The sequence below is a fragment of the Podarcis cretensis genome (assembly GCF_951804945.1).
Source record: "Podarcis cretensis genome assembly, chromosome: 8".
Taxonomy (NCBI): domain Eukaryota; kingdom Metazoa; phylum Chordata; class Lepidosauria; order Squamata; family Lacertidae; genus Podarcis; species Podarcis cretensis.
The window spans coordinates 25917056-26161266 of NC_137177.1; the positions used below are offsets into that span (position 1 = coordinate 25917056).

The window sequence follows — 244211 nt, forward strand, 5'->3', positions numbered from 1 at the left end:
CATTCTTACTGGGGCCCATGGAAGTTGTAGTTTGGCAACATCCAGAGGGACACCTTTGCCTCCACGTTTGTTTTAATGCTACCCATAGTTTTTTTCCATGGTAACCAATGCTGGGACTATGAATTGATGAAGGGCAGGGCAGGAATGGACATAATAAATAGATAAACCACTGTCGACCTGCTTGAAGCCTGCAAAGTAAGAACAATTGCATATATGTATAAATAAGAAACTGTCAGTTTTGGCCCATGGAGGTGAACTAGGAACCAGACGCCTTGAGCCAGAACCTGCAGTCAAGACTTAAGGACAAAGTAGGAGTCAGGGGCAAGGGGTAAGGCAAGGGGCAAGGGGCAAGGGGCAAAGGGCAAAGGGCAAAGGCAGCAGAGATGAACAAGGAGCAAGTAAAGTCAGAAGTCAGAACCCAAGGGTCCTCTGGGGAAGGGCTGTAGCTAAACAGCAGATATCTCCTGTGCAAAGGCCCAGGAGAGGCTCCTTGTCTGGAAACCCTGGAGAGCTGCTGCCAGTCAGTGCAGGCAATACTGAACTAGGTGGACCAACACTATAAGACACTATGAGCTCATTCAAACTTCCTCTTTTCCTGTGGCTTTCTCCCAGGGAAAACCACTCTTTAACACTCAGTTGGAGCAAACAGCCATTTGGGCTTTCTCTGGATAGATGTTTGCTCCAACTTAGCACCAAAGAATGGGTTTTCCCTGGCAAAGGAGATGGGTGAGGTGGAAACTGCTCAGACCCAGGCTTTGTAGACATGAGACAAGTGAAAGTGTGAACGAGCACCATGTTCTTAAGAAGTCAGAACCAAAGGACAAGGCAGTGGACCAGAACAAGCATATTGTAGTGAATAGACTAGGATCTCCCGATTTTTGAGCCACAGTGCTCTGTTTCGTTTTGTATTCTGTTTTGACCTTCTGCCTGCTTTCCCCTCTACCTTTTATTCCTAATAAAGATTCTTAATTTGACTGCTGAGTGTGTGCCAACCTCAGGACTCCAGAATCCCCACGTGTCTAGACGCTTGAAGTTCATGCTACTAAAAGTTTCGGAGCAGAGTTGTAAGAGACCAGCACATTCTTCTGAGTTTCGGTAAAGACGTGGGGATTGTGGGCTACGATTCTCAACATGGCTTAACAATCAATCTCCCCTCCAAAGGAACTTTGGAAACTGTAGTTCTGGGGTGGGGACAGGGGTCTTCTAAGAACTCCCACCACCCTTAACAAAACTACTGCTCTCAGAATTCTTTGGGGAAGCCATGACTGTTTAACATGGTATCACAGTGCTTTAAAAGTATAGTGTGAATGTGATCTGAATACATGACTATCCGTTTAAACACAGTGAGAGGAAAATTGATTTTCTACATAGGATAAGAAACCGGAGGGTGAGAGATTTTGGAGCATTATAAAGATGCCTCAGTAAGTTACAATTTATTTTTATCATCCAGGGCTTTCTGTTGGACCCTGGATGGGTGTGACACAACCTCCCAGGTCCTAGGCTCCAGGAGCCCCCTGCCTCAAATCCTGTCTCTCACCAGGGTCATATCTCAATGGTAGAGCAAAGGACATGCCAGTGACCAGGAGGTCCCAGAATCCTTCCAGGTTGCTGCTATTTTCAGATGGGATTCAAGCAGAGTCTGGAAAAATCAAGTTGTGCAATTAATGATTTGATTTTCCTGCGCAACAAGTTGGCTTCCCCCTCAAAACCAAACTTTTTGCAGCTTGTGGGGCAATGCACTGGAAAGTGTGGCATTGATGCAGCAGTATCCGACCTCTCTGCAACCAAATCAGAACGGATCTTCATTAAACACCCAAGCATCGTCAGTTCTCCCTGAGTAATTGGTACTCAGACCAAGGGTCATAGCCATCACCCCCAAACTCAAGGTTGTCCGATTTGCTCCAAACCAGTGCAGTTTGACAACAGTTTTGCAGGGAAGTTATAGATGTTGGCTTTGCCTGCTGGGAGGTTAGGCAGCCTTATGTCAAAGCAAGCCTTGTCCCACACTTCCCAGTGTGTTTCCCCATCACTTTCCTTACTGCAAAAGGTTTAGGGTAGGGAACCGGTTTGCTGCACAACAGCACAAAACCAACTTCTATTGTGCGACCTGAATTTGCCGGCATGCGATGGAATCGCATGACAACAGCGACAGCCCAGAAGCACCCTTAGAGGGGAGAAATCCTCTGAAAGGTTTGCCCCAACCACTCCCTCTGACGTGATGTCACAAACTGGGCTGGGACGAAGGGCCATGTCCTGTCCCTGGAAGGAGCCATGGGCTCCTGGGCTGGACCGCCATGCCTGAGGAAGGGCTGGCCTCCTTCCATCGACATTCTATTTTCAGAGTTCCACGGCTAACGGATTTCCCTCCGGCATGCCTGGGCTCTGGGCGGCCTCCATCAGACACTGATGCATTCCTGGAATGGGATTTGGGGAGGAGGGGGTGGTGGGACTAGGCCCCCTCCCCAAGCACATCAAGGTAGGACAAACACACACAGCACACATCTGTTCATGTGAGGTTGGCTAAGCCCCAAAGCATCAATGGAGCAGTTTTACACCCCCCACCCTTAGCGCGCGCACACACACACACTTCCTAAGCTTCCACATCTCTGGCAATATGGCTATTAAAACGACATTCCTTCTATTCCGCCCCCACCCCAAATACATAGGGCAGTCTCAAAGGCTCCCCAGACACTCCTCTGAACCCCGCTCCTTCTACTCTTGGCCAGAGTGCCTCCCCCTCCCCAAAATCGCCAGCCCCTCCTTAATGCCTGAAAAGAGATGCTATTTTTTTCACTCTCCTCTTTAATCTGTTGTTACCAAATAATGCTTCTTTTGTTTGGGGGGGGGGTAGAGAAAGAGAGAGAGAGGGTTGGAGGGGAAGGATGGGGAGAGCAAAAAGCTTCTGTGAAAGCAGCCGAGGGGTCCTGATTGCTAATTATGCATGGTGAATGTTGATAGCTTGATTGTGTGTCCTGCAGCTGCATAGACGGCGAAAGGGCGGGGAGGGAGGGAGGCAGACTAGCTGACGCCAGCCTTAAAACTCTCCCACCCATTCGCCAGAGCTTCTGGTATTGTTTTCAATGGCCTTGCCCCAGCACCTGGGTTCAGCTTGCAAGCCCAGCAGGGACGGTGCTGGAATCTAAGTTGAGGGGGAACAAACAGAATTTCTGTGCAGGGCGGGGGGGGTGGAGAGAGAAGCAAACCTCTCTGGATTAAAGCTGTTAACCTTTTGCTTTGGAAAGAGAGCTGGGGAAGAGGGACAGGGGCTCCTCTGGGCAACAGAGGCTGTTGCTGCCGCCGCTGCACACTGGGCCCGGCATACCTTGAGAGGCGTTGGGACAATGGACAATAGCTGCGATTGTGCCAAGAAAGAGATCCACAAACGGCTTAAGCACCTAGGTCGCTGTTTAAAGATGTTGGACCTAATGGTCTCATGTCCCCCCTTGTTTAAAAAGAAAACCACATCATTTCACTTAGGGACCCTCTAGACTGGTGGGCTCCCCTTGGAGGTATATTCTGCAAAGTTTTCCCCCAGCATAATACTAGAACTCCTGGTCATCCAAGGAAGCTGGAAGATTCAGGGCAGATAAAAGAAACTTATTCACACAATGCATGATTAAGCTATGGGACTCGCTCAAACAAGAAGCAGTGATGGGTACCAACCTAGATAGGCTTTCAAAGAGGATTAGTCAAATTACTGGAGGAGATGGCTATTGTTGAGGCAGTGTGGCCTAGTGGTTGGAGTGTTGGACTAGGACTTGGGAGACCAGGGTTCGTAATCCCCACTCAGCCGTGATGCTCACTGGGTGACCTTGGGCCCAACCTCACAGGGTTGTTGTGGGGGTTAAATGAGGAGGAGAACCACGGAAGCCACCATGAGCGCTTGCTAAATTCTGCAACTTTCCGTACCAGGATTTGGTGTGGATTTTTTTTGTTCCACTATAGTGCAAGGGTATTCCTCCAGACAGCAACAGTGCAGTAAGGTTGGGGCAGCATTGCAGGACAAGTAATACAGTGGTACCTTGGTTCTCAAACGCCTTGGTACTCAAAAACCTGGAACCCAAATACTGCAAACCCAAAAATAAATGTTCCGGTTTGTGAACTTTTTTTGAAATCCAAACATGCTCTGTTTTGAGTGCCATGCTTCCAATTTGAGTGCCACGCTTCTGTTTTGAGTGTTACGCTAAGGTCTGTGTTTTTACAATTTATTTTGCGTTTTTGTTTTTGCGGGTTTTTGTTTTTGTGACAGTGTGGAACCCAGTTCAGCTATTGATTGATTTATTGATTGTGCGACTGCAGTGCATTGTTTATTGCTTTCATTTTATGGATCAATGGTCCTGTTAGATAGTAAAATTCATGTTAAATTGCTGTTTTAGGGGTTGTTTTTAAAAGTCTGGAACGGATTAATCCATTTTAAATTACTTTCTATGGGAAAGCATGCCTTGGTTTTGGAACACTTTGGTTTTGGAATGTACTTCTGGAATGGATTAAGTTTGAGAACCAAGGGACCACTGTATAGGGCAATGATGTGTGGACAGTCAAGTATAAATCACTAGTGCAGAGGTGTCCCTACCTGGAGATCCCGGGGATTGAACCTGTGGCCGTCTTCATGCAAGAGATGCCCTGCCACTGAGTTATGGCCCTTCACTGAAACATAGGAAGCTTCCTCATACCAAGTCTAGTTTAGTATTGTCTACCTGACTGGCAATGGCTCTCCAGAATTGCAGGCAGGAGTCTTTCCCATTCCTTCCTGGAGGTGCTTGGGATGGAACTCTACGTAGACTGATCTACAGTCCTTTGAAGCCCATGAGGACATTGATCTTGGGATGTCAGTCCCAGGTTCGATCTCTGGTATTTTCAGTTATTTAGCTAGTAGTTAAAATGTGTATCCCATTCTCTCCAGATGCAATGCAGCTAGCAGCTAAATGCATAACAGCTAATTCAAAACAAGCAACCATAAAGCAATGCAAGAACAAACCCGAGAATTGCAGTCTAAGAAAGATCAGGAAGTGGTCAATGTGAAAGACCTCTTCCTTAGACTCTGGAGAGCTGTTGCTAATTAGAGTAGGGCATGGACAAGGAACATCTTCCATCCCATTCCCTTCTGAGGGCTACATGTGAATGGTGGCCAGGGCCAGAGGCAAAAGGGGGCAGTGCAACAATATGAATTTTGCCACTATACAGTTGGCTACATTTGACACCCACAGCCCTCTGTCCTCTATCCAAGCAAGTGAGAAACATTATTCATAGGTTAAGCCAGCCAGGCAAGAACCACCAAGGAAGGTGGAAAGTAGAGCTGGGGTGGGATGTGGCCTGGGGAAAACCCCAAGGGCCAGATTGGGAGGCTTGCAGGGCCGCATGTGGTGCCCAGGCCTGAGGTTCCTCTTCCCTGGAGTAGACGGACAAAATTGGCAAGGTGGCTATAAAAAAAGGAGGTAAGGCATCACCAAAAATGAGGACATACACATGCATAAATAAAGTGCCTATCCTAATTTATGCATTCCAATGCAATACATCTCGCTGTAGTGGAGAAGACTCTGACCAGGTGATGTGCGTGTCTGCTCAGCCTGTTGTCCAGAGGCTATCTGCAGATGGGCAGTGTCAAGGCCCCTTGCTGCTCTCCCTTCATAGGGGTCTTGATCTTTAAACCTGACCTGGACCAGAGAGCCCTGGCAGTGGAGGGTGGCCATCCTAGCCAACAACCGTCCAGCTCTAAGGAAATCAGAAACTGAGTACTAGGCTCTGTCGGCCAAAACAGCAGTAACAATATCGAATTGGGTACAGCTTGTGGAAAGTACTACAGAGTGTGCACACTTGCCATCATGGACCCAGGTGATTCTGGAGTTGTTAGAAGCATGCCGGAGCAAACCAGTGAGAAGCAGACATTGCTGAACTTTAAATTTTGTGTAATAAAACTGGTTACAAATCTGAAAGAAAAAAAGAAACAGAGGGCAACCCTTCAAAGAGAGGACCGTCCTCTGTAAAGTAAGGCATGTGACCACAAATACTGGAATATATTAGGGCTGCTAGGTCAGGAGCATTCCAGAGCCTGAGACGATGGCAGTCAGGCTTGGCAAAAACTAAAAATTAACCCAGAAAGCTGCTCATATCTGGTTAGAGCGCTGGTCCAGGGGGTTGCCAGACCTCCAAGTCTGACCTGAAGTCTCCAGGTTTGCCTAGTCCCCTCCAGGTCACAGGCTGGGAGCTTGAATCTCCAAGTGGGAAGAATGCTAATGCTAATAATAATAATAATAATAATAATAATAATAATAATAATAGAGACTGTACATGCAGTTTGCAAGCAGGTCTGGCAACCCTAGACTAGATGGACTAATGCTCTAACTGGGTGTACACAGCTTTCTGTGTTCATATTTGGTCTTCGCCAGGCCTGACTACTGTCATCTCTGCCTTGGTGACCTTGAGATTAGACGACTGCGATGTGCTGTACAAGAGGCAGTCTCCAACACAAACCAGGTTCTCTGATACAGAGAGTGACACTTCGCCCACCAGAAACAAGGTCACGAGAACATTATCAGTAGCAGAAGACAGTGTGATTGTTTTAAATTGTTCAGTTCCAGCTCCGTGCTGCAGCCTGACGGATTCCTGACCAGCGTAAGGAGATAGGGCAGACAGTATCTTTGAGAAGATACGGGACAATCAAATTCAGCAAAGGGTTTTAACGCCAAAACACTTGAATGCTGGGGAAAGAGGGAGGTAGAGATAGAAATGATGCAAATGTAAACAGTGATCCTTCATTGTACTCAGGGAGAAACAAGGTCAAGCCCAGGCAACCCCAACTATTTCCCCCCTCTCTACCCACCTCAGTTTCAAGTCACTAGTAAGAAGTGTACCTTTGTCTGGCATGAGCTGGGTGTCAGGAGGAACCTGAGGATGTGGGCAGCTGTGACCCTCTCTAAGTCTAGGGGATATGGAGAAGCTGGAGGCAAAAGAAGTTCGAAGCTCCAAGTACTGTAATGTAGAATCTGAAGCACAAACGGCACTGCATTGCTGGAAGCAGTAGTTGGCCACTAGGCTCTAGGTATAGCCATCTGAAGGCTTCATACTGCGGTGGTTCCCAGTTGTATACTCCTCATCCATCCTGCTCCAATGTTTTGAGACAGGGGTTGGGAACTTCTGGCTCACAAGCCAAATTAGACTCAGCACAGGTCCCAGTTTTGGCCCACGAGGCAGAGGGAATTTGTAGAAGCGGTTTGGCTCCCAATGGTGCCTGCAAACAGACTTCAAGAGGATCGCTGTGGACACAAATAGGCTACTTTGAAGTTGTTCCTGATGTCATGATGATGTCAGCTGATTGACAAGTTGGTGGCCCACTCATCTGCCAGGGTTGGCTCACAGTGAGGTGTAGTTGGGAGTGGGTAATGAAAGAACCTGTCCCACTGACTGGATCCACTCCCCCCGACTTGCTTTCAGAGTAGGACCCATTCTGGGATTTGTGTGTGAGGGGTCTTCATTGGATCCCTGTAACATGGAATAAGTGAGGCATGCAGTCCTTTTAACACCAGCCTTCTATGCAGGGCCTCATTGACTGGTCTTACAATCCAGCTTAGTGACTAAGAGTCTGCTTCCAATGTTGCCACAGCTTTAGCACCTCCCACCCCCACCTGCAATATATTGACCAACCTTGCAGGGTTCTTGTAAGAATGGCAAATGCTACTCTGCATCTGGGCTGGAGAACATCTGGCCTGCCAGATGTTGGTAGATGACAACTCCTATCAACCCTGAACATTGCCCATGCCAACCAAAGCTCTTGGGTGTTGAGCCCCCCCCCCCCCAATATCTGGAGGGACACAAGGTCTATGAGAAATGCATCAAGCACTTGAAAATTCCATTTACTCAGGCTGTGTACACACTATACCTTCAAAGCACATTCCAAGTGCACACACCCAAAGAATTCTGGGAACTGTAGTTTGTTAAGGGTTACTGGGAATTGTAACTCTGGGAGGGGTAAACCCAGAATTCTTCAAAGGACAAAATGTGCTTTAAAGGCATAGCACGTACACCCCCAGTGTCTCCTTTGACCCACATTTTTTGAGCTGTTGTCTAAGTTGCTGATATGTATCATCACACAATGTATTAGATAAGCTTCTGGTGGGTTTTTTCTCCCAAGGTCTGTAGCACTTCTGAGTCATGCAGCCTAGCTGAGGACCTCAAATGCTGAAGGTTCAATTCCTGCCCTTTATCTGCCCAGCTCTGCTGGCAGGATGCAGGACAGCCTCTCGGGTTGCGCCAAAGCCTTGAACCTCTAAAGGGGTTTGGACCAGAACCCTTGAAAACTTGTCATACATACAGACAGTCAATAACAATGACATCTTATTTCTAACTGGGGCAGCCATGGGGAATCTCCAGCCCATGGGTCAAGGCTGTTTTCCCCTCCCCCAGCCAGCCCTGCCTTCCCCCACATCGGACATTGGTTTGGAGGTCTACTGCCCATCAGGCCAGAGAGTGTTAGATCATATTAACTAATATTCTGACCTAGTGTAAGGCAACTTTATACTGAGGCTGTGCTACTACATTGCTTTCTGTGTGGGGCTGCCCTTGGAAGCACCAGCTGGTGCAGAATGCGGCAGCAGCCAGACTGCTGATGGAAGCTTCTGGTCAAGATCATACAACACCATTGCTAAAACAGCTGCACTAGCTGCCCATCTGCTAGCTTCCAAGTCCTTGTATTAATTGGAGGCCCTGAACAACTTCGGTCCAGGGTTCCCCGGGGATCACCTTAACTCTTATACCCCAGCTCAGTCTCTGAGATCATCTGCAGGAGCATCGTCAGCCATCCCCGAGTTGGCGAGCTTCCTTCCACAACAACAAGAAACCAAGACTTGAGTGTCCTTGGCCAAGTCCTCTGGAACACTCTTCCAATAGAGATTCAGCAGGCGGCTTCTGTGCCAACTTTTAAACACCCGGTGAAAACTTTCCTATTCCGCCCGGCCTACACAGGCAATTAAGGACACATCCTACCGCAATTTGTTTATTTATTCGTTACATCTATAAAACACCTTTTCCTCCTAAGGTTGTGTACATTGTTCCCCTCCTCCCCATCCCCAGTTCATCATCACAACAACCCTGTGAGGTAGGTGATTGGCCCAAGGTCACCCCATGAGCTTCATGGATGAATGGAGGATACAAACCCTGGTTTCCATAGTCATAGTCAAACACAGTTTTTTTAAAAAAAATATTTTGTTGCTGTTGGGGTTTTTTGTTTGTTTGTTTTAAGGACATAGCAGTTTATAAAATATTTTTGTAAATGAATAAGGAAAGTTTACCCATTCACTGCGTCCACCTAATTCACCAGGTTGAAGATCCCACATGCAATCATCTCTAGGTAGGGCTGGGACAGTCTGAAACCATGAGAAGCCACTGCCCATCAGTGGAGACAAGGCTGAGCTAAATGGACCAATGGCTCTGCCTCAGTGTAAGGCAGCTTCCTATGTTCCTGGGTTTAGGGTCAAGGACAGTAGCTCAGTGGTAGGGAATCTAAACCACTAAGCCTCTTGGGCTTGCTGATCAGAAGGTCGGTGGTTTGAATCCCCGCAATGGGGTGAGCTCCCGTTGCTCTGTCCCAGCTCATGCCAACCTAGCAGTTTGAAAGCATGCCAGTGCAAGTAGATAAATAGGTACCACTGTGGCGGGAAAGTAAACGGTATTTCCATGCGCCCTGGCTTTTGTCATGGTGTTCCGCTGTGCCAGAAGTGGTTTTGTCATGCTGGCCACATGACCCACAAAGCTGTCTGTGGACAAACGCCGGTTCCCTCGGCCTGAAAGTGAGATGAACACCACAACCCCATAGTCGCCTTTGACTGGACTTTACCGTCCAGGGGTCCTTTACCTTTTACCTTTTTACCTGCATGCCAAAGTTCCTGGAAACATTTTTCATGCAAAGCAAAATGCTCCAGTACTGGGCTATAGCTCTTCCTGGTTCCACAGCTTCTACCACTTCTCAGTACAACAGGATGGGAGAGAGAGGAGGAGAAAAATTGCTCACTCAGGAGAACATGAAACTCAGGGTTATGGGTTTCAGCCCCACATTGGGCAAAAGCTTTCTGCATTACAGGGGGTTGGCATAGATGATCCCCGTGGTCCCTTCCACTTATATTTCTATAAGTCTAAACCACAGGCCAAAGAACAGACTGGGCACATGTGAGCCTTGCATTTAAAGGAACGTACAGACTCCGAGAGATGTCCTTCAGAACATGTCTCCCCAGATCTGAGGCCAGCACTGCCTTTCTTGTCCAGATCACACCGGCCAAAGGAACTGCCCTCGACTCTGCTTCAATCAAAGCGACCCACGGATCCCGGGGGGTGGTGGCAGTGGTGGCGGGGACAAGCAAGGCGAGCCAGAGTGCTGCCGCATTTGTGCCTCCCCACCCGCCCTCACGCTGCCTCAACATTTCCACAAGTGTTTTGTGAAGGGTTAATCCCCTCTTCAAACAAGCTGCCTCAAAACTCTCCCTGGGAAAAGATTTGACATTCCCCAAGGCTGGCTCCGGGTTTCCCAGAGACGGGCAGCCTTGGCCATCTTCTGGGCCCAGGGGAGATAATAACAAGAGTGGATGCAGCTGTGTGACATGGATGGGAATCGGTGGAGCCTGTCACAAAGAGTGCTGGACCACCCCTAATGAGAGAGAGAGAGAGAGAGAGAGAGAGAGAGAGAGAGAGAGAGAGCTCTGGATCACTGCCGGGGCGGTCTTTGGATTCAGCAACATTTGCCAGCTAGGAGCAGCTCTTGATGGGAATCCGACTCCCAGATCTCCCTTCTCATCATTTACAGGAAGAGAAGGGAAGTTGCTCAAACCGACCAAAGCAGGCCAGTGGAAGATAAGAGCTGCAGCCAGGGCTGGCGTCGACGGTAGGAATGGTTGGGCACCGGCCAAGGGTCCACCTCCCAGATGGGGTCCCACAGAGAAAGGCCCCCTGAACTGGCTGCTCCTCTCTGCCACTGCAGCCTCTGCGGTCACTTGCCTCTCCTTCTGGCCCAGAGGGGATGGAGGAGCCAACACAGTGGGGGTTAGAAGAAGCGGCTCTGGCTCAGGGCCAGGTAGAGATCTTTCGAGGCCCTCGGCACTGCAAAGGTTATGGCGCCCCGCTCCCCAATGTGTAATTAAAAAACCCCACAAAAACACAATGCTAAACCGTAAAATGCAAAAATTATCTTTCGAAATGACACAAAGCAGACATGTATGGTGGAATCAAAATAGCCTCTTTGCAGATTTTCAGATTGCAAAATTCTGGGTAAGTTTGAGCTGACTCAACAAAGCCTGTCAGCTGCCATACACAGTAGGGAAAGTGAGCCGAGTCTGTCCCCACAGAGGTATACACACACACACACACACACACACACACACACACACACACACACACACACACACATATATATATATATATATATATATATATTCAACATACAGTGATACCTCAGTTCTCAAACGTAATCTGTTCCAGAAGACCGTTTAAGTTCTGAAACATTTGAAAACCGAGGCGCAAAGGGCTGTCTGCAAATTCAATTGAAAAAATTGAAAAACATGCAGCGGAAGCCGTTCGACTTCTGAGGCGCGTTCAAAAACGGAAGGATTTACTTCCAGGTTTTCGGCGTTTGGGTTCTGAAACATTCGTCAACAGAGATGTTCAAGAACCAAGGAACCACTGTATCAATAATAAAACATGAATTTATTGCCATACATGACAGGGTCTGATTTCCTCACATTATTTCAATCTATGTTAGTAGCACTACTTCCTCTGGTTCCAGTGGGATAAGTAAGGATAAGAGAACAGAAAAAATGAGGGTGGAATGTGGAGTGCAAGGAAATCAAACAAAGTTCTGACTTTTCTTATGATTACTTCACTGTTTTCCCCCCTGAAATATAAAATTCTTTCCTTTGAAAATTCTTTTGGTGTGTTTGCACCACTGTAACATCCCCCCCCCCCATTTCCCATAGATAGCTTGAAGATCACTGAGAGTCTTGTAAAATGATTAGATCTGCTGTGCTAGATGCTGTAATGATTTTAAATTGCATTTTTATTGTTTCTTTCCATCCTTATATATTGTGTTTTATTGAATTATGGTCTGAATTCTATAGAACAATCTGAAAAACAAAAGAAGCTTTAAAACATGCAGTTCAAAATCAACGTGAATACTGACTGCAATGGACGTGCCATCTCCCATCTTCAACCACATTCCAGTCATACAGTAGAGTACCTCCCCGAAGCCCATGGACCAGAGTTTGATCCTTCCCCAATGGTTGGTTGGTTTGTTAGTTTATATCCTGCCTTTTTGCCCTGATCAGACTCAAGGCAGCTTACAGATGAGAAAGAACTGCTAAAAACATAAGGAAAAAACATTATTAAAAAGCAATTAAGCATTGATAAAGTTAAAACAATCTCTCTGTGTGTGTGTTTAACCTATTAAAAACACACAAATAATTACAATAAAACAGCCTGGCACCAGCCCTTTCATTAAAAGCAGTCAGTTCCCCAAAGTCTGCTGAAGCCTGAGAAGAAAGTCTTCACCTGCTGCTGGAAGGACAACAAGCACAGAACCACATGCATGGAGCATGAGACTCTTAATCTCAGGGTTGCGAGTTTGAGTCCCACATTGGGCAAAAGATTCCTGCAATGCAAGGGGGTTGGACTTGATGACCCCCATGTTCCCAACTCTTCGGTTCTATGATACAAAAGCAAGGACCAGTCTTGTATCTCTAGGGAGTTCCAAAGTCTGGGAGCAGCCACTGAGAAGGACCTCTCCTGCGTCCCTACCAAGTGTGCCTGTGAGGGTGGTGGAACCAAGAGAAGGGCTTCTGCTGAAGATCTCAGAGCCTGGGCAGAAGGAATACAGCTTTTCAGATAGCCTGGACCTAAGCCATGTAGGGCTTTGTAGGTCATAGCCAGCCCAGAAACAGAGTAGAAGCCAGTGGAGCTGTTATAACCAAGGAGTCCTATAACCAGCCTTGGTCAACAATCTGGCTGCAGCCCTTTGAGCCAGCCAAAGTTCCTGAGCCCTTTTCAAAGGCAGCTCCACACAGAGAGCATTACAGTAATCCAAACTGGATGCAACTTAAGGCATGTGTCAATGAGGTTAAGTGATGTCTGTTTTAACTTTTTATGGCTTTATTGAATGGTTTTATGGTTTCATTGCTGTAAAGTGCTTTGATATATATATTTTTATGGCACAGCGGCATACAACTATTTTTATAAATAAAATACAGTCTGACGGGGGAACCTGCAAGAAATGACCGAAGGCCAGCCTTTACGCTGCTGACGGTGGAACCCAGGTCCATGGAATGACACAACAGAAGTCAATAACGTGACTGTTGTTTCCTGGTTCTGTTTGAATGAAGCTGTCAAATATTATCCTGCTGGCACGCCCATTATTTTCTGTCTTTGAAATCATCGGGACTCTTTGGGTCTGCTTCTTCTCGGGCCTCCGCTGGCAGATATCCACCCATGTTTGCCTTGCCTTTCCTGCTTTGTACCAGCCTGACCAGAAAGGGGACTGGGGCCCTTTTGTTCCTCCTGGAGATTTATGATCCTTTACTAAGCCCTTCCCGTCTTCTCCTCTGTCACCACTCTTGATGACTGAACCACCTGCCTATCTCAGCTTCCTTGTCCTCAATGCCTTGACTTCAGGAGGAAGCCCATTAGCAAACAAGAGAGATACCTGAGACAATGGGACTGGGATAAATAATAAAAAAAAAGCTTGATAAAACCTGGTGGCAAACTGTTTCCCTGAGCCTCTACCTGTTCTAATGCAAACACTCCCTGGCACCAGGAATGTTTGCCTGTCTGAGTGACTGGTAACAGGATGAGCCTGAAGTGGAACAGCTTTTGAGCTAGTTTGCACTTGGCTTAAAGGTATTATTGGTCACCAAAGGAGACTGGTGGTGGTGTTACTGCGCCCCTGAGAGGCAGTAGGATTACCTAGAGGGGTGCTAAGGCGTAAGGGGGTGGCAGTGGGGGAGAGCGCTGGAGGTGTAAATGACCATCAGGCTTTGAAAGACTGGTATCACTGGAACAAGTTCATCAGCCAAAACAAAATAAAAAAATTCCTTCCAGTAGCACCTTAAAGACCAACTAAGTTAGTTCTTGGTATGAGCTTTCGTGTGCATGCACACTTCTTCAGATACCTGTGCATGCACACTTCTTCAGATACCATACTTCTTCAGGTATCTGAAGAAGTGTGCATGCACACGAAAGCTCATACCAAGAACTAACTTAGTTGGTCTTTAAGGTGCTACTGGAAGGAATTTTTTTATTTTGTTTTGACTATGGCAGACCAACACGGCTACCTATCTGTAACTGAAGTTCATCAGCGTTTTTGAATTAAACAAAATAGTTTGAACTGGATTTTGAATAAATTGCTACTGTTTTGAATTCTATTGTGTTATTATCTTCCTTAGTGGGCCGTGCAAACCAGTATTCTGAATAATGTTTTGGTTTTTTTTTTAATAGGGTAGAGTAGAGAGCACTAGGAATGATTTTATGGAACCAAGAAGGCAGTGGTCCAAAAAAGTTTGGAAATCACTGCTCTACAATTCTTAGAGAAGAAAGGCACACTTTAAATCCACTGGATAACCTGCTTATTTAGCATTCATCCCAATTTCCTTGCACAGTGCTCACACTGACGTTTGATTATAAATAGTGTTTACCAAGCATTTGTTCTGACTTGTTCATGAGGAGGTCATACGACAGCAAGCGTTCGTCGTGATTTCCTTGCAGAGTGTTTATAGGTCATCCCATGAATCATTTGTTCATTGTTCACTTTTCAATATATTCCCTGGTCCCTTTCCAGACTGCAAAAAGTTTTTTAGAGTGGGTATGTTGTCCTACTAGCCATGATGACTATGTTTTACCTACGTTGTCAGAGGCAGTGATGCTTCTGGAAACCAGTTTATGGAAACCAAAGGGTGGGGAGAGTGTTCTTACGCTCAGGTCCTGCTTCTGGGCCTCCCATGGGCAACTGGTTGGCCTGTGAGAACAGGATGTGGAACTCGCTGGGCCATGGGCCTGGCTCAGCAGCGTTCTTCTAGTCTTAAGGCAATGGCCCAGTCCTCAACAAGGTGCAAAACCTTGGTCTGTACTATGTAAAAGTGTAGCTGGGAACTCCCATGGTGGAATGCTGTATCTCTCTCTCTCTCTCTCTCTCTCTCTCTCTCTCTCTCTCTCACACACACACACACACACACACCATCATTATATGCATTATATGCAGTGGTACCTCAGGTTAAGAACTTAATTTGTTCTGGAGGTCTGTTCTTAACCTGAAACTGTTCTTAACCTGAGGTACCACTTTAGCTAATGGGGCCTCCCGCTGCTACCGTGCGATTTCTGTTCTCATCCTGAAGCAAAGTTCTTAAGCTGAGGTACTATTTCTGGGTTAGCAGAGTCTGTAAACTGAAGCGTCTGTAACCCGAGGTACCACTGTAACAAGGTTGCTCTCTGGGCAGCTCACAGAATAAAAAAAAATTGAAAAATACAACCATACAATGCAATAAAGACTTTTTTTTTCTTCCCAAAAAACTAGTAGCAGCCATTAGCTCTGGGATATATCAGATGGTAGAGCACGAGACTCTTAATCTCACTGTTGTTGTGGGTTCAAGCTCCATGTTGGGCAAAAGATTCCTGCATTGCAGAAGGTTCTCAACCTGTGGGTCCCCAGATGTTGTTGGACTACAACTCCCATCATCCCTGAGCTCTGGCCTTGCTAGCTAGGGGTGATGGGAGTTGTAGTTCAACAACATCTGGGGACCCACAGGTTGAGAAAGGCTGGGTCACTAGATGATCCTAGTGGTCCTTCCAACTCTATGTTTATGTGATCATTTTGTTTCCCATGGTGCCCCAGAGCGATGCTATGTTAGCAATGTCCCATTATCAAAGTTCAATGAGACATTATGGCCAGGCAAAAACATTGGGGGTGCAAAACAGGGCTGGGGAGGGGTACTGTGACCAGGGGAGAGTTCTGAGGGCTATATAGGGAGGCCTGAAGAGCCACATATGACCCTGCGGGCATGACACACACCCCCACTCTAGATCAGTGTTTCCCAAACTTGGGTTTCCAAATGTTTCTGGACTACAGTTCCCATCATCCCTGACCACTGGTACTGCTAGTTAGGGATGATGGGAGTTGTAGTCCAACAACAGCTGGAGGCCCTGATCTAGATTATAGGAACTGCCTTTCTCCTTGGAATTTTGGGAGAAGAAATAGAACACCACAGTCTCATCTCCCCATTTTCTTGGGGGGTGAGGAGATCAGTGTCCTAAATAATGTATAAAATAATATAAAGGCGTCCCTGCATTTTCCAGGGATGTCCCTGATTTGCGCCTTTCTGTTTTTATTTTTTTTATTTATTTTTTAAAAACTTCTCCCTCTGTCCCTTATTCTTCTTCCTAAGTCCATGGCTCAGCAGCTGCCCGTCAAATCAGTTTGAATTCTTTGGAATTTGCTCACAGCTGTGTCTAGATAGAGACCATTGTAATGACCATGGAAGTCACAATGAAGAGGGTCTTCTTCACTCAGCTGCCTTGCCTGCTCAGATGCAAGCTGAGGAGCAGGACTGGAAGAAATAGCATGACTAGTCAAAAAGCACAATGGTTGCATTAGCCCGGTCCGGGCAGTGCGAGACTCTGTATCACTCAGCCATCATTTTATTTAGTGTGAAGCAACCAGCCATCTCCTTCCCTAATACTGCACCATTGTGTCCCTTGATTCAAGGTCGGTCTTCTCTGATCCCAGCCCCTTTTGACAGCTTTTATTCCTCATTTGTAGAGTCAAAAGTTTGAGAGTCATGAAGCACAGGCAAGGGAGTGCACTGTGTTGCTTGCAGGGAGGTCACTCGTGATCTGACTACTCCAAAAATAAACTAGGCAATACAAAAACTGCAAGCAGATTCTCAGGGCTTTCTCAGAACGTTGTTGTTGTTGTTGTTATATTTGTACCGTGCCCATCTGACTGTGTTGCCCCAGCCATTCCGGGTGCCTTCCAACATGTTTGTTTGTTTGACTTATTAGTTACTTAAAGGTAAAGGGACCCCTGACCATTAGGTCCAGTTGTGGCCGACTCTGGGGTAGCGGCGCTCATCTCGCTTGCTTGGCCGAGGGAGCTTCCGGGTCATGTGGCCAGCATGACTAAGCTGCTTCTGGCGAACTAGAGCAGCGCACGGAAATGCCATTTACCTTCCCGCCGGAGCAGTACCTATCTATCTACTTGCACTTTGATGTGCTTTCGAACTGCTAGGTTGGCAGGAGCAGGGACCAAGCAACAGGAGCTCACCACGTTGCAGGGATTCGAACTGCTGACCTTCTGATCAGCAAGTCCTAGGCTCTGTGGTTTAACCCACAGCACCACCCGGGTCCCAGTTACTTACTACAGTACCGCCAAAAAATATGTCTAGGAGAGCAATCCAAACCATCCTGGGGTATGTGTGTGGTTTGTGCAGAGGTGTCCTTCCTGCCGGCCGCCTCTTAACAGGCCATCCATACCTCAGCTCCTCAAACTGCTGAATATAGCTCTACAATGTGAATTTTCAAAGCCCAGGAAATCTCTGAATTTAGGGAAGAGAAAGGGTAGGACAGCAGTAGTTCGAGGAGGAGGAGAAGCCTTCAGGAATGAGGGGGTTAACAATCTGCATTAAGCTGAGATATGGACAGGCCCAGAATGACACAAATGACTGCCCACCAAACATGCAGGCGTGGGCAGTGGTCCTGGTGCCCACTGGGGCAGGTAAATCAGAAAGCAGGGAGCCGGACAGGAGTCAATGGCAGGCAGAGCCCATCCCCCTCCCTGCTTAGTTCTGCCAGGGCAAAACTGAGGGGGAACTCGACTCTTGTTAAGCCACCCATTGTTAAGTAAGAAGGCAGGCATGCAGGGGTGGTTGAGGGCAGACTGAGGTTGATGGGGCAATGCACTGTTCACCCTAGCAGACCAGCGTCCGCTGGGCATGTGGAAATGCTGCTGGTGGGATTCCTATGCCCACAGACCAGCAAAAAGCCCCAGAATGGGGCATTCAAGAGGAGAAGGTGGGAAAAGAGTCCGAGCCAGCCCAGGATCCACTGAATCCCAAACCTCTTGCACTGCTCTCATGCGACAGCATCACTGCCCTTTCCTAGCTGGGTCCATGATTGCAGGGGACAGGGACACTCCAGATAACTAAGACTACCATGGGCACAGACAGCAGCAGAGTCAAAGGCCAGCCAAGGTTTGCACAAGAAAGTCTCTATTTTCATCCGAGAGAGGTTGGGATGGATGAAATTGGGAGCAAATAATGCACTCTCTTTATTTAGTAACTACAGGGCATCCAGGCAGCGCTCTTCTCCCAACACACTCTTTGTGGGGCACAGTTTCTTATAACACAAAGCAGTGATATTGTTGTAAAAATTGAAGTTTGGGAGGCAGGAGAAAGCTTAGTCATTTATTTGCAGAAGAATTTGCCTAACATCAGGGTGATGTACCAACAACAGAAAAACAATTAAAGCAATACCAAGCAATCATGATAATGACTGGCTACTCAAGAGAGATTTTAACCAATTTCATAGGCCTTAATTGGTACCCAGCACCTCCTGGAACAGGGAGTGGGATAGACACTTCCTGCCATCCCAGCTGATCTAGGTATCTGTGTGTGAAGCAAAAACTGCAGTTAGACACTGGAACTTTAAGAGCATCTTAGGAAACTGCCTGCAGAGCTCAGGCATAGGATCAATGGGTCTTGGCTATGTGTTGGGTTTAAACTCCACCTGTGCTCACCTTGCATATTTATAAATTTTACAAAGAATGTATTTATTGAGTTACTCTTTGCATTTGCTACCTCCCAACAGAAGTCGGCCAGGTGGTGAACCATAATTAAACCTAGAACAAAATGAAAACATAACATAGGTAACAATAAACATATTTGACACTGAAATCCCAGAACCAGCACAGAAACTTAAAATAGAATAACACCAATGCATGCCAATAAGGCTGCAGTCCTAGCCATGTCTACTCAGAGGTAAGTCAACAGGATTTACTCCCAAGTAAGTGGAGTCAGGATTGCAGTCTTAGCCCAGGCTTCCTCAGCCTTGGCCCTCCAGATGTTTTGAGACTACAATTCCCATCATCCCTGACCACTGGTCCTGCTCGCTAGGGATTATGGGAGTTGTAGCCAAAAACATCTGGAGGGCCGAGATTGAGGAAGCCTGTCTTAGCCTCTAGCAACCTCCTTCCAAAGGAAATCAAACCTGGACAAGAATTTCTCACTGCCCAGAGAAGTGGGATAAGGTAATATCTTGTTCTGGGGAAATTATCTATTCTTTCCTCTCCACACAGTGTTACAAAAATAAAAGCTACTGTACTGTCATATTTAGATTATCACCACTATTAGACCACAGTGGTCTACTGAAGTTTGTTTTTAATTATTTTGGTTTTAACTTGCTTTTAACTTGTTACGACTTTTACTGTTTGGTTTTATATTGCTGTAAACCACCGTGATATATATTTTATGGCACAGCGGTAGAGAAATATTTTCATAAATAAATAAAATAAATTGGTTAGCACCACTGGCTGCCAATTAGCTAGCGAGCTCAGTTCAAGGTTCTGATTCTGGTGTATGAAGCCCTATACAACTTGACACCAAGGTACATAAAGGATCGTCTGGCCACTTGCATACCTCGTCGGTCACTGTGGCCTGAGGGAGAGGGCCCTCAGATCTGGAGGTCCATTCAGCACCATATAGGAATTGGGCCTTTAGCGCTGTCCTTTGGAACTCCACCCCCCCCTTGAATCTCTGCATTGTGGGGGGTTGGGTTGTGGGGTCCCTGCCACAGAACTCTACAGTTCTGTGTTTCTATGCAGTGCTTTTTTCTAGGGGGCTGCAGGGGCCCACATACCCCTAAACATTTTGTGATGTTTGGCCTCCTTGAGGGGCAGTATTTCAATATGAATAGGAAAATGAGAGTACCCCTTAACATTTTTTAAAGGAAAAAAGCATTGATTCTAGGTATACTTGGGTTGCAATCACATTGCAAACACTTACGGGATGGTGCTAGTGCATTCACTGACGGTGAGCAAAACAGCTCCCTCTCTCCCCAATTTTGTGAGCACAATTGACAGTTTTCTGCAGGGCCGTGCCGGACATTTATCCAGTGTTTCACCACCACAACCATTCTCAATCAATTAGTGAGAAAATAATTTACATACAAAAAAATCAAAAGTGTTGTTATCCTGTTGTTGTTGTTGTTGTTCTCATGGTTGTTATCTGGGCTTTCATCATGGTCGCCTTGCTTTTGAGGTGGCCAAGGGCTGTCTGTGAATATTCCTTTCACTCCAGGTCCACTGCAAGAACACATTTTGGCACCTGAGGCAAACTGCAAAATGGCGTCCCCTGCCACTGCCAGGGAAGAAGGGGTGAGTGAACTTCCCTTTCGGTCAATTTCACCCCAATCAACTGCAATTTATACATCCCAAGCCCAATTCCTGAAATGCCAGGGGAATCTCTGCAGTACAAGTCTATTTGTAAACACTCAAAAGTTCAACAGCGCCTACTCTCTGGAGGAGAGGGTTGTGGGTATGAGAGTGAGAGGGTAAAGGTAGCCAGGTTTTTTAAAATAGTTTGTGCAGTTTCTCTTTTTATAAAAGCAAATGATACAATACATTGGGCAAAACCACCTTTCCTTTGCACCATACCCATTCATTACATGGGGAAATGGATAGCCCACGATAACGGATTTGCGGAAGGACCACACAAAGAAAAGTACTATTGGGGTATATTTTATGCTAGGATTGTTGCAAAGTCCTGTGCTGCCTTTCAGGATGTATTAAAAATAGCCAAATTCTTCTGACATTGCTAAAATGTTCATCCCTAAGCTCAGACAACCAAACATCAACTGTATTTAATTTATGCAAATCAAGGGAATCCGTGTTTTGGGCAATTTTTCAATGCAGCGCTGTCAACAACAATAAATATAATAAGGGACTTGATGGGAAAACACCATCGTGTGAGGTTCGTAGTGTTCCTTTTTAACTGGTATGGTTACAGCCGAACATGGTTTAGGTGCAGCCCAGCGTTGAATGGGAATTCTCTGAAAAGAAAATGACATGAGATGAATTGGCCAAAGAGGTTTTATGTGCCCCCCCCAACCATTCTTTCCCTCTGGGTTTGGAAAAATAAGTAAAAATTGGCCTGCCAGAAGTCGACAGATCCTCTGAAAGCCAGGCACTTTTTTTTTCCAAGAGAGAAAGTTAATCCAGATGACTATGGAGGAAGAAGTTCCCTATTTAGAGTTTGCCAGGGCTGGAACCATTTCTCACTTGTATTTAGCATCATTTCCTTGGTTGCAAAACTGCCAGGAATCTTCAGTTTTTTGGAGCTTTGCGAACAAGAACTCCCCCCCCCCCCCGCAACCGCCAGAGCAGGCATCCCTTTCCAAGAAGTTGAGGTTAGACTGGTATGATCAGCATCTGCGGAAGATATGTACTCCCACTTTGCTGCCCTCTCTTATTGTCTTCTGCTTTCCACTCCAAACCTGCCCGTCAAAACCTTCTGAAAGGGGGGGGGGGGAGGGATTGTTGGAAGGGGGTGAAAATCCATGATTGCATTTGGAATCCAACTGTCTCGAATGTGTTCATATCCTGCCCCCTCCATGCTTTTTGCTTTTAAACATTTTAGGAGGCTCTTAAAAGTCCGCTTGTAATACAAGGCCCAGCTGGTCACTTTCTAGTAACATTTGAAAAAAAGGGGAGGGGGGAGGATTCCTATTGAGAGGCAATTTTCAGAGACATAGGTGACTCGGTGAGGGTAAAGAATGGGCGGCAAATGGATTAGTTTTAAGGTTTGGAAAGGGGACGGGGTCAGCGTGAAAATATATATAGGGTGGAGAAATGGCTGGACAACAGGACAGTCAGCTGCAGGCTAGAAAGCTCTTCAGAGAATGGAGCTAGGTAAGGGGGGAAGGAGTAGATTGTGCTAAAGAAGGCTGCACTTATGTATACAGTATATGTATTTTAGCTAGTGGAGGGTCTTGATCAAAATTGCTTTCAGGACAAATCGCAGTTCTGCAAGCAATACAGACTCCTCTCCTGGCGAGCCAGCCTCGCTGTTCAGTCATTGCACCCTAGAGCCTTGGAGGCAATAGCGGGGCTATCAGCATCACTCCGAAAGCCAAGAAAGCGAAGTTTGCCAAACTGACCTAAATTTGCGTGTGGTAAATGATTAAAACTCATAATTCTGGAATATATAGAAATAGATGCCTATGCTATCTGCCGGGTAAAAGAGATGCTCTCAAGGAAAAGGGAAAATAAAGCCTCAAAAATGGTTTTTATGGCCCCAACAGACTGTCTAGCTTTTTTCCTTTATAAAAAAAGAGAAGAATTCAAAGCTTTTAAGAAGAAAGGCGCAAACCATCTGCGAGAAAACCTCCCTCGACTTATTCCCGGCCACGCCTCTCTCGTTCTGCTGCTCCGATTTCCTCCCCTACTCCTGGGAAGCCCCGCCCCCGCGAGCCCCGAGGCCCCGCCCCGCCCTCTCCTCATTGGCCCTCGCGGCGAGGTTCCAGTTCGGTGCCTATGGCGGCGGCGAGGTTGCCTTGGCCACGCATCCCTGTGTGAACGCATGACGTTCGCAAGGCTGGCGCCAGGCTGTCTGGAGCTGCGAGTTAGATCAACACAGCTGGAGGGACAGGGACACAGCTGGGCAAAGGGAGCGGATTCCTCAACAAAAAATAGGATTGTGAGAAAAGTACTTAAACAAAAACAGTTCAAACAAAAGCCTTAATGACATCCTTTCATAAAAAAAGAGAAAGAAAGAAAGAAAGGGAGGGAGGGAGGGAGGGAAGGGGGAAACGCTTGCAGGACTGGGGAAAAGGGAGCTGGCAGTGGGAACAGGGAGTTCAGATGCACTGAGAAGCAGCCTTGCTAAACAGCCAAACAAGCGCGATCACAAGCGCGCGCGTGCACACACACACACACACACACACACACACACTTCAAAGAGAAGGAAACTTGGGTTTGGTGCCATCAGCCCTGGGGAGATATTTCAATCTGATCACTCACAAAATTAGAAACGAGTTTTAGAAAAGATTTAAGGCCTCGATCCTATGCACACAGTGCAAGCCCCCTTGCACATAGTGGAATCTTGCCTCCCAGTAAACATGCACGGGGTGGGCTGTGCTAAAATAATAATAATAGGAGCATTGTGTGAAACGGCATGGGATTCCTGTTAAGCTGCATTTGTAGGGCTGTTCAAGGCTTATGGATCAATTGCATTTGTATGCCACCTTTGTCTCCCAAGGAGCTCAAGGTAAAGCACATGGTTCGCCTTCTCCTCATTTAATCCACATGACAACCCTGTAAAGTAGGTTAGGCTGAGTGAGAGCAGTCAACTGGGCCGAGGTTACCCGCCGAGCTTAATGGCCAAGCGGGGATTCGAACCCTGGTCTCCCAAGGTCCGAGTCCGACACTATTAACCGCTACACCAAAGCGGTTAATGTGTGGAATGGGGTGGGTAGTCTTAAGGGTTTCAAGGAACAATGGACAGTAATGTGGGTGGGATAAACCCACATATAAAAATATGTAAATATGTAGCAAGTATTGTATGCCTGGGTTTAGGAACTGACTTGATTTGAAAAGCTGCAGGGCTGTAATCTTACGTCTGAGGAGCGGCTTCCACTGAAATCAACAGGACTTCCAAGTAATCATGAACAGGGTTGTTATAAAATCCTTGTCCTCACAAGCGGAAGAAAGCGCTAGATTATAGTTTCGAAAGGTAGCAAACAATTCAAGAGCATACAGAACTGGAAGTTGTGATTTCCACTTGGAGAGAATGAAGGACCTCTAGAAATCAAAACCAAAATAAAATTGCCTCTTTGGTTAGGAGTTAAACAAAAAACAAAAACTGGCAGGATCTAAGGAAAAGAATGGAAGAAAGAGGGATCTGTTGGGTTACCCCAAACCCATTCATTGCTTTGGACAGCAAGTTTGCATGCTAAACATTCTTTTAAAAGTTTTTCAGTAACACAGGCTCAGTCATTTAGGAAGAAGAGTTTCTCCCCCCCCCTCCACCCACTGCACCAAAGCACCCACCAAGCAAAACATGATTTTTTAAATTGCAAAATGTAAACAGGGTAAAAAATATAGAAATTGACCACGATTAATTGTATACACAATGTGGTCTGTGTGTGAGTGAGAGAGAGAGTGAGAGAGAGAGAAAGAGTGCAAGCCTGGCTAAAAGGAATTGAATCCAAAAAAGAAAGAAAGGGGGAAACTTTGGTTTGTTTCTTTTTTTAAAAAAGCCAGCTGTGGGATGGGATAGGAGAGCAGTTGGGAAATTAAATTTGAGTTTAGGTATTCTGGTGAATGCTCTACTAGTGGGCAGGCATAATTTATTCCAGGTGCCTTTTCCTTCTTGACTCTAAAACAACATTTTCAAAAGTTGTCTTCAGCCAGGTGACTACCCTGTGTCTCTAATTCTGGACTACAACTCCCATCAGCCCCCAGCCAGCATGACCAGCGGTCAGGTCTAGTGCAACATCTGGAGGGTTGGGTTCCCTGTCTCTGGTTTAAGCTTCTTAAATTTCCAGATGCCTGATTTGTATTTATAGCCAGTCATGGTGGTACGGCACAGATGCATATTAATTATACCCAAGAGGCAAATGGCCTTTGGACACTATCCCTTGGTCTCCGATCTAGGATCGGTTCCTATATGCACTCTGGAGACCAGAGGCCTCCCTTAATTACATCCACATGTTCTGGGAGTCTCTACCTACCAGCAGCACTGGCTGTCACTGCCCTTGAGACATTGATGCCCCCTCCCACGGCTTATTATAATATCTACCCACCTCCTTCAGCTGTCATTTGGATGCCCAGAACCCGCAGGCTTCTTCTGCCAATGCACAGGAAAAACCAGCAGGAACTAAAGAACCCATGGACCTGTAGTTTGTGGGAAAGGACAGAGCTAGGGAACCTGTGATCTGGGGGCCAAATGTGATCCTTCGGGCCTCTCTGCCCGGTCCTTATTTTATTTATTTAGAGTTCTTTGACCAATATGGTGGTACCTCGGTTTTCGAACGTAATCCGTTCAGGAAGACCGTTCGAGTTCCGAAATGTTCAAAAACTGAAAACACAGTACAGAAGCCTGAAAACAGAAGGAAAACTCAATACAGAAGCTGCGTTTCTGGTTCGACTTCCGAGGCGCATTTGAAAACCGAAGCATTTACTTCCAGGTTGATGGCGTTGGAAAACCGAAATGTTCATCAACGGAGATGTTCGAAAACCAAGGTACCACTGTAAAGTTTTCCAAAGTGCCTTACATGAAATCAAAACAAGACGCTCCCTACCCACAAGTTTACATTCTAACTAACTAACTAACTAACTAACTATGGTAACTAACTAGCAAGCAAGGGCAAGGGACAAGGAGAGAAGAGGAAAAATAAAACTCAAAATGCAGGCACTGATTTCTATACAGTTGTTCCATATAAACCAGCTGGCATAGTTCAGAGCCAGGAGGTTCCTGATGGGCTGCAGCAAAGCGGATGCAATGAACCCTGCTTCCTATCTCTCACACTGAGGCAGCCTGATGAAAATGGCTGCCCCAGGTGACAGTTGAGGGGAGAGGAGGCCTGGTGGAGCCTAGCCTGGCTCTGCTGCTCAGCTTCTCAGTGCTTACACTTCAGTACCATGGATGCTGCTCCTCTGTTCAGTTAGGATTAAGCAGGGTCAGCCACAAAGAGGCAAACACAAAATCCAAACCCAGGACTCCAGGCTGCTACATCCACTTCACCCAGACCAAACCCCATCACCAGCCTTGCTTCACTTCCCCTGGAGTGTTTTTGTCTGGCTGGAATGTGTCCTTGACTCAAATGATGACTGTTTCTTGCCTGGATAAAGTTAAAATTTACTATCATGGCTCCCTGGACTTTTGCCTCCCCAGCCATGTGGCCTTCCCAAAAGTGGATGTGCCCCTCAGGCTGTAAAAATGTTCCCGATTCCTAATGTAGGGAGTTTAGCTTCTCACTATCTCCCAAGTGACAAATCCTGGCATTTACTGCATCTATTGTTTAGGCCACTTTTCTGGGCGAATGCCCATCCTTAATGTGGGATCTGCTCATTGTTCAAAATGTGTATCTGAGTCCACCTACCATTAGGTATGGTGAGGTGGTGGCCTCAGGTAGCTACTCTTGGGTGTCAAGACAGGTAAACTATTATTGTTGTTGTACAGGCAACTCCCCATTTGTGTGAGGGTTGCATTGTCCGGGTCATTGTGTGCGTCAGCGGTCACACATAAGCTCATTCCACCCCACCCGGTTCTGCCCCCTTCTGGGGCCAAAAGCAACGTGTGCATCAGCAGTTGCACATGTGCAAAATGGTCACCGCCTGTATTTTTATCCCATGGAAGGTGTTTTGAGGGGTTTAGGAACATGAGAAGAGCCTGACAGATCAGCACCTGGTTCTCGCCATGGCCAACGAGATGCCTATGGAAAGCCTGAAAGCAGGATCTGAGCATAGCAGCCCACACTCCGGGGCAGACCATCTCTGATAGTGAAGGAATAATGTAGTTGTCATGGCTAGTAGCATCCTCCTCCATGAATTTATCTAATTCTCTTGGATGGCTATCCAAGTTGGTGGCCATCACTGCTTCATGTGGAAGTGAGTTCCATAGTTTAGCAATGTGCTGTGAGAAGAATTGCTTTCCTCTTGTCTCTGCTGGATCCTCCCAATTTTCAGCTTTAAGTTTTCCTCCCTCAACCTGGCTAGCCTTGTACCCTTATGAGGGTGGCCAGATGCAAATGGGACAGGGATCTTGCATCTTTTAACCATTGCGATTTCAGCAGGTCACACTTGTAAATGAACAACACCTACTAAAATCCCTCATACCTTGGGTTACAGACGCTTCAGGTTGTGCGCTTTCAGGTTGTGCACCGTGCCAAACCCAGAAGTACCGGAACGGGTTACTTCCGGATTTGGGCACTTGCGCATGCGCAGAAGCACTAAATCGTGCTTTGTGCATGCGCAGAAGTGCCAAATTGTGACCCGTGCATGCGCAGACGCGGCGCTGCAGGTTGCAAACGCTGCGGGTTGCGAACGTGCCTCCTGCACGGATCACATTCGCAACCCGAGTGTCCACTGTAAATGTTAGAAGGTGCCTGGTCCGCCCTAGGTGCAGTGTATCTCAGCTTCAGGGGGTGGCATCATTTGCTGATCTGCCCTACATGGCCCGCACTGTCTGGCCCAATGCTGCTTCTGAACAAAGGGCAATACGTTTGTATCAACATCCTCAAGCAAGATCTTCAAGAGAGTTGGGGGGGGGACTTGTGGCCCTCCAGATTTTGTTGGACTCCAACTCTCATCAGACCCAGTCACCATGGCCAATGGTCAGGGACAATGGTCTGAGAGTCGGTAAGGGTTCCCCAACCTTAATTCTTTGCAATAGTGGGCTTTCAAGTGAGGCTGCATTGACCCCATGCATTTAAAGCAGTGTGAAACCACTTAGAATCATAGAATTGTAAAGCTGGATGGGGCCCCCAAGGGTCTTCTAGTCTAGCCCCCTGCAATGCGAGAATCTCAGCAAAAGCATCCAAAGCATGTTAAACAGTCCCAATAATTTTGGGAGCTGTACTTTGTTAAGGGCACCAAATGTTGTTAAGAGACCCTTATTCTCCTCCCAGAGCCACAGTTCCCCGAGTGGTTTAACAATGAATCCCTCTTCTCAGGGAACTGTGGGTCTGTGAGGGGAATAGGGTGCTGGGAGTTGTAGCTCCGTGGGGTATAAACTACATTTCCCAGTTAAAAAAAATGGGGGGGGGGGAGAGCTTTCAATGTATGGTGTGTACATCTTAATTTGACTCACTTGGGTGCCTGGTGAAAAGATTTGTATGAGCTTGTGCAAGGTGGAAGAGCTATTGCTGCAGATTCCCACATAATGGCCATTTGGACCTGCTTAGAATCATAGAATCATAGAGTTGGAAGAGACCACAAGGGCCATCGAGTCCAACCCCCTGCCAAGCAGGAAACACCATCAGAGCACTCCTGACATATGGTTGTCAAGCCTCTGCTTAAAGACCTCCAAAGAAGGAGACTCCACCACACTCCTTGGCAGCAAATTCCACTGTCAAACAGCTCTTACTATCAGGAAGTTCTTCCTAATGTTTAGGTGGAATCTTCTTTCTTGCAGTTTGGAACCATTGCTCCGTGTCCGCTTCTCTGGAGCAGCTTGTTCTGTTGAAAACTCATGATGGCCATCTGTTACGGATGCTTTAGCTGAGATTCCTGTATTGCAGGGGGGCTGGACTAGATCACCTCTGGGACCCCTTTCAGCTCTACAATTCTATGATTCTGTGAACCTCAAATTCATTGTGACCCAAGTCCCACTGACTGGATACAACCCAATATATTCACAAAGCACCATCCTTTTATTTATTTTATTTAACAGAAGCTATATACCACTTGATTGTACATAGAAGCTCTACGTGGTCAACAAGAGAGTTAAAATAGTCAATAAAGAAAAAGTGTAAGGCATGTATTTAAAAATATGATTAAAATCAACAGTTAAAGTGAAAAGCAGATTTAAAAGGACCTCTCTCTATATATACCTGTCTACTTGGAAATAAGCCCCTATGAGATTTACTTCCATGCAAATGTGCACAGGATTACAGCCCATTTAATGGGTTCCCAAACACATATATTGTTCAGGTATGTAGGACAGGGAATTCAGATGGGCCAAAGTTCCTCTTTCCTGCCCGCTTTTTCTTTTCAGTCGGAAAAATAATCCTGTTGTCCTAAAATATCTTAGCAATGTCTTGCCTGGATTTTTGTGTGCCTGTTTATTTGTTTATCAAGTAAATTATGACTTGTAAGTAATTTCCCCATAATCATCTCCTCCGCCGCCCCCCCCTTCCCTCACACACGTTTCACTACCATTATTGCTGGCTCAAATCTGCTTTCTCCATCGTAGCCTCAGCTTTCCCGCAATTAATTTTTTTTTTTAACTTGGTCACAAGATAATTCCTGACGCCAGAAAGTCTGGAGGTCTTATGAGTAGCAAATTGAGGAACAAGGCGGCACTAAGTCCTTACAAGATTCCCTCCCCCAAACCCTGAAGAGGAGGAGGAGGAGGAGGGGGAAAAATCTAAAACCTTGGGAAATTTCTCTGCCGTGATGGGATTTATGGCTCCTGAACGTTTTAAGGGCTGGGTGAAGGCAGAAAAGCAGTAATAGAAAAATGTGCCCTTTTTTTCTCGGCACAATAGCTCTCCCTCCCTCCCCCTTTATAAGACTAATAATCATACCCAAATATAAGAATTAAATCGGACAAGGTGAATTGCACACATTTCGAATTTAAACTGTTTAATTGAATGGAATAGAGAGAGCGAAAGGGGGAGGGAAGGAAGGAAGCGCTTTTGATAGCTGGCCCCTCCTTCTTTGTAATCAGAGCTTCCTCATTCCTTTGATGTCCTCTGCTATTCGGTGTCAGCCGAAGCCAATAGAAACCTGTTTTGCAGTTTAACCATCTTGTAAACGTTCCATTCCAACATTTTCGCTGTCATCAGAGCGAAGGGGAGTGGGAGGGGGAACGCAGTGGCTCATTTGCATCAGCGGGCGGGCTTGAGCGCTCACACTCGGCTATAAAAGCAGAGCTGGGTGACAGCCCTCGCTTTTTTTGCAAAGAAGCATCTTCTGTGTGTGCACAATAGAGAATTAACCCGGCCGGCAAGCAAGCAAGCGGCAGTATCGCTCGCTCGCTTCTCATCCCTCTCTCCTCCTTCGCTGCCATGAAAGCCATCAGCCCGGTCAGATCGGTCAGGAGCTGCTACGAAGCCGTGTGCTGCCTCTCAGATCAGAGCCTCGCCATCACCCGGGGAACGAACAACAAGAGCCCGGCTCTGGAGGAGCCCATGAACCTCCTTTACGACATGAACGACTGCTATTCCAAGCTGCGGGAGCTGGTGCCAGGGATCCCGCAAGGCACCAAAGTCAGCCAAGTGGAAATCTTGCAGCACGTCATCGACTACATCTTTGACCTGCAGATCGTGCTGGAGGAGCAGGCGAAGAAGGGGCAAGATCCGTCCGCAGCCGAGACTTCCCTACTCTCTTTAAAAGTAAGGAGATTTCCCTTAGAAGGAAGAGGGGGCGAAAACCCAGGGAGCCTTCGTGGGCGCACACAAGGTTGAGGGGTGGGGGGGGGGAGCCGGCGAAAATGCTGTTACTATAGACGCGCCATCTAGGCTAATTTGGGTTATGAGTTAAAGTAATGATCTAACGGGCACCAGCGGGAGCCGCGTCGTCCTGCCTGCGGTCCGCAGAGCGCTGTAAGGCAAATTGCAGTGGGTCGCGAGATAATCCGTCCTTTGCGCTATCCAGCCTTGAGCAAACTGCGTGCGCCTCTAAGGCTGTGGAGTCCTATCGTAAACGGGCTGCGGGAGTACTTTGCTTGCTCGGGAGTAGGCGCACAGTTTGCGCTCTTCTCTGCCATATGTGTGGGGAGGGAGGGATTTATGGACGCTTTTGGTTCCGCTGACAGCTGTGCCGTCAGCGGGGTCTAAACTGCGATCCTAAATGTTTTACCTCCAAAAGAAGATCCACTGTATTTATTTGTTGGGGGGGGGGTTTTAATCTTAATAAAGTGCTTGGGATCCCAGTTTCAGTGGGACTACTTGAGCAGGATCCAAGATAGCAATCTTGGGTTCTGATCCTAAGGACATTTGATGAAAATTGAATTGGCACTGCTGTCCAGGCTGCAATCTGAGGCATTTTCCTGGGAGTAAACCCTGTTGAATGTAGTGGGACTTCTGACGAGGCTAGGCTTGCATTGTCAGTCAATAGGTGTTGCTCAGCAGAAATCCCACTGAAAAGTCAAAAGGATCATGGTCTTGTGTGCAGCAAACCCATTCTCAAAGACTACTTACTCACTGTTCCAAATCTTTATTTTTTTGTATCATGTGGCGTATATTAAACTGTGAACTCAATATCTCCTTAACACTTCTCTTCCCTTCTCCCATAGGCTGCAGAGCTGGCATCAGAACTTTGCTCAAAAGAGGAGAGGAATCTCTGCCACTAACCTCTTAAAACAGGTAACAGCCAAGAAATACCCAAATTATTTTTCCTCCAGCCCCGATCTCAACCAGCAAGACACTTCCCTGGTCATCAAGCAGGTTTTTATTAAAAAACCACCAAAATATTTTTTAAAAACCCTACAGTCAGTCTAGAAATCTAGATTTGCACCCCAATGTTTACTCGAGAGTAGTCCTACTTGACTGCCCTCCCTGGAACAGATTGTGGTCTTTAGAGCCCCTTGTCACTGCTTGGCAATAAGGCAGCAGCCTCAGATGCCTCCATGCTTTTGCCTGTAAATGGAGTCATTATTTTTACAATGTCATTCTTTTTATAGCTTTAAGTCTCTGCAGCTGCTTAAACAGCCCTGTTGAAATCAGTGAATCAAGAGGCACTCTTCTTCTTTCTCTCTCCCTCTCTTCTCTTCTCCCCCCTCTTCTGTCTTCTCTCTCTTTTTTTTTTAAAGTCTGGAAGACACCACTAAAGAGTTTGTCCCCTCCCTCAGAATCTGTAATTTTAGATACATCTGCAGAAAGTTAGAAAACAGAAGGGTCCGTTTCATTCCACCCTCTGCTGCCCCGCCTGCTTTAGATTTTTGGTGCCAATTAGCAAACCTCCAGCTTAGAGTGTTGGCTCCTGATTCCTTATCAGCTGGAGGTAAATAGAAGCTTCCTCTCTGGCGCCAGGATGTCTGCAGACCTGCCTCTGATCTGTTGCTGAAACTGACATGTCTTTCTCTCCCGCCTCCTCCCCCTCCCTCCCCCTTTTTTCAGACTGCAGGTGTGGGATCCTGACACTTGGTTCTCTCCAGTGAGACAGAAGATAGAAGAAGAGGAGAGAGAAAAAAGATCTTGAGTGGGGAAAGGATCTGATGTTTTAACCCCGTGCATCCAGTAATGGAGAGACCTCCATCATTATCTTCCAGATAAACTGTGGAACATGGGTCTTGCCTGGCAGTTTCAGATGCCTTGACTGGACTTCCAGAAACAACTTTCTGCCCTCAATCTGTTGTTCTCCTCCAACTGCCTGAAAACAAAATTTGCAGGCCAGAGGAGGGGGGCAGGCGGGTTGAAAGCAAGCCCACCTTTTAATCCACTCTCAGATTTAACTATCGGATTGCTGTATTGCACAAGAAGAAACTTTGTGGGGTTTGTTTGTGTGTGTGTGTGTCGGGACGGTTTTTGTTTTTTTTAAAAGCTCTGAGCCATCAGATTTTTCGCGTTGATCCTGGTCGAGAGATTTCTTAGTGAAATCGCACACTTCCAACATTGCAACAACTTGTGACAAATGTGGACCGATCTGTCGTTTGCTCAGAAAAAAGGGCAACAACAACAAAAAAAAACTTTGCAGATATGCAGCTTGTATGTATATTTTGGATTATAGTTTTTTTAACATCATTTTGGGGGGGTGGAAGGGGACTTTCAAGAACATGAAAACTGAGGTGTCTTGGGGCTGTTTTGCCTCATGGTTTTTATTGTTGAACTCTATAATAGAGAGAACACATGTACCTTTTCTGGCAGGAAGGTTAATTTCTGCATCCATGAATTGTACTTCCTTTGGTTAAAAAAAACTTTTTATAAAAGTTTCTTACATAATAAATTTTAAGCTGGTTTTTTTTAAAAAAAAAAAATCTGAAATCTTTTTGGGAGGGGGGAAAAACTTCTTAGACCAGAACACCACCATCACCTTTCACATCTCTTTATAAACACTTGAGGTATTCTGAGCCGTCCTGGCCCAACCTGGTGTCCTCCAGATTTTTTGGACTACAACTCCCATCAGCCCTGGCCAGTATGGTTGTGTTGGCTGGGTTTGGTGGGATCTGTAGTCCCCAAAATGGGACTCCCACCAGGTTGGTGATGGCTGATCTGAAGATCCTACAGATTATAATCCCCTTAAAACTTGGAAACTCTTGTCTTGCAGCAACTGCAGTTTCCTAAAATAGGTGCAATGGCTGCTGCCTCGTTTTGACCACTCCAGTAGCCTTTAACATCCAACAACAACAAAAGAAGGCAAATGTTGATGAGTGTTGAAGCCTTGGAGGAAAACATCCAGTTATCTGCTAGGTGGAATTGGCTGCACCAGCTATAAACAATATTGCAAATGTTATTGATGGTGTTAAAACAACTTGTGTGCACTGTAGGCAGCAACTGAAGGTGTTCTCAACTGAAACTGTTTAGGGAGCCTCTGAGGCAGCTGGCGCTCAACAGAGATGCCATTCTAATGGAGTTGTGTGGAAATGAGACAAACACAGGGCTGTACCAGCTGCACGAACCACCCACATAGTTGCTTACGGCACCAATATTTTTGGGGTGCAGTTGGGAAGCACAATTAACACAGCTCTCCAAGGGATCCTGGGATGGGTGTTATAGAGTCATGGCTTGTGGAAGCAACATATAAACAACTGTACAGTTAATTCATATTTAATCCAGAACTCTTGATGGGTGAGTTAAACAGTGAGAAGTGTTAACAAGCAAGCATAAAAAGAAGGCACTCTTTGAGCTGGTGTTGGGTGATGAAAAAAGAAGCTGTTAAGTCCCTGGTTTGAATCTCTGAACTCACTAGGTAATCTTAAGACAACAATTGGGTCTCTGCCTCAGTCCTTGCATCTGCAGCATGGACATAATACTAAGTGGTTGCATTTGACCACTTGCACATGCACTCCAGACGTCAACATTGTATTTCTTCTGCCTATGCACGGGTAAAACTTGATAATACAGCCTCTGTAAAGGAAAGTAATTTCTCTTGGGGGTGTAAGGGTGAATTCCACTGTTCCCCCCCCCACAAAAAAACCTAGTTTGAACTAGTAAATCATTCTCCCATGCTTAAATGGCAAAGCTGAGCAAGATCCCAAGGTAGCTGCCAGTTGCAGGCTGGGAATTTACGCCTAGTTGAAAGTTGGCAAAGCAGCCGGCAGTTACTGATCTATTGCAGTTCTTCAACTGAGCATCTGCCAGTCTTAGCCTGATTGTCTTGCTGGCACAGGCCAGTGCAAAGCATACCTCTCTGCCTTTGCAACACTTTAGGTCATTGGAAGTCAAAGCGCTTTTTCACTGCTCTATGTGGTACACGATTGCTTAAGGTGGGGTGGTTGTTGTTTTTTTTTAAATTAAAAAAATACAGTGTCATCCAACCAATACTTGTACTTGATATGCTCGTGATTCTCTGGAATCACAGTATATTCTGAAGCCACGATGGTCAGTTGTGCAAATAGATCTTTGTTCCAACCTCTGCTTAGCTAACATTCAGTGATTAGTGCTGAGCAGGTCACTCCAGTTTCAGTAGGGATTGTATATATCAGGGACGTTCAACCTGTTGATTGCAATCTACCGGTTGATCTCTGGGCGATCCTGTTCGATCACGTGCTCCTGATTGATCCCCTCCCCCCAAAAAGCTCAACAACTTTGGTCAATCCAATGGGTAGATCACTGCCAGTTTTTTTATAGTGAGAGTAGATGGCAGTCTCTTGGGAGTTGGGCATGCCTGGTATATTATCAAGTGGGTAGACTGGGATCTACTGGTAGACTTCTCTGATTTACAGGGAATCTGCTTAAATTTATGACTCTTGACAGGTTGAACAATAGGGCCTTGTTTTGTTTTGTTTTAAATTAAATTTCTGGGATGGCTGACGTTCTGCTAATCACTTAGCCTTGGTATTGCTCACCTGTAAAATGGGAGATATTGCAGTGCATTAGGATTACTCAGAAGTCCCGTTGAATTTACTCCCAGGTAAGTGCAGCCGGGTAAGTGCATTAACTAAATAACATTAAGTGCAGCCAGGTAAGTGTTGCAGCCTTAACCAGTGGCCTTTGAGTTAGTCCTTGCACAGTTTTAAGAGTTTTGAGGTGGAATACCTGATCCGCAGTAACTTAAGATGTAGATACACACCTAATGTGTGCAGCTTATGGGATGTGGAAGGAAAGTAGCTCTGCCCCATTTGCATTTGGTTCCACCTTCATAGCCACTGTTTTCACACCTGGATGTAGTTGGTGGACCTTTGTGTCGCTAGTGAAAACAGCAAAGCAGATTCTGTAGGCTGGTAAAGGAGACTCTCTGGGCCAATCAAAGGTGGTCAACAGCTAGACAACAAGTTAGTGCTTAATGAAATGATATGGCCCCTGGGTTTAAAGCAGACTGCCCAGGTGGCCTTTTCAGTAGAGAGGGATACATGGTTAATGATGTGTTGGAATGCTGTTTCTCTGCGGCATAAAAGCTGCAGGACTTCAGAGAGTGAATAATAATAATAAATAGGACCCTGTTCACATTTGTCTAGAGCAGGAGTCAGCAAACGTTTTCAACAGGGGGCCAGTCTACTGTCCCTCAGACTTTGTGGGGGGCCAGACTATATTTTGGAAAAAAAATGAACAAATTCCTATGCCCCACAAATAAACCAGAGATGCATTTTACATAAAAGGGCACATTCTACTCATGTAAAAACACTAGGCAGGCCCCACAAATAACCCAGAGATGCATTTTAAAGAAAAGGACACATTCTACTCATGTAAAAACACGCTGATTCCCGGACCATGTGCGAGCCAGATTTAGAAGGCGATTGGGCCGGATCCGGCCCCCAGCCCTTAGTTTGCCTACCCCTGGTCTAGAGCCTCTCCCACCCACTTCTATTCTTTACCAACTGAAGAACATAAGAAGAGTCTGCTGAATCAGGCCAGTGGCCCATCTAGTTCCGCATCCTGTTCTCACAGTGATCAACTGGATCCCTATGGGAAGCCCATAAGCGGAACCCAAGCGCAACAGCTCTCTCCGCGCATGGGATTGCCAACAGCTGGTATTCCAAGGCAGACTGCTTTCCAACAGTAGAGGAAAAACGGAGCCATCAGCATTAGTAGCCATTGATAGTCTTAGTCTGAAGCCAGCGACATGCCTGCTATGTTATTTATACTCCAATGCAATTGGATTTAGTTGGCATTCATGATAATTTTGCAACAGCCCTCGTGCCACTCAGTTGGGGGCAAGAGCAATGGCTAGAAACAGACATAGCTCATCCCCCTTTATCTTACGTGTTCAGTGAGGGTTGATGAGATTTTGGCCGGTTCCTTCTTCTATCTTTTGGTATGAGGTTTGCAGTTCAATCCTATACATGCCCATAATCGGAAATAAGTCAAACTGCATTCTTGGATAATTAATCCCAGATAAAACAGGATTGCAGCACCCTTTCTCTCCCTTTTTTTGATGTGCCCTCATCTCTTCTGACACCCCTGAACATATGCAGAAGGTCCCCCCTCCCTCTTTCCATTGCTTTATCCATTTCCCCTTATTTCTCATCTCCCTTTCTGGGCTTCCCCATCCCACATAAAATTAGTTCGAGGTCTTCAGTTGCCCCACCCAAAGTGTTGATTTATTTTGTGTAAGCTATTTGTCTGCCATCCTTCATAAAATCTTATCCCAGGGTAGTACTTTTTTAAAAAAATCATAATAAAATATACAATAAACTTCAGAAAAAGGCAAAACTGCTTTTTCTGAAAAACTAGTTATGTGCAGAGACAGAACCTCACTGCTTCTTTTATTTTTTGGGAGGGGGATTAGACAGCAGATTTGGGAGGGGAAAAATTTGGAATAGAAATACAACACGGAGACTACAGTGGTACCTCGGGTTAAGTACTTAATTTGTTCTGGAGGTCCGTTCTTAACCTGAAACTGTTCTTAACCTGAAGCACTACTTTAGCTAATGGGGCCTGCTGCTGCCGCCGCACAATTTCTGTTCTCATCCTGAAGAAAAGTTCTTAACCCGAGATAATATATCTGGGTTAGCGGAGTCTGTAACCTGAAGCATACGTAACCCGAGGTACCACTGTAGTTGCTTAATCCTTTACCCTCCACTCCAAATCCTCCCGCTAGCTGCTTTTCCCTTACAGCAGTGGTGTCCAAACATTTTTCAAAGAGGGCCAGATTTGATGAAGTGAAGGGCCGTGAGGGCCAACCAAGCTGTTGACCTTTTTTTAGGATTGAAGTTGTTGAGCTTCTTTCTGGGCTTCTCCATCCCACATAAAATTAGTTCGATGTCTCCAGTTGCCCTTCTTTCTGGGAAGAAAAGTAACCCACAAGTGGGTAATTTTGAACAGAGAAGTTGTGAGTAGTTAAGCTCCTTCTTGCTGTTCCTTCTCTACTGTAAATTTCCTCCCCAAGCTGCTTTTCTTCAACGTTTTGTAGATAATGAGCACAACTGATACAGCTGCATCTCTGCTATGCACCCCGTTTTGCATGAACAGTTACCCAGAGCTCCACTCCTTGTTGGCAAAGACCTCTTAAGAAAACCACCTTCACTGCGTTTCAGGAGCGCGTTGTTTTTCAAACCTGGAGCTATTAAAAAGATGATCAGCCAATGGAGGGACAAACCGTAATCCTGATACCTCTTTTCTACCTGGCTTTCAGGATTCTTTTTTTCTCTCTTGCTGTCATAATTTCCCAATCCATGACAAGTGGGGAAGTTCTTCCCAGCTGTTTATTCTATAGTTAAGCACATAGTATGGAATTCGCCCGCGCAAGAAACAGGCACCAACTTGGACGGCTTCGAAAGAGGATTAGGCAAATTCATGGGAGAGAAGTCTATCATGGAATCAGTGTGTGCCTCTGAATACAATTCTCTTGGAAAAGCTGCTGTTGTGCTGACGTTCTGCTTCTGGGCTTCCCACGTGCACCTGGTTGGCCCCTGTGATAACAGGATGTTGGCTTGTGACAGGCATTTGGTGAAGGGTCCTTCTCCTGTTCTGACTATCCAGCACCAAACAGGATAGGAATATCACCTGCTTCCTTTCCCAACTCTTCATAATGACGAAGAAAGTTTAGGCAAAAAGTGGTACTGAAATCCAAGCAGCAACTTCTGCTTTGACACTTGTCACTTTGTTCTGTGGTCACATTCACACCAGGCATTTGAAGCACTTGGCTTCTTCCACCGAACTGTAATCTTACCCCTCACAGAACTGTAGATCCGGAAGGGACCGTGAGGGTCATCTAGTCCAACCCCCTGCAGTGCAGGAATTTTTCACCCAACATGAGACTCGAACCCACGACCCTGCGATTAAGAGTCTCATGCGCTACGAACTGAGCTATCCCTCCCTTAATACACTACAGAGCCAGTGTGGTGTAGTGGTTAAGAGCGGTAGACTCGTAATCTGGTGAACCGGGTTCACATCTCCGCTCCTCCACATGCAGCTGCTGGGTGACCTTGGGCTAGTCACACTTCTCTGAAGTCTCTCAGCCCCACTCACCTCACAGAGTGTTTGTTGTGGGGGAGGAAGGGAAAAGGAGAATGTTAGCCGCTTTGAGACTCCTTCGGGTAGTGATAAAGCGGGATATCAAATCCAAACTCTTCTACAGTTCCCAGGATTCTTGGGCAGAGGCCATTTTGTGCTTTAAATGGACATTCAAGATATGGTGTTCATGTGGTCTATAAATGGGCAGGACAGAGAGCATGCAGAGAACTAGCAAAGGAACCACAACAGAGCTCACCTCAGTATGAGCAAATGCACCTATTTTCCCCCATCCGTATTTATCTATTTTAAAGTATTGTTACCTTAAACATTATCCCGTCTTTGTCCAAGACAGCTAACCACAATAAAGCACACACAGTTACAATAAAAATGAAACCTATTAAAAACCAGCAGAAGGAAACAGTAGCCAACATACAAATCACACGTGACAAACAATAGATTCATGCAACGTATCACAAACTGATGAAATTTGCTATTGCAAGAAGTGGTGACGCCTGCTGGCTTAAATGGTTTAAAAAAGAGATTAGCGTAATTCGTGGGGGAGGAGATGTCTATCATTCATGCTGTTTCCAATGTTCAGGTGTGAGTGCTAGTGCCAATGGAGCCAAAATGGAACCACACACACAGAGAGAAGAGATTTTGGCATGTTTGGGGAAACCCTGAGGTTTGCAGAATACTGGAGGAGGGCAGGGAAGTTAGGAAAAAAGTCTTAAAATGAGGGTTACAAAAAAAATCCACAACAGATCAGCAAGGACTGAGAGTGCTCAGTGGCAACAACATCGTGACCTGAGTCTTGGAGGGGAAATGGAAAACTGGAAGCGGGTGGTGGAATGGAGTATCACAGGACGGCATGGCTGGCTGGAACTCTGAGCAAGAGCACTTCACACTTGAACATTCTGCTGCCAGTCCCCCTAGGAGGTAAGTTAGGTTGACAGATAGTGACTGTCCCAGGGTCACCCAGTGAACTTCCTGGTTAAGTCAGGACTCGAACCTGGGTTGCTCAGACCCAGGTTCGAGTCCTGACTCAACCATGAAGTTCACTGGGTGATCCTGGGCAAGTCACCGTCTCTCAGCCTAACCTACCTCATAGGGTCATTGGTGAGGATTACATGGAGAGGGAAGGGAGAACCTGGTATGACATCTTCAATTCCCTGGAGGGAAGGTGGGATAGAAATACAATAAAATAATAAACTCCCAAAATATTAAGGGAAGGCTACAGTGTGGGGAGAGGGCTACTTTTGTGCCACACTGGGTGGGCTTCCCAGAGGCACCAGATTGTCCATTGTAAGAGAGACAAGATGTTGGAGTGGATGGACCACTGCCCAGATCCAGCAAAGCCCTCCTGATGTTTGTATCTGTCGTGGGACCCACCTGGCAACAGAGCCTGCAGGGAAAGAAAACTGGTTCAAATTAAAGCAACTCTCTCACTTTGGAGTGGAGAGACTGTCTGTTCCACCCACACTTTCCCCCAAACGTAGGCATGAAAGCTGTTTCCCGGGCACAGATGTAGGTACCTTTGAACTCTTGTCTTCCTGTCATCAGTTGGATGCCTGGCGGGGTGGAAAAAGGAACATTAGCCTTAAATCTCTCCTCAAACAGGTGAATGGAGAAAACCTCTGTCTCTATAGACCTCTCCACAACAGGGGTCCTTCCTAGCAGATGAAGGACCTGCCCCTGCCAGGATTTTGCCTTCTTCCGTTCCATCTTGGCAGTGAGGGTGGGGGTGTGGGGCTGTAGGGGTGTAACTCCCCCTGTGAATTTTCTGCAACTTACATAGATCCTACATTTATATGTATTGTCACCAGATAAAAGGAGGGCAGGCGGTATATGGAATCAGAAGTAATGCGCCTATTTTGCCTCTTCCTCACCCTGACCTAAGAGGTATATTTCACAAGGGGTTTGCTTCAGAGCAGGCCAGTGTGTTACAGATGAGGAAGCAAAGGAGACACGTCATTGCCACATATTCACATGTAAGAATAAGTCAGGGTCATGATTATGCCATTTCACTAAACTTTTAATTGCCTGATGATATCAATTGTTCAATCACTAGTGGTTAAATGTTTGTTTATTTTGAGTATTTCTACCCTGCGGTTCATATTTAAAAAGCTCCTTCAGTGGCTGACATACAATCAGTTGAAACAAAACAGCCTGTGCTCACAGGTTTACAGTCTAAGGATACGTATACATTAGTGGCTGGCTTACGACACAGCAAGGTCGTTGTTCCCTCCTGCTGCATTTCAAGTCACATTTGCACTTGTTGCACACATCAGGAACGGGGGGTGGGGGGGTGGGGGTGTCTACACTCAATCCACATTACCCAGTTTGTTTCTGCAAGCCTGCAACCGCCCTGAGCTCCAATTCAAGGGAGTTGAAATCTGAGCATAAAGGAAAAGGGGACAGGGAGGAAGAAGGAGAAGCGGTTTTCATTATTTACCATTCTGTTACTGGTTTGGCAAATAGAAGGGGAAGAAATAGAGGCAGTGAGAGATTTTACTTTCTTGGGCTCCATGATCACTGCAGATGGTGACAGCAGTCACAAAATTAAAAGACGTCTACTGCTTGGGAAAAAGGCGATGGCAAATCTAGACAGTATCTTAAAAAGCAGAGACATCACCTTGCCAACAAAGGTCCGTATAGTTAAAGCCATGGTTTTCCCAGTAGTGATGTATGGAAGTGAGAGCTGGGCCATCAAGAAGGCTGATCGCCAAAGAATTGATGCTTTTGAATTATGGTGCTGGAGGAGACTCTTGAGAGTCCCATGAACTGTAAGAAGATCAAACGTATCCATTCTTCAGTAAATCAGCCCTGAGTGCTCACTGGAAGGACAGATCCTGAAGCTGAGGCTCCAATACTTTGGCCACCTCATGAGAAGAGAAGACTCCCTGGAAAAGACCCTGGGAAAGATGGAGGGCACAAGGAGAAGGGGACGACAGAGGACGAGATGGTTGGACAGTGTTCTCGAAGCTACAAACATGAGTCTGACCAAACTGCGGGAGCCAGTGGAAGACAGAAGTGCCTGGCGTGCTTTGGTCCATGGGGTCACGAAGAGTCGGACACAACTAAACGACTAAACAACAACAACTGGTTTGTCAAAACTGTGCTTTCTTTTTTATTGCTACTTTCTGTTTAAACTTTATATAAAATTAAATAATAATAATAACAATAATAATAATAGGCGAAGGCATTCTCCCAAAGCAAAATAGGAACAATGATTAATCAGGGACAGATAGAAGAAAATAGGGGCTTTCCCTGTTTAGTAAGGTAAATTGGGAGGGATGCAGATAACAACCCTTGTGGGTGAGATTCACAAGTCAAATGTTGCACTTTACAGGAAGGAGCATGACTCAACTTTGCTTCTGCTTTGTACACAGCAGTTCCCAGAAACCCAGGTCCAGAGATACACAGCTGAACAGAGCAAACGCCTCAGAAATCAGCAGGAGAGGACTGCCACAATCCTGAGGGCTGGAGTCTAGTGGCTTAATTGTCAGTGGCTGCTGCTTCAGGGATTGTGTGTCCAGAGGAAGATGGCATAAGGGCATTTCCAGACTGTTGTTATTTTCCAGTTGGATTAAATAACATCCTGGCAAATCCAGGTTGCACCATCAGAGTTGGAGTGTTTTGTGCACACACACAAAACCCCCCAAAAAACCCACACCTTTGCACATTATTAATAATGATCCCTCTCCATTCTGTCCTCACTGCAAACCTGTGAGGTAGATCAAACTGAGAGACTGTGTCCGGCCCAAAGTCACCTAATGAGTTTCATGGCGGACTAGTAGGGACTTGAACCCTGGTCTGCCAGCTCCTGGTCTACACTCCAGTTGCTGCACCACACTGGTTTATTATCTCTTCTATCTAGTATCATGCCTTTTAATGTTTGTCCAGGTCTTTTCTGAGCTGGAGCCCACCCTGCCACTTGACTGACTAATTGATGGGACATTGCAAGTTTAATAAGGAGAGAGTCACCCATGAAAAATTAACAATTGAGAACTGATTAACATGTTCATCTGGAAATCTGGTATAGACCTCCACTGGACTGTACCCCCTTTGCAATACAGAGGAACTGTGAGTGTGTGGGTGTGGGTGGGTGTTAAGTGCCACTGCCACCTTTCCCAAACTCAGTCAAACTCTTCCTGCAAACTTATAAGGAACACTAGTGCTATAACTCTTCCCTGGAGCAGGGAGGTCAACAGTACATAGAGCCAGAGCCAATGACAAGTCAAAATGACTACAGTGGTACCTCGGGTAACATATGCTTCAGGTTACATACACTTCAGGTTACAGACTCCACTAACCCAGAAATAGTACCTCGGGTTAAGAACTTTGCTTCAGGATGAGAACAGAAATTGTGCTCCGGCGGCGTGGCAGCAGCAGGAGGCCCCATTAGCTAAAGTGGTGCTTCAGGTTAAGAACAGTTTCAGGTTAACCTCCGGAACGAATTAAGTACTTAACCCGAGGTACCACTGTAATTCTAGGTTTGTCCCATTCCATTCCTTGCTGAGTTCTACAAGGGCAAACTGGGAAGGAAGCTAAAAGGCAGGGTCACCCGCTAGACAGGTGATATGATAAGAGTTTATAAAAACTATGCATGGCATGGAGAAAGCAGATGGAGAAGTTTTCTTTTCTTTTATTTTTCTCATAACACTAGAACTCACGGGCATCCAATGAAGCTGAATGTTGAAAGAATAATCAGGACATTAAGGATTTATACAAATTTGCAACATGCAGAGAATAGCATTCATAGAGAAACCGAAGATTAGAACTGAGGGAAGTCGGGGGGGGGGGTTATGGGAGGGTGGGGGGAGGGAGGAAAATGGGGAAAAATTAAGGATGTTATGTTTTCAGATATTATGTTATGTTTAAGTTTCTAATAAAAATTTAGAAAGAAAGAAAGAAAGAAAGGAAGGAAGGAAGGAAGAAAGGAAGGAAGGAAGGAAGGAAGGAAGGAAGGAAGGAAGAAAGAAAGAAAGAAAGAAAGAAAGAAAGAAAGAAAGAAAGAAAGAGTCAGTGACAGCCACCCATTTAGTTGATTAGATAAATTCATGGAGGGCACAAGGGTATCAATAGCTCCTGGCCATGAGAGCTATGCTCTGCCTCCACAACTGGAAACAGCAGTGCTTCTGAAATGCTTGAAGCCACGGGAGGGGAGAGTGCTCTGGTGCTGAAATCCTGCTTGTGGATTCCCCTGGTTGGTCCCTGCGAGAACAGGATGCTGGACTAAATGGGCCATTGGCTATGTTGTAAGAAGGGAGGCAAGTAGGAGCTGACTGAGGCAGGCTTGAGGCTTGTGGGGCAGTGCCCTGCAATGGACTAGTCCCACGTCCCCCAACTGCTCCTTTTGCCTGCTCTCTCCTCGCAGCCTTATGGTTTGGTCCTCGCAGAAGAGGGGAAGCGGTGAGAAGGACCTCTGTTGTAACTCGAAAGCTGACTCCTCCTGAAGAATGTGGTTCAGGAGGCAGGACGTCACGACAGTGCTTGCTTTGTGTAACTTTACCTTCTGGGCTTAAGTGACTTAGTCAAAGTGAGTCAGGTGCCCAGCTGGGACTAGAACCTCGAAGTCTTGGCTGGTCTCCTGCAAGAACCTGAATGGCTGGTCCCGAAACTGCCCCTCCTCCCACATAATAACCTGCCATGAGCCAAGCGACTGAATCCACCCACTGTGGCTTGGAGAAGCACCTGCCTCTCTCTGTTTCTGCCTGGCGGGGGGGAGGGGGGGATTGAAGGGGAGGCTAGGTGCACACAGCCATCTCTTCAGCCTCACTGGGATCTCTCCCCCCCCCCCACTTTCTTACAGCAGAGGGAAAGAGTGCCCAGAGAGGAAGCAAGGTGACGGGGTGCGTGGGATGGCACACGCATCAGGCACAAGCGCCGCTGACGCAAGAAAGGTATCCACGTTCCCCTCATTGCGCTTGTGGTGGGGGGCGTGGGATGAGACAGGAACAGGGGTCCCCTTGATCTCAGTGCTCTGAGGCAGCCTGGAAACCAGAGTTAAACTGTAAATTGTTTGCGCTGAAAGCTGGGCAGGATGCGGCAATGTGAGAAGGGGGTCTGTGTGAAGTACATTGTTCTGATTTCTTATGTGCTTATCCCACCCTGCCTCTAACGTCACTTCCATAGGATCGTAGAATTGTAGCGTCGGAAGGTACTGATATAAGTAAAGTCCAACCCCCTGCAATCTGGGAAATACAGATAAAGAATCCCTGCCATCCAATCTCTGCCTAAAAACCTCCATTGAAAGAGAGTCCACCACTTTCCAAATCCATTTGATAATAGAGAGAAGAATCTGTCCATTTCATTTCTCTCATTTTTTCCAGTTTCCAGTTACTCAGATTTCTGCAGTTAATTTGGAACCTTTAAAAAAAAAAAAACCCACACAACCCCACCATGAAAATTCTTCAGCATTCTAGTGTGGATTTCAACTAATTAAACACATTTTTGTATGCAGTTTTGACTAATGCACACATTTTGCCTAGCCGTTTCTCCTACTATAATTCCTTTTTGTGTGCTATTTGCAAAGGCAGGTCTCTCTGCACAGCCGGTGGACGAGCCCAGCTTCCTGGGCCATGGCTCAGTGTTGGGGCCTGCAGAAGGTCCCTAGGTCAGTCCCCCAACAACATTCACAGCTGGGAAAAACATCTGCCTGAGATCCTGAAGAGCCACTCAGCACAGGTGATCCTGAGCAAGATGGACCAATGATCTGACCTGGTATATGGCAGCTTCCTATGTTCCTGGTGATGCGACTGGAGAAGGTTGTGTCTGGCTGTTTGGATTGTGGGTTTATGGCAGTGGTGAGGAAGCTCAGAGCAGTGGACCATCAGGCATCTCTATTGGGCCCAAGAGGCCACCTTGGGCAAATTTCTAAGCCAAAAGGCATTCCATCCTACCCAATCTTTGTCCTTTTCCTTTGGTGCATTGATCAGCTGAGTCCCTGAATAAGTTAGCTGGCCTGCATTCCCATTGGAATGAATGGGACTTAAGCTGTGATTAAGTAGATTCAGTGATTTCTGTGGGACCTAAGCTGTTCAGCTAAGTCTGGAGCCAACTAAAGGACATTTATGGGTACATTCCTCAACACTGGCACACATCTCTCTGTGTTTTAAGGTATCTCCTCTCTGTGCTACCCCAGGAGAGGTTAAAAGGCATTTTGTCTGCATATCAGACAACAGGAGCACCTCCTAGTATCCCGAGTATTTAAATCAGGGGCTGCTAACCTGTTGTTGACCAACAACTCCCATCATCCCTGACCGTTGGCCATGCTGGTTGGGGATATTGGGGCTTGGAGTCCAACAAACATCCAGAGAGCTGCAAGTTAGAGCCACCCTTGTTTGAAATGAAGCACTCGTGTGACGATCTGCCCTTGTACTTTAGAAGGCCTGAGTTCAAAATTCAGTCCAACAGCAAACACTCCAGGCAGCCTTGTGTGCAAACTGCTGCCTCTTAATCTCTCCTGCCTGTCTGTTGCATGGAACTCTCTTTTTAAAAAGTTTTATTAAAAGGTTTTCTTGGGTAACAATAGAACATTCAGAGACTCTGTTTTCAAGTCACAGAATCATTCAAACAAATCAGTCATATTCAGAGTGAGACATTACTGTTACACGGGCTGAGGGAAAAGAAAAACTGGAAGGGAGAGGGAAGGAAAGGAAAGGAAAGGAAAGGAAAGGCAAGACAGTAAAAAATCATTCTTCTACATAGTATATGAGCAAAGCTTTTGTGTCAAGTGTCATATAAACAGTTACCTTATTCTTGCTGGTGGTGCAAGAGACTAGAGGGCCCAGGGCATGGTTGGTTGCGAGTTGGTTGCACCATGTTTTGTCTGTGTGTGAGGGGGTGTGTGTTGTTGGGTGGGTCAAGTTAACCATATTGATTTGTATGCTGTCTAGGGGTGGGGTTGGTTATTGTCTTGCTGGCTTGCATATGTAATAAAAGGGTGCCACATCGGGGTAAAAGTGTCCTCCTGTGTTTGTCCCCATGTAAATAAAAAGATCAGTAAATAAAAAGATTAAACGAACAGAACGTCTTACCAGTTAGATTCTTTAATAATCACAGTGAAAGATAAAAGAACACGTCTACCTAGAAATGGTGGTGCTCCCAATTAAGGCACACACCCCCTGTCCCTATTAATCTACATCACTCCTATGTCTTGTAATCTGAGCTTGTTCCCTCTGCACTTTCTGTTCTAACACTTTCTGAGCTCTCCTTGTCTTTGGAGAAGGGGAATGAATGCTGTCCAGAGACTTTGAGTCTGTTTACTCTCTCTCTCTTCTAGTGTTTCTTCTGCCAGCTGTTCCCCATCCAGTATTTCCCAGCTTCTGCCTTCTGAACTATGCCCCTCTGCAAACCACTGTTCCAAATCTATACTGTCCTCCTGCTCCTGGGAAGATTCAGGATCAGGATCAGGGCGAGGGGGTGGCTCCCACCATTCTTCCTCAGTGCAGCCCTCCTCAGCACGGTCTCTGACAGTTTGGTATTAGTGGTCCATGTTCACTCCCAACAGATCCCTCCTGTGTCTAGTTATGACACTCCTAGCAGCTGAGAGTAAGTGGTTTGTGACTTCTTTGTCATGTAAGTGCACATAATTGTCTTGGAAGATATTGAGTAGGACCAGTTCTGGAATTGCTTCTATTACCTGTTTTGTTATTTTGCAAATTTATTGTAAGACTAATATCCGAAAGGATCAGATCTGGGGGCATTCCCACCACACAGGGAGGAATGTGCCCATGGAGGAACAACCTCTCCAGCACCTAGGTGAAATTCCTGGATGTATCAATACTAGCTTTCATTGTGTTAGGTACCATCTATAAATAAGTTTCAAAGCGAGTTCCCTTCTTTTGGCTGAGATATATTTAAAGTGTGACTTAGGCCAAAGTTCTAACCATCGGGTTGAGTTTTTTCGTGTCCTGTGTCACGTTCCCATTGGTCTTTGATTGTGGTGAAGGGGCCTGTAGTGGCGTAGAGCAGTATTTTTGTGTGTTGTAGATACCATCCCTTTGCTGCATCCCTCTGGTGTCAGAAGGGGTTTTCCAAAGTTAGCCAGCGGCCTGGTAGCTGCCGCCTTTGCTTACCAGGTTGTTGAAAAGGCCATGTAGTTGGTGATGGGTCAGCCAGGGTATTTGGGTGTCTCCTAGTTTCACATGGAACTCTTGACCTACCTCGGAGGACAGAAAGAAAAAGATAAGGGAGCCTATGTAATTAACGTAAGCCTTATTCCCAGAAGGGAGCAGGAGGGAAATGAGCCACCTACGCACACACGCACCCAGCTGCACAGCTGTCTTGCTCTTGTTGTGAAACAACTCTTGATCGATGTCACAAGTCAGCCTGGAGCATCTTGAGACCGGGCAGTCATTTGCAATGCTTAAAAAAAAAAAAAAAAAAAGAGGGATAGGAACATCAGAGCAATTTCTCCATAGAAAGGATTGCCGGTCTAATCAGCAGCAAATGGAATTCATGTTAGCATATATATGAAAGTGCTGTTCCTTCTGCCTATGCAGTAATAGCATATCTATCTATATATGTATATTATGCACGCATGCACATGCACACAATCTAGGCAGGTGACAGATTGCTTTTCTTAAAATCACAGATCTTCTGAATCTATAGTTATACTAGAGCTGCAACAGTTTAATCCCAAGGTTCCCAAATTACCCACCCCACCCCGCCACAGACCACTTGAAGATCGCTGAGGATCTTGGTGGACCACTTAATGGCTTTTCTGCTTGCTGTAGCCATTGCGGTGTGCTGTGTGCTAAATGCCATATGATCTTTAATTGCATTTTTTATTCTTTCTTATATATTATATTCTATTGTATTTGGAGTTAAACCACATGGAATTTAAATGACAACACAACAGAACACAGTATAAGAAATAGAAGAAGCAATAAAAAATACAACTGAAAACCAGTTTTGGATATTTAACATCGGGGCATTTTTTTCTGGGGGGACGCAGGTGTATGCATACCCCTAAATATTTTGTGAATCTAAGTTTGGCCTCATTGAGGGGCAGTATTTCAATATGAGTAGGAAAATGAGAGTACCCCTAAACATTTTTTTAGGGGGAAAAAGCACTGTTTAACATGATGGGCGTCATGTATTGTGTCTTCAACCATAAATCCACAGACCCGCTGCTGCGGACCACTTCAGTGAAGCCCACAGACTACAGTTTGGTTTAACTGATTAACAAATTTTAGCTTTTTTCTCTCCATTCTCCTCTCTGTTGAGTCTTACAAGGGGAGAATTGAGAGGAAGAAGATGGCAGGCATTGCCACCCCCTTGGTCTGGACGGACATAGAAGGAAGGAAGATGGGGATTGGCTGAAGGCTGGCTGAGATTCTTGAGGCAGTGCCTCACTTGCCCTAGAGAACCAACTTCAGCTGGGGAAGGCACCTTCTGAGTCTAAAGATGACATGGCCACATCGTCATTAAAAAACCCATGTTCAGAAGGTGTTCTATGATTCATCCTCATCCCCTTTCAGTTCTACAAGGCCAACCCCGAGACTAAGGAGGAAGCAGGGAACCTCTGCCCCCCTTGGACTGGTCACAAGGAGGAGGCAAGCAGGCAGGCAGGGGCTGGCTAAGGACAAGCTGAGCTTGGTGGGGCAGGGCACCATTTGCCCTCCTGGACCAACCCTCCTCAGCTCTCTTGGAGAGAGCGACGGTTTGCTATCACCTTCCGCCGAACCTGCGCAGAGGTTAGGGTGGTTTGATGGAAAGGATGCCAGAGTTCCCGAGCCGTGTTATGAATAATAATTTTATTACTTATATGCGCCCATCCGACTCCTTTCCCCCTCTCCCTTCAGGCCTTCTCCAGCTTCAAAGCAGCTCCCTGTGTAAATACAACAGGAAGCGCCCACGGGGATTCTCGTAGATCATCACCCTCTCTTAGCTCCTGGCAGTGATGTATGTGTACAGGTGTCTCTTTCTAAACCCCTATATACCCAGTGGAAGAAGAGTCTGGCTCAGCATAACATGTGGGAAATATTAAGTGGGGATGAGGGGGGAAGAGGGCTCGATGGGGGGTGCCTGCCATACTGGCTGGGAAAACTCAAGGAAAGCAAGAGCCCCCACCCCACCCTGATTTCTCCCAGGCAGGCAGGAGCTGCTCCTGCTCCTTGTACATAATCACTGGCTACGAAAGGCTCGTGATTGATAGCAAACAGCGTGGAAACACTCCCTCAAGAGCACCTGGCTTGAGGCAGGCAGCTTCCAAGCATGTTTGGTAAAAGCTGTGAGACAGTCGGATGCAGGCCGGCATGACTTCCGGGAGACGAAGAAGAAGCAGGGGTGTCCCAGGATGAATGTTGGGTCCCTGGGCTTTCTGAAATTGAGTCGCCATCAGGGATAAAAGGATCCTGCTGAAGATGAACAGGCGACGTTCCTAAAAATGGGCCTCATCGCTGCTCCTTGCTACAGTGGTACCTTGGGTTACAAACACTTCAGGTTACAGACTCCGCTAACCCAGAAGTAGTACCTCAGGTTAATAACTTTACCTCAGGATGAGAACAGAAATCGTGTGGCAGCAGCAGGAGGCCCCATTAGCCAAAGTGTTAAGGTTAAGAAGGGACCTCCAGAACGAATTAAGTTCATAACCAGAGGTACCACTGTAATTGAATTTAGCACACTTATGCATGGTGGAAAACGAAGACACAGACTTTCCTGATCCGTGTGGGACATTTGGGGTGGAGCAGGCATGTACCCCACACAATCTCTTCAGAACATCTACTGTGTGAGGTGGAAATGGTGGGCCCTTAACAACATACCCTCCAACATTTCTCCGATGAAAATAGGGTTGTTGTTGTTGTTGTTACCCTACCCATTTGACTGGGTTGCCCCAGCCACTCTGGGCAACTTTCAGTATATATATAAAAACATAATAAAACATTTAGAAAACTTCCCTATACAGGGCTGCCTTCAGATGTCTTCTAAAGATTGTATAGTTACTTATCTCCATGGCTTGTGGGTCGCATAACTCCATACCATGCAACATTTCTCCAATGGAAATAGGGGCACCCTAAGTAAAAACCAGACATTTTGGGATCAAATCAGAAACTGGGACGCCTTTTGTAAATCCGGGACTCTCCTTGGAAAACAGGGACACTTGGAGCGTCTGTAGCAAGCCATGGCTGGTGCCCATTGAGACTTGTGGGGCATATGGGAAGTAGCCCAACAGTAGGTAGAGCCAGATCCAGATAGAGGCAACTAATTCTAGTTGTCCCCATCCTTCTCTCTGCTGAGTTGAGCATTATTTAATATTTAGATGTTGCTTTTCAGCCCTCAGTGGGACTCCCAAAACTGTACATGAGCATGATCAAACAAGAACAACCCTTGTACATTCATGATCGGGGCAGTTATACGCAATCCCACTTTCAATACCGTTTCATCTGCAAAAGTTTTGGGATGGACATGCTGCTCTGTTTCCATTGGGACTTGTCCCATAGCATCCTAGTGAGATTCTATACCTTTTCAGGCCACAAATCTTCCAGTGTGTGTGTGTGTGTGTGTGTGTGTGTGTGTTGTCCTGCTTTTGCTGCATTACAGTGCCCAAGTGCCCTTGTGGACAGCACTAATGCAGTAGCACTGAGAAAGCAATGCAAAACAACTAATAAAGTGGGACGATGTGTGGGTAGTCCAATATTAATCCACTGCAAAAGCATTATTATTGCATCAACAACATGTTGCAGAAGATGCCTGCAAACAACAACAACAACGACAACCTATCAATCTGGATTGCTCCGAAAGCTCAACTACACTCTGTTTGCCATCTTTCCTGGGTTGTATTCAACTAACTTTTACTCAGAGTAGGTCTACTGAAATCAATGGCCATGATGACTAACTTTGGCCCATCATTAATGTCAGTATATCTGCTCTGAGGAAAGTTGGTTGAAAGCATCCCCAGTGTGTCAATATTGCTGTTGCTATCTCCCTGGATTGGGGCCACTGCAAAGATATATTGAGTCACAGGGAACTCGTTTTCATTTTGGGTTTCTGTCTTTTAAGCTGTCTCTTGAGGATGGCAAGAGAGGATTTGGTTTTGGGTGACTCACATATTGTGACCAGCATATCCTGTTGGCGTTCTAAAGGATGGAATGAGGCTACAAGACGCATGCAAACCAAGCACAATAATCTTCCCACCCCCCACCCCACCCCAGCTGTAGTAAATGGGATGCCACAACTTGTGACTCTTCTCTAACACGCTTGCACAATGGGGCAGGGTTCCAAATGGCAGCGCTGTTTATCATCCATTGAAGGCATCCAGCTCACCAAAAAAACCACCCAAAACAAAAAACCCCAACAAACCTCTGAATGCAGATCGTTATTTCCTGCATTACTGAGCTGGGAAACTGGATCCAGGCCCCGGCCAAGAATGGTTCACTAACCCGTAACATTATGCAGGGAGACAATGATCCTCTGGGAATGACGCATGAGGCTTTAGTAGTTCCCTGTCCTCTACTGTTACAGTGGAGACATCCATAAGGGCACTCACTGGCTCCTCTTCATGAGAACCAATTTTAGTCGATGGGCAGAAATTCAATTTTGTTTGCTTTTCCATGAGAAACTTGAATCAGAACGTGAACCCAAACACTTCCAAGTTCACACGTCTCTGAATTTGGCAACACGGTTCTCCAACCTGGCTATGTGTACAAAAAATGAGTGCATTAGGGCAAAGTGTGTTTTAAATGCACGTTAGTGAAAATATCATACAAAGGTTCATAATATGAGGGGAAATAGTAAGTACATTGGTCAAAACTGCATATAAAAATCTGTTCATTAGAAGAAATTTGTACTAAAATACTAACAGCTGTTTTGAAGGGGGGAGGAATCTGTAGTAAGGTGCAAAATTGAGATTAAGATTGGAAAATTGAGAAACTGGGTCAACAAAAGCTGACAGATTTGCCGATCCCTAACCATGGTATAGGGATGCAGGTGGTGCTGTGTGTTAAACCACAGAGCCTAGGACTTGCCAATCAGAAGGTTGGTGGTTCGAATCCCTGCGACAGGGTGAGCTCCCGTTGCTCGGTCCCTGCTCCTGCCAACCTAACAGTTCGAAAGCACGTCAAAATGCAAGTAGATAAATAGGTACCGCTCCGGTGGGAAGGTAAACGGTGTTTCTGTGTGCTGCTCTGGTTTGCCAGAAGCGGCTTAGTCATGCTGGCCACATGACCCGGAAGCTGTACACTGGCTCCCTCGGCCAATAAAGCGAGATGAGCGCTGCAACCCCAGAGTCAGCCACGACTGGACCTAATGGTCAGGGGTCCCTTTACCTTTACCTTTAACCATGGTATAACCTTATATTTCGAGGGCTGAAACAAGTGTAGGGGCAGCAGAGGTTGCCACGGTTCATCAACCATGCATGGCATTTTGAAATCATAAGACGTACAGTCAACATGTGGATATACATCAATATGCAGTGCAATGGTAAGATTTGGGTTGAGAAGGCTGGATTCTAATTTCTGGTCAACCTTGAAACTCACTGGGTGGCCTTAGGTCAAGTACTTTCTCTGTGCCTAACCTACCACACAGGGTTGTGGTGACCACAATCCCCATGTAAACTTCCCTTGGGGGAAAGGCAGGATACGACCGCGAGAAACAAATCAAGAACCATACATTTAATGTTCAGGAATGATTCTGCTAAGTGGCTAGAGGGACATTGGTTTGAAGATGTGGTCAGCCCTGCAGCCACATCCTATGGGTGCCTTCTAAGATTTGCCACATCAGCAATGGCAGGAGTCCGCATTGCATTCCTGGTCAGCATCCTGTGCTTAATTTAGGGCTGTGAGCTTTTATGTTTGGTTCTATGAGACTCAGTATGCACTTTTTTCACTCACAACATTGAATGGGCTTAAAGGCACAGCTCAGCTTGATGTGTTGCCATACTGCAAAGGATTCTGGGGCATGTGCTAGAATGCACCATGGATGGCACTGCTGTGCCCAGTTGCTCTCACCCTGGCTCCCATGTCAACCAAGACTGCACCCTGTACTTTGCCTGATATTTTTGTACAGCTTCCTAAAATCCTAGAATTGTAGAGTTGGAAGGGAGCATAAGGGTACAACTCTCTGCAATGGAGGAATTTTTTGCCCAACGTGGGGTTCGAACCCCCAACCCTGAGATTAAAGAGTCTTGTGCTCTACTGACTGAATTTCAAATGCAGTGGAAGATTCCAATGCTCCCACACCACTTCAGATTGCAGAGCAGGATCAGAATGGCAGTGCAACCATTCTCAAAGGGGAAGCATTATCTGCGACTCTGCAAGGCATGGACGCTAGCCCTGGTTGCCATCCCATCAGTTGCAAGCAACATTCCCATGCAAATCTGAATTGTGGGGCAAGAGTAGTCACAGGGAGTGCTGTGGAACACTCCCAACGACTCTTGAGAACTATATGAGAAGGCAGCCCTAAAACTCTTTTGCAGGGCAAGAGTGATAGGGATGCACAAGAGAAGGCCAGGAATGTTGGGCAGCACTCCCTTAACCCCTTCAGATTCCCAAGGAAAGATCAACATTGGCAGGCAAGAACTTTTAGGGAGATTTGCACACCCATGTCTGAACCTCAGAACACGAAAGAACGCCCGATAAACACTCAGTAACGGACCCCTGCTCCCCTCCCAAAAACACAGCTTGGAAACCACCACACAACATCTAAGGAAGAAAGATAGTCAAAAGTCCGATTTTATTATTGCACAATTGGTAGCAGCAGTCTCTGCTTTCATATTCAGAGGCGGGAGTGGCTTCAGGTTCAAGGGCACCTGGGCAAAGCAAATATTTGTAAGCCTCTCTGGATTCACCTGGGAGAAGCAGTCACAGCATTGCAAACAAGCCACACTGGGTGGCTGCGCCAGGCAGCCATTTTAATTGCCCATAATGCCCTGGAACAATGCTGTCCTAGAGCACTGTGGGAAATCTGACATGTCCGCTCCACCCAGCCAACCAGTGTTGTTCAGAAGGCTATGGTGAAGAGGCGTGTGTGTGTGTGTGTGTGTGTGTGTGTGAGAGAGAGAGAGAGAGAGAGAGAGAGAAATTAAAAGGGGTGGGCAGGGCTGGTATCAGCAGTGGGCCCTGCTACAGTGCTGGCAGCCCAAGGCTGCTGGGCACCAACCCCAGCCCTGCTCTTCGGCAAACCTAACCCTGCTCTGATCCACTGCACTGCAAGGGCACGAGAAAGGGCAGGAACCTACTGGTTGGAGTGGGGGGGGCGCTCAGATCGATAACCCTCAAGCTGATCCGGCTTGGCTTTTATTCGTTCAGCCAGTGAGACTCTTACTCTGAAGCCTCCCCCCACCTGTTTCCCTCCCCCTCCCTTTTTGTGCTGAAAGGGGGGGGGAATTAATGCAAAGTTGCTTTAAATTAGAAAAGAAAAAAAATCCTGACACAGAGAACAACTCTGGCCGGCTGCTGGCTGGTGGGTCTTGGCAGGCTTTGGAAACTGATGCAATCAGCCGTGATTAACAGTGGGGAGAGGCCTGGCTTGACAGCACTCCCCCACCTGCGTTTGCCATTGTGTTCCTGTTAGCTGCTCGCAGGTGTTTGCTGGCGCCAGGCTGTCTGAGCTCCCAGCCTCGGCTCCTTCCCCCGCCCCTCCCTGCCGGCTGATCTCTGCCTCTCCGCTTCCAAGTCCATTCAATGCGCCTCTCTCTCTCTCTCTCTCTCCCTCTCTCTCTCTCGCTCGCTCGCTCATTCACACGTCTGCAAACAAGGCCCCACATAGAAAAGGCCCAGCCGCTTGCTCTCGCGCTTAATAGCCTCATTCCAAAAATGAAAAAAGCACCATCCATTGCTCTCGAAACGCCAAAAATCCTGCACAAATTCCTGCCTTAATTTCTCTGCAAGTTCCCCCCCTCCCCCGCGCGTGGTTGTAGGGGGAATACTCAGAAGTCTTCTCTTTGGTCCTCCACCCCCCCCCAGCCCTTTCCCCTTGTTTATTGCTCGCTCTCGATCGGGCCAAAGGGGGCTTTTGACCGGGAAATAATTGAAAGAATTTCATTCCTCTCATCTCTCTCTCCCTCCCTACCCTCCCTCCGCCCGTCTTTCCTTTCTCTTCCAACCCGACCTTTATAAGAGAGGAAGAGAAACGTAGAGGCCGCTTCCAGTTTTCCTCGTGCATTGAGATCTGTTTAATCGCTCCTGGAAACCGGGTAGTTGGGGGCGGGGGGGGGAGAGAAATGTGCCGAGCCCTGCCCTTAAGTGATTTAAAATCATTTCCAAGAATGGGGGGGGGGGGCGGTATGTAAAACAGGGTTGCTAATAATATTGCTGTTGTTCCCTTGGCAGGGCTCCTGTGCCTTTTAACAGCTGCTCAAGCTGAACTCTCCACAGGTAGCATTTTCCCCTAGGGTTGCATGTGCGGGGCAGGGAGTGAGGTTAGGGCTTCACTTGTTGAGTTTGTGCTGGGGGTTGGGGTGGCACCGGCCACCCTCGTGTCAACACGAGTGTGCAGTGGCATTTGGGTGCAGAGGAACGTAAGCTGCGGCTCGGGCGGCTCATCCTTGCTCCCCTCCAGCTCAGCATTTTCCGCACTGAATGGCAGTGGCTTTGCAGGGTTTTTAGACCTGGGACACCCCTAGTCCTATCCAGAGATGCCAGGGATGAAACCAGGGGCCATTCCACCAACCTATACCTTTTCCCCACGGAGGAGCCTGCCTGCGAATCACCTGTGAACCTGTGGCCCTCTAGATGTTGTTGGACTCCAACTCCCATCAGCCCCAGCCAGTCTGGCCAAAGCTCAAGTATGATGGGAGTTGGAGTCCAGCCACATCTGGAGGCCCACAGGTCCCCCACCCCATATCTGTTCTGACTGGTAGCAGCTTTCCAGGCTGAGGTTGTTCCTAGTCTCTGCTCCCTGGCTGTTTTAATTTTCTATGCCAAGAACTGAACTTGGGACCTTCATGTTCTCTGCCACTGAGCTGTGGCTCCTGCCCTTGAAAGCCCTGCTAAAGAGAGAAAACATGGGATATCAAGCGATCAGTCAAGCTCTCCTCTTCCTCCTCCTCCAAAATGCTGTGGAGGAGAACCACCCAGTCTACATAATGAACTGCTGTATATAATAGCAACATGCTGGTCCCTACTGCATCCAGGGTGAAGAATCTATGGATCTCCAGATGTTGCTGGACTCCAACTCCCATCATCCATGACTATTGACCATGCTGGCTTGGACCAATGGGAGCTGCAGTCCAACCACATCTGGATGGCACCAGGGTGCCCACCCTAGCTGCAGCAGTTACCAGCATGCTGCCATTACATGCTGTAGCTTACTCTATACTTCAGACTTCTGTGTTGTTGCAGAAAGATCAACACAAAACAAGAGGATATGGCGTTTGTGTGTGTGTTGTGTGTATGAACTTTGTAAAATTTCCCAAACCTAAAACAGACCTGAAGGAGGCCTTCAAAACAGAAGAGTCGACTCCCAAACAAATCATTCACATCTTTTACTTACACTCACTGCCAGCTTTTGGAATCAGGCATGGCCAATGGTGAGGGGAGGATGGGAGCTGGAGGTCCAAGAACCCCTGGAGAACACGGTATTGGTTCCCCTCGATTTGGAACATCTTCTCCAGGATCACTGATTTGGTCTGCACCACAGCTTGAGCCTTCTGGTGTGGCTGGTGTGCACCATCCCAATCAGGTTAAGGCCAGATTGGGTTAAGGGTTGGGGTGGTTGAACAGCCTAAGAAAACTGCATGCATACATAGCACTGAAAGTGAAAGATGTCTAGAAGAGGCCCAGATCTTTTATAAGGCACTCACCACTTTTCTCCACTGCTACAATCTCATCCACCACTCCGCCTACCTCCACCCCCAGCATTCCCTCCTTCTCACCGAACTGCAGAGTCTTAGATAACTTCTGCTCTCCAGGCCTTTCCCCCCTTCTTCTTAAAGGTTGCCAGATGTTCACTGTCAATAGGAAATGGACATGATTTCAAAAACACCTATGAAACAGCCAGCTCTATCCTTATCTCAGTAGAGACCTGTAACAGACACGCACATGCCTCCACAACGGACAGGCCTCTGTAAAAGGGAGACACCCTCCCCCCACCTTCGATTCTTCCAAAGCATGGATGGGCAATTTGTTTGATGCTGGAAAAGCAACCATGACCACAAGGACTCCAAGCAATTTGATGCCTGTATGATTGACATAGTTTTCACAAAGCTGGCATGTTCAAGCCCAAAGCTGATGAACACATAGCATTTCCTCTGTGCACTTACTTGTGCCATTTTTAAACTAGCCTGCACATACACACTCTCACAAAAAGACCTGAATTTGTTCTTTGGAAAAATCATCAGCTCAGATCCTGATTTATACTTAAGACGCAGTAACAGGAATCCTTCCTGGAAAATAAAAGATAGCTTTGGTTTTCGGAAACTGCAAGCCTGAATAGCTTTAGGAAACGGGTTTTGTTTACATTAGGAAACGTGATGAATCTCACCGGCTTCAATCTCCCAGCCAGCTGAGATAAGCAGGAGTTGCGGAATTGCTTAACCCTGAACCTCAAAGAACCTCCTGGGTCAAAACAAATATGTAAGGTTGGGGTCTGTATGCCAGTGGTGGGTGGGGCCATGGCTACATCATCATAATTATCACCATCATTTGTTAAATTTACATTTGGTCCATGCAAAACCCAGAGGTTCCTGCACACACAGTAGACACAAATGCCTCTCCATCAAAAATCACCTCTCCAAGAAGCATTCTGGTTACATCAACACCTTCCAACTAAAGCACATTTATGCCACTTTTACTGTTATGGCTTCCCCTTAAGAATATTGGGTACTGTAGTTTATCTCTTCATTGAGCTACCATTCCCAGCGCCCTTGACAAACTGCAGTTCCCAGGGTTCTTTGAGGGAAGCCATGTGGTTCAATGCACAGGGAGGACGCGACCTATGACAATTAAAAGGCGCATACCAGCCAGGCAAAAAGCACTGAAGAAGGGAATATAACAGGGCCAGTGAGGATATGTGGTTGAAGAAGAGCCCCAAAGGTCAGCGAGATAGGCTTGGTGGGCGGCTCATATACACCCTTAGCATATGTCATGAACTGGCAGGATGACAGGGAAGAGGAAGAGGATCCTGACGAGAGGTGTAGCTGGGACCAGGAAAACACCGGGGCAAGCAGGGGATGGGGAAGGAAGTACTCACAGGGTGATGGAGCATGACAAGGGGATGGGGGTCAGTGCACAGGAACCAGAGAACTAGGACCCATCACCAGAAACAGAGGAGCCCCTGTCTCCACAAACACACAAGGGGCGCTCTAGGAGGCTGAGGCAGGCAAGGGCCCACAACCCAGCACACTAGCTGGCTAGGTGGGGCTTGCTAGCTCTGGGAAGAGGTGTGATTCCTCAGCTGCTGTAGGCTTGGAACAGGTGAGGGTCACCTGCCTCCTCAAGCCCAGATGCTGCAATCAGCATGCAAAGTACCAAAGGGAAGCAGAGCTGAGGTGCTGTGTTTGCTCAACTGCCCATGTTGGTGGACCTTGTTTTGGATGCTCCTGGACCTCCATGGGACTGTACTTTGGGTTTGATTCTGGACTGTATCCTGACTGCTGGACTTCAGCCTTGGCTACTTGGATTGACCCTGGCCATTTCCTGACCTTTGGACTTGGGGTTTTGGACTTTGCTTGTGTGGGTTGATCCTTGCACTTTGAACTTTTGACTTGGCATGCTGCCTTGCTGCCAGTTAGGCCAGGGGTTCAGAACAGCTTAGTGTGTGAGAGATCCCAGACGTCTCCAGTGCTCTCTCTTCTAAAGGAAACCTGCCCTGTAAAACTGGGGTCCAGGAACCTTTAGCCTTTGCAATGTGCTAGACTATATCTCTCTGCATCCCTGATTGCTGGTTTGCCTGCTGGGTCTGCTGGGAGTTAGAATCCACAAACTCTGTATGTAGTTTATAATATATACAGTGCCAAAATAATAATGGCATGTGCAATTCAGTATCTCAAAGTTGCGCATGCCATTATTATTTTGGCATTATATATATTATTTGAGATTTAATCAAAACAAAAAAATTCCTTCCAGTAGCACCTTAAAGACCAACTAAGTTAGTTCTTGGTATGAGCTTTCGTGTGCATGCACACTTCTTCAGATACACTGAAACAGAAGTTTCCAGACCCTTCTATATAGTGAGAAGGTGGGGAGGGGTATTACTCAGAAGGGTGGTGGGAAAGGGTGATTGGCAGATAGCTGTGATGAGCCTGTTGACGACTCTTAACGACTGCAATAGGTCTTACTCACCCCTTGCTTTTTCCTGTAAGACCTATTGCAGTCGTTAAGAGTCGTCAACAGGCTCATCACAGCTATCTGCCAATCACCCATTCCCACCACCCTTCTGAGTAATACCCCTCCCCACCTTCTCACTATATAGAAGGGTCTGGAAACTTCTGTTTCAGTGTATCTGAAGAAGTGTGCATGCACACGAAAGCTCATACCAAGAACTAACTTAGTTGGTCTTTAAGGTGCTACTGGAAGGAATTTTTTTGTTTTGACTATGGCAGACCAACACGGCTACCTATCTGTAATTGAGATTTAATGTAACAGAAGGTGTTGAAATGCTGTATATTATTGTTAATGGGTTTTTGTAAACTACATACAGAGTTTGTGATTTATCTCTCTGTATTCCTTGGGTGTGGTATGGGAGTCAGAGTCCAGCACCTTCTGCAGTGTTGCAGGTTCCACATCCCTGCTGAAAAGACGGGCTTGCAGTTCCTCTTGGGGGCACGCAAGACCCAGTTATTTATTTATTCTAAAGTTTTATATCTTGGCCATTGCCAAAGCTTTCCAGGACTGTTTACCCCCCCCAAAAAAAAAGCACCCCAAAAAAGCAAGTCACACAGGCAAAACATTATAAATAGCAGCATGCAAAACCAATGCAAAATTGTTGGGGATTTGCATACGGGAATTCATTGATGTGTGATGGTATCTTAACAGCTTTGGCAATTCAGCTGTAAGGTCTTTGAGCTGATCTCCAAGCTGAAGTTTGACACGCAGAGGAGTGTGATGGGCATGTTAGGCTTGCCATACGCCAGGAAAATGTCCAGGTTTTTGGGCGTAAAAATGGCGTCAGGGGGGAATTTTGCTGAATTGGCAAAATGTCAGGGAAAATCTGGATGTAGGGCAATGCTCCAAAATCTTAAAATAATTATTGTTGGCGGAAGTTTCCCCCCCAAAAAGCTCAACAATTTAGGTGGGTTCCTGGTGTCAGGAATGATGCTTTTTGAAACATGGCAACCCTAGGGCAGGTTGCCTGATTTGTAGCTTGCTCATGACTGCCAGTGCAAGATCTACTCCTGGCTGAGAAATCTCACCACCCCATAGGCAAAGAACAACCTCTGAAATGTTACATACGGATGCAACGTTCGTCTTTTGCCAAGCTGAAACATCACCATAATATGACATTGATAACATTATTTTTATTTCATTTATGTCCCACCTTTTCCTCAAAGGAGCTCAAGGTAGAGCACGTGGTTCTCCCCATCCTCATTTAATCCCCACGACAACCCTGTGAGGGAGGCTAGGCTGAGAGGCAGCGAATGGCCCAAGGTCAGCCAGTGAGCTTCATGGCCCAGTGTGGGTTTGAACCCTGGCTTGCTGGGTCCTCGCCTGACACTCTAGCCACTACACCACACTGGCTCTCAAATTCTGCCGTCGGAGAGTGGGGGTGGTGAAGGAATTTTAAACTGTGTGTCTTGCAACTTGATGTTCAAACCATGAAATGCAAATTTAATGTCAAACTTGTATCTCCGTGTCATCTTGAATGACGGCACCCACATTCTGTGGCTAACCCTAGATTTGGTGATGGATTTCACTCTCGCCTGAGACAAAGAGGCTCATTCAGGAGATGAAAAGGAAGAAGTGCTTTCTGCCTCTGATGCAGAAGAGTTGTTATGGTCACAAGAAAAGCCCTGCTGCATCAGACCAGAGGCCCATCTTAGTCTGGCATCCTGCTGACCACAGCAGCCAACCACAAACAGGACATGAGTGCAGCAGCTGATTGTGTTTCCCAGGAACTAGTATTTATAGGAACATAGAAGCATAGAATTGTAGCGTTGGATGGGACCCCAAGGGTCATCTAGTCCCATCCCCTGCAATGCAGGAAACCCAACTAAGAGCATCCGTGGCAAATGGCCGTCCAACTTCTCCTTTAAAAAACCCAAGAAAAGGAGAGTCCACAACCTCTCTTACTGCAAGATTATTCTTCCTGGTGTTTGGTGGGAATCTCCTTGGTTTGGGGGGTGGTGTTGTTGTTGTTAAGTTAATTAAATTTGTATACCTTCTATAACCATAGATCTCAGGGCAGTTCACAACATAAAATTGAGACATTAAATACATAGTAAAAACAAAAGCAAAGACAACCCAATAACCCCCAACTTCCACAACACATTTTAAAAGGGCATCAGATGTCATTCAGACAAAGGCCTGGTTAAAGAGGAATAATTTTGCCTGGTGCCTAAAGGTGTATAATGAAGGTGCCAGCCAAACCTCCCTGGGGAGAGCACTCCATAAACGGAGCCACTGCAGAAAAGGCCCGTTCTCATGTTGCCACCCTCCAGAGAAAGGAGGCTGCCCTCCAGAGCAGGAGGAAACAAGCTTGCTCCACCTTCCATGTGACAGCCCTTGAGATATTTGAAGATGGCTATCATATCTCATCACAGCCTGCTCTTTCCCAGGCTAAACATACCCACCTCACTCAACTGTTCTTCAGAAGGCTTGTTTTCCAGACCCTTGATCATCTTGGTTTCCCTCCTCTGCACATGTTCCAGCTTGTCAACATCCTTCTTAAATTGTGGTTCCCGGAATTGGTCACAATATTCTAGGTGTGGTCTGTCTAAGGCAGAATAGAGTGGTGCTATTACTTGCTTTGATCTGGACACTATGCTTCCATCGATGCAGCCTAGAATAGCATTAGCTTTTTTTGCTGCTGCATCACACCGTTGGCTCATGTTAAGCCTGTGGTCTACAAAGACCCCTAGATCCTATTCAGATGTACTACTGGCAATCCAGTACTGGTAGAGTGAGAGATTATTCATCTCCTTAGAATCGTAGAATTGGAAGATTGGACGGGGCCCAAGGGTGATTTAGTCCAACCCCATGCAACACAGGGTTCACAGCTAGCACAATGTGTTCAGATTAATGTAACATTCTGTCTTTATATTTCTCTCTCCAACCTTCTTTCTAAAATGTCACTTTTTTATTTATTTGACCTATATTATTGAAATGTAAAGTGTGACATTTATAAAATAAAAATAAAAAAGAAAGGAAATTGAAATATGTCTTAACACTGACTCTAACCATTGACCAGCTGGCTAAGTGCTGTCTACACTGGCTGCCAGCAGCTGTCCTGGGGTGTCAGAAAAGGAGTCTTTTTCAGACCTAGCAAGTGATGGCAGGGATTGAACCTGTGTCCTTTGGCATGCAAAACAGGTGCTCTGCGCCTGAGCCGGCCCTTGCCTGCCCCATGCTGCCTCTTATTCTGAATGGAATGGGAAGATGATGACTAAGAGCCATTGATAGCCTTGTCCTCCTTGCATTTGGCTTAAAAGTCATTAGGCATCACAACAGAAAACTGGAGGGCCTTTTGTAAACAAATTATACTGTTTCCTCCAGTACTTTGTTAGCTGTGCCTCTTTGTCTCCCACAATTGCCCTGCTGGATTTTCACCAAACTGCTTCCCCCACCCTTATAAATGCTCAAAATGGTTGTCTATGCACCATGCATTCAAAGCATGTTTAATGCACCCCCACAAAAAACATTGGGAACTATAATTCTCACAGAACTACGATTCCCAACACCCAGTGCGAGCTGTAAATGCATGGTGCGACACAGCCAATGTGCAGCCAAGAATTTGTGAGCGTGACTTTCTCAGGTGCAGGTGGCCTTTTGATTTGGGATTTGAAACCTCTATATTCCAAACTTACCTTGAGCATTAGAGGTGGTTGTTGTTCTTCATTCATGTTTTGGCTGCGCGGAGTCATGGCACTGCTTGCTTACCACCCTCTCCTATGTGGACCCATTGGCTTTCACTTGGGCTCAGATGTGCTGACCCACTCCAAGCAGCCCTATAAGCAGGGAGGCTGTCAGCTATTAAAAAAACTGGGGGCACAGGTTCCTGGCACAAATTTGCATAAAGTGGCACACATTGGCATAAAATGTGCATATGCTAGTTTCAGCAGGGGCACATAACCTCAGGCCTTGGGAGCCAAATGTGGCCCTCCAGACCTTTCTATTTGACCCTTGGAACTTTCCCTAGACTAGGGTTCGGGCAACCTTTTTCAGCCATGGGCCGGTCCACTGTCCCTCAGACCATGTGGTGGGCTGGACTATATTTTTTGGGGGGGAATGAACAAATTCCTATGCCCCACAAATAACTCAGAGATGCATTTTAAGTAAAAGCACACATACTCATGTAAGAACACCAGGCAGGCCCCACAAATAACCCAGGGATGCATTTTAAATAAAAGGACACATTCTACTCAGGTAAAAACACACTGATTCCCAGACTGTCCGTGGGCCGGATTTAGAAGGCGATTGGGCTGCATCCGGCCCCGGGGCCTTAGTTTGCCTACCCCTGCCCTAGACCCCATCCCTCAACTGGCGCAGCCTCACACCCTGAGTGTTATGCTTGGCTGGAATGTGTCCTTGGACTCTGATAATGCCTCTTGCCTGTCTTGTTGTTGGCGCCCATCTATCTCTAGAGAGTGCGCCTTCAGAGACGAAGTCAAACTGCATAGTAACCTCTCTGGGGGTGCAAGCCTGGGCAGTGTGTGTGGAGGTCCTGGGCTGCCCAGATGGCAAGACTGAGGCATCTAATCATAAGCCTGCATTTTTATCGAAGCTTATATTTTTGATTAAGGCCTGTATATTAAGATGAGCTTAAAGATTTTCAAATGTTTCATGCCAGGCAGAAGACCAGCTGCCTAAGAACCTTGGCAATGTTTATTCTCCTGGACAAGGGGGCCCCCTGATTTATAGCAGAAAACAATTCTCAAAGTCGTAAAAAGGGAATTACAGGCTGAGAGCGAGGACACTGACCTTGCATGTTGCAAAGTACAATTAAGCTGTAAGAGTGGTTAAATGGGACGCAGGTGGCGCTGTGGGTTAAAGCCTCAGCGCCTAGGGCTTGCCGATCGAAAGGTCGGCGGTTCGAATCCCTGCGGTGGGGTGCGCTCCCGCTGCTCGGTCCCAGCGCCTGCCAACCTAGCAGTTCGAAAGCACCTCCAGGTGCAAGTAGATAAATAGGGACCGCTTACCAGCGGGAAAGTAAACGGCGTTTCCGTGTGCGGCTCTGGCTCTGGCTCTGGCCAGAGCAGCGATGTCACGCTGGCCACGTGACCCGGAAGTGTCTCCGGACAGCGCTGGCCCCTGGCCTCTTAAGTGAGATGGGCGCACAACCCCAGAGTCTGTCAAGACTGGCCCGTACGGGCAGGGGTACCTTTACCTTTACCTAAATAGTAAAATAAAACCATGTGCCTCCCATTAAACTTGAGCCATATTTTCCTAAGGTTAAAAGGCCAAGAGCATCTGGCTGGCAGAAAGGAAGAGAGTATTTTGGGAAGTCTTTTTCTAAAGTTGTTTCTTTCTTAAACTGAGATCCTTTTAAGATTTCTTTTCCTTTTAAAAGGTTAATTATGTTATGTATTAAATATATTGGCTTAAATGTAATTATGCAAAGGATTTAGAAGCTAAGAAATGTTAAATCCTTATGCTAGATTCTTATTTCATATAGTTGAAAGAGATCACAGGGGCCATCAGCCCAGCCCCCCTGCCAAGCAGGAAACATCATTAGAGCACACATATGGTTGTCAGGCCTTTGTTTAAAGACCTCCAAAAGAAGGAGATCTTTCAATGATGATGTGAACTCAAGATCCTTGACATCTGTTTAAGATAAAAATTTAAGATTAACCATTTGTTTTGGAGGGCAATAGGGCAAGGAGGGCAAGAGGTGAGCTGGTAATTAAGGTTCCTTGTTGAGACACATGTAAGATATATTACTACTTATTTGTCATTTATAGATAGAAGAATATATAGCTTTTTGTTTCCCATAAAAGGGCAAAAGGAAATGGGTGTATCTTTTGTGATTGGTTCTAGCAAACAGCCAATAGGAATTTCAACCAGGCTGATTGGACAGAGGCAGCCACAGGAGGAGCAAGGGGGCTGGGTTAAGGAAATATAAGTGCTGGCCAGAATGGCAGGAGGGCAGGCCAGAGCTTGGTAACCATATACCACTGTGCCTCTCATTTATTTGTCTGACAAATAAATTATTATTTTAATTTCTCTATTGCTGCGTTGAATATTTCATTCCAGCTAAGCGTTAACCACAAGCAGGGTGCTACAAGACCCCTCCCCTCCCCTCTCGGCCTCGCTGATGTGGTCCAAAGGAAAGCAGAGCAATACATTTGGCACCAGCTTGGCTGCAGGAGCTGCCACAAGGAGGCGTACAAAGCGCCATCCAACCGCCTTAGGGATCACACTCCGGATTTGTGTAGGGTTTCCTCCTTAGCCTTTTCTTCTCCTGAAGATGTCTTGCTTACCTGGATGGAAGATAAAGAAGGGAGTTTGTGAGTGTATGAAGAAGCTAGCCTACTGTACAAAGGTGTTGTTGTTTAGTCGTTTAGTCGTGTCTGACTCTTTGTGACCCCATGGACCAGAGTACGGCAGTCACTTCTGTCTTCCACTGCCTCCCGCAGTTTGGTCAAACTCATACTGGTAGCTTCGAGAACACTGTCCAACCATCTCGTCCTCTGTCGTCCCCTTCTCCTTTGTGCCCTCAATCTTTCCCAACATCAGGGTCTTTTCCAGGGTGTCTTCTCTTCTCATGAGGTGGCCAAAGTATTGGAGCCTCAGCTTCAGGATCTGTCCTTCCAGTGAGCACTCGGGGCTGATTTCCTTAAGAATAGGTTTGATCTTCTTGCATTCCTTGGGACTCTCAAGAATCTCCTCCAGCACCATAATTTGAACAAAGGTAACATGTATAATAATTGCTTCACCCACTTTTGTCTCTGGCCCTGCCCAGCACTGACATGTGGTTCTCAGAAGGTTGAACAGAAGGGAATGTGGCTGATAAAAGTTCCCCACCTTTGGGATAGGAGATCTGGGGGCCTGATAAGAAAGACCTGGTTGGTGTTTGCGCCCCTTGGACTACCCCATAGCAACACCCCAGCCTACAAGCTTTTTTCTGCTTGGGGGTAAAAGATGATTCATGCTGCCGACTCATTCATTTCCAGGCCCTTCCTGGCTATTTTCCCACCTCTCGATCCCATCTGGATTCCAGCGCTTCTTCCTGATGCTGACATCCACCCCACTCTCTGTCCCAGCAAGAGTTCCTCAGGTGGAGGAGAAATGCTTGGGGGATGAGTCGGAGAAGGCAATAAAACTGTTCAGACAAACCTTTTCTCTTTCTTTCTATTTTTGGCATTGATGCTCACCAGAAGAAAAAGGACCTGCTTCTTCTCAACGGTTCAGCCAGACTAGAATATAGGGTGTGTTTTTTAAAAAATAAAATAAAAAATTAGGAGGCTGTGCTTATTCCCTTTCTAATATGGTCAGCCAAGCAGGAATTTCATTTCAAAATGGGTCATAGCTCCATAGTGGAGAGATTGTCCACTCGAGATCTGAAGTCCATCTTTGGGTTTTGTTTTTCTGAAAGATCAGGTAGTGCAGGGGTGTGGAACCTGTGGCCCCCAGAAGCTGCTGGACTCCAGCTTCCGCAAGCCCCAGATGGCATGGCCAATAGTCAGGGATGACAGAAGAGGTAGGCTTTGTATCCAGTATCGTTGATGCACTCTCACTGCCAATGTCAGAAGCAAAGTACACATGACATCGCTCACAATCCTTATATACATCTTATAGTTTCACCCCATGTCACACGTCCAGCTTCCCAAATAACTAGTGTGCACAGTTGCTCCTTCTGATGCCCTTGTCTCCAACGAGAAATTGCATACACCACGCATCAGGCAACATTGCTGCGATTCCCTGGAAGGGCTTTTTTTTGTACTTTCCTGATTCCAGAAGCTATTGAACTCTTGCAAAAGCACTTTCCCATTCACAGGGCTTTCTAGCCAGTTTTGTACAAGTTCGCTGACCATCCTCTCATCTAGGCTGCTCTCTATTTTGATGAATCAGCGGTGAAATGGAAACAGGAGGCCCATTTCCCAAAGCTGTGGACTTCATGAGAGTCAACCAAGTTTGGGCCCCTTGGAGCTTTTTGGTGGGCCAGAGCATAACTCTTTGTCACCATCTAGTGGGCGAAGCAAACAGTTGTCTCCAGGCCGGGGCAGCATCTCATGTGAGGAGGCTGCATTAGAAAGCAGTCCCAGTGCATCTTCAAACAGGACATCAGCTTGCCACAGACCCAGTTCCTCCCTAAACGGCCTCGTCCCAGTATATCTGAAGGAGTGTCTCCACCCCCATCGTTCTGCCCGGACACTGAGGTCCAGCGCTGAGGGCCTTCTGGCGGTTCCCTTACTGCGAGAAGCCAAGTTACAGGGAACCAGGCAGAGGGCCTTCTCGGTAGTGGCACTCGCCCTGTGGAACACCCTCCCACCAGATGTCAAAGAGAAAAACAACTACCAGACTTTTAGAAGACATCTGAAGGCAGCCCTGTTTAAGGAAGCTTTTAATGTTTGATGCATTACTGTATTTTAATATTTTGCTGGAAGCCGCCCAGAGTGGCTGTGGAAGCCCAGCCAGATGGGCGGGGTATTATCTATCTCAGTGTTTCCCAGCCTTGTGCCTCCAGCTGTTTTTGGACTACAATTCCCATCATCCCTTGCCACTGGTCTTGCTAGTCAGGGATGATGGGAGTTGTAGTTCAAAAACAGCTGGAGGCACAAGGTTGGGAAACACTGAATCTATCTATCTATCTATCTATCTATCTATCTATCTATCTATCTATCTATCATTATATCCCACCTTTCCTCCAAAGAGCTCAAAAGGTGGCATGCATGGTTCTTCTCCACCCCAAGTTTATCCCAAGAACAGCCCTGCAAGGTAGGTTGGGTAGATTAGTTGAGAGGTGGTGACTGACCAAAAGTCACCCCATTGGAAGACCAGGCTTCAAATCCATACTCAACAGCAGGACACGATGTGTGCCAGGATGAGTGTGACCTAACCACCTGTGGGGCTGGCCCGGCCCATGATACTTTTTCAAGGTTCTCAGTCTACCACAAGCTTAACATGAGTCAACAGTGTGATGCAGCAGCAAAAGATGCTAATGCTATTCTAGGCTGCACCAACAGGAGTATAGGGTCCAGACCAAGCTTTATAGCACCACTTTATTCTTCCTTGGCCAGACCACACCTGGAATACTGTGTTCGATTTTGAGCACCACAATTTAGGAAGAATATTGACAAGCTGGAATGTGTGCAGAGAGGGGTGACCAAGATGATCAAGAGTCTGGAAACCAAGCCTTATGAGGAATGGTTGAAGGAGTTGGGTATGTTTAGCCATCTTTAAATATCTCAAGGGCTGTCACATGGAAGATGGAGCAAGCTTGTTTTCTCCTGCTCTGGAGGGTAGGACCCAAACCAAATGGATTACTAGAACAGGAGATTCCGACTAAACATCAGGAAGAACTTTCTGAAAGAGCTGTTCAACGGTGGAACAGATTCCCTCAGGGGGTTGTGGATGTTATATTCTTATTTCATGGAAGTTTTAAAGCAGAGGTTGGGTGGCCATCTGTCATGGATACTTTAGCTGAGATTCCTGCACTGCAGGGGGTCGGACTAGGTTGCCCTTGGGATCTCTTCCAACTCTACAGTCCTATGATTTTATGATACTCCTGTTATGATTATTACTATTAGTTTATTAATTGCCTTCTACACAATAGTCTCAAGGCGATGTTCAATAAAACCAAGAAAAAACACTTGAAACCACAAAAAGAACCACAGATACCTTTAAAAGAAAACAAAAACAGTACAAAACTAACACTTATGGCATAGACCCATTTATCCAGCTGGAACTGCCTGTCGGAACAAGAATGTCTTCAATTGTTTCCGGAAAGTGCAAAGAGTGGGAGCTTGTCGTATGTCAAGAGGAATGCTATTCCACAGAACAAGGGCAGCCTGGAAGTCCCTGTTGGACAAACTTCTGAGATCTTTGGAACTTGCAGGATATGTTCCTGCAGACCATAGTGATCTACTGACTATTTAAGGGGTAAAGCGGTTTATTAAGTAATGGCCAGCCACCACTGTGAGCCCACACAAAATACCTCTGCTAAAGGACTCTGTACATAACATCCTTCTTGGGTCATTGTTGGGAGAAACAATGGCTTGGGGCGGCCATTTTGCCACCGCCCATGTCCCTGACAGGTCCTGACTTTTGTCATAATCATGAAAGGTTATTATGTTTGAACATTCCATTGCACTTTATCAATAACAGGTTCGGGGGAAGCAAGTAACACATCTGCCTCAAATGATCAATGACTCAAAAGCTGTGTCTGTTTTTGGAACCCATAGAATACTCCAACAATCCCCTCTTGCATCAGCATGCTTAAGACTTTGCCATTTACCTGTGCCTCTTTTAAAAAACTGGCATTTTTAATTCTTACCTTCTTGTTTGTCTGTTGGTGTCCTGCTGTAATTTTAATATAATAAACAACAACAACAACAACAGCAGCAGCAACAACAACAATAATAAATTTTATTTATACCCCGCCCTCCCCAGCCAGGGCTGGACTCAGGGTAGCTAACACCAAATGTGAATTACAATAAAACGTAATAGAAACAAACAAACAAACAGTTAATTAAAATACAGCTTAACTGTGCAATTCTCGGCATCTGCTTTAGACTGACGTGGGGCATTTGCTTGCAAGATTCTGTTATTTTATAACGGGAGCAGCTAATAAATCGTTTAAAGGAAATGAATAAAAATAGATGCCATGGACTTTTAATATGCCTCTTGAGAAGAACTGGGCCCCAAATGGCATTCGCCGCATGCAAAATGTGGAATAAACTGTTTGCATTACACTTCGCCATCAAAAAGACTCCTGAGAAGTGGCTCTTCTGTTGGGTGGAGGGCTCTGGTTTGCTTTTTGCTGTTTTAGGGAATGGGGGGGGGGGATGGTGTTCAAAGGCGCTGTTGAAGCCCCATGAGCTGGAAGATGCAGTCAGACCGTAAACTTGGGTGGTGCAGCTCTCTGCAGCTGGGACACCACCCAGGCTTATAATTATCTCTAATTCCTCCCCTGCTGCTGCCACTGTGTTAACGATGCCCGCAGCTGCATGCTGAAGGGGCAATTAATTGCCTAGCCCACGTAACCGTGGTTACGGGAGGGATATACAGCCGGTGGGTAAAGATGGAAATCGGTTGATCTGAAGCAGCAACAGAAAAGACCGACTGACTCCGGGACGGAGCTGGCAAGAGCTGTTTATTACCAGCGGGAGTCCTTGGGCAGGGTTCTCAGCCTCCCTTTGAGGGAAACTGAGGTGGGAATCAGGTGAGGCTGCATCGTGTCCAGCAGGTGTGGACGGGCTCCGAGCATCTGGGATCGACGTTCCTTTTTCACAGGACCCCCGAAATCCACCAATGGCAAAATAGTGGCTTGAGGCAGAGCCATGTGCAAGCTGGTGGCTCAGGGGGCGGGGTCAATTCCCTACTGCAGTGTGCCTTACAAACCATGGCGCTGGGGTGCTTTGCAGATACAGGATGCTTAAAACATTGCCTCGCTCCCTGCATACCCTAACAGTTCCTACATTCTGCAGGAGAGGGCCTTCACAGATACCATCAGGAGGCTCATTGCAAAATGCTGAAACCAGGCCTTCAGTGTGCTACAATGGCGGATCTTGGAGCCTCAAATTTCAGCAGTGCCTGCCCTGTGCGATGCCAAAATCCGGTGTCCCCAGCCTCTCGCCTTCCATTGGAGAGCCCATCAGACAAATGGTCCTCCTTCAATGCACCATCTAAAATCTTTCTCCCAGTTAGTATCTGTCTTTAGTCTGAATCGATTTTATGTATGCGCTGTTGTTGTTTTAAACCACAATTCTCTTTTTTTTTTAAAAAAAAAGAAAAAGTTTCCCATACGCAGTTGTTTTACATGTGCTATTGCACATCACTTCGGGATGCCTCACGGGAAGTGATTCATAAATGAAATCATCTCCATCTATTACAGATCAGGAATTCCAATTGCCTCTTTTTGCCCTGGGGGAGGGGGGGGGCTATTGGTAAACAACTGGAAGTCAAGACTCCCGGCAGAGAAACCCCGCTGCCATGTACCAGAAGAAGACAATGATCTGTCAGAGCGTTGTGCCATTCTCTTTTTTATATATAATGTGCTTTTTTCACATGTGCTTCAGGTGTGGTGGTCAACACTCAACAAGTTGATGTGTGCAAACCCAGCAATCAACACACAGGCAGATAGGGGATATCTTGGTCTAAGGGAGAATTTCTTCAGAAAAAGAGCTGATCCCAAATCAGAGGGCTAAGAGGGGCTGCTGGAAGCCCCCTAGCCCCTTGTGCCACCTTATAACTGTTAATCTAATAGCGCAGCAAGCAAGGTGCCTAGGTATGGTTGCCAGGGCAGAGTCTACTATCCAAGCCAGGATCTGATTTCCTTGCATTATTTCAGCCTTAGTACAACACCCCTTAGGGGATGCCGGTGGCGCTGTGGGTTAAACCACAGAGCCTAGGACTTGCCGATCAGAAGGTCGGTGGTTCAAATCCCCGTGATGGGATGAACTCCTGTTGCTCGGTCCCTGCTCCTGCCAACCTAGCAGTTCGAAAGCACATCAAAGTGCAAGTAGATAAATAGGTACCGCTCCGGCGGGAAGGTAAACGGCATTTCCATACACTGCTCTGGTTCGCCAGAAGCGGCTTAGTCATGCTGGCCACATGACCCGGAAGCTGTATGCTGGCTCCCTCGGCCAATAAAGCCAGATGAGCGCCGCAACCCCAGAGTCGGCCATGACTGGACCTAAGGGACAGGGGTCCCTTTACCTTTACCTTACAACACCCCTTGGCTTAGGTGGGTATAGGGGAAGAGGAAAATTGGGGAGCAGTGTGCAGTGGTGTGTAAGGAAATCTAACAAAGTTCTGATTTCCCAGCTGGGATAGCTCAGTCAGTACAGCATGAGACTCTTAATCTCAGGGCTGTGGTTTCGAGCCCCACGTTGGGCAAAATAGGACCCTGGTGGTCCCTTCCAACTCTACAATTATATGCCTCTATGACTCCCCCCCACTGCTTGGATGCTGGTCAGTAAGGCTGCTTAGAAGTGTGGCCTGGCAAGAGGGGGTGTGGCTGAGGAGGGGTGTGGCTTAGGGAGATAGAGAGGTCAGGAGGCCAAATTTGGTCCCTGGGGCTGAAGGTCCCCAAACCTTCTTTAAATAAATATGCTGCTATGCCCCCTTTCTGGGCAGCATTAGAGCAATTGTACTCCAAAGCTGTTTCTGCAGAAAAGCTTTAGATTCAGCAGTAAATTAGAGGCAGTTGTTTATTGTTTTGTTTATTTAACAAATGTACCGTATATCTCAAGTTTAAAAAAGAAAGAAAAAAATGAATTATTCATATTTTGCAAAGCACATACAGTGGTACCTCGGGTTAAGTACTTAATTCGTTCTGGAGGTCCATTCTTAACCTGAAACTGTTCTTAACCTGAAGCACCACTTTAGCTAATGGGGCCTCCCGCTGCTGCCGCGCTGCCGGAGCACGATTTCTGTTCTCATCCTGAAGCAAAGTTCTTAACCCAAGGTAGTATTTCTGGGTTAGCGGAGTCTGTAACCTGAAGCGTATGTAACCTGAAGCGTATGCAACCCGAGGTACCACTGTAATTCCTTAGGATCTGTTGTTTTGACTGTTGTTAGGCCTTCCAGCCATACTGCCACAGGCTGTGGGTCATGAGACTCTTAATCTCAGGGTCCTGGGTTTGAGCCCCACACTGGGCAAATGATTGCTAGATCATGGTCCTTCCAACTTTACAATTCTATCATGTGCGTGCTGACAGTCACATGATGCACTCAACAACTGAGTTGTTTCTGGTTAAATAAATGTGAGCGAGGGAGAGTGGTGGCTGGTGCCCATTGGGGCTAGTGTTGTGGAACATAGAGAGGCTAAGAGAAGGTGGAGCTAGGGCCAAAGACGGGAGGAGCCAGCTAATAGGTGGAGCCTGCTGAGGCCAAGGAAGAGGAAGCTGATTGGCAGTGGTACCTCCCTGGGGAGGCAGGTGGGGGCTGGCTGAGGGCAGATTGAGTTTTGTGGGCCCAAATCAACCTGCCTCCACTGCTGGCACCTGACTGCAGCCCCTGGATCTACTTTGGTGTTTCTGCCGGCAAAGCTAGCTTAGCCTATGGCAGCACTGACAAAACCACCGGGGCCTGGTTGAAGAGGAACATTTTCTCCCTGTTTTGCACTCGTCACTTTTATGTTGTGAACTGCCCAGATGAAGTGCAGTATACAGATTTAATAAATAATAAAATTAAATACATGCACTCCCCCAGCCAATTACTGTACCTCTTTCTTCCATCCTTCCTAGTCTTTTCTATTCACTACTTTCTTTTTATCTCATTCCTTTCTATTTACAGCTTCTTTGCTTGTTCATCCCCAACACCACCACCATCAGGAGCAGCAACAAATCTTTGTCTCTTTTCCAGATTGCCTTTAACCCCTCCTCTGGCTTTCCCCCCTCTTCTCCTTGTCCACGAACTCCTCTGTCTCCTGGCTACCTTTACTCACTATGAAAGGGGCTGTTGGTGCTGGCATTAGTCCAGCCGAAAGGCTGTGGCCTTTGTCGGGCAGGCAAGGGAGGAGGCCCTGGGCAGGCTGTGGCACTGCGAGGCCCTTGCCCCCTGAAAATGGGAAGGGTGAGGTCAATGAAGTATTTAATTCACTCTTCATGGGATCAGACGGATTTGCCTAACAAGGCTCAGACAGCCTTGGAAAAGCGGCTTCCGTATTATTTCTTGGTCTTTTGCTTCCCCTTTGTGGTCGAAAGGTGCAAGTGCAGAGCCGTCAAATTGGGGAGAAGGCATGCATGATGACGAAATGTTAGGCTGCAGACATGCTATTTTAAAGCACATTGGAAGCACCATCATTCCCTCGAAGAATTCTGGGCAAGGGAAGTTTACCCTTTCACCAAGTTACAACTCCCAGGAACCCTTACCAAATGGCCCAGAGCTGGTCCACCTCCTTCACCATGGCGTTGCCTTTGTGGAAATCATTGGGGAAGAGGATGGGGTCAAAACTAGAATTAGTTGCCTCTGCCTGTCATCGGCCTCCTCCCTTTCCATCTGCCCTACCTGCCCCGTAGTGGTGGCTGCTCTGTTTGTGTAAATGGGGCTCTACCCCACTAACCTCAGTTGGCCTTCTGCCAGCACCCACCTGCCTGACTTCCTACTTACCTCCAGTCCACAGGGGTGGGGTGGGGCTGGTTGCAATCTTCCTCCTCCTAAGTCTCAGCATTGCCCCTTGTGGACTTCAGCAGGGAGAAAGGGGACAGAGACAAAACTAGAATGAACTAGCTCTGCCCGCTATTGGCTGGGGCTCCACCTGCCATTAGCTCTGGCGCCCCCTACAGTTGGGCTCCCTGTCTTCTGCCCTATCAGTGTCAATGGGCACCAGCCACTGTTGATGTTTCTCCCACCTGCCATTTTCTCTCTTATCCCCCACTCTCTTCTTCCCCCTCCCCCTATAATTTCCTTTTTATTCAACATAGCAGGAGAGAATGGCAGCTTCTGTGATGTCATGCTTACAGCCAGGATTTCATGATATTAGAATGCTGAGGTCACAATGCAAGAGGGAGGAATGGTTTCGTAGGTGGTGGACTTGACGCTGCAGGCACAATGGTTGAACGTCGTAAGAGCTCTCTGGTGAGATCCTGGGGGTTGATTTCTCGCAACTTCAGCAAGCCGACAGGGTTTGCCCTCCTTCTCTTTGTGGAGCAGCAGAAACCTTTCTGCCCGCTGACCTTTCTTCTCCCCAGAGAAGCAGTGGCAAATTTTGACTTGCAGGACCTCATCTCGAAAGCTTCTATGGCTGCAAGGATTGCATGTTCCCTTAGGTTCAAAGCTAGACTAAAGTTGAAATTAAAGTTGCAGTTTTCCTCATGCTTGTGGCATGACTGCAATCCTACGTTTAGTTACCAGGGAGAAAACAGGCCAAGCTTTCTGTTAGAAATGTTAAATGTTAAAAAACCCTCAAAACCCTGTTGCAAGGAGGTGTCCACTTACACTGCTTACACCACTTACACCACTTACACTGCTAGCATGAAGCAGGAACCCCATCAAATAAAAGGAAAGCAGTATCCGGCTTCTACTGGATTGCTTGCTTATTCTGTGACTTTGAGTACTTTCAGACTGCAGTAAATTTGCAGGTGGGATTCAATGGCATGCCAGCACATTCGGGTTCCACAGTTAAGGTGAATTTGCAGGTCTTGTGCAACCAATTCACTTCCCTAAAAATAAAATAAAACCCAGATCTTTTTGCAATAAGGAAAGTGGCAGGGAAATGCAATGGGAAAATGCTCAATAAAGAGGTGATCTTCAAGTGACCTTTCCCTGTGCTAATCTGTCACAAGCCATAGCAAAACTTGAAGGCCTCATTAGCACCTTATTCATTTGCTAGATAAAGGAGGGCCTGGCAGTTGGCCTGGAGATCCTGTGGATGATGCCTTCACTCTTGCTCTGAAAACAAGTTCTGGATCTGCAGTTCCAACACATTTTCCCTCCATTACACCAGTTCTCGGCTCCCATCCCAGCACAATACACATTTGATATAGCTGAATTCCTTGTATCTCACTCACCTTCCAGTCCTTCCATCTTTCTGATGCTCCCCATGAGGCCAAATGATTTTTGTGGGGCTGGAGCAATTTGGAGAGAGGGATATTCAAGCATATCCTCCAATGGATGGAAATAGGGGCGCATCCTTGTAACATTCCAGTTCTCATTTTACCAAGGATCGTTTCCTCAACCCCCAGCATATTACACATCACAAAAAACCAGGTCCTGTCTGTTGTATGCTGCATATATTGACCCTTCACTTGCCTGTTCTCCACTCACATAAAAAACCAACAACTTCTGTGCTTTGCATTAGAGATAGGTCAGAAAAACAAAGTCTTAGTAGATTGATTAGAAGGTTGCCGTTCTCCTAGGAGGGATGGGGACCCCCAGGCCCAGAATGTGGCCCTCAACACCTCTCTGTCTGGCCCTTGGGACTCTTCTCTCCCTCCCTGCCACACTCCCCCCACTGGTCCTGCTTTGCAGCCTCCTTGAGTGTTTTCGCCTGGATGGATTGCAACCTTGAACTCTGGCAGTGCCCCTTGCTTGCCAGGATGGAGGGTAGAGGTGTGTGGGTATGGGTGTGTGTAAAACTCACATTCCTTCCCCTGCCCACTTTTGCTCCAGGCCCCACCCACCCCTAGCATGTGGCCCCTGGAAGGTCACCCAGAATGCAATGCAGCCCTCAGGTGCAAAGAAGTGTTTTCTTCCCCTGCCCCTACTGCAACCTGTCAATATAGTTTAGCAGATGCAGCATGTAAAACAGCAGACTGTAACATCACAATGTTGTGTTTGTGCATTTGTATGGCTATGTGCTCCGCCCTTTCCTGGGTAGCGAGAAGTACCAGAGGCTGAGCTACTCAGGTCTGCCTTCCTGTTGGAGGACAGATCACTGGGGACTTGTGGCAGCTTTGCCATTTCCAAAATATGCAAGTACAGGGGTACCTCTGGTTACGTACTTAATTCGTTCTGGAGGTCCGTTCTTAACCTGAAACTGTTCTTAACCTGAAGCACCACTTTAGCTAATCGGGCCTGCCGCGCCGCTGCCGCGGTATTTCTGTTCTCATCCTGAAGCAAAGTTCTTAACCCGAGGTACTATTTCTGGGTTAGTGGAGTCTGTAACCTGAAGCGTATGTAACCTGAGGTACCACTGTAGAGCATTGGGGCGGCAGGCAGCACAGCAGCGCTCCTAGTGGCCAGAGTAGATAAAGCACCCTCCGATGATATGCAAAGGGTGGGGAAATGCAGCTTTCCAGACCTCTCTGTCTGGCTGTGGGGACTGTCCCCAGCCTCCTCAGCCACACCTCTTCTCCCCAGGCCATGGCCCTCACGGACCCTACTGGAACGTTTTTGCCCAGCTGCTGTGCCACTCCCATGCCTGGAAGGAGGACATGTGTCAGTGTGTGTAAAACTAGGCCACTGTTCAAAGGTAGAAATGGCATTTATGGCTCCCCCACACTTTTGCCTCTGGCCCTGCCCTCTACTGGCATTCACCCCCCATCAGGAATATGACTCTCAATATGAAAAAAGGTTCTCCCCTTATGATACGCACGTTCAATATGTTTAGCCTGCTCCCACAAGAGTCTTTTTGTGTTTTCTTGTCTCCCAGGTGGTTGACCTAGGCGGTCAGGGACTTATTACTGAAGCAGAAGTCCCCGAGATCAACTGCAGATATGTCACTCGTAGTCAGGTATTCTCCCCCCCCTCCCCTGCCTCTCCTCTCCAAGGCTCAATCTCTTTGCTTGTTGTTTGACTTTATTCCAGAGCTCCCTGAACTTTCTTTTTTCCCCAGGTTTTGTTTTTTTAAGTTTTTATTGTTAAAATAATTCAGCATTAATACACACATATTGCGAATATACTGTTGATTTTGCAGTAGCCCGTGCATAGCGGAATGATGAGGAGTACGTGCCACATACTCTATATTACTTTATTTACACTTCAAAGCTGGTAGATTACAGAGAAACATCTTGCCTCTGCCGGAGCAGAGAAAGCATCCTCTCTCCTCTGAAGCACGGAGAGAAACACTGTGAGAACAGTGAAAAACAGGAAACCAGTGTACGTCACATCCAGTCTCCTTTCCCGTGAGAAACTCCAACAGCAACTCTGAGTGTGGAATGTAAACATTGTCTTGTGACAAGCATTTCGCTGCACAGTGAAGAGAGCAGAAACCAACATCCTCCCCCTTTCTGTGAACATCACTGGGCATCGTGTTCGTACAATATCAGTACAAACCCAACTTCTGCACATAGGTACAGTGTTGATCCCTTGATACAATCTTGGACAATACATCAGCAGGAATTTCACTACCTGGCATATAGGACACCGTTACGAGTCCCTTCTGAATACGTTCCCTAGCATGTTGCACCTTCAATTGCAAGTGCTTCGTGCTTTGCTTACAACCTTCAGAATTCAGCAAAGCCAAACATGCTTTGTTGTCCTGGTAAACCTGGATTGGACATTTGACAGGAATTTTCACATCTTTGCACAATTGTAACAACCATTCACAATCCTTAAGTGAATAAGACAGTGCATTCAGTTCAGCTTCACAAGTACTTAAGCTAACTGTTGTTTGCTTCTTGCATGACCAATCAAATAGACCCTGATTGTACATGTAGCAAACTCCAGACGTACTTTTCCTGTCTGTAGTGTCACTTCCAAAACTTGCATCTGCAAATATCTCAAGACCACCAGACTTCTGATTGTTAAATCTCAGTCTGTAATGCATAGTGCCTTTCAAATAGCGCGCTATGCGTTTCAGAGCTTTCCAATCCTTAACAGTAGGATTGTTGACTTGTCTGCTTAGCAAATTACAGCTAACAGCAATGTCAGGTCTTGAACATCTGGCAATGAAGTTTAGCTTGCCTAGCACACTTCTGTACAGTGTAGTGTCAGAAAATGCTTCTTCAGTGTCATCTATCTGATAACCTGCTGTCATCGGTGTGTCTACGGGGTTAGCATCCATCAGGTTTAGTTTGCTTAACACATCAGCAATTTTCCGTGACTGGTGTACTAGAATGTTACCATCTTGATCTCTCTCGATTTCCAGAGATAGGTAGTTGTTTACCTCACCAAGATCTTTCATGTCAAAGTGCTTTTTCAGTTGAGCTAGGGCGTTATTGTACATTGTGACATCCTTCCAAAAGAATAAAAGATCATCAACATAAAACAAACAATACAGTTTCTTTTGCCCCTCCTCTTGGACAAATACACATGGATCAGCCTTCCCTTGCTTAAAACCTAGAGAAAACAATACTTCAGTGAGTTTTGTGTGCCAACACCGTGCACTTTGTTTGAGACCATAAAGGGACTTCTTCAGAGCACAAACAAATCCCTGTTTTACCTGTACGCCATCAGGTGGAAGCATATAAAGAGATTCACCTAGAGATCCGTACAGAAAAGCTGTATTCACATCATGGTGACTAATGTGTAGATTCTCCTCTGCAGCTAGCTTGAGCATAAGCCTAATGCTCTCATACCTCACTGTGGGTGAGTAGGTCTCATGATAGTCTTCACCTGGTACTTGTGCAAAACCTCTGGCTACCAATCTGGCTTTGTGTCTGACTATCTTGCCATTTTGATCAGTCTTCGCTTTGAAGACCCATTTGCTTCCAAGCAGTTTCATTCCTGAAACTACTGGAACAAGCTCCCATGTTTTGTTCCTTTCTAAGGAATCAAGCTCAGCCTTCATGGCATTTAACCATGGCATTAAATCCTGGATTTCTTGGAAACTTGAAGGTTCAAATACCTTCTTGGAGCTTTTAACAGCTGTTACTGCTATCTTGGCAAACTCATCAGCAAATCTCTTTGGAGGTCTGCCTTTTGTGGCTCTCTGTGACCTACGAATTAGCCTTAAGTCTTCAACACTTTCCTCTTCCTTCTTAGGAGAAAAGTGGCCTATTGTGGACAATGGTTCCTCCAATTCTTGATCAGAGCTTTCAGAGGGTCGCATAGAGGCTTTCGCAGAAACCAACATATACAAGCATACATTTCATACAGTCCTTAAAAATGTTCAAACATACCTACACTCAATCCCACAGATAATTCCTTTTCCCATCACCATCCACCACCCTTCACCCCACCTTTGTCTTAGACTTCCAATCTACTCAATTGCAATTTCTTTCCACTTCTATTGCTTTCTTTCACACACCTGTAACCTAATTTCATGCTTCTTTTTCTATTACACATTGTTATCCATCTTATTTAGTATTTCAGTATTTAAAACGGAACTTGTTTATTCTAATAGGAGTTCTGATTTTGCAAGTATCCTTTAAACACCTTCCAGTCCCTGTCTATCTTCTCTTTTGAGATCCTTCCAATTTCTCCCATTGTTTTGGATATATTGTAGTACTCCAGTAATTTGGCAAGCCACTCTATTTTTTTCGGTATAATATCACTTTTCCAATTTTTCACAATCAATAGCCTTGTTGCTACTGTTGCGTATAAATATAATGTCTTGTCTTCTTCCTTTAGACTTCCTGGTACTATTCCCAATAGAAAACCTTCTGGTGTTTTCCTAAATGAATATCTGAACATTTTTTTCATTTTGTTATATATCGTTTCCCAAAATTATTTGATGTTTAAACAATTCCACCATATATGTATCATAGTACCTTTTCCAGTGTTGCATCCCTGAATTTTCGTAAGAGCCCTGCTCCATCTGGTCCAGAACCCTGTTTTCCACAATGGCCAAGCTGTTGGCTATTTTTTTCTGAGTCATGCAGAGTGATTCAGCAGTTTTACCCTCGAAGCCCTAGGAATGAAGTAGACGCCACACACAAGACTTTGAAGACGACTCTTTACTTGCAGGATGACATCTATTTACAAGCAGTGTCATACATATATACTAAATCCGATGCAATGCCTTTTGCTCTCTTGAGCCCAAGAGAGTGTCTTCTTGCTACTTACTGTAAACTCCTGTGAAGCAGTCCAAGCTATAAATTATAGCTCTTCTGTCCTCACCAACTCCTCCAGACACAACGACTTCACACTCAGCAAAACATTGGCGAAACGGGGAAACAACCAGCCTTCCTCCAATTCCCACGCCTACCTAAGACACACACATGCTCACTTTTAAAGGGAGTTAACAAACTGTCAAGGCAATGATTCAGTGTTTCTGTGACCTTAGTTGGAGTCACAAGATGTTGCATTGCATTGCATTGCATTGGTTTTCTTTCCCCTGGCACAATTTATTCTTTGTAAAATACATTTTCTAATGAATACAGTACAAATACTTACAGTGACCAAGCCAGAGTCGGCTCCAGATGTTTTGCTGCTTGAGGTGAAATAAAAGGTGGTTCCCTTCCCCAAGGCACAGACAGAAGCCAACTGGGTTGGTAAAAGGTAAAGGGACCCCTGACAATTAAGTCCAGTCACAAACGACTCTGGGGTTGTGGCGCTCATCTCGCTTTACAGGCCGAGGGAGCTGGCGTTTGTCCACTTCTGCAGACAGTTTTTCCGGGTCATGTGGCCAGCATGACTAAGTCACTTCTGGCGAAACCAGACCAGCGCACAGAAACGCTGTTTACCTTCCCACCAGAGTGGTACCTATTTATCTACTTGCACTGTGTGCTTTCAAACTGCTAGGTTGGCAGGAGCTGGGACCGAACAACAGGAGCTCACCCCGTCACGGGGATTTGAACTGCCAACCTTTCGATCGGCAAGCCCAAGAGGCTCAGTGGTTTAACCCACAGCGCCACCCACATCCCTCAACTGGCTTGGTAGCTGACTATTACTCCAATAGTGGGGAAGAGCAGTGCCTTCTACTGCAGTTGAGGGCAGAAGTCTAGCCTAGGGGGTACATAGCACTACAGCTCTGGACACTGCACAGACATCAGAATCTGCCACCTGAGGCTGCTCTGCTGCCTCACTCTGCCTCATTGCAGGGCTGGCCATGGGCCAAGCAGATGTCCATGGGAAGCTTACAAGCAGGACATGAGCTGGTGTTCCCCAGCATTCATAGACATGCTGACTCAGATACTGGAGGTATTGCACAGCCATTGTGGGATTTTAATAGGCTTCGTAAAACCAGAAACTCAGTGCAGGAACCCCCCGATCATCTTCAAATGCAATGTCGGTTGAGTCATGCATGTTTCCTCCAGTGTAAAAAAAAGAAAATAAAGGATATAAACAAACCTTTTCAAGGACCACTTGGTTTGATCTCTGGCTTTGCTTTACAGTAAAATCTCCTTTTTTACTAGACCAGCTGGAATCATTTAACTCTTTTGCTAATACCAAGGTGGTTCTGTTGCCTTCCCTTGCCGTGTTAAGAGCTAAACTCTTGTCAACATGCCTATTATTCTGGGAGACATATTGTGCAGCAGATTACATTGATGATAGGAGCAAATATTAGACTTTTCCCAATGTTGATAATATTTAATTGGATTGAGGACAATGTGTCTGCAGAACAGATACCTTTAAAAAAAAAAAAAGTCTTATTGAAACCAGAGTAGTATGGGTGAGAAAATGGAAATGCCCTCATGTCGCATCTATATGGGATGGCTACTGAATAACCTTGAATCAACGGAAATGGAGAGGCTGAGTCAGTCCATCAGAGTAATGACATGGTCTATACAGTAGTACCTTGGTTCTTGAACTCCCGAAACCATTCAAAAACCAAGGCGCAGCTTTCTGTTGGCTGCAGGAGCTTCCTGCACTCAAACAGAAGCCATGTCGGACATTCGGCTTCCGAAAAACGTTCACAAACCAGAACACTTACTTCCGGGTTTGCAGCGTTCAGGAGCCAATTTGTTCAACAACTAAACCATTCAAGAACCAAGGTACCACTGTAATGAGAACTTGGTTGATTGGGTGGTCATACTTTGTAAATTATTGTAACACAAATCTGAGAAATATTAGGCTTGAAATATGTTCATTTATGTACATAAGATTTGTGGAACTCTCTAAATAAATAAATACAATAAAGAAGAGATCTTCTTTATGCAGCTCTTAAGTGCATTGCACTATTTTGTTTTAATTTTTTTTTTTTTAAAAAAAAGGTTTGCTCAGCTTCTAGCTGTTGTTGGGCCCAATACGTCAAGTTAAAAACAAAACAAGTTAAAAACAAACAAACCTTGGACTGAAAGGGTGAGGCAAATAAAACTTTTCAAAAATGCTTTAAAACCACTCTTGAACAAAGCAACTTTTGAGCAAAATCTAAGCAGACCACCTTTCTCGTTTGTTTATTTATTTATTACACTTATAAACCTCCTTTTCCTCCAAGGAGCTCAAAGTGGCAGGCCATGGTTTTCCTTTCCCATTTTATCCTCACAGAAACCCTGTGAAGTAAGTTAGGCTGCGAGGCAGTGGTTGGCCCAAGGTCAACCCAGTGAGCGTCGTGGCAGAGTATGGATTTGAACCCTGGGCTTCCAGGTCAGAGCCCAGCACTCTAACCTTTACACCACACTGGCTCTGCAGAGGAAGCTTTCAGGCTACAAGCGACAAAGGCTACATAGGCGAAGAAGATCCATGTAGGTAACTAAACAAGATTCACTGACGCTCCAGGGTTTCTGTTTTGTTTGTAAATGTAGCCATTAGGACAAATCTTGATTCAGGGCGAAGTTCTACTTGGTGCGAGCTCAGTTGTCATAATCGGCTCTTGAAGAGTCTCCTAAGGTCTTGCCTTCCCAGGAACTGCTGTAGCCTCCACCTGTGCTGTAGTATCGCCGACCTTCTGTCTCCACCATCTCAGGAATAGCCACAGCTCCACCCGCTGTCTCCAAAATGGCCACCTTTGTATCTCCCTGCATGATCACCTCTGATCTGAGGCCCATCACCAGACTCTCCATCAGTAGTGTAGTGATAAATTCAGAAGGGACCATGCTACAGAGAAAGACAGAATCAGGCAGAGAGAGACGGGAAGGTGCCGTTCCTATGTTCTGAGTTCCTCTGCCCAGCCTGACTGACACCCCCACAATTCTGCTCTTTCCGCCAACAGGATGACTGGGACGTGGAAGAGTTTATCTCAAAAACATGCATGGGGACATTCCTCCATCATCCAGCCTTCAGGCTGCTACTGGCCAGCTTCATCATCCTCAATGCCATCACTATTGCTGTGCGAACAGAGCCAACGTTAGAAGAGGTGAGCTTTGACACACCAATCCAGGGCAGGGCCAAAGGACCACCGAGTGTTAAATGGGCACAGCACACCATTGACTCAGCCTTATTCCCTCTTTGTTATCCCTTTGACTCTCTAGTTCATTGGTAGGGAACCTGTTGCCCTCCAGATATTGCTGGACTACAACTCCCATCATCCCTCACCATGGGCTAAGCTGGTTGCGACTGATGGGAGCGGGAATCAAATAATGTCTGCAAGGTCACAGGTTCCTGAACCCTCCTCTGTTGACCGGGTACCAGTGGACTGTATGAGTTGCATCCAACTATGGCTTCCTCAGAGTAGACCCATTGCAATTAACAGAGCCCCCTATTAGCACTCTACGTTTAAAGCAGTCTCATGCCACTTTAAACATGTATAAAGGTAAAGGTAAAGACTGGATCCTTAGGTCCAGTCGTGGCCGACTCTGGGGTTGCGGCGCTCATCTCGCTTTATTGGCCAAGGGAGCCGGTGTACAGCTTCCGGGTCATGTGGCCAGCATGACTAAGCCGCTTCTGGCAAACCAGAGCAGCGCATGGAAATGCCGTTTACCTTCCCGCCAGAGTGGTACCTATTTATCTACTTGCACTTTGATGTGCTTTTGAACTGCTAGGTTGGCAGGAGCAGGGACTGAGCAACAGGAGCTCACCACGTCGCAGGGATTCGAACCGCCAACCTTCTGATCGGCAAGTCCTAGGCTCTGTGGTTTAACCCACAGTGCCACCCGCATCCCTTTAAACATGTATGGCTTCCCCCGTATGGCTTCCCCCAAAGCATCCTGGGAAACGTAGATTGTCATGGGGGCTTCTGAGAATTGTCAGGAGATGCCTATTCACCTCCCAGAGCTACAATTCCCAGAGTTCTTTAACAGCATACAGTACAGGGTCCTGCACCATACACTTCACAGTGAGAATGAGAAACATGAAAAGGAAAATGCATATCTGCTGCTGCTACCTGCTTCAAGGCCCATTTTCACCTGGCCTAGGGGCCCAGACTCACTCTGAATAGCTAAAAGAGGCTCATGGGTTGGGGTAAGTGGCTAAAAATGTTTTCAAATGTTTTAAACGGTTATAATTTTGGTTCCTCTGTTCCATTTTTGTCAGATTGGTGTTGGTTAAATGCTTAGTTGGGATTGGCAGTTACTTTATTTTGAATATACAGTGGAACTTCAGAAGCCTTTGAACTTGAATGTTTCAGCTCCCAAATGATCAAAACCCAGAAGTGATTGTTCCGGTTTTCGAACAATTTTTGGAAGCCGAACATCCAGTGCAGCTTCTGATTGGCTGCAGGATGCTCCTGCAGCCAATCAGAAGCCACGTCTTGGTTTTCGAACTGTTCTGGAAGTCGAACGGACTCCTGGAAAGGATTAAATTCAAAAACCAAGGTACAACTGTAACTGTAAACTGGTCGTTGTTGTTGTTGGTGGTGGTTTTTATTGATTGGTTTGTTGCTTGTATAGGATATCTTGTTTTTTAATGCTTGATGTTTTGTTGTGTTTTATATGTTGCAAGCCACCCACAGCCAGATGGGCACAATATAAATTATTTATTAATATTAATCTAGGGAGACTGCCAACTTTGTTCTTTCCTTCCTCTACTGTAGAAATACTTTGGGTTCTTCTCAGCCATAGATATGATTGTCATGTCTCTCCTTTTCTGCGAAGTAATCCTCAACTGGTACTATGGCTTCTCCTTATACTGGAAGGTGAGAACAGGGCACCTGCCTCAGTGCATAGATCAGCTTTGTCTGCGGGCGCTTAGTTACTCTCAAGAGAAAATAGGGTGTGGTAGCTGCGGGAAAAGGCAAATTCCATGCTAGGGATCCTTAGGAAAGGAAAACAAAATGGCTGACACCATAATGCCATTGTGCAGATCTATGATGCAACCATGTTTGGGGTACTGTTCTGGTCGCCTCACCTGAAAAAGGATATTGTGAGTTTGGGAAAAAGTTTCAGGAAAGGGCAACCAAAATGATCAAGGGGACTCCCCTACAAAGAATGGTCTCAATGTTTAGAACTTTTTAGTTTAGAAAAAGGGCACATAAGAGGTGATATGAACCCTGGTCTCCCAGGTCCTAGTCCAGCACTCTAACCACTACACCACACTATGGCTGTATACACTATGCTAAGGCGTGCAGAAAAATGCATACTGTATATTAGATGCATTTAAAATGCATTTAAATGCATTTAAAATAATAGGGGAAATTGCAAAACTACATATAAGATGTGTGTATTAAGAGAAATTTGTACTAAAATGCTGGCGAATTTCACACTGACTTAAAAAATAATAATCACAAACTGATGCAGAAATGTGGAGAGCTGAACTTAAGATGGGGGAAATGACAATTTGAGATAAATCGACATATTATCCCACCCCTATGCCCAACATCATCCTGAGGTTCTTCAAGGAAGACTGGTATCACAGGAGTGTGCTGGCCAGTAATAACACAGTTCAAAGATAGAGTAAATTCTTTATTAACAGATTTGATTGAGTGTTGGGCCTAATGAGCAGAGCAGCTCATTCCCGATGGTCTTCCTCCACGAAAATCAGTTGCCAAGACTTTTTCCAAGCAATCAGAAACAGCAGCTACATGCAGCCAATCTCTCCTCCACCCTTTCCATGCCCCTTCCGGTTCTGGGAGAAATGGGGGGGGAGGGGTTTTCGCCTTAGTAGGCGAGGGAGACACCCCTGACTCTTTGCCAGCCTGACTCATCTCTGCCTATTGGCCTCCCACATCCTACTCTCCTGCTTCAGCTTCTGCCTGTTTCTTGACTGCTCTCTGCCACAGACTCTCCCAGCTCACTAAGCCCTGTCACCTCTCCAGCTTCCAACACCTCTTCTTCTCAATCTTCTCCCTCTTCTCCTTCTGAGCACTCATTGTTGTCCCGCCGCCACTCGCCGGGCTCTGAACCTTCTTCCCTAAGGGGTTCCCCAGCTGGTTCCCTCCACCATTCCTCTGCATCCAACCAGTCCATAACAGATAGGATATAAATGTGGGAATTAAAATAAATACATTCCTTTGAGATCTTCCATATGACAATTCATTGTTCCCTGTTTCTTAACTCAGGATGGCTGGAACATAATAAATTTTTTCATTATGCTGCTTCTGTTCCTTGGCCTGATCTTTACCGCACTGAATGACAGAACAATTGTCCACATGCTCAGGTAGGAATGGAGGGCTGTCTTTGTTCCCAAAATTCGTGGGAGGTGTTGTTGCTGCTGCTGCTGTTGCTGTTGTTGTTGTTATACTCCTAAAGGAGCCCAGAGCAACAAAAAAAGGGGGGGAGCAGCAGAACAATATTTTTAGAAATAAAAATAAACATCTAAACATGTTTAAAATCAATCATACATCCTTGTAGCTTGAGATGTAAGAAGGAACCTTCGTTTTCTGTTCTGCCCTGTTGTCATTGCAAACAGCTCCGTTTCTTTTCTGCTGCAGTTCATATTGTGCTAAAAACAACGTTATGCATCTTGCTCCTCACTGTCCTGAGCTTCTGTAACTTGCATTGTCATTATATTATTCTGCCTCAGACATTTTCAGTGCCAGATAAATGCAGCAGAAATGGCAGGGAGGGTAACGGATTGGAAGCCACAGCAGCAAATGCCAAAATTTGGTGAAATGCATTCACCAAATTGAGTTCTGTTTTGGACAATGGGATGAATAATCGAACACCAGCAGTTCCTGCTCCTGTTTCCATTTTGGGCAGAGTTCTTCCACATGCCTACTCATGTCCCATGATTTCAAGGTTACAGGGAATAGTTTTTTGCTCAGCCTTCAAGCACCTGGGTGAACAGGGGAGCTTTTCAATTTCTACTGAATGTTAATCATGAGGGAGACAGATGCGCCTTACCAGGCAGGGCACAAATGGGAAACTGCCACTGAGAAAATGTGGGCTGCATGCTCCATTCATCCTCTCTCATGAGGTCTCTGCACATGGTAGAGAGAGGATCCAGGTTTGTCAGATGATTTGGCCTAACACTTAATTTAGCTCTTCATCTAGGGATTTCCCATAGTGAGAAGGGGCTGTTGGACTCAATGGGTCATTGGCCTGATCCAGCAGGCTCTGCTTCTGTTCTTACATCACTTCTGAGCAAGTGAATAGTGAGATGTACGTTTCCGAGCAATTCAAAGTGTTGGGGCTGACATTTAAAGCCCTGGACGGTCTCGGCTCAGTATACCTGAAGGAGCATCTCCACCCCTATCATTCAGCCCGGACACTGAGGTCCAGCTCCAAGGGCCTTCTGGTGGTTCTCTCACTGCAAGAAGTGAGGTTACAGGGAACTAGGCAGAGGGCCTTGGTTGTGACGCTCACCCTGTGGAACGCCCTCCCATCAGATGTCACAGAAATAAACAACTATCTGACTTTTAGAAGACACCTGAAGGCAGCCCTGTTTAGGGAAGTTTTTAATATTTGATGTTTTATTGTATTTTTTCTATTCTGTTGGGAGCCGCCCAGAGTGGCTGAGGAAACCCAGCTGGATGGTGGGGTATAAATAATAAATTCTTCTTCTTCTTCTTCTTCTTCTTCTTCTTCTTCTTCTTCTTCTTCTTCTTCTTCTTCTTCTTCTTCTTCTTCTTCTGTCCTGCATGCAATCTGTGTGCTCTGCCCCTGAGCTTTAAATGCAAGCACATTATTATTATTCCTCTGCTTTCCAGAGTCATGAGACTGATGCATGTTTGCACCATGGTGACTGGTCTGGCACGGATGATCCAGGTGATCCTGCAGTCCATTCCTGACATGGCTAACATCATGATCCTGCTTTTTGCCATCATGCTGGTGAGATGCTGTCAAATTCCTCTTAAGTCAGGTTGCGGTGCACGGGAATGAACTGAGATCCCTTCTGTCTCCTACATCTTCCTGCACCCACTCAGTGCTCCTTCATTTTGTTCTTTCACCGCTGTCTTTTCTTTTTCATTTTGGCAATCCAGGCATATGTATGATGTAGGAATGAAGGATAAAACCAGTTCTGTTTGCTTTGAAGTTGACCCGAACCAATTTACACTTTGCAAAACAATATGCAAACTGAAACAAAGGCAACTTCGAAAGTTGCATTTTTCTGAGTTTTTCAGTGCGGCTCACCAGCAGAGGAATGTGTACAAAAATGCCAGTGCTAGGGTAAAGTGTGCCTAAAAATGCATATGTTAGTGCAAATAAAACCCGGAAACCTTCCTTATTTTTGCATCACCGTTGCTTTGTCCTTTTGCAGGTCTTCTCTGTGTTTGGTGTTACCCTCTTTGGAAGCACGGTCCCAACGCATTTTGGGAATATGGGGACTGCTTTGTACTCCCTGTTCATCTGCATAACGCAGGATGGGTGGATTAACATATATGACGACTTTGAGTGAGTAGCTTGCAAACCATGCTCAGCCACAATGAACAAGGGTCACTGGTCTTCTCGGTAGTGGCACCCGCCCTGTGGAACGCCCTCTCATCAGATGTCAAGGAAATAAGCAGCTATCTTATTTTTAGAAGGCATCTGAAGGCAGCCCTGTTTAGGGAAATTTTTAATATTTAGTGCTGTATTGTTTTTAACACTCGATTGGGAGCCGCCCAGAGTGGCTGGGGAAATTCAGCCAGAAGGGCGGGGTATTATTATTATTATTATTATTATTATTATTATTATTATTCCAAACAAGAGGAAGTAGTGAAACCAGATGCCTGCAACTTCCCCAGCTGCAGTGAAACATGCATCTCCCATTTTGGTCTCTACAGCCACAGCAGGTGCTGTGAATCTCCAACAGTTTAACTCTACTTCTGATGGTGCACACTCCTGCTGTCTCTCGAGACAGGCAGATGCCAACAACTGGTTCTTCATTCCAAATGAGAGGAGGGGCATCATGCCAATAAATGATGTTCTGAGTTGCTGCCATGTTAGGCTCAGCATAGTCTATGCTGAAGCAGTTCTTCAGGGATTCAGGCAGGGAGGATTTGCAGCTTTACCTGGTAATGTCAGAAATTGAACCCAAGACCTTCTGTGTACAGAGCAGGTGCCATTCTACCAAGCCCTTCCTCAAGCTTACTGTCCCCTACGATCCAGTAAAATCAGAAGAAATCCTAGAAGAAGCCAGCAGGTGGGACCCAGACTAGGTTAGTCCAACCAGGACTGGCCCTATCGTTAGATAAAGTGGGGCAGTGGCCTCACATGGCAAATAATGGTGATCATGGATTGTATAAGCCAGGTTTTTGCCCTCATCATAGGAGTCAATTCCTATGATAAAATATTATAATACTTTATATTATAATATTATATATTGTATACTATATAAATATATAAATACAGTTGTACCTTGGTTCTTGATCGGAATCAATTCCAGAAGTTTGTTCGACTTCCAAAAACATTCGACAACCAAGGCGCAGCTTCCAATTGTCTGCAGGAGCTTCCTGCAGCCAATCGGAAGCCATGGAAGCCCTGTTGGACGTTCGGGTTCCAAAGAAGGTTTGCAAACCGGAACACTCACTTCTGGGTTTGTGGCGTTCAGGAGCCAAAACATTTGAGTTGCAAGGCGTTCAGGATCCAAGGTATGACTGTATATTATATTTGAGGTGGTCCCCTCATGTATTTTATTGTATTCTAATATTGTATTCTAATATAATATAATATATTAGAATAATATATTAGAATACAATGAAATATATGAGGGGGCCACCTTCCCCCAAGTTGATGAGCATTGCTGTTCCAATGGTGTGTGTGCACTGTGTCATGTGATCAGTTATGTGGGGTGGGGCTTACCTGCCTCCCCCCATATTTTATTCAAGTTGGTACCCCTAACCCTCATTGACGGTGGTTAGTTGCAAAAGAGGGACAGGGCTTTTGCACATTTAATAACAAGCTATATATGCTGAAATTCACTCTTCTCAGCAACTTAAAGGGGCAGGAGACCTGCCTTCTTTTCTTCACTAGGCCATTCTAAACGCATCCCAGATGACATTTAGGCTGGCAGTGAAAACATTCTCCTCCTGGGTGGCTTTGATGTTCATTAAGAGATGACTGAAGGCCTTAACTCTGCTTCTTTTGATTTTAAAGTTTTTAAAACTTTTAAAGTATTTGCTTTTGTTACTTGACGGCCATTTGACTTGATTTTGTTCTTTTATGTAAATTGCTGCATTTTTTTGGAGGGACTTTCCTTTTTTAGTGTTAGAAAAAGAAGTATAAAATTGATTTGATGAATAGTAGAGGGCTGGTCCCAGGCTCATCCACACTGACCTTTTGCCCCATGCTTTCTAGGCACAAGTCTGTGCTTTCCTGGTCCATGCCGAAGTGCTCTTCTCTCCTTTTGTCCCACTGCTTTCCCCAGGAAAAGCTGCTCTTTAATGCTGAATCAGAACAAACAGCAGTTGGGGTTCCCCATGGATTGCCGAGAATGTTGAAGAGCTGGTCTTCACTGGGAAGTAGGGGAGGTGGGCGAAGCTCTTGGGTGCAGATCGGAAAAGTACAGACCTGCGCCTAGGAATCGCAGAGGAAAATTAGTCTGGATGAGCCTTCAGACTGACATCAGAGCCCTAGATCAGGAATGAGGAGCCTGGTGCCCCCCCCCAGACACTACTGGACTCCAAATCTCCTCAGCCCCAGCCAGCATGGCCAGTAGTCATGGGATGATAGTCTAACAATATCTGGAGGGCCTGCAAGGTCCCCATCCCTGGCCTACAGAGAAAAGGATATGGGAGCCATGGCCCTATCCTCAGAGTAGTGGCAAAGGGTTCCCGCCCACCCGCTTTGGTGATGACTGTTATGTACTGAAGTTCTCACCCTGGGCCAGCACAGGGATACTGTAGATAGTTTTCACTCAGGTCCACATATGCAAATAAGGGATTGAAAGTGACGTTCAGTGATTGGATGGTTACAGAAAATGGTTACTGTTGCGTTCTGGTGGAGCTCTATATAAGCAGGCTGGCTGAACCCTTCAGTTCAGTTCTGTTCTGGCCTGTGAATAAACAAGAGCTGTTTGAAGAATAGCTGTGTCGTATGATATGTTCACCCACAACTGAACAATGGCATTCCTTCTTTCCTTTACAGAAAGGAAGGTCTTGCTTTGGAGATAGGCGGGGCTCTCTATTTTTTCATCTTCATCACATTTGGGGCCTTCATCTTTGCAAATCTGCTTGTGGCTGTGGTGACGACGAACCTAGAACGGTCTGTAAGCGAATACAAAGAGAAGAAGCAGTTGGAAGCTCATATCCTTGTCAGTACGACCGACGCTGTAATGGATGTGAGTATTAATTCAAGGGCTGGAGAGGGAAGCCAGGTGTGAAATTGGCACAGAAAGATGCCATTTAGGAGCCTAAAAAAGTAAAAAGGCCTCATTTACCAGCATTTTACTAATACAGTATACCCATTTTGGCATGGAATTTTGTTTAATATTGATTTTTTTGTATGCTTTTTTTTGCATGTATACACATTTTGCTTTTTTTGCAATATAGAAATTTTGGTATGCAATTTTGTTTAACATAGACTTTTTTGTCTGCCTACTATAGACTTTTTTTGTATGCAATTTTGCCCAACATACACAGTTTTCCCTAGCCACTTCCCCCAATGTAAAACATGTTATTTTCACTAATATATCCATTTGTAGGCCACTTTCCCCACAAAGATGCATTTTTGTACACATTACTCGACCAGAAAAGTACATTGAAAAATTCAGAGAAGTGTGAGTTTTGAAGAGTTGGCTATGTTTTGGCTTGCATATTCTTTTGGAAAGTGAGAACTACTTAGTTTCAACTTTCATGTGAACTGAATTTCAGCCCTATCCCAACTCTCAGCTTTATTCAGTTTGCCCTTCAACATCAATAAAACAGACACAGTTATATTGTCTGAACCATTTAAAAAATATTTGCAATCAGTCCTGTGGAATTCTTTGATGGAAACCCTAAGGAGGAAGACTTTACCACTGAGCTATATGGTTGTTCCCTCCTCAGGGTTCCAAGATTCTGGGTGTGATTCTCATGGCTGTCAGCCAACGTGGTGTAGAGGTTAAAGTATCAGATTAGGACCTGGGAGATCAGGTTCACAGCCTCACTCTGTGTCCAGGGCAGCTGTTTACCAGCTCCATCTGGTATTCAGGCTGAGACCCTACCTGCCCGCAGACTATCTCGCCAGAGTGGTGCATGCTCTAGTTATCTCTTGCTTGGACTACTGCAAGGCAGTATGTGGGGCTACCTTTGAAGGTGACCCGGAAACTAGAACTAATCCAGAATGCGGCAGCTAGACTGGTGACTGGGAGTGGCCACCAAGACCGGTCTTGAAAGACCTACATTGGCTCCCAGTATGTTTTCGAGCACAATTCAAAGTGTTGGTGATAACCTTTAAAGCCCTAAACAGCCTCGGTCCAGTATACCTGAAGGAGCGTCTCCACCCCCACCGTTCTGCCCTGACACTGACGTCCAGTGCTGAGGGCCTTCTGGCAGTTCCCTCACGGCGAGAAGCCAAGTTACAGGGAACCAGGCAGAGTGGCACCCGCCCTGTGGAATGCCCTCCCATCAGATGTCAAAGAGAAGAACAACTACCAGACTTTTAGAAGACATTGAAGGCAGCCCTGTTTAGGGAAGCTTTTAATGTTTGATGCATTACTGTATTTTAATATTTTGTTGGAAGCCGCCCAGAGTGGCTGGGGAATCCCAGCCAAATGGGTGGGGTATAAATAATAAATTAATAAAAATTAATTAATAATCAGGCTTCACATCCTCACTCAGCCAGGAAACTCCCTGAGTGACCTTGGACCATCCAGTGCCTCTTAGTCTGACTCTAATTAATAGGGTTGTTGTGAAAATAAAAATGGGGAAACAGAGAACACATATGCCACTTTGAGCTTCTTGGAGGAAAGATGGAATATTGAATGGAGTTTAAAAAAATGTATTTCAATCCAGGGAGACAACAGGAATAAAAGCTCATTGGATTGGGGTGGCGCCTGTCATTTTATGACACTGGAACAAATACAGGAACCTAACTATATTCCTCCTTGAGCAGGAAGGCAGTGATGATGATGTTGAACCAAGTCATCAAGAACCTCTGCATGTAAGAGAGGTCATGCGTGCTACACCCATGGTGCACCACCAGAATTTGCTTAGCCTTGGAAACTTGGGCAACCTGAATGAAGGCACCTGCGAAGAACTCTGCGTTGTCCTGGAAGCAATCCATGAGAACCTGAAGGCATACCGGGTGATCCGGGATGAGATTGACCAGTAAGTCTTGCCTGTTCTCCTGAAGCTTGAGAAGCACCTCAAATGTCACTTCCTAACTGGAAGAGCTGACTTGACCCCATCCCCAAAGCCAGAGTAAGGCAACCTGGTGGCCTCCAGGTGTTTGTTGGACTCCAACTCCTAGCAAACCCAGCAAGCAGCGTCAGTGGTCCAGGATTATTGGAGTTGTAGTTCAGCAGCATCTGGAAGACACCCCATTGACCTTTCCTCTTGAGCTATGACCCGTCCCGGGGAAATTTGTGATCCTGTTACTTTTTTCTTTTTCTTAAAAGCAGCTAAAGTGGGTGGAGCAAACTGGACCAGGAGTGCAGCAGAGGGAGGGAGGCTTTTAAATTCCTCCCTAACTGCTTCCCTGGCCTCCCCTTCCCCGCCCCCCAGGAGCTGCTATTGGTCACACATATCTCAGGTGTCAAAGGCCAAGGTAAAGAGATATGTCTTCAGCATAGAATTGAAACTATAGTGAAGGTGCCAGGTGCACATCTTTGATGGATGAAGCAAGTCTCCAGCATTCTTTCTTCTGTGGTTACTCTCCACAGAATAGTCGATGAAGTGAGGTCCATCAAATTCAATGTAGATCAGGAGCAAGAGGTGGTTCTGCGAAACATCCGTGGATCTAACATCTCGGAGAGTATGCTTAATGCGGATCCCATGCAACCAAAGGGTGGCGATGTTCTCAGTGCAATGTTTAGCCTGGAAAAGGTATGGTTGATTTTTCATGCCTTTGAAGGCAATGCGGGGAGCAGGTCATTCCACATCAATCAACATTACTTCTATCCCAAGTCATTCTGCTCGCTCAAGGGCAGCCAAGGTGTTGCCTTCCATTTGTCATTGGGCTCCAACTCCCATCAGGCCCTCTCAGGGCCAGCCCACCCATAAGGCAAGGTGAGGTGACTGCCTCAGGTGTCAGGATCCACAGGAGCAGCAGATCTCAATGTAGATACTCATGCCCTCCCTCCTTGTTCCTGATGTAGATATTCACTCACCCCTTCTTCCCTGGGGGGAGAGGACACCATTTTGTGGTCCACCTCAGGTGCCAAAATGTCTTGGGCCAGCCTTGGGCTCTGTGGTGGGTCTCGGGAAACTGATAAAAAAAACAACAGAGCTTGCAAGCCCAAAGTCCTAGAGGAGTAGAAAGGCACAGGTTGTATGTCTTGCACTGTTGGAAAGGGACTGGGAAGCACTTTTGTCTGGTGAGCCATTATGCCAACAGGCCCATCTCCTGGCATCACACGGCACAGGTAGGTTCAAGCCTATCAGAAAGCAGTAGGGCTTGAATGCGCTCTGAACAGAAACAGTGTGGAAGGCAAGAGCTGCTACCAAGGAGCTATCAGGAGTGCATGGCTTAGAACACATTCCCAATTGTCGCTTTGCACAATTGGGACTGTTTAAATTTGGCACCCTGTTGTTTTGGCCAGCCTTTCAGGCCGAATTTGGCTCATGGGCTGAAGGTCCCCCTCCCCTGTAGTAGAAATCCTGTCCTCAAACTCAGTGGGCTTCAGACAGCCTGCCTGACCACATGCCACACTCTTTGAACCCATTCGCACTCTGCATCTAGAGCAGTATCATACTGCTTTAAAGAGTCATGGCTTCCCCCAGATAATGCTGGGAGCTGTAGATTCTCATGGATATGGAGAGACACTTATTCCTCTCATGGAATTACAATCCCCTGAGCGATTTAACAACTAGTCCCTCTTCCGAGGGAACCCTGGGAATTGTAGCTCTGTGGGGATTCACTGGGGGAAGCCATGGATGTTTAAAGTGGTATGAAGCCAACTGCATCTAAATCTAAATCTCAAGGTCATGGGTTTGAGCTCCACATGGGGCAAAAAAGATTCCTGCATCGCAGGGGGTTGGACTAGAATTTATTTTGGGGAGCCAAAGACCCCCTCAAGAGTTGGCTCCTATGCACAGACCTCTCATTTGCTCCTGCTCTGGCTCACCAAACACCTCCATCTCTTTTACACATTGAAATGGACACAGGCACATGTGCTGGGTCCCCAGTCTAGACATGGCCACTCTGGACCTCTGTGGCCCAAGCCAGCAACACACACACACACACACACACACACACACACACACACACACACCAAAAAAATTCTCTCTTAAGATTGCCCTCATTCTTTGCCTTCTTTCTCTGGCAGATGAGCCCAGACGTGGAATTCCAAAAGGGAGGGGTGAAATCAGCTGCCATGAGAGTACGGCGGCAGTCTGCGGCTCCGGTAGGTAGATCAGCAGCTTGTGGTCCTTCTTACATACCGCAGAAGAAACAGGTCCAAGGGGAACTTCTGCACACAGTGCAAAGTTAGACTATGAAATCCCTACCTCCTCCTCGCAAGAGGCCATGATGGCCACCAGATTACATGGCGTTAAAAGAGGATTTGATAGTTCCAGGCTATCAATGGAGACAAACTTTGATGGCTATGCTCTGCTTCCTCTGTCAGAGGCAGTAATATTCTGAATGCCAGTCGCTGGACGCCACAGCGGGGGAAAGGGCACTTGAGCTCAGGTCCTGTTTGCAGGTTTTACACCGGCATCTAGGGCTGGGCAGTTTTCAACATCGTGATGTATCACAAGCTAACCATTGTGATATACCGATATAACATGACCTCAAGGGCTGGGGCTGTGGAGGGAGGGAGGAAGGAGGAAGAGCAATCTCCCGGTTGGGCTGTCTGCCCTGGCGAACCCAGCAATCCCAGCAATCCCAGCAATTGCCTCTTGCAGTGGCTGGGCATGAATGCTTTGTTTTAAAGCTCTGTCTGGTGATATATTGTCATTCTGAAACAGTCGTTGCAATCTGAACTTGAAATCAGTTTCAGACGATTTATTGATATACCACCCACTCTGGTCGGTCACTGTGAGGAGAGGATCCTGCGTTAGGTGGCCCATTGGCCAGATCCAGCAGGCTCATCTTAATTTCCCTTTTCGTGTTATGTTCTAAGTGGTTTACATTCTTTGAAATCACAACATATATATTATTATTTTATTTATTTATTTATTTATTTATTTATTTATTTATTTACCACTTAATTATCGAAACCTCTAAGCTACATACATAAAATACTCATTACAATACTGATATAATCAGATGTGTTGCTCTATCCCAGTTCCTGCCACTTGATCCAGAAGCTGCAGTTAGTGCAACTCTTTTTGGTGCTTGCTAAAAACATTCCTTTTTTGACAAGCCTGCCGACAGAAGGCCGGCGGTTCGAATCCCTGCGACGGGGTGATCTCCCCTTGCTTGGTCCCAGGTCCTGCCAACCTAGCAGTTCAAAAGCACATCAAAGTGAAAGTAAATAAATAGGTACCACTCCGGTGGGAAGGTAAATGGCATTTTTGTGCGCTGCTCTGATTCGCCAGAAGCGACTTAGTCATGCTGGCCACAAGACCTGGAAGCTGTACGCCAGCTCCCTCGGCCAGTAAAGCGAGATGAGGGCCGCAACCCCAGAGTCATCAGCGACTGGACCTAATGGTCAGGGGTCCCTTTACCCTTTACCTTTACTCAGATGCTTAGAAAACTTAAGCAATTTTAATCTGCTTTAGTATTTTAACTTTTCTATGTTTTAAAGGAGAGTTGTAATTTTTTCTTCACTTTACTGTTTTGTTTTTTTGTAAAACACTTTGAGGGGTTTGGGCTGTTTGTTCGTTTTTTACAACTGAGTGGTGTACACATTTTATGAAACAAATAATAAAACAACAGGTGGAAAATGGATGCAGATTTATCTTCTTTTTCAAAAGGCATTTCTTCTTTTCTGGCAAGGCACAAACAGTGACCCTGGAAGAGGAGAACACCAAGCTGGGATAAATTGGTCATCTCTGGATACCATTTAAAACTCTCCCCGCCCCCCACCCTCACCCACAAATAAGCTAGTCAGGGTGCATAAAGCTTAAATAATATTCCATCAGCTGCACTCTTTTCCCTACTCATGTTTCGTATTTTTCTTGTTTCTCCAACAAGGTGGAGAAGGCAACAAAACCTCCAAAGCCTGAAGCTCATCGGTTGAGTTTGGTAAGACTTAAGAAACCTATACTGTGGATGCTATAACATTCATTCTTCATATCAACATACAGCTTTCCCATGTGTTCCTGTGAGGGACAGAGAGGGTTTTCAAGCTGCTTGCTGAGGGCCCCTCTAGACTGGAGTGAGGGTGTTTGTGGGTGTCTTCTGCAACATTTCATTGCTGCAATAACACTGCATTGTTGTTGTTTAGTTGTTTAGTCATGTCCGACTCTTTGTGACCCCATGGACCAGAGCACGCCAGGCACTCCTGTCTTCCACTGCCTCCCGCAGTTTGGTCAAACTCATGTTGGTAGCTTCGCGAACACTATCCAACCATCTCGTTCTCTGTCGTCCCCTTCTTCTTGTGCCCTCCATCTTTCCCAACATCAGGGTCTTTCCCAGGGAGTCTTCTCTTCTCATGAGGTGGCCAAAGTATTGGAGCCTTAGCTTCATGATCTGTCCTTCCAGTGAGCACTCAGGGCTGATTTCCTTCAGAATGAATAGGTTTGTTCTTCTTGCAGTCCATGGGACTCTCAAGAGTCTCCTCCAGCACCATAATTCAAAAGCATCAATTCTTCGGCCATCATCCTTCTTTATGGTCCAGCTCTCACTTCCATACATCACTACTGGGAAAACCATAGCTTTAACTATATGGACCTTTTATACGGCATCATTGGCACATCATTCCACTTTATCTTAAATGCTTCTCTGATGATACTCCTTTATTGCCCCCTGGAGGGGCACTGTGGTTATGTTAAGTGATCACACATTGCAACATCTCCCACAATGGGAGAGCAGCTGCCTGTCCTTTGCCATGGGTTCTGACAAGATTCACAAATTGTGCAGAGTGATCAGAACGGTGACAGAAGCTGGAGGTTCCACCCTTGTCCGTCCCCCCCACTTTGGAGGTTACGTTCACATGGAGCTTTGAGGACCAAAGAGGGCTTGCACTCCAAGAGTAAGACAGTCCCTGTTTAAAAGACAGCCTCCAATGACCTCGGAGCACAGGAACCAGACCGAGGCATGCAAATGTCAAGAAAGGGATAAATGAAATAGAACAGAAAACCTCAGCTCCTTCAACCACATCCCTGGCCTTGATTCTTACTTCCCACATACAGTAACCCTCTTGGAGGGTGTTCCCAGTCTATGTGTTTGGAAAATGTGTGACTGGAAAATTGGGACATTCATGCCAGCCTCATACACCAATGTCCACATGTCTACACAATGTCTAAAGGGGAGCATGTTCAGCTATAAATGCATAGGCTCCTCTTTTAGTCATTCATTCATTCATTCATTCAATATCCCACCTTTCTCCCAGTGCAGGATCCAAGGTGGCTCACAGCATAAATCAAAACAGATAACTAAATGCAAACAATTTGAATATATATATATATATAGAGAGAGAGAGAGAGAGAGAGTAACCCTATTAAAAATTGAACAGAAAAACCTTCCTCCTCCAAACATAAAATTAAGAACATCATCCATCTGCACAAGACACTGCCACAACAGCCAGTTGGTGGTCAAAGACCTTCCAGTGAAAGGAAAGCAGAGAGGGCCTAGCTTACCATGGAAGGGAGTTCCACATTCTGGGAGCCACCACCAAGAAGGCCCTTGCATTGTTGCCAAATTTTCCTGTGAAGATGGCGGGGCTGAGAGAAAAGCCTCCCTGCAAGGTCTCAAAACCCAGGTGGGCTCCTATAGAGAGGTATAGTCCTTCAGGTAGCTTTGACCCAAGCCATGTAGGGCTTTGTAGGTCATCCCCAGCACTTGTCAGGTGGGGTGTGTGCCGGGGTGGAGCCAGCTGGTGTGGTCCAGGCTTTTCCCTCCACACACTCCTTGATTGTAATGGGTTGGGGGTGGCTTTAAAAAGTGGTTGTGGCAGAGCCAAAACAAGTTTTCTTTGGCGGCACACTTTCCCTTATACCTTGTGTTTCTCTTCTTTGCTCCGCCACACTGTAGCCATCAGAGGCTCCACCGAAATCTTCGATCCATCGGTTGAGTTTGGTAAGGCTGTAGAAACGTATCAGTTAGACGATGTACAGTTGACACCTTTTTGGTGCATGCCTGTGAATGGCATAGCAGGATATTAAGCTGTTTGGCTTAGGGCCGGGAAGGGACCAAGTCAAGCTCAGTGCCATCATGTGGTGGCATTTTGGTCATCTTGAGATCCAGTGGATCCAAGCCCACCATAGTCATCCCTATTCCTGGAGTGCCCAGCTATGGGGTGAAGTCTCCCAGCAGTACTTCACACACACCCCTTGCCCTGGTAGTACTTCCAGGTGACTGGGGGCGGCAGCCGAGGCCACATAACACCGGTCTTGAAAGACCTACATTGGCTCCCAGTAGGTTTCCCAGCACAATTCAAAGTGTTGGTGTTGACCTTTAAAGCCCTAAACGGCCTCGGCCCAGGATACCTGAAGGAGCGTCTCCACCCCCATCGTTCTGCCCGGATGTTGAGGTCCAGCGCCGAGGGCCTTCTGGCGGTTCCCTCATTGCGAGAAGGGAAGCTACAGGGAACCAGGCAGAGGGCCTTCTTGGTAGTGGCACCTGCCCTGTGGAATGCCCTCCCACCAGATGTCAAAGAGAAAAACAACTACCTGACATTCAGAAGACACCTTAAGGCAGCCCTATTCAGGGAAGTTTTTAATGTGTGACATCGTAGTGTATTTTTGGTCTTTGTGGAAGCCGCCCAGAGTGGCTGGGGAAACCCAGCTAGATGGGCGGGGTACAAATAATAAATTATTATTATTATTATTATTATTATTCCACCCAGTACTTCTGCTCCCTTTCAGCAGGCAGAACCAGAAACTCCACACCAGTGGGAAAACACCAACACTAGTCCATGGGGCTGTGGAGGGAAACCTCTACCTCAATCAGAGCAGTGAATTGAGGGTGTTGGATCGCACCCTTACTATATGATTTCCCTCAGTATCAGGGGTGGAGAACCTCTGGCCTGTCACCAGTCCATCTTGGGCAAGCTTTGCCCAAGAGGTATAGACTAGGAGCCTTTCCTCAGCTTTTGGATGCAACTCCCCCATTTTACAGATGATGAAGATCTGGGGAAAGCGGGGGCTGCTCCATTAGGGAAAGAGGGGCACTGCCCCACGAAGCTGCCTGCCTTCTTACTTACAGCTGGTCAGAGGGTAGCTCTGCCTGTGATTGGCTCCACTGACCAATGGTTTCTCTGCCTTCTGCCCTACCAGTCCCAATGGGCACCAGCCAGTACTGACTGGGAAACGGAGCAATAAACGGACAGATTGGGGGGGGGAGCAGAATTGTGTCGTGCAGACAATACTGAGTAAGATGCAGAGAGTCTGATTCTGCATACAGCAGCACCCTATGTCCCCATGGTTTTGGATATTCATGACATGTTGGATTGTCATATCAGAGAGCTGTCACATGTGAATGTCAACATCTAACTTTGGGCATTATAATCCCCCATGCATGTACCGTCGTATCAGAGATGGTGTGCTAAGACAAGGGTGTGAAATGTTTTGCAAAACCTTTTACTGGATTCTTTTTTTTACTACATTTTTACATTGTGCATTTACGTTTTGCTTGTGGTTTTCCTATTGTAATTTAATGGTGTTGTTACATCAAAAGCATATAACTTAAAGCCATAATAATAAAAGAGGGGTGTGTGTTTTTGTCTTCACACGAGAAGCCAAAATGAGCTTCCTTTGCCTACGCAGTTTTCCTTATTTAGGTTTTCCATTTTTCTCTTCCTCTTTTTCTCCACACCCCCAGCCAGGACCATCTGTATCAAAAGTTCCAAGTACTCAGAAGACTTTGGTAAGTCTGTAGAAACATATATTGCAGAAGATACCACTTTCATTATTTACCCCCTTGGCAGCCTTTTAGTGCATGTGGATGAGTTGATGAAGAGGAGTTTAAAACTGTTTGGCTTTGTTAATTAAACCCAGGGCGCAACGTCCTGCTTGAAATGTCCTTTGTCACCTCAGACTGTAGATGAGGAAGGGAGGCGGGGAATCACAATTTTGTATACTGCCCTTGTTGTTGTTGTTGTTTAGTCGTTTAGTCGTGTCCGACTCTTCGTGACCCCATGGACCAGAGAACGCCAGGCACTCCTGTCCTCCACTGCCCCCCGCAGCTTGGTCAGACTCATGCTGGTAACCTCGAAAACACTATCCAACCATCTCGTCCTCTGTCGCCCCCTTCTCCTTGTGCCCTCCATCTTTCCCAACATCAGGGTCTTCTCCAGGGAGTCTTCTCTTCTCATGAGGTGGCCAAAGTACTGGAGCCTCAGCTTCACAATCTGTCCTTCCAGTGAGCACTCAGGGCTGATTTCCTTCAGAATGGAGAGGTTTGATCTTCTTGCAGTCCATGGGACTCTCAAGAGTCTCCTCCAGCACCATAATTCAAAAGCATCAATTCTTCAGCGATCAGCCTTCTTTATGGTCCAGCTCTCACTTCCATACATCACTACTGGGAAAACCATAGCTTTACTTTTACGGACCTTTGTTGGCAAGGTGATGTCTCTACTTCTCAAGATGCTGTCTAGGCCTGTCATTGCCCTTCTCCCAAGAAGCAGGCGTCTTTTAATTTCGTGGCTGCTGTCACCATCTGCAGTGATCATGGAGCCCAAGAAAGTAAAATCTCTCACTGCCTCCATTTCTTCCCCTTCTATTTGCCAGGAGGTGATGGGACCAGTAGCCATGATCTTCGTTTTTTTGATGTTGAGCTTCAGACCATATTTTGCACTCTCCTCTTTCACCCTCAATAAAAGGTTCTTTAATTCCTCCTCACTTTCTGCCATCAAGGTTGTGTCATCTGCATATCTGAGGTTGTTGATATTTCTTCCGGCAATCTTAATTCCGGCTAGGGATTCATCTAGCCCAGCCTTTCGCATGATGAATTCTGCATATAAGTTAAATAAGCAGGGAGACAAAATGCAGCCTTGTTGTACTCCTTTCCCAATTTTGAACCAGTCAGTTGTTCCATATCCAGTTCTAACTGTAGCTTCTTGTCCCACATAGAGATTTCTCAGGAGACAGATGAGGTGATCAGGCACTCCCATTTCTTTAAGAACTTGCCATAGTTTGCCATGGTCGACACAGTCAAAGGCTTTTGTATAGTCAATGAAGCAGAAGTAAATGTCTTTCTGGAACTCTCTAGCTTTCTCCATAATCCAGCACATGTTTGCAATTTGGTCTCTGGTTCCTCTGCCTCTTCTAAATCCAGCTTGCACTTCTGGGAGTTCTCGGTCCACATACTGCTTGAGCCTTCCTTGTAGAATTTTAAGCATAACCTTGCTAGCGTGAGAAATTAGTGCAATTGTGCGATAGTTGGAGCATTCTTTGGCACTGCCCTTCTTTGGGATTGGGATGTAGACTGATCTTCTCCAGTCTTCTGGCCACTGCTGAGTTTTCCAAACTTGCTGACATATTGAGTGTAGCACCTTAACAGCATCATCTTTTAAAATTTTAAATAGTTCAGCTGGAATACCATCACTTCCACTGGCCTTGTTATTTGCAGTGCTTTCTAAGGCCCATTTAACTTCACTCTCCAGGATGTCTGGCTCAAGGTCAGCAACCACACTACCTGGGGTATATGAGACATCCGTTTCTTTCTGGTATAATTCCTCTGTGTATTCTTGCCACCTCTTCTTGGTGTCTTCTGCTTCTGTTAGGTCCTTTCCACTTTTGTCCTTTATTATGGAAATCTTTGTACGAAATGTTCCTTTCATATCTCCAATTTTCTTGAACAGATCTCTGGTTCTTCCCATTCTATTGCTTTCCTCTATTTCTTTGCATTGCTTGTTTAAGAAGGTCTTCTTGTCTCTCCTTGCTATTCTTTGGAAATCTGCATTCAATTTCCTGTATGTTTCACGATCTCCCTTGCATTTTGCTTGCCTTTTCTCCCCCGCTATTTGTAAGGCCTCACTGGACAGCCACTTTGCTTTCTTGCATTTCCTTTTCATTGGGATGGTTTTCATTGCTGCCTCCTGTATAATGTTACGAGCCTCCATCCATAGTTCTTCAGGCACTCTGTCCACCAAATCTAAATCCTTAAACCTGTTCCTCACTTCCACTGTGTATTCATAAGGGATTTGACTTAGATTGTATCTTACCGGCCCAGTGGTTTTTCCTACTTTCTTCAGTTTAAGCTTGAATTTTGCTATAAGAAGCTGATGATCTGAGCCACAGTCAGCTCCAGGTCTTGTTTTTGCTGACTGTATAGAGCTTCTCCATCTTTGGCTGCAGAGAATATAATCAATCTGATTTCGATGCTGCCCATCTGGTGATGTCCATGTGTAGAGTCGTCTCTTGTGTTGTTGGAAAAGCGTGTTTGTGATGACCAGCTTGTTCTCTTGACAGAACTCTATTAGCCTTTGCCCTGCTTCGTTTTGATCTCCAAAGCCAAACTTGCCAGTTGTTCCTTTTATCTCTTGACTCCCTACTTTAGCATTCCAATCCCCTATAATGAGAAGAACATCCTTCTTTGGTGTCACTTCTATAAGGTATTGCAAGTCTTCATAGAATTGGTCAATTTCAGTTTCTTCAGCACCAGTAGTTGGTGCATAAACTTGGATTACTGTGATGTTAAAAGGTCTGCCTTGGATTCGTATCGAGATCATTCTATCATTTTTGAGATTGCATCCCAGTACAGCTTTTGCCACTCTTTTGTTGACTATGAGGGCCACTCCATTTCTTTTACGGGTTTCTTGCCCACAGTAGTAGATATGATGGTCATCCGAACTGAATTCACCCATTCCCGTCCATTTTAGTTCACTGATGCCCAGGATGTCAATATTTATTCTTGCCATCTCATTTTGGACCACCTCCAACTTACCCATGTTCATGGTTCTTACATTCCAGGTTCCTATGCAATATTTTTCTTTACAGCATTGGACTTTCCTTTCGCTTCCAGGCATATCCGCAACTGAGCGTCCTTTCGGCTTTGGCCCAGCCGCTTCATCAGCTCTGGATCTACTTGTACTTGCCCTCCGCTCTTCCCCAGTAGCATGTTGGACGCCTTCCGACCTGAGGGGCTCATCTTCCAGCGTCATAACTTTTATATGCCTGTTGTCTTTGTCCATGGAGTTTTCTTGGCAGGGATACTGGAGTGGCTTGCCGGTTACTCCTCCAGGTGGATCACGTTTGGTCAAAACTCTCCACTATGACCTGTTCATCTTGGGTGCCCTGCTCGGCATAGTTCATAGCTTCTCTGAGTTCTTCAAGCCCCTTCGCCACGGCAAGGCAGTGATCCATGAAGGGGAAAATAAATGCCCTAGGTAAAATAAATAAAAGCCTTCAGCAAAAAACAAAGGCACCCCGTTTGTCACATTTCCATCCCCTCACATGAATTTCAAATTCTCACCATTTAGATAACACGACGTCGGGTGTGGGAAAGCTTTGGCCCTCTAGACATTGCTGAACATATCTGAACTCTCTGCATCTCTATTTTTTTTTTTTAAATAATATTTATTAAAATTTTAAAGGTTACAGAAAGAAAAAGTAAAAATACCACATTAAACAAAAACAAAACAACACAACACAATATAAGAAAACAGAAAAATAAAATCCATTAAACAAAAACAAAAACAGAAAGAAAAATATATCAAATCTCCTCATTACGTATCTTTCGTTAGCTTATTTCCTTGACCACCTCACACCTCCCTTTTTTGTATTCTAGGTCAATTATCCATTTCAGCAAATCCTTTCCCTCTTTTAAAATTTTTATCCTGTAAATTATCTTAATATAATGTAACTTTACTTTTCTTCCTTTCACCAATTAACAGTCAATTATTCCCAAATCCTTTATATCATTTCTGCTAAAATCATATAATATTATTCAAACATCCTTCTAACAGTTGTTAATTTTACAATGTTTCTGTAAATAGTCTTTAAATTTCTTCCAATCTTCCTCCACCGACTCTTCTCCCTGGTCTCGGATTCTGCCAGTCATTTCCGCCAGTTCCATGTAGTCCATCACCTTCATCTGCTATTCTTCCCGGGTGGGTAATTCTTGTGTCTTCCAGTACTTTGCAATAAGTATTCTTGCTGCTGTTGTAGCGTACATAAAGAAAGTTCTGTCCTTCTTTGGCACCAATTGGCCACCCATGCCCAGGAGAAAGGCCTCTGGTTTCTTCAGAAAGGTATATTTAAATACCTTTTTCATTTCATTATAGATCATCTCCCAGAAAGTCTTAATCCTTGGGCACATCCACCAGAGGTGAAAGAATGTACCTTCGGTCTCTTTACATTTCCAACATTTATTATCGGGCAAATGATAGATTTTTGCAAGCTTGACTGGTGTCATGTACCACCTATATATCATTTTCATTATATTCTCTCTTAAGGCATTACATGCCGTGAATTTCATACCTGTGGTCCATAACTGTTCCCAGTCAGCCATCATAATATTATGTCCAACGTCTTGTGCCCATTTAATCATAACAGATTTCACCGTTTCATCCTGAGTATTCAATTTCAACAGCAAGTTATACATTCTTGACAAGTTCTTAATTTTAGGATCTAGCAATTCTGTTTCCAGTTTTGATTTTTCCACCTGGAAGCCATTTTTTTTGTCCAAATTATATGCCTCCATTATCTGGTAATAATGAAGCCAGTCTCGCACTCTATTTTTTAATTTTTCAAAACTCTGCAATTTTAGTCTGTCTCCTTCTTGTTCCAAAATTTCCCAATATTTCGGCCATTTGGCCTCCATATTGAGCTTTTTCTGAGCCTTCGCTTCCATTGGTGACAGCCACCTTGGGGTTTTATTTTCAAGCAAATCCTTATATCTTATCCAAACATTAAACAATGCTTTTCTGACAATATGGTTTTTAAACGCTTTATGTGCTTTGACCTTATCATACCACAAATATGCATGCCACCCAAAAACATTGTTAAAACCTTCTAAGTCCAACATGTCAGTGTTCTCAAGAAGCATCCATTCTCTCAGCCAACAAAATGCGGCTGATTCATAATAAAGTTTTAAGTCCGGCAGGGCAAATCCACCTCTTTCTTTAGCATCAGTTAATATCTTAAATTTTATTCGAGGCTTCTTGCCCTGCCAGACAAATCTAGAAATATCTCTCTGCCACTTCTTGAAGCACTCCATTTTATCCAAAATTTGCAATGTTTGAAACAAAAACAACATCCTTGGCAATACATCCATCTTTATCGCAGCAATTCGGCCTAGCAATGATAGCTTCTGGTTTGACCATATTTCTAAATCCTTTTTCACTTCCATCCAACATTTTTCATAATTATCCTTAAATAAGTTCACATTCTTAGCAGTCATGTTCACCCCTAGGTATTTCACTTTCTTAACCAGTGTTAATCCTGTCTCCTTCTGAAACCTCTCTCTCTCAGTCGCTGTTAGGTTTTTCTCTAAAACCTTAGTTTTCATCTTATTCAACTTAAAACCCGCTACCTGGCCAAATTCTTGAATTAGTTCCAGTACTCTTTTAGTACTAGATTCTGGCTCCTGTAATGTCAATACCAAATCATCAGCAAATGCTTTCAGTTTGTACTGTTTGGCTCTAACCTGTATACCTTTAACTGTTTGGTCCCTTCTAATCATATTTAAAAGCACCTCCAGGACCGATATAAAAAGCAATGGAGAGATTGGGCAACCTTGTCGTGTTCCTTTCTCTATCTTAAATTCTTCCGTCACTACATTGTTCACAATTAATTTAGCCTTTTGTTCTGAATAAATTGCACCTATACCATTTTCAAACCCTTGACCAACCCCCATCCCCTGTAAATTTTTCTTCATAAAACTCCAAGAAATATTGTCGAAGGCTTTCTCCACGTCCACAAATATCAAAGCTGCTTTAGTATTGATATTCACTTGTAACTTTTCTAAAATGTTAATTATGTTCCTCGTGTTGTCAGACAAATGTCTGCCCGGGAGAAAGCCCGCTTGATCTTTATGAATTTCTTCTACTAGTACCTTTTTAAATCTTTTGGCCATAATATCTGCAAAAATTTTATAATCCACATGAAGCAAAGATATGGGGCGGTAGTTCTTAAGCTGTGTCTTCTCAGACTCTGTTTTCGGTATAAGTGTAATATAAGCTTCCTTCCATGACTCTGGTGCCCTTTTCCCTTCCAATATTTCATTACAAACTTCCTTTAATGGCTGTATTATCAATTCTTTCAGTGATCTATAGTATCTTGAAGTCAAACCGTCGGGTCCTGGAGATTTGCCCAATTGCATATTCTGGATGGCCCCTTCTATCTCTTGCTCCGTTATTTTGTAATTCAGCATTAGCTTACTTTCTTGAGAGATTTCTTGTAATCCATTTATTTTCAAGAAACGATCAATGTCTATTTGTTTCTGGGTTTCCTGTGTATATAGTTGTTTAAAATACCTCCGAAAACACTTTCTAATCTCCACTGGATTCTGTATATTTTTTCCTTCTACTTCCAAATTTGTAATAGTGTTAAGTTTCTGTCTTTTTTTCATTTGCCAAGCCAGCAGTTTTCCACATTTATTTGCCGATTCAAATGTCTTTTGTCTCATCTGTTTAATTTTCCATTCTATTTCCTGATTCATCATTTTCATATATTGTACTTGATGGAACTTTATCTCTTTCAGAATCTCCTGCGACTTTGGTTTTGCTCTCAATTTCTTCTCTCCTTCCTTTATTTTCTCCAAGATCTTATCTTTTTTCTCATTTTGAGCTCTCTTTTGAATCGTATTCTGTTGTATCAAAAATCCTCTCATAACCGCTTTGCTTGTGTCCCAAATTACTCTTTTTTCTACAGTAGTGTTCATATTTATCTCAAAATAGTCTCTCAGATTTTGGGGGGCCTTCTTAGTCACTTCTTCATTCCTAAACAATGTGTCATTCATCCTCCATCTGAAGGAACCAATTGGTGTTAGTTTCAATTCCACCTTTACAGCATTATGGTCGGAGCAGGTTTTAGGGCATATTTCCACCTTTCTAGTCTTTGGAGCCAGCCCTCTAGTTACCCAAATTTGATCAATTCTTGTCCATGTCATTTTTGCCTCAGAGAAGAAGGTTCCCTCTCTTCCCAGAGGGTTTTTAACTCTCCAAACGTCAACTAAATCCATATTGTCAGTCATGTCAAAGAAAGTCTTTGGTAGTCTACCGTCCTTAGTGACTACCTGTCTCTGTGCCTTGTCCATGTTTGTAGACACCACTCCATTCATGTCCCCCATCAAAATCATATTATAGTCCATAAAGTCCATCAGAGTCTCATGTAACTTCTTAAAAAAATCCGATTTCCGCTCATTTGGTGCATAAATGCCTAATATCAAAAATTTCTCTCCTTGTGTTTGGATTTCAATTGCTACAAATCTTCCTTGGTCATCTTTAAAAAGAAATTTCGGTGATAGGCTCTCCTTTGCGTAAAGTACTACTCCTCTTTTTTTAACTTTGTCTGATGAAATGAATTCATGTCCCAATCTTTTATTTATCAATATTTTCCTATGCAGCCTTATCACATGTGTTTCTTGTAAACAAATTAAGTCCAATTGTTCTTTTTACATGAAAGACTCTTCGTCTTTTTTCAGGGGAGGAACTCTCTGTATCTCTAGCTGTTGTCCATGCTTGCTTGGGCTGGTGGGAGTTGGAGTTCAGCAACATCTAGGGGGCTAAAGCTTCCTGACACCTGCACTAAGGGCCCACCCACACCCCCATCTTAATGTGGGTTGTGAAGCCCTTGCACCTCCTTTAGTTCCCTCTCTGCCATGTGGCATTCTCCTACAACGACTGCTGTCCTCCATTTTCATTCTGGGGGTGTGGCAGGGGTAGGACCAGAGAGGTGAGGGGACTGGATCCTAAGCCTGTTCCGCTCAGGCACATGATCGAGCAACCTGGCCTAGACCACTATTTTCAAGGCTTAGTTTTCCCTTTGCCAGGCTTTAGGGAACTGGGTTTGGGTCTGGTGTAACATTACACTGGATTAAGTTTCGCCAGCTTGGCTTTTGCCAGCTTCTTGTGCGTAGGATTGCTCCCTTAGTCAGTGTGAATTCTGTTCTATGCCACAGGCACTGGGATGAGGGGGTAGAATGGACTGTCTCGCTTCAGTCACAGGCGGGCAGCCACTTATCCCACAATGTAGCAAACAAGAAAAAAAAACCCACCCTGCAAGTAGAAAGCTGCTTCATTGGGAGCAGCTTGGCTGCACTTTTTCTCCCTGCTATGGTTGTTTTTTACTTGCATGGAGACACAATGCTCCCCATGTCTTGTTTTGTTTTCAAAGGCATACTGAGAGATGGGGAAGCAACCAGTTGCTATTGGACTGCAAATCCCATTCCACCCCTAACCACTGGGCACACCAGCAGGGGCTGATGGAAGTGGCATCGTGGTTCAGGTGTTGGCCTGGGACAGGTGTGGGGAACCTTGGCCCTCCAGATGTTGCTGAACTACAATTCCCATTAGCCCTGGCAAGCCTGGCCTGGCCTAGTTTCAGACTATTGTAAGATCAAACAAGTTTTAGGTGGGAAACAGCTGCTTTTAGAGATTTTTCAAAACATGTGTTTCCCCTAGCTCCGGGAACACAATGGAGGCTGGTTCCTTTGGGTCAATGGAGCACTGCTCCAACTTCAATATGCCCCCTTCTGCCTGCCTTCTTATTTACAACCAGCCCAGGGTGGGGTGGCAGCACGGCCTGTTAGCTTCCTCCTCAGCCTAAGTGTCACCCTTGGAGAAATCAGCATGGAGGAGGGGGGCGGGGACTAGAATCAGTTGGCTCTGCCCGTCATTGGCTCTGGCCCTACCTACCACCCTGTCAGTTCCAAAGGGCACCAGCCAATACCGCAACAATGTGAGTTGTAGTGCAAGGGATGGTCTCTGCATGAAAAGAGCATTTGGAAGCCTCTGATCTTTGACCGCCCTGCGACTTTGATGGCCTCTGGTGGCCACAGGAACTAGATTTTATTGGGTGTGGGGGGGTAAGAAAGTGCAGGGAGGGGTGCAAATGCAATCAGATGTATTTAACAGAATCCAGGGAGCCTCTGGAGCTTCAGCCCCATTCCACCCCAACCCTCAGTGCTGCACATTAGGAGCCAGGAAGAAGCATTGTTGGAAGGGATCCCAAAGGTCATCCAACCCCCTGTGATGCAAAGAGTTTTATTGTTGCCTGTGCACATTCTTATTGGTGTTTTGCATTTTCTTCCTTGTTTCTCTGTCCCCCAGCCACCAAGCTCTGAGGACAGCAGGCGCAAGCCGCCACAAGGCTCTGAGGACAGCAGCAGCAAGCCTCAGGATAGCTTGGTAAGAATGTAAAGCCAAACACTGTAAGATGAAACAACATTGGTCAGCAATCCCCTATGCAGCCTTTCACAGTGGATGCACATCTCTCTTGTCAAATTTAGCAAAGGAGAAAGATGGGAGATAGAATAATTTTTTTTTAAAAAAAGTACAGGGAAAAGTATAATAACAACACCCACAGTCAGCTCGCATTGAGAATGCAGTAGCGACCAGTACTTCCAGCTAAAATTGGACATAAAAATTGTTATAAGCCTTCCAGATTTCCAGAGAGGAACCCACGTGAAATTGGTGTGTACAAAAATATATTCAAATGTAGCAAGGGCAGTGAGGTCCTCAGGCCATTGCCTAATGGATGGTGGGCATTTATCCTTCCAGGCTCAAAATTTAAGTCTCCTGGCAACCACAAGACCTCACCACATTCACTTTTGCTGTCTTGCTGTTTATCCTCACACAACAGGAATATAGTTAAAAAGAACACGGTCATCCTCCAAATGTCAAAGGTTTGGCCAGTGTAAGATTTATATGGACAATAGCTTCAGACCAAAAATAATATATCACTCGACATGCCTTGATGAGGCCTTGTCAGCGCTGAACTTCCAGCACCTCTCTGCCCAAGAAAGTGCCTTCCTATACAAATGTTGTGAAGTCCAAGCGACCAGAAAGAACCATTTTTGCCTGTTCAGTCTCTGTTTCATATCTAGAGAAGCCACGAAGCTCACCAGGTGACTTCCAGGCCATTGCTGTATCTCAGCCTAAGCTGCCTCACAGGGGTCTTGTGGGGATAACCTGAAAATTCAGAGAGCCACGAACACCACCTATAGCTTCTTGGATGAAAAGTGGGATATCAACGTAACAATAATTAAATATAATTATAATCAATCAACCCATGCCACTCGTCCCCAATTCAGAATGGGACCACAGCAGAACGCAAAGGGTTAAAAATGTCCAGAAATATAATTTTAGTTTTTATACTGGCAGCATCTCAGAATTCTGTTTTTTGTTTTTTGTTTTTTAATTATGGGATTATTGTTGCCATTTGTAGGCGTTTGTTTTTCATGCTGATACTGTATTATTTAATTTTGTGCTCTATTTTATTTTTTAAACTGAATTGGACATAGAATCATAGAATTCTAGAGTTGAAAGGCATAATGAGGGTCATCTAGTCCAAACCTCTGCAATGCAGGAATCTTTTGCTCAACAAGGGGCTCGAACCTGCCTCTCTCAGATTAAGAGGACTACCTTGACTCTGCGATATTGTGGGGAAGGTACAGGGGAGTACCATACGCCCAGAGAACCTGTCATTGTGCTATCGGTGTGGTTGAGTCCACCGAACACATTCTCTTGACTTGCCCTTCTTATGCAGAGCTTAGACAAAACTTTATAGACCCACTCCTATGTCAACTTAGCTTCCTACCCGGAGAAAACCAGGTTTTATACTTGCTGAATAATGTCACTAGAGCTATACCTTTCTTGGTAGCCAAATTTCTTTTTTTAGCCTTTAAGCGTCACAAGACCATAATTGATTGTATTGACATGGGGCTATCTGTTTAGCCCTTTTAGTGTTGGCTAGGCTCTAAAATCTTCTTGGATGTTTTAACTGTGTTTTGACAAATGTATTTGTATTCTTTTCTCTGACTGACGGTCGAATAAAAAGGTTGATTGATTGATTGATTGATTAAGAGGACTAAGTTAGTACGTGACCAATAAATGTAAATAATAGATCCATTTTTAAAATGAAAGCCCCACCACCACATGGCCTGGGGTCCAGCTGGTGGGGAGGAGGAACATCTACAATTCTACATTGTTTGTGACTAGTGTTAAGCTTTCTACTCAACTGGCAAGGTCAGGGAGCTGTCCAGTGAGCCACTGATCAATAGGTTTCAGATAGCAATGGAGCTGTCCAGCACAGCAAGATAAGATGCTGCATTAGCAGTGGTTAGACCCCCAACTAAGCAGCCCTACAGCTAGCTCTGCTGTTCCATCCCTAGTCTTGTGGCCAGAATGAGAAAAGGCTGCCTAAATCCATCTGACATCAGGACCCATTAAAAGCAGAGGAGAGCAGGAATATCTGAGATAAACTAAGGTTACCAGATTTCTCTCCCCCCCCCCCAATGAATCTAGGGACACTTTTCAACTTCAATAGGAATGATAGGATTTTGTCAGGGGACTGATTTGTAAATCCAGGTACTGTCCCCGGGAAACGGGGACGTCTGGTAACCATAAGATGAATGCTTTGACCCATGGACACTTTCCCAGTCGTATAGGGAAGTCCAAAGGGTGCCTCCTTGCTTCGGAGAGGCATTCACTGGCTTAAAGAAGGACTGGGGGACCTGTGCTTCTCCAGATGTTGTTGGACTCCAACTCCCATCAGCCCCAGCAAGCATGGGCAGTGGTGAGGCATGATGGGAGTTATAGTCCAGCATCTGGATGGCCACATCCCTGGCTTAAGTATGGAGGTGTAGATTGGAGGCAGGGCAGTGGGTTCCTGATAAAGCTATCCTAGGCATGTCTCCTCAGAAATCAGTCCTATTGAGTTCAGTGGGGTTGGAAACCTGTGGCCTTCCATTGGAAAACAGGAAGAACAGTGGTAACTGCCTTATACTGTCAGGCCAATGGTTCATCTAGCTAGCTCATTATAGCTGACACTGACTGGCAGTCGCTCTTCAGGGTTTCACATGGGGAACTGTCCCAAGTCTACCTCGAGATGATGAGGATCGAACCCAGAACTTTCTGCATGCAAGGCAGATGTTCTACCACAGAGCCACAACCCTTCCTCTATTATCCCCCAAATGCTCTTGGACTCCCGTTCCATCAGCCTCAGCCAAAACATCCAATGGTCAAGGATGATAGGCGCTGTAGTCCATCAACAATTGGAAGGCCACACTTTCCTGTCCCTGCAGCAGAGGAATACAACCAGAAGAAGCTGTTTCTCATACTTTTAGGGCAAGGCAGGTTCTAGGATCCAACAAGAGCTGTGCGGGGGAGGGGGGATGTCCCTGGATAAAACAAGGACACAAATACCAATTGCTATATTTGACAGAACACAAGAAGCCTCTGTAGCTTCAGCTGAGCATGAAGAGACGGAAATGGTTTCATTCATTCATATAGCTCAATAACACACTTAATTAAAGCTAAAGAGAAAAGCGATGCAATTACCATACATGAAAACACACACACACACAAAGACACAAATTTGGGTTATTGCATTCACTATTCCTGGGAATGATACTAAGTGTTGATATTGGATATTTTTGTGTTGTGAATGGCCCTGGGATCTACGGATGAAGGGTGGTATACAAATTTAAGAAATAATAATACGAAATAATGTTGGAGGGTAGCAAGGTGTCCTTCGGAAAATAAAGATTTGCTTTGGTTATAGATATCAGGAAGTCGCTGTCAAGCTCTTATGATATTCTGACTTAAAACTGAAAAGTTACTAAGAATTGCAAATAGTAGAGCACCTCACAGCAGGCATTTGAACATTGTTAGCACCATTTATATACAGGCATTCCCAACTTATATGCATTCAACTTGTGCACATTCAGCTTTATGCACCTGGGGAGGGGGGAGGGGGGCAGGACAGGGATGGGCATCCAGGAAATTTGTTTTTTCAATCCCACCTGCTGTTGAACCCAGTGGAGTTTTGACTATACACAGTTTCACATATACCTGAGAACATAGCCCTTGCAAAAGTGGGCAGATTGTATTATGATAATTTTTACAGTGCAATTGAAAATGAATCTCTTGCTGTTTGTCTTTTAGTATCCCTTAATTTCAGTTGATTTTTCAGCAATAGCTACAGACCAGAATTGACAAAGCCACACAAATCCTTATTTATCCCTTTAAAATATTTGTTTTCTTACTATAACCATCCTGACAGAGTTAATAATGAATATAAAACCAATGCTTTATCCAAACTGTGTTCATTTGGCTCATCCTATATCCCCAGTAATGCTAACAATGGGTTTGGTATCAATTCTTGTTTGTTGTTAATTTCCATGAACACCACCTCCTAAAAAGAAAGGGTTTCACATATTCTGCCCCCCCCATTTAACCTTTTCTTCTTTACTTCTTCACACCATAGGCTGTCAGGCCAGGATACAGGGCTCGCAGGCGTCGGGAAAGCATAGTAAGACTTGATAGACATATGTATTTCAGATGTATATTTTTATATTTACAAAATTATTTTTATGTTATTTATATTGCTGCACACCATGATGTTATATTGTATGAATTGGCAGTATATAAATTATTTTATAAATAAATTCCCTGCAGGGTTGCTGTGCGAATTGTCTGTTAAAGAAAGAATGAAACAAACAAAAACAGAGTCCTGTGCCACTTTAAAGATTAATGAATTAGGCATAAGCTTTCATGGACTGAAGTCCACTTCATCAGATGTTCTCTGCTGGCAGATATATATATATATATATATATATATATATATATATATATATATGTTGGGAGGGTGGGGTAAAGAGAAAGAAAAAGGTTAACAGTGGATTCAAACGGCAGTAGAATGTAGAAAGTACAATTGAAAGCTTAATCTTCTGCAAAATAAGCACTGTGATCAATTGGTGATACAGTTATCCTAGCATTGGAAGGACAATAAAAATAGTACTGGGAGTGGAAACCATGGTCTATATTGATGCCCAGATGAATATAATCAAACTGTATTTGCAACTCATGCTGGAGTCCGCCCTTGGAAATAGCTCTGTAGGTGAATGGCAGCAGTTTTATTCTTAGTCATATTTTGTCTTCTTCTTCTTCTTCGTTTCTTCACCACCACCATCCCCAGCTGGGAGTAATGACAACAGGATAGACTTTCTGGTGCACCTGGGGGCAAGATGATGGTTTTGGGGGGGTGGCATGCCAGGCCTGTAGCGCACCTGGGGTTGTGTCCAATGTTAGTCCTACTCAGAGCAGAGCCACTACTAACACAAAGAACACGGCTAACTTTGGTCCGATAGATAGATAGGTAGGTAGGTCTATTCTGTATGGAACTTCACTGGATACGACTCTCAGGCCTGATCTCCAATAGCTGGGGAAGCAGCTACTGCTGCTGTCCCCAGCTTCTGCATCCTGTAGTGGTTGCCTCAGTCACTTTGCCTAACAGTAGGGCTGGCCCCAGTTGTAACCCTGCTGTGAAAAAGGCAAATTCCATACTGGGGATCTTTAGCAGAGGAACTGAGAATAGAACTGCTGGCATCATAATGCCATTGTACAAATCTGTGGTGCAAACATATTTGGAATACTGTGTACAGTTCCGGTCACCTTACCTCAAAAAGGATATTGTAGAGTTACAGAGATGGAAAAGCTTCAGAAAAAGGAAGCCCAAAGGATCAACTCCCCTATGGAGAAAGGTTGCCATGTTTGGGACTTTTGCTTTAGAGAAAAGGCCAATAATAATAATATACTTTTTGTACCCTACCCACATCTGACTGGGTTTCCCCAGCCACTCTGGTTGGCTTTCTAACAGAGCATAACAAAAGCACAACAAAGCAAAACACTACACCTTAAAAGAGGCGACATGATAGAATTTTTTTAATAATTAGGCACGGCATAGAGAAGGTAGATAGAGAAAAGTTGTTCTCCCTCTCTCATGATGCTAGAACTCACTGACACCCAGGGAGGCTGAATGTAGGAAGATTCAGCACTTTCATGCAGTGCATCGTTCAATTATGGAACATGCTCCTGCAAGAGGCAGTGATGGCAACCCGCCTGGGTGGCTTCAAAAGAGGGATAGGCAAATTCATGAAGGCTGTCAATGGCTACAAGCCATGTTGGCTATGTTTCTGAATACCAGTTGCTGGAGACAGTGGCCTTGTGTTTGTGGGTTTCCCATGGGCACCTGGGCAGCTGCTAGGAAATGAGGAGGCTGGAATAAATGGGCCAATGGCCTGATCCAGCAGGCTCTTCTTACTTTCTTGCTTTTTCCTTCAGGGGACTTTCTGAAGACTCTTGATCATTTTGGTTGCCCTTTTCTGCATCCTTTACGGTATCCTTTTTGAGGCCTTTTTTAGAGATCTATGAGCCTGGGCACGCACCCCAGGTTATTAAAAGTTTCCAAACTAACCACACATTTCATTTTAATACCAGAAACCCCCTGAAAAACCAGAAGAGTGAGGAGAGACAAATGCACAATCAGGACTACAGAGACTTGCATATCATGGGAAAACAGCATCCAAGCAGAGAATGCAAAAAGCAGGAGTCAAGTGGAGGGAGAGGCTTCTGAGTGGAGGCTGCATCTGAAGAAGTGTCAAAAGGGGAAGGGAAGAACAGCTTCAGCACTCATCACCCAGAGAAGGAGCTATCAGCATACGTACCAACCTCCAGTGATATCCCTACTGCTAGAGCATCATTCCTTGGACGTGGGCCACAAAGGAACTTCTCTTTGTATATATATATGATCCTCAGTGTGTTCACACTTTGCTTCAAATTTCCGGCCCTTTCCATGTTGGCATTGAGCAGGAATTATGCCCAGGTAGTGCCAATTTGGAGGACACGCCCCTGGCAGCAGCCCAGATCATGGCATAGCATTGGGTTGCTTGAATTGTGGACAAGTCCAAGAACAACATACACAGCTTGGCTCTGGCCCATCAAGAAAGAACCCAGGACACGTTCCTTAGCCAGGTTCTGGGTCATCTTTTCTGCTACATACAGAGATGCTAGCGGGTCTTTTCAGTAAGACCTTTTGATTCCAAGCTCTTCTCTTCCAAAGCCTCAAGATGTTTGTTATGCTCTCGGCCCTGCATTTTCCAATGCCACCTAGGATCGCGTCACACGCAGAGGAATAAGGAAAGCTCACTTGCTGCTTTGCATTCTCTGGATTTGGGGATGCCGCCTAGTTCAGTTGCCCTTTAAAATGAACTTTGCCCCAAAGAACTTTGTGAACGTCACAAAATAGATGGGGGTGGGAATAGATGCAGTATGTTAATCAACTTTCAGAATTGTGCTGGCTTCAGAGTCGCAATAGAACAATAAAATACTGAATTGAGTGTTAGAGCCCTTATGTTTATGAAAAATTGCTGCTTATACACCAGTGTGTGTGACTGGATCCTGGCCTGTATATTTCGAATGGAGGTATTATAATAAGTTTTTTAATTGTACAGTAAACTATCACAGGATAACATGTTATGCAGAGTGGTATACAAATACTCCGAATACGATTTCTACTACTACTACTACTGCTACTACTAATTAAAACAGAGTTTCCCAAACTTTGGCTCTTCTGGATCCTCCAGAAAACCTATTTATTGAGCATTCATGGCAGAACATTTTCCCCCTACTTACTGTAAAAGGGAACTAGCAGAACTTCAGCCAGGCAACATTACAGTAGCAAAAATAAGCAGAAACTAGAATGAGAGCAAAGGTTAATTTCTTGCCTGCTGGTCTGCAGAGCAATTAAAGAGGTACAGTCTTAAAGACATGCATAGACATGAAAAGAGGAAAACGGCACCTTTGAAGTCCACAGTGCAAAGAGCAGCTTTGAGGGAGGGCTTTTTGGCAGGAGGAGTGGGGGGGGGGGGAGTTAAGTTCCCTTTCTCTGCCTGCTGTGATTCCGATATTGCTCAGCACCTCCCCTTTCCAACAGCTGCTATTTGCATTTTGAAAGGGGGGGGGGAGACCTTGCACATTACATGCAAAAAGAGATATTCACCTCCTGTCTAGTATGGCCCTCAGTGTCCCTTGTGGAAAGTCCTTATTCAGAGCAGCACAAAGAATAGGGAACATGATTGTTGCAACCAGCAGAGGGCAGTGATGCCATTTGAGACTTGCTTACAAGCAGTCCAGGGGGTGGCAGTGCCTGTCAGCATCCTCAGTCTCCGGTGTTTGGTTGGCATCTGCTCGAGAGACAACGGAAGAGTGTTGTCCTGGTATATCTTAGCAGGGAGGAGGATGGGGACCAAACTGGACTTTGTTTGCTCTGCCCATGAGGGGCTCTGCATCCAGCTATGGTGGTCTTCCAACCAGCCAGCCACCACCACCACTTGGCATTCAGGAGTGCAGCTGCAGAGATGGATAACCTGGGGCCTGCCAGATGTTGATGGACTCCAACTCCCATCATCCCTGGACCTTGACTGATGGCCACGCTGGCTGGCACTGATGGGAGTTGGAGTCCACCAACATCTGGAGGGCTGCACGTTCCCCACCGGGCTTTGGGAGTCCACCCACTCAACTTTCCTCAAAATGAGACGCATTGTGGCGTAAATGTATCAGGATAGATCAACCACAAAGTCAAACCCCACTTCCCCATATTGACAAATGGAAGATGAGTCCCTATAGATGAGCTTCAAGAGGGGCAGGGGCTCACATCAGAAGTGGGATGTGAAGGGGGCAACATAGGCAGCTGCCTGATAATGAGACAGACCACTGGGCCCTGGCTTAGTAGTCTATACACGGGCTGGCAGCAGCTGTCCGGTATTTCAGGCAGGGGTACCCTGGAGATGGCAGGGATTGATCCTGCGACCTTTTGCACGCATAGCAAATGAGCTATGGGAGGAACATCGATAACCCTGCTTTCCAAGCCCGTTTATGAGCGTGCACACCCTCGCCATTGGCCTCTTCTTTGTTCATAGACCACCGGGCGGTCCAGCGCGCCTCTCTTCCCCGGTCACCTTGCGGGTTTCGAGGGGCTCGCGGGGGAAGCGGGTAGACGGAAAGCCTGCCTCCCTAATTCGCAACAGGTAAGATGCGCCTGCCTCCCAGGGAGCCCGGCACCGGGGATCGCCACTGCCGAAGCCTCCGCCGGCCGCTTTAAGCGAGAGCAAGCAAGGCGTGCAAAGGGAGACCATCCCAGGGTCAATATTTGCATAGCCACGCCCACGCGCCGTGAAGGGCGGGGGGAGCCGGAGCCGGCGGCTGGCTGGAGCCTGGCGGGGAGCGCGGGCCGCCACGCGCTTCCCCTTTAAGAGCAGAACCTCCGGTCTCGCCCCTCGCCTGGCAAAATGTATCAAATCCGGTGGGCGGGGACGGGCTGGCGCGGCGCGGGCCAATGGGAGCGCGGGGTTTTCCGCGGGAGATCCGAATTTCGCGGCACGTAGTTTGGCGCTTAAAAAAAAAAAAGCGAGAGAAGGAGGAACGGAAAGAGAAAGGGCTGGGCAGCCATCGGGTGCGCTCTTGCCCCAATCCAGATCCATCCTTGCCCCAGGCGGCCCTGGCAGCGGCCCGGAACCTGGCAGCGGCCCAGCCGGGAGCCCCAAGGAGCCGAGGGGGCCAGCATTGCAAGTCGGAGGCAGCTCCATGAAAGGCGCCGGGGCCGCGAAAGGATCCAGGGCCCGGACTGGCTGCTTGAGCCCGGCCAGGATGCTTCTGCCGAGCCCCTCCGCCGGCCCTGGGATCTAGGCACGGGGAGCCGGAGCGGGGGGCAGCCGGGGAGAGAAATCTTCCGGCTGGTGTTTTGCAGAAAGAAAGAAAGAGCAGAAAGAAAAAGCACCCGAGCTTTTGTTCCCCCGATTCTCCGGCTGCGATTTTTTCGCCCAGCCACAAAAGCTGCTTTCTTTGCTGGGGGAGGGGATGTGCAAAGCTGATCTGTAACCTTGCAAAGTCTCTCCAGAAATCCTTTATTTTATGTTTTTGGAAAGAGGGCTAGTGCAAAGTTGGTGTGTCTTTTTTTTTATTCTCCGCGCTAAGCGTGCATCATTTATTTATTTATTTTTGAAGCGGAGAGCTGGGGTCATTCATCGGTTTGGAGGAGGAGGAAGTGTGTGGGGGGGAAGCCTGCTTGGCCGCCCTATGGCTAGCTCCCCTAGCAAAGAAAGGCTCTGGAAACAGACTTTGATGAAAAGAGAGAAATTGGGGTCTGCATGAGCTATTCCTCCAATACCAAAAGCCAATATTGCAAGCTGTTTCTTCCAGGTTTTTTTTTCTTGGAAGGATGAATTTGTGATACTTTTTTTATGTTGCATTGGGGCTTGACCCCTGGGGAGCAAGCCAATGGCAGTTTTTTAAATGGCTAAGAGTACATTTTCCAAGTTACCTCTCAGGATCTCTCAAAATAAGAACAGTTATTGCCACCATCACTTGTTTTTGAAGCTCTGCTTGTTCCTTTGTGGCCTTGTGGAGAAGGCTCAGCCATGTTGAGAATCCCCAAAGTTGGGCCTCCTGCCCCTGGACGGGCCCCCTCTGCTCTTGGACCCCCCCAGCAGCAAAAGAAAGTCATGCCTGTGATCACCTCTGCAGAACTGGTGGTCTCCAACCTCAGCAGCCCCCAGATGCGAGCTCTCCCAGCTACCTATTTCACTCAGGTGTACCCTCAGACTGCTGTGGTTGCCCCATTGCCTAGGGGCAGCTGCCTTTATGCCACCCCCCATGGACCCGAGATCAAAACCATGCGATCCGCTTCCACTGGAAAACTGCCGGTAATACCGCTTTCCTTTTTCTCTTACTTTTCCTTTCTGTTTCTTTACCAGCGCGTTGGCTTCTGACACCACTGTTGCACCTTTATATGGATGCAACAATGTGGGTAGGGTTGAGGGGCTGGTGGTTGGCACTGGGTTGCACCTGGCTGTGCAAACCCAAGGAACAAGGTGTACTTCTGCCAGTAGCTCCAAAGCCAAGGCTACCTTATGAAAACCTCGATGGCTGGGTGGGCTTTGTGGGGTTGTGCTGTATGGGGGTGTGCAGATGGAGGTGTCCTTTGAGCTTATGCCCAAAGATTCGTGAATCTCAATACAGTACATTGTGGCTCATGCCATTTCTTAACTTCCCTGTACTTTGCCCTACAACACTTCTCCTTTTTGTTATTGCAGAAATCCTAACGCTGCTACGTCATGCAAAATGCCATCTGTGACACTAAAAAGAAAGGGGAAGCATCTTTAAAAACAAGATGCTAAGGAGAAGAATTTCATGTTGCAAAATTCCTCTCCTGCCTTGACATGGCAGTTTGATACATTTCATCACTATTTCAGCCGAGTTGAGCCAGGCCTCAGTGAATCAGTTCCAGCAGCCTTAATCTTTCCCCCCTTTGATCAAAGCCTTGTCTCTTCCGCCACTCACTCTCTGGAAGAGTTCTGATTTTGACAGAGCTGATTCGATAGCCTCCTGTGCATGAATCTAAAGAACCATGCCTAGGTTTGATGCCTCCTCTGGCAAAGGAATCATAGTAAGCTGGACCATTGGCCCATCTAGCTTAGGACTGATTGGCAGGGGCATTTCCCAGCCCTACCTAGATATGCCAGGAACGTGGGACCTTCTCCATACAAGGCAGATGCTCTCCACCAAGCTGCTCCCCAAAGGGGAAAAACAGTTATAAGGAATTAAGGAATAGCCCAAAGGCCCACCTAGTCCAGCATCTTCTTTTCACAGTGGTCAACCAGGTGTCTTTGGGAAGCACGCAAGCAGGAACTGAGCGCCACATCTCTACTTTCTTCCCTTCCGATTCTCAGCAGCTGGTATTAAGAGGTGTGCTACCTCTGGCATTGGAGGCAGTGCGCAATCATTGTCACCATTTAAATAGGGGATGTTCAACCGTGCAGGAGTCTTGCGCTTGGCGCAGTGAACGATGAGGATGTTCTTTCAGAAAAAAATAGTTGTTGTTTCAGTGCGTTTTTGTGAGCTGGGGGTTGTGCCCTCTGGCCAAGTTTTTCCGCACTTCTGGTGTGCGCTGCTTTTGTGTGGGTGTGAATTGAAACCGGAAGCACTCTGGTCCCAAGACAGGGCTGGGCGGAAGCACCCAGCATTGCCAGATGGATCCTGAGGACCTACGGGTGCTTAAGCTGGGCTGTTTCCCTTGTCTTTGCTTTTCCAAGGGATCTGGGAGTTGGGTCTAGCAGAATTAATCTGAACCTTGAGAAGCTTGTAGAGCAGAAAGAGGAAGTGGGGGAAAGTGTTGCACTTCCAGCTTCCTGCTTCAGCTCTACTTTCTGGTCAAGAGAGAAAAAGGTAAGCAGCCTCTGCCCGATGACTGAGAGGGCAGTGGGATGAGGGCCTCAGAGAGTTCATGGGCGCCATGGAAAAAACTCAAGGGGGACATTGCACCCATGAGCACTGCATTGGCAACCGCTGCTGTAAGAGCAGGTGGGTTAATCCAGGTGAGCAAAGCATTCATCTTAGAAAGAGAACACCCACCCAGATCAACCTCTTGGCCTTTGCATGGTAGATCTAATTGCAATCATCCTGAAAGTGGTTGCTGTGAGAGCTGATGTAGTGTTGTGGCGTTGACTTGGGTTCATGGGCCCCAGTTACAGTCTTGTCTCTGCCATGAGTTCAGTAGGTGAACATATGAGCTTTGCTGTGTTGGGTTAAAGCAGCTTTGGCCAGCCTGGTGCCCTCCAGATGTTTTGGACTACAAGTGCCATCAGCTCTGACCGTTGGCTGTGGAGCTGATGGAAATTGCAATAGAAAAAGCCTGGAGGACACCAGGTTGGACTAAGAGATGGCTTCATGGGTCATGGTGTTCCTTAACTCCTTCAGTTCATCACTAGCCATTTCCCACAACACACAATGAAAAGAATAAGACTAGCTCTGCCGGCTCAAACCAAAGGCCCATTCAGTCCAACATTTTGTTCTTCACAGCAGTCAGCCTATGAGAAGCCTACATGCAAGGCACGAGGGCATGAGTGCCACTGTTGTTCTCCAACTGGTATTCAGAAGCAACGTTCTTCCAATTCTTGAAGCAACATAGAGCCATTGGGACTAGTATCCACTGATGGCCTCATCCTTCATGAAATTGTCTGGCTTTCTTTTCTAAATGGGAATCGGTCACACATCTTGTGATAGCAAATTGCGTTGCATAACTTCAAAGAAGTACTTCCCACCGGCGAGCTTCATTGGATGAGCCCAAGTTCTAGCCAGTATTATTCCCATTTGGAATATGGAAGATAATAGTAGCGGCTTGCTTAAAAGCAGCAGTGGAGGCACTGTGCCCCTCCAGATATTGCTGAACTACAGCTCCCATCATCCCTGGCTATGCTTGGTGGGGATGATGGGAATTGTAGTTCAGTAACAACTGGAGGGCCATAGGTTCCTCACACCTGCTTTAAAGGGCCACTGTAAGGATTTACAACCAGATGGTGTATGTGAAGTTCTCATGCCTTGATTAAGTATTGTTATTAATCCCTGCATGACAGCGCTGTCTGGGCCTGTACATTATGTGGGATGGATGAGCCACAGGGTGGGGCATAGCGTGGAGTGATACCCTACATGATGGTTGATAAGGCAAAGGTGTAGAAATGCTCGTCGTTCTGATTTAACCAGTGCTGTTGTTAGTAATTGTATTACCTGTGTTTTCAGGTAGAACTATAACCCCCTGCGTTCCTGCTAGGGACTTGGGGGCGGAAGGGAGCACCAAAACTATTCCTGTACCATTAGTGGTACTTGGCTGGGTCATATACTAGAAGCAAACTGGACGTCTCCATTGGTGGCGCTTCCACACACCTTTCTGTACCTGCCAATCTACAACCTTACACATGTTTACTCAGAAGTGCATCCTGCTGTGTCTGAGGAGACATATTCCCTAGTAAGTGTGTTTTAGGAGTGCATTCCAGTGCCCTCTGAATCTCAGGCTGCTGCTCTAAAGCACATTATCTTGTAACACCCCCAATAATTTGTGTGTGTTCTGAGAATATAAGAAGGACCTTGCTGGTTCAGACCAAAGGCCCATCTGTTCCAGCATCCTGTTCTTGCAGTGGCCTGTGGGAAGTCCAAAAGTAGATTTACCTTAGCAGCATGTGTGGCACTTGATCATCCAGTCCCATGGTGAGTTTGCAGCCAGCTATTGAAAACCTGTCTTTCTAGGAACCTCTTGGTCCCAGGTTGGACTTAGTTGTCTGGTAAGATTCTGATGCTATAAATCATATGCCCCTGAACACCTGTTGTTTGAGAGCACAAATGGGAGAGTGTTGCTGTGCTGGCCTCTACTCAATAATGCACACCGAGTGGCAGTGGCTCTCCAGGGTCTCTAGGACTGAACTGGAGATATTTTGTGTGCACTGCAGAGCATGAGTTCTACCACAAAGCTGTAGCCTCTGGCCCAAAGGGAAATTGAGTTGCAACCGAGGTGAGCGGCAAGGCAGAGGAACCTTAAGGGCTTCGGTACCTCTAAGCATCGCATGGAAAAGGGCATTTTGTCAGACATAGCAGCTATCCTCATTGCAGTGCTGTGATGCTTATCCCTGGAACATAGGAAGTTGCTTCATATTGAGTCAGATCGCTGACCCGTCAGTATTGTCCAACAGAAACTTCTCAGGGGTTCTTCCATGGATTTAACCAAGTTTTCCCCATCACCTCCTGCCTGTTCATTAGAACTGAAAATGCCTCGGAGTGAACCTGTGGCCTTCTGCATCCAAGGCATTGCTCTAACACTGAGCTATGCCTTCTCTCATTCCTACCACAGAGCTGTGGCTCTTGTCCCTGCTCTGACATCCCTTGTGCTGCTGTATCTGGAAAGACCAGAAAACTCAACTGGGCTTGTCTGGTAGTTCTCTGCCTCTGGGGTGGAGGTGATGTTGATGTTTCTGCTTGGGGCTATGTCTGCTCCCAGGGAATTTGCAAATTGCACTCCTTCCCTATAGTGCTATGGGGAGGACAGGAGGGCCATAGCTCATTGGTAGAGCACATGACTTGCTTACAGAAGGTCCTGGGTTCAGTTCCAGGCATGTCCAAGGAAGGCTGGGAAAGAGTCCCATCTGAAACTCTGGAGAGCTTCTATCAGTTAGTGGCTGGGTATGCACATCTTGCTAAGCCAAACTATAGCTTGCTGGGACCCTGCTAACTTGCGAAGTGGTGATCACAGCTGCCTTGCTCCTCTCCAGTACTTTTAGCTCAACATGCGGCACTTAAGCCAATGTTTGGCTCAGCATGTCGTCTCAACATGGAGTTGTGGTTAAGCTCCCTCCTCCTTAGACATGACCTGTAACCAGGAACAAACCTTGGCTGTAGATTGTGGTTAATCCCCCATTCAGAGGACACAATGAGCCAAACCTTGGTTTAGCTGCCATGCTGAGCTGCAAGGATCTGGGAATGAGCAAAGTGGGTGAAATTGCCTCCTTGGGAGCCAGCATGTTCGCGCTAAACCATGGTTCATCTTAGCATAATGTGTGAGTGCGGATGGTGTGTAGGTGGTGCAGAGTGTGGCAGACTGATGGGTTCAAGAATACCTTCCTCAATACAATCTTGCTCCGCTGTTTTGCAACTGTTGATGCTAGGCCTCCATTGCACGCTTGCTGAAAGCATTGACCAATGCTCCTAATTGGCAGAGAAGCCTGGAGTCATCACCCCCCCCAACTTTCCCCAAGTCCTGGGAACTATTCCAGCTTCTGCTGTAACCCTCTGTCCTCCCAAGGGCTGAATCGAATTTCAGATTTCTCTATCTCCCCTGCTGAGTGTTTGACGCCTCCTGACAGGTGTGGGCTTTGGGATGAACATCCCCTTGTGGGTCTGTAGCTCTCCCTCTCCCCTCCATACTTTCTAGTTCTTGGAATTCCTAATCTGGCTGAGCAACTAGGACCTTTGTGCTTAACAGGGGCCGAATGCCAGTTTCTCTAAACAGCCTCTGCCTTATGCTGGAATAATATCACCTGCTTTCTCTTTCCTGCTGTGCATCTGTGCCTTGCATTGCTCTCAGAGATGCTTTCCCTCCCCACCCCCAAAAGAGGGAAGGCACCATCTAAACCCCTCCCCTCTTTTGTTGCCCAGACTCCTTCTGAAGGAACGTCTCTGTCAGGGGCACCATGTCCCCCGTGTTATCTGCGCAGAACAGGAGCTCTGGTGAAATAGACCTCATAGCTCCTCTTGCATTCGAGGAACAAGATCTTTCCAAACTTAAGTCCTTTATTATTCTATCCTGACTTGCATAGGCATGTCGCTGCACCAATATAGCCTTTTACAGTTTGTCTGGTACTTGTTTATATGTGACCATAGGAATTCCATGCAGGTGAGTGAATGGATGATGGATAATGGACACAATGTGCCATCCCTCCTCTACCAGGCTCCTTGGTTTCTAGGTTAGCTGTAGAAGATGAAAAATCACCATGACCAGCACAGCACAGATATGCAGTGGGTTGGTGAGGAAGAATGGATCATCCCATCCCTTTTCTATTAGTCCACTTGGTAAAAGGCCTCCCCTCCCCCCAGCCTCTAAGTCAGGCATCCCCACACTCCAGCTGTTTTGGGACTACAACTTCCAATCATCCCTAGCTAACAGGACCAGCGGTCAGGGATGATGGGAATTGTAGTCCCAAAACAGCTGAGTTTGGGGATGCCTGCTCTAAGTGGCTAGTGGACAACCTTTGGACCTCCAGATGTTGCTGAACTATAGCCCCCATCATGCTAATATTAATTTCTAACGCTTGCTCTTAGCCTGGGCATATGACCCATTAAGTTTGTATGTAGACATGTATCGGATTGCACTGTAAATATGCTTGGTAGTTGCATCTGAGAAACTTGTTTCGGAAAGCCACTTCTAATATAAGCTGGTGCGTAATTTTTAAAGTGCAGGTTGGGATAAACTTGCAATTTAGGTCAATGTTGTCTTGGCCGTTCGGTTGATTATGGCACAGCAGTTTTCTTCCGGCCTTCACAAGCAGACTGTGGCTATGATTCAACTTCTAAATAAGCTACTCCATTTGTTTTGCTAAGACCAGTTAAGGCTGCTTCATAAGCCCCACCCAGGTACCTGAGCGCACAAAACAGGAGCACTGCACCAGTCAAGTCGGATATGCTTGTGCTGGGGTTGGCAAACTAAGGACCGCGGGCCGGATGCAGCCCGCCAGGCTCATTAATCTGGCCCGCGAACCTTGCGGACCCTGCCACCCGCTTGGTCAGTCCCTGCGCTAAACCGGTGTGGCGCAGAGGCCTCACTGCGCAGAGACTGACTTACGTGATGCGGCTTCTGATTGGCTACAGGAAGCTCCTGCAGCCAATTAGAAGCCGCTGACACCTGTGGGTGGGTGGCGATGCTGGCACAACCTCTGCGCCGCTACTGCTTCCTCCTGCTCAGCCGCCTCAGCAGGAAGGAAGGGGTGGCGCCCAGAGGCCGCCAAGTGGGAGGGAGCGGGAAGAGCTGAGCAGGAGGGAGCGGTGGCAGGGTCGAGGCTGCCTCCGCCGTCCAGGCCAGTGGAGACGAGGCGGGGGGGGAGGTCCTTTCGGGAGAGGGGGTGCTTTTTTGGGGGGGTCCAGCCCTTCACAAGTTTGAAATTCACTCCGACTGAAAGCCCACCCAAACTTTTGCTGCATTGCTTGATGATGCAATCAGACGCAGATGCCTAATGCAGGTTACTTACGGCACATCAGGTGCCAAAAAGGTGGCAGCAGGGCCCAGTTTTCTTCCAGGGACAAGCAAGAGGTTGTTGAAAAGCCTGGTGTATGGTTTCAAAAAGAATAGCCATGCTCTTCTTTTTGAAACCATAGCTGTGGTGCAGAGCTCCCAGTAGGTTTCCAGGCACAATTCAAAGAGTTGGTGCCAGCCTGTTGTTGTTGTTTAGTTGTTTAGTCGTGTCTGACTCTTTGTGACCCCATGGACCAGAGCATGCCAAGCACTCCTGTCTTCCACTGCCTCCCGCAGTTTGGTCAAACTCGTGTTGGTAGCTTCGAGAACACTGTCCAACTATCTCGTCCTCTGTCGTCCCCGTCTCCTTGTGCCCTCCATCTTTCCCAACATCAGGGTCTTTTCCAGGGAGTCTTCTCTTCTCTTCTCATGAGGTGGCCAAAGTATTGAAGTCTAAAGGTAAAGGTACCCCTGCCCGTACGGGCCAGTCGTGTGCGACTCTAGGGTTGTGCGCCCATCTCACGTAAGAGGCCGGGGGCCAGCGCTGTCCGGAGACACTTCCGGGTCACGTGGCCAGCGTGACGAAGCTGCTCTGGCGAGCCAGCACCAGCACAGCACACGGAAACGCCGTTTACCTTCCTGCTATAAAGTGGTACTTATTTATCTACAGTGGTGCCCCGCAAGACGAATGCCTCGCAAGACGGAAAACCCGCTAGACGAAAGGGTTTTCCGTTTTGGAGGTGCTTCGCAAAATGAATTTCCTATGGGCTTGCTTCGCAAGACGAAAATGTCTTGCGAGTTCCTGCGGGTTTTTTCCCCTCCCCCCCCTTTTTCTAAGCCGATAAGCCACTAAAAGCCGCTAATAGCGCTAATCTGCTAATCCGTCAATGGGCTTGCATCGCAAGACGAAAAAACCGCTAGACAAAGAGAATCGCGGAACGGATTCTTTTCGTCTTGCGAGGCACCACTGTACTTGCACTTAAGGGTGCTTTCGAACTGCTAGGTGGGCAGGAGCTGGGACCGAAAGACGGGAGCTCACCCCACCGCAGGGATTCGAACCGCCGACCATGCGATCGGCAAGCCCTAGGCGCTGAGGTTTTACCCACAGCGCTACCCTGGTGCTGACCTAGTAAGGCCCTAAATGGCCTCAGCCCTGTATACCTAAAGGAGCATCTCCACCCCCATCGTCCAGCTGAGATCCAGCTTAGAGGGTCTGCTTAGTAAGTGGAGCAGTGGAACACCCTCCCATCAGATGTCAAGGAAATAAACAACTATTTGACTTTCAGAAGAGATCTGAAAGTTTTTAAATGTTTGATGTTTTATTGTGTTTTTAATATTTTGTTGGGAGCCGCCTAGAGTGGCTTGGGTGCCAGCATATAAATAATAAAATTATTATTAGTATTATTGCATGTTTTGGCTCTGCTTACTAGCCAGACAGCCCTACCTCCGAGACACATCTTACAAAAGTTAAGTGCAAAATGAAGTGAGATCTAGTCTCACTCCAAGCCCCTTTCCCAGCTCACAGAGAACATGTGGAAAGGATGGTTGCCATCAGCATCCTGGGTAATGGATTTGAGGAGCTTAGCTCTGGAGGGCAAGGAGAACACTGAGCTGCTGCTTCCAAGCATTTTAAAGGGGTATGTGCCCAATCATACATGATCGTGGGGTTGAGCTCCAATTGGGGGGAAAAAAAAAAAGAGATTCATGCATTGCAGCTGTTTGGACTAGATGACCCTCGTGCTTCCTCCCAACTCTGCAGTTCTGTGAATGTGGCTCCTTCACAACATCTGGACATCTTATAAATATACCTCTCTAGTTGCTGAGGTTGAGCAGGTATTGCCATCACATTCAAGCATATTTTTGTAGCCATAAGGGCTAAATACTTGCCGGGTGTGTGTGTGTGTTTATTTCTTAGGAATCTTTGGCTGGATCAAGGATTGTGCTGAATTTTGAAAAAAAATTCTTTTAAAAAAATATCAAGTAAGGCACACCCACACTCAACATTTGAATGTCTGTTGCATAGATCACAGAACAGATTCACTCCCTTGTTGCCCCAGAGCAGGCATAGGCAAACTCAGGCCTCCAGACGTTTTGGGACTACAGTTCCCATCATCCCTGACCACTGGTCCTGTTAGCTAGGGATGATGGGAGTTGTAGTCCCAAAACAGCTGGAGGGCCGAGTTTGCCTATGCCTGCCCCAGAGGGTAAGACCCGAACCAACAGCTTCAAATTATAAGAAACTAGATTTTATCTAAACTTTGCAAAGCTTTGGGCCGAACTGCTTGACAGTGGACCAGACTGCTTGGGATAAGCCACCTATCAATGGTGCCCTAGGCTGGATTTTCCTGCATTGTCTTGGGGGGGGGGGTTGGTTGGTCATGGGAGGGAATAGAGAACACTTCCAACTCTATGATTCATAGGCCTTCATCTCATTCTTTCTGTTTGCATGCATGTTCCCAGGCATGATTTCAGTGACCCTTGACAGGTTAGAACCAGGTAGCAGAGACCTTTAATCTTATTGCCTGGGCTCTCCCCTCCCCACCCCCATTTCACTTTTGTTCCAGGCTGCCCTTTGAGATGATGATTCATAGGACTAGCAACACAGAGTTCTTACAGGAAACTGTTTGGTCAGCATTTGAAGTGCAAGTCACTTCGCTTTAATTGCACAAAATTCAGCTGCCAGGATGGGCGTGGTTTGAGGGACAGCAAGTTCAGCCTTTTGGGCTTCTTCCTGAAGGTGGCTGCAGTCTCTTCTTCCCTGGGGGCCATATTTCCGCACATCTGTGGAAAGGGCGGGCCATGCATAACTCAAGTTGACGGCACAGAACATTGGCATCCCGAGAGCCTTGGCTTAGAGAGAGGGAGAGAGATTCAGAGTGCTAACTGCCTTTCAGCAGTCAAGATTTGGTGGTCTAGAGCTGCAAAGTTGGTGTTCACGCACTTCAGTCATCATAGCCTTCGTTCTTTCTGCTCTTTCCAAAAATCTATGTTTTATTTAATAACCTGAAGAGGTATAAACACACTGTGTCTGCATTAACACATTGGTACTGGGAGCCTAAATTCATGCAGAGCCCTATAAACCTCCCAACTCCTGAAATGTTGGTATCCATTATTAGTATTATTACAAAAAGTGGTCCTGCAGTGCAGACTGTTTCGATTCAGGGTTCCAGCCAGCCTTGCCCTGTGCTAGGAGACTCCATTCCATTTCCCCCTCCCCTTTTGAAAATGAGTATAATAATAGTTCTGCTGTATAAGGCTTTATGCAGCTCATTGCAGAGCTGCCCTCTTGGAACTGGAACATAATGTCCTGATCCTTTATCCACTTCTTGTGGGCTGTTGCCTTTCCCCCCATGCACTGTTATCAATGGATATTTGGTCCATTTGGATTGGCAGTCAGATGCAGTTGGGCATGATGCTCTGCTCTGTTACTCTTTAGGGTGTACTATATCATAGCTTAGTGGTAGAACACGTGCTCTGAGTGCAGAAGGTCCCAGATTAAATCCCAGCATTCCCACATAGGGTTGGAAGCAGTGTTAGAAATCAGCCAGGTGCCAGGCACATTGCAAGTAGCACAGGTCCAAGTGTGACCACATGGAGATCTCTTGGTGCCAGATTGGGGACTGACATCTCCATCCAGCTGTCCCCTCCAGCTTTCTTAAGCAAAATAACTTATTTATTGTATTTATATCCCACCATCCCCATGGTTCATCCTCAGTTAATCCCTACAATGACCTTGTGAGGTAGGTTAAGAGACTGTGACTAGCCCCAGGTCATTCAGTAAGTTTCATGGCCGAGTGAGGAATTGAACCCTGATCTCCTAGGTTCTGTTCTGACACTCTAACCACTACACCACATTGGCTTCTTAGAGTACTTCTGCTGTGGGGCAGCTATATAAATTAAGCAGATAAATGAATATGGGAGAGGCAAAATGTCACTTAGCAAAGGATCTGAAATATTTTCCTTTGTTTTGTTCTGGATTGTTTGATTAGATGTTTTAACGTGTTGTAAATTGCCTTGAGATTTTTTTTCTTTAGAATATAAAGTGGCATAGGAATGAAATTAAGAGTAATGATAACATTAAATGTCACTGCAAAAAAAGGGGGGCTCCTAGCAATTCCATTGTGGTGACTGTAACCTAGGCTTAAGGTGCCATTGGGCAATTGGCTTATATTTTTGAGTTTCTAACACTGGTTGGAAGAGATCTCCCAAAACCCTGGAGAGCTGCTGCCAATCACAGTAGACATTATTGAACTAGATGGAACCAGGGCCCTGACCTGGTGCAATGCAGTTTCCTATGTCACTTAAGAGGCCGTGGACTCCATCGGAATACAAGCCACATTGTTTGGGGCAGGCAGGCTTCGATTTGAGGGCTGCTGTGCAGATGGGCTTCAGAACGTGAAAAACACTTCCTGCCTTTTCTTTAGGTTGCTGATGTGTGCGCTGCATAGTGGGACCTGGCTTTCATGGAGAGGCACCGACCAATGTGACTCTGCAAATTTTCCTATCTGTAGCAGGAGAGGAAACTGAGGGCTGCGCAGGCAACTCCCAAAAGAGAGTCTGATAAAGTGTGAGGAAAAGCCATCTAAGGACATTCGAAGCTGTATGTTTTCCCATCTTTGCAGGATGTCTGTGCTGTGACCAGTCGCTAGTTTTGATACTGCCTTATGGTTCCTGCCCATTGAGCTTAGTTTACAGCATGTAGCTTTTGTGGGTTTCCTCTGCCATTTCGTCACAGAGCATCTTTCCCAAGTAAAGGTCTTTGCAAGTAAACACTGCCATCACCAGTCCCCCTGGCACCTACAGCTGGCTGTTCTATAGAAAGTAGCATGCCATATTTCAAAAAGTAGGAAACCACCAAAATTGTTGAGGTTTTTTTTTTTAATGCCCCCCCCCCCAAGTGATTGGCTTGCCTAAGATCCAGGACAAAGCGCCACCTTTAAGAAATTCCCCCCGGGCATCAATTCTGCCTTTGAAATCCTGGCACTGTCCAATAAATTTTGGACGTATGGCAACCCTATGCTAGGTCAGTGGAAGAATGAAGATCTGGGGTGGTGTGACTGTTCAAGAAAAAATTAGATGATATTTTGGTTGTGTTTTTTTAAAAAAGCAAACTAACATGTTATAAGCCTTACTGTTTTTCTAAAAAAACAACAACACACCACTATATCCATGACCTGTCAAACACTTTTGGTTAAACTAGCGGGCATAGGGGGGTCACCAGGCTACCCAAGCTATGAAGGGAGTTTTTATGGTGTGATGTTTGTAGTGTCTATTTGTTCTGCTCCATGTTGCCAGATGGCGATCTTGCAAGGAGCCATGATCATTTGGCTCGGAGTCACAGCTATAGCTGCAGTGGAATGCCAGGTTTTCACTGCTGGAGAGAATTGTGCTCCCTCGTGCCCCTGCCAGTGCATGATGAAAGCTCGCCAATGTCTGGCTATTTCTTGGTCACAAGGATTCCTCCATTCTGCACAATGTACACTTATTATGTGTCTTCTGCAAGAGGGACACTGCTACCCACTTGGCAAAAAGGTCTAATTCTCAGTTATTAATATTGCAGAGAGGTGCAGGGTATAGGAGGCATCTGCAGCAATTATATTTTGAGGATATGGTAGAATATAACCTCTCCTTATGGTAGAACATAAGAAGAGCCTGCTGGATCAGGCCAGTTGCAGAGGCAGAGCATAGCCATCATGGCTAGTAGCCACTGATTGCCTTAGCATTAATGTCTAATTCTCTTTTAATGCTATTCAGGTTGGTGGCTCCCACTGCCTCCAGTGGGAGCAAGTTCCATAGTTTAATTAATTGATGTGTACTTTTAATTAAGCGCTGAAGTACTTTTATCTGTCTCGAATCTTCCAATATTTGCTCCATCCCTTGATCTCCGGGTTTCCCTTTTCTGAACGTCTTCCAACTTGACAATATCTTTTTTGAGGTGAGGCAACCAGAGCTGTGTTCCAGATGTGGTTGCACCATAGATTTGTATGATGGCATTATGCTATCTGCAGTTTTATCTCCAATTCCCTTCTTGCTGATCCCTCGCATGGGATTTGCCTTTTTCACATCTGCTGCACAGTGGATTGATGTCTTAATCAAGCTATGCACTATGACCCCAAGGTTTCATTCCTGGTCAGTTACTGTTATTTCAGATTCTGTGGACATATATGTGAAGCTGAGGGTCTTTTCTTGCCCTGGCATGCATTACTTTACACTTGCTTACAATGAATTGCATTTGCCATATTACAACCCATTCATTCATTTTGGAGAGGTTCCTTTTGGAACTTTTTGCCATCACTTTTTTTGTTAATGATCCTGAACCAATTTAGCATCATCAGCAATCTTGGCCACCTCACTAGCCACCCTAATGTAAAATTATTTATGAACAAGTTAAATAGCTCAGGTTCCAATACTGATCCTTAGGGGGACTCCACTTTTTACATCTTTCCATTTGGAGAACTGTCCATTTATTCTTACCATCTGGATTGGTTTCTGCTGAACCAATTCCTGATCCACAAGAGGACCTCTCCTCTTAGTTTTTGTGGAGATGCCTTCTCAAAAACGTTTTGAAAGTCTAAGTGCACTGTGTAATCTGTGGGCACATCCTCATTTGCTGGGCATTTGAGTGGAGTCCTGAGATGGAAAAGCTGGTTATTTGTGCAATATGCTCTTCCTATGTTTTTTTTTCTGGGGCCAAGCTGCTTGTATTCCCTATTTGCACCAAAAATTTTCCCATTACAAAAGTTCCTGCTTGCACACTTAAAGCTTACTTGACATGGGGACCAGAATGATACCAGTGATTGCCTTCTGCTATGTACCCTATCCGAGTGTTGTGGCTTCCATTGTTGATATGTTTTAATTGGCTGCAGAGTTAGCTGGCATCCTGTGCTCAGTTGTGGCTGAGTGGGAAGCAGCCATCTTGGTCTCCCCATTGAGCCAGTGACTGTGTAGTTGCTTACAACAGCTCTTTTGCTGTTTTAATGTTATGCTGGTGGTGGAGGCAGGATTTTGGCTGGTGGAGGACATGATCTGTGCTAAGCTGCCCTTTCTGTCAACTTAACCAGGGTACCGTAGAACTTCACATTGGCATAAAGTTATGCTGCTGTCATGAGGGATTTAGGAGCAATCCTTTTTTTTATCTAGCCCGCATAACTTGAAGTTGGGATTGTGCTGTGAGATCTCTTTAATTAGACTAGAAAGAATAGTTGGAAAAGAGCGGGGGAAGGAATCTGACTATGCCTGTTCAATGTGCAAATTATGAATATTTATAACTGTGAAGCAGACTGCTCATTTAGGGTAAGAGGGACAGAGTTAAATCCTAGCCTTACTCTCTTGTAGAAATCGAGGACCCATTCAAAGGTAACACTAAACTATGGACTTGGGCAAAGTCCTCTTTACCATGTCCACAAGCAGGAGAGTGGCAGCATCTAGTTCCACTTTTAAACTACCCATAGTTCCCAACTGCACCCAAACTCTGGGAACTGGCTAGTTTAATTTATGGTTAGTAAGCAAGATAGAATCGTAAGCCATAGTTTGACCCTGACGACTTCTTTTTTGAACTCGACATAGTTTAAACCAGTGATGGAGAACCTGTGGCCCTTCAGATATTGTAGGCTTACAAATCCCATTTACCTGACTATTGGGTTTGATGGGAGTTGGAGTCTAACAACCTTGGTAGAGCCAATGTTGGTTTAAACGAAGTTTATTTACTTTTATTTATTTATATAAGCATTTATATACTGCCCTCGCAGAACATTAGGGTGGGATACAACAGCACAAAAACATTTAAAAGCAACACAAAGCAATAATTAAAACCAGTTGCTTCTGATACCCTGGTGCCCAAGTTGTGTAGGGCAAGTTGTAGCTGGGGCCCATTGGGACTGCTAGGGTGGAAGGCAGAGTGATATGCAATAGATAGAGCCTATTCTAGCCCTGTCTCCTGCCACAAATCCTCCCTGTTATTAGGTGCAGCGCCCATCAGGTCGGCCAGCGTTGCCAATGGCCAGGGATAACTGGAGTTGTAGTTCAACAACATCTGGAGGTTCCACAGGTTAATCACCGCTGAATGGGCCCCATGCATAGTTTTCAGGGGGTATAAAGATTTCTGTAGAGGGCTGGATTGCCTTGGGAGGTGCTGTTCTTGTTTTTTCATGGTGGAAATCCTGTTCTGTCTGTGCATGAAAGAGAGAGAAGGAGAGAGTGGGTGTGTACCATCAACACTGTGGTATTCTGTGATAATGTAGCAGAAGGGTTCCCACGCCCTAGAGAGGGTGTGTGCATGTTTTGGGGAAAGGATTGAGGGGGGGTTGAGTTCAGGGCATGACATATCTGCCTGGGCAAGGCTAGAGCATGGTGGGGCTCTGTTCGCAGTTCTGCCACCAGAATCCTCTCTCCTCTTTTAAAAGAATTGTAGGCCCCCTCGGGGCTGGGTTTGGCCATTTTTGGCTGTAAATGAAGCGAATGCTTGCCTTCCGACCAGGGTCTTTTCACCTGTTTGAGGCTCCCGCTTGTCTTGCCATCCCTCCCGTCCCCTTGCCCCAAGGGATTGTGGGAAATTTGCCAAGGAATGCCTGGCTAGGTTGAGGCCTAGTAGTCAAATAAAATGTTTGCTGATAATGCCATTTGCTGGGAATGAAAAGGAGGGGTTCAGGATCCTGTTCTCCACCTCTTCATTAACAAAAAAAAAGTCCCTGAAAAAGGAACTTTCATCTTCTTACATACCTATAAATCAATCAATAAATGCAAATGTTTAATAAGAACTGTCTTATGTACAAACCGGGCAGGGCATTGAGGCCTCCTTGCTTCCCACTCCAACCCACCAGCAACGTCCTTTGCTTAGCACCAGCCGTGGCCACTGCACAGGCAGGGCATTTCTCTCCCCCCAATTCGGCCGGCTTCTCTCTCCCTCTCTCTCTCCCTCCAGCCCCCGACACCCCCAATTCCTTTTGGCTATGGGCCTGTCAAAGCTGAGGAGATGGGGAAAGGAGGAGGGCTCTTCTGTTCCATTATCAACGTGGCAGCTTGGGCGGCCAGCTGTCATGCGGCTAATCCTGCTGGTGGTGGGGGAATGACAGGATCGCGCTAGGTTGGGCCAGGCAAAGCAGCTGCTCCCTGGCCTGCTCTGCTACTTCCTTTTGTCCTTTCCCCACCAAACGCCCTCCTCCCCTCCTTGGGGACTTGTGAATGCATCCTTCTCCCTGTTTCGGAGGCGGCGGAGGGGAGCGGACAGGCGGGTGCTGGGGACTCTTGCCTTGCATGCATGGTGTGTGGATGGCTTGTGTAGTCTTGAGCCCTCCACCCCTTGCAGACGTGGGGAACTTTTCCTGTAGGGCTGCCATACGTCGGGGCAGGGGGTTCCAGAAGGAGCCGGGTTGTCTTGGATCTTCAGCAAGTAAACCAAGAAATCACTTTTGGGGGGGGGGGGAGGTTGTCTACTTCTTGAAATATGGCAACCCTATTTTCCTGTCTCCCATTCTTTCCATAAGGCTGCCGTGGGGACAGGCCATAGCTCAATGTTGGAGCTGCCACTTTCCATGCAGAAGGTCCAAGGTTCAATCCCTGGTCGGGTTAGGAATGTCCCCAAACTGAGACATCAGAGAGCAGCTGCCACATAGCATAGAGAATTACAAAACGAGGTTGGCCAATGGTCTGACTCTTTATAAGGTGACTTCCTATGAGGGCCTTTCAGCTCTCCACTTGGACCACATTGGCACCATTCTTTGAAAGCACTATCGTGCTACTTCAACAACCCCAAGGAAACCTGCCTGGTGAAGAGGGTGCCCAGGCAGAATGCAGAACCCCTTCCCAAGCTCTCATTTCCTCTTGTTGGAACCGGTGAGGAAAGACAATCAGATGCATTCTCTTGCCACCAGCAGTTGAAAATAAGCTTATACTTATTCTCTTCAAACTTGGGTGCAAAAATGACCCTGCCCCCTCTTCCTCTTGTGTTTATTTTCTGGAACTCCCATCATCTCTGACCACTGGTCCTGCTAGCTAGGGATGATGGGAGTTGTAGTCCAGCAATAGCTGGGGACCCAAGTTTGAGAAATACTGCATTAAGGGATGCCAACTAGGGCTTTAAAAGTATGCAGTACCCAAACCAGACATTTAAAGCATTATTAAACTATTTTAATAGTCATGGCTTTCCCCAAAGAAACCAAGGAGATGCAGTTTGGTAAGGGTGCTGAGAGTCAAAGAAGATGCCTATCAGCTTCAGAGAGCCATAATTCCCAAAGTTCTCTGGGAAGAGGGATTGACTGTTAAACCGTTCTGGGAATTGCAGCTCTTGTCGGGGACAGGGGTCTCCTAACAACTCTCAGCATCCATAATAAACTACAGATAGACATGCAGCATTTCAGCTACATGGCTGAAACTACATAACAACCACCACCTCACAGTTTTGGATGCCACGCATTCATTCAGCTTTTTAAGCAACTAAGCTACTGGTTCCAACTATGGGGAAAATGCCAGCATGCAATTATCATGTGGCAGTCTGCATTGCTCAAGACGTCTTAGTTTGGAGGGGCAGGGGAGATGGCTAAACTGGGGACAGAACATGTCTGTCCAACATGGGGACAGAAATCCTGATTGATCAAGGTTCCATCCTCTGTGTTGGAAACTCTTCCTGAGTAGAAACACTATTTCAGATTAATCCTGATCGCGTGTTGGCTAGGGGTGTGCCGATCGTGCTTTGCTGTTGAGCGGGTAGAGCTTGCCTTGCACATTCTCACTTTCCCCATAATGTGCTTGTCCTTGAATTCCTTCATAGGGCTCAGTGATGGTCTCCCAGTGTAGCTTTGAGTGCCAAGCAATACAGTGTCCGCTGCAGGGCTTTTGTCTTTCTGGATCTGCCTTTGATGGGTGTTGCGTTTGGGGCCAGGTCAAGGGCCATGCTAAGCTGATGATCTCTTCCATTTCTAATGACCTTACGACAGGAAATGAAAGTGCGAGCAGCGGCAACAGCACTGCTGTGCAAGTCCCCCCCCCCCCGCCTTTCTTGTTGTTGCATCTGAGCCTTCTGCTCTTGACTGTTACCATTTTGCAGCTGGGATGTGCAGAACTTTGACCACAGTTGGTGTGGCGTGCAGCTCCTCTCCAAGCAAATTAAATGTAGGGCAGTGCTATGGCAGCAGGCAAATGGCTTCACGGCAAATGCTCTTTGCCTTTCAACTGCTCACCTGGGAGCCGTTGCTGCTGTTGCAGCTGCCAGTCCGCTGGTGAGTGTTTTGCAATGTTTACTACGATCTTAGATGCCTGTTATATTCATCGCATGAAGGGTTGCCATGTGTAAACAAGGAGTAACTGGCTGTTGCAGACGATTCTGAAGGAGGCGAGCAGAGAAAGCCGAAAGGGGTCACATCATTTGTCTCTGCTTATGTTATCTGTCCTTTGGGCAGCTAGCTCTTTAGCTGCTTAAGAAGCAGTGGCTGGTGCCCATTGGCACGGGGGGGGGGGGGGCGCAGAAGGCAGGGAGCCCAAACAGTAGGTGGAGCCAGAGTCAATAACAGGCAGAGCCAAACAAGTGTTTTGTCCCCATCCTCCTCCCTGCTGAGTTCTTCAGGGGCAGCACGGAGGCTTAGCTGACAAACAGAGCCACCTCTTGACCTGGTGTAAGAAGGCAGGTAGGGGTTGACTGAGGACAGTGCCCCATTCACTCGATAAGGGAGCAGGCTCCGATCCTACTGAAAAAAGGACAAGCATTGATAGATCAAGGAAGACAAGTGATAGTTCTGTGGTCCCCATTGGATTTCTTTGCCTATGACTGGGTGGGGGACCCTTTAGAAGTTACAACAGTTCTCTCTGGGGTGTGTAAGGCTTAGCCACGGTCTGGCCACCTTCCCTCTTTTTCAACTTCTATAAAAATCATACTGGCAGGAGCAACCTAGAGTCCAGAGGAGGCCGTCGTGGGGGTCATCAAACTGCCGAATTGGAAACAGTGCTAGAAACTCAGATATAGAAGCTGGGAGCCCACTAGAGCAGCTCTTGACGTTCCTGCTGAGATTCAAGCACTTTCAGGTGTCTTAAAAAAGAAAAAGAAAAGCGGACCAGCCAACGCAGTTGTCAAATTTTTGGGGGGGTCATTTTGATGGTCTTCATTTGCTTTTAAAGGTTTTTTACATTGCTATACAAAGCCTTGATGTTTTGTGAGAGGGAGCGTATATCAATACTTTTATTAATTGAATGGTTTTAAAAAATGCAGCCGTTTGCTTCAGGGCCTCGCTTGTTCGCAGATAATATGCATTTCTCTCGTCTGGCTATCAGAGAGTAGCGGGTGGCAGGAGGCAGGGAGGGGAGCAGAATAACTTTGCAAAAGCATCTATCTATCTCTCTCTGAGTGTGAGAGAGAACAAGAGAAGCACAGAGCCCATTTGTCTCGCCTTGCACTGTGGGAGGAGGGTTGGCATCTTGACTTGGTGGGCTACTGGACCCCTCCCCGGATTGTCTGCCCTGTCAAAGCCACCTGTTGCTCTGCGGCCTGCAAGTTTGTGGCTGACAGATGTACCGCATGGGGAGCAGAGGGAGCAGAAAGTGTTGAGACCCCAGGGAACCCTCCTTGGCTCTGATCTGCCGGGCCTGGTTTTTTGTTTGTTTTTAAGGCAGGCAGGAGAAGGTGGTAGAGTGGATTCTGCTGCTTGGGGTGATGCTGTTTGCTTTGGCAGGTGTTTCCCGTACAGCTGGGTTTAACCATATGGGTGCCCACAGAGACTTGCTGAATGAAAAAGAGGAGGATATCCGTATCTCGGTTCGCTGTGTTCAAACCAAAGTGATATAAAGAAATCTGCAAGCCCGCTTGTGCAGAAACCTCTGTGCATGCTTTATTTTAAATATTAGGATTTCTTTTCAAAACATAGAGAAAAGAGCCAAATATCCACCCTGGCGGCAGGAGGAATTATTATATTTAGTTTTGTGTGTTTTTTTGTCTAGCCCTCTCTCTGTGTGTACATTGAAGACAATGTTAACTGAAAACTGCACCGTGTATCCATGCAGAACACACAAGCCTGACCTGTAGACACCGGACACTATTGTGTGTGTGCATTCTTCACTACAACCATGCTAGAGTCTTGACCCTTTTTTAAAAGAAAAGGAAACGAATTTTGCAGGAATCAAATGCTGCCCTATAGCAAATTTCTCTCTGAAACTGTAAGACATGGGTAGGCAAACTAAGGCCTGGGTGCCGGATCCGGCCCAATCGCCTTCTAAATCCGGCCCACAGACAGTCTGGGAATCAGCGTGTTTTTACATGAGTAGAATGTGTGCTTTTATTTAAAATGCATCTCTGGGTTATTTGTGGGGCATAGGCATTTGTTCTCCCCCTGCCCCAAATATAGTCCGGCCCCCCACAAGGTCTGAGGGACAGTGGACCATCGTCCTGCTGAAAAAGTTTGCTGACCCCTGCTATAAGACAAACAGTGGCAAATGTGGGTCCCCAGAACACTGAGGAGCTGGTGCACACAATAAGCCAAACACATTGCAGACCAAGTCAGAATTCCTGTGTCTTTTAAAGGCTTCTACAGAAGAGGGAACTTTAGCCAGTGGCACTAGTTGTACTGGATTGAGAAAAGCAAATCTGGTGTTGTGTAGTGGTTAAAGTATTGCGCTTTGACCTGGGAGACTAGGGTTCAAATCTCAACTTGGCCATGAAACTCACTGGGTGATCTTGGACCAGTCACCATCTCTCAGCCTAACCTGTATCACAGGGTTAGTTATATCAATTTATTGGCATATATATATATAAATTATATACCGCTGTGTCATAAAAATATATATATCACAGTGGTTTACAACAGTGAACCTGAATGCTGGAAGATTCAGGACAGAGAAAAGGGGTTATCTTTTTCACACAGTGCATAGTTTAACTATGGAACTCGCTGCCTCAAAGATGTGGGCATGGCTGCTCCCTTGAATGGCTTTAGAAGAGTCTAGAAGTCATAGAGAACAAGGCGCTCAGTGGCCACTTTGCTCTATCTGCCTCCCTTGGGGACTGTCTTGCCCTGTTTTCTGCTCCTATGGCTCCCATTGGGCCGAGTGATCCAGTAGCAGGGAGGAAGCACTTGAGGAGAAGGGCAGGCAGCATGGGAGCAGTCTGGCCACTAGGCAGGAAGTGGGCAGGAAGCAATAGGGAAGTTGGCTGACTTCGGCCGCTGCTGCCTTCCCTTATTTTTCCTGTCTGCCGTCTTTGCATATTGCTCCTGCTTGCATTTTGAATGGGGTTAAGGACAGGTGTCCTCCCGTAAGTTGGCGCTCATGCCTGTGGGCCCTTTCTTCATCTTTTCAGCGGCCATCCCTTAGCTCAGCAGCTGTGGGATTTCAGAACCTGCCTTTATAACGGCTGTCAATTCTATGTCTTGAGTCAACCTCTCTCTGGTACTAGAGAAAATGCTTTGTTTGCTTGCTTCAGTTACATCTCCATCTCTGCAGAGCTCTAGGTGGCAAACATGGTTCTCCCCCATCTCCTTTAACCCCCACAACAGCCCTGTGAGGAAGATTAGGCCGAGAGGTGGTGAACGGTTCAAGCTCACCCAGTGAGCTTCATGGCTGAGTGGGGATTTGAACCCTGGTCTCCCAGGCCGACCCTCTAACCACTACACCATACTGGCTGTCTCACACGGTCTTTGTTGGTAGATCTGGACCTGCTGTGTTAGTGTCACAAAGGTCTTTTAACCAGTGTTAGAAATTAGCCTGGTGCCAGGCGTGTTTTGCAACATGCTAGCTGTTGGAACTGCCCTTCTGCCCATGGTAACTTCCTTTGCCAAAATAGCAAAAAGTCATATTTGTGTGCTCTCTACACCTTCTGAGCATCACGGACTCATTGCACAAATTCAGCCTTGTTGCATTTCCTCTCTCCTCAGTCTGTCCTCCTGCTCCTTTTTTTTGGGGGGGGGGCAATTCCCCCATTGGGATTCCACCGCTGGAAAACCAAACCCCACCCTAATAGCAGCAGCCTGGCGTCTGCTTGCTTTCTATTTAAATTGGTCCCTCTCCAATGTGGTATAATAATTAGGTTGCCTCAGACCAGTAGAATCAGCTAGTTGCTGCAAGCTGAGAATTAGTGTTCCTTTTTCTTTGTAGGAACGCTAAAGGAAATCTCTCCCTTCCTTTTGCTCAACAAGGTGCGTTTTATTCTCTTTGAACTTAAAACTCGCTACTAGCAACCTGCTTCAGCATTTGAGATCTGCTGCTAGCAACTTCATCTGGACCAACTTGGTGTCTTTTGCCATATTTCCACAGGTTTCTCTCAGCCTTGAACTGCTTGGCCACCACCTTGTTATCACGGAGACCCGTTACCTGTGTTCACTGGCAGAAACTTGCAGCAAAGCTGCTCTGACATCCCACTCTCCACCCCCCCCCTCAAAACCTGCTGCTTCAGCAGACATGTTTCTCTGCAGGGTTGGGCTGAAAGTCATATAGAAACATGTAGCAATCCATCAAGCAGTCAGTCTTAAAGCCTGCCCTGATAAGATCAGGCCTTTTCCCTTTGCTTTGGCTGCTAGCCAGGTTGGTAGCAAACATCTCTCCTCAAGAGAAACACTGTATTCTTGAACCACTTGTGTTCTTTGATAATAAGAATGTACAGCCCGTGGCATGTCTGTCTCAAGGCAACTTTTCCAACAGGTTGTCAACAAGTGGTGGAGCCAGTGTTTGAAACTCAGGTATATAACCTAGGCGCCAAATGGCACCTTAAACCTAGGTTACGGTTGCGACAGCAAGACCCTCTTGGTCTCTTCCAATGCTACAGTTCTATGATCTCATGTACATTGCTTGCCACTTGCTCTTTCAATAATTCACTTGTCCCAGTAAAACACACACAGTGGAAATGGTAGTAAAGCAGAGGTTTTAAAACTGTGGTTGCAAACCTGGCACCCAGAAATCTCCACACAGTCCTGCACCAGTCGCAAAAAACGCCTGGCGCCTGGCTAATATCTAACACTGAGTGAGAAGGCAGGAGTGAATTTCTTCTTCCCCTTTTCTCTCCTTGGCCTGAATAACAAAATTAACTAGGCCTGTCCATGGACTGAGATCAGCAGAGGAAGCCCTGTTTTGGTCTAAACCATGAATCATGGCTTAATAAACTAGAATATGCACAATCAACATGTACCTGCAAGCAGCTGCCCTGTTCTACACAAGCAAGAAAACGAGCCAAGCAGTTGCTCTTAACCATAGTTTGGTGTTACATCCAAATTAGGAAACTATGGTTAACAGCTTCCACAGGAGGCAGCGATGGCCATCAACTTGGATGGCTTTAAAACAATATTAGACAAATACATGGAGGAAAAGGCTTTCGGTGGCTACTCCACTCTCAGAGGCATTACACTGCTGGAAATTGCAGGTAGAGATTGATGTTGCGCTCATGCCCAGCTTGTAGGCTTCCCACTGGCATCCAGTTGGCCACTGTGAGGACAGGAAACTGGCCTGCATAATCAGGCCTGGCTCATGTTCTTATGACGCAGTTGTCTTTTGTTGAATTATTCTATTATCTCGCTGTATTTCTGCCCCACTTTTCTATGAACTATTTTCACAGCAGCTAACAGTCTGAAAGGTCATACTTGAACAGAGGAAAACCAGAGAGAAGCTCCCATGGGCTGCTCTTCAATTAGGAATCTGCCGTACACCAGGTCAGACCACTTGGTCAGTATTGTTTCGGTCAGTATAGTTCACACTGACGAGCAGTGGCTCTCCAGGCAGAGGAGACTCCCAGCCCTACCTGGAGATGCCAGGGATTGAACCTGGAGCCTTTTGCAGGCATTGTACTTTCTCTGCCATTGAGCTGCAGAGAGGGCTCTTCCCCAAGGCTCAAAGCATCAAGAAGTTCAACTCTACTCATTTGGGTCCAAATAGAGACAGCGGTATGGTTTCCCACTACAGATGTTCTTTAACTCAGCAACGCCAAGCTGATTGTTTTGTCACCTGCGTATGTTAGTGGCCACCTGTTTGCTTGTGCCCTGTTCTGTTCTTTGAGCCCAAGGGACTCTGGTGGTGCTGTGGTCCAAGCCACTAAGCCTCTTGGGCTTGCCGAGCGGAAGGTCGGCGGTTCAAATCTGCACGACGGTGGTGAGCTCCCATTGCTCTGTCCCAGCTCTTGCCAACCTAGCAGTTCAAAAGCACGCCAGTGCAAGTAGATAAATAGGTACCAGTGTGGTGGGAAGGTAAACAGCATTTCTGTGTGCTCTGGTTTCTGTCATGGTGTCCTATTGCACCAGAAGCGGCTCAGTCATGCTGGTCACATGACCCAGAAAGCTGTCTGTGGACAAACGCAGGCTCCCTCGGCTTTGATTGGACATAACTGTCCAGGGGTCTTTTACCTTTTTCCTTTTACCTGTTCTTTGAGCTCCTGTTGGTAACTTAACCATGGCAACCTTTCTCTCCCTTCTTTCTAGGCCAAAAGGAAGCTGGATCTGGAAGGAACAGGCCAGCAGTGCATCCCAGAGTTCCGAACCCCAAAGGGCAAAGGAAGGACACTCCCACACATCCCCAGTCCCAAAAGTAAGTGGAAGCAGAAGTCCTGGGTGGAGAAAAGGTTGCATTATTTTATTTTTAGTTGCCATTTTTTAAAATTGAAAAATCAAGTTTCTAGCCCTTATGACTGAAGAGATTAGCTTGGAAGTCATGTGGGCAGCGTCCCGGAAAGCTGAGAAGCTAAAGGTGTGTGTACTGATGAAATAGAAAAAGGTAACTCAATGTACAAAGACACTTTTTAACACGCGTGTGGCTGTACTGTATTGCAAATCATAGAATTGTAGAGTTGGAAGGGACCCTGAGGGTCTAGTTCAACCCTCTACAGTGCAGGACTCTTTTGCCCAATGTGAGGCTCGAACCCACAACCCTGAGATGAAGTACGCTAGTATATGTCACTGCAGGGTGTGGAAGAAGAGAGATCAAAACCTACTGGTGGATTGGCGGGTGGTTTGTGGGTGTTTAATAACAGGGATAACAGAAAGCTGGTTTCCCCCACCTCTTGTCCAAATTAGGCTGTTAGAATCTCTGGTCTGTAGTAACTCAGATGCAGATTTATGCCTGCAGGTGCAGGTCACTCCAGTGTATGGCAGCAAGTAGATGTTTGGCTCCTCCCCGCAAGCTACCGTTTCCCCACCTAGCCCCGCCCCTGCTGTGATTTTGCGCCTGGCAGGGAAATTGCAAGGCTCCTGCCTCTGTGTCTCTCAGTTGAGAGTAGCAGAAGGAAGAGGAGGCAGCGATGGCAAAGGAGCAAGCTAACGGGGAAAGCAAGCACTGCATGCCACTCCTTCCTTGGGCAACTAGATAGAGGGCACTTTCCAACAGAAGTGAGGGGAAAGGTGGCCACAATCCTGCGGCCAGCTAGTAGGAGATGCCATCTGCCAGCATTGAGTCAGGGAAGGCTTGCATTACCGTATTTTTCGCACCATAGGACGCACCGGACAATAGGACGCACCTTGTTTTAGAGGGGGGAGAACAAGAAAAAAAAAAATCTCCCCCTCTCTGCCCAGCGCCCCTTCAGCGAAGCGGCAGGAGGTGCTGCGCAGAGAGGGGGAGAATTTTCCCCCTCTTGTTTTCCCGCTCTAAAAGGTGCCGTTTAAGGTGCGTTCAGGCGGCTACCTTGGAAGCCTGGAGAGCGAGAGGGGTCGGTGCGCAATGACCCCTCTCACTCTCCAGGCTTCAGGTTCCTTTCGATCTGCTCTTTGGGGCTGACGGGGGAAGCCCACCACCAGCCCCTAAGAGCAGGTCAGGGAGCAGCGGAAAGGCGCAGCGGAGAGGCTGCTGCCATAGTTGCACGTCACTTCTCCAGCTGGGAGAGAGTAAGTGGGGCTTCTTTAGCCCCACGCGGCTCTCCCGGCTAGAGAGGTGGCACGCGGCTAAAGAGGCTCCTGCCATAGCCAGGAGAGGGTCGCGGGGGGGGCGCTGCTTTATCCCCGCGCGCGCTCTCCCAGCTGGAGAGGTGACGCGCGACTATATAGGCTCCTGCCATAGCTGCGCATTACCTCTCCAGCCGGGAGAGGGTCGCGGGGCTATGGCGTCTTCGCTCCATAGGACGCACACACATTTCCCCTTCATTTTTGAAGGGGAAAAAGTGCGTCCTATAGAGCGAAAAATACGGTACTTTCTTGCAGCACACAAGCAGCTTAGATCTTGGCAGATCTTAGGAAGTTGCTTTTTGCAGAGTTGAGCTATTGGGCAGTGAGTGAGGGGCAGCTGCCTTTCCCCCTCCACATACAGCTGTCATTCCCATTGGGGCATTTTATAGGACTCAGAAGGGTTGAGCGAGAGGCTCATTGTAGCTTGAAGCAGCAGCAGAGCTTGTCCCATTTTAAAAGGAAAGGGTTTATATTCTTTCCTGCCACATCTCAATGGGATGCTTAGGTTTCCTTTCTCCTCCTGTGATGAGGTTTCAATATTTTAATGTTGTATTTTAATTTTGTTTTTAATTTGTATTCATTCAATTTGTATTCATTCAAATTGCTTGTTAGCCACCCTGAGCCTGGCCTTGGTTTGGGAAGGTGGGGTATAAATAATAATAATAATAAGAAGAAGAAGAAGAAGAAGAAGAAGAAGAAGAAGAAGAAGAAGGTTCATCTTAGGTTGGGTAGTTCGCAAGTCTCTATGGCTTTGTTTAATGTTTTGTATTTTTCTCAGAAGTTTGATAAAGTATATATAGTTATTGTTCTGTGTATATTAATTGTCAACTTGTTGCATGAGTCTCAATGGGAAACTACCAGGGCCCCATCAAAATTTACAAGAATTCAGTTACAAGAATTCTGTGTGCAGGCTATGGCAACTCTTCTCTTTTGCATTTTTAGCCCCTAAGTCACCTGGGGAGAAGACCCGCTACGACACGTCGCTTGGCCTGCTAACCAAGAAGTTCATCCACTTGCTCAGTGAGTCGGAGGATGGTGTGTTGGACCTGAACCGGGCTGCCGAGGTGCTGGATGTCCAGAAGCGGCGCATCTACGATATCACCAATGTCCTGGAGGGGATTCAGCTCATTCGGAAGAAATCCAAAAACAACATTCAATGGATGTAAGTGTGTTGGGGAACTGGGAGCAGACCCATGCCGCCCAGTGCCTTAGCTGCTGGACCCCTGGTGAAAAACTACAGCTAAGGGAATTGCAGCCTTGCACAGTGAGCTTGGCAGGATACGATAGGGACAAGAATAATACCCCTCCCCTTTCTCCCCAAAAGGGCTAGAAACCTCATTAGGGGAATACATTACGCCATAATTGTTTTGTGAGTATGTGGTGGTGCTGTCATTTGAGAAAGTTATGAACAGATGCCATATTTCAATAGTCACCCAATACAGCAACCTTGGTTTGGACATAATTTACTTTTAGGTGTTCTTTTCTTTTTCTTTTTTTACACAGTTGACCAAATTTGACCAACATCCTTCTAAGTCCACTTTTGTTCAAAGACAGCACACAACCAGGCCATCGGCGTAAAGCAGAATGGACACTTGCCAAGAGAGGGAGAAAAGTCCCAAGTCCCATTTAGGACTTTAATGTGTTTGGTCAATTTCTCTACCATTGGCACTGTCCATACCATTTGTCTCTTTAGTGAAAGCTGCAGAAGATCCAAGTTTTAACTTCTTTTTAATTACAATCGTACCTTGGAAGTTGAACGGAATCCGTTCCGGAAATCCGTTCAACTTCCAAAACGTTTGAAAATCAAAGTGCAGCTTCTGATTGGCTGCAGGAAGCTCCTGCAGCCAATTGGAAGCTGCAGAAGCCCTATTGGATGTTCGGCTTCCAAAAATAGTTCACAAACCAGAACAGTCATTTCTGGCTTTGCAGCATTTGGGAGCCAAAACTTTCGAGAACTGAGCTGTTCGAAAACCAAGGTACGACTGTACTGTTTCTAACGTACATTCTATGTAAACTGCTTAGAGCTTTTGACGATGAAGTGGTATATATTAAATCCTGTTGAAGAAATTAAAATAATGATAAAGTTCTGAATGCAGCAAAATGCAGTTCTGCGCTCATTCAGTGTATGTTTTGATTTGCTACCCAGGGGAACAGGGATTTTTGAGGACTCCTCTGCGGCAACGAAGCAGCAGGCATTGCGGCAGGAGCTGACGGAGCTCTCCAAGACCGAGAGGATGCTGGACAAGCTCATCCACGAGTGCACACTTCAGCTGAAGCACCTGACAGATGAAGAAACAAATCAGAGATATCCTTTAGAGGCCCAGGAGGTTCTGGAGAAGTTGGGTGGGAGTCTGGGGAACTGGCTTCTGTCCTCCATGAACAATGTGGCTCTCATGAGAATTGTTGGATTCCAGCTTCCATCAGCCCCAGATAGCAAGGGTGCTTCCCAGCCAAAGGAATACTCGTGGCAGATGGCTAAGCCTTTATTGTCAAAGATAACACTTACAGTCACTTCTACAGCTCTGGATACCTATGCACCCCAATCCAGTTATTCCCGGGTCCTCACTCTCTAGAGCAGTAGCATCAACATGGGTCCACTCCCCTCCACCAGTTTATATATCTTCCCCCAATGGGCTGTGTTAAGGGTATCGGGTAGTTGCTTGAGAACAATCAGGCAAGATGCCTCACTAGTCTGTGCTAAAGCTTTCTTATTGGTGCTAAAAAACCTTTGCAAAGCAGAGCGCCTCTATTCCAAGTCTTGCTCATTCACTGGCAGAATCTGAGAGTGGGTGGTGCTTAAATCTTCCCAGTCTTGACCCCCAGTCTGCGCCTCCCCTCTCTGCGCGGAAGCCTACTGTGCAAGGACGGCTTGGGTAAAGGAGGACCTCCCTCTTCCCCGCTTTGCTCCGGCAAGGTGTCCTGTCACCGCCTTGCCTCCTCCGAGCCCTGCATCTCCTCTCCACTAGAGGCGTGGCTTCCTTCCCCCACAATCTCTGGGGGCTCTCTGTAATCCATCCAGCTTTTCCCCTCTCGCCCCTGAGCCAATGGCAGTTCCCTGTCAGGCTGCATGCATGCAGCCAGAGACTGTGCCTGTGTGGCAACTTCCTCTGCTCTTCCCTTTTCATTTCCCTCCTGGTTCTAGGGGACAGTGGTGCAGGAGAGGGTGGGGAAGCACCTGGCCCTTCACTTGCCTGATCTGCCTCTTCCTCGTCCCTAAGGAAGAGGTTTCCTTAAGTTTCCTAAGTTTCCCCTGCCTCTTGATTCTTGCCTCCTGGGTGGTACAGGTGCCCACAGATCACGGTGTCACTCTCCTGAGTCAGACGCCAGCCCTCTTTCCTCCAGGGCACACTCATCAGCATCCTGCTAGTAGTCCCTGACGCATTTGCCAGGCATGATGGGAGTTGGAGTCATGTTACATCTAGAGAACACCATGTTGGCTTACCTCTGCCTGAGCTGATTCTGGATACGGGTGCCTGGTGTTTTCTTTAACTTCTGCCCTGCCCTACGCTAGCATATGTCACATATCAGGATATCCGGGCCATCAGCAACTTCAACGAGCAGACGGTGATTGTGGTCAGAGCCCCACCAGAAACCCGGCTGGAGGTGCCAGACGTTTGCGAGGTGAGATTGCAAGATTGGGTTGTGGGGCAAGAGTATAAATAATGTAAGAAGAGCCTGCTGGATCAGGCCAATGTCCCATCTAGAAGAAGAAGAAGAGTTTGGATTTGATATCCCGCCTTTCACTCCCTTTAAGGAGTCTCAAAGCGGCTAACATTCTCCTTTCCCTTCCTCCCCCACAACAAACACTCTGTGAGGTGAGTGGGGCTGAGAGACTTCAGAGAAGTGTGACTAGCCCAAGGTCACCCAGCAGCTGCATGTGGAGGAGCGGAGACGCGAACCCGGTTCCCCAGATTACAAGACTACCGCTCTTAACCACTACACCACACTGACTCTAGTCCAGCATCTTATTTTCAGTGGCCCCACCAGTTGCCTATGGGAAAGCCCTCCGGCACACCTGAGCAGTTTCCAGCAACTGATATTCAGAAGCATCCTGCCTCCAGCTGTGGGCCTAGAGATATCCCTCAGGGCCAGTAGCCATCAATTGCCTTATCCTTTATGAATTTGTTAAGCCCTATTTTCTTCCTTTTTTTTAATTGACGTTCTTATGTCACGTATGCATACATTAGCCTATTACATTACAGGGCATATTATAATATAATTTCCAACATGTATACAAATATAATTTCCAACATGTATACATGTATACAAAGTTTATATACCAAATTTATGTACCTAAAGAAAGAAAAAAGGGGGGGAAAGGAAAAAAAAGACTTAAGCCATTTCAAAATAATATTTGTACCAACACTGTGGATTTCCTGTCAATCTCATATATTCTTTTTTTACAAATGAATTTACTCTTATTATTGTACATTTCATCTAATTCCTATATCAATATGTACCCTTAATCTTGTTTCTCAACTCATTTTCTCTCCAGCGTCAATCGAATGCTAGCATAGATAGCGAACCTTTACTATATTTTTGAACATATATCTTATATCTATCCCATTTTTTCATAAATTTTTGTTTTGAATTTCCTCTCAGGCTATTTGTCAACTGCGCCATTTCAGCAAATTCTTGTAGTTTATTATGGCAGTCCATTATTGTTGGGGCTTCTTCTTCCTTCCACCCCTTTGCTACCAAAGTCCGGGCTGCAGCCGTTGCATATAAAAATACCTCTCTAAAGGCCTTCGGGATGTCCCTGCCAACAATACTCGTTAAGCCCGATTTTCAAGCCATCCAAGTTGATGGCCACCACTGTCTCCTTTTTTTTTTTTTTTTTGCCTGCCTCTGGGTAGCATTAGAATACTAGAATTGTTGAGTTGGAAGAGACCCTGTGGGTCATCTAGTCCAACCCCCTGCAATGCAGAAATCTCAACTAAAGCATCTGTGACAGGTGGCCAGCCGGCCTCTGCTCGGAAACCTCCAATGAGGGAAGAGTCCACCACCTCCCGAGGAAGTCCATTCCACTGTCAAACAGCTCTTACTGTCAGAAAGTTCTTCCTGTGTTTAGTTGGAATCTCCTTTCTTGTAACTCAAAGAGTGGCTTCACAAGATGAGAGCTAGCATAGCACTAGCGGCTAAGAGACTTCTCTGTGCATCGGGGAGTCCTGGGTTCAAATCCCACATCTGTCATGAACTTACAAGGTGACCCATAGGCATGCCACTTTTATTTCAGCCTCAGTTTCTCTTCCTTCCCTCTGTAAATGGAATATCATAATAATAATGCTCGCCTACATTGCGGCATAGGAGGGACCGGGTGGTGCTGTGGGTTAAACCACTGAGCCTAGGACTTGCCGATCAGAAGGTCGGCGGTTTGAATCCCCGTGACGGGGTGAGCTCCCGTTGCTCGGTCCCTGCTCCTGCCAGCCTAGCAGTTCAAAAGCACGTCAAAGTGCAAGTAGATAAGTAGGGACCGCTCCGGCGGGAAAGTAAACGGCATTTCGGTGCGCTGCCCTGGTTCGCCAGGAGTGGCTTAGTCATGCTTGCCACATGACCCAGAAGCTGTACATCGGCTCTCTCGGCCAATAAAGCGAGATGAGTGCCGCAACCCCAGAGTCGTCCGCCACTGGACCTAATGGTCAGGGGTTCCTTTACCTTTACTTTACATTGCGGCATGGACCCTATTACCATGTTATTGACAGCTTGGTAGGGCCCTGTTTCCTAAGTATAATGTAGCCTGGTAGAACATAGGAAACTGCTTTGAACTGCCTATTTGTCCAACTACCCTAATACTGTCCACTCTGACTAGCAGCTTCTTCCTGGGTATTTAAGCCTTCCCCATGTAATGTGGCCTCCTGGGGGAAGGGGGGGGGTGATAGCTTACCTTCCTAGCCTCTGCCCCAGATCTCAGTGAGTTGTGTTTGGCTTGGTAGGTGACACGTTGTTCTCTAGTCTCACACCGCTTTCATCTTTTCTGGCCAGGAGAACGTCCAGCTGCATCTGAAAAGCAACAACGGCCCCATTGAGGTATACCTCTGTCCTGAGGAAATCCTGGAGGAGAGCCCAGCCAAGGAAGGCAGCTTCCCTGCTCCAGCACCCCAGGAGAGCAGCAACCCCCCGACAGTGAAAGGTAAAATCTTGGGGGTCTGGATAACCAATGCCTTGGCACTTTTGCACCAGTGGATTGTATTTTGGTTTCTGCAAGGTGTCTCTGCAGACCCCCCCCTCCACCTTTCCAGCAATGCTCTCCAAACTGGTTTATTTGCTTGTCTCAGGGCAGAGCGCCCTGGGCCAAAGCATCCTTCCTTGGGTCCCTTCCTGCTTAACCCGGCAACAGTACCCAGTAGTTGGGTCTTGTGGCCACCTTTTTTCATTTCCTACAATGCCCTGCACTGTAGCTCCCGAATCTGCTGCGATGCTAAACAAGGCAAGGCAAGCAGACGGGTTAGGAGTCTCCAAGGAACTCTTGCCTGATAGCAGAATCCGCATACAAAGTCAGACAGGCTAGAGAACAGGGAATCCAGATGGACACAGAGCCAAGGGTCCAGATGGAGAGCAGGAAGCAGCAAGGTAGGGCCGGGAACTACAAGCATTGTTTCCAGCATCTGACTGTTGCTCTAAGCTCTGCTTCAGAAGGCTGAAGCCAGCTGGTTCTCAGCAGTGCCTTCTCTGAGTCCTTGAAGGCTGATCAGCTGCTGGTGGAGTCACTCTGCCTTCTCCCCCTTCAGGCTGCTGTTCAGCAGGCAAGGCTGACTACTGGCCCATGACAATTACTGCCTCTGATCGTGGAGACAGAACATAGCCATCATAGTCAGTAGCCATGAACTTGTCCTCTTGTGTGTTATTCTGATCCTCCATCCAAGTTGGTGGCCATCCTTGCCTGCTGTGGAAGGCAGTTCCATCGTTTATGTGCTGCAGAAAGAGGACTTTTATCTGTCCTGAAATCTTCAGCTTCACTGGATGTCCATGAATGTCTTGAGAGAGGGAGAAAGCCCTTTCGCTCCCCATTTTCTCCATGCAATGCACAATTGTATAAACTTTTCTTATGTCACCTCTTGCCTAAAAAAACCCCCAGTGCTGCAACCCTTCCTCATAGGGACATTGTTCCAACCCCTTGAAACTGTTGGGGCTCCCTGCCTTCTGCTTCTCCCAATAATAATAATAATAATAATAATAATAATAATAATAATTTTTTATTTATACCCGGCCCTTCCCGGTTCAAAAACTGGCCTCAGGGCGGCTAACAACAAATTTAAAACTCTTAATTGTAAAAGCAGCATAAAACGCAGTATAAAAACATGAATAACAATAAAATTCGAAAATCAATTAGATAATCCCCAGGGCTAGCTGGCTGAATTGGTCCTACTTGGGCCAGCGAGGAGGCCAGGGGAGAATTAGCTGTGGGGTCTCAGCGCGGGTAATCTTCATAAAAGGGGAGGGGGAGGGAAGAGAAGGGAAATAAAAGATCAGGCTGAGTTCAAATTAAAGGCCAGGCGGAATAGCTGTCTTACAGGCCGGGTGAAAGGAGGTTAAATCCTGTAGGGCCCTAGTCCCATGGGACAGAACATTCCACCAGGTTCGGAGCCATCACTGAGAAGACCCTTCTCCCAATGGGTACCAGCCACCACTCCTCCCTTCTGTTTGTGTCTTTCCCCAGTCGAGACCGTGAAGACTGAGCTGCCCAGCTGCCTGATGGAGGGGGAAGACGGCTTCCTCGAGCTGCCCCACCACCTCCTGCAACAGACCGAGGACCAACTCCCTTCCGCTTCCTATGGTGACGTGGGGCCCTTTGTCACCTTCTCCCCTCCCCTCGACCAGGAGGACTACCTGTGGGGGCTGGAGGAGGGCGAGGGCGTCAGCGACTTATTTGAGGCCTACGACTTGGGCGACCTGCTAAAGAATTGAGCCCCCAGGATCCCCAGGTCCTTCTCATGGTGCTAATTCCCTCCACTCCAGAGCCTCGGGGCTTTTCTGCCTTGGGGCACCTGCTTGCATTTGGGCCCAGCGGAACCTGCCTGCCAAGACCTCCACAAGCAGCTCTCCAAGAGATCCTTATTCATCTCAGGCTTTTCTGAAACCGTCGTGGACGTTGTGCGTGACACTCACCCCCCCCCCCTTAATCCAATGAGAAGTGCCAACAGCTGCCATGGGGGGACCCCCCTCCCACTCCTTTTCCTTCTGCAGAGGTTGCAAGCTGGATGATTATCCCTCCACTCCACTCGTGGGGCCAGTAGCTATAATAGCCCATGTCTGTGACTTTTCTAGGGACCCTTGAAAGCTTAACCCCATGATGCGTCCTTGTTTTGCTCCAATTTCTCGCCGAGGCAGAAATGGTCCATTTAGGGCAGTATCGGTAGCACCCGGTGTGTTTATGGCTGGCAAAGCAACTGTGCTAATCCCAGCAGCAGATTTGCCCTTTTCCTTGGCTTTGGCACCCTGAAATTATGGGCCAATCTGCCGGGAGAAGTAATACTTTTAACAACTGCTTGGCACAGGGTACTCTCCTGCGATTCCTCTCCAAGTATCATTCCTGTGGCACGATGTGTCTGAGCTAAAAGCCCATCCTGGTGAAGCCGATTAAACTTGAAACTTCCTTTCCAGTGCGCTCTGGTATGAAGCTGCAAGGTCGCATGCTTCCTCCGAATGCACCATGTGACGCTCTAAATCTGAAATGAATGGCTGGGGAACCTGTTAGACTGCAGCTCCCATCACTCCAGGCTGGCTAGGGCTGATGGGACTTGTTGTTGAACACTGGGAGGACCACAGGTTCTCTCCTGTATCAGGAGGGTAGGGGAAGGTTTCCTTTGTCTCCTACGGTAGCTAGAACAAGGTGAGGTTGGCTTATTTTTTGCAGGCTGAGTTCTAAGCAAGCCGTGCACATCCCTTGCTAAGACGTCTATGGAGAGGCTAAGCTGCACTTTTTGGACTTAAGCCATGCAAAGTGATCTGTCCTCTTCATTTCCAAGGGTAGCCTCATCCTTGGAAATGGAGCCATTTCTGGTTGGTGGAACCCTGCTCCTTGTTTCAAATAGTTCTGCCTTGGGCAAAGCATTATTTCTTCCGCTAGAGTTGTCTGACCCCTCCGGACATTGTCAGACTCCAACTCCCACCAGCCCCGATCAGCAGTGTTATTGATGAGGGATGATGGGAGTTGGAGTCCCAGCAACTTCCAGAAGGCCAGAGGGTTCCGCATCCCTGCACTGTAGCCCCCGTCCCAAATTTAGGTACACCAGAAGATGTAATCTCTCGTCATTCATAATCGCTAGATGTAGTAGCTCACCCTTGAGGTGTTGGAGGAACTCAGCTGGAAAGTTTGTGACCCTTAAAGCAGGGATTGGGATACCTTTGGCCCTCCAGATGTTGTTGGACTCCCAACATCTGGAGAGGACTGCAGATTCCCCAACTCTGCCTTATTGGTTCAGTTCGATTTTAATCTTCAACCTCACCATTGTCACCAAATCCTCCTGCCTAACAGAGCCTTATTTCTTTGTATCGGGGCTCGTCATCTTTGGGTATCAAAGGTGGCTGTCCAGTTCCTTAATTTGGCTTAGTAAGTGAGCGAGCAAGGCCTTTTCCCAAGCTTTTCCCATCCATGACCAAGAAATATAAAACAGGGAAGCTCTTTTGGCTGGACCCATTGCTGTAGGAGCCTAGAAGCTTTGGAGTTGCATAGAATTTGTCTGGCAAGCACAAAACCTTGCTGGTTCTTCTTGCTGTGTTCATTGCTCTCTAAAAGTTGATGTCCCGCCAGTTCTTGTCTAGCAGAGCTAGACAAGACACAAGCCAGTCCCTGAAAAGACCATCTTTCTATTCTCCCTAGAAACGTTTAGTGAAAGTCTCTGAACATCACATTATGTGGGGAGCTTTCCCACCTTTGCTTCATGCATTGTCAGCTGCGACTGTAAAATAGCAGCATGATGAACCATCAAGCCCAAGCATCCAGTTTGTCTAGATCATCTATGAGAGAAAGTTGGGGTGCAATTTAGATGCATCATTCTTGATGACTGACCTTGCCGTCTGGGTCTGGTGGGAGCAGTGGTCTCAAAACATCTGGAATGGCCACAGGTTCCCCATCTCTGCTATAGGGGATGCATACTTTCTCAGGGAACAATGGTTTCATTTGTTCTGATGCTCCTGACCAAATAACATGCTGCCTTTGGAGGTGCTGCTGCTCTGAACTGTTCCTTGTGTCTCTCTCTGTCTCTCTTTCCTTGTCTGTAACACACACACACACACACATACAGAGAGAGAGAGAGAGAGAGAGAACACTTCTTTGTGGAATGAATCGAGAGTCTTGGAACCAAACGTTTTGTTTGGGTATTTATGGTAAGTGACAGTGCCTGACGGTGGAGATTTGGAAACACTCTTCCTTGCAGCCTCATTTACTCTGAATCCACGATTGCAGGTGTAGTACTTTGATTGGAGGTCTGTCACCGTGAGTGCCATTCAGGGAGAACTGGGCAGTTGAACTTACAGTAGAGGGTACACAGCCATCCGTCAACATGTCTGGTGCCTACCTGATCTTCAAAGCACAATTTGCACCCCAATTTGAACAGATCCTCAATCCACATACTCCTTGTCCTCATGGTGCATGACACCAAATTCCACGAATAAGTTAAGCTGGTCTTTAAATCATAGGATTTGAGCCATGGGTTTGCCTCCTGATGATCACTTCTTCCATGGCTGAATTAGGCTTAGTTTTTACTGGAGCAGCAAACCTGCATCAGGTCTATAGCACTTCAGGCTGCAGGAGGAACTTGCATAATACATATTGTTCTCCTGTGTTTATTTTTAAATGTTCCTGCATGTGGAAAATGGGATGTTAAGGGTGTGGGCCTGCCCTTTTCTTCTGGCATGCTAGTTTTCTGCTTGCAAAGACTTGTTTTGTTGTTGGAGCATTAGGTCATGGCAGTCCCCACCGGCAGTTTGCCATGTTCAAATCTAGGCGGATGGAAGTGCAATACCTCAGTAAGGACTAGGAGTTTGTTGTAGCACTAAATAATCAAGCAATAATCTGAAGGTGTGGATTGCAGGAAAGTGAGACTGACTAGTTGCTGCCTTGGACTGTGTGGCCTGCTGCTGATATCTGCTGTTTCCACTAGCAGGGATCAGCTTGACACAGTCCCTGCACGACAACAAGTGTGTTGAGTGAATGCAGCCCTCCTTTGCAAAACATCTTTTCCTGATACAGCACATTAAAATATCTGGAAAGTGTTCCATTCCCTAATTCATTAGGGAAACATAAAAGGGTGAAAATTGTGCTTTGAGGAGAAGATTCCATGTACATTATTTATCTTTTTCAGTGAGTTGTTTGTTCCCTGCAGCTACTGTAAAGAAAGAAAGAAAGATGGGCTTCATCCTAAGGTGGCCCAGCCAATCAGGGCTTACTTTGCATTTTGAAATCACACCATCATGTGACCAAATACACCAGTTGCGTGGAACACCATTCAGTTCTTAGTACCCTCCCAAATTAATGGGACACAGAGCATGAATTCATCCTGGATTCAACCACTGGGTTGCCAGTTGCCAACCTCACTTTAAACTCTGATAGCTCATTAATTTGGTATAGATTATTTTGAGGCTTGTCTGGAAAGCTGGGGGGTGGGGGTGGGAATGGGCATGAAAGTCTTAGGTAAGAAATGCCACAGTGCTGTTTTTTGGGGGGGAGGTATTCATTCCTTTTCTGCGACAGAAGGACACTTAAGGGCTATGTGTTATATACCTGTTTGAAAATAAGCTTTTGGAACTGAATTGTCTTAATTGATTTATTTGCATAGATGAGGTTCTTTACTTTGTACATAGCAAAATGAATTGTGAGTTTGGGGCTTCATCAACCCTTCTGGGATACCAAATTTCTGCAGCATTCAGTTGCCTGCAATTGTTTCAAAATGTGGTTTGGTGTAGACCTGGCACCTTCCAGGTGTTTTGAACTACCAGCACAGTTGTTGTCCAAAACATCTGGAGTGCACCAGGTTGGGGGAGGCTGTTTTCTAGAATACTTATTTCTCCATGTTCCTGTTTCACTGGATGGTGTTGGGGTTTTTTTAACCAGTTTCTGAATCTAGATTGTAATACGGGTTGAGCATGCGCCAACAATGAAATCGCAGCTCAACTTTAGTCTTAATTCACCATATGTTCAGAGAAGAGGGAGGCCTGTTTTGATTCTTCAGTGCTTCCCCCTGTGTACAAGGCCTTTAACATGTTATTTGGGCCCAACGTTGTCCCCGGTCCTGTCTTAAATATTGTAAAAAGTTGTATATAATCATTGCACTGTATTTATAATGGAATCCCTCTTTGACACTGTTCTGCTGTGTGGCTTTTGTTTGGGACTGAGTATTTAAAGACTTCTAGGTTTTCTGTAACTTTTGGCCTGGTGGGTGGAGATGTATGTGAGGGTTTTGTTTTGTTTTGTTTTGTTCTAAACTTGAGGCACTTGGTGATGTGTGTTTTGTGAACAACAGCAAAAAGAAATAAAATGTTTGAACCAAGCAGGGACCTATTTTGAGTTCTGTTTCCATGGTCATTAGGTTTTTTTGTATTTTGTTGTGCGGGAGAGGGTGGATATTTCTAAGCATGCCAGACTAGGACCTGGGAGACCAGGGTTCAAATCCCCACTCAGCCATGAAGCTTGTTGGGTGACTTTAGGCCAATCGCAGCCTCTCAGCCTAACGCACCTCACAGGGTTGCTGTGGGAATTAAATGAGGAGGGAGAGAGCCATGTGGGCCACCTTGAGCTCCATGGAAATAAAGGTGGGAGATAAATGCAGCAAATAAAGAAATGCATTAGTATGTCCCAAACTTTTAACTCAGGGTTCACTAACATGATGCCTTTAGGCACCAGTGTAACTCCTGTAATGGTAAAGGTAAAGGGATCCCTGACAATTAGGTCCAGTCGTGACCGACTCTGGGGTTGCGGCGCTCATTTCGCTTTATTGGCCGAGGGAGCCGGCGTACAGCTTCCGGGTCATAAGGCAACAGGTGAGAAAGTAAAGGGACCCCTGACCGTTAGGTCCAGTCAAGGATGACTCTGGGGTTGCGGCGCTCATCTCGCTTTACTGGCTGAGGGAGCCGGCATACAGCTTCCGGGTCATGTGGCCAGCATGGCTAAGCTGCTTCAGGCGAACCAGAGCAGCGCACGGAAAGGCCATTTACCTTCCTGCCGGAGCGGTACCTGTTTATCTACTTGCACTTTGACGTGCTTTCGAACTGCTAGGTTGGCAGGAGCAGGGACCCCCCAAAAAATTGCAATACATGAAAGACTGTTGGCTCCTCCTGTTCAGCTCCTGGTTGCAGTGGCTCAGCCTCTCCTACACTGAACCAACCCCATTAAACATGCCCACACATTGTGGGACGCTGACATTTGATGACCACCCTCCCATTGCAAACAGAGGATAGGTGCAAATAATTTCTTTCCATGAACTGATGTGATAGTAATTGATATAGGTGCCTTTCCCACCCCCCACCCCCATTTATGCTGGCACCATTTTGCAGTCCTACCTCTTCTTCTGCTCTTACATGTGGCAACCATTATGCCACACATCCCCACAGCCAGCCATGTTGTGATCTGGGACGCCCCCTGTGGCAGCCATTTTGTGACTGCCACACATAGCGCTGACTCGCTCATTGCTTTTGCAGGAGCTGGTGGGCCGAGAACAGAAATCCTCAGTGTGTGTCCCTTGCCCATTCAGCAAGCCACCAGGACCACTGTTTCCTGGTTAGCCAACTGTTTTCAAGTGCCATTTCCAGGCGCCTGCCTTGCTAGAGTAGCCATTAGGTCTTCCTGGTCAGGAAAAGTTTAACCAGGCTTCCTATTTGGCTGGGACTAGTAGTGGCCGGTTCCCATTGGGGCAGAAGGCAGGGAACCCAAATAGTAGATAGTAAACAGCTAGAGGCAATGACCGGGAAAGCCAGTTCATCCCCTCTGCTGATTTTCCTACAGGGTAACACTGACAGTGCATTCAGACACAGGGCTTGTTCCATTAGCATTCCTGATTAGAAACCCAAGAATTAATGATCCTTTTAGACTGCTGATCAGAAGGTTGGCAGTTCGAATCCCCGCAATGGGGTGAGCTCCCGTTGCTCGGTCCCTGCTCTGCCAACCTAGCAGTTCGAAAGCACGTCCAAGTGCAAGTAGATAAATAGGTACCGCTCTGGCGGGAAGGTAAAATGGCGCTTCTGTGCGCTGCTCTGGTTCGCCAGAAGCGGCTTAGTCATGCTGGCCACATGACCCGGAAGCTGTATGCCGGCTCCCTCAGCCAGTAAAGCGAGATGAGCGCCGCAACCCCAGAGTCATCCTTGACTGGACCTAACGGTCAGGGGTCCCTTTACTTTTTCACCTGTTGCCTTATGTGACTATGGCTTTTGAATCAATATACCACCATGTTGCCACACACCTTTCATGCACATGTGCACTTTCGTTCCCTCAATTCACTTGTGGAAATGCCGGGAAAAGAGCTGTAGGCCGGAATACCGCTCTGAATTTAGTTCCACAATTTTCTCTCCCACCTTAACCAATTATCACAAACAAGTGGGGAACTTCCATGCTGGATGCTGCTGGGTTCCCCGAAGCGACTTTTTTACGTTGTGTGAAAGATCACAAAAGGTGAAAATTTATCAGGAAAATGGAATAAAGTGCTGTCTGAATGCAGCCTGAGATGAAGCTGGCAGTCAAAGCCACTTTCAAGTCCACAGAATCCTGAACAAGACAAACAAATCCCCCCAAATTACTGAGGCTTTTTGAAGAAGTATTTGGGATGTATGGACATAGGCTGCCCCCATGTGGCTGTCTGCTGAACAAGGAAGAACAGAAAATACTTTAAGGGCAGAGAAATGGCTGGATTTAAAGCTACTCCAAGGAATCTGCTTTTTAAGTTACTCCCGGGGTGGGGTGGGAGGATTTCTTGCTGCTACTTGCTGTTATTTGTAGGTGTTTTGTATGGTTTTTTTTTTTTTTTAAATGATATATTGTATTAATGTTTATATTTTTCAAACATGTTGTAAGTCACTTGGAGGCCTTTGGGCAGTAAGTGGTTAACCAGGCTGCCTCTGCTTCATCTATAGATTATTATGTAGATCAGGGATGGTTGGCTAAATATAGGACTCCCAAGTCCCGTCAACCCCCTGCCAACCTGGCCAACAGTCAGGAATGATGGGAGTTGTAGTCCAGCATCATCTGGAGGCCAAAAGAACATTAATGCAGACCTGCTGATCTTTCTTACTGTCATTCTCTTTTTCTTTTTTCTCTTTCTCCAAGCCATGTAAGGCAATGATGAAAATGCTGGACTTGCCAGTGGCCTCTCCCTCAACGGAGGTCAGCCATGGGTCAGGGTTGCTCTCTCTTTGGGTTTCCTGCATTCAACAAAAGGTTGGACTGGATGGTCAGCAGGGGTCACCAATGTGGTGCCCATGAGGGCCAGTATGCCCACCAATACCTTCTAAGGTGCCCAGGTAAAGGGTAAAGGGACCCCTGACCATTAGGTCCAGTTGCGGCTGACTGGGGTTGCGACGCTCATCTCGCTTTATTGGCCAAGGGAGCCAGCGTACAGCTTCCGGGTCATGTGTCCAGCATGACTAAGCCGCTTCTGGCGAACCAGAGCAGTGCATGGAAACGCTGTTTACCTTCCTGCTGGAGTGGTACCTATTTATGTACTTTCACTTTGATGTGCTTTTGAACTGCTGACAGGAGCAGGGACCAAGCAATGGGAGCTCACCCCGTTGCGGGGATTCGAATTGCCGACCTTCTGATCGGCAAGTTCTAGGCTCTGTGGTTTAACCCACAGCGCCACCCGCGTCCCTTCAAGGTGCCCATGAAAAGTCTCAGTAAATACCTTCTAAAAAACCCACGATGCCTGGGAGACTTTTTGCTTTTCTTTATCAGTTCCTAATTGCAGTGGCTTGGTCTCTCCTGCATTACACACACACACACACTTAATCCCAGCCACATTTTTTGGGTGGATGGCAGGATCGAAAAACCACTTTTCCTGAAGGGAGGTATAAACAGCGTCATTCTTGGAATGTGGTGGTAGTTAATGTAGGTACCTTCTCTCCCCCCCCCCCAATGTGGGTGGTTGATTGAAAGGAGGGGCATACCTACAGCATTTTGTGGTCCTGTCTCTTTTTCTGCTCTTTTATACATCTTGCGTTATGTCACACCCCACAGCAGCCATTTTGTGACTTGCACCCATGGCACTATTCCAAAATACCACATGTGCCCACTGGCATTGAAAAGGTTGGCGCTTCCTCATCTGCAGGGCTGCCTCCAACTCTGCTATGCTTCTATTTCTGTTCTTGCCGTTTTGAAGAGATTTACCGGTATATCTGCAACTTGCTAGGAATCCTCTAATCGTGCCTGAAGATACATTAGCAGAGTCCCTTTTGAGCGGCTGAATTAAGAGGCTTCCTCAAGGGCAGGAGCTACCCTTTGCTACAGAGTCTGGGCCAAGTGCCATAAACAGGGGGAATTCCCCAAGAAACCCCACAGATAAGGCAGGGTCCATGCCTGTTAAGTGTTATGGCATTTTTCAGCAGCAGTGCTTCTGAGGGAATGCTTCGTGCTAGCACTTTTGAGTTTACAATGCTTAGATAGCATCAGTGTACGTGCTGCATTCAGGCAGTCCTGGCTTGCTGTACTATCAGTTTAAGGATTCAAGAGTGAACTAAGCTGAGCAACAAACTTGAGTCACACTCAAACATAATCTGCTGTAGAGAAAGTAGATAGTGATAGGTTTTTCTCCCGCTCTTGCAATACAGGGTCATCCAATGAAGCTGAATGTTGGAAGATTCAGGACAGATGAAAGGACTTCTTCACATGGAACTTGCACTCACAAGAGGCAGTGATGGCCACCTGCTTGGATGCCTCTAAAAGACATGACTGGTAAGGCTATAGTTGATAGCCAAAATGTTTTGTCATAGCATCCCTCTGAATGCAAGTTGCTGTGAATTACAGGTAGGGAGAATGCTGTTGCACTCAGGTCATGCTTTTCGGCTTCCCATTGGCATCTGGTGAGGATGCTGCACATAACCAATGAAAACAGGGACATCCTATTCCATCATATCATCATCATCATCATCATCATCGTTGTTGTTGTTGTTGTTGTTATACCCCACCCATCTAACTAGGTTGCTCTAAGGCAGCCTTTCTCAACCTGTGGGTCCCCATATGTTGAACTGCAACTCCCATCACCCCTAGCTAGCAAGGACAGAGCTGAGGGATTATGGGAGTTGTAGTCCAGCAACATCTGCGGACCTACAGGTTGAGAACCGCTGCTCGTAAGAAGTGGGACATTCCAGGATCAAATCAGAAACTGGGTCTGTCCTTGGAAAATAGGGGCACTTGGAGGGCCTGCCAGCAGGCTTTGTCTTATGTCAGGGGTCAGCAAACTTTTTCAGCAAGGGGCCAGTCCACTGTCCCTCAGACCTTGTGGGGGCCAGACTATATTTTGGAAAAAATAATGAAAGAATTCCTATGCCCCACAAATAACCCAGAGGTGCATTTTAAATAAAAGGACACATTCTACTCATGTAAAAGCACGCCAGTTCCTGGACTGTCCACGGGCTGGATTTAGAAGGCGATTGGGCCGGATGTAGCCCCTGGGCCTTAGTTTGCCTATCCATGTCTTATGTTCTTATGAGGTTTGATCATATAGCATTTCCGGTGAACCAGAGGTGCTATGCAATGTGTGCCAGCGCCATACTAGCATTGGACTAGATGAGCCATTGGCCTGATCCAGCAGGTTCATATGTTTTCATGTGTTTGTGGCACATAGCCCTCACATCTTTGTTAATAATAATGGTTTTATTTGACCCTGCCCATCTGACAGGGTTGCCCCAGCTACTCTGGATGGCTTTCACAGTAAGGCTTTCGATTGCAGAAATAATTCGCTTCCCAAGCATCATACCTGCTTCCTGTGGGAAAAGGAGACCACTCCAGATGTTGTCTGTATCCAGCATACCCAATGGCAGGGGACTGTGGGAGGCAGGGATGGTGGAGAAAATTGATTCAGTTTGCACGTTGGCTAATTTGCACCTCCTGAAATGATAAATGACCTGAAAGACAACCATCCTTTGAAATTCAGAGTTCTCCTAATTTGGTAGTGCAGTTCTCCAACAAGGAATGTGTATAAAAATGAATGTACAAGGGTAAAGTATGCATTCAAATGCATACATTAGTGAAAACAGCATACAAAAAATGTATTGCATTAGGGGAAACTGCTTGCAAATAGGTGTATATTAGGAATATGTACTAAAATGCCACCAGATTTTCATGGAGATATTTAATAATAATAATAATAATAATTAATAATTGCAAACTGATGTGGAAATGTGGATTACTGAAGAGAAACTGAAAGAACTTGAAACTGACCGCTTCGCCCATGCCTAATGGGAGTCAAACTCCAACAACATCTGGGATTCCCCATTCCTGTAATAGGCTGAGGAGTTTAAAGTCTCCCTAACCAGAGAGATGCAAATGACAGAGGCAGGCTGGGAGGTCTCCCTGTTCTTTCCCCAGCTCCCTCTTTTCATTTGGAGGTTGTTGGGGTTCCCTCATCCACCCACCCAGGTGGTCTCGTTTTTCCCCTCTTGCCAGAAGAATGTGATGAATCCAGGGTTTTTGTGCAGCATTTTCTGTAAATCCAGACTGGCTGCCCCGTCGCCTTCCCAGAACTCAGGTTTCCCCTCATCTCTCCAAACAGGAATTTCCATCTGTAATAAATTAGCAGCGGAGGGTTTTTAGACCAAGGACTTTTGCTGGAAAGCAGCAGCAGTAACCAAGGGGAGGAACTTGCAAGCAGCATTCCCAGCAGCTGGGAGCAGGGGCACTGAGTAGAAAACTGCCTCTTTCCCCCATAATGCCCCCAGTTGTTGAGCTATGGAAAATGCTGCCATCTCCTCCAAGTCTGGACCTCTCCTCTCAACCATGCCCTGGTGATCCTCAGAAGGATGCAAAAGCAAATGTTAGGATCCACTGGCCTCCTATGCATAATTTTAGTAAACTGACCACAAAATGGGACAGTGCTGTATATACATCCAGCTACACAAGCCAGGGCATTGCAGTGATGGACTGAGCCCCGACAGCTAGGGCTGGCACCTCGTCAACCCACCCCTGTAGTGCTTGAATGCCACCTTGTCAACTGACCTCTAGGTAAAGGTAAAGGTAAAGGTACCCCTGCCCGTACGGGCCAGTCTTGACAGACTCTGGGGTTGTGCGCCCATCTCACTTAAGAGGCCAGGGGCCAGCGCTGTCCGGAGACACTTCCGGGTCACGTGGCCAGCGTGACATCGCTGCTCTGGCAAGCCAGAGCCGCACACGGAAACGCCGTTTACCTTCCCGCTGGTAAGCGGTCCCTATTTATCTACTTGCACCCGGAGGTGCTTTCGAACTGCTAGGTTGGCAGGCGCTGGGACCGAGCAGCGGGAGCGCACCCCGCCGCAGGGATTCGAACCGCCGACCTTTTGATCGGCAAGTCCTAGGCGCTGAGGCTTTAACCCACAGCGCCACCTGCGTCCCTCAACTGACCTCTAAGTATACTTAAATGCACCCTCATCAACTGTCCTCAAAAGTTACTTCCACATGACCTGTTCAATGAGCATTCAGTCTGATTTGTTTGCAGAGAGATTAGATGACCTTCACCATTTAATGAGCCTTCACCCTGATTCGTTGATGGGGAGAATGCTAGATGACGTTGTGTTATTTCACGCTTCCCAGTGCATTTTTCTCGTGCTTTCCTTTTCGCAAAATGTCCAGTCTTCTGGGGAAGCAGGATTGTTTAGCGAGAGCTCCCAACTCGGCTTTAATTGTGCAGCCTAGATTTGCCAGGATGCAACTGAATCCCACCCGAAAACAGTGACCATCAGGAAGTGCCCCAAGTACCCTTGAATGGAGAATATAGAGGGAGAAGGTCCCTGCCCTGAGGAGCCTACAGCCTAAAACTTGAGGATAAAGGAAAAGTGAGGGGTAGGGAGGCAGGGTTAAAAAGAAAAGCCATAAACTGCTGTTTCACCTGTTCAAGCTTAGCTACCTCATCCAGCCTCGGCTTCCTGATACTGTTGTAACAGTGTGGCGTCACACGTTGCAAAACCAGGAGAGCACAAGAAAGAACAGGAGGAAAGAGTGATAGGAAAGTTGGCAGGAAATCTGGGTTTAAGAGGGAACGTAAGAGGAGAGAGATAGAAAGTTATCTTTCAAAACAGAAACCACAAGTAATGGCTATTAATCTTTCTGTATAAACATTAACATTTCCTTCTTCCCGTGCTGGCTTCAGCCTGCAAAGCATTTCTGGGAGCTGGAAGTGAGGCTCCATTCTGCATTTGTGCTTCCACAAAGTCTGTCTTCCCTCAGTTACTGTGGAGCATCAGACTCCTGCGTTCTTGCACAACTCTCTATCCTGCAATCATTTCCCCGAAAGGCCTGTGGGAGAGGGGGAGGGGGGAGAGGAGAGGAGAATGCAGCAGCCAGCAGGTCCCAAAGTGATCTTGGCAGTGGGGTCTCAGCTCACATACAGTAGGATCACCTTCCCTTCCCTTCCCAGCCCGAACCTCATACGATAGCGAAAGCCACTCTGGCAGTGGCAGTGAGCCCAGAATTCCTTGGAACTGCTGTGGAAGAAAAGCCCAGTCATCTTTGCTCAGGTTTTGTTATGTTTTGTTTAATCTTTAAAATCTGCATGATAGGCTCACTTGCATGGTGGGGGCAACAGTACAGGACTCTGGGACAGAGGTCAAGGGCTCCACTCGGCAGAATGAGCAGGAGGAACATAGAAAAGAGCAGGAGCCAGATGTTTTGGACTACAACTCCAGCAGCTTGGCTAAAGATGGGAGTTTTGACCCCAAACATCTGGAGGGCAGCAGATTGAACAAGGCTGAAAGTGCCATTGCAGTCAGGCTGGCAAGTACCAGGTTAGAGAGATGGCTAATTAGTTTGACCTGGTATAAGGTTGCTTTCAACATTCCTATATTGGATTGTTCAGCCCTCTTAAAGCTGATTGAATCCAATAGGATTGTTAAGCGCGTGCCCTTAATCCTTCTGGAATAATATTTAAGGCCACATTCCAAAGCAAGACTCATTTGGAAGTAATCCAAGGGGAAGGGCTTCTGAGGAAACGTTATTACCCACTGTGAGGAACATGGTCAGTCCAAGTATGTGGCATACAAAGGAAGAAATAAATAACTAAAATGATGAGGAACAGACTAAAACTCTTTTTCTGTTGCACCCTCTTAGCAAAGTCACTTCAATAACACAGACACAAGCCCAGTGAGAAAAGTCTTTAAAACACTTTACTAAGCGGACGGAACAAAAGCAATGTATAATTTGAGAAGAAATAAGTAGAGAGGTTTTGTCTGTCTTTGTTCAGGCCTTGAACATAGCAGGGTGACACTCAACCAAACATACAGAAAAAAGTTCCCTCAGAACTATGCAGCCAATCAGAACACATGTCATCTAAGTTAAGATTGTGCCACGTGTGTGTGTGTGTGTGTGTGTGTGTGTGTGAGAGAGAGAGAGAGAGAGAGAGAGAGAGAGAGAGATTGTAGAGTGGGCAAATATGAATGGGGCAAGATGTTCCTTCAAGTAAATCAGTCCCAAGCTGTTGAGGGCTTTATATACCAATAGTAACACCTCGTTTTCTGGTCCATAAACAGCTGCATAACAGGCAGAAACTGAACAGCTGGAGATTTTCCTGGTGCAAGATAACATGGTTGGGAGAGCTTTCCCTGGTGAACTTCTGCCTCTTACCCAGCTGTCAGAGGCATAAAGAGCAGGGGCAGTGAAACCCTGGCAGACTTAAGGTGACTATATTTCTGTCTCTCCTTGAGAGTCATTTATTTGGGTCCATGCCAGAGTCATCCTGTCTTATTGATTGGCTGGGCAGGGAGACCTTGAGAAGGCACTCTGTCATCCACATAGTACTTTTGGCAAGAAGAAAACAAAAACCCAGGGCATGTCTGGGGATTTGCCCTTGTGGAGAAAGTTTTTGGGTGCAAGATGCAAATGCGGGGAGAGAAGGCCCTCCTGGATTAGCGTGAGAAAGGAACAAGGGAGAAAGAGATCCTGGTCACAGCCTCCTGACCTTTTGCTCTCTCACACAAGCTGCAATGGCTAAAGAGGCCAAACTGCCTTTTCTACTTTAGAAGAGCCTTTTAAAGGAGGGAGGACAACAAAGCCAGGTTAATGACTGAGAGACCACGCCCAGGCTTGTTTTGCCCACAGGAAACAATGTCCTGTACAGAGTGATTACACTCCCTTTGGTTCAACAAGACAAAACAGTCCTAGATAATCTGGAGGCTTGAGGAATCGACTTTGAGTGGCATGCCATCAACACTGGCACTGATACAAGTCTGGCAGCATCATGTTCCTGGTTGGCATCCTGTGGTCCTTTTAGTTGTAGCCGGAAGCAGAGGCTGGCTGATACTGAGTCTACAGATGCAATATGTGGAGTGGGGGCACCAAATCAACTTCACCATACATTGTCCTCAGAGTATCTGCACCTGGTAGAAAGAACTCTGTGCAGCTAAATCCTCTTATGCATGCTTACTCAAAAGTAAGTCCCCTGGAACTTTATTGTCTGGAGCATAGTACGGGAGATTTGCTAGACTACAGGTCCCATCATCCCTGAGCATTGGCCATGATGACTGGGGCTGATGGGAGTTGTAGTTCAAAACATCTGGAAGGCACAAGGCTGAGGGATTCTGGGCTACAAATACGTGATGGCATTGTTTTTAATTGCTGCAGTTTGTATTGTTACTGTTTTGCTCTAGGTTTTTGTTTATCTGAGATATTTCTGAACTGCCTTTCACTAAAAGATTCCAGGACCACCAGTGTGCAAATGGTGGCAGCTGTAAGCTGGGAATGTTTTTGACACTGAAAGGCAGTGTTCTAAATGGGTTGCACGAGTTCCCCATGTGTTTCTGGGCTCAAGTCAAGGAGCTCACATTAGTTTAAAGCCACAAACTTCTCAGGCTCCCAACACCTGAAAGATTGCCTCCTTCCCTACAGACCTTCTCAGGAGTTAAGATTGGCAGAAGAGGATGTATTGTTTGTTATACCACTCTCAGAAGCTGTTGGCCTGGGAGAGGACCTTCTCAGTGGCAGCCCCAGAGTTGTGGAACTCCCTCCCCACTGAGGTGTGTTAGGGATCTTCATTATACAGCTTGGGGCAAAGGCTAAAGAAACACCTCTTTTGGCACTTGAGATGTATATTTTTTAGGACCCACCCATTTTTAGGACCCAACAGTTGTTTCCAACTGTTTTCAGCATAGTGTTTTAGCTGCTGTAACCTGCTCTGGGGCATTAGTGTGGGTACTTAATTAATTAATTAATTAGTAAAAATAATAACAGAATGAATGGAAAACTTGTTCTTTTGTATTTGCTACTGTGGCAATGGAGGCTGCAATGCTATGTTCACTGTCCTGAAACAGGGCCCCTTTGAACTGAGAGGGGAGGGCTTTACTCTCATGTTTGTTCAGGCTCTTAACCTACAGGCAGGTAGGTACAGTTATCCATGAAGGTTGACAACTATGTATGTTTTCTCCAATATAAATGTGCCTGCGCTCAGTTGAGCTTCTTCCCAGTTAAGCATGCACAGGGTTCCTATGGCCTGCACCTATATATATTTTGTATATTATAGACATAGCAAACTGATTCACACAGCATTTGGTGGTATCAGCAGGCTGGAAGGAAATTGGGAGATATTAATCTTTCTCTTTTACACTGTTTAAATATATTAACACATATATATATGGACTTGTTTGTGAAGAAGAGGACAGGTGTGAGGAGTACAGACACTGCCTAAAGTGGCACTTGCCAAATTGGTGCCCTCCAACTGCTTTGGACTACAATTCCCATCAGCACATGCTGGCTGGGGCTGATGGGAGTTGTAGTCCAAAGCAGCTGGAGGGCACCAGGTTGCCCAAGTCTGGCCTAGAGTGTTCAGCAATGGGCAGTGAGATGACTAAAAGTTTGAAAGAAGACAAGAGCTTTGCAGCGCTGGAATAAGCCACACCTCTTAAGTGTGTGTGTTTCTCCTTCCCTATGAAGTTCTTAAATGAGCAGCAGGGGCTCCAGATTTCAAAAGCTGTAAATATTCTGTGCAGGAGACCTGGCTTTACCTGTGTGCGCACTATCCCTTTTAAAGCACATTCAAAGCACATGCCGCGCCTTCAAAGAATTCTGGGCACTGTAGTTTGTTAAGGGTTGCGGGGGAATCGGAACTCTGCGAGGGGTAAACTGTACATAAAATGGGGCGCCTTTTCCTGAACAGAATCGCGCGGCAAAACTTCAACATGTTCCTTCTGGCTCTTTGAAACGCTGAGCAGCTCTGAGAGCGTATGTAAAACCGGCAGTTAAAAAGCAAAACAAAACTAGAGAACAACCAAAACAACAGCAAAAACGCTCCAGCCCTGAGCTCTCTTGGAGAGGAAAGCCCCGATCGCTAGGGCTGCAACTGCAAGAAGGCTGCGCCTTTGCAAACTGACTCGGGAGTAAGCCCCATTAAACTCGACGGGGACTTACGTGTGCGTAAAAAAAGTGCTGGATCAGGCGCACCGCCTTAGCTCTGCGTTGATAGGCTGCTCGTTTTTCGAGAGAGGAGGATCTCCGCGGCTTGGGGAGAAAGGGAAGAAGGGCAACCGGGTGCACTTTGTCTTTAACAGGCTCCGGGCCAAAAATCCGCGCTTGCAGGCTCGCAGGCAGCGGCGGCGTAACAATATCCCCACGTGACTGCCATGAAAGCCTCTGTTCCAACCAGCCAGGCACCGAGGGAGGGAAAGAAACTTACAAGAGGTCGGAGAACAGGCGCCGCTCGTCATTTACGCATTAGAGAGAGAAGCCAAACCTCGGGGATGTGATACGAAATTGACCAGAAAGGGCTGGAAAAGACGGATTTGGCCACGCTTCTGCCCTCCCCTCTTTTCTCTCCACTTCTCCGCGGTTTCGCTTCGCTCTCCTGTCACTCTTAACTTCTTCCTCCTTCCTTCGAAGGCTCCCTTTCCCTCGCCGCCTCTTCCTTACTTTTGGATGACTTTCTCCCCCACAACCCCATCTCCCTCCCTTCTTCTCCCCGGCTGCAACTGCGCCCCGATCTCCAAGGTAACGCCTCTCGCAGCAACATGCCGGAGCAGATCAGCGTCTCCGAGTTCGTGGCCGTGACTTCGGAGGATCTCAGCTCGCCGGCGGCTTCCAGCTTCGCCTCCAAATTGCAGAAGTGCCGGGGGGCCGTGGTGGCGCTGGAAGAGGTGAGAGGGGCGCCGGAGGAAGTGGGGCTTGTATGGGGGGGGCGGACGAGGAAAGGCTCTTTCGTTGGGGGAAAAGGCTGGAGAACCGAGATGGTTTCCCTACACCCCCCCCCAACTAAAAAAAATAAATCGCGCCTTTCTTGCGCGTAAAAGTGGGCGCGGTTGTCTCCTCCGCGCGGCGCGCACCTGAGCCTTAACGTATTTACTAAGAAACAAGCCGCCCTAGTGCTCAGTGGGGCTTGCTTGCAGGTGATGATGCAGAAGGCAGAAACAGGTTTAGTTCCGCGTTCCTAGCTCTCGCCACTTTCTCTAAATTTTACGGCTTCCTTCAGTTGGGGAAGGGCCCAAACTCGGCAGGGGAGCGTCAGTCTTTGTGCGCAGAGGGTCCCAGGGTCCATCAGGCTCCAGGACGGATCAGAAATGCCCTTCGCCAGAAACTAAGAGTGCTGCTACCTGGCATTGTAGACCTAGCTAAGTGGCTCCAACGTCTTCTCAGCTCTGTCCTCCAAGAGAAGGGGGGTGGCCATGGGGACTGCTGCCGCCCGCCCCTCAGCAACTGTCATCTGAGGCAACCACCCACCTTTGTCTTATGGTAGGGGGCCAGTCCTGAAATCAAGAGTACTGTAAATTTTCTGCCTGAAAGTTCTTGAGTTCTGAGGCAGGTGCTCACGAAGTGTGGCAAAGGGAACATCTGTAGAGCCAAAGTTGCCCCTGATTTGCGCCAACCTGAGGGACACCTGATGCAGCCCAAATACAGCCCCAGTTAAGTGTGGGTGCAAGGCTAACGTTCCATTAGGGGTTTTTAAAACCCCAAATAAGCATATGGTTAGGAGAGGTGCAGGAGGAGATGCTGTGCCAACCCCCTCCCTCCAGGAACAGGAGGAGGTCAACACTGCAGGCTGCTTCTTCGCAAGTGCCATTCCTGTTGACAGAGCATGAGACTCTTAATCTCAAGGTCACGAGTTTGAGCCCCATGTTGGGCAAAAGATTCCTGCATGGCCGGGGGTTGGGTTGGGCTAGATGAGCCTTGTGGTCCCTTTTTAAAGCACTTGCAGAAGAGCACCCTGCAGCCTGCAAGATTGAATCTGGCACTCACCAAGCAGGTGAGTGGAGGAGGATTAAATTCTGAATCCCTGTGGAGAGCGTTCAGGGAAGCAGATGCCTTGCAGCCTTCTCACCTCATGCCCTGCCCCCTGACAGTCCCAGTTCACTCTGGACGACTCAGTCTGGCCACGGCTGTCTTGATTTGGCCCAAGCTGAGATCCCCACAAGTAGGTTTGGTTTCGACTGGGCTTTGTCCAAATCAGGCCCACTTGCCCTACTTAGTACTTGACAGATTCAGAATCCATATTTATCCTCCTTGTAATTATCACTCCCAGCCATGCAAGTTCTTCTTCTGTTCAGAATGTAAGACAAGATTCTGTGAGTGCACGGTCAGCATTCAGGAGGCCACTCTTCCCAAGCCAACCTGCTTTGTAGGTGCTCAGGCTACGTAGCCCTGTACTACTTCTTGTTTGCTGTGACCCCACTAAACAAACTTTTGTTTGTTGAGGCTCTTCTCCACTTGGATCAATACTCCATCTGCATTTGACATGATATCATAGTTGTGCTCCATCCAGATGTCTCTCTGTGTTTGTTCTGGGAGGGGGGCTGTGAGATTTCCAAGTGACTCTTTACCAGGATGCTAAGATGCATGCATTTGGAATGGTTACTTCACCTGTTTCAATATTGTGAACCAGGAGAGAATTCCTGGGAATGGGGACAAGAGATGAGTACCATTTTCTGAAGGCTTATCATTAAGGCAACTACGTATCCTGTTTTACAGAAGACAGTTTTTTTGTTTGAAGGCACCCTCCATTGGAAGGGCTGTCAAGTCCCAGTCTAGCTAAAACATAGGAGAATAAGAGGAGCCTGGCTGCTGGATCAGACTGGTGAAACATCTAGTTCAGCATCCTCACTATGGCCAATCAGACTCCCTAGATTAGGGGTCAGCAAACCTTTTCACTGTCCCTCAGACCTTGTGGGGGGCCAGACTATATTTTGAGGGGGGGAAATGAACGTATTCCTATGCCCCACAAATAACCCAGAGATGCATTTTAAGTAAAAGGACACATTCTACTCATGGAAAACCACGCTGATTCCCAGACCGTCCGTGGGCTGGATTTAGAAGGCAATTGGGCTGAAACCAGCCCCCAGGCCTTAGTTTGCCTACCCATGCCCTAGATTTTCCAGCAAATGGTATCCAGAGGCATACCATCTTTGATGGTGGTCAAACATAGCCATTGTGGCTACTATCTGATAGCTATAGAAATGCCCTGTTATCAGTGTGAGATAAGTAGATTTCTGATGGTTGTTATTGTTTAGTCATTTAGTCATGTCCGACTCTTTGTGACCCCATGGACCAGAGCACGCCAGGCACTCCTGTCTTTTTCTGATGGTAGCCTAAGGTTATTTCTGCAGCCCTCAAACTCTGTGTGTTTGACACATGCCAGTAAAAAGTTCCTCTGAGCCATGCTTATTCCAGGTTGTTTGCAGAGATGAATGTTGAGGTAGGCCAGAAATAAGAAGAATCAGTTTTGGAATAGGCTAGCAACCCCAACATATGTTTTATATTTGCAGTCGAAAAGCAGGAAATTCAAAAAGTGGGTTGTCATATTCAGACTATATTTAAAATTGAAGGGCAAGTTAGTGGCTAACCTAAATCCATTAAATTCAGTGGGACTCCTCTGAATTTGACTTATCTGGATACAGCCCAGTATGCTTTAGTCTTGTTTTTTTTAAACACACACTCATACACAGAAGTCTTTCTAAAGAACATGGTTAGAGGCCGTTTCCACAAACGATGCTTTTCTTACAATGTTGGAAGTGAAACATCCTTCAGCCAGAATTGATGCCTTCCACACTGAGTCACACACTCTTTATTAAAAATGATATTTCTTAATCTCGCTTGCTAAAGAATGCTTTGATTTCTGTCCCCACACCCTTTCCAAGAAACCACAAGGAGTGTAATCTTGGATGATAATGTGAATTATCTTTTTGTCAAAATTGCTGCCTTCCACACTGAGTAATGCACTCTGGATTAAAAGGCAGATTTGTTAATTTGTCTTGTAAAAGTGCTTTGATTTCCAAACCCTGAGAACTGCAGTCTTGGGGAACAATGAGAATTCCATTGCAATTCCATTACAGATACCTGCTCACTTTCTGAATTCTTTACAATCCCCGAGGCAGCTCTGAGAACTCTACATAATGGAGACATTGCAGTGCTGAACTTGGGCTGGAGACCTCTTCTGTTCCAAAAGTCTCTTCCATTATGCTGCTGTGCTATACAGTGCCTTTTCTAGTGCAGCACCACGAAAAGTATCTGATGAGTTCTGGGAAATGGGAAAGCTTGCATGCATACACTTTGGTCCAAAAGAAACAAAAAGTTGCTTAGACTTTCTTGGCCTCTTTGTCTGTAATCTTAATTTTCTTTCAAAACTGCTTCTTCATGTGGCCAATCTTGCATCTGCATAGTTCTCCCTGAGTGTCCCCCAGAGATGGAGTCAAGCTGACTCATGTATGTGATGACTCCCCACCCCTAACCATAGGGGCAGTTCTCAGGAATCAACTATATATGAGGGTTGGGAAGCCGTGGTCTTCCAGATGCTGTTGAACTCCAACTCCCATCAGCCCCAGCCAGCATTGGCAATGGTCAGTGATGGGAGCTGTAGTCCAGCCACATCTAGGGAAGGTCTCACATTACCCACCCTGTATATAATTTTATAAATGTAGATCCTGCCTTGTTGCTAAGGCAGTAATGCTTCTGAATTCCAGCTGCTGCAAACCACTGCAGGGTAGAGTGCCCTTGTGTTTGGGTCTTTGCACAGACACCTGCTTGGCTGCTTGAGAACAGGATACTGGACTAGATGGATCATTGGCCTGATCCCACAGGCTGCTCTTACGTTCAAGGAGTGTGCTTGAAATGGATCTTGAATCCCTCTCCAGTTTGAAATAGTTGTTGCTTTATGATTGGAAATAGCTCCATGGGCTAATTTTTGAGGTCACCGGGAAGCAGAATATAAAGGATATTAGTAATATAAACGTTAGCAATGCAAAATAATCATCATCATGCTGTTGGGTTGTGTGCCTTTGAGGATCATTTGCTACCTGGCTGCCTGGCATATCTGATTCATGCACATTGGATCCCTACACCTCACCCGTGATCTGCTTCTTTGTTGCCTCTTATCAAATGCCAAGCTACACAGCTGGTGGTCAAAGGGCACCTGCATGTTGTCCTGGCTTATGTGTGTGTTTCCACACTCCAATAGCTTTCAGACTCATATATATATCCTATAAGGCTCTCGAAGCATTTTTCAAAATGAGCAGAAATCTGTACTGCCCTACACCCAATTGGTCATGGGCAGTTTACAAAGAAATAAGGTAATATAGAAACGGATTAGAATACATAATGAACAAAAACCATTCTCCTAAATTCTGTAAATAGCATAGTTTAAAAACACCTTTAAAATGACACAATCCCATCATCTGATAAAATCTCAGTGAAATAGGTGGGCTTTTAATTTGGTGCCTGAAATAATACAGAGTTGCTGTGTGGCACACATCAGTGGGGAAGCCATTTCAACACCAAAAAGGCTATCCCATGGATCCCTGCAATATGCACCTCAGTCAACGCAGAAATCACCAGAAGAGTCTCTTCCACTGATCTTACGACAGGGTCAGGTTGATAGGAGAGAAGGCCTTATCTAAGATACTTGGGCCCTCAGCCAATTCAGGGCTTTAAATGGCAACATAAGAGACTGCATGAGATGGACAACTGGCTGCTTGGGACCGGTGTAAGGTAGAGTCCATCATCAGGATAGCTTGACCACAGCTGCCCATGCACTGGTACCCTCATGGCTGGATTACTGCAATGCCCTCTGTGTGTGTGTACCTTGGGGGTTGGCCTGGAAGCTGAAGCTGGTACAGAACATGGCTGCTAGGTTGCTTGTGGGGACAAACTATGGGCAGCATATACACATTGTTTTCAGGATTTGCACTGGCTGCCGATCTGCTATGGGGCAAATTCGAGGTGTTACTAACATATAAGGTCCTGTTCAGCTCAGGACCAGGTTACAGGCCACCTTATCCCTTATACACCCAGTAAAACCTTGTGGTTTCTCCTGCAAGTTCCACAGATATCAAAAGCTTGTCCTGCAGTAACTCAGAGCAAGACTTTGAGTGTGGCTGCTCCTGTTCTGTGGAATTGCAATCCAGCTGAGATATGACAGCTGCCCACTATCTGCATTTTGTTGAAAAAAAAATGAGGACATTTTTGGTCCAGCAGGCTTTTCCAGTTGTTTTAGTTTTTCTTTAAATGTATCAGCTGCTTGGGGTGTTTCTCACTGGGTTTTTTGCTTCTTTTATTGCATATCACATTGAAACAATTGTGTAGAAGGTGATTAATAAAGTGATCATGATGGCAATAATAATGTCTAGGGCCACAGACTTTCCACCTTTGTTCGAAAGCATTCTATGGATGACATCTCCGTGCTTCAATTTTTCCTACTTGGATTGTGCGGTTGGATGAATTTTAGTTGGTTTGGATTTTGTTACTTTTCCCTGTGTCTTTTCGGTAAGCTGTATTGAATATTGGTGGAAAATAGTTGGGTGTGTGGTCTAAACCACTGAGCCTCTTGGGCTTGCCGATCAGAAGGTCGGCAATTTGAATCCCCATGATGGGATGAGCTCCCATTGCTCGGTCCCAGCTCCTGCCAACCTAGCAGTTTGAAAGCACTCCAAAAAGTGCAAGTAGATAAATAGGTACTGCTCCGGTGGGAAGGTAAACGGCGTTTCCATGCGCTGCTCTGGTTTGTGTTCCGTTGCACCAGAAGTGGCTTGGTCATTCTGGCCACATGATCCGGAAAAACTGTCTGCGGACAAACGCCTGCTCCCTCGGCCTGTAAAGCAAGATGAGCGCCACAACCCCAGAGTCGTCTGCGCCTGGACTTAACTGTAAGGCGTCCTTTCCCTTTATACTTGTTTTAAAGAGAAGGGGCTTTGTGGGGCAGACCAACTTGATCAATACACCCTTCAAATACATTTGTGGCCTGAACTCTGTGAGGTTCAGAAAAATCTGTTTCTCTCTTCATTACATTTTTATTTTGCTACATGGGGCTGATCTTCCTCATTTTATCCTTGCAGCAACCTTGCAAGATAGGCTGTGCCCATGAGGTGGGAGAGTGATGACTCAAGGTCATAGAATCATAGGGTTCCTTCCAACTCTACAGTTCTGAGGATCATCTAGTCCAACCCCCTGTAATACAGGAATATGCAGTTGTCCCATACGGGGATCAAACCTGCAACCTTGGCATTATCAGCACCATGCTCTAACCAACTGAGCCAGGTTAACTTCATAGTGGCTGAGTGGGGATTTGAACCCGCCCCTCCCGTCTGCTGCCTTCTGACCAGGATGCCACTGGGCACAACCTTTCCTGTTGACTAGATGGAAACTTGCTATGTTACACTGCTGTCTGTCATGTCATTTGTGCAGAATAGCGGGAGGCTGCTGTCCGTTGTATTGCTGGTCGTTCCTGTGACACTTTTGCTAATGCAGCCAAAGTATCGGTTGAACTCCTTCCAACATTAGCATCACCCATAAAAATAGAAGCCATGTCCAAATGGCCATCCGTAATATAGAGCCCTTGATATTTTGTTGCAGCTTTTTTCTTCAAGTGGGCCGTTGCCTTAAAAACAACAACAACAACAACAACAACAACAACAACAACAACAACTGCTTGCTACTGTGATCTGGCACTATTCAGGGTGGAAATGAAGCAATAGGATGTCCCTGAATAGGCAAATTGCAGAAGATGAGGAGCTTAATTGCCCAACAGATACGTTGTGGCCCAAGAACTCTGCAAGATGCACATTGTGGTGGCAGCCTTCTAACACTATTAGAGTACAGTGCCTCTCTTTGGTATGGTGTTGGCACACATTTGGAGAGGCTATTGCATTGCACCTGTGGTTCACCAGAAATGCTTTGTAATTTAACTGTCTGACCTCATGAGAGCCGAAGAAAAGCCCTGCTGGATCAGCCTCATCTAGTCCTGCATCCTGTTCTCCCTGTGGTCAGCTAGCCTCCAAGGAAGACCTGGACACAATAGCAGTCTTTCCTCTTGGGATTCCCAGCAACCATCATTCAGAGGCATGCTGCCTCCAACGGTGGGCGTAAGCCCCTAGCCACTGAGTCTGGTAGCCATTGATAGCTTCATTCTCCAAGAATTTGCCTAATCCTCATTTAAAGCCATCCAAGTTAGTGGCTTTTGCTGCCTCCTGTGGGAGTGAGTAAAGATAAAGGGACCCCTGACTATTAGGTCCAGTTGTTACTGACTCTGGGGTTGTGGTGCTCATCTCGCTTTATTGGCCGAGGGAGCCGGCGTACAGCTTCCGGGTTATGTGGCCAGCATGACTAAGCAGCTTCTGGCGAACCAGAGCAGCACACGGAAACACCGTTTACCTTCCCACCAGAGCAGTACCTATTTATCTACTTGCACTTTGACATGCTTTTGAACTGCTAGGTTGGCAGGAGCAGGGACCAAGCAACAGGAGCTCACCCCGTCGTGGGGATTTGAACCACCGACCTTCTGATCGGCAATTCCTAGGCTCTGTGGTTTAACCCACAGCGCCACCTGCATCCCTCACGTGGGAGTGAGTACTGTAGCTTCATTATGAAAAAAAAAGTTTGCTTTTCTGTCCTGAATCTTCCAACATTCAGCTTCATAGGATGGCTCCTGATTCTAGTATTATGGGGGGTGGGGAGAGAGAAACCCTTTTCACTTTTTCCACACTTCACAATAGTCCCCTCTAGAGTAGGCTGCTTCTTCTTCATTTGTACAGAGCTAGAAACAGGTTAAGAAGTCACAGCCACCCTGCAATTTCATTCCCAGACAAAGCTTTGTAAATCTTCCAGATCTACTCTTCCCATGAGCTCATGCTGACCTACTTCTAGATCATGCTTGGAATTCTGTCTTGGCCTCATGACCTCGTATAGTTTCCAGGTCAGGTGCTGGAAGCAAAAGAGCTACACCTTCCATTGGTTGTACAGTGCTGTATTTTTAAGTTTAGATTTGCTGGGATCCTAGTGATGCTACTCTGGCACCCCATCTGGGAGAATCCATTTGACTTGGGGGAACTGTTTTGTCCCTGAAAGTTTTGCCTCTAGAAGTATATAGTGAATTGTGCTTGCTTTTATACCACTGCTTCCTCGGCTCTTTTGGCCTATGGTTGGCTTGTGTGCATGTGCCCCGCATTAAGCAAATGAGCTCCGCTTCTGCATAGTTATGTCCAGAGCTATACATGACCTATAGGTTGCCCTAAATCTCCATTTTAACCGGTTAGACAAGAATCCTAGAAGCCACAGCTTGCAGATATTTCCTGTAGTTAAGCAAAGTTCCATTGGCCTACATGCATGTGTTTGGGAGACGTCATTTCCTCTGTATAGCAAACTCAGGCGCTGAGTGCCAATTGGATTGTAGCCAAATTTGGGACACTGAGGAACAAGAGAGGATATATCATTATGCAAGGTTTGCAGAGGGATGAAAATGTATGTCAATCATCTGAAGTCATAACGACACTCACTTGTCAAAGTTGGCCCACAGGGATGGGGATCTGGCCCGTTGGTCTAAAAAGGTTCCCCACCCTCCACCGGAAGTGAGTGAAGTGGTTGAGGATGCTAGGACTGAATTCATTGAAGGTTGAGCTCATGGGCCGCAGCCAGCAGGTCAAAGATAAGGACTGCAAATGCACCTGATCAGAGTTTCTCTCTTCGTCCCTCCCTGCTATGATGCTGTCTTACAATTCTGAATGGCCAGGGCTGTGCCTTATTTATAGTAAATTATATCTGCCCTGCTCATTCCACCCACTCAAAATAGAGGTTGCCTTTCAGCATAGGTTCTCATCAAATTACAACAGTAGAATCAAACTGGAGCTAATAATAATAATAAAAAAAACCCCAAGCATTTATAATTGCCGTATAACAAAAGAAATGCAGCAGCAAAAAACCAACCCTGATTCAAAACTGGAGTCGGAGGTGGTTAAAAGAACAGAATCTGCATCAGGCTCATTCTAAAGATGCTTGGACAACATTTCAGAACACCAGAGGCAGGAGGGGAAGTTGGCATTCCTGTCAGAATGGCGAGCCAGGGAGCACCCCAAGGTTGAGGGTCTGACGCAATTTCAAGCTGATGGCCTGAGCTGTGACAAGATGGTTTCTCTCTCCCACCCCCTGGTTCAGCTCCCCACTTCCTAAGGGGTTGATCTCCTTTGAGGATTCGCAGTACTTGCCGCGGCAACCTTTACAAACTGAAATGTGGAAGGAACAAACCTCACATGACCCGGCACTACTCTTGTTACAGTGGATCTCAAAAAAATCTGTTCTCCAGATTCCCTGTAGCATTCCCTATGTATGCACTTGCTCAGGGAGTCTTCCAGTTCATGTTATTGCTATTGGAACACCCCCAAAATGTTTCCAGACTGATGCAGATTTCAAAGAACAAGGGGTGATATGGCATCAAGAGGTAGTCATGGCCACCAACTTGGATGGCTTTAATGGAGGGGAAGAATATCAGTAGCTACCAGCCAGAATGGCCATACTCTCCCTTCCCTGTTGGAGGCAGCATGCCTCTGAATACCAGTAGCTGGCTGGAGTTGCTGTGGTGTTCAGATTCTGCTTGCGGCGTTCTCATGGGCATCAGGTTGGTCACTGCAAGAACAGGATGCTGTGCTCGATGGGTCTTTGACCTCTGATCTGGGAGGGCTCTGTGATCTTTCATGTCAAAGAGGAGGGGCAAAAGAAGCTGTATTGCTTGCCCGGAGCAGGAGCACATACCTCTCATCAATCTTCTTGACGCGCAGATAACGTCCGATCTGTCCCTCTGCCTCTGCTGGCATTCCGATCCTCTGTTTCTTTGTTCCTCTGCCAGGAGCCATTAGTTCAGTCCGATTCCGTTTTTCTGGGCCCATAACCAAAAATGTGAGATTTTGACCAGCTTCAGCCCATCTGAAGCTGATACAGGCTCGTCTTTTCTTGAGCCCAAGCAGAGCGTCGTCACACAGCAGAAGGATAAGCAGTATGTACTACATTCTTAATTTTTATTTACACTTCTATGCTGAGAGAATACAAACATGCATCTTGCCTCTGTGAGCAGAGAAGCAACCCTCTCGGAAACAAAGAACACCGAGAGAACCAGTGAAAAACAGGAAACCAGTGAACGTCACATCCAGTCTCCCATTCCCGTGGGAACCCAACAGTAACTCTGACTGTGGAATGCAAAACAATGTCCCATGACTGTAGTTGCTGCTCAGTGAGGGAAATAGAAACCAACAGGCTCCTCTTATGAGTAAAACAAGGGAAACCTTCACTGAACAGGGGATAAAACAGTATACCTCAGAGAAGTTGCCAACATGGTGTCCTTCAGATGTTGTTGGACTACAACTCCCATCAGCCCTGGGCAGCAAGGCCAGTGGTCAAGGACTATGGGTATTGTAGTCCAACAACATTTGGAGTGTACTGCTTCTAGAGAAATTGCCTTGGAGTGACATTTCCTCAGTATTGGCTAACAGTTTAGAAAAGACAAAGCAAAAATAAGCTAGTGGATATTGCCCCATGCTACAAGAATGGATTTCAAAAGTTGGTTTCCTTCCTGGGCCAAGGCCAGAAACTCTCCTTCACCTCCATCCACCCCAGTCTGGGTCTGCCTAGGCTGGATTGAAATGTTGTTTTCAGGAGAGAGAGAAAGTCTCATCATGGAGGAAGAGGTGAAGTGGAGGAGGGACACTGTACAGACATGTCTGGGCAAACTTCAGACACTGAAATGGAGAGCTAATTGAGCCTTGTGACAAAATTCTTCAAAACGCTTGCAAAAGCAAACAAACGTGTGTGTGTATAGGACATCAACCTTGGCCTCCAGTCTATGAAAATAATTGAGAAATCCAGGATTTTACTGTAACTCTATCCTAGGCAGTAGTGAGTCCATCCTAAAGCAAAGGTAGGGAGTGAAAGATAGTTTTAGGCTGTTAAGTAGATTGCAGCAGTAACTGGTGAGGGGGTGATTAATTGCTCCCCCCCCCCATGGTGGATACTTCAGGGTGGGTTGTTCCTGCTAGTATGAACATTTAAATGTGTATATTTTATGCAAAGGATTGAAATCCTTGTTATTGAGAGAGAGATGGGTGGCTGTTCTTAGCTGTTGATAACATTGCTGTACTTGTTATGATGGATAAATAATGGCTGCAATCCTTAGAATACACTGCTTACTTTTAATCTGGAATCAGTCTAAGCACAGGGATCTGAACCTTAGTGGTTGTAAATCTGAAAATCTTTTGCTCCCCTACCTACCATCTGAAATAACTGTGCTTGGTCTTTCACTGAATGTAGTACAGTATTGCCAGCTTAAGAGGAATTGATGAAAGATCTACAGCAGGGGTAGCCGACGTAGTGCCCTCCAGCAGGATTTGACTACAATTCTCATTAGCCGCAGCCAGGATAGCCATGAGCGACCATGTTGGCTACCCAGGATCAACACTTTACGACTCATGAAACTAGAGTTATTTTCACAGTTTAAGGTCAGCAATGAGGAAAAGTGGGGCTCTTGTGCCTTGAATCGGGCAGAAATTCAACTGATTAAGCCTTTTCTAGTATGGAAATAAAATTGTGGGGAAAACCTTGCCTGTTGACACTCTGCCTGCCAAGCATCTTAGTACTTGACATGTGACCCCCTGATTTAATTCTGAGCCTTCCACCCCACCTGCAAGGAATATGCAAATTTGCATGATGCAAAGTACATGCATTATTTATGCAAATGCATGCCCTCTTTTGCAGGTAGGGCAGAGGGCCCACAGCCAGTGTATTGGCCTCAGAAAATCTTCTTGGCACCCCTGACTCTGAATATCTTTTTTTATACTCTGCTGCTCCTAATTTTAGATTTCATAGCTGCCCTTTTCAGGCTGGGCTTCCTTAACAGTTGGCTGTGTTTTATTGCCGTACCAACCAGTTCCCACTTCATTGAGCAGCTCTGCAAAGTGGAGAATGGCTCTCATTGATCTTACTTAACAACCAGCGTGCAAAAGAAAGGGCGATTTCCAAAGAGGCACTCTCTTTCTGACAGCCAGCAAAAGATTCTGTCTGGCTAGCAGGGCACATTTGGAAGGAATTCAAGGCTGATTTTAGAATGCAGGGTGTAAATTAGACAATTGCACAGAGAGGCACCGTGGGGTCAGTGATGGGGTCTAATGCAGTCACAGATGGACGCTGTGTGAGGTCACCACCAGCTACAGGTCCAGAGCTGTCTCCTCTCTCTCATTCTGGAGACATTTTTCCCTTGCATCTCTGCATCTGTGGCTGAGCTGATTATCCTCAAGGAGGGGTGTATATCTCTGAGAGATTTCAGACTGCAGCTGCACAAATCCAGTGGGGCGTGCACAACTGCCTGGCTTGGCTTCTGCTGGCATGAGCCTTAGAATCTTAGAAAGTAAAATAAAAAGCAGTGTCTTTGGGCGATTGTGGAATATGGTCTGTAAGATGCCACAGTATTTTGCACACCAGGAAGGCTCTTTTTGAACTGTTGATAGACCTAGCGACATAGGTAGTTACATTGGATGGAATCAGATCCCTGGCACATCTAGTTTAGTACTGTCAACACTGATTGATGGCGATGCTCCACAGCTTCAGAGGGGGACATTCCTAGTCCGACTTGGAGATGCTGAGGATTGAACCTGGAACCTTTTGCTTGCAAAGCAGATGCTCTGTTACTGAGCTGCGGTTGGATTGTCAACAGTGGGTTGTGGGATGGTGATGTCTTCCTAGCACTTAGTCAACCCATGTGTGGGGAACCTAGGGCCCTCTGAATGTTGTTGGACTCCCCTCAGTCCCATCCAGTATGCTGAATAACCAACAGTAATGGGAATTATAGTCTAGTGCACTGTTTCTCAAACTCGGGTCTCTAGCTGTTGTTGGACTACAACTCTCATCACCCCTGACCACTGGTCCTGCTAGCTAGGGATGATGGTATTTGCAGTCCACCCATAGCTGTGGATCCACAAAAGGTTTCCCCACACTCTAATCTAACTTCCTTGCCCTAAAAAACAAAGGTACAGAAGTTGCTAGAGAGCAGCGGTAGTGATGTCCTCTTGATGTTGTTAGACTGCAGCTCCCATCATCCCCTGACCATTGGGCATGCTGGCTGTGGCTGATGGGGGTTATCCAACAACATATGGAGAGACCACATTGCGACTCCTGCTGTAGAACAAGAGAATGGAATACAGGCGACTCTCAGCTTATGCTTGGGTTGTGTTCCGGACAGTGTTCAAAATTCGGCAGGAGCCAGGCACATTTTGCACCTGGCTATTAACCACTTAGGGAGCTGGGTGGCGCTGTGGGTTAAACCACAGAACCTAGGGCTTGCCGATCAGAAGGTCAGCGGTTCGAATCCCAGTGTTGGGGTGAGCTCCCGTTGCTCGGTCCCTGCTCCTGCCAACCTAGCAGTTCGAAAGCACGTCAAAGTGCAAGTAGATAAATAGGTACCGCTCTGGCGGGAAGGTAAAAGGCGTTTCCGTGCACTGCTCTGGTTTGCCAGAAGTGGCTTAGTCATGCTGGCCACATGACCTGGAAGCTGTATGCCGGCTCCCTTGGCCAATAAAGCGAGATGAGCGCCGCAACCCCAGAGTCGGTCACGACTCGACCTAATGGTCAGGGGTCCCTTTACCTTTACCTTTATCAACCACTTGCAACCAAGTGAAGATGCCTGGGCACCAGGATGGCACCTGACATCTCCACCATCTGGAGGTGCATGCCTGGAGATCACTGGATCTTGACTGTTTTCACACACTAGCAACACAGCCTGCAGAATTCTATCTGTTATATTTTATCTGCACAATCAGAATGAATTTCAGGAACCAAGAAGTCACATTGAGAAATACAACTTTCAAGCTGTCAGCCCCAACAATAACAACTAGGCATTCCATTTTGGGGACTGGTTTAAGGAGTTATATGACACCTAGCTTATATATCTGAGTTTGTAAATGTGAATATGCACACGCTGCAAGTTACCTGTACACTGTACAGCAGACAGGTGAGCTTTCATTGTTGAGTGGGGCATAGGTCTTGGCTTGAGAATAGGCATGTTTACAAATGTTTCGACTGAACAATGCTAGAATGCTTGCAAGAACTTCCAGATCTTTGAAAGTAGGAAAGCGAAGTCTTTCTTCTGAGATGGCAACAAAATGCAAGGGTGTGGCCCCATTCTTAGCTTTATGAAAAACATTCTCAGTTGCAGCAAATCTGTTTGCTGCAACTGAGAATCTTGTGCTACTGCGTATAATTAGCAACAAGCAGTCTGCCTCTCACCTGTGTCTGGTCTTCCAGGAACAAAGTAGGTGTTTGTCCCTCCTGCAGCTCCTGAGACAGGCTCAGGCCTGCCAAGGACACTCTGGATGCTGGTGGAGCCTTGATTCCTTGCCTAGGTGGATTCCTGACTGTGAGGTTCATGCTGTTTTCAGGGAGCAATCAGAGGCTGACTTGGGGGGCAAATCCAAGCACCTCTGATGGTTGCAGGTTCAAATTTGTTTATTTGCAAAGGTATAACCCACACTTTCACAAAAATACAGCAAGGTGGAGTACAACATCTAAAGATAGAATCAACGAAAAGATCCATAAAAACAGAAATAGATATCAGTAGATACTGATTGGTTAAAAGGAAACCACTCAGAGATTAAGAGCTCTACTGACTGAGCTATCCTAGCTGTTAACATCAGGTTCTAAAGAAAGAGCTATGGGTGTCTTCCATGCGTGCTGCGGGTTGTGTTGGGATCCTCTGGGTTGTGTGTGCTCTAATGCAAGTGCTGATGATGTCCCTTCCCTTAAGAAGACCCCTTTCCCCCAGCCAAGCTCCCCTCCCCTCCACGGTTTTCCTCTGACTTCATCCCATTTTAACAAATGTTATCCCTTGCTTGACCCTAAACAATTGCTTTCTCCCCATCCAGATGATTATATCCTCCAAGTATTTTTCCAGCACTGTTATCATGACTGAACCTCAGCCAGGCTTCAGGTTAACTCTTTGCTGCTCCGTCTGTCTCTGCAACCTGTTTGATGGTTTGTGGCAGGGCTGCTCTCTTAGATGAGCAGGTAAACAAAGACCCCTGCAACTTGGGATGCGGGAGAAATAAATTCAGTTTGCCATGAAAATCTGGCAGTTAGAGCTGACAGAAAAATTAACCACCAAACTCTCTCTCCTAAAGCCGGTAATAAAACTGTTAGTCTTAACCTTAATCCCTGTCCACTGACTTGCACTGAAAGACTAAGCCAGGCTTTCTGATATTTTCATTCCAATCCCATGCTAATTATACCCATCCCATGCCAAAGGCTTGGAGTGGTAATATCTAGGGGGAAAACATGTTTATTGCTACATCCCAAGCTTTGATTTATACAGCCAGGGCATCACATCCAAAGGGTGCTCATTAATGGTTCCTCTTCATCCTGGAGAAGAGTGACTAGTGGGGTGCCACAGGGTTCTGTCTTGGGCCCGGTCTTATTCAACATCTTTATCAATGACTTAGATGATGGACTCGAGGGCATCCTGATCAAATTTGCAGATGACACCAAACTGGGAGGGGTGGCTAACACCCCAGAGGACAGGATCACACTTCAAAACGACCTTGACAGATTAGAGAACTGGGCCAAAACAAACAAGATGTATTTTAACAGGGAGAAATGTAAAGTATTGCACTTGGGCAAAAAAAAATGAGAAGCACAAATACAAGATGGATGACACCTGGCTTGAGAGCAGTACATGTCAAAAGGATCTAGGAGTCTTGGTTGACCACAAACTTGACATGAGCCAACAGTGTGATGCGGCAGCTAAAAAAGCCAATGCAATTCTGGGCTGCATCAATAGGAGTATAGCATCTAGATCAAGGGAAGTAATAGTGCCACTGTATTCTGCTCTAGTCAGACCTCACCTGGAGTACTGTGTCCAGTTCTGGGCACCACAGTTCAAGAAGGACACTGACAAACTGGAACGTGTCCAGAGGAGGGCAACCAAAATGGTCAAAGGCCTGGAAACGATGCCTTATGAGGAACGGGTAAGGGAGCTGGGCATGTTTAGCCTGGAGAAGAGGAGGTTAAGGGGTGATATGATAGCCATGTTCAAATATATAAAAGGATGTCACATAGAGGAGGGAGAAAGGTTGTTTTATGCTGCTCCAGAGAAGCAGACACGGAGCAATGGATCCAAACTACAAGGAAGAAGATTCCACCTAAACATTAGGAAGAACTTCCTGACAGTAAGAGCTGTTCGACAGTGGAATTTGCTGCCAAGGAGTGTGGTGGAGTCTCCTTCTTTGGAGGTCTTTAAGCAGAGGCTTGACAACCATATGCCAGGAGTGCTCTGATGGTGTTTCCTGCTTGGCAGGGGGTTGGACTCTTGTGGTCTCTTCCAACTCTATGATTCTATGATTCTACATCCCATTTGCCGCTTGAGGTTGGCTGCTGCTGCCGCCAACACCATCCGCTCTGCTACGACTGCCAGGAGGCGCTAATTTCAGGGAAGATCACACCAGTTTTGGGTGAGATGGTGCCACTGCTTCTCTTGCCTCTGGAGGAGGCAGTGGGGTAGGTAGGATGCCTGCAGGAGTGCTGCCTGGGGGACTTCTGCCACCTGAGGCAGCCTCCTCCCCCTGCCTAATGGCTCTGCCAGCTGCATACAGCTAAGGTGAAAAGCTACAGCGTGCCGGCATTGCTGATTTAGGGTCAATAGCCAATTGAGGTTTCTTGTGGTCGGGGCCGGATTTAGGTTTGATGAGGCCCTAAGCTCCTGAAGGTAATGGGGCCCTTTATATGTCCAGCTGTCCTTTGTCAGCAACAAATAGTTGCTGTGTTTTGCGTTAAATATACAGTATGCTGTATGGTAATTTATGGACCTAATAGGTATCTAAATCCATGCTGCTGTCTGTAGGTTTTGTTTTATTTGTTTTTTATCTTATATTTTGGAAATGTACATCCAGTTGTTGTTTTTTCCTTTACATTTTTTAGGGGCCCCCAAGAGAGTGGGACCTTAAGCTATAGCTTCCTTAGCTTATACGTAAATCCAGCACTGCTTGTGGTTGTTCCTTCTTAGGGAAGAGCTGTGCGGTAGAGGCTGCCCTGATCTCAGAGGTGGAAGGGAAAGAATGCTTCAGGAGAGCAAGACAGATGGAACCACTACTAGCATCTGTAACTTGAAGAACTTGCTTTTCCTTCCTCCCTCTCATTACTTTTCCCTTGTGTGTCATATCTCTCTTGAATTGTGAGCCTGAGGGCAGGGGCTGTCTTAGTATCGATATTATTTTTTTGGTCTTGAGAGACTTTTTGGCTACAGGGGTGGTGTGCAATTGCTCATTAATAAGAATAAAAATGCAAAACTCATGCAAATTTGCAAAGCAGCCAATCTCTGGTGACCCTCTGGGTGTGGATGAGCACTTAACAGTAATGGACATTTTGCCTCAAATGGCCAAATAGAGAGGTGTTGAGGCTGGTGTCTCTCCTTTTTACTGTGGCAGAAAGGCATCTTTAGGATCCTGCTTTGTATTGTGATTCTTTGTTTGAATCCCTCAAACAGAAGGAAAGTGGGATTGGAAGTTGCTTTGGATGGAAAGGAGGGCTCAGAAGATGTTGGGGGGCTGTTGGGGGGGTTTTACGCTTTTGGTGCCTCAGCCCCAGCTGCCTTCTTTCTGTTCTCCATGCATGCAAATAGCTTGGTCGGTAGAGCATGGGTTTACATCAGTCAGGGTCATGGGTTCAAGCCCCACATTGTGCAAAGTATTCCTGTATTGCAGGGTGCTGGACTAGATAACCCTCATGGTCCCTTCCAACTCTACATTTCTATGAATCTACAATTCAGATACCTTCTGTGTGCATTTGTAAGGACACAATTCAGCAGAGATCTCTGCCAGCCTTTTTAGCCTCAGTGGCTAGCTGCTTGACTTCTCCTTTTGCATGAGTGAGGTGAAACAAACCAAGCAGTCTTCAGATAACCATAGTTTCCTAATTTCTCCAAACCAGGAAAGATTGTGACATCTGAATTGCACCACTGACGGTTGGTTTCTAAACAGTGAAATACTTATGCACTAGGAAGTAATAGCACGCACGACAAAAGGACAAAACGCTTTGCTTTCTTTAAAAAATACAATTGACTGATCTTTAGATGACCTTGGCTATCATTTTATTGGGCAGTATAAAATGTCACTGGAATGGATGCTCTTAAATCCCACTGTAGTTTCTCTGGTGTTGCAATTTAAGTCTTGACTATCTCCTCGAACAGGCCTTTTAAACTTTACTGCGAACCTTTTCTCCCCCTCACTCCCTGATACCTGAAATTATACCCCTGGATGGAGAGGCACCTTCAGGGATACTGTAACCATGGACAAATGACTGAAGGGGGAGTATTTGGCCTCCAGAAAGGAAATCCCTTCCTGCTATTAAAGGTTCCTAGTCTTGATGGCTATTTGCTGCCAGCCAGGATTAGAGGCAGGCAGCATGCCTGTGAATTCCAGAGAGGGCTATGATTCTCCTGCCTCCTGCTAGGCAAAAAGAATACTGTAGATATTCTGATAGGGCAACTAAAATGATCAAGGGGTGGAGTGCAGCAGTGGCGTAGCGTGGGTTATCAGCACCCGGGGCAAGGCAAGTAATTTGCGCCCCCTAACCCGTGGATTTGCGCCCCCTAACCCGTGGATTTCCCTAACCCCCAGATGTTGCGCCCGGTGCGGCCGGCCCCCCCTGCACCCCCCACGCTACGCCACTGGAGTGCAGGGCTTTGAACTTTTTAGCTGAGAGGGAAAAGTGAGCAAGAGGTGACATGACCGAAGTTTCTAAAATTATGTATGACATGGAGAAAGTGGAGAGAAAAGTTCTCCCTCTAGAGACCCTGGGAACATGCAATGAAGCTGAATGTTGGAAGATTCGGGGCAGATAAAAGAAGGCACTTCTTCACATAGTGCATAGTTAAACTATGGAACTTGCTCTCATGGGAGGGGAGGCAGTGATGGGCACCACCCTTCCTCACCATGTCTTTGATTCAAACGGATGTCTGTCTGTGCTCTCCCTGAGCGCAGGCTCCATTTTTGTAATCGGCTATGTCTTTTGAAACATAGTAGTGTTTTGACTTTGACATCAGAGCCAACTGCTAGGGGCCAAGGTCCCTTCACACCCCCCATAAAATATTTGAGGAGGCTGGGTCCCTCCAAACTTGATGGGCATTGCCATTCAAATGCTGAGTGTGTGCCGCATCTTGTGATCAATTACGCAGGATGGTGCTTACCTGCCCCTCCTCCCCATGTTTTGTTCAAGTTGGCACCCTTGCTTGCATAGTTTTGTTGCTGCCTTTGTTGTGATCTAGTGCAAGACTGTTAAATAAGTGGATGCTATACTTAATGGGCTGTTGCCTGGTTTTTTTATTAAGAGGGAAACCAAGAGGAAGCCAGCTAACTTTCATTAGGTGGAATTGCTCAAACAAGAAAAAATAATCCTTCCAGTAGCACCTTAGAGACCAACTAAGTTTGTTATTGGTATGAGCTTTTGTGTGCATGCACACTTCTTCAGATACCCAGATACTTATCTGAAGAAGTGTGCATGCACACAAAAGCTCATACCAATAACAAACTTAGTTGGTCTCTAAGGTGCTACTGGAAGGATTTTTTTTATTTTGTTTTGACTACAGCAGACCAACATGGCTACCTACCTGCTCAAAAATGGAAAGGCTTCACAACCTCATCCCAAAGCTTCAATTTTCGTTGCCAAGGATGGGGTTTTAATACTCTGCCTAACTCACACGTGTAGGAGACTGGAGAGATAAATTGCATTTAGTATGTCCTCTCCTAGCCATCAATAACCCATCCCACAGACACATCAGAAGCGCCTGTATACCAAGTCAGACCATTGGCCCATTTAGCTTGTCTGCAGTGTAGACACTTGACTGGTGCTCTCTATACTGGCTGGCAGCATCTCTCTAGACTTTCAGACCCTACCTGGAGATGCCGGGATTGAACCTGGGACTTTTGCAAGCAAAACCGTTGCTCTGCTGCTGAGCTGAGCTCTTCGACAGGCCACATTCCAGTCTCAAGACAGAATGCAAGAGAAGGCAGCAGACATTCAAATGAGGCCCTGCTAGGTGCTTAGGCAGGTTTCAAGTTGCGCCAGAGGCTGCCTGAATGTCTTGTGCTGAGGTCTTCCCCATCATTTGATACCTTTGATCCTTTCAAACTAGAAGTGCCTGTGATCTTCTGCATGCAGAACGTGTTCTCTGCCACAGAGCTATGCCCTTGTTGCAGCCAGGGAGGAACTGGCTGGAAGCCACACCTCCTTTTCTACGCTGTTCAGTCAATGCATTTTCTCTCTTTCACTCTCAGTCTCTGCATAGCCCACCCACCCCCTCCCCATGCTTGGGATCTCTCCACTCCAGATTCGGGTTGCCTGGCAGCTGCCTTGCACATCTGCCACAGGCCGGAGCTTCAAAGAGACTTTGTGTGGCCTGGCAATTCCCTCTTCCCGCCTCCCAGCTTGGCACTGCCCAGCAACTCTGACAAACCTTTGTGTCTTTTTCTCTCTCTCTTTTGCCTCGCAGAGCCTGGATGGAGACCAAGCCATTCTCCAGCGGATCAGGAAATATGTGAAAGCTATTCATGCTTCTGGGCTCAGTAAGTTAATGCTCTCTGCGTGCTGGTGTGGCCGCCAAGGGGTGGGGAAGAGTGGGGGGACACCTTGGGGGGAACGGGTAGGTGCTGCCAGGTGTGTTCAAAGTGCAATCTGACCCCCCTGTACAGTGTGAGCAGTGTCATTTGAATAACCCAGAGTTGAGAGAGAAAAGGAACTTTACTGGGCAAACTGAACAAAAGCAGTTCATAACTTGTGCATAACTTGAGGAGAAATAATCAGGGTTGCTGTTTTTTGTCTTTTAGAATAGGCCTCCTTCAAAGCAGAAAGATATTCAGCAGTGCATACTGAGGAAAGGCTCCCTCAGAACTCCCGCAGCCAATCAGGGCACAAGGATCATGCCATTCTGATTGGGTGCTAGGCAAACACTTCCACTACCACCCCCCCTCTTGATTGGCTGTCTTAACTGTCATTAGAATGAACCCTTAGGCTACTAACCGAATGATCCCTGCTGTTGTACTTCAAACAATCAGGGAACTTGGGAAGCTGCCCTACACAGTTAGACCATTGGTCCATCTCGCTTGGTATTGTTCATGCTAATAGACAGTGGCTTTCTACAGAGTTTTAATGTTGGACTATTTCCCAGACCCTGCTTCTCCAGCTTCTTGGTTTTCTGATTTAAGCTCCGCCACCAAGTTGTTGCAGCCCTTCTCTTCTTCTGGATTTTGGAGAAACCCCCTTTAACCTCTTTCTTAGCATTTCACCCTGGTCTAGTTCACAGTCGGTCACCTGCGAAGTCTGGTGACCCTACCCTCTTTGGTGGGTTATATGAATTGGGATCTGGATTTGCCCTCTCCCAGCTGCCCCATCACCAGACTGACCTTTTGCTTTCCCCACAGAAGCTGTGCTGTTTGTAAACATTCTGTGACAGCCTCCTTCGCAGCTAAACATATTTAGAGATTTTATGAGGTTGCGCTGGCAGCAGGAATGCAATTTGCCTTGGTGCAAGGTTTAGCTGATGTCAGTCTTGTGCAATCCGCTTTCAAAATATATAAATTGCAACACAAGACTTATGGATTAGGATCTCTTTGAATGCGAAGGCATAACAAAATCTGCACAGAGCATTCTTGCCCTAGAACAGCACAAGTGAAGGATTTGGAACCTGCGGCCCTCCAGATGTTGCTAGACTACAACTCCCATCCTCCCCAAGCTGGCTGGGGCTGATGGGGAGTTGTTGTTCAACAACATCTGGAGGGCAGCAGGTTGTTGAAGGGGCCCCCTAGCCCATAATGATGATGATGATGATATATATAGGCCGCCCATCTGACTGGGTTGTCCCAGCCACTCTAAGAGACTCTCAACAAAATGCTTAAAACACACCAAAACCTCAAACATTAAAAACCTCTCTAAACAGGGCTGCCTTCAGATGTCTTCTAAAGGTCAGATAGTTGTTTATTTCCTTGACATCTGATGGGAAGGCATTCCACTGGGCGGGCGTTACTACTGAAAAGGCCCTCTGCCTGGTTCCCTGTAACTTTACTTCTTGCAATGAGGGAACCGGCAGAAGACCGTTGGAGCTAGATAGATCTCAGTGTCCAGGCTGAAGGATGTGGGTGGAGAAGCTCCTTCAGGAATACTGGCCCCAAGCTATTTAGGGCTTTAAGGATCAGCACCAACACTTTGAATTGTGCTTGGAAACGTAGTGGGAGCCAATGTAGATCCTTTAGGACTGGTGTTATATGGCCTAGCGGCTGCTCCCAGTCATCAGTCTAGCTGCCGCATTCTGGATTAGTTGTACTTTCTGAGTCACCTTCAAAGGTAGCCCCCAGTCCCTGTATATGCCACACATGCACCGCAGATTCATTCAAGAGGCCTAAAGGATGGTGTTGGAGGCAATTCAGGTTTCTCTCGCAGCTAATATTCTAGGAGCCAGGAGCTCACGGACCACAGTGTTGGGCCGTGCCCTTTACTGGTGTAAGCAGACTGGAAGTGCTCAGGGCTGTTGTTTGCCTGAGGCCTCATTCTAAATAAAGCTTCCTGGATAATCTTGGGCCGGTCACAGTCTCTCATCCTGATTTGTTGTGAAGGTAAAATGGGGAGGAGTACGCCACCTTGAGCTACTTCAAGGAAAGGGGTGATATACAGTGGAACCTCTACTTATGGACATAATCAGTTCTGGAGGTCCGTCCGTAAGTCGATCTGGGTCGCTGGTAGAAGTGCCGTTGTGCACAGGTGCATTCTGCGGCAGCGCGCTTCTGCGTGTGCGCAAACAGCAGAAGCCGCTTCTGCGCGTGTGTGAATCGCGGCAAACCTGGTATTTACTTATGGGTTTGCCGCAGTCACAACTTGGATCGGGCCCAAGTAGAGGTGGTCGTAGAGGTTCTGCTGTACAGTCATACCTTGGGTTACAGATGCTTCAAGTTGCCTTTTTTTGGGTTGTGGGCCGCTGAAACCCGAAAGTACCAGAACGAGTTACTTCTGGGTTTCGGTGGTGCAGAAGCGCCTAATCGCAAGCCGTGCGTGCGCAGACACGGGTTGTGAACGCTGCAGGTTGCAAACGTGCATCCCACACAGATCACGTTTGCAACCCGAGCGTCCACTGTAAATGCAATGAAAGGAAGGAAGTAAATAAATAATCAGTCTGCAGTGGAAGAGGCTCAACTATGCACCACACAGCCCTCTCCTCACAGCTGCTGGTGCACACCCAGCACCACTGCCACAAATTGCTTTGCACAATTCAGCACATGCCTACATAATGCCTGCCAGTTGGTGTTCCTGCTGGGCTATTAATGGGTGCTGGTCATGATGGATATATATTACCTCCATGATCAGAGGCAGGATGCCTCCAACTATTCGTTGTTGGGGAACATGAGCTCTCTTGCCCTCACGCCCTGCTTGTTGGCTTGCCAGAGGTGTCTGCTTTGCCACGGTGAGAAACAGGATGGCGAGCTAGGACAAATTCATACTATACATTTAAAACACACTGGTAGCACTTTAAATAGTTGTTGCTCCCCCCCCAGTGAATTCTGGGAACTGTGGTTTGTTTAAGGGCTCAGAGACTTATTTTCCTAACTGAATTACGTTTCCCAGAGTTGCCTAACAAAAGAAATTGATGGTTAAACTACTCTGGGACTAGTAGCTCTGTGATGGCAGCTCTCAGCTCCCTTAACAAAGGACAGCAGAAGCCACGATTGCTTAAAGCTGTATCATAGCGCTTTAAATGTATGGTGTGAATGTGGTTCAGTATAAAGCTCTTGTCTGATCCTGCAGGGCTGTCTTCATGTTCAAATTCCACACACTGCTTTGCTTCTTCCCTGACTTCTGTACGTATCTGGATCCGGCAGAAAGCTTCCTTTCTCCTGATTTTTGTATCTTCTTCCTTAGCGCATGTGGAGAACGAGGAGCAGTACAGTGAAACTCTGGAGAACTTTGGCAACAACCACCTTTCACAGAACAATCATGAGCTTTCCACGGGATTCTTGAATCTGGCTGTCTTCACCAGGGAAGTGACGGCACTTTTCAAAAACCTGGTAAGGGTTTTTTAGGTCTGCTTTTCTTTTCCGTCAAAGATCTCCACTACATTCTTCTTCTCAATCCAAATGTGTACACCACCTATTTAGAGGGCGGGGATATTCAACCAGACTTGGCACTTTTAATATGGGACCTGCTTCTTTAAAAGAAATGAATATGCCAAAATTTCTTAACCTCTACAACTCCCATAAGCCCCATTCCAGTGGTTACTGTTGCTAACTAGGGCCACATTTGCATCATACATCTAAAGCACCATGGTGGGAGAAAACCATGACTTTTTAAAGTGGTACCACACAGTGTGGATGTGGCTAGAGTCTTTTCTGCAGCCCCTTTAAAAAGATCTTTATTATTCTGATATTAATGTTGGAGGCTTACAGTCCTCTTTCTCATGTGCATCTGATGAGGTGGATTCAGGCCTGCAAAAACTTAGGCTGTAATTAATGCAATTACGTTCTTCAAGACTTTAAGGGAATCTGTTCCAGCCGAAGCAACAGAGATAACTCCCTCTCTGGAAGGTGATGCAATTGTGAATGTGCCGGTCTTGTTTGGGGCAATAGGTTCCTATATTTCAACCACTGCATTTCCGTAAGACGTGTTTTCCGTACTGCTGTGTTTCCAGCTATGTGTCCTGTGTTGATGCTGGGGCCCATTATCACAAAGCGGGCTGCTGCTACGAGGTGGTCTGTTTGAGGGAAGGATTTTTATGAATATGGTGGGAACTCTTGAAAGAACTAGAAGTGAGTGAATCTGCCAATTTCTGTTTCAGTTGTTTATTTTTACAATCTCCAGTTCAGTTTTCCATATCCACATCAGTTTGCATATGTATGTGTGTGTGTGTGTGTGTGTGTGTCTCCTCATGAAGACTGATCAACATCTTAGTGAGAATTCATTGTACAAAATACACATTTTTATACAGTGGTACCTCAGGTTACAGACGCTTCAGGTTACAGGCTCCGCTAACCCAGAAATAGTACCTCAGGTTAAAAATTTTGCTTCAGGATGTGAACAGAAATCGCGCAGCAGCAGTGGGAGGCCCCATTAGATAAAGTGGTACCTCAGGTTAAGAACAGTTTCAGGTTAAGAATGGACTTCCAGAACGAATTAAGTTCTTAACCACTGTATGCAGTTTTGCCCAACATACACAAGTTTTGCAAAGCTATTTCCCCTAAGGAAAGCATTTTATTCCATTATTTTCACTAACGTAGATATTTATAGGTGTGTGCTTACCCTAGTATATGCATTTTTGTACATATCACCGGGTTGGTGATACTCGAAGTAGTACGACTTTTGGAGGGTGGCTGTGTTCTGGTGTGCAAATTGTTCTAAAAGTTTGCCTTCAAATGCAAACTCAACTCTTTTCTCACCTGTCCATAAAAAGGACCATTAGTGTTTGTATTTGTACTGGTTGGGCAGAGGGAGAAGGAACATGAGCTGCATCTGTGTGACTTTGCTTCTTGTTGCCACTAATGGTGGTCTCTTCCTGGCCCCTCCCTCAGCTTCCCCCTTTAACGTAAATCGGAAACCTCTGGGCAGCGGCTATGTTGTTTATGGCTGGGGACTGGAGGAACTGTGCTGTGGGTTCTGTGTGCTAGAGCAGGCTCTGGCTGGGTATGGTTGGTTTAAACAGAAGCCCCGTGTCTCATATTACAGCCCCCTTGCAAATGTGGAAGGAAAGAAAGAAAAAAATAAAGACGTGGAAGGAAAGAAAGGGGGAAAAACCTGGCCCTGGCGGAAGAGCACATAATAGTAATAATAATAATAATAATAATTTATTTATATCCCACCCTCCCCAGCTGAAGCTGGGCTCAGAGCGGCTAACAACAATAAAAGTAACACAGCATTCTAAAATCAATTCATTCTAAAATCAATTCATGAAAACAGTGCTTGGGTATGTGCCACTTTAGACTGGGGTAGCTAACATGATGCCCTCCAGATGTTGCTGGAAAACAGCTCCCTGACCTTCCGGCTACTAACCCTGATGGTTGTGGTCTGCATCCATTGTTGGAGGCAGTAATGCTTCTGAATGCCCGTTGTTGGAAATCACAGGAGGGGAAAAGTGCTGTTGTGCTCAAGTCCTGCTTGCAGGCTTCCCATAGGCAATCTGGTTGACCACCTTGAGAGAAGAAGAAGAGGAGTTTGGATTTGATATCCCACTTTATCACTACCCTAAGGAGTCTCACAACCTCCTTTCCCTTCCTCCCCCACAACAAACATTCTGTGGGGTGAGTGAGGCTGAGAGACTTCAGAGAAGTGTGACTAGCCCAAGGTCACCCAGCAGCTGCATGTGAAGGAGCGGGGAATCAAACCCAGTTCACCAGATTACGAGTCTACTGCTCTTAACCACTACCACCACACTGGCATGATCCAGCAGGCTCTTAGGATATGTTGTTATGTTGTTGTTATTTTTCACTATGCTGGCCGGAGTTGATGGGACTCCAGCAATGCTTAAAGGGACCATGTTGTCTGCCTAGGGCTGAACCTGTGTCCTGCTTTAGAGAGGACAGCCCTGTAGGTTTGAAGAAGTGTCCAGTCCCAAGCTTGTGTCACACTGTTGACAGGCACGGAATGTCAAGAACTAACTCTTTATTGTCAAAAGGACACTTGGAAGTTGGGAAAAGGCACGTCCATCAATCCTACGCCTCTCAGCTACCCCTAGGTAGGCACCTGATGATGCAGTTGCCGCAACAGAGAGGCCCACCCACCGACCTTGGCTTATGTATCTCCTCCACCCAAGCTGTGTGCAAGCAGGCAAAGACTCCACCTGCATGTGATCTTTTGCTCCTCCTGTTTCAGTCTTCTTCTGGTCCTGGGAAACAGTGGAGCAGGAGAGGTGGGATCAGGAGGAGGAGAAGGTGTGGAAGCCCTTGAGTCTACACCAGCTTGACCGATCTCTCCCTCCTCCTGCTCTTGTTCTTCATTCTCCAATCCTGCACTTCTGACTCTCGTCTCCCAGCTGTTAGATTCCCCCAGTTCCCTTCTTCCCAGTCAGTCTCCAACTTCCGCTTCTCCCAGTGCCCACTCCTCAATAGCCAGCCAGCACTTCTCAGTGTCCAGCCAGTCCCTGACATTTTGGTTTGAATATCAAGAGCTCTAAGAAAAGGAGAGCAGGAGGGGCCTTGAAGTCACCCTTCTGCAGTTAGATCCTAGACAGCAGACTTGAGCTGCTGTTCTGGACAGCACACGGGTCATATGCTCAAAGTCTTATGGTGTGATGGATTGTATTTCTATTTAGATTATAGTAGTTATTTCTAAATTGGCACACCTAGGCCTGTAGCTCAATGACAGAGCATCTCCTTTCCATGCAGAAGGTCCCAGGTTCAATCCCTGGCCTCTCCAGCTCAGGACATCTGGCCTGGTGTCCTGTTATCACCATGACCAACCAGATATCTATAGGAAACACGCAAGCAGGACCTGAGTGCAACAGAACCTCTCCACTCTTGCAGTGGCATTCAGAAACATTTCTGCCTGTGACCGTGGAGGTAGGACTGGGAATGTCCCCTGTCTGAAACCCTGAAGATGTGCTACCATCCACTGTAGGTTTTGCATTGAGTCAGTGTTTCCTCAAACGTGGGTCCCCAGCTGTTGTTGGACCACAACTCCCACCATCCCTAGCTAGCAGGACCAGTGGTCAGGGATGATGGGAGTTGTAGTCCAACAACAGCTGGGGACCCAATAGTCTGTCGAGGTATAAGGCAACTTCCTGTGTTCCTATCCATATTCATATTCAAATTTTGTTGTTGCATAAGTGGCCATCCTATGACTACTCCTGCCTTAGGCAGACCCAGCATGCTGATGCAAAACGGTGATGTCACAGGAGTGGCTGTTGCCTTCTATAAAGTTCTTTGAACAGGACTGGTCCTACCATGAAGCAGAATTGAGTCAGACAGAAATGCTGGTTGTCAGGGAGTGGCAGCAAGGTCCTGGAGGTTACAGAGCCTGACCTGCACTCCCTAACCTAGCTGCCCACCCTTGGGGGCAGGGCAGGAGGATGCCTCACCAGGAATACTGTTCTGCAAGGTTCACTGAAACAAGCTGAGCACCCGATGGCCCAGGAAGGGCCGTAGCTCAGTGGTGGAGCATCTGTATTTGCATGCAGTATAAGGCCGATTCCTATGCTCTTCAGAGCTGCGCTGTGGTTTCTTCAGCTGTGCCTGTAGCACATCTGTACTTGATCACAATCTACAGCCGTGGTTCCATTTTGCTTATTCTGAGTCAGCATGTCAGTGGGTGGCACTGACTTGGTTTCATGTGTAGGTTCTTCAGCATAGCCACATAAAACTCACAGGGTGGGTTTTCTTTATTTTCTTCTCTCCTCCTTTTCCCTCCCAAGAGAGGTTGGTCCGAGACTTAGAATCATAGAAACTTAGAGTTGGAAAGAGACCCGAAGGGTCATCTATTCCAACTCATTGCAATGCAGGAATCTCAACTAGAGCATCCATGACAGATGGCCATCCAACCTCTGCTAAAAAAACCTCCAAGGAAGGACCTCTTGTGGCCACTGCTGAACACCTCTTACTGTCAGAAATGTTTTCCGAATACTTAGTCGGAATCTCCTTTCTTGCAACTTGAAGCCATTGGTTCAAGTCCTATTCTCTGGAGCAGGTGAAAACAAGCATGTTCCCTCCTCTGTGTGACAGCCCTTAAGATATCTGAAGATGGCTATCAGAACTCCTCTCAGTCTCCTCTTTTCCAGGGGCAAAACATACCCAGCTCCTTCAAGCGCTCCTCATAAGGCTTAGTTTCCAGACCCTTGATCATCTTGGTTAACCTCCTCTGCACACATTCCAGCTTATCAATATTCTACTTAAATTGTGGTGCCCAGAATTGGACATAGTATTCCAAGTGTGGTCTGGCTAAGGCAGAATAGAATGGTACTATTACTTCCCTTGATCTGGACACTATACTTCTGTAAAGGTAAAGGTACCCCTGCCCGTACGGGCCAGTCGTGTCCGACTCTAGGGTTGTGCACCCATCTCACTTAAGAGGCCGGGGGGCAGTGCTGTCCGAGGACACTTCCGGGTCACGTGGCCAGCGTGACGAAGCTGCTCTGGCAAGCCAGCACCAGCGCAGCACGCGGAAACGCCGTTTACCTTCCCGCTATAAAGCGGTACCTATTTATCTACTTGTACTTAGGGGTGCTTTTGAACTGCTAGGTGTGCAGGAGCTGGGACCGAAAGACGGGAGCTCACCCTGCCGCGGGGATTTGAACCGCCGACCATGCGTTTGGCAAGCCCTAGGTGCTGAGGTTTTACCCACAGCGCCACCCGCGTGCCCCATACTTCTGTAGATGCAGCCTAAAATACCATTAGCTTTTTTTTTGCTGCTGCATCACACTGTTGACTCATGTTAACCAAGACCCCTAGATCCTTTTCACATGTACTGCTAGTAAGCCAGGTGTCCCCCATCCTGTATCTGTGCATCTAGTTCTTCCTGCCTAAGTGCAGAACCTTATGTTTGTCCCTATTGAAATTCATTTTGTTAGCTTGCACCCAGTTCTCCAATCTGTAAAGGTAATTTTGAATTCTGATTCTGTCTTCTGCGGCCTTCGCTACTCTCCCAGTTTGGTGTCATCTGCAAATTTGATGAGCATCCCCTCAATTCCTTCATCCAGGTCATAAAGACATTGAACAACAAGAGGCCCAGGACAGAACCCTGCGGCACCCCACTTGTCACTTTTTTCCAGGATGACGAGGAACCATTAATGAGCACTCTATGGGTTCGGTCAGTCAACCAGCTACAATTCCACCTAACAGTTACCTCGTTCAACCCACATTTTACCAGCTTCCTTGCAAGAATATCATGGGGGACTTTGTCAGAAGCCTTACTGAAATCAAGATACAGTCATACCTCGGGTTGAAGTAGCTTTGGGATAAGTATTTTCGGGTTGCACACTGTGGTGACCCGGAAGTAACGGAGCGCGTTACTTCCAGTTTCGCCGCTCGCACATGCGCAGACGGTCAAAATGATGTCATGAGCATGTGCAGAAGCGTCGAATCGTGACCCGTGTTCGCTTCTGTATGTGAACGGGGCTCCGGAATGGATCCCGTTCGCATCCAGAGGTACCACTGTACATTATGTCCACAGCATTTCCCTGATCCACCAAGTTTGTAATTTCATCAAAAATGGAAATCCGATTGGTCTGGCATGATTATTTTTGAGGAACCCATGCTGGGTCTTAGTAATCATAGCATCCTTTTCTAAATACTCACAGACTGACTTTTTGGATGCTTGGGAGGTAGTCCTGTAGGCTGTCAGGTCTCCAACTGAACCAGGCTTGTTTCTTTTGCCTCTGGTCATGTTATGCTTTTGGCCATGCGATTCTCTCACCTGACCCCCCCCCCCCTTCCGCTTTCTAGCTCTGGGTTGTGGCTTTTGCAAGGCGGGGAGAAAGGGCTGACTTGCCTGTGGGTTTTGTGGCAGTGGAGGAGTAGATGTGGCTTGTGGGCAGACCAGACATTTTTGTGCCTTGCAACCATCTGAGGCTGCCCTGGAGTCCCTTGCACAGGAAGAGGCTTCTCTTGCCATGAGAAAAATGGAGGAGGTTTAGCATCTCCAGTCTCCCCGCCCCCCGCCGCCACCTTTGCCACTGTTTCCATTTCTGCATGCCATCCCAAATCTGGCCTGCTTGAGGGGTGGGGGAAGAAGAGCAGGAAACAATATTTATCTTAGTTGGAGTGAGGCTTGCATGGTCCAATAAATAAGAGTCCCTTTCTGGACCTGCCTCTGCAGATAGCAGGGGTGGAGAACCCCAGACACAAACCCCACCTGGCAGTGAGGAAAAAATATGGGGGGGGGGGTGGCACAGAAGGGGCAAAGCATATTTCTAGTTAAGCATGCTGTGTCCCACATGCTAAGATCACTGAAAAGAACAAGTGTTAATGACAGGTTTTCAGCAATGCAGGGGGGAAATAGGGGTGTAAGCTCTTTGGTTTTTTGGTGGCCCTCACCCCCTACACATGTTCCCCAGCCACACCCCATCTGCCCAAGCTGTGCCCCCCACCAGCCCTGATTCACATCCTGCTTGAGTGCATTTGCTTGACTGGAATAACAGAACCATAGAACTTTAGGCCTGGAAGGGGGACTCCAAAGGTCATTTAGTCCAACCCCCTGCAACACAGGAATCTTTTGCCCCACATGGGAATGTGCCCTTGGACTCCGATAATGCCTTCTGCTTGCCTGCATGGAGGACAGAGAGGCGTGAAGGAACTAGCCTAGCGTACAAAAGTAAATTTTTTAGATTTGTTGCTCTGCCTGCTTTTGCTTCTGGCCCCAGCCACCACTATCATGTGGCCTCTGGGTGTTAAGTTGTGGGTGAACATATCAGACAACACAGCGGTTCTTCAAAACAGCTCTTGTTTATTCACAGGCCAGAACAGAACTGAACTGAAGGGTTCAGCCAGCCTGCTTATATAGAGCTCCACTACAATGCAACTGTAACCACTTTCTGTAACTATCCAATCACTGAACGTCACTTTCAATCCCTTATTTGCATATGTGGACCTGAGTGAAAACTATCTACAGTATCCCCCTGCTGGCCCAGGGTGAGAACTCAGTACATAACACTGGGAGACTGCCCAGAAGGTCATGTGACCCAGGCTGTAAAATGTTCCCACCTCTGGCACATTTGCTGCATGCTTTGGAGGAAATAGTGGGACCATGCATCTTCTCTGATGTCACTGTGCCCTGCAGGCCCCAACTCCAGTTAGCTGTGAGGGCTAAAAGGGATGCCCAGATCTGCATGTCGGTCCACACTCTGTGACAGAGCCGTGGCCTTCTGAATATTGTTGGACTCCCATCATGCTTTGCCAGTGGCCGTTCTGGCTGGGGCTGATGGGGATTGGAGCCCCAATGACACCTGGAGGGCTGCAGGTTCTCCAGGCCTGCTGTACGCCAGTTGGAACTTCAGCGCCAGTGTGCATTACCAGTTAGAGTGTTGGACTAGGACCTGGGAGGCCAGGATTTGAATCCCCGCTCAGCCATGGGGCTCTCTGGGTGACCTTGGGCCAGTCACTATCCCTCAGCCTAACCTCCCTCACAGGGTTGTTGTGGGGAGAAGAGTTATGTACACCACCTTGAGGAAAAAGTGCTATATAAGTGTAACAAGTCAATAAAGGGCGCATATGTTCCACATCAGATGATATGCCTGCATGTGTGTAGCTCTGCATATAGGGCATTCACTGAGAGAATGTGTCGGGCGCAGGGAGTTATTTAGTTCTACCAGCAATGTTTGGTGTTGGCGTGAAGGGGCCTCCTGCACATACTGATGTATGCTTGTAGAACGTCTGCACATGGGGGGGGGGGAGGAAAAAAAAGGAAAAAAAGAACTTCTGCACATGAAGGGAGGAGTGGCATGGAGCCATTTGATGCACGTGCACCTTGAAGTGCACAGGGCCCCTGCGCATGACTGCCAGCTGTGGGTGCATGAGGCCAGTGTGCAGAGATGGGGCTGTATACAGCATGACACCCACCCACCCCCTCACCCATTCCTTTTAAGACCTGAAGGACTTCGTGAACTTAAACTGGGATCCTTCATTCACTGAGCGCAGCTTAAGAATCCAACACAGGAATCTGGGTTTTCCTTCCAAATACAGTTCTCGGAATTCCTTGGGGGAAGTTGGGAGGTATTCTTACCAAAACTGATCTAAAAACCCATATATAGCAAAAAAAAAAAGAGGCTCTCTCTGTGTGTGGTATGTGTTTAAAAATAATGGCACAAGCTTCATTAAACTTTTGCTTCAGCTTTTGACCAAGATTTGGTTCCCACGTCTGTGTTAGAAGCTGAAATAAAAATGCATCGCAAATGAATGCCAACCTGGGTAAAAAGGCCTGCCTAGCTGAACACTAATGGCTGCCTATGTTTTTATTTGTGGCTCTTCCAGGTGCAGAATCTGAACAATATCGTCTCCTTTCCTCTGGACAGCTTGCTGAAAGGGCAACTTAAAGATAGCCGGCTGGTAGGTGCCCTTTTAAAACTGCGTATGCATGGTGTGTGCTCAAGGGTGTAGTTGGGGAAGATGAGTCCAAATAGAGGTGCCTGGGACCCATGGTTGATGTCCCAGCACATCGCTTGTTCTGTTGTGCCAGTGTCTTGACAGCCCCATCTCGCATAAAAAGCACCTGCAAAATGTGTGCAGGTTAAATGTGGAGTTTTCTTGCATTCTTAAGAAAAAGGAAATGCTCAAAACAGACCTATGATGTAGTGCCTATGTAATTAAACGAATCGGGATGCAATTTACTGATTTATTATATTGCATTTATACCCCTCTCTTATTTACAAAAGATCCTAGGGTGGCTAACACTTATGTGATTAAAAAAGAAAAATACAAAAATGAAATAGACTTACTTAAAACATTTTAAAAACTATTTTAAAAGATCTAAAACCAAGAAACCACAAACATCTAAAACAAATTTAAGAGCAGATGTAACCAAAGTTTTCAGCAGGTGTCTAAAACTGTACGGTGATCGTCCTTGCCCAATATTAGCAGGCAGGGAGTTCCAAAGTATAGGTTGTTGCCACGCTAAAGGAACGGCTCCTTTCAAACACAGAATGAACATGGCACGACACTTGCAGAAGTGCAATCTGCAGAAGATTCTGCAAACTGGAGGAATTGAGTCAGCACGCATGGGGTAAGGCGATCCCTTAAGTAATCTGGTCCCAAGCCATTAAGTGCTTTATACCAGTAGTAACACCTTGAACTCAGCTCAATAGCAAATTGGCAGCCAGTGCAGATTTTTGAGCACAGGTGTTCAACATGCTGACTCTTGCTTGTGCCAGCTGCAGGATTTTGTACAAGGGAAGCCCCACTTGGGGTGCATTGCAGCAGCCCTGCCTTGAATTGGACTGCTTAGCCCATCCCTGCTAGCAAGTTATGCAGAAAACCCAAGGCATGCTGCTTTTTAATTTTTAATTTTTAGGAGAAGACTGTATCAGAAAATGTTTCTATGATGTAATGAAAGAGTGGTAATAGATTTAGCATATTCAGCTAAACCTCATAATAGTATATCATCAGGGTACAGTGGAATTGCACACATATGCATATTTTATTGGGAGCATTCGCCAACTGAGCTGGCCAGGACTTTCTTCTCCGTAACTCTGCAGATTTCCTGAATTCATATTTAAATTCCATTTACGTTGCTCCATACCTATACGATATATTTCTCAGGATATTAGCACAATATTTTGTAATCTGGGTCGGTGCCAGGAAAGTGTCACTCTCTTGCTTTCTGTCTCTCGGTAGGGACTGGCGGGACGAGGAGGAAGTGAAATGTCCCAGTGATACCCACAGCACCCACTCAAATAATGTGGACATCAGTAATTGCAAGGAAGTGAGCAGGCAGGCAGAGGAGGGATGGATCAACCTCCCTCTCTTCCTTTCCTCAACTCCATTCTGGGATTTTACCAACCTTTGGGCATAGATCCATGAGCACCAGAAACTTGCTGTTTTTCGTTTTCTTTTGATGAAAGCTTATTTTAGCAGTTTGCTGATTGCACCCTTGCAAGGCACCCTTGCCCAGGTCACAAAACCATGGTTCTCTGTGGTTTGGGCCATGGAACACAGGAAGCTGCCTTGTTGTTTAGTCGTTTAGTCATGTCCGACTCTTCGTGACCCCATGGACCAGAGCACGCCATACACTCCCGTCTTCCACTGCCTCCCGCAGTTTGGTCAAACTCATGTTGGTTACTTTGAGAACACTGTCCAACCATCTCGTCCTCTGTCGTCCCCTTCTCCTAGTGCCCTCAATCTTTCCCAGCATCAGGGTCTTTTCCAGGGAGTCTTCTCTTCTCACGAGGTGGCCAAAGTACTGGAGCCTAAGCTTCAGGATTTGTCCTTCCAGTGAGCACTCAGGGCTGATTTCCTTAAGAATGGATAGGTTTGATCTTCTTGCAGTCCATGGGACTCTCAAGAGTCTCCTCCAGCACCATAATTCAAAAGCACCAATTCTTCAGCAATCAGCCTTCTTTATGGTCCAGCTCTCACTTCCATATATCACTACTGGGAAAACCATAGCTTTTACTATACGGACCTTTGTTGGCAAGGTGAGTAATGCTCTGTGCATGTCAGGGGGGAGATCCTGCCCCCCTCTGAAATACAATTTGCTCATGCATGCAAGGGGAAGCTCCTCCCACCAGAATCTGGCTTTCTTTTCCTCTCCTTCCCCACTGTCCCAAATCTATACCACTGCGGTGGTGTGTTAGACTCTTGACATGAAAGACCTGGGTTTAAATCTCCACTCAGCCATAAAGCTCACCGGGTGGCCAGTCACTGCCACTAAGTCTAACCTGCCTCGCAGGGTTGCTGTGGAGATTATACAAGGGGAAGAACCATGTATGCCACCTTGAGCTCCCTTTCCCTTCTCATCACACCCTGGGATTCAGTTCAGCAGCCTTTTCCTTTGACACCTGGGCTCAGAGCAGAGTGACGTCATCAAGTCCTGTTCTGTGGTGCAACCCTGAACGTGTAAGGTGTTTGTCGAAATAGCAAGCCAGAGGCTGCAACTGCAGATACGCCATAAATCTCCTTGACTCCTGCCTTTTCCCTTCTCCTGCACAGGGAACCCTTGAGCTTTCCCCTCTTGTCCTTCCCTATTGAGGTAGGCTAGCTACTTCACACCTCTTTCACACCATACATTTGAAGCCCTTTGATACCACTTTATAAATGGTCACTGCTTGCCCCCAAAGAATTCTGGGAGCTGTAGTTTCTCGAGGGTGCAGGGAGTTGTTAGGGAAAACCCCTTTCCTCCTTCTAGAGTTGCAATTCCCAGAGTGGTTTAACAACCAATCCCTCTTCACAGGGAACTCTGGGAACTGGAGCGACCCTCTGGATTGGTTGTGAGTAAGAAAGCAGGAAGTTGGGTGCTGACTGAAGGTGGACTGAAGTTGGTGGGCGGTTCTCCACTTGCCCTAATGGTCCAGCCTCAAACTTGCTTTTACACTCCTCTTTTGCATGACTGGTGCTGTGTTGACAAGGATCTCCACTTGAAAAATTGAGCTTGACTATGTATGTATGTATGAACAAACACCCAGGCTGTTTTCTGCACAGTTGCCAAGTAAGAAACCAGTTTGGTTCCGAGCAATGAATGCAAAAGGCACTGGCGTTAGGGAATGATGCTTAGGCGCTTGAGGCATTAAAAAAATAAACAAACCCAGACTTTTGTTTTACTAAGCTCTTACAAGAATCCCTTAGCACTCTCCCCACATCCACTCCCCATAGCAGAATTCTGGCTCCAGGCCTGCTGAACAGATGCCCTTTCTGTCCCATGGCCAACTGGCCCTACGGTCCAGAAATCAACTGAAGTGCAGAGAAGCGAAGACTTGGATTTTTCAGCCTCTGGCCTGGGGAATGCTTCTGTTGAGACAGCTTAACAGCTAACAACTTCTCCTTGCTGTAATCAATATGTTCTGCTTTCCTGGCATTGACAGGAGGAAAGGTTTTGGTGGCTCGGTAGGGGGTGGCTGCCCCCTCTTCCCATCTCTCCCCCCCCACTCCGCCTTGGGGACTCCCCTGCTAACTCTGCCCCCCTCTTGCTTGGCAGGATTCCAAGAAGCAGATTGAAAAGGCCTGGAAGGATTATGAGACCAAAGTGTAAGTAACTCCTGCTGCCTCTGGCTCATTTCCCCATCTCCTCTCAAACAAAGGTGTTTTGTTGTGGGTTCAGTGGCATGGGAGGTGGCAGAGCTGGCGTCAGCCAATGAGATGGCTATTTATTTATCTGTGCCGCTGTGCTTTCCAGTACCATTCTGGTGGCTGTGCTAGAACCTGTAGCTTGCCAGCAGAAGGTCCCCAGGTTCAATTCGTGGTGTTCTCCAGGAGGGACTGGAAAACGCTCTTTTCTGATATCTTGAATAGCTGCTATTTGTCAGCATAGATGAAAGGTGGACCTGTGGACCCTTCGCATGCTATTGAACCATAACACCCATCCCCATTAACCATTGTCCTTGCTGGCTGGGGCTGGTGGGACTGTTTGGGGACACCAGGTTGGGCAAGACAGTTCTAGATCCTCTGAAGCCTCCAGATCCAACTTGGGGAGGAGGATGAGATCTGCAAGGGGCTGATGGGAGTTGTAGTCTAGCAACATCTGGAAAGCTGGTTTCTCCATCCTTGCATGGGTAATACTGAGCTAAATGGACCAGTAGTTTGACTCTTATGTTTCCTAGCTCTGATCTCCATTATATTTCTGCGGGATCTCCCCCCCCCCCATAAAAAACAACAGAAAAGTGTTTAGTTGTTGCATTGGTCCCAGAGGTAATGAAATGAGCCACAGCAGTTGCATACCATGGGTGAATTTTAAAAAACACCCCTACTTAACACGTGACAATTTTCTTCTGCCATGTAGCTGCTTGCTTGCAGCCTGTATGAATACAACTGTGGTAGGATCACCACTTATGTACCACCAAGGTAAAAAGGATAGAAGACACATGCCTGTGTAGAATTGCATGCTCTAATTTGTATGTATGGGTGCCAATTTAGAAATAATTACTATTATGTAATTAGACATATAATATATAGTGCAGCCTGCCATAACAGGAAAGGCTGTGAGTTGTGTTAGAACATAAGAGGTGGCCTGCTGGATCAGGCCAAAGACCCATCTAGTACAGCATCTTGCTCTCACAGTGGCCAAACTGGATGCGCCAATGGGAAGCCCACAAGCAGGGCATTGGGTGCAACCGTGCTCTCCCCAGTTGTATTCTCCCCAGCATCTGGCATTCGGAGGCAGGCTGGCTCCTAGTACATCTAGGCTGGTGGCTGTCGCAGGCTCATACACAGTCGCCATCATCTCTAAACCGTGGGTGTGGTTGGGATGGGGAACCTGTGTCCATCCAGATGTTGTTGGACTCCAACTCCCATCAGCACTCCAGTCAGAGCACAGCCAGTGATCAAGGCTGATGGGAGTTGTAGCTGTTGCATTATCTTTGGCATTCCTCATTCCCCTAGAGCAAAGATGGAAAAGGAGAAGGAGCGAGCCAAGATATCTGGAGTCATTCAGGCCGAACCATCGGCTGCAGAAATCGCCGAGGACCTGCAGAAGGAGCGCCGCACTTTCCAGCTTCAGATGTGTGAGGTAGGAACTCCCTGAAAATGATGGTGTTTATTCCTCCTAGGATTGATGCCTGACCCTGACAGCAAAGCCTTGGCTAGGCCCTGTGTGGGCATAACTGCATAGGTGCTTGGGGTTAACTGGTCCTCAGCAGCTACTTAGGCCCTTTGGCTCAAACCTAAAAACTCTGGGAGACTTATTTGATACTTTCTGGGCTGTTCATTTGACCCGGGAGTAGAAAACTTTTTCTTTTCCAGAGGACACCTTCTCTTGGGGGTAATCTGTTGGGGCCTGGATGCTATTGGTGTATTGTTATTATTAAATTGCTATTTGTTGCACTTACTAGTCGCATTCTAAAATGAGAAGAAACTCAAAGCCACAGCAAAAAAGGAGCACATAGATTAAAACCAACGTAAAACCGAAACAAAGTAAAAGCTAAAAACACAATCATATTTATAGAAAATGCACTGGAGGAGGCCACAGATATCAAAACCCCTGCAAATTAAAGGTCAAACGCCTGGCAGGGGAGAAACCAAAGTTTTTGCCTGGCTCCTAAAAATAGATAGTGATGGCACCAGGTATGCCTTCCAGGGGGAGAGTGTTCCACAAGCAGGGAGCCACCACCGAGAAGGCCTGTTCTTGTGTTGGTTCATGTGGGGAGATGTAGTCCTTGAGTATACAGAATGCGCAGAGACCAATATAGCTACTGTTCTGGAAAGCAAATGAGAGCAACTCATTTCTGACTTTAGTATGCCTCCTAAACACACAATGCACACATGTACACATACCTACAAGTTTGTTCCTGGGAGCCTGAGGAAATACCTTCTTTTTTCCAAATCATGCAACCAGGAAAAAGGAAAGAAAGTTATTAAATTGGGGGGGGGGGAGAGAGATGTTAAAACTGGTGGGGAATCCATTTGGCCTGGTGGGACACATCCTTATCTCCCATCCCCTTCCACAGGGCCAACTCTGAGAGGTGGGCATTGCCATCTCAGACATCATGATGGTGTCAGGTGAGTGATAGGTGGGTGGTCCCTTCCACTTCTCAAAATTGACACACGGCGTTGGGGGGGGGAAGGTCAGCTTTGCCACCACATTCCCTGGAGGGTGGGGGACATGCCGGCGTAGTAGCACCAAGCACAATTGAAACCAACCCCCTTCCCTTCAGCTGACGTGACCCAGTGATGCAAGCTGTGGTTTGGAGATAATGGCCTCTCCATTATGGGTGCCCTGGTGGGCCAGGATTGGTCCACAGACCAGATACTCTCTGCCCCTGCTTTGAAAAGCCAGAACAAATAAGGAAGAAATTAACAGGATGGAAGGAACTCTGATAGGATGGAATGGGAACACTCAACATGATGCCCTCCAGATGTTGTTGAAGAGCATATTCCCCCATCCCTCAGCATTGGCCATGTTGGCTGAGGTTGTTGGGAGTTGGAGTCCAACAACATCTGGAGAGAACCACATTGGCTACGCCTGTGATGGAGAAATGGGGCAACTTCAGGAGGCATCAGGGCTTAGAACGTCTCCTCGGCTGGAGGCCCAAACCTTTCCCTGTTGCATTTTTCTGGAAAGGATGCTTGGAAGAGGCCTAACTTTCACCAAAGGCCAGGGTAGGACTGGGGGAGACACAATAAAGCTAATGATAACAACCCCTCCCATGTAGGAAGGAATCCAAGCAGCTGGAAATGTTTTCTAATCGCTACACATCTCCCCTCCCCACCCCCCGCCTGTTGCAGCCCTGCTGTTCTCCCAACCAGTCATACAGCGCTGGATTGTCCCAAAGGTGTATTAAACACTTGGTGATTGGACGGTGGAATCCACAAATTTATGGAAACCACATACCTCTGGCAGCCTCTCCGCAGCATTGCTCAGCTGTCTCCGGAGAACATTTTTTTCCATTGCATTCTGAAAGATTCTCTCTGGCTCCATGGAACTTGTTGCATATGCTTAAAGCCACCTGAGCCCTGGACCTGCCAAAGAATGACTTCGACTTGGAAAAAGGAGCTTGTCTTCCTTGCATGTTGCAATACGCAAGGGAGCCTTGCCTAGCAATACGGTGCTAGTTAGTTCTGTACATTTCCTGGTTGTTTGCAAGGCCCGCAGCTGTGGACGCGTCAAGACTTGTTTGTGTCTGTTACCAAGAGCTGTCGTATGTGACTTGCATTTGTCAGAGCAATATGTGCAGATATCGTGAAAAGGTGCTTCATAGGGGCATCCAGACTTACCGGTAGTTGTGCTTCTAGCAGACCCACTGAAATCGGTGGGGCAGAATGGATACAAGCAGGTAGATGTGGAAGCAGATCATAGCCTTTGTGACTAGTAGCCATCAGCAGCCCTCTCTTCCATGCATTTGTCTAATCCTCTTTTAAAGCCATCTTTGGTTGATGGCTTGGTCATTGCCTCCTGCAGGAGCAAGTTCCATAACTATGCGCTGCAGCCTTAGTCCCTGACACCATGAGAGACCAGGCACAACCCCCTTCTGTCTACTACAGCAGGAGGTAAGAACACATCTGCTTTTCTGGGTAGCCAAGTTGTAAGGGACACATTTCCCTTACTGCTGAAACAGCCCTCTCCAGCTTTTCAGAGCTGGAGGAGAAATCAGGGGCTCCAACTGCCAACCCCAACTTTCTGCTTGGAATTGGGGATAATTCCCTGTGCCTTCTTCTAAGCCAGGATGTGACACCCTTGGCTCTGGGCCCACATGTGGCTGGGATTCCCCCAGTTGCGCTCTGTACTCTCACCTAGTGCTTTTGCTGAATATGTATCCTTGCTTCCTTCCTCTTGCTTCCTTCCTCTTGCTTCCTTCCTTGCTTAGATGGAGGCTGAGTTAAGTGTTAAGTGTGTGTGTGTGTTTGTGAGTGTAAAGCCCTGGCGTTTGCACAGCCTGCTGTACAAAGGTGAGAGTCCGATCTGTTGCTTTGCCCACTGTTCCCCTCGGGTCCATGGTGGCAAGTGACCACTGAGTTTGGTGGAGCAGATGGTAGGGCGGCCAACAGGAAGTGGAAACTGAGCCAATGACGAGCAGGGCCAACTAATTCTAGTCACGTTCCCATCCTGCCTGCTGAATTCTGCAAGGGCAGTGCCGTGGGAAGCTGACAGCTAATGCAACCCTCTGGACTGTAGGCTCACAACCACACCATCCATTTTAAGCATATAGTCTCCCCCCCCCCAAAAAAAAACCCCAGGAGCTGTAGTTTAAGGGTACTGGAAATTGTAGCTCTGTGGTGGGAAAACTATAGTTCCCAGGACTCTTTGGGGGAAGCCATATGCTTTAATAAGAGCCATATGAGGGACGCGGGTGGTGCTGTGGGTTAAACCACAGAGCCTAGGACTTGCCGAACAGAAGGTCAGCAGTTCGAATCCCTGCGACGGGGTGAGCTCCCGTTGCTCGGTCCCTGCTCCTGCCAACCTAGCAGTTTGAAAGCACGTCAAAGTGCAAGTAGATAAATAGGTACCACTCCAGCGGGAAGGTAAACTGTGTTTCCGTGCGCTGCTCTGGTTCATCAGAAGTGGCTTAGTCATGCTGGCCACATGACCTAGAAGCTGTACGCCGGCTCCCTTGGCCAATAAAGCAGGATGAGCACTGCAACCCCAGAGTCGGCCGCGACTGGACCTAATGGTCAGGGGTCCCTTTACCTTTATATGCTTTAAATGCATGATGTGCATGTGATCTAAGAAAATAGGCAGGTGATGGCTGATTGAGAGCAGACTGAGGTTGGTGGGGCCCTGGTGAACCAGCCTCCAACAGTCTCTGGCTAGCACCGGTTGCTTCTGGAGCTGCCAATCATTGGCTTGTGAGGTTGCCCATGGAAAGATGCAGCCCTCCATCTGAAACCAGGTGCCTCTTGTTACTCTTGCTAAAGAGCAATAGACACTTGCCGTGGCGAGGATGATGAGCGCTGCAGAATGGTGGACTCCGGCTTGTGAGTGCAAGACTTGCCTTCTTGTTGCGCTCAGGTCCTGCTTGGCGGCTTCCTTTAATGGCATCTGGTTGGCTGTCCTAAGAACCAGGATGGGGCTGCAGGGTTCTTATGGTCTTGCAGTAGTTTCCGGCTGTTCTGCCTGTGGGACTCCTTGGTGTAATGTTATGTACAGCTATTGGAGGAAAGAAATACCTTCCTCACCCCCAGCTGCTTAAGGCAACAGTCTTTGCAGGTCGGTGAAACAGGTTAATGTGAGTTTGGGCTCCTGTGGGGCATTCAGCCATCTTGATATGTGGGGTTTTCAGCTGTGTGAGAAATCGGAAGAGGAGGCTGACTGTTGGCTCCTTGTGAGCTGCGAAGGGTTGGGTTTTCCAGAAGGGTTAAAAGAGCTCCCCAGTGTTGGGCGGGTGGCAGCTTCCCTCTTCCTTTGTGTGGTTTCCCCCCCTTTTCTTTCTTCCTTGATTTGGGTGGAAGGGTTGGGGCTCCGCCAGCGAGTGAGTCATCCCTTTGAATAGCTTCACTGTTAAATAAATAACAGCACATGGAAGCACTCCTTCTTCGCTCGCAGCAGAGGAGCAATAGCAGGAGGGGAAAGATATGAGGCGTGTCTAGGATATCTAGGGAAGCAGGCGTCTGTTTTACTTTTCTTTTAAAAAATATTATTATTTTTTACTTATGCAACTTGTATGCTGCTTTCCCCCCAAAGCGGCTGATGACGCAACAAGAATGCAAACTGGCACCTCAGCGTTCAAAACACAGTATGCCAGTCCAAACAGATTCATTTTGATACTGTAAGCACTATGAAATTTTAAATTCTAACATAAAATATTACTGTGCATCAGTCAATATTGAATTACAGAATTGTAGGGTTGGAAGGGACCCCAAAGGTCATTTAATCCTAGAATTGTAGCGTTAAAAGGGACCTCAGGGGTCATCTAGTCCAACCCTCTGCAGTGCAGGAATCTCAACTAAAGGGAAGAGAGCAAAGTAGTCTCGCAGTGACAACTTTACCAACAACACCATTTTGAAAAATCTGTTATCACTAGATCCTGACTGGGCAATTTCCTCTTTTCTTCCCCTGTCATCTAGTATCTTCTGAAAGCCAACGAAAGCCAAATGAAGCAAGGACCAGACTTTCTGCAGAGCCTTATCAAGTTCTATCATGCACAGCACAAGTAAGCGCCTCAGGAAGTCCAGCTTCTGGCCAGTTGCCCGTATCACTTCCTGTGAAGGGGCTTCTTAAGTGACAGCTGATCACTCATGTTTTGCTGTGGCTCTCTGACAACGCAAACTAACTTCACAATGTCCTCTCTCGCCCTCTCTTTTTGAAACATTACTTTTGCTGATTGAAAACGACAACACCGAAACATTTCCAGTTTCTTCCAAGATGGCTGGAAGGCGTCTCAGAACCTGTACCCATTCATTGAGAAGCTAGCAACATCTTTACATGCAGTAAGTCATTAAGGCATCTGTCTCATCTAAAGCATTTGCAAGGGACTCTTAACTGCACCTACAGCTCTGGACTAAAGCACTGGCTTACTGCAGGGTGGGGAATCTCAGGCCCAAGGACCAAATTTGGCCCCCCAAGCCACTCTATCTGGCCCCCGAGACTCTACCCAGGACATAGCCCTCACTGGCCCTAGTTTGCACCTCCTTGAGTGTTTTGCCTGACTGGAAAATGTCCTTGAATTCTGACAGTGCCTCTTGCTGGCCTGGGTGGAGATTAAAGAGGGGCTTGTATGAGCGAGTGTATAAGGAATTATTTAAGTATGTGTAACTGTACTGACCCATATTCCTCCTCTCTTCTGTTGTTCTTCCCATTGTGAAGAGACCCGTGTGGTTTTTCCCCTATGAAACTCCATAAATAGTTATGTTTTAGGGTAGAGCTGAATTCTTTAAAAAAACAACGAAGCCCAGATTTGTAGCATGTGGTTTGAGGGAGTCCATTATAACAGAAGGGGTAAAACCGTCTGTCCTCCTTTTTGGAGAATGATCTGTCAAATAGTAATGTTTTGCATCAACCTCTCAAAGTTTGATAGGTTTGACAGTGAGATAGGTTTGTTCTGTGGGAGACTTCTCTCTTGATTTTGCACCCCCTTAACTCCCTGGGATTAATAGAACAAGTCTCAACAGCAGAACAACGCCTAAGAATGTTGTTCGGAGGTGGCGGCTGCAATGTTAGTGATGGGCTGGACCGGGTTTGTGCAGCCTGCACCTGATTCGCCTCTCAGCATCTTCCTCCCTTTCTAGCTTCATCAGGTGAAGGAAGAGGAGGTGAAGCAGCTCACTCGCATCCGCGACTCCCTCCGAGGCATCCTGCAGCTAGAGAACAAAGGGGTGAGTTTCCTGTGAGCACTTTTTGTGTGTGTGTGTGTATGTGAAAGAGGTTGTGCACACCTTCGAGATCCCATTCTGTTTTAATTTGAGGCTGGATGGCTTTAAAAGAAGATGAGTCATTCGTGGAGGTTAAGGCTATCAGTAGCTACTATTGTTGATCATTACATTTATTTCCAACCTTTCCTCTAAAAAAGACCTTAAGGGTGGCAAACATAATTCTTCTCCTCCTCCTCCAATTTTATCAAGATTAAGCTGAGATGTTGTGGCTGCCCTAAGGTCACATCGCCAAGTGTCCTGGGGACGTGGGTGGCACTGTGGGTTAAACCACAGAGCCTAGGACTTGCCAATCAGAAGGTCAGCGGTTCGAATCCCCGTGACGGGGTGAGCTCCTGTTGCTCGGTCCCTGCTCCTGCCAACCTAGCAGTTCGAAAGCACATCAAAGTGCAAGTAGATAAATAGGTACCGCTCTGGCGGGAAGGTAAACGGCATTTCTGTGCGCTGCTCTGGTTCACCAGAAGCCATGCTGGCCACATGACCTGGAAGCTGTACGCCGGCTCCCTCGGCCAATAAAGCGAGATGAGCGCCGCAACCCCAGAGTCGGTCACGACTGGACCTAATGGTCAGGGGTCCCTTTACCTTTACCCTTTTCCTGTGTCCTAGTCCAACACTCTTAGCCACTATGCCACACTGACTTTCCCCACAATAGCTGTGTTCCACCTCCACCATCATTGGAGGCAGCATGCCTCAGAATACCAGTTGCTGGGAATCACCAATGGGAAGGCTGCCATTGCACTCAAATCCTGCTTTCAGGAGCTGCTTCTTACAGGCTGCTGTGAGAACAGGATGCTGGACTAGATGGGTCACAGGCCTGATCCAGCAAGGGCTCTTCTTATGCTCTTATATCACTTGATTCATGAAATCATAGTTAATCATTTATGTTTTGATTCATTTAAATCTGGCTGGGGGTTTTGTATTGAAACAAGATTTTTGCATCACGCTTTGGTCATGCGGCTGATCTTGCTTATACAGTGGATGCTCAGGTTGCGAACATGATCCGTGCAGGATGCACGTTTGCAACCTGCAGCGTTCGCCACCCACGTCTGCGCACGCACGGGTTGCAATTTGGCACTTCTGCGCATGCGCAAAGCTTGATTTGGCGCTTCTGCACATGCGCACTGCCGAAACCCGGAAGTAAGCTGTTCCAGTACTTCTGGGTTTCAGGGGTCTGCAGCCCGAAAAAACACAACCTGAAGCATCTGTATCCCAAGGTATGACTGTACATACCTTTCACCTTTAGTAGAATTGGCAGTGTCTATACTGCCCCCGCCCCTCCACCCAGGTCCTTGAACTAGCCTTGCTTGTGAGAATAGATTGCCTCCCAAAGGGATTTTGAGCCAGCGGCCCTGTAGCTGTGTGTGGAAGGAGGAAGTTCACAATGGGGCATCCCATGTGTAGAATCGCTATATATGTTTCACATGTCCTTGCACCTCTCAGGAAAACCTCAGCAGGAAGAACTCTGGCAGTGGCTACAGCATCCACCAGCACCAAGGGAACAAGCAATATGGGACTGAGAAATCGGGCTTCCTGCACAAGAAAAGTGATGGGTGAGGACTTTCAATTGTCTTTGTGTTGGATCTCCAGAAGGTGGTGGCCAAAAGCGATGCAAATGTCTCTTTGGGAGGGTTCTTGCATCTCACTTGAGCTCCAACAGGTACTGCATGCACTTAGAGAGGTCTCTCCCCACCACCCCTTGGAATTAGGCTTCAGAGAAGTATTCTGTTGTGGTGCATCTGTGTGTTTGGTGACCACAACAGTTTCTCCAGTTTGCACATGAGGCCATGGACACCAAAAGGTCAACACCACCTGCTATACGGGATGGTTTGTCTGAACCATATTAGTGTTAGGATTGAGCTGGTGCGAAGCCAGGAAGCTTCCCGGCTGAGTGGGGATCTGATCCCTGATACCCTCATTCCTAGTCCCAACACGCTGCCATGCTGGCTTGCCACTTCTTCCTGAGGAAAGCTTTCTATGTGACGCTAGTGACCCTCAGACCTGCAGTTTTTTGCCTTGAACTTGACATGGCACAGTCTAGGAACAGCTGTTCCTGCGTTTGATAACTCTGTAGTCTTTCCCGGGATCCACCTTTAACCCAAACGTGCATTTGGGGATCCGTTCTGTATATTTGCATGGTGGTTAGTCCTGTTAGTCCTTAGATCAAGTTATGGACAAGTGTTTTCATGAGCTCAAGCGTTCAGTTTCTTCTGCTAAGCTTGGTTGATCATGTCTGTGCATATACGCCTGTTGCAGATAGAGTGCTGTTAAATGACCTTTCAAGCCTTAATTGTATTTCAAGGTTCACCTGCACCCATATAAATAAGCCAAGACCTTGAGATTGGCTTCAGAGTCTCTGCTCTTGACTCCATCAGATTGGAGGGCATAGCAGATGGGATCTTTTCAGTGATGGCCCCATATTTTAGGGGCTCCCTTCTGCGGGAGATGCATCTGGCTCCATCAGTACAGGCTTGTAAATGAGCCTTTAAAACCCCATTTCTTTTCATAGCTTTTAGCTGACATGCTGAGCTGAACGACTTATAGTGTTGCTGCATTTAAGTAGCCTGGTTTAATCATTAAATTTATTTTATATGAGCATGCTACTAGTCTATGAATTATTTTGAGCAACTGTATGTTTATTTGAATGGAGTTTTTGCTGTCTTGTGCTTCTGTTTATTTTTCTATAATAGGCTCTCTTGCAAGGGCTTTCCCCGAAAAATTAATCTAGAATTATGTAAAGTGAATGAATAAATGAGAATAAATCTCTCTGTGTATCTGCATGCGCACGGATGGGCACACACCCATGTTTCATCCAGCTGACTTTTTCTGCCACCTGTTGAAGATTGGCCTTTAAAAGCGTTTGCCTGCAATGATCCCACTGCAATAAAATTATTTAGTGTTTAGGGTGCAAAAGTACTTCCCCACACACAACCATTAACTTGGCAGGATCCTTTGCCAAAAGAAAATGCATGCCAAGCCTCTAAAGACAGGAAGTCCAGCATTTTGCCATTTGTGACTTCCAGGGGAGATAATATGGGATCTAAAACTGGATTTGCACTGCCTTTCTTTCTTGGTGTCCCAGGATTCGGAAAGTGTGGCAGAAGAGGAAGTGTGGCGTGAAATACGGATGCCTCACTATTTCGCACAGCACGGTAAGTAGGGCTTATGGGAGGTGGGTGTGGAAATTCTTGCCTCCTTGCCTGAAAGCTACAGGTGTGTCTGCACTGATGTGCATTAAGCTTTTTTAAAGGAATTCCTTCAAGGCTTTAGCGAATGTGCGATGTCCGGTGTGGGGCAGGTGTGCGTGGTTGGGGAAAACCACCGGGCAGCCCAAATGTGGAGGCTTGCAGGATAGACTTGACCTGTGGCTGGAGGTTCCCTAACTCCCTTCTAATAGCTATCCCCACACAAGAGCCACTGTATGGTGAAGAGGTCAGAGTGGTAACCCTAGAATCTGGGAGAGCCCGAGTTCAAATCCACACTCAGTCATATGAAACCCACTGGGTGTCTTTGGGTCTGTCCCTATCTCTCAGTCTCTCCTCCCTCAGAAGGCTGAAAGGGAGAGGGCGGGAAAGTGTCTACGCCACCTCCAGCTCTTTGGAGAAATGGAGGGAAGTAAGTGTAATACAGTGGTACCTCGGGTTAAGAACTTAATTCGTTCCGGAGGTCCATTCTTAACCTCGAACTGCCCACTTTAGCTAATGGGGCCTCCTGCTGCTGCCACGCCGCCAGATTCCTGTTCTCATCCTGAAGCAAAGTTCTTAACCCGAGGTACTCTTTCTGGGCTAGCGGAGTCTGTAACCTGAAGCGTATGTAAACCGAGGTACCACTGTAATAACAAAATGAAATAAAATCATTTTGCCTCTCTCGGCTTGTCCTGCTAATATCTTGCCACTCTGTTGAAGGTGGTTTCGGATGGGGCCTGTGGTTAGCAGGGAGGCTGGGCCCCCAGGTCCCTCTCCTGTCTTTGCTTCACCTCTCAGAATTCATTTTCCATGTTCCTCGGCCAGCTCCTCTTTCTCCATTCTCTTTCATCCAGTTTTCTTGTAGGTATTTGTTTCCAAACACACTGCTTTCCTTTCCTTTGGACCACATCAGCAAGGCCGAGAGGGGGTTCTTGCTCTCTGGGCAGCCCAGGATCGCCATATACACAGCCTAGGCTTCCACCTCGGGGACGTCACTTTGGTGCTGCTAATCCAGCAGTTTGACTTCACCCCCAGAGGTGCACTCCATTGTCTCTCAAGACAGATGGGAAGCCAACAGCAATTCGTTCCTTTCCGCATCCTAGCTCGTACAGTTTTCTTTTTGTTGCCTGTGTGGTCCTCAGACCTTCCTGTGGTGGTCATAACCACTTTCCCCCCAGTGGTTATGGATTGCTGCTTGTGTCAGGTCTGGTTTTGTAAATTGCACTTTGATGTGGTAAAATAAAAACAGAAAACCCTAAACCCACAAGGTGATTTGACCAGGTTTCATATGTGTCTAATATGTGGTTTGAATATGCCCTCTTGTGGTTAGAGTTGGTATTTTCTGTGCCAGAGAAAATCCTATAGCAGGGGTCAGCAACCTTTTTCAGCCATGGACTGGTCCACCGTCCGCCGTCCCTCAGACCATGTGGTGGGCCAGACTTGGAACATTTTGGAACGAATTCCTATGCCCCACAAATAACCCAGGGATGCATTTTAAATAAAAGCACACATTCTACTCATGTAAAAACACGCTGATTCCTAGACTGTCCACAGGCCAGATTGAGAAGGCGATTGGGCCACATCCGGCCCCCGGGACTTAGGTTGCCTACCCCTGTCCTATAGCCTCTATTCTACTCCTATGTGGTGCACTGTAGGTACAGAAGAATCTTGCCCATTCCACTTACATAGTTTTCCAATCTGAAGCTCAGGGACCTCGGGGTGAATAGAGGCCATAAGGAAGAGTCTGTTCACTATCCTGCTACCATTTCTCTTGCCTTTTTGCAGATAAATCGGCCTCCCGTCAAGTTAAATCTGTTGACCTGCCAAGTGAGGCCTCATCCAGAGGATAAAAAGTCCTTTGACCTTGTGACACGTAAGTGAATTTAAACCGTCGTACTTCATGCAGGTGGGATTGAGCGGGTGGGACCGATGGCGGGTCCGAGGACAAGAAGGCAGTTTCTGCACAATGCTGTAGAGGAAAGTGAGGATCAAAGGGTGGCTGTCAACGTTGGAAGATAGCTCATCTAAGGGAAGGGAAGCTCTGATCCTAAACCTCCACGGGCTTGCAGGATCTCTTTGGGAGAAGAAATCTAGGATGGTCGGATGGCACCTTGTAGTCCTCCTTCCAGCAGTTCCTGCAGCCAAGCTGGTACCAAACTTATTGCTCTGCTTTCCTTTGGGCCACATGAGCGAGGCTGAGAGGGGGGATCTTGTCATCTGGGCAGCCCAGGAACTCCATACACACTGCCCAAGTTTGTGCCCTGGGGAGGTCACTGTTGCTGCTAACATAGTGATTTCAATTCACCCCTGAAGGCGCACTCCATTGTCTCTCAAGGCAGACGGATGCCCCAAACCAACAACAACGGGTGGGATTCAACTATGTTGTTGCATGCATGGAATGAGGGCATGGTAGCATGGTTAACATCAGTTTACAGTGGTACCTCGGGTTAAGTGCTTAATTTGTTCCGGAGGTCCGTACTTAACCTGAAACTGTTCTTAACCTGAAGCATCACTTTAGCTAATGGGACCTCTTGCTGCTGCCGCACCGCCGGAGCACAATTTCTGTTCTCATCCTGAAGCAAAGTTCTTAACCTGAAGCACTATTTCTGGGTTAGTAGAGTCTGTAACCTGAAGCGTATGTAACCCAAGGTACCACTGTATTGGCATTTACCTAACTCTTACAACTCATTTACCTACAGGTTGTTTTTTTTTAAAAAATAAAAACCCCAATATTTTCCTAAACGTTATCAAGAGTATTGATAACATCAAGCAGTTTTTCTGAAGCAAAACACTTGCTGCTCTGCAGGCTGATTTGAACTTTGCCCCAGAGGTCAGCTGCAAATCAGTTTCATCTGAAACTCTGAAAAACAAACATTTAAATATGTTCTTTTTTAAATAGTGACTTGGGGAGTTGTATTTTTTTTAAAAAAATATGCAGCTTAAACTAAACCTACAAACATTTTCCGTTCTTGTAAATCATATAGATATCATTGCCCACTCCACAATATACGATGCATAATAAATAAGAAAATGCAAACACTTGAACTGTATCTTGGAAATCTGTTGTTTCAAAATATCACAAACAATATCATTTCTTAATGAATCCTTCAGAATTTGCCTTCCCAGAATTGTTGTAATATATTTTTAACCTATCATTGAGAACTGTGAACTGTTGTGAAAGCTACAAATATATATGCCTGACTTGGTTTGTATTAGCCACATGTAAAGGGTTTGTTCTTAACTATTGGTTGGTCTTTGGGTGATTTGCAGTAGATCACCAAGGACACATCACTCCCAGTATTCTAACAACAGCAACAAAACCAAAATGAAAAATAGAATTCTAAAATGAATAAAACTTCGGTGGAAGAAACCAGGACTGTATTTTTGTGTGAAAGGACTGTGAGCACATTTCTGCTACCAAATACAAATTTCTGGGCTGAGACGACACGCACAGGTGCCCTGTTCTTTAGTTCTGTGTATGCCCACCCAATTTATAAGTCTTTTTCTTCTTTTGCATGAAGTTGCACACATATGCTTAACATTTCTGCTCTTTGCTCTTTATGCGTAGAGGCTGGGGACTATGCAGGGGTTGTCCCAGCCCTAGATTGAGGGACTGTCCAGGATTTGGCTTAATGCAGATAACAAACCCCTTTAATTTCCCCTGGTCCAGGCAGCATTGTCCTCCAGCTACTGCTGTCCCACAACTTCTCCATAAATCCAGAGATTCCTTAGGCAATTGATATAGATCTCCTATTCGGATTGTCAAAGTGTAGGGAATCTCCATATTTAGGGAGGAGAAATTAGGGGCTGCAGTAGTTGGAGGAGGGTTTGCAGTCTGCATTAAGCCACAGTCTGAACTGGCCCTGATATTCAGGCAGCTGCCAAAGGGTCTAACACTTCCTACCATTTGGGAACATGCAGCTGCATTGAGGGGACAGTTCTTTGCAGCTGAGATTGCAAGATTCCTGGACTGAGCAGCTGGATGGCCACTGAGCTCCCTTCCCATTTTAAAATGCCATGAACTCTGGTTGTCGTTGTTGTTGTTATGCTACAAATTGAGAGAAGTTTCATGCTTCTTTACTCTTTCACCCATCCAAGTTTCTTCTCCTTGCAGATAACAGGACTTACCACTTCCAAGCAGAGGATGAGCACGAATGTATTGTGTAAGTCCCTTGCTGCTTGTTCTCTCTGCCTTAGGCCTCCCGCCCCTCTGATTGGGGAAAACGGCTTGTAGCATTAGTGAGGGGAACAAGCATTTGCTAAGGGGGAAATAAATATGTTCTTACTTCTGTTCCTGCTGTTACATCCCTGGTTTGGTTTGTTTTTCTCTCCCAAAGGGCCCATTGTCAGTGGTAGAAAATCTGCCTTGCATGCAAAAAGATGTCATGTTCAACCCCTGTCATTTCCACATCCTGGTCTGAAACCTTCGAGAGCCGCTGCCTGCCAGTTTCCCCCAAACTGTCCTGGGAATGATAGTTCGTGGCGGGTACCAAGAGCTGTTAGGAGACCCCTGTTCCCTGCACGGAGCTACAGTTTCCAGAGCGGTTTAAGAGTCCGCCCCTCTACCCAAGAAACACTGGGAATTGTAGCTCTCTGATGAGAACAGTGGTCTCCTAACAGCTCCCAGCACCCTTAACACGCTACGGTTCTTGGGAATCATTTTGGGAAGGCTGTGAAAGTGGCAGAATCACTGCTTTAAATGTATAGTGCGGGTGGGATGTCAGTGTGGACAGTAATGAGATAGGTGACCCCAGTGGTCTGCTATTTCAAATGCCTAGTAACATTTTATCTTTAGGTAATAGTACCATAAGATCTGGAGGGCAATATCCTGATATTTATAAATAAAGCAAATCTGTTTTGAAACGTTACTACCTCCCAACACTGACAGTTATTTTTTCCATGAATAAAACAACCCAAATTTTATGTTTTGTGTGTCTGTGTTAAATTCGTATTCACCTGTATTGGTTTTTTTAAAAATTCTTGAATGTTACTGAAGTATGCGCTCTTATTTAAAGAAATGAAAATATTTCTTTAAATGTAAAAAAGGTCTTTCTTTAGTGACTGCAGTCACTAAAGACATTTGTCCTGGCCTGCAAATTAAATGGGTTCTTGATGGGTGTTCTTTCCCACGAACCAGGTGGGTGTCGGTGCTCCAGAACAGCAAGGACGAAGCACTCAGCAATGCTTTCAAGGGGGACCCAGGGGGGTGCGTGTCTTCGGCCAGCAGCATGGCAGATGGGGGGCTGCAGGAGCTCACCAAACTCATCATTGGCGAGGTGAAGAACATGCCAGGCAACAGGCAATGCTGTGACTGTGGAGCCCCAGGTAGGTGCAGCAGGGATGGGTGCTGCAACACAGCATGAAAGGATGTGGATGCCATTGCCTTATCCAGATTTTCCCAGTACAGTGGTGCCTCGCAAGACGAAAAGAATCCGTTCCGCGAGTCTCTTCGTCTTGCGGTTTTTTCGTCTTGTGAAGCAAGCCCATTAGCGGCTTAGCGCTATTAGCGGCTTAGGGACTTAGCGGATCAACTGATAAGCGGCTTAGTGGATCAGCTGTTAAGCGGCTTAGTGGCTTAGCGGATCGGCTGATAAGCGGCTTAGCGGATCGGCTGATAAGCGGCTTAGCGGATCAGCTGTTAAGCGGCTTAGGGGATCAGCTGTTAAGCGGCTTAGCGGATCAGCTGATTAGCGGCTTAGAAAAAGGGGGGGGGAAGGAAAAAAACCCACAGGAACTCACAAGACATTTTCGTCTTGCGAAGCAAGCCCATAGGAAATTTGTTTTGTGAAGCACCTCCAAAACGGAAAACCCTTTCGTCTAGCGGGTTTTCCGTCTTGCGAGGCATTCGTCTTGCGGGGCACCACTGTACTTTCGCCGCCTTAAAATTGCAGCAGGGAGAAGAGGAATGCTTATCTGAGCAAAATCCACTTTTGCTCTGCAACACACACCTGCATTTGCAGACCATGAAGTCGTACTTTTCTGGAAGGAAGATTTTAGAAAATCTCCAGAGATTGCTGCTTTTGTGTATGTGGTAGCCCCTGGCTAGAGGATGTCATGCACGCTACATAGTATACTAAAACTGTGAAATAAAAGCGGACACGGAGCAATGGATCCAAACTACAAGGAAGAAGATTCCACCTAAACATTAGGAAGAACTTCCTGACAGTAAGAGCTGTTCGACAGTGGAATTTGCTGCCAAGGAGTGTGGTGGAGTCTCCTTCTTTGGAGGTCTTTAAGCAGAGGCTTGACAACCATATGTCAGGAGTGCTCTGATGGTGTTTCCTGCTTGGCAGGGGGTTGGACTCGATGGCCCTTGTGGTCTCTTCCAACTCTATGATTCTATGATTCTATGACCCCTGTCAGTTAAGTCCAGTGGTGAACGACTCTGGGGTTGCGGCACTCATCTCACATTACTGGCCGAGGGAGCTGATGTTTGTCCACAGACAGTTTTTCCAGGTCATGTGGCAGCATGACTAAACTGCTTCTGGCAAAACCAGAGCAGTGCACGGAAACGCCGTTTACCTTCCTGCCGGAGCAGTACCTATTTATCTACTTGCACTAAATACCTAGGCAAAAATATTTAGAGAAATCTTTAGCAGTGATATGGATATTACTATATATCTGGTGTCTGGTACAGACATATCTGTAATGTTTAATGCCACTAAATTTGCAGCGAAAGCTGCTCAGCTTTAGACAACGACATGCATCCATGCTCGAACATAAGATTTTGTTTTTTATGTACAGGGGTTGACAGTTTTGCACATGTCCAATTGACATGTGGGTCTTTTTGGACCCAGAAGAGGGTGGTGGTGGGCTTATGGGCGCTCCACCAACACATTCAGGGGCCAGGAATGGACCCCGTATACAAAATGGTTGCCACTTGTATGTTTTTATTTACTGTGTGGGTCAAGCTTTTATTTTTGTTAAGAAGTTCAGTTCTTAAGTTGTTTGGCTACAACTGTATTTGGTTGCCTTAAGAAAGGATTTGATTTGATGCAACCTCTTACAAAACCCAAGGCCCAAGTCTCCATAAGCCTTCTGATCCAATGGGAATATTTCCATTATTATTATTAGTTTTTCCTTTATTACTCACAAGTATATCTTTACATCTTACTTTATCTTACAGTTATACATATTCTTGTTTTTAGAGTATGTTCATACTTATTATTGTCATAGATCAACAAGTATTACTGTACACAAAAAAGATGCATTTTAAAAATCATAATATTCCTCATAAATGAATGACTTCTCTTCCATTTTGTACTAATAAACGTTTTGCCTATATTTGTCCAATGGGAATATTTCCATGTCACCCCAATTGAAATGGATGAGGGCTGTGCCAGAGAGTCTCTTAGCCATTGCCTTCACTTCCATGGGCCTTCCAACAGCTTGTACCCACTCTCCTTTTGTAACTTGCTTACATGTCAAGGTGGGAAAGGAATGTGTCTTGGCGGGGAGAAAACGCCTTTTTCATGTAGCATCTCTGTACTTGGCTTCTCTCTCAGATCCCACGTGGCTCTCCACCAACCTTGGCATTCTGACATGCATTGAGTGTTCAGGGATCCACCGTGAGTTGGGGGTGCACTACTCCCGAATCCAGTCTTTGACCCTGGATGTGCTCAGCACTTCTGAACTGCTGGTAAGCACAAAGGCTGTGTGTTGGAAACAGAGGGCGCCTTCCCCCACTTCTGTTTTGCCTCCTTACTTCTCTCTTTTGTAGCGACACTGCCAAAGTTGCTTCCTCCATGCTGGCATCAAGTTCTTTGGCATCCTGAACTCACCGGCACAACAGCTAAATCTGGTGTAAAACCAGGTATTTTTGTGCCTACAAATGGATTTTAAATCTAGCAGGAACCGGCTAAGTGCCCTTGGGGTTGCTTTAGATGAGGGGTAGGGGATCTCTGGCCCTCCAGGTGTTGCTGGACTCCCAACTCCCATCATCCCCAGCCAGCATGGCCCAGTGGTCAAGGGTGATGGGAGTTGTAGTCCCAACAACATCTGGAGGGCCATAGTTTCCCCAGTCCTGCTGCTTTAGATCTCTTCTTGCATGACAGTGGCTGCTGTGTTCCTAAGAGCAGCACATTGTCTGTAAAGTGACGCCGCCAGAAAAGCCAGAAGCTTGATAGCCCAAAATAGGAATAGGCAACCTGTGGCCCTCCTAAAGCTGCTGGACTCCAGCTCCCATCACCCCCAGCCAGAACAGTCAATACTCAGGGGTGATGGAAATTGTAGTCCAACGTATGTTCCCCACCCTGGCCCTAAAATAAGGAAGGAAAGGCTCCTTGTGGAGAATTAATCAGGGACCCCTTTTCCTTTTTATAAAGGTAAAGGTAAAGGTACCCCTGCCCGTACGGGCCAGTCTTGACAGACTCTGGGGTTGTGCGCCCATCTCACTTAAGAGGCCAGGGGCCAGCGCTGTCCGGAGACACTTCCGGGTCACGTGGCCCGCGTGACATCGCTGCTCTGGCCAGAGCCAGAGCCAGAGCCAGAGCCGCACACGGAAACGCCGTTTACCTTCCCGCTGGTAAGCGGTCCCTATTTATCTACTTGCACCTGGAGGTGCTTTCGAACTGCTAGGTTGGCAGGCGCTGGGACCGAGCAGCGGGAGCGCACCCCGCCGCAGGGATTCGAACCGCCGACCTTTCGATCGGCAAGCCCTAGGCGCTGAGGCTTTAACCCACAGCGCCACCTGCGTCCCTCTTTCCTTTTTATACTCTATGCCTTTTCATACCTTCAGGGTGGTTGTGGGGACTTAAAATATATATTGGGTTAAAATGCCGTCATATTCTTTTAGCGTAGTTTAGATTTTCAGGGATAAGAGAAAGTAATCAAAATGCATAAACATATTCTAGAAATGTAGCCAGAGCAAATCATCCCATCACTGGTGCTGCCCAAATGTCTGAGGCAACATGTACAGAAAGTTAAGCAGCAAAGAGTTTCCTAAATCCTCTTATCTCTGTCCTCCTCTAACGGCTCCCTAAGCAAAATAGATTTCACTTGCTGTCCGGAGTAGAGAAGGGTGAGGGAGGTCTTTTGCCTTGGATTGCCATACCAACTAGCCAAATGGACACCTATGGGAAGCTCTTCTTTCTACAGTATTATTATTGTCACATGGCATCCTTAGGCAGCACCCACTGCTGATGCCTGCCCTGGGCCTCCTTTTCATTTTCTACCCCCCTGGCCAGACAGTTGGGTCTAGCCTACGTTCCCATTTCCCACAATGCCCTGTTTCCCTGGGGCATTGTGGGGAGTGTTTTTAATGGTGCACTCTCATCGCTTCTCAGAGCACCACTGATCCTCCCAAACCATTGTCAGGAAGCCTGGAAAGGCCTCTTAAAACAGAAGAGGGGGCCCGGCGGGGAGAGATTTTGCCCAGGACCTCCCCTCACCCACCCACCCAGAGCCTGTATGTCCTCGATGCTTCATGGAGTTACGTCTCCCCTCCAGTAACACCGGTTCCTTTCCTTGTTCTTACAGCTGGCAGTCAGCATTGGCAATGCCAAGTTTAATGAAGTCATGGAGGCCACTTTGCCAGTTCCCATTAGCCCGAAACCCTCCTCAAGCAGCGATATGTGAGTAGAAACTGAAACGAGCGGGGTGTGTGTGTGCGTGCATTGGTTGTAAACCAGAAGGTTGGCGCTTCAAGCCCACCCTGGGACAGCTGTGGGCAGGGTTTCCTGCACTGCAGTGGGTTAGACGACAGGTGTCGTGTTTGAGACCTCTCCATCTTCCCTCCATGCAGGACTGCCCGGAAGGAATTCATCATGGCCAAGTACATGGAGCGCAAGTACGTTCACAAAGCGGCCAGGGATGAGCCTTGCCGCCTCTGGGAAGCAATCCGGAGCAGAGATCTCCTGGCTCTGCTTCAGGCCTTTGCAGAGGGCCACGACCTGTCCAAACCTCTAGCCAGCCCCGAAGGCCAGGTGAGCAGAATAAAACTGGGTGTGTGCATGGGGGAAACACTGGAACGAGGTGTGAGCCATGACTTAGCTAGCTGGAAGTGGTTCGGCATCACAAGACCCCATAAGTAATGGCCTGCCACATTGTGGTGGCTGGTTTCCCCAGCCACTCTGGCCAGCTTACAGCATATAAAAAACATAGTAAAACATCAAACATTAAAAACTTCCCGATATAGGAGTGGTTGGTAGAGGCAGGGAGCCCAAACAGTAGATATCGATCCAGAGCCAACACCCAGGCAGCTTACACAGGATTTCCTTTGACTTGTGTTTGGTTGGTTTTTGTCCTCCCCCCACTCCATCTGACTTGATCTATCAGAGCAGAGCTCTAGCACAAAAAGGGTTGCAAAGTACAGTATTGCCTCTTTGCCCTTCTCATAGGAACCAGGTGAGCGGGCTTTGCATCTGGCTGTGCGCTATGCCAACAAGACCTCCCTTCCCCTGGTTGACTTCATTATTCAGAACGGGTAAGGCTCAGCGTGGAGAACTCTCCACTACCTATAGACAAGGAAGTATGCAGGAAGGCAGAATTCTGCACGTAGAGTTGTGCAATCAGGTTCAGTTGGATGTGATATCACTCTGCCTAATAGTGGGCACAGCTGGTGGGTGCTGATAGAAATGGGGCCACTGAGAAATCAGCGTCACCCCCAAAGAATGCTGGGAAGTGTAGTTCATAAAGAGTGCCAGGAATTGTACCCTTCTGCCAGGGAACTGCAGTTCCCAGGAGCCATGTGCTTTTAATGTATGGTGCTGACATGACCAAGGAGGAGTTATCAAGCTTGCTTAAGGGAATCTTGAGTTTTCCAAAGGTACAAAATCTTTAGACACAAAAACTTAAGGAGATCCCTGCCCTCCCAAATAGCCTGATAAGAACTGAGCATGATCAGTGGGCACAGAATGTGAGAAATGTTAGAAAGAAATACAAAACTAGATGCGTGGGGATAGAGAAATGGAGTGTCCTGTTTGGAAGGAATGGCTGGCAAGAACCCTGAACTCAGAGGAACATAGAATGTGGCCTTACCCAAGTCAAATCATTAGTTATTCTAGCTCCGTATTGTCCACATTGACTGGCAGGGTTTAAGGCTAAGGTCTTGCCCAGTTTTACATGGAGATGAGGTAGACTGAACCTGCGTCCTTCTGCATGCAGCCTCTGAGCTATAGTCTCTCTACTCTCATTAAGTTTAGTGTGTTATTGTTGATGCAGGTCCCATTTGCAAAACGTATAGGCGGAATTCAACTAAAATTTTGCATTAGTGCAAGGGGATTTCCCCTCCTCTCCTCCCCAACCCCCATCCCGTGCACACACTATGCCTCCCCAAAATCTGCTCTGGAGGGTTGAGGGAACCCTTAAAACAGATTTAGGGAGAGACTGTTCTGTTGCACAAGGAGAAATCCTGGTGCTGATGGAATTATCTGCTTAGTGCTGCGTTGCACACAACCCCAAGACTCTGAATTTCTGGCTAATTCAGACTTTTTTCTAAAGTAAGGACAGGAGGGGGTGACTGAAAAGCCTGGAGAGAGGAGATGGGCATGGGGAAGATTAAGGAGATCTCCCCTGCAGCCATGAGAACTGACAAACTAGGCTTTGTGTTTTCAGTTTCTTTTTTTAAAAAGCTGGATTTTGCCCTTCATTTGTCTTGTCTGTGTTCAGGGGAAATCTGGACCGGCCCACTCCAGATGGGAGCACAGCCCTGCATTATGGGGCCCAGTATAATCAGCCCAACTGCATCAAGCTCCTGCTGAAGGGGAAAGCCTCTACAAATGCAGGTAGGATACGTCCCCCAGGTGACTTCCTCTAAGATGCGCAAATACATAAGCACACTTCTCTTCAGGCGTGCACAAAATGAGCCTTGGTTTGGTTATTTCATAAAATTTATACACTGCTTGATTGCAAAAAACATCAAAGCAGTTTGCAAAATAATAATAATAATTAGACCATAAAATTTTTGGTAAAAGCAGTTAAAAACAACAATTTAAAGTGTCCAGGAAAACAATTAAATTGACGATAAAATAAAAGCAGGTTAAAACACACATCGGCATTCTGGATAAGCTCGCCTAAAGAAAAATGTTTTTAGCAGGTGCCGAAAAGAGTACTTGATAAGTGAAGGCGCCCGGCTGATGTCACTAGGCAGGGAGTTCCGAAGTTTAGGTGCCGCCACACTGAAAGGTATTATGTGGCACCTGTAACAGGAGCAGTTCTGCAGATTGAAGCGGATATATACGGGGTAAGGAGATCTCGGAGGCAAAGTTATGAAGGGCTTTCTATACTGATAGCAGCAACACCTTGAACTCAGCCCCGCAGCAAGTCAGCAGCCGGTGCAGATCTGTGAACGAGGTGTTATATGCTGAAGCATTCTGCACTAACTGCAGCTTCTGGCTCAAGTGCAAGGGATGCCCACATACGGCAACAGCTCTATGCCCTCTTTCAAGTGGGGGTAATATATTAAAATGCCCCTTCCCCCCCCTCCACACCTTCTACAGCCTTGCTTTGTTTTTCTCTCTCTGTTCAGTAAATGCAGCTGGCGAAACACCTCTGGAAGTGGCGAGGAGGTACAAGCATGCCGAGTGTGAAGACTTGGTAGGTTGGGGGTGAAGCTAGGGGTCATCTGTGAAGCATTGAGAGCCAACATGGTGTGATGGTTAGAGTGATGGACCTGAGACGCCAGAGCTCGATTTCTCATTCAGCCATGAAGCTAGCTAGGTGATTTTTGCAGCAGGCACTATTTGCTGCCCTAACCTACCCCGTGGGGTTGCTGTGGGGGTTAAATAGGAAGGAGAGAATCTGGTATGCCATCTTGAGCTCCTTGAAGGAAAGGTGGGCATTATCACTGTCCACGGCCACATTCCAGACAGGCAAAGGCATTTGAGGAGGGTGTGGCTAAGGACTGGTGAGGGGTGTGGCTTGCGGAGGGTTCTTGGAAGTCCAGGCAGAGGGGACCCTGCAAACAGTGCTTGTTGGTGAGCTGGAATTGACTGGCTATGGCTACAGTCCTAAGAACATTTAGATGCATGCATACTTAATTTAATCTGTATGCCACCTTTCCCTAGTTTAAACGATGCTCAAAGTGGCGTGCAACATAGGGGGAAAAATACATAATCACAACGTAACAAGAATGGTCATAAACAATAAATAAAACATCAAAAATATGCAACCAAATTGAGCAATTTCCACGTAAATTATAAGATATAAAATTAAGATATAAAAAAATCACCCCCCCAATACCCCTGCCCAAGAGTCCATTCAGCAGCCTCAGCTTTTGTAGCTGGAGTCAGTCAAGGTTCTACCTTCCCAGGCCATATGGAAAAGGTCTGCAGGGAGCATGTCTTCTGGGACTCACGGCCAAGATGGCTTCTGGTCTCCACATTTCCTTGGTTGTTGAATCCATTGAGCCTGGTGGGACTTACTTCTGAGTAGATATGGTTTGCACTGTTAGTAGCAGACCCATCGTTGCCTCCTGTAGCATTTGGAAGGATTCCAGTGCATGATTTCTTGGGGGGGGGGAGGGTAAGCCTCATTGTGTCCCCAAGTGTGTTAGGTTTTGCAGCACTGCATCACTTGCAGGAACCAGAAGGGTCTTTCTCATTGGTAAACTGATGATGGAGTCTCTGTGTCCTCTTTGTTTACAGCTGGAGCAAGCCCAGGCGGGGAAATTGGCTTCCCAGATACACTTGGACTACGACTGGGAAACCCCTCAGGAGTTTTCTTACGACAGTGAAGATGAGCTGGATGAGAAGGTGCTGTGTGTTAGGAGCTCTGACTGCGTTTGTCCTAATTCAGAAGTGGGGAGCCCAGCTCCCATCAGCCCCAGTCACCATGGCCAGTGGTTAGGGATCATGGAACTTGTAGTCTGTCCTCTGCAGTGTAAATCCTCTGAACTGAAGCTGCTGTAAGGATGTCTTGCCCTCTGGTTGCCTGGTAAATGACGTCCTGTGGTTGGGAAACCAGAGGGTACGTGGTTATGAAATTTGTTCCCACCAGATGCTGTGAGGGTTTTAAAAGATGGTCAGGCATTCATGGAGGGCAGGCTATGTTCTACCTGCATTGTCTAAGACTGAATGTTTCTGAATACCAGTTGTTGGGAATCACAAGTGTGGAGTGTCGCTGTTGCACTCATGTCCGACTTTTGGGCTTCCCCATAGACATCTGGTTGGCCGCTGTGAGAACAGGATGCTGGACCTGATGGGCCTCTCGTCTAATCCAGGAAGACTGTTCTTGGGTTCTGAGGGCTGGACCTACATGGCCAGCCTGGGGTTGTGCAAGGAAGGAGCTGGTAGAAGCCTTCAACAGGTTCATAAACATTGCACCCACAGTCACAGCTTGACTGTAACTTCATTACAAGGTCCTCCACCTGCCTAGACTGGCCCGTTTCTCTCACCCCAGTACTTTCTCTCCAGCCACACAACCTCATGGTTTGAGGTAGTCTGTCACCGAGACCAGCTGGGAAGCATCAGTGGGAGAGCTCTGCTGCCTTCGTATCCTCTTTGTAGGTTTTCAGGAGGCATCAAATTGGCCACTGTGAAAAGTGGAGTGTTGAAGTAGACGGGTCTTTAGCCAGGGCTCTTCTGGTTCACTCCTATGGCCTTCGCTCTTGCTCGTGTCTCACAAATCTCTTCAGATGTGCACCAATTTCGACACCATTTGCTGCCTCAAATTGGAATGTGCTTTTGAGCCATGGAGAGGCCCTTAAGACTTAGAGGACGGGTTAGTTTCAGGAACTGGTCCTGAGTGCAGTGAAAGAAGGGAATGAGCCTCTAGTATAGTCTTCTTCTGATGTCATGTGCTCCAGATGTTTTGAGACAACAACTAGTATGACTCAGTGGTGAGAGATGAGGGAAGTTGTAATCCAACAAAGTCTGGGAGGCACTGGGAGGCTGGGGAACAGTGAGCTAAGAGGTATAGGGATATTGAAACAGAGCTTTGCTGCTTTCTCCGATAGGTGAGCCCACTGCAGCGGTCTTTTGGGTCTTCATCGTCTCCGACCACAGGCCAGCCTGCCCTCTTCCCTCCAAACAGGTGGAGTTGCACAGGTATAGACATCAGCAACAAGACCTACGAGACCATCCTGGTCCCCTCACGGCCTGGCCTGCGAAGCTCAAAAAGTGAGGAGACCCCACCACCGCTGCCAGTCAAAAATCCCACCAGAGGGAATTCCAAGACAAAACCAGGGCAGAGTGCTTTGGGTAAGTAGAGCCAAGCAGTGACAAGGCTGACCACATGCTTTGCACAAAGGTGTACATCAGAGCCCCAGTAGAAAAAGAGCAAGTCTGTTGCAATTGGAAAATGAAGTGTGTATACACACAGAGAGACACAAATTATACAATATCTAAATTCACAATGTGTGTAAAACCCATGTATTATATTTATATTATACATACTGTATGTGTGTGTCTATGCATTATATCTTAGACTATAGCCAAGATTCTACATGGACATTTTCTTGGGGCACATTGGCTGGAGAGTTGAATAAAATGGAACCCATCTTCTGATTAAATAATTTTCCCTCACAAAAATATTTATTATGTTAAGTTTATGTGTACAGACATACTTTCTGATTCTTACATTCTGATGTTTGCATATCCAGCAGATGTTCTAGCCTTCAGTTTTGTAGTCAGTAATGCCCTCCCTGTAATCACCAAACTCCTAAGCAGCTGCCTATGTGCTCCGAGTAGAAAGATCTTAGCATCCATTGGGAGCTTGTATCCAGTATCTCCATTAAGCCCTAAAATCATTGCCTGATACCTTCTATTTACTGCTCACTCCTTCCAGGTATGAAAAAAGTGTCCAGGATAATACCCAACTAGGTTTTATTCCTAATAGACCCATTAAAACTAAAGGGCCTTAGTTAGTCATGTCCATTAGCATTAGCTACATCCACACTATACATTTAAAACACATGGCTTTCCCTGAAGGATCTTTAGAACTGCAATTACAGGTGCTAGGTATCATAGTTCTGTGGATATAGATGACTCTGAGTATGGCTAACATTGACCACAACCCTCCATCCTTCTGTTTACTTAGCCAATGTAATTCTGAGATCTCGGTTTCTGCTTCAGTAAGTAATTCATTTCCCATTTCTTTCTAGACCCCTCAGAGTCCTTGCCTCAGTCGCCAGATGTCCCTGAGGGGCGGCACTTGTCCACTTCCGGCGTTCCTGGAATGCCAGATGGTGGCACGTCCCGGCAGCCATCGAGCTTCCGCAATTCTGTGGAAGTCAAAGGCACAGCCTACTGGGAAACCTGCTCCGAAAAGGAAAGTGGATCCCTGCGCAGAAGATCGGACCCCAGTCAGGCGACAGTGCTACAGCCTTCTCCTGGGACCTCTCCAGAACAAGGACAAGCCAACCCGGTCAAGTTCAGGTGAGACCAGGAGGTGTCAGTTGTGGAAAGGCCTGAAAGCCAAGCACCTTGTAGGTTAGCAGTGGCTTCAAGGGCCTAGTCTAAGGTATGGTTACCATAAATGGCCTGGGGAAAACTGATTTTGGCACCACCTGCACTATACTTTTAAAACGGTATCGTACCACTTTAAGCAGTCATGGCTTCCCCCCAAAGAATCCTGGGAAATGTAGTTTGTTAAGGTTGCTGAGAGTTGTTAGGAGACCCCGTTCCTCTCCCACAGCTGCATTTCCCAGAGTTCTGCAGAGAGAGGGATCAATTGTTAAAGCACTCTGGCTTCCCAGCATTCTTTAGAGGAAACCATAGCTGTTCAGAGTGGTATGATGATGCTTTAAAAACGTAGTGCAGATGGAGCCTTTGCTCCCTTCTGTCCCGCCTCAGCCAAACTAATGTTATTTTTAGGTCTGAACTGAGTGCAGACCACCAAGTATGTATTGCTACCCTTGTTCTAGGGCTAGGTTGGAAAACCTCGGGCCTGGGGTTCAGGACTTGCACTCGGCCACAGCCCATACCAGCCTTGATCTGCACCTCCCTTGAGTGCTTTTGCCTGGCTGGAATGTGCCCTTGAAGCCTCTTGCTTGCCTGGTAGGGAGATGTGTTTCTGGCTGGAGTGTACAAGGGTTAGAGTCACATCTGTGGCTCCACCCACTTTTGCCTGTGGCGCTGCCCTTTCCTGGCATGCAGGAGGTTCCTTGGCTACCCTTCGTTTACATGTGCTTTCTCTTCCCTCTACAGCTCTGAGAGCACCCGATCCTATCGGCGGATCAGTAGTGGCTCGGTGGGCAAGCTGCCTGGCACCCCACTTTCCCCTCAGAGCTCTGGTTGCCCAGAAGAACTGCCTTCCTGCAAGTCTCCGATGCTGGCCCAGACACCTCCCCCCGTGCCGATGCCAAGAAGGTTTGCCCCGGTGAGTTCTGTAAGATGGTGATGCTGTGGCTTGCAGAATGGGTGACAAGGCTTTCGGCAGGGTTGGGTAACCTGTGGCTAGGGTTGAGTGACTCTGCACCCTTTCATAAATGAGATGCCTCTTTGCAATTCTGTTTAGGCTTCACAGAACCACGGAAGGGCTGTGGCTCAGTGACAGAAGGGAAAGAGGGTTGTGTGAAACTAACGACTCCCATTTTTCATTTTTGCAGGCTAAGGGACGGCCGAAGAGAGTCATGGCCTTGGTTGACTGCAAGGGGGACAAGGCTCGGGAGTTGACTTTCTCCAAGGGTGAAGTGATTGTGGTGACACGGGAAGAGGATGATCAAAGTTGGGTGAGTGTTGCTGCTTCCTCCATGGGACAAAGTGGGGGAACACTGTTCCTTCTAGCTTGGGAGGGAAGGAAGGAAAGAAGGCAGGAGGATGGTGCTATCAAAGGCATGTTTTTTCCAACATGGGTGTGTATTTGCAATGGACCTTCTGCACCACTATAATCATTTCCTTGTACAATTGCGCTCTTTCCCTTCTTTACGAGTGATGTGTTGAGGCTCCTTACATCATACCTCTCCCCTTCCCTTTTCCCTCCCACGAGTGAAATCCATCTTTATAAGTGTGCCCGGTATTCCAGAAATGCTGTTCCTGACATTTCCCCACAGCAGACATCAGAAACTTGTTGTGCTCATCATACTCAGCAATGGATACTCTGGTCGCTCTACTCAAATTTTGTCTGGGAAGTACTGGTGGTTGCTACGGACATGTTGGTTAAGCAGAGATTAGGAGGCTGTCATGGTCACCACGGCTATTTCTGCCAATCGAAAGAGCGAGCCTCGTTGCAGGCATATCCCATCAATTATACAGAAGGAAAAGAGCGCAGTCACACTCTCAAAAACAATGAAACGATTGCGGTCATGCAGAAGGTTCATTGCAGATTTGAACCTAAGAATGTTTTTTGGGGGGAATAATAAGGCAGGTGCTATGAAAGGTACATTTGCAAGAGCCTCTCTTTCGTCTGCCTTCCCTCACCCCTTTTGATCCTGTCTCTGTCTTGTCCCCCCCCCCCCCACAGATCGGTTTCATTGAAGGTGATGGCACAAGAACAGGAGTTTTCCCCTCCAGCTTTGTCCACCCATTGCAAGACTGATGGGACCATTCTGTTCACGTTCCAGCTGCAGAGAGGAGTCTGTCTGAGCTGCTTTGAGGACCTAAGGTGGACTCGTCCCATCTCCTTTGAGCCTGGTCTTCTCCATAGGATGCCATCTGCGTAATCACTTCTTTGATCATATCCTTGGGAAGAAGCCACTGGCTTTGGCTTGGCTACTGTTTTCATTGCTGTTGTTAAGCAGGACCAGGAGAAAGGACAGGAGCTCTGCTGATGTTGCTTGGTTGACTTTTTCTGGCTTCTTTTTGCGGCCTCACGCAACTGAGGTATCTTCTCGTTGGCTGTGGAGACTCCATCTCCAAGTCATCTCTGCCGCCGTTTGATTTTCTCGCTCGAGACCAAATGTACACTTTAGGTGGAATTCAGACTCCTAGTGCAGTGTTTGGTTTCGTAGCAATCTCGGCTTCTGTTACGACAGTCACGAGAGATGAGCCCCGCTTCCAAGAGAAATCTGAAAACATGCAGCAAATGTATATATGCTGGAGACTTGGAAAACCAAGCCAGGCCTTTGGCAGGGCTTCAAAGCTGCTGCACATCCTGCCCCAGCCCCATGAGGATTCACGTCACTGTTCCCCCAGTAGAGGTCAAATACCCTACCCTCATGGATCCGTTTCTGCATCTCTTCATCCAGTGCAGAGTATCTTCACATCTGCTGTGTGCAGACAATTCTGGGAGCCTTGGTTGGTCCAAACTGGCCTAGTCAGTTGAGAGTGCCCTTTAGGGGGAAGGGCTGCAGCTCAGTGGTACAGCATCTGTTTTCATGCATAAAGTCCCAGGTTCAATTCCCGACGGCATGAAGAAGGCCCCTGCCCGAAGCCCTGGAGTGCTGCTGCCAATCTGTGTTGACCGTGCTGAGCAAGATGGGCCAGTGGTCTGACTTTGCATAAAGCAGGTTCCTGTGTGGCTATATCTGTTAGGCACCAGGTGTGCGCTGCTGGAGAAGTAGGATAATGGTGTGCAAACTTCAGGGCTTGCCTCCGCTATTCACCTCTCAGGGACTGCATTCTGCCAGGACAGCCACAGCTTTCCCATGTCCCATGGAAGTCACTGCCCTCCAAATGAAGAAGATTGATGAAAGGCAGAACTCATGTCTGATAAAGCAAAGCTTTTCAAAGTCTTGGGCGCTAGTGGGAAGTGAGGGCATCTGTAGCTCTTCAGGCTGCAAAATGTCTTGGGGCCCATATTGACCAGCCTGTCTGCCATTATCACTAACAGAATTACAGAATCATAGACTGTTTTAAGTCAGAAGGGAGCTTAGAGGTCCAACCTCCTGCACACTGCAGGAATCTTGCAACTGTAACTGGTTGCACCTCTGCTTAAATGCAAAGGAAAGACCACCACCTCATGAGGCCGTCTGTTCCTCTGTCGAACAGTTCTAGCAATTAGGACATGTCTCCTATTAGCCAAAATCTGCTTCCTTGTGACTTCCACTCTTTGGCTGTACTCTGGGAGCAACAGAGAACAAACTGATTTTCTACATTATGGAGCTCCTGATAACTTCCTGTGGAATCTGTGAGTTCTGTAGAGTAATGTTTTGAAACCACTGCTGCTTGCACTTTGGAAGCTTTTCAGGCTGAATCCAAACTTCTTCTTGTTTGGATTTGGGCACCAGCCGCCACTGGGAAGGCAGGGAGGCCAACAGTAGGCAGACCTAGAGCCAAGGGCAGATGCAGACAAGTAATTCTAGTTTTCTCCCTGTTCTGTTCGCTGTTGAGTGGTACAGGGGCTATGGAGGAGGCTGGGAGCCAGGACTGGCTGTCGTTAAGAAGACAGGCCAGTGTGGGCTGGCTGAGAGCAGACTGAGGTTGGTAGGGCAGTACGCCATAAGATCCAGCCCAATATTTTTAGAACAGCTCAGCCAGTTTGGAAAGTGCCCTTGTCCCATTTTTGATCCTCTCCTGCCAAGCTATGAGAAAACCAATTCTGCAAGTCTGCAGAATGGTTAAATTTTGAACAAAAAGGAAAGCAGCTGTGGGAGTTGCCAAATTGGCAGTTCTCCCCTGAAATCCCTCCCCAAATCCCACAATTAGGTTTGCAACTGTTTTTAAAATGTTACTTTTAAAAAAAATGAATAAATGTGAATGTACCACTTCAAACGTTTTAAGAGGTGGATGGCCCATCAGAAAGATGAGTGGATGTCTGAACCTGTGGGGTTGTCTTGCTGATAGGTATATCTGCTGTGGAAATAGCAAATCCAGTTTGGCTCTCATGGGTGAAGAACTCACTGTGACTGCCCTTTTAAATACCACGTCCGTCTGTCCTCGCCTTCAAATGCTCCATTCTGGTTTGACCAGTTTTAAAGAGAAGCAATATCACTATACATGCTCTGGCCCTTTCCCCAGGGTGTGAAAAGTTCAGGGCAATCTTTAAACAGCTGGTTCTTTTCCGCAGTGAGCACCCTGCAGATTTCTTTGCAAAGGATGCATGAATAATGTGGATGCATCAGCCAGCGAAAGCTTTGCTGGTTTCCAAAATGGAATCAAACCAGGCCCCAGATGTAAGATGATTTAAACAAGCAAAGTTGTTTTAAGCTGCTTTTTCAGCACTAAGAACAACCAGAGCTGAATTTATTATTTTTGCTCAGCTACCAGCTGTAGATGAGTAGCTTGGTGGGGAGAACATCTGCTTTGCATGCAGAAGGAGGTCTCAGTCCCTGGCATCTCCAGGTACAGATGGGAAAGATTCCCTACCTTAAACCCTGGAGAGCTGCTACCAGATAATAAACGATCCATCTAGCTTGTTTTTATCTGGCTCAGTGTAAGGCAGGCTTTTATGTTCCTTTTAAGTAAAGCCTAGTACATTGGGCAGAAAGTCTACTAGCAGAGTAAGTATTGTTCCCTCAGCCAACCCGAGCATACATTCTCCAGGAAGAAGGGACGTGGGGACAAGGGGCATTATGCAGTTTGCTGTGTTCATGTCTTTCTGCTTCGTTGTCTTGTGCCCGACAGTCCTGTGGAACTCACTGACACAGAATATGGTAAGGACTAAACAGGCCTGTTTCAGTTTGTGGGGTTCCTGACCAAATACATGAATGGAATAACCATTGAGGTGATTGGATGGGACAAACAGGAAACTCCCATTTTCATTCTCAAACCTGGATTTATGTGTGTATTCTGTGCACAGAATCTGGCTTCTGGCACAAAGTATGCCTACCTAATTATCACAGATCTTCCTCTACTTCTTTAAAAGATAGGATTCTAATTGTCTCAAAGACAAAAAAAGAGGGTGATATAAAGGGGGCTGCAACAAAATGTTGCAGTACAAAGTGTTTGTTCATGATTCCAGCCACTGGCATAGCAATCCTTGCACTCTATCCCAAGTCATTCCTTGCTGCCCAGCAGCCCTTTAAGATCACTCTGTAAATATGTAATTATTGTGTAGTACAGGGTTTGCCAACCTTTTTGGGTCAGTGGGCCACATTTAGAACTTCTGTAAAAAGTGCCTTAGGTCACAAAATGGCTGCTGTGGGGGGCATGGCATAATAACTTTGCTGTACTAGGGAGAGGCTGAGCCAGTGGAAACAGGAAGAGCAGACATTATCTCTCACATTGTTGATTTTTTGAGGCAATGTGGCACCCTTTTTTGGGTGCCATGGAAGGTACTGGGTACACTGGCAACTATAGATGTCATGTTAGAGGCTCCTTGTATAGAAGTTTACATGTTAGCTAATACTTTGAAGCTATCTCAAATTGAGTTCAGCACTCGGAGCAGGGGGGCAGGACTGTGCTTCATTTCCCCCCAATTTCCCAAACTAATGAAAGCAGGGCCAGTCCCATCATTGGGCAGAGTGGGGTGATGGCCTCTGGCAACAGACCCTGGAGACAGCCCTCTCCAGCCATTCCTCCTGAGTGTGCGCCACAGGCCTGTCATATACCTCTAAACTAGATTGCTTCCCTCAGAGTGTCTTCCCAGGAACCTATCTTGGTTTTGTTGCAGAAATTTTCAACCCGGTTACCCCCTCCAAAATTTGTTTGCACTGAGTTTAAAAGTACCACACAGGTATTTGGATCTGTGATTGTTTTCTTGGACCAACATAACCCTCGTCTGGTATGGGGCTGATACCACAAGTCTGCTGCTCTCTGAAATACTGCATTTTTATATATAAAAAAGACAAAAAGTTGTTGGGAGATAAGTTGAATATGCCACCTGAAAATGTACTGTTTTTTGTTCCTATCTTTTTGTTTTGTTTCTAATAAAAGTTCTGATTGATTATTTTTTTTTCTTTTTACTAGTAGTACTTTGGTGTGATTCATGCCCTAGTTGGCTTCCCGTCACCATAGTTTTATTTATTTCAAATATTTGCATATCAACTCATTACACAAGGATCTGGAGTGAAATACAAACAAAACACAGCCATCCTCCTAGTCCTCATAGGCAGTAGCAAAGGAGCAGTAGGTAAGAGAGGGGGAAGGAGGGAGGGAGTTGGATGAGTACCTGGCAGTAAGCCTCCAAGCTGCTTAAGGTTAAAAGTTCCTGGAAAGTGGAGAACTTTTGGCCCTCCAGATGTTGCTGTACTACAGCTCCCATCATCCCTGGCCATTCATTGGGCATGCTTGCTGGAGCTGATGGGAATTGCAATGCAGCAACATATCCCACATCTGATGTAGGACAATAAAAAAAGATATTCACCTAGTGTCAAAAGGACAATGTAGAAAGTTTTCCTGGGCAGTGTATGTTTCCCCAGATGGGGTTGGGGTTCATTTGATTTACTACTCTCTCCTCACCATAAGGTCCCAAAGGAGCTCCTAGCAATTCAGAAATACAGCATTAAAGATTGTTTAAAACAAATGTCACAGGAATAGGGAAGACGCTGACAAATGGGAGGAGTTCAGTGTCACACTATGATGATTGCTCTCTCAGTGCAAAGCATCTTAGCTTGCCAGACGGAACAATCTGCCCCACTTGGAAGAACTCCTATACAAATACTGAAATTGTTATGTATGAATGCAATTAATATGCAATTAATATATGTAAAAGGAACCAACTGCTCCACAACATGCAGCTCAGGGGATTCTCACGGGATGATTTTGGGGTGGGGTGGGGGGAAGAATTGAGGGGGAAGTCTCATTGCACTGGCTCCTGCTAGTGCAAGTGTTTAGTTGACTGGGGGCCAATATCTCGGGTGTCAAAGCACACAGCAGGAATAACGCAATGAAGGCCTCAGATGCAGAGGAGGAAGTGCCACAACTTAGGGGCTGCCACAGAGAAGACCCTCTCCCAGGCTTTCACACACACCAACTTCTGGGGTCAATGAAACGACCAAGAGAGCTCCCTCTGCTGATCTGAACACCCAAAAGGTTCTGTGGGGAAGAAGGCAGCCTTTCAGAGGTTGGTTTTTTTTTTTTGGGGGGGGGGGGGACAGCTTGAATTGGGTACGGAAACG

The 244211-nt window shown here is 46.7% G+C and overlaps 4 protein-coding genes and 1 long non-coding RNA gene across 8 annotated transcripts; 4 read left to right on the forward strand and 1 right to left on the reverse strand.

Annotated features, from left to right (window-relative positions):
- The first annotated feature begins 29648 nt into the window (after positions 1 to 29648).
- On the forward strand, positions 29649 to 32620 carry ID3 (inhibitor of DNA binding 3). The gene is made up of 3 exons (XM_079989231.1): positions 29649 to 30069; positions 30972 to 31041; positions 31795 to 32620. Exons 1-2 carry the CDS (start codon positions 29743 to 29745, stop codon positions 31026 to 31028), a joined length of 384 nt encoding a protein of 127 aa, XP_079845357.1. The 5' UTR covers positions 29649 to 29742; the 3' UTR covers positions 31029 to 31041; positions 31795 to 32620.
- Positions 32621 to 34297: 1677 nt separating this feature from the next.
- LOC307221792 lies at positions 34298 to 74816 on the reverse strand. Its single transcript, XR_013841521.1, has 5 exons — positions 74547 to 74816; positions 57050 to 57124; positions 47501 to 47598; positions 39762 to 39797; positions 34298 to 34682 (listed from the first exon to the last, which is right to left on the reverse strand). It is a non-coding gene; the product is annotated as an uncharacterized lncRNA (long non-coding RNA).
- Positions 74817 to 74881: 65 nt separating this feature from the next.
- On the forward strand, positions 74882 to 118418 carry CATSPER4 (cation channel sperm associated 4). 2 transcript variants are annotated; one of them, XM_079986112.1, is made up of 17 exons: positions 74882 to 75014; positions 77530 to 77610; positions 83854 to 83997; positions 85612 to 85713; positions 87076 to 87173; positions 88666 to 88786; positions 89217 to 89350; positions 92024 to 92216; positions 93971 to 94185; positions 94740 to 94902; positions 96345 to 96422; positions 98159 to 98209; positions 100160 to 100204; positions 101948 to 101992; positions 111342 to 111419; positions 115501 to 115545; positions 117513 to 118418. In XM_079986112.1, exons 1-17 carry the CDS (start codon positions 74988 to 74990, stop codon positions 117537 to 117539), a joined length of 1647 nt encoding a protein of 548 aa, XP_079842238.1. In that variant the 5' UTR covers positions 74882 to 74987; the 3' UTR covers positions 117540 to 118418. The 2 variants fall into 2 exon arrangements, with proteins under 2 accessions (XP_079842238.1, XP_079842239.1); XM_079986113.1 differs by lacking the exon at positions 100160 to 100204 and having other exon boundaries at positions 74883 to 75014.
- Positions 118419 to 120477: 2059 nt separating this feature from the next.
- On the forward strand, positions 120478 to 159931 carry E2F2 (E2F transcription factor 2). The gene is made up of 7 exons (XM_079986184.1): positions 120478 to 121774; positions 145992 to 146097; positions 148386 to 148605; positions 149590 to 149748; positions 150950 to 151064; positions 153426 to 153573; positions 155101 to 159931. Exons 1-7 carry the CDS (start codon positions 121490 to 121492, stop codon positions 155346 to 155348), a joined length of 1281 nt encoding a protein of 426 aa, XP_079842310.1. The 5' UTR covers positions 120478 to 121489; the 3' UTR covers positions 155349 to 159931.
- A 12237-nt stretch (positions 159932 to 172168) lies between these two features.
- ASAP3 (ArfGAP with SH3 domain, ankyrin repeat and PH domain 3) lies at positions 172169 to 243038 on the forward strand. Of its 3 annotated transcripts, XR_013841422.1 has the most exons (27): positions 172169 to 172670; positions 193301 to 193373; positions 196714 to 196859; positions 205740 to 205814; positions 209395 to 209444; positions 210795 to 210921; positions 215913 to 215998; positions 216200 to 216275; positions 217074 to 217160; positions 218655 to 218764; positions 220294 to 220363; positions 222182 to 222269; positions 224511 to 224559; positions 225534 to 225721; positions 227902 to 228035; positions 229874 to 229968; positions 230139 to 230319; positions 230734 to 230819; positions 232004 to 232119; positions 232863 to 232930; positions 233980 to 234087; positions 235290 to 235533; positions 236436 to 236709; positions 237481 to 237652; positions 237882 to 238004; positions 238736 to 240088; positions 240202 to 243038. XR_013841422.1 is itself a non-coding variant. In XM_079985957.1 (26 exons), exons 1-26 carry the CDS (start codon positions 172545 to 172547, stop codon positions 238808 to 238810), a joined length of 3027 nt encoding a protein of 1008 aa, XP_079842083.1. In that variant the 5' UTR covers positions 172169 to 172544; the 3' UTR covers positions 238811 to 243038. The 3 variants fall into 3 exon arrangements, 2 of the variants coding, with proteins under 2 accessions (XP_079842083.1, XP_079842084.1); XM_079985957.1 differs by having other exon boundaries at positions 238736 to 243038; XM_079985958.1 differs by lacking the exon at positions 172169 to 172670 and adding an exon at positions 187777 to 187827 and having other exon boundaries at positions 238736 to 243038.
- Positions 243039 to 244211: the final 1173 nt, after the last annotated feature.

Coding starts and splice junctions, on each gene's coding strand:
- ID3 (XM_079989231.1), top strand. CDS start 29,743: ATGAAAGCCATCAGCCCGGTCAGATCGGTCAGGAGCTGCTACGAAGCC. Junction 30,070..30,971: donor CTTCCCTACTCTCTTTAAAA/GTAAGGAGATTT, acceptor CTTCTCCCATAG/GCTGCAGAGCTGGCATCAGA.
- CATSPER4 (XM_079986112.1), top strand. CDS start 74,988: ATGGTTGAACGTCGTAAGAGCTCTCTG. Junction 75,015..77,529: donor AACGTCGTAAGAGCTCTCTG/GTGAGATCCTGG, acceptor CTTGTCTCCCAG/GTGGTTGACCTAGGCGGTCA. Junction 87,174..88,665: donor ACAATTGTCCACATGCTCAG/GTAGGAATGGAG, acceptor TCTGCTTTCCAG/AGTCATGAGACTGATGCATG.
- E2F2 (XM_079986184.1), top strand. CDS start 121,490: ATGTTGAGAATCCCCAAAGTTGGGCCTCCTGCCCCTGGACGGGCCCCC. Junction 146,098..148,385: donor ACACATCCCCAGTCCCAAAA/GTAAGTGGAAGC, acceptor TTGCATTTTTAG/CCCCTAAGTCACCTGGGGAG. Junction 148,606..149,589: donor AAAAACAACATTCAATGGAT/GTAAGTGTGTTG, acceptor TTTGCTACCCAG/GGGAACAGGGATTTTTGAGG.
- ASAP3 (XM_079985957.1), top strand. CDS start 172,545: ATGCCGGAGCAGATCAGCGTCTCCGAGTTCGTGGCCGTGACTTCGGAG. Junction 172,671..193,300: donor CCGTGGTGGCGCTGGAAGAG/GTGAGAGGGGCG, acceptor TTTGCCTCGCAG/AGCCTGGATGGAGACCAAGC. Junction 218,765..220,293: donor CTGCACAAGAAAAGTGATGG/GTGAGGACTTTC, acceptor TTGGTGTCCCAG/GATTCGGAAAGTGTGGCAGA.